Raw genomic sequence first — 288,358 nt, 5'->3', positions numbered from 1 at the left:
TGTCGTGCACTAAAAGCTCCCTAGTGCATGCTCACCTACTCCACTTTGAAATAGAAGTAGATTAAAGTGCACTAGGGAACTTTTAGTGGGAGGTTGCAGGGTCCACAGGGACAGTTAGTGTGTGGCACAGTAGTGCACTGTAGATTTATAGCCCCACTTACCGCACAGGAACTGTTCATCTAGATAAGCGCTGAGAAGGGGCCTATGTCTCTTGGTACCAAGTGCCACCTAGGCTATTGACAGGGTTTGGAGCTGCACTGTATTTCCACTAGCCCATTCCACCTAGGTATATCTCATTTAATTTTTCATAGAAAAGGAATGTGAAGAATGATGGGTTAATGCAACAGTGTGTAAACATGCTTTCCTTTAACATGTGAATAAGCTTGAACTGTTTATGAATTTCACTGATAGTATAGCATATGCTGTTACCTTTGTGCCCTAACAAAAAACAGGAGATGTTGCTTTATGTAATGACTGCAAGCTCTAATGGGAAACACAGTATATTGATGCACAGTATAAGTGGGTTACAAGACCAGATATTAAAATGAATGAATAGCTTTATTTGTAGCATGCTCTACTCTGTTCTTCCTCAGTTTAGTTTTACAGAAGAGGTCAGGGAAAGAGGAAAAGAAGGAGATGCGGGGAGGCGGGGGGTGTGTGTAGGTGAATCCCCAGCTAATGTAGAGCTGCCTTAGCTGTCTCTATGCTGCTGCTCCTGCCCACATGGTGTAGGTGGGGTGTTCTGCTGGATAACAGGGTAGCTTGCCTCATGGGCTGGAAAGCTTGGGACTAAGCCAGCCCTGATAGAGGAGGAGCCACATCTGGGTTGAATCAAGTGATCCCAGTATAAAAAAAGAGCGGGAAATTTCAGTAAAGGGGAGTTAAAAAATCAGAGTTAATTCAAGCTCAAGCGCTACGAATTGCATGTGGTGCATTTCTTACAACACCGCTGTGTATAATGCAGGTAGCTACTGGAGAAATGCCTGTCAATATAAGAATGAAAAGGTTAGATCTGATATTTTGGGCTAAAGGCAAGGGAAATAGTTCAGATAAGAATACTGGACAAATATATGAGGAATGTTTGGGAATTAAGCAGACAAAATATAGCCCGACACAAAAAATTCCCTCATTCTCTAGGGTTAAAATGTGCGTAAGAGTGGTAAGTGAAAAGGAAGGACTAGAAGACATTAAAATCTATAACTATGGGGCAGTAAGTTATACCTGGAAAATGATCTCCTGATGTGGATTTAGAATAATATAATAAAATAAAGAGAAAGAAAGAGTCATCCTAGATGACAGATAAAGTTTATGAGTTTATATATGGCAAAGGGAGTCACCAGAGCCAATATATGCTGACAGATTTTAAGATGAAAAAACAGGTGGAAGTGGGAGCAGCCTTTTGCATACCTGAGACTGGAGTGAAAAAATAGAAAGAATATCTAATTTTGTCATTATTATGACAGCTGAATAGAATAATGTTAGCACTAAACTGGATAAGGGACGTCTGGCCTACTGCAGCTGTTATCTTTTTTGGATTCATTGTCAGGCATACTGGCAATTAAAAGGGAAAGCAGGAGTGAGCTAATAAATGAAACACTGTTTTCAACAACACAGTTAGTATGGCCGGCCATGAATGTAGTATGAATTCCAGCTCATGCTGGGATACCTGGCAATGAAATGGTGGATGAGGAAGCAAAAATGCTTTTTAAAAAAGGAGAAATTGACAAAGAAATTCTTTTGAGAAAGCAGGCATTTAAAAGTTTAGTTAAAAAAATTATTTTAAAAGGAATGGCAAGAATTATAGACCAAGGAGAAAAGAGGAAGCAGAGTGTATGAGGTATGTCCCAAAATAGAGGATCATAGAATCATAGAATATCAGGGTTGTAAGGGACCTCAGGAGGTCATCTAGTCCAACCCCCTGCTCAAAGCAGGACCAATCCCAACTAAATCATCCAGCCAGGGCTTTGTCAAGCCTGAGCTTAAAAACCTCAAAGGAAGGAGATTCCACCACCACCCTCGGTAACGCATTCCAGTGCTTCACCACCCTCCCAGTGAAAAAAGTTTTTCCTAACATCCAACTTAAACCTACCCCACTGCAACTTGAAACCATTACGCCATTTCATAGCGCAAAGTAGGATAATGCACTAGTCCGCGCTATGAAAGGATCAGAAAACTACTCCTATTTAGACTGTTAACTGGTCACTGTGGATTGAATGACCATTTTTTTATTTACTGAATAGACACAAAGCTCGGTTAAATAACACATGTAAGGTTAGCAAAACAGTTGCTCATCTGATATGGGAATATGTTCTCAGGAAAGAAAGGCCCTTTAAGAAGAATGTATATGCTTTAAAGTGACAAAATATATTATGAGGGATTTAGTGAGAGTATCAGGAAAGTGGGGCAACATTAAAAAGCTCTACTACATTTTTTAAGGCTACAAGTCAGGGTAAGAGAGTGTAGTGGCATGCATGTCTGAGGAATATGTTAGGTGATGGTTATAGACTCAGGAGGTGAATCTGCTTCGCCATAAAGTATAAGAAGAAGTATTAGGAAAGTGAAGAAGCCCAGGTGACTGCAGCTGTTTGTAGATACTTCAGGGAGCAAGAAGGCTGAGTGAGTTTGTCAGCTGGGGAAAAGCTTAAGAAGCGAGAGAGAGAGTGGGAGAAAGCTCTCCAGGCAGGGAGGCCTGGGACAGACCCTGTCCAAGCAGGGAAGAGAGTGTAAAGGCCAGCTAGGTCGAAAACTGAGTGAGTTTGTGTTTTATGTTCGTTTGTGTTAACGGGGAGAGAGACACTGAACTGGGCTTGCGGCCTAGAGGACCAGAGTGTACCAGAGGACTCAAAGTGGACCCCAAGAGGAGACTTGTTTGAACTACCTGTGGACAGTGAGTTCTGAAAGAGTCATGAAGACTGGGAAAACAGAGACAAGGTGCTGTAGAGTGACTTCTGACCACAAGGGGTGCTCAGATGGTGGCCACCCATGTTAAATGCAGTCAGCAAAGGCATAGCTGGACTATCTTGGACTCTAGTGATCCTGGCCCAGCAGAGCAGCCCCTTAGCACTATGGCTTTCCCCCTTCCCTACTCAGGGCTTGGGCTGAGCAAAACTTGGCCAGAGCAGAGGATCTGGATCAAGATATTTAAGAACAATCTTAAAATTGTATATACCAATTGCTCAGACACTAGCCTTTGGAATGTATAAGTTAAATTTCTAGAGAACCATAAATGTTTAGATACCCCCTGCTACTATTAAAGCCAATGGAAAGTACTTGACCAACATTCAAGTAGGCACGCATGTTGAATAGACTTATTGAAATATGTTGATGGAAACGCAGACCTGTGCAAAATTACATACTACTAAAAAGGTGTAAAATAGATTGTGGAGGCATTCTCTCCTTATACACATGTTCTAATGTCATCTTTAATAACCTAGAACACTGAGAAATGAGGATATGAAATAATCCAAAGCTTTCCAATTAGTGAACATTGTTGTATTGTTTTAGCCCAATACCTAATGATGACACACGTTTTGCAGTCTCAGAGCTATGTACTGAGTTGCCCCAATTTCAGTTATAGTTTATCATGATAAATAAATGCTCTGGTTGTTCTGAAGAGTGGAATTGACAAAGAACATCATTCTCTCAACTGCTGCTGGGCTAACTTTCTTTCTCAAGTCAAGTTAGCACTGAATTGACATTCAACATGGATACATTTCTCACTAGTAACATACATTTTTGCAATGGAGTTCCAGTTATCTTCTCAGGATTTAACTCATATTTTTTGTAGCTGCCATCTTCCACAGTTAGTTGGAGTGATTTTTTAGATATTAGTACGGTATGTTCCTTATGTACGAAGGGTCAGATTCACAAAGGGGTTTAGGCATTACTGCCTTCCCCCGCTTTGTGGATCACACTTGGATTTAAGCATAAAATGGGGTGCCTAGAGTGAGGAAACAGAGTGCATGTCCAGATGCAGAAATGTACGCAGCTAGGGGGACTTTTACTGCAAAATAAGCAGGTTTAGGCACCTACAGGGTAGGCGGCCGCTAAGTGGGGGGTTTGTGAGTGCCAGTGGTGCTTAAAGTGGCAGTTGGGCACCTAAGTCCCTTTGTGAATTGGACCCTAAGTTTCTGTACATGTAGATTCCAGCTATGTGTGAGATGATAACAATATTTCTCTTTTCCTATATAATCATCTATCTCACTATATATCTGGGGGGAACAACACATTTAAGCTACAATAAAATGTCAGTATCTAGTGTTTCCAATGAATGTAGCTTTGATGTTTCTGCTGGTGCTGTTTTCAAACAGATCCTACTGAGCAGGCAATAACATTAATCAAACTAATTTCAAAAAGAAAGGAAGAAAAGAAAACTAGTTTGGCGTGTGTGAGTGCGACTGGCTTATGCATTTCCAATCCTGTAATTTACTCTGTGCCTTTTCTTATCACTATGGCCAAGATTTTCCAAATTGACTAGTGAGTTGGTGCCCAGACTGGGACCCCCTTAAAGGAGCCTGATTTCCAGAAAGTGCGAAAACCAGGCCCTTTAAGTATGTCTCAAATTCAGCACCGAAACTAACTAGTCACTCTTCAAAATCTTGGCCTGTGGGCTTGTCAATTCTGCCTGAGCATTAACAATTCCATGGCACTTTTCAAAAGAAAAAGGGGTCACACAGTGGTGTCCTTATCCAAAAGATTTCTGCTCTCTACTGCTGTTTGGTGAATGCATGCCACTAAGACTGCAAAATTATGAAAAAGAAAATGTGTGTGTATGGTTGGTTTGTTGGTTTTTTGATCTAATTAAGCACCTACTTAATCCACTTTGTAGTTACAGTTAGATGCAGTAGTCTTTATTTTTATTTTTTCTGTAGTATTTCTTTAGGCTAATAAACAGCTGCTGGATATATTCTATGCCAGAGGTGACTGTAGTTCAGTGGTGGACAAAATGTGATTCTCCTAGATAAATAAGATATTACATAAATAAAACACTTTTGAAGCTTTTGGACTGCAAGGTGCTATCCAGCTAAGACAGTATTGCCTACAGCCTTATATGCGGCTCTAAAAATTTAGGTTTAAATGTCAGTTTAGATGTGCATTTCAATTAGGGCTAATGGCTCCAGCAGTTTGAGTCATGCAAAAGCATTTGTTTTGGGCTGCAGCTTGAGACACAAGATTTTTGCCTCCAACGGGATATTTGTTTGTTTTGCCTTCAACAGGATATTTACTACTGAGATTGCTGTTTGAACAAAATGTCTTACAAATTCAGTATATGCAAAGTTCTTGTCTGCATAACTGTTTGAATTATTAATAATATTTAGACTTATTAATGTGGGAGACCTTAACAATTAATTCCTTTATTAAGTCCAAAGACCAAATGGCATTTTATACAATTGCTCTAAAAATACCTGACAGCATAAAAAACAAGCAGTTACTACACCCAATTCAGTAACAAAATATTCATAAGTATGTGACCAGTATAGTTACAAATAGAACAAACCTAGGAGAAACTATCTTATTCCTCATGTTCTCCAGCATGTCAGGTCTGACAAAGAACCCACAAATTCATAACTTTTTTTATATCCTTCAGCAAACAAATGATGTCATCGCCAATCATTGACTTTAGCTAAAAACCAATTTGAAACCATTTATCCTCATTTCCAGTCTTACTCCAGATAAGATTTACAACCTCATTTCTCCCCAAGGCCTTTCTTCCTTATCTCTTCCCATCCTTCTTCCTGACCAATAGTTTTCCATTGCACCTGAATTCACATAGGCCCAAATTTTGAGATAACATTGGTAAGTGGGGTAGGAAGGTCCCTGCTGGCTCCTTCTAAGACAGACTCTCTTGTCTTATTTGCAACCATCTGCAGTCACCCCATTTGGTCAGAAGTCTCCTTTTTAGAAACTTCCCTTTATCTTATTAGTTACTGTTTGAACCAGAAATCCTCCCTACTTCATTCCTTCTGGCCTTATAACTCACTATTCTCAAGGTTTTTCTTTTACTTGCTAGTCATGGCCTTTCTTTACAACATATTTCCTTCACCAAACTTAAACTAACTCTAATTCTCTAATTTTATATTCATTCTCCATTCATATAACTAAAAGCTCTTTGTTCAAGAACCCTTCTGAAATACGATAGAAATAAGATGATAAAAATAATAGCTTCTTATGATAGATGTGACATATTATATTAGAACCTATACATAATCTTTGTCTTCTTTTCCACAATGTGCTCTCCCTTCCTTGCTTTCCTAGTTTTCATTCTCCCTGAACGACTTTTCATTGTAGTGGAAGAAATTAGCATTAATGAGCACAAAACCGCTCACGGATTATTATTTCATCATAAAATAGTAATGGGAGGCAGCATTGCCTGGAGCATAGGGCACTGGCCTGGGAGTCAAGCTATCCGAGTTCTAATTCCAGCTCTGTCACCAAGCTCCTGCTTTACCTCAGGGGAGTCACTCCTCTTTTCTGCTCCGCAGTTTCCCTACTGTAAGACAAGGATAATGATACTTTCCTTCGTTTGAAATTTATGGATAGAAGTGCTAAGTATTATAATTTGTTAAGTGCCCACAACATACATTATCCCTCCTGTACAAGAAACAAAATGAAGAAACCTAGAAGACAGGATACACTGCAAAGTCTCAAGGAAGATGTATTGATTGACTATCAACAGTGCTAAAAAAGCCTTCATGTCCCTGTCGTTTCCTACTAATATGAATAGATTGATTAAGATTTATAATCAACATGAAAATCTTACAAATGGGCATCATTTCTATATTTGCAAAATACATCTGCTATTTTTATCACCTTTGTAGGAAGATGAAGAAAAGAACATTTATTTTTATGTGCTACAGTAAGAGGGAAACTAGATGGTCAATGGCAGAGGAGTACGGAATAGCGTGTGATAAAATGGTTGTACAAAAAATTACGGTAAGGAGGAAAAGGAAGGAACTGACTGATAAAACAGGCATTAGTTATGAGTAGAGTTCAGCCTACATTCAGTAGGAGCCAGGTGTTACTTACTGATAAACTTGGACACAGGTGGATCCAGGGTTACTGACACAGAGGCAAGATGGATATAGCAGGATCAAAGTATTTTGACTATGGACTTGATCCTCTTACAATACTCATGAAAATAACGGACTTCAATGGGACTACTCTGTTGAGTATGGACTACTGATGTAAGGTGCTGTGTAAGAATTAAGCAAGATTCAGTTTTAGATTAAAATTACATGGATTTCTGGAAAAAACGATCCCATCATACTGAGGTACTGGAACAATGTGTATAGTGGGGGTGCTGAGAGCCATTGAACCAAACTATAAACCCTGTATTTGATGGAAACTACTTCAAGCTAGGGGGTGCAGCAACACCTACACCAGCCCTACTTCCAGAACCTATGCCATCGTAAGTATTTAATAATGGTGATGGCAGGTGGCGGCAACCTATAAGACAGATGAAGACTGGCAATGTGGGAGTAAGAGGAGCATATGTGTGAGTGTGAGAGGAATAAAGGGGCCAATCCAGGCTGTGCACAGGGGTCTGCAAGTGAAATGGGGCTCTGCATGGAGAAGCAGGGTGGATAAATATCAATTTTTTAATTAAAATTATTTTGATTTAAATACTTTTAAATCATTTTTCAAAAATCTAAATCAGATCTCTTATTTACATGTTGCTGATTTTTTACTTTCTTCCTATTTTATTGTCTTATTTTCTGGTGTATATTTTGTACTTGTTTCTTAATTTCAGATTTTACATAGAGATTTTTTTCTACACTAAGAACGCTCATCTATGCTGAACAAGACAAGCCCATGACTTCAGTGACAACCTTACTGTGAGACCAACAAATCCCAAGAACACAAACAGTCCATGATGTATTTGCTTGAAATGCCACCTTCCACCCATATACTGACCTTCTCCAAGTCAAGAAAGCTGGAATGCGTCTACCAGGCTATAGTCCTCCATCAGGGTTTGCAGTCTGAGATCAATGGGGTTATGCTCCTAAATCACTTACATGCTTTTGAAAGTCCCACTCTTAGGTACCCTTACAAAGACTTAGGTTCCGGGGACAAATCCTCCCTTCATTAAAGTCACCAGCAAAACTTCCATTGACTTCAGTGGATGAAGGATTTCACCCTATTTTTGAACATGTTTATCTGTGTGTATAAAAAAAGTTCACAATAGTGTTGCTACTGTATTGAAAGTCTAATAACTTTTAATTGGTCAAACGGAAGAGACAAAATGTTTCTTCTGAAGAGACAAAATGTTTAAGCCGCTGAAGCTTTTAATAAAAAATATAGTTTAAGTCCCTGATGCTACCAGCACGTATGCACTTCCTTAACTTTAAGCACAAGTACTGTAGCACCACTGAAATGAGTACATTTCTGTACCCGCCTAAGTGTTTATGACATCAGAGCCTTAATTTTTCAGTATTTTATTTTTGGTCGACAGCTTTGCTGTAAAATTCAAAAACACTTTCCTACCTGTAACAGCATTTTAAAAAATCATTTATAATGTAGTTCGCTTCATCTAAAGCTGCAACAGCACAAATTTTCAAATTAGCTTTACAAAGACTTAGCCTGATTTAAATCAATGATTTAATCACCTTGATTGAAACATTCCACCATGTCAGAAAGAAATGCAGCGGTGGGTGAGCACTTCTAAGGGAGCAGGGCTGTGCTGTTGGTGGAGGGAGGAGAATACATATAAATTTGAATAGCTACCCAGGTGAATAACTTTTAGTATTAATCCCAACTTCTTAAAAGTTCTGGGAAATTTCCCCAAACAAAATTGTGCTAAAAACCAGAATTGCTTAAATGCATCAACCATCAACACACACACACACACACACACACACACACAAAGCCAGTAAATCATTTGTTAAGTCTAAGCCATCCCTAGCAACCTACAACTATGATTTCTATTCTATTCTAGTTGAGTTCCTATACTGCCCTCATCACCATGGTGATGGTGAACTGAGAACCTTTCAGAAATGCATTCGGTAATAAGACTAATATATGTCATGTGTAGCTTGTTTGCTTACTTCCTTATTCTCCTAAGAGTGAAATTTTGTGGGTTTTTAAAACAAATCAAATATATGTACCCTCATTTTTTATTGTGTATGTGCAAAGCCAAACTCAAAGGGGTGGAGTGAAATATGGTGAGATTTTAGTGGTTCTTAGATATTGTTGGGGGTTCATTTCCTTTATCTTGGACCAGCCCCTCGGAAAGCTCTGTCACCATCACAGATGAGGTTTACTCCCATGGTGGATAATTCCATTGTACAAAGTAGCAGCATTGTCAATCATGGTCCTCATCCGGGAGCTTTAGGTACTCTTTTAGGTACCTTGGCCACAGGCTTTTGAAGTTTTTACCTTCTGCAGGTTACCTCATGCACATCTACTACCCACAATGCATATTCCTCCTCCTCCACTTCCCCATAGAATGTGCCAATTTAACTCTGACCATAGAAAGCTACTATTGTAAAAAACAAAACACAATGCCATGCTCCCTTCATCTCATCCTCTACATGATACTACTAGAAACATTACAGACAATCACTTCCCAGAATGACAACACACTAATTCAAACAACGCTCATTGACTCACCAATTAAATAGCTACTCTAACCATCTGCTGCAACACAACCTCAGTGCAGTATTCCAGAGAATTGGAACATTTCCTTTCCTTCCCACTTGACAGGATCTGTGTTAAAAGGTTGATGGCTTATGTAGAGGTGAAGGGAAGTGGGGGGGGGAAGAGGTGAGCGAGGATGGGGTAGGGAACCAGGGGGGGTCGGCGGGACGTAGAGAGGTCTTAGGTGGTTTGAAATGGGGGGAGAAACTGGTACTCCCTAGCACAGAGAGTCAACAGTTCCAGGAGAGTCCTTCAAGCATTGTTACATTTGGCTCCCCTGGTGCTACTGCCTCAATTCCTGTCTAAAGAAAAAAATAGGCGCAATGTTTTAAGTTACACCTAGAAAGTCATGCATCAAAGTAAATTTATGTAATCTGTTCCATTCCTCCTCCTGGGAGGAGGAAGTTATGTCATTCACCATTAGAGACTAGGGGCAGAATCACTCAACTTTACTTTGCAGTTCTTTAGACAATTACCAAACTGCTTATGAGATGGTGACCTTCATTTCCAATGGAAGGAACAGCAGTGTACATAAGCATGATATATTGTATTGAGCTGCCTTTCAAATTCTAATTTTCCTCCTTAGTATTGCATTCACACTAGCCATGACTACTGCTGCCTTCATTCATTAATACACCATTAAAATTCCATCTTTATTTAAGGAAAATTGACACCATATTGTGGCTCAGCTCAGTGAAGACAGAAGAAATCATAAACCATTTATAATACATTTCCTCCCACATTCACAATCCTATTACATCTCTGCAAAGAATTAATACATGTATTAGTTGTAGTTTTAAAACAGAGCATTGTAAGAAATTTGCCATTGATGAGTATTATAAAAAAGTGGACAATATAACAAGTCAACAACCTATATCATGACACTCAAACTCTGGTGTGCAACATGGAACGAGCAACCTCATCCAAATATTTCCACAGATGGGCATTGGGTCAGCCGCTAGGAGTCCATGATTTGTACTCCTCTTTGGGTCTGTTTTTATCCATCTGTTGTCTCTTGTCATGTCCTTAGACTGTAAGCTCTTTGGGGCAGGGACTATCTGTGTGTTCTGTGTTTGTGCAGCACCTAGCACAGTGGGCTTCTGCTCCATGACTGGGGCTCCTAGGCACTGCAATAATATAAATCATTATAATAATTATTAATAATAATAAGGTACCATTCAATACCTGTGACTAAGTATCAACCAGGTTTTGTACATTATTGGACTAAAAGATTGCTCTTGCAAAATTCTGCAGTTTTATATTTGTCTTTGTTGGCAGACTTGGAGTACTCCTCCTATCGTTAACTAAAAATATAAATCCTAAGAATTTTATTAACATCAACTTGGACGAGATGCAGCATTTTTAATGAGTTTCACTATTTAAAACTACTTAAAATACACCACACGAAGCAGAATTTCAGGCAATGAAATTTTAATCAGTAATACAGAATCTTTCCAAATCTATTATGCTGAAATGTATAGATGAGTTTTTTTACTTTATTTATATTTTACAAACTTGGTAAAGTGACAAGATCAATTACCATAATCTCAAATCAAAGCATTTTATTTCAGTAAGAATTCAGTATGCTGAAGAACATGACAATGTGGGGGAAAGACCAGATACAGGATGTGACAGGGTCGGGCCAGATGGCTATAGGAGAGTAATTTTTTTTTGGAAGCAAAAAGGATGTTTTTATTTGCATAACACACTTACAAAGTAAGAACAACAGCATATGCAATGTATAACACAGCAGCCAATCACAATTGTTTTCTCATTAGCTTCAGGGGAGGGAAGTGTTCAAGCTTGCCCAGGCCCAGAGCGGGGGGCTTCCTCGACTCTCACGGTCTTCCACCCCTCCGAGTTACCTGGTGGCCCAGAGCAAGGGGGCTTCATCGACACTCAAGGTCTGCCACCCCCTCGAGTTACCTGGTGCCATGACCAGTGTCACCAACAATTCTCTCATCGGAAAGCACCCAACAAGAGGGGCAGGCTGTGGGGTGGACAACCCGGGGGGGAGGACATACACCCACGTGTGAAAGGACTCCTCTAAGATGATGGTGTCCGTAGCAGCAAAGGCTGGGGCTGGGGTCCCTTACTCTCTCCCCCAATCAAAGGGTCAAACAAAGGGAACTGGACAGGGACACTGAGCAGAGAACCTTGGACAGCGCCCACCGCTCCTCAAAAGCATCAAGGGAGTCGGTGGACGCCGCCTAAAGGAACTCCGCCCAGATACGTGAAAGGACTGAGGATCGGAAAACAGCCCCACAGTCACAGGAAACTCCATCGGCCAACCTCTTCTCTCTGGTTTTATAGATGGCCATTTTAGCCAGGGCCAGGAAGAGGTTAACTAGGAGATCTCACGACTTTGTGAGGCCACGGATGGGGAGTGCATAAATAAAAAGGTGAGGGGAAAAATGCAACCAAAAACGTAATAGAAGATTTGTGAGGAGCCGAAACAGGGGCTGCAGCCTGGCGCACTCCAAATATACATGCGCCAGGATTTCCCTCACACCGCAAAAGGGACAAGTATCTGGGATGGGGGTGAACCGCCTCAAGTACGTGCCTGTGCTCACAGCTCCGTGAAGGAGCCACCAACTGATGTCCCTGACGGGCCTCAGAACCAAGGTGGAATATAGGCTGGCCCACCGGGACTGTTCACCCTCCAAAGGTGGTAAAAGGTCTCGCCACTTTGTGTCGGGGCGGGACACAGGTGAGGGCGTGAAGGGTGTGGAGCACGAGCGTGTATAGATGTTTCCTTGGCATGGTTTGGAAGCATATCGGCTGCAGTTCATGCAGCCGGCTCGCAGTAAAGGTGTGAGGGGGTCGATTGGGTCTACGGGGCAGGGGTCCAATTAAGAGGTCCGGCGGGCCTGGGGTAGATGGTGGGCGGGGCGTGCCCTCGAGCAGGACCCAGTTGAGGTAAGCTCGAACAGCGGGCCGCAAAGCGGCCTTTACCTCCTGAAGTATGCGCCGGGGGGTACGAGGTCTGGAGAGCCCCATGAGCCGAGCGAGTGTCAGGGGATCCAGCCAGTCTCCCCGGTCGTAGTCCAGGTAGTCTCCGATGCTCGTGACTTCTGCCAGGATCAAGCTCTGGTGCACCGAGTGGGACTCCGCCACCTCTCACGGAGCTGGGGGTTGTGTAGCAGGGGCTCCACGAGGAGATCTGCCCCCTCGGTGGCCGCCACAGACCTGGTCATTAAAAACAGTTTCCCAGTCCGGAGGAGGTCCTGGTAGAAGACCGGCAGCCCAGAGAGGTCTCGCGGAAGAACTCCCGAAAGGAGATAAAAGAGCTGCCAGTCATATCAGAGCCCTCGGACGCGGCACAGGATGGCCGGCACCAGTATGCTCCACGCCGAACTGCCTGCACCATAGAGGAGCTTCTGTAGGGCCTGGAGGCGGAAGACGCGGACCTGAGTGTGCAGATATTTCAGCCCCTGTCCTCCTTCCTTCAGGGGTAGATGAAGAACCCCTACAGGGCCCCGTGCATTCCTGACCAAAAGAACCCCACAATTGATGTCCGGAGGTTGGTCAGGAAACCCGGGGCCGGGACCAGGGTGTTGAGCCGGTACCAGAGCATGGACAGGACTAATTGATTAAGCACCAACGCTCTCCCTCGGAGGGAGAGACAACGGAGTAGTCCCGTCCATTTCCAGAGCCGCTCTATCACCCCGCCCTCTAAATTTTCCCAGTTCTCTGGCGGAGAGGGATGCGTGGCAGAAAGGTAAACGCCGAGATAGAGCAGCGGACCCGCGCTCCACCAGATGGTCTGAAGCGCGGGTGGGAGGGAACTCGCCTGCCGCCAGTCTCCTACCACCAAGCCAGAGCTCTTGACCCAGTTGACCCAGGAGGAGGAGGCTGCCGAATAGATGGCCTGGCAAGTCTCCACCCACGCCAAGTCGCCCGGGTCCTGGATCACAAGGAGCACGTCATCAGCGTACGCCAACAGGACCAGCTGCAGCTCCGGCTCCCGCAGCACCAACCCTGTCAACCTCCTGCGGAGGAGGCAGAGGAAGGGCTCGATTGCCAGAGCGTACAGCTGGCCCGAGAGGGGGCACCCCTGCCGTACTCCTTGCCCGAAGCTGACCGGTTCGGTCAGGGTCCAGCTGAGCTTAACCAGACACTCTGCGGAAGCGTACAGCACCCGGAGAAAACCCACAAACTGGGGTCCGAAGCCAAACGCCTGCAGAGTGCTCAGGAGGTACCCGTGGTCCACCCTATCGAATGCCTTCTCCTGATCTAGGGACAGGAGGGCGAACGACAGACCGTCTCTACGTCCAAGTTCCAAAAGGTCCCGAACCAGAAATAGGTTATCAAAGATACTGTGGTCCAGGACGGTGTAGGTCTGGTCTGAGTGGATCACATCCGCCAGCACAGACCCTAGCCGCAGCAAGATTGCTTTCGCTACGATTTTGTAGTCCGTGCTGAGGAGTGAGACGGGACGCCAATTTCGTAAATCGCGGAGGTCCCTCTTCTTCAGCAATAAGGCGAGCACAGCTCGCCTGCACGAAAAAGGGAGGACCCCGCTCTGCAGAGACTCGGCCCAGACTGTGACTAGGTCTGGGCTGAGGACGTCCCAAAACACGCGGTAGAACTCCACGGTTAGCCCGTCCATGCCTGGAGACTTATTAGTGGGCATACGACGGAGGGCTTCCGAGAACTTGGCCAGGGTGAAATGCAACTCTAGCCGGTCTCGGTCACTCGCGCTGACCGTAGGGAGCTCCTCCCAGAGCACTCCGCAAGCGCCAGGGTTGGTCGGATCTGGGGAGAAAAGACTTGCATAGAAGGCTCGGGCCCTCCCGCACATCTCCACCGGTTCCGTGAGGGGAGGTGCCATCCTCTGCCAGGAGGCAGGTAACGTGTTTCTTGGCCCCCCTCATTTTCTCCAGGGCATAGAAGAAGCGGTAGCCGCGATCCATCTCCCGAAGGAGGCGGATGTGGGATCGAACAAAGGCGCCCCGGGCCCAATGGTCCTCGAGGGCCCAGAGCTCCTCTCACTTCTCCCGGCACGCTCCACAGAGGAGCGGGTCCTCGGGGCTGGCGGCCAGATGCCTCTCCAGCTCTAAGGCCTCCCATTCCAGCTGCTCTATCGCCGCATTTCTCTGTCGGCTGGTGCCCCGGGTGTAGTCGCAAAAAAGCCGGGCGCGCACCTTCCCCAGGTCCCACCATCACCGCGCCGAGAGAAAGGCACGCCGCTGCCCTCGACAGGCAAGCCAGAAATCCCAGAAGGACGTCACAAAGCACTCGTCCTCCAACAGGCTGTTGTTAAAATGCCAATAGGCCGGCCCCGGCCTCTTTGCACAGAGGGAGGCTGTCACGGTGGCTAGGTGATGGTCAGAAAATGGGGCCAGCCGAATGCTGGAGGAGTGGGCTCGTGAGAGATGGAAGCGTGATAAATAAATGCGGTCCAACCGGGAGTGGCTCGACCTATGGGCTTCCACCCAGACAAAGGTGAACGTGGAAGTGTCATCCAGGTGGTGGTCATGCCAGATGTCCACTAGGGAATGATGTTCGACTATCTCCCGGAGGGTGTCCGCGGCGGCCAGGCTGCTCGGTCCCCGAGCGGTCCTGCTCCTCGAGGGTGGTATTGAAGTCCCCTCCCAGGACCAGGCACTCATGACCTCGGGCCGTAGGTCAGGGGAGAACAGGGTCGCCACTCCAGCCTGTCGAACTGTGGAATGGCTAAAGTAGACCCTGTCCCCCCGCTCCAGCCGCCAACTGTCTTCGGCGGTCAGATCCATATGGGTCTCCTGCAGGAAAACCACAGAGTACCCCCCCTCCTGAAGGAAGGAGAGCACCTGGGACCTGCGGAGAGCCATCCTACAACCCCGGGTGTTCAACGTTGCGACGGTGAGAGGTGTCATGGGGAGGGCCGGGGGGAATCCTCACTGGCAGGAACGCTCACATCCCCCAGCGGGCCACGCAACAGTCCTTGACCCGTCCCGTAGGTGAGTAATTGGTCACGGAAGACGCGGACCTCCCAGTAGGCTGCGGCATCCTGCTTCCCCATCCCTTTATCTTCCCCCATGAGGGCCCTTGTGGCCCAGAGGATTTGAAAAAAGTCCCCCCATCGCTGGAGAGCAAGCTGTACCTTGTTGCGGTACATCCTCTAAAAACGTCCGCAGTTCTCCTCGCAGCTCATGGGGGGGTGGGGTTACGGTTTCCGGGTTGTTTCCCAGCGGGCCCCTTGGTGTAGCCCTGTGGTCCACTAAAACGGAGAAGCAGGGTGCGGACCCCCGACGGGGTGCCTGATGGAATGGAGCTTCTAGGCCTGCCTCAAGCTCTGGGGCAATAGGGGGCGGTGGAGGGAAAATAGCAGCTCCTAATGGGTCGGGGCAGGAGACCACAAAGGCCACTCCCTGGGGGTCATCAGTTGGGAAAGGGAAGGAGACAGCGCCGGGGGCGGCAATGACTTTGCAGGAGGTAAATTGGATAGGGGTAGGGGCAGGGGCAGGGGCAGAGGCGAGGTTCTGGGTTTTGGGAGGCAAGCAGCTGGATGGTGGCGCCTCCCAATCAGGCTCAAGGGTTAAGGGGGTGGGGAGAGAGCTCTCAGTGACACTGGGCGCGCGCTCTGTGGTGGATTCAGCGGCCACAGCATCAGGAGGTGGATTATCTTCTGTAGGGCCCCCGCCTGGGAAGGAAATCAATTGCTCCGCACCTGAGCAGGCTCGGCGGTCATCAGCGGGGTGCCATCAGCGGCCGGGTCGGTGGAGGAGTCCTGGGGCTCCTCGGAGGTGGGAGCGGAAGCAGCAATTAAGGGGAGGGAGCATGGGGAAAAGAGGGGTGGAGTGAGGTCGCCCAGATCGAGATTTGCTGGCAAAAGGTCATCCTCCCCCAGGGCGACCGGGGTCAGATCTAAGGCCTCGATCTCCTTGAACATGGAGGAGAGGACACTTTCCGCCGCCCTGGGGTTCTCCCCACCGGCACCCGCCACGACGGTTGCCTTGGGGTTCACAGGGGCTTTGGGTAGTGTCAGGACAGAAGGGACTTCCTCGAGGGTCTCGGAGGGGAGGGTCTACCCTGGAGAGGAAACACTACCCCCCGGTGCTGCCACATCTTTCCAGCTGACACCGGTGGATGGGACGCACTTGTGGGCAAAGCAGAAGGTTCGGCATCGGTGCCCCTCTTCCTAGTCTTCCGGGGGGCCTCCGCCTCAGGTAGATGAGGTGGAGCACGAGCCTTCCGCTTGCCTCGCTTCCCCTGGACTAGGGCCCAGCCCTCCATGGCATCAGCTGGGGCTGGTTAGCAGGGGTCGTGTCAGGGGGTAAAGGCAATGGCTCAGGGACTTAGGGGGGGAACGGTGGGGCAGCATAAGGGAGGGAGGATTCTCCCTGGGGCAGGCTCTCTCCCATGCCTGGTGGTATCTCTGCCACACCCTCCACTGTAGGCCCCGCTATATTGTCAGCAGCGAGGGCGGGGCTCTCCCGCTCATCTGGGCATTGTAGGGGAGGTGCCCCTTGGGACTGAGTGGGAGTAGTGGTGGTCCGAAGAAGATGGGGGGTGGGTTCGGATACCGGGCGGCCAGGGGTGTCAGCAATCACGTGGCCGATGTCCTGTTGGATCTCGGGGATCCCAGATGCCCCTCCTTCCCGGGCTAAGGGGCAGTCCCTCCGGACATGCCCTGACGCCCGGCAGAGTTAGCACCGGGCTTCTCCCCTGGAAAAGTACACCTGGTAACGGGCCCCCTGGTGGGGGACTAGGAAGGACGCTTTGAGTGCCACTCCGTCACGCACTGCCGACGGCAGTAAAAGTTGCATTTGTTGGCGGAAGGAAAAAATGTGAAGGAGGGTGGGGTCTTTGCAGCCCAATGGGAGAGGGCTGATAACAGAAACAGGTTTCCCCAGGGTGGAAAGGGCGGGTAGCAGGACAGCACTGGGGAGAAAAGGAGGGACAGAGGTCAGGACCAGGTGGACACGCAGGTCCTCTAGCAGCTCTAGGGGGACAAATACCCCACCACCACCAGGCCCCTCTCCACTGCTTCCTGTGCAGCAGCCTCTGATGCTAAGAAGAAGATGACCTTTCCATACATTTTGGAGACCGCCACAATGGCCAAGGGCCCCACCACTCTCGCCAACGCCCGCACGTAAGTCTCCACGTGGGGCGAGGTGGGCACCAGGAGGCGTCGGACACTGTGCTTCCTTGTCATGGTGGGAAAGGGGCCCCGGCCTCTATTGATGGTGGCAGAGGCGGTAGGCGGGAGAGATGATGAGGCGGCAGGCGGGGGGGGCTGCCATCGCCCGGGCATACATCCTGGGGGCTGAGGGAGGGACATCCGCAGAGCTGGTGGAGGGGGCAGCGGGGAAGGACGCTGTAGTCGGTGGCGGGGCTGCAGCAGTGAGGGTGGCCCCTGCCATGGAGGGCCCAGTGGTTTTAGCGGGGCCCTTCCCTTTCTTCTTGCCCTGGCCTTTCCCGCCAGCTGGGAGGGCTTCCCTGGAGTCTAGGGAGGCGATGGGCATGGCAGCGGCGGAGGTCACCCCGGTGCCCTCCATTGCCGATGCCCCAGCGGGAGCGGTGGCAGGTGGTTAACAGGACTTGGGGTCAGGTAGAAAGGGACAAGCTGTGGGGTGGACAATTCAGGGCGGGGGGCACATGAACCACCGTACGCTTGTCCAGAGAGTCCTGTTTGGTTGGCTGGTGCTTCTGGCCCATGCGATGGAATCAGGGCGAGCAGCTGAGTCCAGAGGCAGATGTTAGACAGGCAGCAAAGATGGTGGAATGGGGGGGTAAGGGGGTTAAGATCATAGTGTGGGGGTTGGGAGGACACAGATGGATCGGGGGGCAGCTCCATGCCACACCCCTTGTGTCCCTACAAACACAGTTAAGACACAGTCAAGGCTTTCCCCTGCACGAGAGCACAGTTCGAAAGTTACTCAGTCTTAGGCCCCCTCCACGGCAATTTTTAGATTCCCCAGGCGGTGTTCCTCCGGTGGACGGCTTTTTCTCTATCTGTTCCGGGCTTTCTTTTTTTCAGCAGTAGCATTCCAGAAATGCCGGAGCAAGTGATAAGGGTCCTCTCGACCGGAGATGGGTCCGCAAACAAACAGCAAGCAACTGGGTCTGGGGGCTGGGTCCTTCCACTCCACCCCTCGGGGGAGTGGGTCAGCAGGCCCCCCCTCTCTTGGGGGGGGTTTCAGCTGGAGCAGCAGCAGCGTCCGAGGGCGGGCGGGGGGGTGGGGTAACAGCCGGCTGGCAGCTGGCCAGCACTCTAGCAACAGCAGAGAAAAAAAAAACAACAAAAAGAAGAGAAAGGGGGGAGAGTGTCTGGCCCGGTCGGGGGGGGGGAGCCGAGCGCAGGGGCAAAAAGCAAGGAAAGCCCAGGCCAGAGGGCAGCAGCGGGAGAGCAGGCTAAGTAGGTCCCTTTTCCCCTGGTAAGGTAACAGGGAAGGGTTTTTTTTTTTTTTTAAACAGAAAAGAATTTTATTGTGTAACACTTGCAAAGAGTTACCAAAGAAAACAAAATAAACTATGCAACAAAACAACGCAAACAAAAGGTATAACACAGCAGCTTTCAGGAGGGAGAAGTGTTCAGGCTAGCCTGGGCCCAGAGCGGGGGGGCTTCCTCGACACTCATGGTCTTCCACCCCCTCGAGTTACCTAGTGCCGCGCCCAGTGTCACCGATTATCCCTCTCCTGAGAGTGCCCGGCAAGATGGGCATGGCTGCGGGGTGGGCGGTTTGGCGGTGGGGGGGGTAGACACCCATGTATTATAGGACCCCTCCTAGATGACAGTAACAATGGTATCCACAGGGGCAACGGCTGGGGCTGGCGTCTCTCGCTCTTCCCCTCAATCAAAGGGTCAGACGGAGGGAACCGGACTGGGTCACCAAGCAGAGAACCCCGAACAGCGCCCACCGCTCCTCGAAGGCGTCAAGGGAGTCGGTGGACGCCGCCCAGAGGAACTCCGCCCGGATACGTGAATGTACTGAGGATCGGAAAAAGGCCCTACAATCGCAGGACGCTTCATGGGCCAACCTCCCCTCTCTGGTTTTATAAATGGCTGTTTTAGCCAAGGCTAGGAGGAGGTTAACCAGGAGATCTCGCGATTTTGTGGGGCCACGGATGGGGAGTGTATAGATAAAAAGGTGAGGGGAGAAATGAAGCCAAAAGCGCAATAGAATATTCGTGAGGAGCCAGAAAAGGGGCTGCAATCTGGCACACTCTAAATATACGTGCGCCAGGGTTTCCCTCACATTACAAAAAGGGCAAGTATCCGGGATGGGGGTACACCGTGTCAGAAACACACCCGTGCTCACAGCTCCGTGAAGGAGCCGCCAACTGATGTCCCCGACGGGCCTCGGGACCAAGGTGGAATATAGGCTGGCCCATCAAGGTTGCTCACCCTCCAAAGGTGGCAGGAGGTCCCCCCACTTTGTATCGGGGCGGGACACCAGGGTGTGGGCGTGAAGGGTGTGAAGTATGAGTGTGTATAAATATTTCCATGGTGCGATTTGAAAACTGACCGGCTGCAGTTCATGCAGCCGGCTTGCAGTGAAAGGGTGAGGGGTTTGTCGGGATCAGCAGGGTAGGAGCCCAATGGAAAGGTCCAGCGGGCCTGGGGTAGAGGATGGGCGAGGTGCGCCCTCATGCAAGGCTCGGTTGACATAAGCCCGAGCAGTGGGGGTCAAGGCAGCCTTCACCTCCTGAAGTATGCACCGCGGGGTACGAGGGCTGGAGAGCCCCATGTGCCAAGAGAGCGTCAAGGGATCCAGCCAGTCTCTCCAGTCGTAGTCCAGGTGGTCTCCGATGCTCGTGACTTCTGCCAGGACCAAGCTCTGGCGCACCGAGCGGGACTCCGCCACCTGCACACGGAGTTGGGGATTGTGTAGCAGGGGCTCCGTGAGGAGATCTGCTCCCACGGTGGCCGCCACGGACCTGGTCGTTAGAAACAGTTTCCAGGTCCGGAGGAGGTCCTGGTAGAAGACCGGCAGCCCGGAGAGGTCTCGCGGAAAACCTCTCAGACAAAGATAAAAGAGCTGCCGGTCGTATCGGAGCCCTTGGAAACGGCGCAGGAAGGCGTGCGCCAATATGCTCCACGTCAAACTACCTGCACTATAAAGGAGACTCTGCAGGGCCTGGAGGCGGAAAACGCGGACCTGAGAGTACAGACACTTCAGGCCCTGCCCTCCTTCCTTCAGGGGTAAATGAAGAACTCCAACAGGGGCCCAGTGCATTCCTGACCAAAAGAACTCTAGAATCAATCTCCGGAGGTGGGTCAGGAAACCCGGGGCTGGGGCCAGGGTGTTGAGCCGGTACCAGAGCGTGGACAGGACTAGTTGGTTAAGCACCAGTGCTCTCCCTCGGAGGGAGAGACATCGGAGTAGCCTCGTCCATTTCCGGATCCGCTCTATCACCCCACCCTCTAAATTTTGCCAGTTCTCTGGCGGGGAAGGGTGCATGGCGGAAAGGTAAACGCCGAGATAGAGCAGTGGACCCGCGCTCCACCGGATGGTCTGAAGCGTGGGTGGGAGGGAGCTTACCTGCCGCCAGTCCCCCACCGCCAAGCCAGAGCTCTTGACCCAGTTGACTCGGGCGGAGGAGGCTGCCGAATAGATGGCCTGGCATGCCTCCACTCGCGCCAAGTCGCCCGGGTCCTGGACCATGAGGAGTACGTCATCGGCGTATGCCGACAGGACCAGCCGCAGCTCCGGCTCCCGCAGCACCAACCCTGTCAACCTCCTGCGGAGGAGACAGAGGAAAGGCTCGATCACCAGAGCGTACAGCTGGCCCGAGAGGGGGCACCCCTGCCGCACTCCTCGCCCAAAGCTGACCGGTTCGGTCAGGGTCCAGTTGAGCCTAACCAAACACTCGGCGGAGGCATACAGCACCCGGAGAAAACTCACAAACTGAGGTCCGAATCCAAACGCCTGCAGAGTGCTCAGGAGGTACTCATGGTCTACTCTATCGAACGCCTTCTCCTGATCAAGGGACAGGAGGGCGAATGACAGACCATCTCTCCGCCCGAGTTCCAAAAGGTCTCGGACTAGAAATAGGTTGTCAAAAATGCTGCGACCCGGGACAGTATAGGTCTGGTCTGGGTGGATCACGTCCGCCATCACGGACCCTAGCCGCAGCGAAATTGCTTTCGCTACGATTTTGTAATCCGTGCTAAGGAGTGAGACGGGACGCCAGTTTCGTAAATCGCGGAGGTCCCCCTTCTTCGGCAACAAGGCGAGCACCGCTCGCCTGCACGACAGAGGGAGGACCCTGCTCTGCAAAGACTCAGCCCAGACAGTGACTAGGTCTGGGCCGAGGATGTCCCAGAACGCGCGGTAAAACTCCACGGTCAGCCCGTCCATGCCCGGAATTTATTGGTGGGCATGCAGCGGAGGGCTTCCAAGAACTCGGCCAGGGTGAGAGGCAGCTCTACCTGGTCTCGGTCGCCCACGCTGACCGTGGGGAGTTCCTCCCAGAGCACCCCGCAAGCGCCAGGATCGGTCGGATCCGGGGAGAAAAGGCTTGTGTAGAAGTCGCGGGCCCCCCCACACATCTCCTCCGGATCCGTGAGGGGGGTGCCGTCTTCCGCTAGAAGGCAGGTGACGTGTTTCTTGGCCCCCCTCGTTTTCTCCAGGGCATAGAAGAAGCGGGAGCCGCGGTCCATCTCCCGAAGGAGGTGGATGCGGGACCGGACGAAGGCACCTCGGGCCCGGTGTTCCTCGAGGGCCCGAAGCTCCTCCCGCTTCTCCTGGCACGCTCCGCAGAGGGACGGGTCCTCGGGGTTGGCGGCTAGGCGCCTCTCCATCTCTAAGACCTCCCGTTCCAACTGCTCTATCGCCGCAGTTCTCCGTCAGCTGGTGCCCCGAGTGTAGTCACGGCAGAAGAGCTTGGCGCGTACCTTCCCTAGATCCCACCATCGCCGCACCGAGGGAAAGGCACGCCACTGCTCTCGCCAGGCCAGCCAAAACTCCCGGAAGGACGTCACAAAGCTCTCGTCCTCCAACAGGCTATTGTTAAAGTGCCAATAGGCCGGCCCCGGTCTCTCTGCACGGAGGGAGACCGTTATAGTAACTAAATGATGGTCGGAGAAAGGGGCCGGCCGAATGGTGGAGGAGTGAGCCTGTGAAAGATGGAAACGGGATAAGTAAATACAGTCCAACCGAGAGTGGTGTGACCGATGGGCCTCCACCTGGACAAAAGTGAACGTGGAGGTGTCATCTGGGTGATGGTCACGCCAGACGTCCACTAGGGAGTGATGTTCGACTATTCCTCGAAGGATGTTCACGGCGGCTGGGCTCGGCTCGGCCCCTGAGCGGTCCTGTTCCTCGAGGGTGGTGTTAAAGTCCCCTCCCAGGACCAGGCACTCGTGCGAATCTAGGGTGCCGAGAAAGTCGGACACCTGCTGGTAGAATTGTGGCCGCTTTGGGCTCATTTGCGGGGCATAGATATTAACAAGATTGACCACGAGCCCCTCCATACGGACTCGAAGGTGCAGCAGGTGGCCCGGCACGACCTCAGTGACCCCTAGCACCTAGGGCCGTAGGGTGGGGGAGAACAGGGTCGCCACTCCAGCTTGCCAAGTCGTGAAGTGGCTAAAGTAGACCCCGTCCCCCCACTCCAGCCGCCACCTGTCCTCGACGGTCGGGTCCGTATGGGTCTCTTGTAGGAAAACTACAGAGTACCCCCCTTCCCGAAGGTAAGAGAGCACCTGGGACCTGCGGAGAGCCATCCTACAGCCCCTGGTATTCAAGGTTGCAATAATAAGAGGCATCATGCGGAGGGCTGGGGGGGTGGGGGTTTCTCATTGGTGGGGGTGTTCATGGCCCCCGGCGGGTTGCGCAGCAACCTGTGACCCATCCCGTAGGTGAGTAGATTGTTTCGGAAGCCGCAGGCCCGCTCGTAGGCCACAGCACCGCGCCTTCCTTGCCCTCTGCCTTCCTTTATAAGGGCTCTTGTGGCCTGAAAAATTTGATCAAAGTCCCCCCATAGCTGAAGAGCCAGCTGTACCCTATTGCGGGCGCCACGGGTGTGTTCTAAGAACTTCCGTAGTGCATGGCGCAGCTCATGCGGGGGTGGGGTTACGATTTCCGAGGTATTCCCTGGTGGGGCTCTTAATACAGCCTCGTGGTCCGTTAAGGCGGGTAGGCAGGGTGCGGACCACCGACGGGGCATCTGACAGACTGGGGTTATTAAATCCATTTCGCGCCTTGGGGTGGAAGGGGATGGCGGGGGAAAAATTGCAACTCCTAATGGGTCGTGACTAGAAAATGCAAAAACTGCTCCCTGGGGGGAATCTGCAAAAGGCAGAAAAAAAACAACTCCAGGGGCGGCAATAGCATTGCAGGAGGAGGTAAACTGGGCGGGGACAGGAGTGGGGGCAGGGGTAGAGGTAAGGCTCTGGGGTTCAGGAGGCAAGCAGCTAAAGGAAGGTGCCTCCTGAGCAGAGTCAAGGGTTAAGGGGTAAGGGAGGGGGCTCCCAGTAATGCTAGGCGCTGGCTCCGTGGTGGTCTTGGCGGCCATGGCATCAGGTGGTGGACCACCTTCTGCAGGGTGCTTGCCCAGGAAGGCCATTAGGGGGAGGGAGCATGGGGAAAGGGGGGCTGGGGTGAGGTTGCCCAGCTCAAGGCCAGCCGGAAGTAGATCATCCTCTCCCTGGGTGACCGGGGTCAAATCTAGGGCCTCAATCTCCGCATACACGGAGGAGAGGCCAACACCTGCCACCCCGGGGGCCTCTCCTCTAGGGCCCGCCTCAGCGGTCGCCTCGGTGTTCGCGGGGGGTTCGGATGGTATCCGGGCAGAAGGGGCGTCCTCAGGGGTCTCGGAGGGGAGGGTTGCCCATGGAGGGGGGATTCTGCCCTCCAAAGCCAGTCTGTCTTCCCCTCCCGACACCAGCGGATGGATCTCACTCGTGGTCGTAGCGGAGGGCTCGATATCAGTGCCTCCCTTCCTGGTCTTCTGGGGGGCTTCCGCGTCGGATGGATGCAGCGGAGCTCGAGCCTTCTGCTTGCCCCGCTTCCCCTGGACTAGGGTCCAACCCTCCATAGCATTGTCTGGGGGTTGGTTAGCAGGGGTCGTGTCGGGGGGCGGAGGCGATGGTTCAAGGGTCCGGGGGGGTAGCGGTGAGGCAGCATGAGGGGTGGGGGGTTCTCCTTGGGGCGGGCCCTCTCCTATACCCGGTAATATCTTTGCCGCACCCTCCTCCATAGGCTCTGCCGAAGTGGTAATAGCAAGGGTGGGACTCCCTTGCTCGCCCGGGCGTTGTAGGGAAGGAGTCTCCTGGGCCCGGACGGGAGCAGCGATGGATTGAGTAGGAGGAGGGTTGGTTTCAGGTGCCGGGCAGCCAGGGGCACCGGCATCGACGGGGCCGATGTCCTGCCGGGTCTCGGGTGCCCCTCCCCCCAGGGCCAAAGGGCAGTCTCTGCGGACATGCCCTGCTGAGCGGCAGAGGTAGCACCGGGCCTCTCCGGTGGAGTAGAAGACCCGATAGCGGGCTCCCTGGTAGGGACTAGGAAGGACCCCTCGAGCGCCTCTCCGTCACGCACCCCCACCGGCGGTAGAAGCTGCACTTGCCGGCAGAAAGAAAGGACGTGACGGAGGGTGGGGTCCTTGCAGCCCAACGGGAGAGGGCTGATGACAGAGGTAAGTTTCCCCAGGGTGGAGAGAGCGGGTAACAGGGCAGCATTGGGTAAAAAGGGAGGAACGGAGGTGAGGACAAGGCGAACACCCAGGTCTTCTAGCGGCTCTAGGTGTACGAACACCCCCCCCACCGCCAGGCCCCTCTCCACCGCCTCCTGGGCGGCAGCCTCCGAAGCTAAGAAAAAAACGACCTTCCCATACATCTTGGAGGCTGCCACAATAGCTGTGGGTCCTACCACCTTCGCCAACGCCTGCACGTATGTCTCCACGTGGGGCGAGGCGGGCACCAGGAGGCAACGGACACCGTGCTTCCTGGTCAAGGCGGGGAAAGGGCCCCGGCTGCTGGTGATGGTAGCGGAGGCAGTGGGTGGGCGAGATGACGAGGCGGCAGGCAGGGGGGAGCCTGCCACCGCCCGGGCATAAGTCCTGGGGGCTGGGGGAAGGACATTCGCAGAGCTGGTGGAGGGAACTGCAGGGAGGGGTGCCATGGTCGATGACGAGGCCACGGCTGTGGGGGCAGCCCCTGCCATGGAGGGCCTAGATGTTTTAGCGGGGCCCTCTCCTTTCTTCTCGCCCTGGCCTTTGCGGCCAGCTGCGGGGGGGTTCCTAGAATCTGGGGGGGCGGTGGGCGCAGCAGCGGCAGGAATCACTCTGGTGCCTCCTGCTGCTGGTGCCCCAGCGGGGGCGGTGGCAAGTATTTTGACAATCGTGGGGGGGGGAGGTTGGGGATTGGGCGGGGGGGTGGGGGAGGAACAGCTAATATTGTTAAAGGGGCCTCGCCCCTCTCATTCCCCGCCATTGTGAGCAGGGAGAGATGGGGAGACACCGGAAGGAGAAGGGGGGAGGGGGAAGCAAATTAACTGCTCCTCCCTGCTGAGCTGCAGGCGGGGGGGGGGGGGGGAATGCCAAATGGGTTGGACAGGGAGGGGGGGAAAAACAAAAAAGGAATCCAATAATAGGGGCAAGCCGTAAAATAAGCAGTCCGGGGGGGGGGGGTGCAGACCCATGCATGTTTGTCCAAGGAGTCTCGTTTGGTCGGCTGTTATGTCTGGTCCGAAAGGCAAAGTTCAAAGCAAACAGCTGGATCCGAAGGCAGATGGCAGGTTGCCAGCAGGGACGAATGGCGGGGGGCCGTGACAGTTGTAGTAATGGGGGGGGGGCACTGATGGATCGGGGTGCAGCTCCATGCCACACCCCCTGTGCCACCACAAACGCAATTAAAATACAGTCAAACTCCCCCCCACGAGAGTATAATTCGAAAAAATTACTCAGTCTTACGGCCCCCTTCACGATGATTAGCAGCTTTCTTGAATTATTTCTCCTGTCTTTTGAAATCTTCTTCTCCGGCCGTATTGGCTGTGTTCCAAGGCTTCCGGCATGCTGAGAATGTTGTAAAGATAAGAAATAAAATACGAGCTGCCAGGAAAACGGCTGGGTCTGGGGGTTTCCACTCCCCCCTCCGGACGGCAAAATCGGCAATCTTCCCCCCCCCTCCTCCGGGGGTTTCAGCTGAGACAAATAGCTGTGCCCGAAAGCAGGCAAGGGGGGGGCGGGTGCTGGCTGCAAGCTGAGGCCGACCAGCACGTAGATGGCAAGAAAAAAAAAACACCAAAAAGCAAACCAAAACAAAAAGCGTCTGGCCCGGTCAAGGGGGGGAACTAACGCAAGGTCCAAAAGTAAGAAAAATCCAGGCCAGAGGGCTTTAGGAAAGAAAAGAAAGCAGATAGCTGAGGAGCAAGCGAAGGACGGTCCCGTCTCCCAACAGGGAGGGTTTCAGAACAATCAGGAACCTTCTGGAGACAATTAAGACAGGCTGATTAGAACACCTGCAGCCAATCAAGAAGCTGCTAGAATCAATTAAGGCAGGCTAATCAGGGCACCTGGGTTTTAAAAAGGAGCTCACGTCAGTTTGTTGTGTGTGTGTGAGGAACTGGGAGCTGAGAATGAGAACGTGGACTGTTGGAGGACTGAGGTGTACAAGCATTACCAGACACCAGGAGGAAGGTCCTATGGTGAGGATAAAGAAGGTGTTGGGAGGAGGCCACAGGGGAAGTAGCCCAGGGAGTTGTAGCTGTCACACAGCTGTTCCAGGAGGCACTCTAGATAGCTGCATTCCACAGGGCCCTGAGCTGGAACCCGCAGTAGAGGGCGGGCCTGGGTTCCCACCAAATCCTCCCAACTCCTGGTTAGACACAGGAGGAGTCGACCTGGACTGTGAATTCAGAAAAACAGCCAAGTTGAGGGCTGCCATGAAGCTTCCAGGCGAGCAAATCCGCCAATAAGCGCAAGACCCACCAAGGTAGAGCAGGAACTTTGTCACAAGGAATTAACTGGTATCTCTTCACTAAATCAAGATAATCCTGTGACATTGCTTCCCTTATTTTCAATAGTAATATGATATGATTGTGTCATAATCATAATGTATTTTATGCAACATAGATCATGTGAGGTGCTGGAAAGGTTGTGATTTACTGAATATGATTATCCTATTTGTATGCATCTATCATTTTTATGTCTAAAGTTAGGAATATTGACTATAGCTCTGTACTACAAAAGTGTTTGCACCTGGGGAACACCCAAAATACAATCAGTCTGGCTGGCTAGCTGGGAACAAGTCAATGGACCACTGGGGAACAATAGGTCTTTAAAGATGCTAATCTCTCGCCTTCCTGAGCAGCTTTCCTGGGATGCCACAAACAGCCTCTGACTCATGGCTGCTTTGACACTGCAGGGTCAGGTTATCAAGACATCTGGTACTGGACTCCATGATAGAACAGCAGTATTCTTCCGTGGGGGGTGTAGGGGGAACCACACTGGAAAACAAAGGATTCCCACCATATGTAAAACCTATTTAAAGCAGCAGAATGACATAATCTGTGTTCCTTCTTTACTGAATCCCTGCCCAAGATTATCGCTTTGAACATCTAACAAAGACAAAGGTGGGGAGAAGGACTGAGCCCAGGCTGGAAAGGAGTCTGTCTTGTGAAAGAAATACCTGGAGTTTTAAGCTGCAAGCAAGAGCAGCTTGCCTTCAAGAACCTCTGCAATCTGCCGGGAACAACATTTTGGGTGAGAAATTACTACTTGTAACCAGTTTCTTTAGTTTTTTTAGCTTATATTGTGCTTTTGTTTTATTTGTTGGGTAATCTGCTTTGGTCCGTTTGCTATCCCTTATAATCACTTAAAATCTATCTTTTGTAGTTAATAAACTTGTTTTTGTTTTTTCTAAAATCAGTTTGTGGAATTCATAGCGGGTGCAGGGGGGGGCAAAAAGCTGTGCATATCTTCCTCCACATTGAGGGAGGGTGCAAATTTCAATGAGCTTGCACTGTACCGTTCTCTATGCAGCACAAGATGATACAATTTTGGGTTTACACACCAGAGTTGGTGTTCACTTCAGTGCTGGGCAATTCCCTAGCTGAAGCCTTCCCATGCAGTGCTAATTTCAGTGTCTGTGTTTTTCTGCAGCTGGGTGTGTCCTTACATGTGTGCGCTGGAGGAAGCTTAGGAGCATGGCTTATCAGGACAGGGTAAGGGAGCTCTGGCTGGTGGAACAGGCAGGATCAGTGGTATCTCAGTACATCAGGTGGCACCCCAGAAGGGGGGTAACCTGTCACAAATCTCCCTTTCCCTTTTTAGCCAAAATTAGAGATTTTCCCCCTCTTTCTTCAGGCTGGGGTTGGGGGGTGGGGTGGGGTGAGGCCTCTGGCTGGGGGTACAGGCTCTGGAGTGGGGCCATAGATGAGGGGTTTGGGGTGCAGGAGTGGGCTGGAGCAGGGGTGTTGGAGGGGTCCGGGCTCCAGGAGGGAGTTTGGGTGCAGGAGGGTATTCGGGCTGGGGCAGGGGGCTGGGGGCACAGCATCCTGGTGGTGCTTACTACAGCTCGCAAGTGTTCTGCAGAATACTTAATACTTTTCTTTTAGACCCTGCAAGGCTCAAAATATGAGAAGAGTAAGCCCTAGTAACATTCTTTTTGGCACAAGTTGTTGCTGTGGCCACCTGACTTTATTTGAAGAGAAAGGTGAATGCCCATAATCTGCTTTCAATGAAGCTATAATGTTCTAGCAGTACCAAGAAAACCAATGAAATGTTATTGGTCCCAGTTCTACATTAGAATGTTCTGGTTCAGACCCTTGCGTCCATATCAACTAGCAGATCCTGATGCAGGATCTGGGCCATAGAAATGGGATATCAAACCTCTACAGAAGAGTATTCTATTGCTCCTGAACATGCAACCATTTATTGCAGAGTCTCAAGCACAAGGATTACATTTTGCCATGCTTTGTACTTTTTCCTACCTTAGAAACTAGCCAGGAGTCCTGACACCAAACAAGCTACAAGGCAACAACTATGCTGGGATGGGGTGGGGCTTTTTTGACAATCTAACACCACTTTCAGGTAGCAGGAATCAGTTGCCTCCTGTGAAGAAGCCAGCTGGTCACAGAGAATCAGTAGCAAGCATGATGACAAACTACCATAAATAACTAGTTAATTCAGTGATGATGAAGAATCTGTGTAGATTAACAAACTCCATAGATAGTTCTTGGTGCAGAGATGAGTCATAGAATAATGCAATATATATTCCTCTTTTAGTTACAGATTCCTCCTGACTTGGGCATTGCTATGCTGCATCACATTCAAATCAAATATTCACAACCCTTTTCTGTACAGATCATGCTTTAATTACAGCTAAAGGATTTGATGCCCAATGAGGAAAGTGCATAATGATTGCATTTAATGAGCTAACATGCAATGCTAAAGTCCATAGACTGTTCATACTGTGTATGTATGGGACATTATAACAAAACATCAAAGATCTGACATTCATTTTCTGATGTATATCAGTGTGGAGTGCTTATACTAAAAACTACATAAAATGTGTTCTCAATTAATCTTAACAGCAAAGTTATATTATTCAGTAAATAATTTATATCTCCCACCCACTTCAATGCTGCACTGTTTTAGAAATATTACAAACTAAACTATTTTTATTCCAGTGGTTTTCCTAATACTAATCTACTACCAACAAACAATTCTTCAAGAATTTCCAGTAGCTTCTTTTTTTCTTTTTCTTTCTGTGAGGAATGAAAAGGTCATGAAATCAATTGGCTGAAAGAAACAGTAAAACAAAAGGTCACCTTTCTAAATATTAGCTTCAGTTTTGCTGGTAAAAGAAAATGGCAACCAGGATTATATATGTTTTAAGTGTGAACAAGGCATTAAGGGGAAGGCCTGTTTGCTTCAATTACTGCTTAAATTTCAATCTTTGGATGAAATTCAAGGTTTAACTTCAGACCTGAATTTAGCTACTTGCACATTTCATATCTACTCTCTCCACAAACTCTGATCATAAAAGCCTTTGATCAAAATGTAATATTCTGATTTTTTTCATAGTGGAAGAGAAAGTTGTATAATTGTTTAAAAGTAATTTAGATTAATTGTGAACTATGAGGTCATTTGGCTTGAATAAAGTCAGCTCCTTCATACAATTCATAATAAGTTTACCCGTATGTTTTAAAATGCACATCATCACTTATTACTTAGGAACCGCTTTAAACTGAAAATTGATGCTATCACATATGTTGTCTGATCTGGGTTGTTTTGTTTTTTGGTTTTTTTTTTGTCTGGTTCAGTTTTGCTTCCTTCAATTTTCTCTTCTGCCTTTGATATTATTTATTTTGACCTGACTGCCCCTTTCGTCCAGTGTCTTTCACACGTATTTCTCTGTGGGCCAGGCCCAGCTCCCATTAAAATCAAAGGGAATTTTACCACAGCTTCAGTCCTTGCAGGTTTGAACCCTGTTTCTAGCCTTTATTCTGTACTGTTTGTCTCTTATTTTCTTTGTTTTCATCTTCATTATTGTCTTAGTTATTTACTCCCCATTTTTACTCTGTATTTAAATTGCCCCCAACAGCTTGTCATTCTTTAGCAAATTTTGTGTCAAGTCCTGCACTCAGCCATTTTAGTTAGGACATTTCTTGTTCCTTGAATTTTGTTTTCCAGTGAAACTGTACATGAAACTGTGCATGATTGTGCCTGAAATTGACTATAGTTAAGGATACCCAGTCTTTTTCCTCATTCGTAGGTATTAATCTCCTTCCCATTTTACAATTCAGGTTTCGTCATTCCTCAAAAGACACTAGAAGACATAATGGAGAACAATACAGCATTTGTAGGGGAACGACCTGTATGACCTATTAGGTCTTCCATTTCCAAATTTCTGTGATTCAAAATATGCAATTGCATTTAGAAGTTTCTCAGCCTCAGTCTTTGTTTTGATCAGATAGGACCTGATTCTGCCACCCTTATTCACACTGAGTAGCACTTTCTCCTTGAGTTGTCCCACTGAAATCAGTACTGGAGGTGTAACCTACTGTTCAGGATGAGCAAGGGTGGCAGAATTTGTCACTCTCCATTCATTGAAAAAGACACAGTTCTGCCATCCATTGTGCAATTCCACTTCTTCAATACAAATTATTCAAGATTGAAAGGAACCGTAATTTAGCAATAGTAAAAATATTGACAGTACTATAGCAGCAAATTATGATGCATGATTTAAAGAGATCAAAAGTGCATCCCAAAATGGTAAGCTCCCCTCAAAATAGTTTCAATTAACTAAACCTAATTGCCACATGAGCACATTAAGCATTAACTTTGTATTAATGTTGGTTTTCAATCAAAGCTTCATTAAAAGTGTTTTAGCTAATTAGCTTTGTTTAGTGGGTTGTTGATGCTGATTTAACATCTTCTGTTTTTTTATTTTTATTCATAAAAATATTAGATAACTTCTATGTTAGTTACTAAGTACCAAATAACTCCATGTTTGAATATAGTTGACATTGTAACAAAGTAAGGCAAGGTGTTTCAAAGTATGGGTACTATGCAGATGTTCTCCACTTCATCTATCTGTACTCTCATCAAGGGAAACAGACAGATCTTAAGTACATCCAGCAGTGTTCTTTCCTTAGCATTCTAATTTGGGATTAACAGTAAAAATAGTTTATTGAAGTATCTATGTACAGTGCCATGACTGGGAAGGTTATTTATTTTTTGAGGGTAGAAGGAGGAAGGAATATCCTCTAAATCATCTGCTGCTGGCCACTATCACAGACAGGATACTGGACTAGATGGACCACTAGTCTGATCTGCTAAGGTAGTTCCTATAACATAGTCCACATTGTATTGTGTTTTTATTGTTGTTATGGAACAGACTCATTGTAGTGTTACATTTTCACCCAAAAACATCCAGAGAAACGTGTGAACAATACTGCAGGTTAAGGGCTGTGAATATGATCCTGCAGCCTTTCCTCAAGTGAGTAAGCCCATTGAATTCATTAGCACGTATTCACTTATATAAGGGATGGAAACTTACATTCCAAGGACGAGATCCACAAAGGGGCTTAAGCGTTGCAATGTCTAACTTTTAGGTGCCCTGACGCCTAGTGGAATTCACAGTCCTGAGTTAGGCACCCAAACTCCCTGTATAATGTGTGGGGAGAGTTGGGCACCAAAGAATGAGATTTTCAGAAGCCAAGATGAATGGGGAGCTGATGCATTTAGTCGGTAGGATGGGGTGAAGCCTATGCCCTGCCCTTCTCAGGCAGTTAGGTACCTAACACAGCTACAGAGGAAGGCACCTCATGAAAAGTGATAGTGGTTTTATACCGGTAGCCTACTGGTTAGGGTACTCACCCAGGCTGTAGGAGACTGAGGAAACCCAAAGCACATCCTGCACCACTGCACATCAAGAGCAAAAACTATCCCTGGTGAAAAATATGCTAGAGGATAGATCCAACATTACAGTCATCCTATATTTGGTGTAGGTCACTCCGCTAGGACATTCTCCCTGAGTGGAAGGGAGAAAGATAGAATTCAGATCGCAGCTGAATAAAAGGTACTCGACAACTATTTATTCACCAAAAAATGCAGTTCTGGGTCAGCCCAAAACTGTTAATGAATTTGCCAGTTTGACAATCTTTGTCTTTAATACTTCAGAATTGCCAATGAACCAAAAAATCAGTTATTCACACAGCTCTAATTCAGATAATAGAATCATAGAAATGTAGGGACATCAAGAAGTCATCAAGTCCAGCCCTATGCACGGTGGTAGAACAAAGTAAACCTAGACCATCCCTGACAGGTGTTTGTCCAACCTGTTTTTTAAACCTCCAATGGTAGAGATTCTATAACCTCCCTTGAAAGCCAATTCCAGAGCTTACCTACTCTTAAAGTTAGAAAGTTTTTCCTAATATCTAACCTCAATCTCTGTTGCTGCTGATTAAGCCCATTACTTCTTATCATACCTTCAGTGGGCATAGAGAACAATTTGTTGCTGTTATCTTTATAATAGCCCTTAACAGAATCAGGGCTCTGTTCTTTCTTACATCAGGTATACACCATGATAGCTCCATTGGCTTCAATGGTGTTACTTCTGATTTACCCCTGCTTGAGAGGAAAATCAGGCCCATGTTGTATTTCAAGAAGAGTATATGGCACTTGACCAAATAACTGCAGCTCTCCATTCAATAACAGCATAGTGTCACTATAGTATAGTTATAGTAGTGAATGTGCAAGTTTCTCAGAAATAAGAAAGGAAAAACAGGAGGTAATACCTGCCCGCTGGAAGGCATCAGCAAAATGGCCACTTTAGAACTCCAGGTGTTGGTCTCTGTGACAGTTAGATGTCCAAGCACCCCCACTTCCCCTCCCCCCCGAAAAAAGATGCTGGGAAGAGTGTCTGTGAGAAGGCAAACTGGCAACAGGATGGATTAGTGAGGACTAGACAATAACTAAGGAAAGTATTCCTGGAGAAGAAGCTGCTTCTCTTTATTGCAAAACACCTCTATATCACACACACACACAACACTGAATTTTACTTTCATATAGCACCTTTAATACTAAAGTGGCCTATATGTTACTTAAGAAGAAAATCAATCAATAGGAGACTCACAGAAGTATAAATGACCCTGAAAATAAAGGGCACAAATTGGTTCCAATAAACTCTGTAAGGATTTAATTAGTTCAGGAACTGGGAATGATGGACTGAACAATGTAAGCAAAATTTCTGCACATTAAAGGCTGTTGAAATATGATATTTAGAAGAGATTGCTAGAGTTTGCAACAGAAATGTTGTAAATCAGTCTCAGAGGTAGCAGAGAACAGTCTTTTTCAGAAGGAAGAAATTGTAGGGTACAGCTTGTAACTAGAAGGAAAGGCTTAAAAAAAGACAGCTATCAGTTTGTATTTCCAATACTTTAAAGACTGTAATTCTTGGTGAGCCATGCTACAGGTCAAAATTTCAGCTTGTGCTGTTGAAATGTCCTTAAACAGTTCTAATGGTTGGAGTGAAAGAAGCAGTCAAAATCAATAAAATATTTTGCATATATTGCAGAATGATTATATTTAGTTGATTTTTATTTCTTTATTTGCAGAATTTCTATCAAATTGTGTTGCCCTGTGTATAATGGAAATATGAGATGAGCATAAAGTGACCATGCCAGATTAGCCTTGTATGAAAATCACCCCTATGAAAGTTAAAGTACCAAAATCCAATATACCTTCCAAGATCTTGGGGGAAAATTGGTGGAGGAAAAATGGGAAGAAGAGAAAGGGTCAAGGCGAAGTTTTAGAGACTTGGATGAATAATGTGAAGAGTCAGATCTACCCAGCAATGGAGAGAGTTCCAACAGGGTTTCAGGGGAGTAGGCACTGTACAAACACCTTGTGAGAGACCATTCCAGCCTCAAAGAGTTTGCTCTCTAAGTTAAGACAAGACACAGTCAATGGGTGTAACAAATAAATGAAGGGAGTTACAGTGCAACAATAGTGACAGCATACTGTGACAGTCTGTACCCCCATGTTCACCCGTTTTACAAGATTATGTTAAAGTTTGTACAAACTGTGTAAGACATCATTTGGAAACTCATGGTTTGCTGATTGTTATTGTCCTGGTAAAATATGTGTGGCAACATTGTTTGTAAAGATATAAGATTCCAGTCTGTGATATTTCTGGGGCACGTTTCAACATTTTCTGGAGGCCAGTCACAAACAAGTTCCCCAGAGACAAAAGGCTAGCCAATGCCTCAGAGAGGGGTCAATGAGATCAAAGGGAACTGATTAAGTGGCCACTCTTCAGCAGGTGAGAGGATGTGGGCAAAAGATCTTTATTTTGACAAAGAAACAGTTTAAGGTTCCTGACCACACAGACTTTCTGTCTCCTGAACATCAGCTGGAGATGATTCTTGCGCAAAACAAAGGACTATAAGAAGAAAGGGCAGATGCCCCAAATCTCTCTCCCTTGCTCTCTACCCACAGTGTCATCAACACCTGAAGAACAAAGGAAGCAACATTGGACCTGGGAGGGAGGAGATCCTGACTGAATGCAGTTCAGCCAGTAAGACTGCTGGAACATGTGGTGAGAGAGATATTTGCTTTGTATTCATTTAGCTTGTTAAGTGTTAGGTGTTAGTTGTGTTTTACCTTTCATTTCCTTGTCACCAATTCTGACTTCTAGTCCTCATTACTTGTAGTCACTTAAAATCTATCTTTCAGTAGCTAATACATTTGTTTCATGGTTTTATCTGAGCCAGGTGTTTGGATTGAAGTGTTTGGGAAACTCCATTAGGGATAACAAGAGTTGTGCATATTATTTTCTATTAATAAATGACAGAGTTTTATGTGAGCTTGTATTGTCCAAGAGGATTGGGCAGTACAAGATGCACAGTTTTGAAGGAAAGTCTGGGATTGGGCATTTGCTGGTATTGCTCTTCAGTCTAATTTATGAGTGGCTGGCTATAGCACTTATACAGTTTAGCTGGGAGTGATTTACATGCTGGAGGCTATGTGTCAGCAGGCCAGAAATGGTTGCTCTCACAGCGAAGCAGGGTAAAAGGCACCCCAGACTGGAGAATTGAGGGGATACAGCTGTCCATCAGTCCAGATTGTACCCTGGGTAATGTCACAATCACATAATTGCATAGGCTACCACAATTATGTACAGAACTTACAAGCTTTTTCCCAACATAAATAGATCTCCAAAGTGATTAACATAAGCTTCAAGGGGCACTTCTCTTCAAGGATATTTTAGAGTCCTGTATAAACAGGAAAAGGATGTGTGTCCAGTTTTTAGATGGGGTTAAAAAAAGGCTTGTAAAACAATAGACTCCCAATAGCCTGAAACAGCTTTATATTTTTCTCTAGTTCTTCAGTAATATTATTTAATTTATTATTAATAACTTGGGGGGTTCAAATGTACAAGGTTGGCAACTTGTCTTTTTAAAGAAACATAGTTATGGTTGCTTTCACTTCTCTGTACACTTCAGAGTTTCAAAGTAATAATAATTAGGACTTAATATGATGATGCTCTTCAATAATAGGAAGCACTTACTATAATAGATAGCTGTGAAGCATAACCTAAAGTGGCTAAAAGTTGCTGCTGAAATACTAGAGGCTAAAAAATGGTTGCAATTACTTGAACAACATCACTGTTGTGTGGATATTATACATTAACCTTTCATTGTTCTTTTTAGTTACAAATCAAGACTATGCTAAGAATGTATACGGGAATAATAAAACAGGTATGAGGAGAGTCTGTACAAGTCATTTGAAAAGAAAAACTGAATACCAGTAGAAAAAAGTTACAGTAAGAAAACTCTGTTAGAACTCATACCTCTTACACATTCTGCCATTGTCATAAACATTTCAACTAGACAGTGCTTCATGAACAGGACATCATCCACAGAAAACACAGAAAGGTCTAGCACAAGTTTAACATGTCGTGTATGACTGTAACATTGCACTGTGACATTCAGTAAACTGCAGGAGTGATCTGTCACATTTCCACCAGATATATAGATATTCCCCTGGAATTTTATTTTATAAGCACTGCGAATGTCTGAACAATAGCTAAGGAAAATATTCCCCTCTAACCTATCCATCTGAACCTTGATACTGCAGCTTAGTACATTCTCAAACCTCGGCCCGTGCTTACAATAGTTTTCGAATATGCACTACAGTTGTTCATACAGACACAAAACCCATGAATATTCTTCCCAGCCATCCTCCATCACTATCCCCACAGGCAGCTTCATTTTACCCCATCAAACATGGGAATATTCCCTCCCTCTTTTTCTTTAGATGGCTGAAGTGAGGATATGGTAGGCCATGACTTACTCCCACAGTTTCCTTCTGTGACCTGCGTGGCCAGCTCAACTTCTCTTTCTAAGTATGCTTGGCTCTTAAGACACCAAGGCCCTGATCCTCAAAAGTAGATGGACATGTAACTCTCATTGATTTCAATGGGAAAATTAGCCTGTGAGTAAATGAAGGGAAAATGTCAAGTATTCTGTGTGACACTTAGCTGTTGTCTGTATGGTGAAGGTGGTAAACCTGAACATTTTGATTTAGAGTCTTTTTATTCAATCTACCTGGGAACGCTCCGATTTCAATACTTTTGAGGATCCCAATTTTTCAGAATTTTCGACGAACGACAAAAAACACCCATCTGTTCTTTGCCCAGCTCTGCTTTCTACCCCTTTATCCTCAGAAGGGGTTAGATTATATACTAGGAGGTTTCAAAGATAGTTGATAATTGCTGTAAGCTGTCGAACCTCTGGGTAAAATGACTGGTCTGAATCTGTTTCAGTGGCTGCTTTCCTCTGGGGTTAATGGAAGGGGAATCCAATATGTGATGCTGCCTCCTTCACTCCTTAACAAACCTTCTGGAAGGAGAATACCTAACTCACCAGTAGTGTTTCATTCGCAAAGAGTGAAGCTGAATGCAGATTAAGTTGAACAAATGGGACATTATTAAACCCTGTGCACTGCTCTGTCCAGGTGGCTAAGCTGCTTCCAGCCTCACTCCCCGCATTCACTGGTGCTCCATCAATAACAGTTCCTCCAGGGAACATGAGCCCTGACTCTAGTTTGCACAGATCATGATACACATAGTATAGCAAGGAGAGGGAATTCTCTTACTCTTGATGCAAGTCAGTGTCATTCCTGCCACCTCCCAAACAACAAAGTCTTCATTTAGAAAAGGAACCCAAGTACAGGTGGGATTGTGTATTCTTCATTGCGATATGGTGAGATATACTCAAGGACTGATCAGAAGGAGAAACAAGGTAAAAGAGGGAGAGATAAAAAGAAAAAAATGAGAAATAAAATGAGGCTGGAAGAAAAGAGAAAAATGAATAGAAGTAGGGGTATCTAGATGTGTATAAACCCTGTGACCTGATGTTTTAGAGGGTAGGAAGGTCACTATTACCATTTGTTGGTGAACAAAAAGAGAAGCCCCATAGGGGAAGGAGCACTCTGCCATCCTCTATTGGTGAACAGCAGAAAGTATGGCTACAGAGAGCTTCATTTTCTTGAGCTTTCAACTCAAAAATCCTCCAAGTGACATGTTGTGGATGCAACAGAACTCTGAACTGGTGGAGTAGTGGGACAGACCTGAGGAGACAGGGAAGGGGCCTTGTGGAAAGGAGTGCATCCCTAAGTTATAAGTTGCAGAAACTACTAGAAGAAGAATTTATCCAGCTTATTGTTGTTTAAGCATGCTTTTCCCAGGCGTGCTGTAGGTAACTCCTGCCTCCAACAGCAGGGAAAATCTTGATCTTTCCAGTGTTGTAGGAAAGTTCTCTTAAAGAGTGTCATCACTCTTAAAGCTGAAGAAATTTGGAGTCACCACTGCCGATCTACTGTCTGAATTCTCAAACAACCATGAAGTGCAAGACTTCAACTATAGGCTGCTGCTGTCTACCATGTTGCTCACTGTCCCATTCAGTATAGGCCATGGAGAATCCTGTGACACATCAGTCGAAAGACTAGACACTGTGACATCTGTTTAAAGTCTTTTTGTCGTGTTTAAATATAGAGCTGAAACCATGGAGCTCTCATCCATGAGTTATCCATGGAGTTATCAGATTGAATACCATATGGTCCTTGTGATATTACCTTACCTTAGACCAAGGTCAGGCAAACTTTTTGGCCTGAGGGCCGCATCAGGTTTCACAAATTGTATGAAGGGCCAGTTAGGGGAGGCTGTGCCTCCCCAAACAGCCGGGCATGGCCCGGCCCCTGCCCTCTATCCAACCATCCCCTGCTTCTTGCCCCCTGACAACCCCACCAGGACTCCTGCCCCATCCAACCCCCCTGTTCCCTGATGTCCACCCCAGGACCTCTGCCCTATCCAACCCCCAACTCTCTGTCCCCTGACCACCAGTGGACCCCCCTGCCCCTAACTGCCCCCTGCCGCCCCATCCAACCTCCCTTTCCTTCCTGACTGCCCCCCCAGGACCCCTGCCCCATGCAACCACCCCTTCTCCCTGTCCCCTGACCATCCCCGGAACCCCCACCCCTGACTGCCCCCTGCTGCCCCATCCAACCCCTCCTCTCATTCCTGACTGCCGCCCCAGGACCCCTGCCCCATCCACCCCCCCTGCTCCTGGACTGTCCCCAGAACCCCCACCCCTGACTGCCCTCCGCCACCCCATCCAACCCCTCCTCTCCGTCCTGACCCCCCCGCCCGGACCCCTGCCCCATCCAACCATCCCTTCTCCCTGACCACCCCCAGAACCCCTGCCCCCATTCAACTCCCCTGTTCCCCGCCCTCTGACTGCCCCGACCCTTATCCACGCCCCCAACCCCTGACCACCCCCCGAACTCCCCTGCCCTCTCTCCAATCCTCCTCCCCCACTCCCTGCCCCCTTACCGTGCTGCCTGGAGTACCGGTGGCTGGCGGTGCAGCTGCACCAAGACAGGCAGCCGCGCCACCCGGCTGGAGCCGGCCATGCACTGTGCAGCACAGAGCACGGGTCAGGCTGGGCTCTGCAGCTGCTCTGCCCCAGGAGCTCGCAGCCCCACCGCCCAGAGCATTGATCCAGCGGCGCAGTGAGCTGAGAGGGAGGGCGAACAGTGGGGGAGGGGCTGGGGGGCTAGCTTCCCAGGCCAGGAGCTCAGAGGCCAGGCAGAACAGTCCCACGGGCCAGATGTGGCCCGTGGGCCATAGTTTGCCCACCTCTGCCCTAGACCTTAGTCCATCCCATGCTTTGCTGCACACTGTTTAATTTATCAGTTTGTTCTAAAACTTCCTCAGTCTGGAACAGTTTCTCCGATTTGTCACCTAAAAAGAATGGGTATCCCCCTCATGTCCTCTGCAGTGAAAACCAATGCAAATAATTCATTCAGTTTCTCCACAACCGCCTTTTCTTCCTTGAGTGCTCCTTTAGCATCCTGATCATCCACTTGCCCCCTCTGATTGTTTGGCAGGCTTCCTGCTTCTGATGTTTGTTTGTTTTTAAATCACTGTTAGTTTTGGGTTCGGGGGGGGTTGCTAGTTGCTCATCAAATTCTTTTTTGCCTGCCTAATTATACTTTTCCATTTGACTTGCAAGAGTTTATGCTCCTTTTTCCTTTTTTTTTTCTGTTTACAAAAGTGAAAGCACTCTTCAATGAGCAGTGGCTTTGGGGATAGGTGATTTGTAGGATTTCCACTATTTCAGGAAAAGTTTTATGTGCAGGTTTAACAGGAGATACTAAGCTACCCAGCAGGTTATACATTTTAGCCCCTATTATATTCAGTAAAGCTGCCATCTTTTACTCATCAGTTAATCATTAATTACTATATATTGTTCCAGTCTTTTCTTATAGGTGGCCCCGTCCTTTACTGAGCTACATAGAATCATAGGACTGGAAGGGACCTTGAGAGGTCATGTAGTCCAGTCCCCTGTCCTCATGGCAGGACTAAGTATGATCTAGCCCACCCCTGACAGGTATTTGTCTAACCTGCTCTGAAGATTCGCCAATGACGGAGATTCCGCAAGCTTCCTAGACAATTTATTCCGGTGCTTAACTACCCTGACAGGAATTTTTTCCTAATATCCAACCTAAACTGCTCTTGCTGCAACTTTAAGCCTATTGCTTCTTGTCTTACCATCAGAGGTTAAGGAGAACAATTTAGCTCCCTCCTCCTTGTAACATTCTTTTATGTACTTGAAAACTGTTATTGTGTCCCCGCCTCAATCTTTTCTTGTCCAGACTAAACAAACCCAATTTTTTCAATCTTCCCTTACAGGTCATGTTTTCTAGACCTTTAATCATTTTTGTTGCTCTTCTCTGGACTTTCTGCAATTTGTCCACATCTTTCCTGAAATGTGGCGCCCAGAACTGGACGCAATACTCCAGCTGAGGCCTAATCTGCGCAGAGTGGAAGAATTACTTCTTGTGTCTTGCTTACAACACTCCTGCTGATACATCCCAGAATGATATTGGTTTTTGTGCAATAGTGTTACACTGTTGACTCATATTTAGCTTGTGATCCACTATGACTCCCAGATCTCTTTCCACAATAGTCCTTCCTAGGCAGTCATTTCCCATTTTGTATGTGTACAACTGATTGTTCCTTCACAAATGGAGTACTTTGCATTTGTCCTTATTGAATTTCATCCTATTTACTTCAGACCATTTTTACAGTTTGTCCAGATCATTTTGAATTTTAATCCTTACCTCCAAAGCACTTGCAACCCCTCCCAGCTTGGTATCGTCCGCAAACTTTATAAGTGTACTCTGTATGCCATTATCTAAATCATTGATGATGATATTGAACAGAACCAGACCCAGAACTGAACCCTGTGGGACCCTACTTGATAAGCCTTTCCAGCTTGACTGTGAACCACTGATAACTACGCTCTGGGACCATTTTTCCAAACCAGTTATGCACCCACCTTATAGTAGCTTCATCTAGGTTGTGTTTCCCTAGTTTATTTATGAGTAGGTCATGCAAGACAGTATCAAAAGCCTTACTTAAGTCAAGACATACCATGTCTACTGCTTCCCCCTCTTTTTTCAGCCCACAAAATGAGCAGTTTCCTTGTTAGTTTCACTTTCACTAGGCCTTTGTAGTCAATCTCTGTCTCACTATATTCCTGGATTAGGAAATTATGAAGGAATTGCATGTGCACAAAGGGCCATATTGCCAACTTCAAGACATCAGAAATCATGAGTCAACCCCCCCCCACCCCCCAAATCATGAGATTGGCCCAAAAAATCCTGAGGTGTTTTTTAAAAGATTATATTATGTTTGTTAGGTCAGTCTCTAGATTTTTGAACTGCCCCTGCCCACCCCCCCAAGGTGTGTGCATCTGCCAATTAGTGTTGCCCACTCTCCCACATGTACTGGATAAGGTGATTTTGGCCTCTGCTGCAGCAGGTCTCACCCCCACATCTTCCCATCTTCTTCCCAGCAATTAATCTTGTCCCCCAATCCCACATCAGTTCTGTTCCTGCCCAACCCCCCTCAATTCAGCTCCCCCCTCAGTTCATTCCCACAGCCCCCATAGAATCATAGAATATCAGGGTTGGAAGGGACCTCAGGAGGTCATCTAGTCCAACCCCCTACTCAAAGCAGGACCAATCCCCAACTAAATCTTCCCAGCCAGGGCTTTGTCAAGCCTGACCTTAATAACCTCAAAGGAAGGAGATTTCACCACCTCCCTAGGTAACCCATTCCAGTGCTTCACCACCCTTCTAGTGAAAAAGTTTTCCCTACTATCCAACCTAAACCTCACCCACTACAACTTGAGACAATTTCTCCTTGTTCTGTCACCTACTACCACGGAGAACAGTCTAGATCCATCCTCTTTGGAACCCCCTTTCAGGTAATTGAAAGCAGCTATCAAATCCCCCCCTCATTCTTCTCTTACGCAGACTAAACAATCCCAGTTCCCTCAGCCTCTCCTCATAAATCATGTGTTCCATTCCCCTCATCATTTTTGTTGCCCTCCACTGTACGTTTTCCAATTTTCCCACATCCTTCTTCTAGTGTGGGGCCCAAAACTGGACACAGTACTCCAGATGAGGCCTCACCAACGTCGAATAGAGGGGAAAGATCACGTTCATCGATCTGCTGGCAATTCCCCTACTTATACAGCCCAAAATGCCGTTAGCCTTCTTGGCAACAAGGGCACACTGTTGACTCATATACAGCTTCTCGTTCACTGTAACCCCTAGGTCCTTTTCTGCAGAACTGCTGCCTAGCCATTCGGTCCCTAGTCTGTAGCAGTGCATAGGATTCTTCCGTCCTAAGTCCAGGACTCTGCATTTGTCCTTGTTGAACCTCATCAGATTTCTTTTGGCCCAATCCTCCAATTTGTCTAGGTCCCTCTGTATCTTATCCCTACCCTCCAGTGTATCCACCACTCCTCCCAGTTTAGTGTCATCTGCAAACTTGCTGAGAGTGCAGCCCACGCCATCTTCCAGATCATTAATGAAGATATTGAACAAAACTGGCCCCAGGACCGACCCTTGGGGCACTCCGCTTGATACCGACTGCAACTAGATATGGAGCCATTGATCACGACCTGTTGAGCCCGACGATCTAGCCAGCTTTCTATCCACCTTATAATCCATTCATCCAGCCCATACTTCTTTAACTTGCTGGCAAGAATACTGTGGGAGACCGTATCAAAAGCTTTGCTAAAGTCAAGGAATAACACGTCCACTGCTTTCCCTTCATCCACAGAGCCAGTTATCTCATCATAGAAGGCAATTAGATTAGTCAGGCATGATCACAACCCTATCAGTTCTGCCCCCCACTGCCTTCAGTTCACCTTTCCAGTCCTCCCCCATCTTCTTAGAATCCACTATCAATATAGCCCCCTTGCCACCATCAGCCCCTACCCTCCTCACTTCAGCTGCCAGGCCATAGTTCAGCCCTCCCAGCCTCACCTCTGCTTCACCCTCCCCAGGCTTGCAGGGGCTGCAATGGAATCACCTCTCCCACTTCCTAGGCCGGCAGGGGAGCAGCCACCTCCGACTATCAGCCTAGGCAGCTGTACTCCCGCTGTCAGCCCTGGGCAGTCAGGCTCTAGCTGTCAGCCCCGCAAGGAGGGGCCGGGGGAGGCTGACAGCGGGACCCCGGATGCCCCGGGGCTGGCAGTGATTTCTATGTAAAATTAAGTATATACCTTGGGTTTTGGGCAGGTTTGTACAGCCCACACTGAAGCCTACTACTATTGTTAGCCCTGCTAGCTAAATTAAAGCTAGTACAGATGTGCCTATCAGAGCTGCAATTACACCTTTGATTGCAGTGTAGACATAAAGTTCCACTTGATTTCCTGGGTCATACAGTTGTACTATAAGGCCCAAGAGTACGTAAAGAGGTTTTTATAGTTACCTGACAAGTTAAATGGCTCCTCTTAGGTTGAGTGGCTGTCTCTTGACAAACTGTGCAAGAGTTCAGCAAATTGCTTTTCAGCTGAGTCATTTATTTTTTCCTTTATTTGTGGGCATTTTTTTCTCCCACAAGCTCCTTGTGTGTCTGTTAGATAGAGAACAGTTGGAAACAGATTGTCATGGAAGCCAGGGCAGATTACAATATAGGCACTATAGGCCCAACCCTAGCGCTCTGGTTCCTGGAGTCATGTAATTATAGAAGAAATCTACTTTCATTTTAAAAGCAAGAAACAAAAAAAGTAAGTTTCTTAGTCCTCATGGTTGTGAAGAATAGCTTGAAAACATGACTCAAATGTAACCGGTGAGGAGACATCTGCCTGAGTTTGCAGACAGTCTGAAACAATAACTCTGGGAGGTGTGAATTGCCCTGCTCAGATCAATGGAGATGTTTACTTCAAGACCTACTGCTCTGGGGACCCCACTAGCACCACCCAAATAGACAATTTTGTGTGTCATGGGAGGAGACAATTGTAACATTCCGAGCACACCGACCCAAAAAGATAGAGCCCAAAACTGGTTAAGTATTGGGAGGCCCCCCGACTGCTGCCCTGCCTCTCAGTGGAGAGAGAGGCTACCTACTGCCACTCTTGATGGAAAAATGATCACTCTTGGATCTCTGGGAAGAGAAGGGGGCCCTCCTACTACTGCCCTACCCCCTCTGTATTATCATCTTTGCCACTGGGGAAGAAGGAGATCAACTTGAAACCACGCTGGCACTCTGGGTGGGAAGGGGACCCCTATCACTGCACAGTGGTGAGGCCATGGCATGGTGGCAGGGTCATGCTGTGTATAGAGCCCAGGATTACCTTAATTGGGCTCTCTATGGAAGAGTGAACAGTGGAGAACATCAACAATCATTGTTCATTAAGGACACGATGGATGTGGGCTGCAACCCATCAGCTCTGAATTCATGTACTAAGCCCTGGTCTATACTGGGGGGGGGATCGACCTAAGATATGCAACTTCAGCTACGAGAATAGCGTAGCTGAAGTCAACGTATCTTAGGTCGACTTACCTTGCGTCCTCACAGCACGGGGTCGACTGGCACCGCTCCCCCGTCGACTCCGCTTCCGCCTCTCACCATGGTGGAGTACAGGAGTCGACGGCAGAGCGATTAGGGATCGATTTATTGCATCTACACTAGACATGATAAATCTATCCCCAATAGATTGATCACTACCCGCCGCTCCGGCGGGTAATGTAGACCTATAGTGTACACAAAGTTTCTATCAACTATTTAATTTATTTTTAAATCAGGCAATTGATTTTTTTTAAGTGCTGTGTTATAGGTCTCCAATTCTAGCACTCACCAAATCCGTCTGTGACCGTTCAGGGCAACTGCATCTGTATTCCCCCTCCGTGGTCCAGCAAGGGCACCCACTCTAGGGTCCCAGCTCCTCAGCTATCACCTCTCTTGAGAAGAGACCCATGTCTCTCTCCTTTCTGACCAGCAAATTTCCAGGCTGCACCGTTCCCTGCGTACACTGTGAATTCCCCCAGCAAGTCAGACTGCCTAAGCAGAACTGCTTTGCTTTGTCCCCAGAGGCTATGAACAGTTCAACTACTCACAGGTATGTCACCACACAGCTCTGTCTAGGCAAGCACATTTATTCTTAAAGTGAAAGCATTACTGAGAAAACATATTAAAACTATAAAAGAACCTACAGACGTGCTATTAAGCTTACCAGAGATCAACCCAGCTCCAGCGAGGGTTCCAGCAGATGAACAGTCTTTTAAACCTCACCAAGGGGGGGGAGGGTTTCTTTGGTGACAAGTTCATAAGGGTTGTTAGCTCAGAAGAAGCATGCCCAGGCATAGGTCAAGTCCTTCCAACACTTCCAAGAAAAACTCTGGCCATAGGCTCGATCAGCAAGCACCCCATGAATCAGTTTAAACTCAGGCTATTTATTCAAAAGTCTTTTCTTTGTCTACTGCTTCTCCAGAGAATCCAGTTTGAACCAGTATACACAAGTCTCTCCAGGTAATGATAGCTCTCTGGAGGTTTTTACAACATGAAAGGATTTCACTAATCATCCCCACTATTTTTGGTTCCTGAAGGACTGTGGTCCTCCTCCCCCCAATGGAATTACATACAATACCTAGCCCACAATTATATATAAACATAATATAGTAAACTCTCACAATGATATTGCAGGAAATTCCCATACCTGTCACACCACCCTTAAATCCAACAGACGTCTTCCCTATGAATTTTGACTTGTAACCCCAAGCTCACCACACATGAAAAGACCTTTAAGCACCTTTGCCTTATGAGGGAAAAATGCAAACTTTTAAAATAAGCTTAGCTATATACACTATGTATTTTCTGAACCTCACAATCAGCAGAACTACTGTTCAACATAGTTGAAATGAGAAATTGTTCTCCACATTCATATAAAACTATCATTTCTTTAAAGTTTTAAAAATAAGGTTGCCTTCTCAAAATGTTTAAATAGGTTCCTCCATCTATAATACGTGTGTCAGATATTTTTTTAATACATTTCAGTCTGATTAGCAAATTCAGTATGATGTATGAACATTGTATTGGCCTTTTTATCTTAGGAACATAGGAATTGCCATACTGGATCAGAGCAGTGGTTCATCAAATCTAGTCACCTTCTTCTAGTAGTGGGCCGTACTAGATGGTTCTTAGGAAAGTGCTAAGCTTTGTCACCAATTGTGGCTTCCCTCAGGCCATCTCAGTCTCTACGCATAGTATCCTCTGGGCAGAGACTCAAATCCACCTTTTATACCCTGGTGAAGTTAACAAACTGCACTAGCCACAAGAAGTCATCAAAATTTTGCACCCTTAAGCGGGATTCTAGCTCCTGATCAACAGACAAGCTCTGTAGCCTGTTACAGGAAACAACTGGGATTTCTTTAACCTTCCCCTAGAGGCTGAGAGGAAACAAGTATAAAGCCAGAGGGAACTCAGCTGCTACACAGTTCTACTAATAAAAGCAAGGAGAGCCATACAGAACGTTTAGATTTTACATGTGATTAGTTTTCTCATATAGTGTACAGCATTTTGCTATTGACATGCATACTTGATATAGGGCAATTGTCCTTTTGTCCAGATCTGTAGAGGGAAATTTGTTGGAAGGGAACACCTTTTTAGGTTATTCCCTTGGGCAGCAGGGAATAGTAAAAAGCCCAGTTGTTTTTTAAATACAGACTTATGATTTGCAACAAAAACTCCAGCATTACTTGTTACACATCATTTAGAAGAAACCCATAACTATTTAAAAGCTTCTCTCTCAACGTGCTTTGAAAACAGAAATCTCAGGATAGTACTGTAATAGAATTGTTGAATAATTTGATAGTCCATTACTGTAAACTTAAGCTTGCTTTACACAAAAGAAACACGCAACCCAAACAACCTTTTAAATCATTGAAGAAAAAGTAATCTTCCTTTTTTTGTTGTGTGTTTTTGTTTTGTTCTGCTTTGATCTGGTTGGTTGGTTTTGGTTGGATTTTTTTGCGGGGGAGAGTTATTTTTGATTTTTGCTTGTTTGTTTTGCAGTGGGAGGAAGTGGTGATTAAGAAATGACTGGGCTAAATAATAACAATCATCATCTTTGCACTTACAAAGTGCTTTCATCTAAAAATCTCAAAGTACTTTGCAAACATCAATTAATTCTCAGACCTTCCACCCCTCTTATGAAGCAGGCTAGTATTATACTCATCTTCCAGATGGATAAACTGAGGAGAGGTCAGGTGACCACATCTCACAACAAGTGATTAACAGACCTGGGAAGAGATCTCGAGTGTCCTGATTCCTAGTTCCCTTACACCCAACCACTCTTTCTCCCTCCGCATACATGTTTTCTCTCCTTATTCTTTTTTCCAATGGTGCCCAAAGTCATGCTATGAACTCCCCACCCCCCCCAAAATAAAAAATAAAAACAGAAGACATGATTACTGCCCCAAGGAGCTTGCAAAGTAATGCCCTGATCCTGCAATAAACCTACACATGTGCTTAATTTACATCTGTGAATCATCCCACTGACTATCACTGTGATCATGTCTTCTATTGCAGCCTTAAGAATGCAGTTCTGGAAGCTGATCTGCATAGGCAGACACTTCCACCTGCTCTGAATCTCAGAGGCAAGTTCCCAGGATCAAGGCCCCACATTAGATATGACTGAGTGAGTAACCAAACAGACAGGAAGGAGCAAGGCAGAGAGGACAGCAGTACTATAAATAAGATTATGAGTCTATGCAGTGAGAGCTAGTCTTCAGCATGATGGACTAAGGGAGGAAGATTATTATTACGCCTACTGGAAATAGAAATCTTAGTCAACTAATATTTTATAAATATTGCAGCAAGAGTAGGCCTTAAGGAGATACATGAATGAGAAGAGGAAGGGAGCTCTGTACGTGGGGGTCTGTGTGAAGAAAACACCAGAACAGCTCTAGAAGAATCAGACAAATAGCCAAGCGAGGCCAGCAAGAAGGAGTTTGCAGTAATCAAGGTGGGAAATAGAAAGGGCACGAGCATGAGTTTTTTGTGTGACAATGGACAGATCCTACTCCTTCAAAAAATGAGTCACACATTTTCCAGATGATTGTGTAACCACTCTGTGATCCCCACAGGGTGCTTCTCATTCCCCAATATGGTCAAGCCATCTTAGCCTTTACCTTCCTTTCCACATTTAAATTTTTGTTCCTGGAAACCTATTCATTGCTCTGGTGTTCTTATTAAATTTGCAATTCTAAGAGTTTTGCAACCTCACCAGACTTCAGTTGTTGAGATCAAATAAGGTCACTCTCCTTGACATTTTTGAGAAATGCTATTGTAGACTGTAAGTATACCATAAATTTCATTTGATGAAATAACTTCGTCAGTTCTTTTTCTTGTTGTACCAACATCCTAAATTAATGTCCTCATTTCTAAATTTTCCAGCTGTAATACTACCGTCCAGTTCACCACTGTCCACTCATTTGCATTCAAAGTGAGTGCAAAAGGGGTATAAAACATTGCACCAGATCAGAACGACAGTTTTGGGTACCCACTTTGCCCTGGGATAAGCAGCAACACAAAGTGCAGAGCTGTTGAGAATTGGGCCTACTTTTTTTAGTTACTTTATAAATATTTTCCATTGAAACAATATTCCTTTTCAGAGAGAAACTTACAACTACATTAAGGTACTTAACAATATTGATTTATTAGAAACTTCAGAAAGGCACTTCTGAGATCCAGCTTCTCATAAACTATCTTTGACGGAGAATAATGTTCAAGTCTTCATATGTCAGTTTTGACAGATTTTGCCATTAAGAAGCATAAAGGTTTGAGATCTCTTAAGGGAAAAAGCTGTTGGACAGAGAAGGATAAATGTAATTATGCTATTGAATAACCAAATGATGTAGTTTCCAGAGCATTTCAACTTTAACTGTTGTTGTTTTCAGATTTAACTTTATAGCTGGTGAATTTCAGGCACCTTTGCAAGTCAGATTCAAACTGAAGTTGGAACCAGAACTATCCTATCCTCAGTGAAAAATGTTTCCAGCAGATAGACTTAAATCTGGTGAACAGATGGTAAATCTGACCTCAAGAACGTAGACAGGAGAGGAAGAGAGTGTTAAACAACATTTTAGAAATTTTAAAGAGCAGTTACAAGATCGTTACCTTTTCAAAGGGCATTGCTTTCCACTGTAGGGCAGATTATAATCCTGCTTCAGCAAAGTACATAAGCATTAAGTGCTGTTATATTAATGTCAAGGGTCCAATGAGTTAAAAGTGTAATAAATTATTTCACTGTTCAACATAAAAACAGTAATATGAAGAGGTCTGGGCTTTATTTTATTTTTTCTACTGAGATGTTAGGTTACTTGATTTCTTGGCGAACATCCAGATGTACTCATTCTAAAATTAAAAGGTTATTGATCAAATATAACAAAGAACAAGAAATTAAAACAAGCATTTATATTGAAACTGAAATTGAGTAGTTATGCAAAACAAACTATCAAAACTTTTCAAGTTTCTCTCTTTTTGGAGGCAAAATATGACTCATGTTTTTAAAAAAAACTTTCTTGAATGAAAAGGAAAGGGTTAATTTTACTTTCAGTCCTGATGCCTAAAGAGTATTTACTTCTTCTGTATCTAACAAACAAACAAATACAAGGTGGAGGACAGATCAGATAGAAAAGTTGGGGGAAATAGGACTGTTGATGACTTTGGAACACTGAACAGCTGGTAAATGACTAATGGATGCTTTGGCAGGTGGGTTGATCACGCACCTGTTGCTTGAACCCTAGTTCACTTTCTGGTCAGGGATGTCATCTGGTTGGGTCTTTTTTTCCTTAGACAAGACAAGATTGTGATCATCACATCTTGCTATGATGATGCAATCCAGCTGATTTCATGGTTTGATGAAAAGCAGAGTGAGTGAATGAGAGGTAGGATAGGAGGAAAGAAACAGAGGGATAGAAAATAACACAACAGGGAAGGAAGACAAAACAGGATCTTAGATGTCTCTGTGATGCAGATAATTAGGTATCCCATTGAGGAGCTGAGGACTGGATGTCACAATGATGTGGCGATTTTCAGAACTCACAAGTGGGAAAAAAACAGTTCTTTGAACAAGAGGTAGGCCAGACAGTTTTCCTCCTGGAAGTTGGTCTTTCAGTCTGGTTTGCTCCTTCTGTCTTGGGGTCTAGGGAAATGAAATGAGACAAGACTAGGTGGGATGCAAGGTGGGAATGGCGGTGAGAAAGAGAGACTGAGCAAAAAAGTTGTTTTTAAAGTCTTTTTTAAGAAATCTAAAAAGGGGAACTTGTGGCACCTTAGAGACTAACCAATTTATTTGAGCATGAGCTTTCGTGAGCTACAGCTCACTTCATCGGATGCATACTATGGAAATTGCAGAAGACATTATATACACAGACACCATGAAACAATACCTCCTCCCACCCCACTCTCCTGCTGGTAATAGCTTATCTAAAGTGATCATCAAGTTGGGCCATTTCCAGCACAAATCCAGGTTTTCTCACCCTCCGCCCCCCCACAGACAAACTCACTCTCTTGCTGGTAATAGCCCATCCAAAGTGACCACTCTCTTCACAATGTGTATGATAATCAAGGTGGGCCATTTCCTGCAGAAATCCAGGTTCTCTCACCCCCCTCCAAAAACCACACACACAAACTCACTCTGCTGCTGAGTTTGTCTGTGGGGGGGCGGAGGGTGAGAAAACCTGGATTTGTGCTGGAAATGGCCCAACTTGATGATCACTTTAGATAAGCTATTACCAGCAGGAGAGTGGGGTGGGAGGAGGTATTGTTTCATGGTGTCTGTGTATATAATGTCTTCTGCAATTTCCACAGTATGCATCCGATGAAGTGAGCTGTAGCTCATGAAAGCTCATGTTCAAATAAATTGGTTAGTCTCTAAGGTGCCACAAGTACTCCTTTTCTTTTTGCGAATACAGACTAACACGGCTGTTACTCTGAAACCTAAAAAGGGGGAAAGTGGGCAGCATAGTTCACCCCCCTCATTATATTGTCCACCAATTAGGTCTGATATCCATCACACTAATTTTGGTCTATTAGCCTCTGATTCCATATCTTCTGTTTTTACCAAGCATGATTTCAACAATCCTTAAATCATATCAGCAGGTCCTGTTTGTTTGGACTAATCCAGCTTCTTTCTCGGGTTCTCTTGCATTTGTTTTTCATATTCATTTATTGAAAAATCGCTCACCCTCTTTTTCATGAATAATTTCCATGGAAGCAAAAAATTCGAGGGTTATTGTAACATTTTATGAACTTTCATTTGCTTCTTACATTTGAGCTTCCAACAGGGGTAAATTTTGTAGGCCCAATAGTCACAACAGTTCTTAAATCCATTTAAAGTCAGTGGGACTTGAGCATGTGCTTAAATGCTTTACTGGATAGGGGCGGTTTTCTGAATCAGGGCTTATAGTATTTATCATCTAGGTATCAGAGCTCTACCATCCCTTTGAAGGACATCAGTGATCATGCCTAGGGAGCATCTGGCTACAAAAATGTACTGCATAAAGGCAACTACCAACTCAATCGTTAGACATTTTAATAAATACATTCTTGGTGTGACTTAGTTAACTTTAAAACACAGCTGGCTGAAAAATAGTATTTGCAAAAATATTGAAAATTTTGTTTTCTCACTTGTTCATGAGAAATTTTCAAATGTTTCCATTTTTATGGGGGGGGGTTGAGATTTCCCCCCACCTGCCTTTTTTTTTCTGTTTTACCATTGATGTACGCTAAGGTAATAAAGAAAATCTAATCCCTTATATGAAGGACATCCTGAGCGATAATCCTGGAAATGCCCAGGAAACAAAACTCTAGCTGTCCCCCACCATTCTAGGGGCTGCAGACAAGACAAAAATCTACATTATTTTTTTATATTTGTCCAAACCCCTGCAGGAATGCTACAGTAGGCTGGTGTTTTTGAACATTACTGTATTACTTCATATTATATGTAAAAGGCATCTATCACTTTGGTATATAGGTACTTATCATCTTGGTATTGAAACAAGAATGGACCCCAGGCAGAAACAGGAAGAAAACTCTAGAGGCCCTGATTCCTCCGTCTTTCCTTTTTAAAGGTCACAGAATTTGGAATTCCTTGGGCACACAATCCTCCTTTTCTGATCTCACTTGGCATCCAGCTCTTTAAGGAAAAAGGAAGGCTTTAAACCAGGATGCAGTAGTGTCATTTTCACATGAAAGACAGGCGATAAAATAGCTCTGATTTAAAAAAAAAAATCCTAAATGTAACTAAATAGCCTGAAGCCATACAAGTCTGTTTATTCCTCTTTGTGTTCTGTAGTTCTGTTATCAATCATTTCAGTATATTACTTTTCAGATATAGTTTAGTATGAGAGGGAATGATCAGCAAAGACAATGTTTATCAGAAATAAATTTTAATTGATTTTATTAGCTGTAAGGAATTTTAAAAGGTGCACAGAATTTGACATAGTATACCAGTGACACTGTGGAAAGTATATGTGTTTACTGACTATGGGGAAAGTATATGTACATAGACTAAAGGCTAGACCTGGCAGTCTTTAATCAGGCAAGCAATATCCCTGACTTCAGTGGGGCTGCTTGTATGAGAGAAGCAAGCAGGGTTAGTCCTAATGATGGACAGTTCCAGGCATAATTCTGATAACATGGGTATTTATCCAGTATCCTGCATCCCTGTGCTATAGCACTAACATTGAATGACCTCTCTCATGGACATGCTGCTCCTGCTAATATTTCCAGGAATGACATCACAGGGCATGTCCCTCTAACGCTGATTGACAGACACTGTCACTCAATGAAATATCACCTTTAAGGGCCTAAACCTACAGCTGTCCTGGGTTTAACAACTCCTGGAAATCCTGTGTGTGTAACTAAGGCACAAGCCAATTCCCAGTTAAGTCAGTGTAAAGATTTCCAGGGACTGGGATGGGAGTTGAATTAAGCTCCAAATGGAGTCTTTGTGATACGGAGTCCTGCAGTAATGTAAAAAGAAAAAAGAAAAGGAGTACTTGTGGCACCTTAGAGACTACTCCTTTTCTTTTTTCTTTTTACGAATACAGACTAACACGGCTGTTACTCTGAAACCTGCAGTAATGTAATTACACATCCTATCCCTTCAGTGGGGAGGTTAGGGTTGAGGAAATACATGTGGGCACTCAGATACTTGCCTCTTCTCTTTTCAAAAGTGTGAGTTTGGTTCTATAAAATGGTTCTTCATTAGATCCATTTTATAACACAGAAGAGTCTGCTCTTTAGAGCTGGGTGTAAGCTGTAAAACATTTGACATAAATAGTCACTTATTTTTAAATACATGCACTCCAGCCACGTTCACACTCTTCTTGTGTTTTGCTTTAGGTAAATACCTATGGAATTGCATTTTACTGGCACCTCAGTTTAATTTGGGTGTAACTCCCCCCTGTGCAGAACACCGACATAGGGCCTATGCACCACTGAAGTCCTCAAAATAGAGTTCACCTGGGACTTAGGTGATGGAGAAATGTTGTGCTGGCCATCTAAAGAGAAATGTATTTCACCTAGAAAGCAAATTTGAAAGTTGCCTTTGTAGAAATGGAATTTTAAATCTGCACAAGGCAGTATTTATTCCAGAAATGCCTGTGCATTTATCCAGTCAGGGAACAGACACAAAGCTATGTGAATTGCCTGATCCATCACATATAGGGCCAAATGTCTTCCATTTCTCCCATGGAACCTCACCAATATTGTCATAATAGAATCGGCCAGATGTCCCTTGCTCATGTTGAATAGTACCTTGACATAGATCCACAAAGGTCTTTACACTCCTTGATTCCAGTGGAAGTTCAGAGCCTAAATACCCTTGTGACTCCAGGCCTCACTCCACAGAGAGTCCCGTTAAAGACATTGGGACTCCTTGTGCAGCAACATGCTACCTACAATGAGTAAGGGGATCAGAATTTGGCCCAATATCTGTATGTGACGTCAGTAGGGGTTCTGGGGCCATGATCGAGGGCTGAATTCAGTTCAAAGTTCACATCAAATACTTGTGGTGATCCAGTCGTGATTAAACCATGGATTCTTTTCTTTCTTGAAATAAATGTTGTTGATTTGTTTCAAAAAGAAATACGTTAAGGAAACCATTTATCTTTTGTCTTTTCAGAGTCAGACTTTGAATGACTAGGCTGCAGTCAGAACTGCTGAGACCAAGGTGAATAATTCTACTGACATTCTAAAAAATACTTTATTTCAAAGGTTTTCTGCCAGACAGACATGAAGGAAGCTATGTACCTGTCTCCAATGAAGATGTGGCTAAAAACAATGAAAAGCCCCATTTACATATGAGTGAGCAGCGGTAGGGGAAGTCCACAGGAAGGGAAGAACAGAAAGAGGTCCTCCTGAGGCTAGGGACAAAACAGCAAGTTTGGGAAGATATAAGGCGTGAAAAGAGTCCATCTTGACATCCATCACTGGACAGACCTGGAGTCAGAGCTCTTGCAAGCTGAGAAAGATGGACCCTTCAGCCAAGGGGCTGAAGTTTCTGGGAACTGAATATAGGAGAGAAATCAGCTTGGGGAAAAATCTTTCACCTAGGAGGACAAAGGAAATCAGAACCTTGTACTTCTGTGGAAGGTCCTGAGAGAAAGCCATGACTGGAAAGCAAAAGATTCGTTAAGAATCTAACCTTGAACCAAGACTGAAATTTTGTTAAATCTTAGTCACGTATAAAGCATTTTTCACTTTAAATTGGTTGGTAACCATTTCTAACTTTATCTCTTATACTTGAACTCACTTTTTTTTATTAAACAAACTTGTTTTACTTTTATCCTAAATCAATCCGGTGATGTGTTTGACTCCTCACTCCATCTAACGGCCCCTTTTTAACACTCCTGCTTTTAAGTCTAGATGCTCCCCTTCAGCACACAGCATCCCTAGAGAAGAAAAAAATGAAATATACAACAGAGTCACAAATACACCTTAAGATAAATATACCATGAAAGCTGTCTTCAGCAAGGAACTCATTTAACTGTTTGAACAGCATCCAGAACAATAGCGGTCCTATTCTCACTGCGGCCCATGGACACTACCATAATATAATAAGTAAAGGTAAGAAATCTTGGGGAATACTAATTAATACTAGCTAAGTGGTGCTCCGCTTGGGCATCATGACCCTCAGGAGGGTTGTGAACAGATATTGGGGAGTTGCGACTATCCTGCCCTTCCCATATTTCTAAATGGGAGGAGGGATCTTAGTTAGAGTCCTGGGGGATCCCGGGGTGGTGCCAATAAGGCAAGGAGGTTAAGGTATTGAAATGGTTCAGAACCACTGCACTCCCTAACATTAAGGTCACATTGCGGTGTGGTTGTTAGGAATAGCAAAACTTTATCATGGTCCTCCCAATTACAGTTTTTCAGCTCATACGGTTGGGCTTGTTGAAAATGTACCTGCACTAGTGTAGCTGCTGGCTATTTATCTTTGTTCCGTCATGCAGAATACACATCTGGGTTTTAGACAGTTATTTATTTTTGTACCCCCATTTCATGGGGGCAGACGTCATGCACACGACAACATATAATGTTCAAGAGACTTTTTAGCAACACACTGTGAACATTCAAATGTAACAGTGTGCACAATATTAGTGATCATATTTGTTATAAAGGCATGCAGTTCTTGAAAGAGCATGGGCATGCTGTGAATAAAGTAATAGATGAGACAGGTGTGTATGCCTATTAGAGCTAGCTGAATAGTGATTGTGTTGTGGGGAAGAGGACACGCTATTTTTTATTTGCAAATATTTGAATGACTACTGGATTTCTGTGGAAATATTTGCACATTTCATAAATTTGTAACAGATGTGCATCATTTGGGGTATTTGCTATTAATCATTCACTGTATAATGAAATTCACCCTGAGCAGAGAGCAAATGCTAACGTTATGTACCCAATAATTAAGAGTTCCACGGCCCTTGAGCAGGTCATCTGCATAGGAGTGAATATGTCCCCCTCCACTGAATAGTCAAAATGAACAGCTCACCCAACATGAAACAATTATTTGTTCAAAATACTCAACAAGTACTTACAAATGTACAAATTCTTGGTTAAAGGGACTAGTCCAAAATAATTTGTTGAAACTTAAGTTCAGTGAATACTATTTAAGCAGCTGTAGTACCCATTGTGCTTATGGTTGCCATGTAAATTTATAATTTATAAAACTGATATAACAGATTTTTAAATTAATTTAATGGCATGAGATGTGGGCATAAATATGACAGGGGCAACCACAATATTGGTAAGTTCCCTCTGCACTGGAAAAGTACTTGAAAACAATATGGCCACCCATCATAAAAAGTGTTACTACTACTTGGCAACATATTCTATCTTCTTATTGAACATTAAGGGCTAAATTTTAGTATCTGTTGCATAAAAATCTCTGAGCTGTGTAGTAGAAGGAAGACTAATACAATAGGGTAGTCCCGTGTAGGGCTGATGCCAGTATGGAAAGAGAAAATGAAATCAGAAGCTCTTTCTTCTCCTTAAGAAGGGAAAAGTTTAAAAAGCAAATAAACCCAAAACATTTAACCCATTTTGATAGTGACAGAAGTACCAGCTGTGTCACCTGGGAATACATATAAAAAGGTCATTGTTGGTAATGTTATGGTTAAATTTATAAAAAGTAGTGAAGAAAGCTTGCTATTGTATATTCATTAGATTAGATGAATGTTGTTCCCATATATTATGATTTTACTTTTTCTGGGATTTTTAGACATGCACTATGACTATACATTCACATAGCGTCACCAGTATAATATAACAGTTTCTCAATTTTGCAAGTCTGCACTGAGCAAGGCTTCAAAATGTTGCTGTGGAACTAGATTTATGTGTATTGCTATAAGCTGCTTTTTTTCCCAGCTACAAACAGAAACAGAAGAGTTCATTTCTTCCTACCCGGCAACAACTGTCTAAACTGTGTTTCTGTGGGATCGAGAAAGACAAGGGTCAGAGTCCCAACACAAAAATCAAAAAAGATTCTATACTACTGAATTATCCTGCACAATTTCCCAAAAGGGTCAAAAAGGTTATTAGAGTAACACCTGTGCAATACCTTCCATTCAACAAATCATGTTTTCGATCACCAAGCAGTGAGGTTCCAAAAAGAGAAGAGATTGCAATATCTGATGACGGGCATGTCATTAAGTTAAAAGAACACACAGACCTGCTTTTCAAGAATAAGTGTGATGACATCCCCCACACCATTACTAGCTTACGCAGTGGTGAAGTCTAGTTTGTTTGTTACTGGGAAAAACCATGTGTTGTGAGATTCCTCTCATTTCTATGCAGCTGTATATAATGTAACACAAATTCCTGTCTCACTGTGGATAACCAATTTCTGTTCTTCCTCTCACACGTACATTTTACAGAAAAGCAAAGGAAAACTGCACCATTTTTTTCAATACAGAAGTCTCAAATGGCCAGTTAATTTGCATATCTATTCCTCAGTTCATACACACTGGAAAGTGCTTTCTATTTATTGAAATGTCAGTATATGGTGGTCTGAAGGAAATGGACATAATTTCCTTTCAAAAGGCTGCACCACTTAGGAAGCAGGATTACGTTCTCTGCCAGGCTAACTCAACATTTTCATTGGACTAAAATTCTCCTCAGTGTACCAATTACTGATAATCTTCTTGAGTTCTGATGTTTCCACTGGGACCTTTTCATTAGCAGATCTATGTGTGAAAAATACGGTGGCTATATTAACCCATCTCCCCCTTGAATCTACTTCTGATGAGGGTGAAGCACATCTGTTATAGTACTCATATGTGGCACATCTATAGCACTTTTCAGATGTAGATCTTGAGGGGGGAAATTCGTCCCTGCTCAGAAGTCCAAGCAAGATCTAGGCACAACTTATGTCCTATTTTGAAGACTTAAATAGTGCATGATGGGGGATCTCTGTGCAGAAGTGAATTTTTACACAATGCTTTTCAAAAGCAGACAAGTCACATTATCCCCTTTTCACAGATGGGAAAACTGAGGCACAGAGAAGTGACTTCCCCAAGGTCATACAATAGCAATGGCAGAGGCTGAAACAGAGCCCAGGGCTTCTAGCTCCAAGGGATGGACTTTTAGCCACTACACTGTGCTGCTTCCTTTATGCCACCTAAAGGATGTTCTAATGTTTCCACCTGAACTAGCCTTTTGTTTAAGCCAGTATCAGAGCAGAAGCCTCTGGTGTAATAGTGCCTAACACTAAAAGCGTCTTGTTTTTGCCAAAGCACATCCTGCTCTGTGGATCTATTATTCTTGAATCAGAAGAAATGTGGAGTCAGCCTCAAACACTATTTGGAGGAAGAGGCAATCCCATGGATCTCTACGTAAATGTGTGACAAAACAACCCACCCTTTGTCAGTGAATCCCCTGATCTGAAATCAACTGCATGGATGTGATGGGGGAACTTAGTGCTCAATTGTTTTCTTTTTATTTCTATTTTGGGGGCGGGAATTAATGTGTTATTTAAAATGGCCTAGTTTTTTTTTTTTAACAGAAATGCACATTCATTTGAAGTTATATAAAATGAATTTGAAGGGCCTTGGAATCTTGTTAATTCTCCAGCCAACATGCCCCAGCTAGACTGTATACCAGCATGTGTGCTTCAGCCTTAGCTACTGCGGCTTTTGATGTCTCTTTGAAACTGCCGCAACTTGGGCTGAAGCTGATCTTGAAAGAAAACAGCATTTCAAAAGAAAACATACACTTTCTCTATGTAGAACCAAATTAAGATGTTTAAACTTGACTGAATAGCGGGGATCAGGGTGGGAGAGGGCCTGCTATCATCTGAAACTTAGTTTTTTCCCCAAGAGTGGTTTCTGCACAAGTCCATTCATTCCACAGTAACATCGAAGTCTCAGGCTGACGCACATGAGCCAAAAAGCAGTCTCACTTTTCCAGGCTTTAGGATCTTTAGGGTCTTGAGACCCCGTCTAGTTTTTATATTGACTGTAAATAATCTATTATGTATTTTATTTTTATAAAATATTTCCAAAATGTGCTAAGTGCTGTACATACATAGAAGGTGTGGCAGTATCTGCTCTGAAGAGCATGCAGTCTAATAAGTGCATGTCAACACTGCAGCTGGTGGTGCGACTTACAGCTCATGTAGATTTACCTGTGCCAGCTTTAATCTAACTAGCTTGCTAAAAATAGCAATGAAGACAGGGCAGTGCAGGCTGCAGAAGGGAGTATGTACCCCTGGGGAAAGGCAGGCAGGCTTGTGCAGTCTATGCCGAAGCTCATATCTCTGTGTCTTCATTGCTATTTTTAGTGAGCTAGCTAGATTAAAGCTAACGCGGATACACAAGCTGCAAATCATACCTCTTGCGCAGTGTAGATGTACTGAAAAGGCCAGCTTCTGCCTAGCTGTTACTTAGGTGTGCAATGGTAGGGATGGGATAAGATGAGTGCATGAGGGCCCGAATTGCATCCTCTGCACTCGGAGGAGCACAGGGATTACTCTGTATTTACTCTCTTGGGGGGACATGGTGCCCCGAAGAGGGCAAGGAGGAGGTCAGCTGCATGGACTTGAGTAGTGGGTATGCAATCTTTCCACACCCAGGAATTCCAGAAACCAGCAAAATGCCTCCTTAGGCTCCCAGTGGTGGTTCAGTTCTACATTCCCCCTTATTGTTGACCGTGCCTAGCTGGTACAATCAAACTCTAAAACAGCCGTGTCCAATAGAAATTCAGTGCTAGTTACACTTGTGGTTTTGAATTTTTCTTATTAGCCACATTACAAAAAAGCCACATTAAGCCACATTATAAAAAAGTCACATGCGTTAGCCACAATTCAGTAGCCTATTAGCTACATGTGGCTAGTGGCGAACGTATTGGACGCCGCTGCTCTTAAAGGATGAAAACAGACAGAGGGAAAAAACTACAACACACAAGCAAAGGGTGTGATTCTGAAATCCAAGGGCACTGGACACAGAATCAGGCCCAAACAGATAGGCCATAAGTCTTGTTAGTTCCATTTTTTTATATAATAAACTGTATGTATTCCCCCTTTTTATACCTAGACCCTATAGCGGCTGCCACTCTTGGTTTTTGTTGGTTATTAATCCTAACCTAGTGTGCCTTGTTTGGCATTTTAACCCTGGCCTCTCTTTCTCATTCACTCGTTTCTTCAAGGTCAGATTCTGATTCCCTTGCTGTCAGTGAAGTCAATGGGATGACTCACAGAGTAATGAGCTACTCAATGGGATGGATGGTATCAGAGTCTGGCCCATTTATTTTTTATTTATTATTATTCATATTTTAGCCCTTGCCTATTTTTGTGGGGAGGTCATTATTTTAACTTTTGCCTTTTCTAATTTAAAACAAAATGAACTTAACATTTATCAGCCCTTGTATTGAAAAACAGGGCTTACCCTATGACGCTGCATGGGCTTATATATGTCAGGGAGGTGATGGGCTTCTGCAGGTCTGAACTGTGTTGATGACAGGAGTACCTTAACGCTGACCAAGGACCAGAAACACCAAAATATTGGCCCCTGTCCCCCAAAGAAATGTCAAGACCCTTCCAGACATTTCCTCCAACATAGAAACTTTATTCTACCAACCTCTTTCTCCAGCCTGAGAGCTAGAGTCCTGCCCCCTAATCCTGAGATTCTTTCTCCCTCCATAGCCCTGATGAATTCATCTTCCTTCTCTCCAATCTCCCTTCTCTGATGTACTCTTTTGAGCCCAGTCCCCCTTCTTTCACAGTCCCCTTCCACTCCAGAGGCTCCTTTGTGTGCCCACGTCTAAGTATCTTCTTCCTCCTTTAAAGACACATTTCTGATCCAAACTCTCCTTCTCAAACTATCACTTCTGTCATGGGCTTCCCCTTTGCACACCAGAGTTCCGTCCCTGGCCCAGAATTTCCTTCCTTCTCCAAAGCCCAGATAGATGAGGGATAACACATTTTTTAAAATATAGACTTACCTTTGTTAAGCTGCTCTTGGTTCTTGCTATCCTCTCCTCCTTCAGAGCTCACTGGTTCCTCAGTTGTGAGCAAGAAGCAGCAACAGCATGTGAATGTAGGCCTCAGTAAGCATTTGTTTGTTGCCTGCTGTAACTATGTTCCATCCCTCAAGTCAGCCTAGCCATCGTTTGAGCTTGTGAGAGTGCTGGGGTGCAGGAATAAGAGGATTTCCTGTCCCTTATGTTCCCTCATGCAGTCCCTTCAAGGTCCATGTGTCTAAACAGTTTCCAGTTTCCTTAGAGTAGCAGCCCACCTCCCGCAAGTTCAGTACCATCTATGAGATGTACTCCAGACTTTCTCCCATGCACACACTTTGTGTTCTGATGGACAGCATACAATTTATGGTATTCAGTGTACTTGACCTTGCAAAAGCAGAGAAGTAATATAATTCTAAAATGAATACTTCTGTGACGGTACAATCCATTATGTAAGGCATTGGGGGTAGGGGGGAGAGATAGAGTCCTGATACATGAAAGTGCTTGTAACAAAGAGCTCGGTTTACGTAAAAGTAGAAATATAAGTACAATTCACTGCATAGCAGCAAAATTATATGTTTAATTCTTAATTAAAGGAGAAAACAAATAATTCCTATGGCAGAAATGTCCTCCTAACTTTGTGGTAGATGAGCTCATCACATGACATTGTTTCTTGTATGGACAGCAAAAGAGTCACCTGGTTTACTGAAACCTTTTTTAGGTATCACACAAATCAACATTCAATTGTGAGTGCTGTCACACTTGTTACACACGCCAGCTCTGGGCCTCAAAGAGAGTAGCAGGCAAGTGACATGTTCCTAGGGATATACAAGTAAGAATCATGTGTGTCCCAGTAGGTGACTCAGTCTTTTATAAGAGACATTTATGATTTAAATAAAAAATAGCCAAATATTGCACTGGAGCGTTGAATTAAAGTAAGAGAGTGAATTGTATACAATCTATGATCTTCCAGTAAAATACACAGTAGAATGTAGTTCAGAAGATCACAGTACCTTCTGCAAGTCATAAAAAAATAGATTGAACGGTTGATAAACTATTTTTGTCCAAGATCCACATCTCAGAATGTTTCTTAATGTTAAATTATCATGGTTACCCAGGGGGAATGGTTTCCCCTTGACATTTAGTTAATGTTCTAATACCTAATTTGTTGTATTTATTTTAGAATTGCAAAGTTAGCGCAATATTGCAATCTGGTCAAAAATAATATAGGCAAAACCATATGCCCTTTTTTCCATTCCTTTTGTCACACTCCGGTACTTTTGGGACTCAACCCTCTCTCCGCAGTATCATTATATCTGATATATTAATACATCCACTTATATGTTTTGGGAATTGATTTCTGAATTAAATTTCTGAGTGTTACCTTTTTAGGCTTTTTGAATGCTCTTCTATGCCTCTGCTAGACTCCTCCGGTCTAACGTGATAGTAGGTTCCAGTCGCCCTCTACCCACAGCTGTGCTACTCTTAACTTTCATTGTTTTCTTACAAAAATTAAATGAACAATAGTTTAATGCTCCTCATTTCCGTGGCCATAAGAAAGGTGCTGTTGAAATCTGCCTCCCAGCGAGGCTGAAGAATGAATCCAGATGTGAAAGAAGTGTTATATAGGATGTATATTTTAAACAAACAAACAAACAAACCACCCCCTGCTATTGGACACAGACCTGGCCACAATGCCCCATGCATTTGTAACCTCCAGTGCTTTTGTAACTAATGTCTCAGAATGAAGCCTCAAACCCTGAAAAAATTCTAGTTAGTACAAAAAACAAAAGCAGCAGGCCATCTGCTCTGCAAACACATCACCTTAGTGCTCTGCTGTCCTCACTGGCTTCCCACTGAACAGAGTCCTGTTCAGAATTTCTGTCCTGATATTCAAAGTCCTCCAGGCAGCTAGATCCAGCTGCCTTGTGTTTCTCCCTCCAAAACCATGACCTCCCACAACAGCTACAGGGAATGACGCAATGAAACTATCAAGTGGAAGGTTTGTCAGAGTGGAAGACAGAATTTTTTCCAGTCCTAGACCCAGACTAGGAAACTCATTCCCACAAAAGTTGACCTTGCACTCCACCACTTTTAGAACTAAATTCAAAATTCGTGTATTCAGTGTGGCTCTCTATCAATAACTCCTTCCTCCAGGCACATATATGCAATATAGGTACTCTGGGAGATGGTAGCAACAGGAGGTACATTGATAGACATGGGCAGGACATGTTGGGGGGGAGATTAATGAGTGCAGGAGACCTCAGGAGCATAGAGGAGGGGCCATGGAGGTGGCATGGAATGGGAGCATGGAAGATGGGTTCTGGGATTGTGTGTGTGTGTGTGTACAGGGGACCTGAGAAGACACAGCATACATCTACACTGCAATCAGATGTATGATTGCTGCATGTGGAGACCTAGCTGAGCTAGTTTGATTTAGCTAGCTCGAGTTACAGTAGCAGTGAAGCCATGGCAGCATGGGCTAGCTGCTTGAATATGTACCCAGGGTCCTGGGGGGGCTTATACAGGGCATGCCACATTTGCTGCTGTTACTCAAGCTAGCTAGATCAAAGCTATCTTGGATATGTCTACACATGCTGCAGCTACACTTCTTACTGCAGTGTAGACATATCCATAGAGGAAAGCAAGGAAAGTCAGAGTGTGCAAAAGTTTTCCAAGTGAATAAAGCCACTCCAAGGAGTGTTTCAGAAGCAGCCATCAACCAAGAAGCCATAACAGTCAGGCTTCAATAGAATTTCACTACCAGGGAAGCCGGGAAAGCAATAGGAGGCCCAGGAGCGAATACAGCAATCCTGTGCTTTCTTGTAAATGGCTCCATGCTTCCAATGGATCTTGGGGCACCTGAAGGGTTTGGGGGATCAGGCTCTGTTCTTCCCAGTGGGGTTAGGAGAAGCCCCCTCTACATTTAAGAATGCAGTGGAAATGCCAAGAGATCAATGTGGCATTTCTGTGGGAGGGGTAAGTGAAGACCAGTGAGATTAAAAATTTAGGAAACTAACATCACATATCAAAACACACAAAAAGCTGGAAATAATGAGTTTTATTTTTATTCACAATATTATCTATACAAACATATATTTATTTATATATTCATGTTCACTTCACTTAAAAAAGCCTTCTCCCAAAGACACTCTAAAGGGCACTGTTCTTCTTGTGTGCCTGCTTTGCGGTTTGCCCTACTAAAACTAAAGAGGCCTGGGGACCTGTCCAAAAAAAAAAAAAAAAGTTTGCATTGTCCTGTTCTGGTCAAAACAACTAAGTCAGAAAAGATCTTAACAGCTAAACACTTGCAAAAATACTCTGCTCACACAGGCTATCCAACAGTTTCATAGCAGCTGATGTAAAGGCTTCAATATTGAAAGTTCTCCCCCTGCAAAAGGCCTAATTTTTTGTGTACTATAATTTTTTCCTTTTTTCTTTCATATTTTACAAAACAGATCTGCTAAGGTCCCAGAATCAGGTCATTTTGTCAGTGTGGGTATTTAGTACACTGCATCCTTCTTTTCTAACAGGAAAAACAATTGTGTCACGGACAACATTTATATACAAACATTGACAAATGCAATAAGATTGTGATGCTTCTCTTTGAAATTTAGACTTGCCTACTATTTCTATATCTCCCAAGTAATGGTCTTTCCCTTAGTCACTGTTTATTTGTTAACTCTTCACCAAACTGTATTAACTTAAAGCTTTAAAATAGCAAAAATTATGTTTCCCTTCTAGTTTTTTTATGTACTACCAGTTCTCTCAAATTTTAGCATCTGCGATCAGGCCTCATTCTGTTTGATTTCACTTTGCATTTGTTTAAGTACTTGTGAGCCATGGTGAAATGTTTTAGAAAAGCCTGAGTAGGAGGGAAGTTGTTTCCCAAGACTGGGTGTGGGGGTGAAATCCTTTCTTTTATCAAAGTAAATAGAGTTTTGCCTTCAGTAGGGCCAGGGTTTCACCCTGGGACAGTCATTCACTAACACCCTGATCCAGTAACGGACTGCAGAGATAACCCATACTCTTAAAGTTAAAGCATGTGTTTAAATGCTTTGCTGGGTTTAAGACTGTTAACATCTGTATCTCCCCAATCCTCACAAATCAAAAGCAAAATTGCTAAGTGTTAAGTAATGGTTCAAAAGAGTACTTACTAAACTCCTTCTGTTGCCTGTGAACTCCAATCAAAATTGTTTGGGACAGTTTCTAAACAGAATAGAGCAAGATAATGAAAAGGCATTGCTTAAAGAAAAGTTGTACAATTTAACCTTTCCACCATTGGAATCACAGGAGTGCTTTTCAGATTATTACATTTTCCACCTGACTAGATGATCCACAACTTAAGAGTTTATTGGTAAGCGAACAACAGATTTGCCAAGAGAGCTATGACTTCAAGTCTTTCCCATCTGCTCCACCGCCCATGAATGATTCAGTTCATGAGCAGCCCTGCCTGATCTCTATTCATGCAAGCAGAATATAGGAAAAATGCGAGTTGCCAACTCACTAGTTTATGTTCACCTTCAGAATGCTGCATTACATTATCTCAAAGTCATGTATGTCCATGAAAAGAAATTGTTAAGATCTTCATACAACCTTGGTGCTGTATTTTTTCACAAAGAAAGAAAATCCTTATAAGAAACAGAATCCAGCTATATTTAGAATTAGCCTAATAGGATAATATGGCATGTCTTTTATTATTCAGACAGATGGAAATTTGTATTGCTTCATTTTAAAGAAGAAGCTTAACAAAAAAAATCTGAGCTTGCTGCTTTTGCAAATGAGCAGTCTACAGGCAAGAAACAACTTCCACATTATTATTTTAACAGTCCCTGACATCTGTAGCCTGGTGCAGCTCTGAACTGGCTGGCAGGAGGGGGCTGGGGAAGGGGATTGGGGTGCAGGAGGAGATGCAGGGTCTGGGAGGGAGTTTGTGATCTGGGACAGGGGTGGAGGACGGGGTGGGAGGTGCAGGCTCCGGCCGGGAGGTGCTTACTACAGGTGTCTCCCAGCCAGCGGCACAGCAGGGCTCAGGCAGGCTGCCTGCATGTCATGGCCCCATGCCGCTCCCGGAAGCAACTGGCTGCTAGCACATCTCTGTGGCCCCTTGGGAGGAGCAGGACAGCATGTCTCCATTCGCAGCCTGCGCCCACAAGCGCCACCCCCGTAGCTCCCATTGGCTTGTTCCTGGCCAATGGGAGTTGTGGGGATGGTGCTGGGGGAGAGGGCAGCACACAGAGCCACCTCCCACCCACTCCAGGGGCAACAGAGACATGCTAGCAGCCAGCCACTTCAGGAAGCAACGTGGGGCCACGGCATGCAGGCAGCCTGCCTGAGCCCCGCTGCACCACAGGACTTCTAGTGGCCTGGAGTTGCCTGTGATTTATTTTTGCAGGATCCCGCTTGAGCCGAGGCCCTGGGCTGCAGCCTCTAAAGCCCCTGCCTTAATCCAGCCTTGCTGGGTTCCCTCACACAATAACATATTGTAGTGTGGCCAGCCCCTGTAAAATTAGATGCAATCCATTTAGGGCCCAGTTTTTAAATTAATTCTCCCTTCTTTTTAAATAGGATTAAATATGACCACAGGTTATTGTGGTTAGGTACCAAATTTTCAAAAAGTATTCTCAGTTTTTTTGAACGCTGGAATCTCCCCATCTGTGAACCTGTCAACTGTGCACCTGTCAATTCTGCACACAGGTGCCTGTGATCAGAAATGTTGATCATGACATAATGGACACAAAAGCAAAGCAGAAGAGCATATACCAAGTTTTCAGTATTATTCAGTTATGAATCACCTCTGATTTAAAAGATAATTTCAAATAACTGGTCTGTTCCTAGATTTAAAAGTTTTAAAAAATCATTAGAAAGCCAAAAGAATGGATTGCAGAGTAATGCTAATATTTTTGATAACTTTCACTTAATAGTAACCATTGCTTTTTCAGAATTTCTTCTAATTATATTAGTCTTCAAATATCTATTATGTATTCACTCCTATCACTGACTTGTAATAAGGCCTATTAATATATTCATTTTCTTTTTCTAGTATTAGTTTTCCATTTCCATTTCCTTTATCTCACTTTCTGCCTGATTTACTCCAATGATAAATCAATGTCTTTCCTTTTCAGATAATTTAGTTCATTCATGACTTTTTAATTCATATCTTCATATTAAAATATTATGCTGTTTATGTTCATGTCAAATTTATTCTTCCTCCCTCTTTTCTTTTTCAGTAACCATATAGCATGATGCTATCACTCTGATCCCAATTCTTTTAATAGTTTAATTTCATTTCTCCTTCTGAGGGTCCTAATGCCATCTTTATCAGCAATAACCCTTTTCACATATAGAAAAAGCTCCATGGCTTTTTACACTGTGATCCTTAAGAATTCTAACTCCAGTCTGCATAGTGCACTTGTGGTACAGGGATATTTCAATGATAATATTTATAAGTAGCACAGTTAATCTGATGCTGAATGCAACCTTATAAAAATATGGAGACATTTATTCATAATATCATAGATTTTAAGGCCAGAATGGATCATTAGGGTCATGTACGCTGACTCCCTGCACAACACAGGTCACAGAACCTCACCCAGCAATTTCTGCATCAAATCCATAATTTCTGTTTGAGCTGCAGCTTTTAGAAAGACATCCATTCTTGTTTTAAAGACTTCAAGCAATGGAGAACGCACATCCCTAGGTAAATTGTTCTGATGATTAATTACCCTTTCTGTTAAAATTTTGCACTTTACTTCAGATCTGAATTTGTCGAACTTCTGCTTCCAACCATTGACTCTCATTAAGCCTTTTTCTGCTAGTTTAAACAGACCTCTGATGTCAAAAACCTCTTTGTGTAGTTACTTGTAGACCAAGTCGCCTCTTAGCCTTTGGAAAAACTAAATAAATTGAGCTTCTTTAGTCTCTCATTATAAGGCAAATTTCTAGACCTTGAATCATTCTTGTAGATCTTTTCTGAAACCTTTCTACTTTTTCAACATCCCTTTGAATTGGGGAACCAGATCTGGGCAAAGTATTCCAGTAAAGGACTCTCTAATACATCATACAGAGGTAGTACCACCTCTCTGCTCCTACTTGATACTCCCCTGATTTTATATCCAAAGATCACGTTTGGCCTCATATCTACAGCATGGCACTGGAAGCTCGTGTTCAGTTGGTTACCAACCATGACCCCTAAATTATTTTAGTGCCACTGCACTCCAGGGTCCAGTGATCTATTATTTAATCTATAATTAATTAGCCCAGTGCTTATTTCCACACAAACCCTCGGATCACAAACAGGAAAGAAACAAGATTCCTAGAGAAATATTTTTAGACTGATTCAAACCCAGTTCTCAAAAGTCCTCTGAATGAGCTCTTCGTATGTGCCCCAGGGGACTGGTCTGGGGAATGATGTGAATCATAAGAATGGTCAAAAGCCATTAACCTAAAGAAAGCGCATGAGCCACATTATAAGGTATGGTCCAAGCTCCTCCCCAAATCATTTGCCTTTTATTCTCCATTTCAGTTAGTTACATTTCTATTAGTTTCCACCAGGATTGTGCATGCACCTTGACATGTTCACAAAAGTTCCACGATACAGAGTTTCACAACTGGGATAGTCCCTACATTCAGGATACCAGGATGACAAACAGATTCTGGAGAAATGCTCATTAAATAGGATGGGGAGAACATAATTAACACACTGTACCAACTACAATGCATCAAAGACATGGAATAGACTAGATCAATTTACCACAAAACTCACAAAAAGTAATTGATCAAAGAATATCTTTTTTATGCAAAATATACATTTTAGGATATAATTTTAATACATATTTTATATTTACTGATGTTGCTTCTGTGATAGTTTGAATTAAAAAAACCCAAATATTCTTGCTGCCAGAATTTTATTTCTCATAATACTTATAGTCTGAGGTAACAATGAAAAAAGACAGTGTACTGTGAACAAAGTCTGTGATGTTTGTCTGCAGTCACATTTCTCCTATCGAAGTGAAAAGCAAACAAAAATTGTCAAGTACACTGGAATTCATAAAAATATAGATATGGCAAACTGAGAAAGCAAGGACTTGTAGCAAAACCCACTCTGTCTGCGGTCATGACCTTTGCAAAAAAAATACCTTTGTTATGAGGGAAGTGAAGACAGATGTAGTTTACATCACTATCGTTTATCGTTATAAGTGTGTGCCTTTGCATGAGCCACTGCACGACCATACTGCAGGAACCAGGAAGAATACACAGAGAGAGGCATGTGGGCCTTTGCATGGAGTCTGAGATCTGATGACTTTGAATTCAGCTTCCTCTGACATAGATGGCAAAAGCTGATATTCCATGCACACACATTGTATTTACAGCTGACTCATCAACAGTGACTAGTCACCTCTTCGACTGGCAGCAGCAATTGAAATCAGTCCTTCATCTTCATAATAATCTCTACTTCCCGTGTGACAGCGCAAAGACCTGTTCAGTGCACGAGTTGTTTATCATGGCCCATTCAGCAGCAGTAGTCTCTTTCCAGTACAGTCCTTGGTATGGCTAAATTCCATTGTCCCTTTTTCAGCAGTCAAAAATCCATGATAAATTCTGTACAACACTGTAGTCAATATAACAGCAGCACCAGATATTATATTAATTTCTTTGCTAAAAAGCTGTTTGCAATTATCTCTCTCTATTGGCAATGTTTTACCAAAACTAAGTCAATGTACATCTCTAAATATCAGAAATGTATACTTTGATAAAGATATTATAGTACAAGAAGTTTGACATGCAGGTCATGCTGTAGGGCTAGGCTATATACAGAAGAACATGTTACATGGTCAACAATAAAAGTTATTTCTCATCCTAACAAGAAAAATAAAACATATGACAGTCAGGGATTATTCAACAATCTCAAGGATCTCTTAAGACTTGGTTTAGCTTTTTTTCCCCCCTTCGTCCGTAAGACTATGTTGTTGGGTGTTTTTTTTTCCTCACCAGCCAAAAATATCAAATCTACTATTGCACTTGTACTGTTGCATAAACAGGTTCTTGCTTTTTAAATTGAAAGAAAAAGCCACTGGAGGGGATACAGTTTGAATACAGTAATGAATGTTGGTTGCGAGGTAGTGGGATTGATGTGGCTGCAGTAGACAACCAGTTAGAGTGGCAAAATCATTGCTAAATCCCACACTTCAAATATCTTCAAAGTTCCCACATTAGGTAGGCTAAAGGATATTAACTTACACTTGAAATGTATAGTCTGTACCAATAAGGGGGGAAAGGAGAAAATGTACTCAACAGTTTATCTTAAAAGATAGGGACATTTTAAAGGTACTTCTGTGCTTTATGGAGACAGATGAAGAATACAGCAGACACGTAGCAAAACAGACAGACGAAACAACATATAGAACAAAGCACCTCAAAAAAAAAAAAACAACACTGACTGAAGAAATTTATGAAGCTCATGAATCATATTTAAGGCTGGTCAAACCCCTTTTGAGAACTACTGCCCTCCTATATTTGTACAGATAAAAGTAATAATCTCCTTGCTTTTACATGGCACTCTGCCTCTGAAAATGTTGAAGAACCCTGGAGTAGAAAAATGACTACAGTACCAAGCAGCACTTGCTAGCTTAAGATTGCAAGCCTGGATGGTGTTTACCTTTCTTTCATGTTTTGTGCCTTCCCCAAGCCATTAAGAAAGAGATCTGGCCTCTGCTTGCGTGTAACCAGTAATGACAACCTCTTTGCAGTTATCTGTGTGCAAACAACCGGAAACATTCAGAACTCTGATACAACAATCTAGTACCAAAGTTAATAAAGAAATCAAACCATTTAAAAACAAATAATTTAAATAAATTAAAAAGGTTAAACAACAAAAAACAATCCCACATACAGACCATTTCATCAGTGCTTTCATTTCAGCAGGATGGTACAATGCAAGAACACACATCCAGAGCCATCTATGATCCCAGTAATCTGCAACACTGCTGTCAGGTGATGGAGACAGTATGGTCTATGCAAATGATCAGCCCCAAATCACATTGTGTGTGACAAAGACAAGATTCCAGACATCTTCAGAATGGGTTAGAGTCACAGGTAATGAAGGTCCAATGGCATGATTGATTATCATTTGGAAGCACATTATTTTTAATATATCTCCCTGAAAATACACTTATTTATTGAATATACTGGCCAATGGAGTCTACTAGATGTCCTTTTATTGCTATGGTAAAGTAGGACAATATAGTAGATAAAAGGAGAAGCACTACTTTAGACAATCTTAAAAGCCAAGGTAAGAATCGTCAGCTACCCAAGTGGCATTTCTTACTACTGACATTTATATCATGCAGAATTTATACTGTATTTATGGAGCCTACAGTTAATGCTACATTTATTTCCATAATGTGGTAAACAGTATTTGAATTAATGCTATGTAGCCGATTGATGCCATCTGGTTTACAAGATAGATGGGATGGGAGATCGAGAGCGTCTTAGAGGACAAGGTGAGCTGTAGGGTGATGTTACTGGAGACAGTCTCAGAGCATTGCCTGCCAAGCCAGCTATGTTGTTTAAGCTTCGGGATTTTTCATATCCTTTTATGAAAAAATGCACAGACATCAGTTGAATTCAGCCAGAAAATAGACAAAGACAAACAATACAATGCAATGTAATCAAATGTACTATTTTGGGTTCAAGGAACTTTGTCTTCAAAGAGCTCAATGCTGAGACAAAAGGGAAAAAAAGAAAAGAAAAAAAGGGATCTTAATGTAACTGTCCTTTCCAGTGAGATTAAACAAAGCCATCACAAATCATATGTGCTACATACTTTTAGACCTATTTTTCAGCACACCTCCATTGGTTTTAGTAGGGTTCAACTGAGTGCAAATCAAGTAATGATCTGGTCATTCACAGAGTACTATTGACCGATTGCTGTAGATTGTGTCATCTGGGTAATATACTCAAGATCTTTAAAAGAACAGATTGTAAAAAAGTGTTAGAAAGATATAATCTGTGTTAAACCCAGTTTCTAACACGAGTAGATTTTCCTTAAAATTACAGAAAACTATATAGTTATATAAAGTAATTTTATAGTTATTCATGAATGAGGATGAAATGAGGTTGTTGTAAAGAAGCTCTATCTCCAGGAATGTTAAGGCTCAGACTTTGCATCGAATATAGAAGTATAATAAGATAGCTAAATTTGCAGATTTGCAATTTCTTTCTCATTTGCAAAGTTAAATCACAATATTTACAGTCCTTATTTAACTGATTCTAATGAAAAGCACAACAGGACTGCTCATGAGTCTAATGTGATGAAAAATTAATTCTGAAATCGGGTAGTCACATCTAAAAACTCTCACAATTTGGATGGAACATTGCACTTGCAAACATTTCTGTTCACATGTACCGTCAGCTCAATCTACCCACTTTATGCTGCGTATAGATTTGTCTGAATTTAGTAGAGACTGTGCTTTTAAATCACCGGAAAACATTACTCGTCATTGTCTCACTGTCTTAGAACTCAAATAGAGGGAGTCCACATTACTAATGTTAGACAATAAAACCTGAATAATTCTACCCATGAAGCAATGAGTTAACCCCATTGGTTTGTACAGAAACACTCAGGGATAGGATCCAGAAGAATACCACAAAGTGCAAACACTTCAGGATGATTCCTCCCAAATTCTACTTCAAATTTTGCCTTATACTAAAAGATGTGAGCCCTAAACCTGAGAATACTTATGTGCATGTTAACTGTAAGCACAAATAGTCCTATTGACCTCAATGATGCTACTTACTGTCTTAAAGCTAAGCAGATATCTAAGCAGTTTACAGGACTGGGGCATTTGCATGTAAGGTACATGCAATGAAATCATGAAATTCTTGCTGAAGAATATTAAATGCGTAGATGAAAATACAGATGAGCAGTTACTTGCTCATCTTCTACATAGGATAAGTTTGGTGGTATTTATATCGTATTTGGGAAGAGATGAGCAGTTTTAGGAAAATCTGGTCTTATGTGCTAGGGTCTCTCCAAAATACATGTTCTTTAAGGCAGAAACTGTGTCTTCTTTTGTGTTTGCGCAGGGCCTAGCACACTGTGAACCATATTGGACACAAACAAATAATACATAATAAAAATTATAATTAATATTTTCCCAATCTCAAAATTTCTTGACTGTTGTACTAAGAACATTTGCTAAAAGCAAATCTATAATCCAAAGTCTGCTAATACATTGTGCAGTGTTATCTCCAGATTGCAAGGGCAGGTTGTATTGAGATGCTTCACAAACCTCCAGTTTATTTCAAATTCATTTTAGAGGCTTCTATTGGTATTTGCACAGATTAGAAAGAGATAGCTTGAGAAAAAAAATCTATTTTTATTCATATTTGTCCAAATCCCTTGGAAACATACTCTTGGCAATATGGGAAGATGGAGAGGTTCAAAGGAAATTAGTTGATGTCTTTTACTCAACTTAGAAAGACAATATTTTGTTATGTTTTCTTTCCCCTTTTTTAAATGGCAAAAGCAAAGGAGAGCTGATAGGTGGGGGAAGGCAAAGATACTATGACAAAAAGAATGAGATCTGAAGAGTGGGGGAAAAATACACAGGATGGATGGAAGCAGGGGGTAAGAGTTTGATCCAAAACCCATTGAAGTCAGTGAGAGTCTTCAATGAAAGGAAAAAGCATTGAAACTCAAAATAAAAAAAATGCAAAACTATGGCATTTGATGTGTGAATTAAATTTCAAATATTCAAATTATTTTGATGATATCCTGAGAGTGCTTTCAGATTATGAAGTAACACAATCTGTGTTGAATAAACTTCAGGCCCAATGGTCAAAAGTATTTTGCTTATAGTGAAGCTTATGGCTAGATTTCAGAGTAGCAGCTGTGTTAGTCTGTATCCGCAAAAAAAAAAGGAGGACTTGTGGCACCATAGAGACTAACAAATTTATTTGAGCATAAGCTTTCGTAAGCTACAGGTCATGAGCTCACAAAAGCTTATGCTCAAATAAATTTGTTAGACTCTAAGGTGCCACAAGTACTCCTTTTCTTCTTATGGCTAGAGACAGTCAAAATTTTACAGATAGAAAATATTCCCACCAAAGAATATGGTGGGAGCATTGGAACCCATTATTTTCCATGAGAAAATGTCAATATCAATAACATAATTCAGATTTCCTGGGGAAATTCTGAAACATTTTTATATCTAATTTTCAAATTTAAAATGTTGTTTCTTTCAGGGTTTTTTGTTTAAAAAAAAATTGGAAGAAAATATTTTAAGCTATATCAAAACAATTTTTTTTTTGTTGGCATCAGCTTGAAACTTGCCAAAGAAAACCCCAAATTTTTAAGATGAAAATTTTTGAACCACGAATTTTCATTTGAAATTTATTGCAGAGAAAAGTTTGGTTCTTCTGACCTGTTCTAGTTGAGTTTTTTTACCAAGTTAACAGTAACCAATGTCATGTTGTTACACTGAAATGTCTAATGGAAATTATACACTTGAACTTGCTAGGTGCAGAGTAATTAGGAGTTAACGGTAATGAGCACTTTGCATGAGTTCCTCAGTACCTCGCCAGACTGGGCCTTAAATAGGAATTTCTTGAAGAATTGTAAATATCTAGTACATATTACAGATTCTAATTCTCAATGGGCAGAGGCCTAGGGTCTGTGAGCAAAAAATATACAGTTGAACACCTACACCTGCATATGATATCACTGCAATTGCTCGTGTTATTACCACACATTAATGAATAATCATATTATTCTCCAATTGTAGCTATGCACAGAAATGCAGCTGTACACACTTACATTCACATTTCTGCATACAGATCTCAGATCTTTTGATTTTTTTTAAAAAAGTGTCCCATTGTGGCTAGTAGAATGACCAACAGAAGTTAGAACTAAACTCTTTTTGTCGGTTGGATGAAACAAGCAGTTGGGACAGATACGTTTGTTGTGGAAAGAGCTGGTAGAAAACTTGCAGCAAAAGAATTTCCTAAGTTTCAAAAATCTTTTTTTTTAATTAGATCCAGTTGCAAACATACAGATGGTGAATTCTGATAGCAGTAGCACATAACAGTTCAGAGATTTGCATCCTATGTAGTTATTGAAAACCATCACATTATTGCAATTCACTAAGGGCCCAATCCAGTTCCTAGTGAAGTCAATCCAATGAATCAAATTGACTTGTATGAGCTTTGGAATGTGGCCTAAGGGCAAGATGTTCAACAGTGACCAACTTTGGCCTAACTCTGCTCCCTATGAAGTCAGTGGCAATAGAAAGAGGCCAATGTGGAACACTTTTGAAAATCCCACCCAAGAGTCTACAAAATGCTGAGCAACCAGACGTCAGCATGTTCAGTTTCTTATAGGAGGTGTTTAGCACCCTGCAGGATCAGACCCTAACTGCACTGCACCACAATTCTGGGCTGGTGGAGACCATTCCATTTCTGAATAACCTTCCAGCCTTTAGTGATATTGCTATGCTGATAAACTGCCTTGGGACATCGTAAACTTGGCTTTCAAATCAAATACCTTCCAAAATGGCAGGGTAGAAACTCTATTGAATAGGTTTTGCTGTGCTCAATACAAAACCCTTTGGGCTTGTTCAATTTGTCAGCCCCTTTAAATGGCATTAATGTAGCTATCTTTTAAAAAAAGTATTAAATGTGAACTATTGTTTTTGGATCATTCACTTGTCTTTCAGGAGGATTTAGGGGATTTTTAAAGAAGCACGAGTGATTTAATGAGAAAGAGCTACATTGCAGTCTTTTTTGTAGGGTACAGACAAATGAAGACACAAGAAGAATGACTGTCAGATATACCACAAAGCACTTTTGGGTAGGGGAGTGAGGAAAATAAAGAATGTTTTCTAAAAGGAAGTACCAGAAAAGGATAGATAGATAGATAGATAGATAGAAAGAAAGAAAGAAAGAAAGAAAGAAAGAAAGAAAGAAAGAAAGAAAGAAAGAAAGAAAGAAAGAAAGAAAGAAAGAAAGAAAGCATTGAACTGATTTACAATCTTTCCTAATAGTGCAGTTGTTCACATCTTATTTTACTTGAAGCTTGCTTTTCACAAGTACATTGCTGAGTGACCTTTTATGATCTAATGAAAGAAGTCCATACCTTTCCTGATCCCTCCATCAGTAGCACACGTGTAATCACCTGTTGTCAGTAGGAAACATGTTCCCCCTCTTCTGTTTTTGTCTCTGGTACTAGAACGTCTGATTGGTGGGTGCCTTTCCCCAGGTGAGAGTGGCTGCTCACTTCCTGCACTGTCTTCACCTGATAACACTGGTTAAAGCACCATGCCCATTTACAGACAATAATGAATGAGGAAATGAGACATCACAAAGAGCTTATGTTGAATGCTGGATATTCCCATCACTCAAGTACAAAAAACAGTAATAATGTCATGATAAGAATAAAGAAAAAGGTTGCAGTTCATATTAATCACTACAAAATGCAGCAAAAGAGCAAAAGTAAATGTTTTATTCAAGAACAAATCATCTTTTGAATATCCCAGCCCTATTTGAGATATCTCCTAAGGCTCGACTAGCTTAACATAAAATAAAATGTCATCAGATAAAAGGCTATTCTACTGAATTACATGCCTTTATAAACTCTAACCTTTCCAACAGTAGTCTGCCATAATTGTTTTAATATTGTGTTCATCTCTTTGACTATCTTCTTTATTAAAAAAGAAGTCATGTTGACCATTTTGCTGTTGAATAGTTTTTAAAAGAACTTTTGAGACAGGAATTAAGTGATAAATGTTTAGGGCCAAAGCCTGCCCTGAAATGCACAATTAACATTGATTTCAATGGGAGTTACATTTAATCATATATAGCTCAGGGCTAAATGTGTTCCTTAGTCAGTGTGGTTAAGATTCAGCACGCAAAAGACTCTCTACATCACCCACTTTTGCTTTCCCAAAACCCCCTCTTTTAAAACAAGAAATATGTAGCATTTCAGGACCCAATTCAAGAAACCATCCCCATTAAGGAAAGCACTTAACCACGTGCTTAAGTGTTTTCCTGAATTGGGGCCACAAATGGCAATATTCTACCTTTAAGTTATGCACAACAATCCCAATAACTACACAAGAAATGAAGTTAGATATGGAGCACAAATGGTGGCGCTATCCAAGAGAGAGAGACAGAAAAAAAAAACCCAGAAGTAGATCACTTTAAGATTTTTTTCTCTAACCTCAAGGATTATAACACCTTGTAAATAAATCTGCAGACTCACTAAAACTATCTCTTTGTGCTGTCACACAGAGCCTCCTCCCTTCTGGAATGCCTTTAGCAGGACTCAATGACACAGAAAAGCTGTTGTCATTAACACTTTGAAGATGCTGTCTGAGAATGTGTATCAGTCAAGCACTGTAAAACTAACTATATTCCACCCACAACACAGCCATCTGAAAGTTTTTCTCCCTTTTTTGATATCTTTAGAATTTAAAAAAATCTGTGTTACCTTTGCTTGAGAACTTTCGCAGAGTTCTCTCTCAAAGAGAGAACTCTCTCTTTAATTGATCTTCTTTTAACCTAAGACTAAGCAGTGGCATAATGTCAGAACAGAATTAAGATACTTTTCACAGTCACAATTTTCAGCTTCTTCCCTCTAAAGAGCAAGATGCAGCTACTGCAACACTGAAAGGCATGTTTTTGCATTATTATTACTTATTGACTTTACAAAAGGAGCCTAATGATTTATATGAGAGCTTTGCAATACAACTGTGTTCAGCATAAGAGATAACAGATTTGAAAAAAAAAATGCCTTGTGACTAGAACTGGTCCGGATTTTTTTAAGATTTTTTTTCCTGCCAGAAAATGCTGATTCATTGAAAACTAAACTTTTTCAGAAACTTGTCAGTTTCAACTAAACTTTCATCTGGAATGCTTTTGAGGTCCATGATGGAATTTCTGGACAGAGCCCAACTCCAGAATACTCAATAACCACATAGTTAGGGCACTCACAAAGAATATAGGTGATCTTGGTTCCAGACCCTGCTCTGCCTAATTTAGATCAGGAACTTGAAGCTGGGTCTCCTGCATGCCATGTGAGTGCTTTAACCACAAGGCTCTCTCTTTTTCCCAATAAATATTTAATTATTTGTACAAAGTGGAACAGTTCCAACAAGAGAGACTGAGAGAGCGAGAGAGAGAGACTAATTCTAAAACCCAGTGGTTAGGGTTCAAACTTTTGTGCAAAATGGAATTCTTGCTTTCTGACCGGTCCTACTTGTGACTGCAGATCTATAGTAATTAAACTAAACGCTACTTAACTTTGTTCTTTAATCTCAAACGATATTCAATGTGTGCTGGGAAATGACATCTCGAGTGGTGCTGATGATGGCCATTTTCAGTTTTTCACCAAGAAGCTTTACTTCAACTTAATATCTGTCATATTATCAGCACAACAGTAAAAACACAATGTGATGTCCCATATAATACAGATGTGGGAAGTACTTCTTGCCAGGGAATTGGAGTGCTGAATGGGAAGAAATCTGAAAGCTAGAAGCCAGCTTTCTATATTCTTCCGATGAGTGCTGTCCTTTACAAGGTAAAGCACCTGTTTCTTTTAAATTACTTCCTCTTGTATTGCATCTTACATAATATGCCACTATGTGCCATAGGCAAAGCTGACACAAGAGACAAACACTAAGCAGAACAGCATGGAGTTCAATGGTGTGGAACACAGTAGCTGTTCAGATAGTCACAATCATGCAGGAAAACAAAAGAACATCAGTACAATGAAACAAACAACAGGCAAAATAAATGGTGGATGTCATCAGCAGAAAAAGCATTCACAACATAGCAAGCAAACTGTATAGACCAGCTACGCACAGACCTGGGAATGTCATTGTAACTATTTTGCCATCTACAAGACTGACACACGCAAACACTGGAGTGAAGGGAGAGGGGAGGGAACTACATCTTTTAGTTGCAGAAAGATTTAATGCTTTCTGACACCTACCAAACATACTGGTCTATAAAGTATTTAGAAGACATGCATTTGAGATTGTGTCCTACCTGATCTGTTGTGTTCCATCAGCCGGTTGTCTTTGCCCAGGCAGACATCTCCCTGTGTGCTATTGCAGGCCATATTCAAGTCTGTCTTGCAAAAGGTAGGGGAGCTCACCTGCGGAGCAGGAGGGATGTGCTTCTTCCTCTTTCTTGGAAGTTTCTGCTTCGCCATTGCCAGGGAGTAGTACATTCCGAAATTGTTGACAATGACAGGCACGGGCATGGCTATGGTCAGCACCCCAGCAAGAGCACATAGAGCACCCACTAACATGCCTGACCAAGTCCGAGGATACATGTCCCCATACCCAAGGGTAGTCATGGTGACCACCGCCCACCAGAAGCCAATGGGGATATTTTTGAACTGTGTGTGCTCACTAGCAGATGGGTCATTGGGCTGGGCCCCTACTCGCTCAGCATAGTAGATCATGGTGGCAAATATCAACACGCCTAGTGCCAGGAATATTATCAGCAGCAAAAACTCATTGGTGCTAGCTCGGAGTGTGTGGCCCAGCACTCTGAGGCCTACAAAGTGCCGGGTGAGCTTGAAGATTCGCAGGATTCTCACAAACCTCACCACCCTGAGGAAGCCAAGCACATCCTTAGCAGCTTTGGAGGAGAGCCCACTCAGGCCCACCTCTAGGTAAAAGGGCAGGATGGCCACAAAGTCAATGATATTCAAGAGGTTTTTGATGAATTCAAGTTTATTGGGTGAAAAAACAACACGGACTAAAAATTCAAATGTAAACCACACCACACACACGCCTTCCACGTACGTCAGAGCAGGATCGGTCTCAATTTCATACTGTAGAACAGCCTCTGTGCCATTGATGGCATGCTCGGTTTTGTTTATAATAGTATTGAAAGCCTCATGGGTTTCCAAACAAAAGGTTGTGATTGAAACTAGGATGAAGAATAAAGAGGCAAAAGCAATGAACTGCAAAGAAAAGGAAAGAAAAAGGAAATCAGAACCATAAAGTCCTTTACATTAATAAGCAGGGCCCTACCAAATTCATAGCCATTAAAAATGCGTCATGGACCGTGAAATCTGGTCTTTTGAGTGCTTTTAGCCTATACCATACAGATTTCATAGGGGAGACAAGAGTTTCTCAAACTGGGGGTCCTGACCCAAAAGGGAGTTGCAGGGGGGGTCGCAAGGTTATTTTAGGGGGTCACAGTATTGCCAGCCTTACTTGTGCGCTGCCTTCAGAGCTGAGTGGCCAGAGAGCAGCAGCTGCTGGCCAGGTGCCCAGCTCTGAAGGCAGCGCCCTGCCCGCAGCAGTGCAGAAGTAAGGGTGGCAATGCCATATCATGCCACCCTTATGTCTGCGTTGCTGCCTTCAGATCTGGGCGGCCGGAGAATGGCAGCTGCTGACTGAAGGCCCAGCTCTGTACGAAGCAGCACAGAAGTAAGGGGGGCATGATGGTGTATTGCCACCCTACTTCTGTACTGCTGTTGGTGGTGGCTCTGCCTTCAGAGCTGGGCTCTCCAGCAGCACAGCTTTGAAGGCAGCGTCACGACTAGGAGCTGCACAAAAGTAAGGGTAGCAGTACCACAACCCCCCTACAATAACCTTGCGACACCCTCACACACACACACACACACACACACACACACACACAACGTTCCTTTTTGGGTCAGGACCCCTACAATTACAGCATCATGAAATTTCAGATTTAAATAGCTGAAATCATGAAATTTACTGTGACCGTGAAATTGACCAAAGTGGACCATGAATTTGGTAGGGCTCTCCTAATAAGCAATCATCAATCATACATTTTACATTGTACTTTTACACTGTATGGCATAATTAATTACAAAGGCCCCCAAAGTGATTCACATACAATGACACATGAAACATTAAACTGATGCAATCCCCGAGGTGGAGAGTGATAGCCACCCCTTACACTGCATGATGAACAAAAATATGGTGGCGGGGGACCTGTTCATCAAGGGCATCAGAATAACCATGATTCATAAGAAAAAGTTACATTATGCCTTGAAAACTAGAGTCCTGCCTGCTGAGTGTGGATATCAAAGTTCCAATGTCAAAGATACCTCCACCCCCACAGTTCTCAATCTCTGAAAGAGGTCTGACAGGTTGAGCTGATCCAAAGGGGGTTTGAGACTGTGGTTCATGAAATTCTGCTAAGACTATTGGCTGCTAAGAATGCTGCTAAGAACATTGGCTATATCCTCTGAAGAAGTCATCAACATTTCTTGAACCAAAAATATTAGATGTAAACAGTCAATTCATCGATGCAGGTCATCCATTAGAGAAAATGTTCTGATGTGTTATACAGAGAGCTGATAGCTCTCTCTAGATATGATTGTCCAGTACTTCCCATTGTTAGACTCTATTTTCACTTGTCTGTAACTTTGCCAAATTTTAACCATTCAGGCTGAAATTTCCCATGTTGATTATCTGCCTTGGGTTGAATATTTTTGGAAAGTTTCACCAAAAAAAGATTCAGCCATTTCCAAAAGCAAGATTATGGGAAAATATGTTGTTTAGACCATGTTACAAAAATCCATACAACCTTTTCATTGAAAACCTCTAGTACCTCCATTCTTTGGAATGGAAACTTGAAATTGGCAAGAGAATTGCCCTGGTGTCAGGGATGTTCCTTTTGCTGTTCCTGTGAAAAACTGCTCAAATTTGACCAAGTTATAAGCCTCTAAAAATGTCAATTCTCACAGGCTCAGTAAAGATTTGTTCGCATTTGGCAGAGAATTTTCCAAAAATTCCCTCTGTACTGAGTATGCTCCAGCCTCAGGCTGCAGTGCCTGAGCAGGGCTGTTCCTACAATTGCTTCTCCTGGCTGCTGTGGACCACTGTGGCACCATGCACCAGAAAGCGAGAGCAGAGAAGCTGTCTCTCCTGTACTCTCAATATGGCCCTTTTCTCCTCCTCATGGCCTGGGGGCCAGAAAACACCCTGACTTGAATGCAATGGAGACAATAGGGGAAAGGGAGCTGAGGGAGTAGATTGGAACAAGAAGCTTGGAGGAGAAAGTAGGATTGGAAGCTGGGGTGTAGGGGATATTGGGATTGATTAGGCAAGGAGACAGGGAGCAGGGTGGGGAAACTGGAAAGAAGGTTGGGGCATGGGAATGGGAACTGTAAAAGAAATTGAGATCAGATGAAGAGCCAGGGGAGTTAGGGGGAATGGTCCTGTGGAAAAATTATTATGTGATCATGTAATTAAACATGGTATTGTAATGCATATGCACAAGGAAGGCAAATTAATTGCCCAGGCAGCCTTAACTCGGACATTCCCTAACCCTTGAGTGTTTGACTTTGTAACCTTAACATTCTTTTAAAGTGGGGGTGGGGGGCTGTGCATTCTATTGTAGGTTACATTTTTAAAAGTATATATTTCCATTCATTTCAAATGGCAAGGACCCAATATTATCTTTAAAGAGAAAGTATGCTTGCTATCCACTCTAAAACCAAAAGAGGAGAGAGTAGAGGGGGATCAATCTTTTACAAGTAGTTTAGAATGATCAGAAGAAAAAAAATCAGTTTACAATCTATTCTGAAGCGTGCCTAATTTTGTGGTTATAGAGATTTCTACAGCGATTTTCACAGAACTTTTAGCAACAACAGCTGCTCAGGCTCGCTGTCTCATTTAAATTATAGCTTGGACTGGGCTTGACCAGCTGAGATAGGGGAATCTTTAGAACCAAAATACAGAGAAAAGGGGGAGGGGGGTAAAGAGGGACAGAAAGGAGAGAATGAGTGGTGACTGTAGGAAAATCATGCTAGATCATATATACATGTTTTATTGAATGCTTAATATAGAAAACCAAAAGGGCCAGCATAAACAAAGACTACAAAAGACAGATATAACTTAGACTTCAACCAGGGGAGAGCATACTATTTGGCCACCCCTCAAGGGAAGAGTGGGATCATACACCAGACTGAGTTGAGACAGGTCACATCTGAACCACTCAATAATAATGACCATAATGTAATTAAATTTAACATTATTGTGGGGGGAAACATGACAAAGAAACCTGCCACAGTAGCATTTAACTTCAAAAAGAGGAACTACACAAAAATGTGGAAACTAGTTAAATGGAAATTAAAAGGAACACTCACACAGGTTAAATGCCTGCAAACTTCACGGAGAATATTTAAAAACAACATAATAGAGGCTCAACTAAATGTATATCCTAAATTAAAAACAAACAAAACAGTAAGAGGAACAAAAAAAATGTCACCATGGCTAAACAACAGAGTAAAAGAAGCAGTTAGAGACAAAAAGACATCTTTAAAATATTTGAAGTCAAATCCAACTGAGGAAAATAGGAAGGAGCATAAACTCTGGAAAGTCAAAAATAAAAGTATAAGGCAGGCAGGACAAGAAAGAATTTGAGGAGCAACTACCTAAAGACACAAAAACTGACAGCAAAACATTTTTAAGTACACCAGAAGCAGGAAGCCTGCCAAACACTCAGTGATCAAGATGCTAAAGGAGCACTCAAGGAAGACAAGGCCGTTGCAGAGAAACTAAATGAATTCTTTGCATCAGTCTTCACTGCAGAGGATATGAGAGAGATTCCCAAACCTGAGCCATTCTTTTTAGGTGACAGATCTGGGGAACTGTCCCAGATAAATTTATCAGTTTGTTCTGAATACCTCAAACAGTAATAAAACATCATCAGGACTAGATGGCATTCACCCAAGAGTTCTGAAGAAACTCAGATATGAAATTTCAGTACTACCACCTGTGGTATGTGATCTATCACTTCAATCAGACTCTGTAGCAGGTGTCTGGAGGAAAGCTAATGTAACACCAATTTTTGTAAAAGGCACCAGAGGAAATCCTGGCAATTATAGACCAGTAACTTCAATACCAGGCAAACTGGTTGAAACTACAGCAAAGATCAGAACGATCAGACACACAGATAAACACTGTAGGTTGAGAAAAAGAAATAGCTTGGGTCCTCCTTCTCAGATTTAACTCAGAGGATCTGTATGAAGGCTTTGGAGCTTGTTCATCTGCAGCGCCCCACATGCTCAATCTTCTCCTCTGTATTTGTCAATTTTAGGTGAAACCCTTCAGAGAGCTGCTGAGACAACACAGGCTGAAGGGGCAGCAGCACATGGCTGACCCTCAGCCATTCATCTCCTTTCCATGAAATGTAACCAGAATGAAATCCCACTTTTCTTAATGCCCAGCTGAAATCATCCCCTGGATGAAAAACTGCTGGCGAAGGATGAACCCAGACAAGACTGAGATGATGCCGGTAGGCAACGGAAAACTCTTTGAAGTACTTGGCTCCTCTATAACAGCCCCCACTGTCAATGGCAATGCCCTCAGCCTGTTGCCCGCCTGTGTCTTGGGGTCTTTTGATCTCCTCAGTGTTAGTGGATGCCCAATAGCCATAGCAGCAAAAGACACACATTTGCAACTGTGACCAGCCAGACGACTGAATTTTTTCCCTTCTATCAGACACAAAGCTAGTCATGGTGATCCATCCATCTTGACTTGATTATTGCAGCTCATCCTATCTATGAAAGACGCTACATGCCCTGAAAAAGCTCAAACTAGTACAAAATGCAGTTTCCTACCAGCTTAGCAACATGTCACACCCCAGTTCTCCTCACTCTGTGCTAACAGTAAATTTATAAACTTAGCAAGATATTTTTCTTACAGGCTGAGAAGGAAGAACAAGAGAGTGGTTGTTATTATTGCTATTTAAATATTGGGAGGCACCCACATGCTATAGAGATGGAAACAAGATGTAGAAGTAGATAGGTAGACTACAAGGAAATCCTGTCGTTTATAATACCTTAAAACCATAAAAATTTGTCTCTCTTGCACTAGACACATTTTTGAATTGCATTTTAATTATTTCACATTGCAGACCGCTAATGATCTTGCTGTTATCACAAAGGGCACAAAGTAATAAAAAATCATCAGTATAAAATCCACAATGCTCTTTCAGACATTACACAAACCCCCTCTTACAGAAGTACTACCCAGCTTTAACACTCATGGGCCACTAATCCTGTTATCAAAATTACAAATCCAAGGCAAATGCCTCAAATGGAAATCAAAATACCAGTGAACTACTGGAGACAGAGGAACAGATAAAATACTGTTAAATATCTTTTTGTGATTCCACAACACTCACCATGGATTGCTAAGGACTTAAATGTATGGTGTCTCTCAATCCGTGATTCTCTCCCACCATTATACTGAAGCAAAATGTAAAGCTTCCCTGGGTGGGAGCCCATGAAAACTAAATTTGAGGTAAGCAGCTAGAGGGAGAGATAAATGGGTCATCATCATATCCAGTGCAATGGGCAGAATGAAAAGGTGTTTTTTGGAGATGTCCCTGTTATAGTTGAAAGGGGCTAGGCTTTTTGTTTGGTGTGTTGGGGTTTCTTTTAATTTTAATATTTCAGGGGTATATTAGCATTTGATTTCATGGTACATGGTACGTTGAATAAGGAATGTGCTTAAGTGCTTTTCTGAATCAGGGCCTAAACCATGGTGGCAATTTGTTTGTTAGTCTTGGGTGCCGACACTCGCAGAAAGTCTGGATTTCCTCCAAAGTAAACAGTGCAGGGCAGATTTTTTGAAGCTGGAGAAGGCTTGTAGGTTTCTGAAGTCTGGGGCCAGACTTTCAATAAAGATGCAGATAAGTACTGTCAAGGCTAATTCCCCACTCTGGCTAGGGTGACCAGATGTCCCTATTTTATAGGGACAGTCCCAATATTTGGAGCATTTTCTTCTAATAGGAGGCACCTATTACCCCCCCACCCCAACTATACATACAATATGATGGGGGCTAATTTAGCTGCAACTAATCAGGAGAAAGATCTTGGAGTCATCATGGATAGTTCTCTGAAGATGTCCACGCAGTGTGCAGTGGCAGTCAACAAAGCAAACGGGATGTTAGGAATCATTAAAAAAGGGATAGAGAATAAGATGGAGAATATCTTATTGCCCTCATATAAATCCATGGTACGCCCACATCTTGAATACTGCGGACAGATGTGGTCCCCTCCTCTCAAAAAAAGATATACTGGCATTAGAAAAGGTTCAGAAAAGGGCAACTAAAATGATTAGGGGTTTGGAACGGGTCCCATATGAGGAGAGATTAAAAAGGCTAGGACTTTTCAGCTTGGAAAAGAGGAGACTAAGGGGGGGATATGATAGAGGTACATAAAATCATGAGTGGTGTGGAGAAAGTGAACAAGGAAAAGTTATTTACTTGTTCCCATAATATAAGAACTAGGGGCCATCAAATGAAATTAATGGGCAGCAGGTTTAAAACAAATAAAAGGAAGTTCTTGTTCACCTCAGTGCACAGTCAACCTGTGGAACTCCTTGCCTGAGGAGGTTGTGAAGGCTAGGACTATAACAGGGTTTAAAAGAGAACTGGATAAATTCATGGAGGTTAAGTCCATTAATGGCTATTAGCCAGAATGGGCAAGGAATGGTGTCCCTAGCCTCTGTTTGTCAGAGGGTGGACATGAATGGCAGGAGAGAGATCACTTGATCATAACTTGTTAGGTTCACTCCCTCTGGGGCACCTGGCATTCGCCACTGTCAGTAGACAGGATACTGGGCTAGATGGACCTTTGGTCTGACCCAGCATGGCCATTCTTATGTTTTTATGTTCAGTCTACTGGAAAAGGAAACTTAGGTCCTGGGTCCAAGTAGTACAGACAAGTGAAGCTGTGACAACAGTATATTGCATCACAAACCACTAGAAACTCTGTGAAGAATTTAAGTACAATGGGGTAAGTTAAGGAGAGTGGCAGCCTTAACTTGGAATCTCTCCGACCTATTAGTTTAAGCCAGACCTTAGTATCATTGTAACACAATTTTGTTCATTTAATAAATCAATCATTAATTTCAAATTGCACTGGTGCAAAACTACATGCTCTTTCTTCGCTAATCTAAAAAGCTTTTTTTTGCTGTTGAGAAAATGCTGTATGCATGACTAATAGGGGAAATCAATTTTACTCTAGAAAACTAGTTTAATTTTGTAATGTGACCTGACAATTATATTCAATTCATTGTGTTAATTTATATCAGAGACTTGCAGCTTATTATTATTGCCTCCATTTCCCCAATCAGTTAAATTGCATTATTACACCCAACCCTTCAATTACCAAACTCTCTGAATCTGAAGATCTACAATGAGGCTTTACCTTAAAGAACCAGCATGGATACTGATCAACTATTCTGACTTCTAATTGAAAAACTAAGACACAACAATCCTATACAGCCTTCCTAATTCTTATCAGGCAGGCTTTCTGTCCTTGTCTTAACTACAAAGTTACCACCTATTATAGCTCAATTGTTCTTCTTAAATCAACCCCCATCCACACACAAACCCCCCTTACTCATAGGTGCTGGAACCAGGGGTGCTACTGCACTCCCTGGCTTGAAGTGGTTTCCACCATATACAGGGTTTATAGTTTGGTTCAATGGCTCTCAGCGCCCCCACTATATAAATTGTTCCAGCACCATTGCCCTTACTCATGTGTGATGATACTAATAACACCAACTGGCCAGGATGATTGAAAGCATAGGGCACTCTTCAAATGAACTCACCTCATCAGCTGCTACAACTTTTCTGTAATATTGACATGGATTGTATCACTAATTAAGCCAATGGTGGCCAAAAGCTTGATCCAGAGTTCTGCAACTCTGCCCTTGGCTATCCTAATCTTTATCCTACTCTGCTCTATTTTATGGGCCTCTAAAATTTGCGCACCCCTATTTTAGGTACTCCACTTCTGTTTGTTATATACACTGCAACGGTGTGCAATTTTTTTCTTAAAAGACAAGAACAGTAAATTATTTTCAGCCTAGCCCAAAGTGAGCTTGTTAAGAACTTAGAGACAGAATCCCTGTGACAAAATAAGGAACAAATTAGCATTCAGCACTGATCAGCATCCACTAGTAATCAAATTAGCAAATAATTAGCACCTAGTAAAGTACCCAGTTTCAGTAAGAGTACTTTCTTCAGCTCAAGAATGAGGATTCTTTATAAAAATAATATTCCAGACAACAAGGGGGTTTTGTAACAGACAAGACTATATTGCATGCTATTTATTATTATAATTTGTAATATGTTCACACTGAAAGGCCCAAGTATGAGTGTCACTGTCAAAATACTGAAAGAGCTTGGAATTTTTCCACAACCTCCCTGTTTTTTAGCAACTTGAACACCTCTGGTTCATGTTTACCTCCAAGATTATTTTTCACTAATAAACCTTTGGAAATTCCATTGGATGCCAGAGATAACAGCTAGTCTATGATCAGGGAAATGGCTTGGGTCATAAGGCTATGAGGTACGCCACACAGTCTGTATGTGCTTGTGTTTGTCCAGAGTCTGGGATAGCCATTCAGGTAGTACCTTCAGTTTTCACAAGGAAGCTACAGTTTCCCTACAGAAGAAAATGCAAGAAGGGGCTGTCATAAATATAAAGGGAAGGGTAAACACCTTTAAATCCCTCCTGGCCAGAGGAAAAACCTTTTCACCCGTAAAGGGTTAAGAAGCTAGGATAACCTCGCTGGCACCTGACCAAAATGACCAATGAGGAGACAAGATACTTTCAAAGCTGGAGGGGGGAGAAACAAAGGTTCGCTCTGTCTGTGTGTTGCTTTTGCCGGGACCGGAGCAGGAATGCAGGTCAGAACTCCTGTAAAGGGTTAATAAGCAATCTAGTTAGATTCTGTTTTGTTTAAATGGCTGATAAAATAAGTTGTGCTGAATGGAATGTATAGTCCTGTTTTTGTGTCTTTTGTAACTTAAGGTTTTGCCTAGAAGGATTCTCTATGTTTTGAATCTGGTTACTCTGTAAGGTATTTACCATCCTGATTTTACAGAGGTGATTCTTTTACTTTTTCTTCTATTAAAATTCTTCTTTTAAGAACCTGATTGCTTTTTCATTCTTCTTAAGATCCAAGGGTTTGGGTCTGTGTTCACCTATGCAAATTGGTGAGGATTTTTATCAAGCCTTCCCCAGGAAAGGGGGTGTAGGGTTTGGGAGGATTTTGGGGGGGGGAAAGACGTTTCCAAGCAGGCTCTTTCCCTGTTATATGCTTGTTAGATGCTTGGTGGTGGCAGCAATAAAGTCCAAGGGAAAAAGGGAAAAGAGTTTGTACCTTGGGGAAGTTTTAACCTAAGCTGGTAAAAATAAGCTTAGGGGGGTTTTCATGCAGGTCCCCACATCTGTACCCTAGAGTTCAGAGTGGGGAAGGAACCTTGACAGGGGCATTCAAATCACCTTCCAAAAAGGCTGAGTACGCTGTTCTGCTATCTGCAGTGTGAGCATCACACGGCAAAGGAGGACAGGACATAGCTGTGATATGTCTCTAGTGTTAGTGACAGGTTCATAGATAATCTTTGCAACCCCCATTTACATTACTGTAAATTCAGAAGTTACACACACACACACACACACACACGGCATTCCCCATGTCACTGGGCAAGGAAGAACTTGATTTTAGCCACCTCCCCCACTCCTGATTGTTTGCTATGCCCATTTGTTGTGTCTTTTCTTAATTAAACTATAAGCTTTTTGGAGCAGGGAATCATTTACTCTGTGTCTGTACAGCACCTAGCACAATGGGGCCCCAACTCTAGGTGGGACCTTTAGCTGTTGTCAGTGCTATTGTAATAATAATCAGAATCTTCTGGTAACCACTTTACAGCAAATGAAAATTATGTTCATGGCAGGAAAGAACATATTCTCACTGAAAAATCTTCCTTTCCATTTTATATTTAACACTTTTTTTTTCCTCAACAAAGGACCATATAAGCTGAGGCTACATACTGAAACGGAGCCTGTCAACCTTTTTACAACATTTGTAATGGAAGGGATTGGTTTGGAAAATATAGGATATTTTCATACACTCTTATCTCTCTCCAGTTACTTATCAAGTGTGATGTTGCTGCTCTGTCTAATTCCATCTGTTTTCATTCTGAAGTCAATGAGCCTCTAAAATGAAACACCCATTTCTGTTTGCATGGGTAAGTATCCGGTGTCAGATGAAGTTAGCACAAATGGTTTCTAGTCCATTTTTCTGTAGTGGATGAGATCAGCAAACCAACCTGTAGCCCAGCCTACAAATAAATGATAGTGGTACTTCAATTGTGATCTTGATTGCTAACATAGCTCACAACTCTAAACAAATCCAAGGAATGCAGAAAGTAAAGACATCACTTTTTATCTAAGTTATTACTGAATTATTGCTCCCTTGTGATCTTAGGGAGGCAGTATGTTTCAGGGGGGTCTATGCAGCTGAGATCCTGTCTGCTTGTAGGACAAAATGCTCACTTGTGGTAAATCAGCATAGCTCCATTGACTTCATTTTTTTACATCTGGCCCTTGACCTGTAAAATCTCCCCGCTAAAGCTTGATGAAAAAAGATAAGTATATTCATGAAAAAGGAGAAAATTATATTTGGGGGTTTTTTTTCAATTTTTAAAATGATTCTAGGCTTTTGTGGGGGGAGCTTGACAAAATTTTTCAAAATAGGATTTTGGAAAATGTTCAAAAGCATTCTCTCTCTCTCTCTCTCTCCTTTTTCCCCCCTCCTTGTTTCAGCCAGGGGGACAAAAAACACAACTCATATTTTTTTCTACTGGGGGATAAAGGTTTTAAAAAAGTGAGAAAGAAGCCTGTTCCTACTGAAACAAAACAGTTTCAAAATATTTTGAATTTTTTTGTGTTAACTCTTTGTTTGTCAAAAAATTCAGAATGTCTAATTAAATGCTAATTTTCCATGAACACTTTCACTTTGGTCAAGAAGGCATTTTCCATTAAATTTCAATAGAAAATTTTCAGTCAGCAATACTCATTGCGCTGCTCATAAAAAGGAGGTTTTAACTGTGTTGCCCTGGCTTAAATCCAAATCATGCAATAATTATTGTACTCACTTAAAGTCCCCTGCAGTTTCAATTGGACACAATATTCACAGTTTCCAGACCTAAATTGTTGTGTGCTGCTGTGCTATTAAATAGGTGCTATGTTTCAGTGGTGGCTGGTTGCTACCTCTAACCTGCCTCACAGAGTTGTTATGGGGTTTATTTAGTTATCACTTAAGTGCTTTGACGTATTTAGATAAAGTATTGCTCCTCAGCAGCACTTTTTATTATAAATGTGTGATTCACAATGATGTACCCTGTCAATGATAATTTCAAGTGAGAGAGATCCTATAGCAATCCAAAGATTATTTCCCTTAAATACTGATTTAAAATATAGCCACATATCCTGCCCATAAACCATGTAATTCTGATTAAGTCAACGCCGAAAAGTAGAACACAGATTTAGAGCGTTTGCAGGGGCAAAGTCACTTTATTAAAAACAACAATTTTTTGCACTTCCACCCAAGGATCTCACATTTTAAAATATCATTAGTAAAAACATTTAGCATTTATATATCACTTCACATGCTGAAAGTGCTTACCTAAACAGTTAAGATGCCAACAGAGGCAGGTAATGGTTATTATCCCCACTTTGAAGATAGGGAACTGACACTCACAGAGTTTAAAACATTTTCAAAATAAACCACTATTTTTTTTTTACCCAACTTGAGACATCTATGGTCTGATTTTGAGATGTGTTGTGTACCCGCAACTCCCATTGACTTCAAGTGAAAAATCAGTTCCTAAGTGCCTCATTTGGACACTTTTAAAATTAGTGGCCACGTTTTAAAAAATTTGGCCTAAGTGATTTGGCCAAGGTCACATAGTAAATCAGTAACAGAGCTGGAAATTGAACCTCAAGCTCCTGATTCTCAGTCCCATACTCTACTCACAAGATATGTTTCTTCTCTATACTACCTTGAAACTTGTTACTTCTTCAGACTATTTGTTTTGTCAAGGATGGGTTGGACAAAGTGAATTCAATGGGCATTGGATAAGGCCCTATATTACCGTTAACTCTGGTCAGCTTTCTTATTTGTTTGTTTGTTTAATGCTGGGTAAAATCTTTGCCAACTTCTCAATATCCTTCCAGAAAAAATTCTGCATTTTGCCCAAGTATAAATTACTCTGGGTCTGACTCCCATCACTTCCTCCTGCAAATCCCCCTACTGTGTAATGTATACTTTCGAACAGGAGGACTCCCTGGAAGTTCTTAAGGTTCAGTCAGTTCACTTTAGTTCAACTGCAGGCCTTACAAGATTTACCTTTGATGCACTGACTACAGAAAAAGCCAGGTGTTGAATCTTTAATATTCAACAACATTTGGAAAACAACATTTAATGTTTTCTAGCTGACTCAGTGCTGACTTAAAAGAAAACAAAAGTTTCTTTCCAAAGAAATATATTCAGTTATACATTATTTGAAATGATACATAAATCTGGCAGTGAAACTACACATCTAGAATGAAAATAATTAAAAAATCTTCCTTACCAGCCTTGGTAGCCTTATAGGAAAATTAGGGGGCGGGGAAAGAGTTTCTTAAAGAAAATACTCTTTAAGGTTTGCTTGATAACACACCCAAGATTCTTGCCTTACACAGATAGGATTTGCATATTTATAATCCAACCCTTCAACGCTCCTGCAAAGTGCTGAGTGTTCCTTCATTCAGTGAGCATGGAGGGCACTCATCACCACGTGCTCAGCACTTCCAAGAGCATTCCGCCCCTTGCAGAATTGAGCCCTCAGTGCACACAATAGCTTTGTAAGCAGGGCAGCCGGGCAAATGTTGCAAAATAAATAAATATTCTTGCAAGTATTCACTCATTTAGAAATTACTTTTTTCCAGCCCTGGTCACACCCCCTTTTGTATTTACTTGAAACAATCAAGGCTTTACTCACACAAATGCTTTCTTTGGAAAAGAATTGAAATGAGCTAGTAAACACATTGGCCAAAAATGTCAACCCTAAATCTAGGCTCCTAAATCAATATTTAGGCACCTAAATAAAGTGGCCTGATTTTCAAATAGTCTAAACACTCGGCCGCTCACGTTGACTGAATATCAGGCCACTTTTGTTTAGGTGCCCACATATAAATTTAGCTACCTAACTTTTTGGCATAGAGAAGGCTCACGTTGCAAGGGTGGCTCTTTGTGTACCCTCGTCTGGTGTGCAGAAGCCAATAGCTTTTCTAAGCCCCACCCTCTGCCACCAGCCTGCCAACCAGCTCAGGTAATGTTTCCTGCCCTCCCAATCCCCAAAGGAGGGGGGAACTCCTAAAGGTGCCACTCCACTTTTTCCCCCCACCAGCCAAGCCAAAGCCCCCTGCCGATGAAATTGCATTACTGCTCCAAGATGAATGTCACACCAGGCTTTGTAGAGTTCTTGCCAAACTTCTATTTTTCATAACGTGAGTAATGGCTTCCTTTTAGCAATCATTGATAGAGCTCTCTCTCTCTCTAAAATAAACATAATTTAGCACTCAACATAATTGTAAAACTTTTGCTGTTACCATTCTATGCACAGACACAAATTAAATGAAAAACAAGATACATTTTCCCGTTAGTCGTGTTATAGTTGAGATCTATGTAGAGGGTGCACAGTAATATAGCATGCTAGAATTTATGGTGCTGCTGTACTAGCTATTCACTCAGTCACTGATCAGCTGCTATTTTATGAGGCACTGGGAATTCTCTCTCTCTCTCTCTCTCTCAAGCGCGTACTAGAAAAGTCGATGGGGTTCATGGCAGATGGGGTGACATCATTCCTCCTAAGCCATAAAGTAGTAGTGGAACACTCTGCAGTTACGACTGTAGCTGCTGTCCCCTACATACACCTACATGAGAAAGGGGTCTGACTGGCAGATCTATGAAAATATACATATGCTGGTGTTTTTCCCATGTCTCTTTCTCTCTCCCCCACCTGCCAGCAAAACACTCTTCTGCACTAGCATCCAAGTAACCTCCAAGATGTTGTGCTCTGTGGTGCATAGAGAATGAGGATGCTTTGTTTAGTTTCTTTCCATCTCCACACTGTAAAATCACACCAGTTGCCTTCAGGGCCTTTCAGAATCACACAGGAGGAAGCAAGATTTATTTGCTGCCAAGAACAGTCTGATATATCTATTGTATTTGATTCCTATATGGGAATATGATCTATTTTTTTTAAGAAAGCTTTCCAAATGCTCATAGTGCTTTCACATTCAGACAAACTGAAATTACCTGACTTTCTTCAGTTACGTTGTTAGCCCAGTACAGAACCAAGTATGTAGCAACCTACCTAAATCATAAAATTAGAGGCTAGTCACAGGTCTTAGGGATCCTCTAATTAAAAAGCTCTTTTGTTGATCATTTTCCGTTGCCTTCAGCGGCTTCCCTTTTCATTTAAATCCATAGGTCTTATTTTAGTTGTAGTTTGGCTGAGCTGTGGCTAACCAGGCAACTCACTAGGTTTTATTTGTTTGGCTAGACTTAGCATTTCCACTCTAGCAGTCACCATTTCAAAAGGTATCAGTAGTAAGGTTCACTTTGACCTCACATTATTGAAAATGTATGCATGGCTACACGGACTGATAAGCAAACCATTATCATTCATTACATACTGCTGTACATATTTCTGCTAAAATAGCATTTCTAACAACCACAAAATGCAGTGCACACTGTTTCTGCATTGACAGTAGAAGATGAGAGAGAAAGAGAGGCGTTCTTCTCTCTCTCAATCTGGCTTCTGGGTTTCAAGTTCTGATATTAGATACTCAAAGGTTTCTTACTCCTGAGGAAGAGTATGTCAGACAGAACCCACTGCAGGGCTGAGGAAGAAAGCTAATTACTGTTTATCTTTCAACTTGAAGCCACCCATCTCAGCCAATCCCAAATCCACATGCTGTATTGTTAGCTTTTTTGCATGCTTAATTTCCTTGTCCTAGACAACACTCTCTTCTGATCAGTATGCCAGAGTTTAGGCTCTGGGACCTGACAACCTATGATATTTTACACATAATATTGTTCTCCACATGATGGATTATGGCAACACTTTATTTGGATCAATGGATCAAAACTGGAGCAAATGTTCAGCATAATGTTTATTTCTCATAAACTTTCACAACCAGGTGTATACATGGCGTAAAGAGAGAAATACGTATGGAGAAGAAGGCTTCTACTACATTTCTATTTGCCTAGTACATAAGTCTTGTGGTCATTAAAATGACAGTTACAAACATAATTTGAATCATACCATCTCTACATCATTTGAGCTACTCAAAGCTTATGCTCAAATAAATTAGTTAGTCTCTAAGGTGCCACTAGTACTCCTTTTCTTTTTGCGAATACAGACTAACACGGCTGCTACTCTGAAACCTGTCAAGTTCACTTGTATCTTCTTTCTCTCTAGCTCTGAGACTGAAAACCGGGTTTTGAATCTAACAGGTAAATATAGGGCTTTGTTAAGAAAAACATTTGGGACTTGGGCATTTTCCATCAGATAAGAATTTTAATGGCACCCTCTCTGGTTGCAGTGGAAACCTTCCTTCTCTCTGTTAGCCTCCATGTAGTCGTAATACAATGGGATTAGTTACCAAATGTTTCTTAGCCTTTGTTACAAGAATTTGTGAGGATGGTTGCTCATCTGCATCTCATTACTCCCCACCCCAAACACACACAACATGGTGACATTCACAATGTAAGTATTGATACAAAGGCCACCAGTTTAGATAAGACAAAATCAAGGGATTTGTATAGAGCCTTCAACCTGTATGTTTCTAGATCAAATAAAGCATAAGTCTGACTGGAAGTTATCACCCTCCAACAATAGTCTAGTGGCTTCAGTTAGTTCTTAGTGTCCACATCACAGAGATATACCACAGTTTACATTAATTGGCACCTTTCTGGCAGTTAGAGATACCAAGGACTGAACAGACATGAAGACTTGACTTATGCTTTCCTACCTAGAAAGACCAGTCTGGATGCATGAAAGTGGGATTTTAATATTGGCACTCTCAAATACCAAGGGACCAAATAGTATTATTTCAGCACATGCTTTTGAAATTTATATTTAATTACACACAAGAAAACCTACATTACAAGAACATAATTAATGTTGCAAAGGGAAGCAATCCAAAGCAAGAAAGTGCAGGAATTAAGGTTGCCTGTACAACCATAATTCGGCCCTCTTCTGTATATGTATTTTGATGAAATCTTTAATTACATGATCACATATTTTCCACAGGACCCCTGCCTCATTCGTGCATGGAAGGGATGGTGCTCACTAACTGAAAAGCCATTCAATATTTTGTTTTCTCCTCATTGTTCAATGTGTGACCCCATGTCTTATTTAGTGTACACTATTCAAACCCTGCTCTGAAGTCAGAATTATTCATTTGGTCATGTTTATTTTCTGTGGTGCTCATCACTGTAGTATCTGAGTGCTTCACAAACATTCATTTATTTTTATATATGAGGTGAGGACATGGTATTGTCCCCATTATTATGTGAGATGGACTCACAGTATTATACCCATTTTACAGATGGGGAATTGAGGCACAAAGAGATTAAGGTCAACAGTGTCCACTAATTTTTGGTGCCTAATTTGAGATAGCTAGTACCCTATCTTTCCGAATTCTTATTAATGCTTTATATGTTCAAAGCAAAGCTCCATTAACAGCACTTCTACAAATCATACCCAGGTTCTCAAGTCAGATACCCAGAAAAGGAGGCACAAACAGTTAGTGTCCTTCTGTGAAAAGTGACTTGCTTAGCATCAAATAGGAAACCCATGGTAGGGATAGAATCCAGTTCTCCAGGGTAACATTCAAGTGCCTTAACCATGAGCCCACCCTTTCTACTCTGGCATCTGCTGATTCATTCACTACTCAGCTTCCAACTTCTGCAACAAATGAGGCACGAGTCCTACACACAACACTCTCCTCTACACAACCCTAATTTATTCCCAGAGCAGATCCATCCTGTGCACTGAATGAGGCAGAGGTCCAGCCCCCACTCCCAATAATACTTCAGACCAGCATTGATTTGATATGGTATTGCAACATAAATTTGTCAAGATATTCATGTAAACCTATCAAATTGCTACTTACACAGATTGGACACATTCCATTCAGGCGCCATCCACAGGACAGGTAAGCACCTTTCCTTCTCTGCTGTTCTATGAAGCATTAGCACCACCTTTATAAGACTCGGATTTTTTCCAATATACAGAGTCTGGCTCATAGGGGGAATGCAATACTTAATTAAACAAATCCACTGTCTAATAAAATTAAAGTAGCTCCTCTTCAGCTGAGGATTTAGGTGTGCCTAGGTCCCAGTTCATGAGGGGCCCAACATGAGTGGCTCTACGACCCTATCCATTGGATCGCAATGTCACTCGCTCCAATTATCCTGCTCCCCCTTCATGCCAGAGGGGCTGCAGGGACAAACCTGAGTGAGCAGTGGGGTGGCTAGTGCTGCTCCTCCTTGCTGCACCAGGGTTCCCTTCCCGGGGGCCTGTCTGGACTTGTCCTGCTTCCAGCAGCCCATTCCCTCTGCTCTGCCCACAGGACTCATCTCAGGGACAGTCTCATAGACCTGCTACAAGTGCAGGGAGCTGAAGTGAGTGCCCACATGGGGGAGCCAGCCAGGAGAAGGATGGCAGGGAGCCTTGGGGACAGACTCAAGGGGGTTTTGCCTAGCGCCCAGTGGTGGGTGGGTCAGGCGCTGGGTGTACCTTTTTACTTTATAATACTCATTAATTGACCAGCTGTTCATAGTACAGAGCACGTGGCATTGGTCATTGTCAGAAGACAGGATATTGGACTAGATGGACCATTGGTCTGACCCAGTATGGCCGTTCTTATGTTCTCATGCTTTCCTTTAAAGAGAAGGTTAAAATCTATAATAGGTGTCATAAATATAAAGGGAAGGGTAAACACCTTTAAATCCCTCCTGGCCAGAGGAAAAACCCTTTCATCTGACCAAAATGACCAATGAGGAGACAAGATACTTTCAAAGCTGGAGGGGGGGGAAACAAAGGGGGAAAACAAAGGGTTCTCTCAGTCTGTGTGTTGTTTTTGCCGGGACCAGAGCAGGAATGCAGGTCAGAACTCCTGTAAAGGGTTAATAAGCAATCTAGTTAGATATGTGTTAGATTCTGTTTTGTTTAAATGGCTAATAAAATAAGTTGTGCTGAATGGAATGTATAGTCCTGTTTTTGTGTCTTTTTGTAACTTAAGGTTTTGCCTAGAGGGATTCTCTGTGTTTTGAATGGGATTACCCTGTAAGGTATTTACCATCCTGATTTTACAGAGGTGATTTCTTTACTTTTTCTTCTATTAAAATTCTTCTTTTAAGAGCCTGATTGCTTTTTCATTCTTCTTAAGATCCAAGGGTTTGGGTCTGTGTTCACCTATGCAAATTGGTGAGGATTTTTATCAAGCCTTCCCCAGGAAACGGGGTGTAGGGTTTGGGAGGATTTTTTGGTGGGGAAAGATGTTTCCAAGTGGGTTCTTTCCTGTTGTATTTGTTAGACGCTTGGGGGTGGCAGCAATAAAGTCCAGGGACAAAACGTAAAATAGTTTGTACCTTGGGGAAGTTTTAACCTAAGCTGGTAAAAATAAGCTTAGGGGGGTTTTTATGCAGGTCCCCACATCTGTACCCTACAGTTCAGAGTGGGGAAGGAACCTTGACAATAGGCAACTTTTAAATCCTAATATAGCTACTATCCACTCATCCCCACCCTTTCCCCTGATAAAATAGTCTTGTTCTTGCTGAATTGGCAATGTAATTACACAGAGGAAAGGCAAACAACTCCATACTCCAAAGTTCAAAATTCAAATTAGACATTATATTTGCTGTATAAATTATGTTCTATGCTATCACCATTACAAGTGTTAGCCAAGAAGCCCCATACAGTATCACTTCAAATATATTCCCATTATTTCTGCATTGCAAAACATGATTTAGCTTAGCCCTTCTCTTAAGGGTTTTTCACCAGTTTGCCCAAGGGCCTGACACTAATCCTTATACTCAAGATTGGACTAATTAATGTAATGACAGATATCAGTGCTGTCATGCACAAGACATCATCTTGCTGAATCTTTCTTTGTCCAAGGAGCATATTGCTGCTGGGCAAGAGCCTGCAAACAATTGGAGGGAACCAATACATTACCCCGATGGTATTCTCAGGAGAGACAAGGAACGACTTCCTGTATCAAATCGGTCAGTCCATTACATAATTTATTTGTGCAGTCTTCAGTCTTCATACATCTCCTGAGACAAACAAGAATGATCTTCCCATTTCAGCATATTTAAGATGAACATTAAAACTATTTGAGAAAGGTATTGTCTCCCAGGACTATCGATGGTTAGCATAGTGTCTACATCTCACTTAAGCCACCTGGCAATGGGGAAATAAACATCTTCATCAACTTTCTGGTTTCCTTTTATTTCCCATATAGTTATTATTTATTTATTTTAGAAAATTGAAGCTAATAAATTAAATGTGGATATGAATAATGGAATCAGTACAGTTTTTGTTTTGTTTGTTTGTTTGCTTGCTCGCTTTTGTGGGGAGGGAAAGAAGTATATTTAAGTTCTGTACATGAAGAGGTATGGGAGTTAATTTAGGGTTGGTATAAGCATTTGGATTTGCTGGTCTCTTCTTGCTAAAATGAACAGTAGTGATATAGAACTGACATTTAAATTACCATCTTTATGTTGCAGGGTTAACATGTCATTGAGATGCCTGGGACAGTTCTTCTCTCAGAACTATCATTTCAGGCTGTCTGCGGACCCAGAAACACAACACTACATTGTAATATGCTCAGTTCATATTTTCAAAGTTATCCTCACAGTAATGCAGGCCACAAATATTTATTTTCAATGTAAATTGAGGTCACATAGAGCACAGTTCTTCAGGGGTAGTGTCTGTAGCTGTCTACAAATTGCATAGTCATAAAATTGTTCAATAAATGTGTTCCTTGACATGACTGAAAATCTTGCTCCTGATCATGCAGCCAGAGAACCTTTGGAGAATGATACTGCCACTGTTGTCAGTATCAGGCATGCTGTGCTCATTAGAGTTGCTTCACAAACTTACTCAGCAAAAGGAGCATTACATAATGTGAGCAGAGGACTGAACAAAGCACAATTTGTTGTTTCCACATCAGATTTGATGTCTGCATGGTATATTTACTGGTGGTGGATGTTATTTTCAAGAATGGTTATGCATACCTATTTTTACTTAGATACAGACTAATCTACTTGTACATAAATGTAAGAGCATTGTCATTGCTGAAATACGCATGTGGCAGACCAATAAAAGATGGTGGCTGATGGTGGTGATGGAAAAGTGAACTATGCTTTGGGGAATTCTAGATTTTATTTGGTGCTTCATGATTTTGAATAAATTCCTTTGTTTATATCTCATTGACAGTATAACAGCTTCCAGTGTCAGAATAGCTTGAGAGAAATGCTGGGAAAAAAAAACTTTATTTAACAACAAAAAAAGGGGTACAGCTGCACCAGTCACACTGACGGCACCAATATCAGACTGCAATCGAAACACATAAGATAGTCCATTGGCAGGCACTCCATGGAGTGGAAATGAGGTCCGTTTGAGATTAATGTTCTCCAGATCACGGATATCTTCAGGACTAGATTGTACTAGGTAAAGCTGCAAGAAGACAGGAAAAAACCAGGGCAGTCCAAAATGTGGTGCTGCTGTTCTGTGACATGCTCCTGAGGGAGGTGCAGATTCCTGCTACATACAGGGTGAGAGGTGTGCGTGGAGACATGCTGAGGCACTTATGGATAGCACAGTCAACCTGAATTATCTCATGACTTCCCTATGGAATGCCTAGTCCTGCTGCCTTCTCAGTCTATCACATGTTCCCTCAGGGGTTTGGGATCTTCATCTCTGTATCTGTCCTGGTGATTTGGAAGCATCTTGATTTTTTTCTTCCTTGAAATTCTGTCTCTTCAGCTCCCTCTCATCTGATCTGTCAGTCTATCTTCTGATGTTGTTCTGAAACTCTAGACGAGGTAGACCCTGATTCTCCATTTTAACAATAGATTTGCAAGGTGCTTTGTCCCTTCAGAGTCTGGATGAGAGCTCACTACCCTGTCCTGCAATGGGATCTGCCCTAGTGATAGTGAAAAGGGAAAAACAAAGGTTTAGCAGGGATGTAAATGAACACTGCATTGCTTTGCAGCAACTTCTTAATAACAACCATTGTATCTGTTCCTCTCAAAGGACTCTTAATTTTCACATTCTTTTGTCTCAGAGGATAGCTAGGTATGATCCCAGTTTCAAAATGGTAAGTAGCAGTACCAAAATAGCACCCCTTACCTAAATATTCACCTTTTGTTTTTTGGAGTTGGGATGAGTAGGGGGGTGATATTCAATACACATAGTCTATCATAAAGTTCCTTCTTACAGAATCCAAACTAGAGAGCTGCCTTTGTCCAGCCACAGCACATGAACTGACCCAAACAACATAATTTACAAACTAGGTCTATGGTGTAAGCTACATTTGGCCATATCCAGCTTTGCAATTTCCAGTACTACTGAGTATGTGACTTCTTAAACTTTTCAGTATATGGGCTCTAGCTGAGAACCGTCACATGACATGCTTCAGCCAATCTCTGTGCAAGGCTAACAGGGTGGTTTCACCTTCCTGGGTGTTCCTGGGGAAGAATGGCCAAGGGGACTGATTACTGCAGGGTAAGGATGTCACGGGAGTCACAGAAGGGGTTGTCAAAGTTGGCAGCGTCCCGGCCACTGAACTGGGTGGGGAGGTTCTGCCCAGTCAGCTACAGAGATAGCATCTGCAGCTAGGGGGATTTCTGTTCTCACACAAGGCTAAACACCTCCATTTCACAAGAATTATAGTGGACATGCAGATCAAGAAAACGTATTTTCCAGCCCCAAACACACAGAAAAGGCACAAATTAATAAAAATTCAATAAAAAGCAACCTACCTTAGATAAAAGGTCTCACAGTCTACTGACTCCTTTTCTTCCAAAACTAGCTCAGGAACTAGCTGTACAGTTTTTGGTAGGAAATCTGGTCTTGGGACCCTGGCAAAGGCTCATGTGCTCCCTGATCCTGGTGTCAGCCTGGGTTTAGAATGACAAGAGCACCCAATTCCTTCTAGGTCCACAACAGCACAGTTTCAGGTGTCTTGTGATGTCAAGTATTATTGCTGGCTCCCCAAGATCTGAAAATTTCCTTAACTCTCAATAGAAAGGGCTGGTTTCCCACCTTGCCCCAGAGAGGACATTTTTATCCCAGTCCTTCAGGCCACTGATTTCCTCACAGTACTGTTCTCAGTACACAACACCTGTATAGTAATCCAAATGCTCTGACACCCAGTCAGAAATGAGAGTGTTCTCCGGAATCAAGTTCAACTACACTCAGATCTCCTAATTGCCCCAGATTGATACATGCCCTCCAGCATCTGCTTCATTCATATGGCTGCATGATCACAGGATGCCCTTTTGAGATAAAGAAGAGAACTGTGTTGCACAAAAGGCTTCAGAAGCTTGCACTGGAACTCAACAATCTCAAAAGTAGATGCTGGTGGAAGAGTTTGTGTTATGAAATGGAGGTTTGTGAGGAATTTTGAATAGTTGAGTGACTTCTGAAAGACTTGTTCTCGGGGAATGAGAGCATGGAAACTCAAGCGGAGATGCCACTGAAAGGGTTTCAGTATGGAATAGTGCTGGGAAGATCAATTGAACCTTCTGTGCCAGAGCTTGCTGCCTACACTGGTAATACAATGGTGCAGAATGCCATGGTGGTGGATGCCACAGTGCTTACCAATTACAACAGTACTGTGCATGTTTGCACATCATTGCATGTGGGGACACGGTGTGCTACAGACATGAGGGGATTACAATAGCAAACTGCTCAAGTGCAGACAATGCTTCTGTGTCTAGCCAGGCCATTCTTGGCTCTTCTAAACCACACACTTCCAGGTCATATTTCATATTCATTTCATATTCATTTCAAATTTCATTTCATATTCACAACATATTTCAGTGAACGTCTTCACTTGTGAAGAGTTTAGACATCTCTTTAGTTGTAGTTGCCTGACACAAAGTAACATGCCATCCTGGTTTGTCTGGGTCAGTCCCCATAAATGAATGAGGAAATTTTGTCTTTTAAAATCTTCTTCAGCAATGGCTTTTCAGAGCCTTGGCATGCACTGAAAACTACAAAATCCTCTTCATCCCAAAAATATAAACAAATATTTAGGCACAAGGAGGTGGGGAGCATTATGAAACCTCTGGAATTGTCTCAATTTGAAAATTATAATATCTGGTCAATTCACTTAACCCACTCCATTATTCACATGCTAATTCTTAAATTTCTATAGTAATGCAATTTAATGGGAGCACTGAGTGTCTCAAGAGATTGGGAATGGGATATGGGGGCAGGGAGGGGTATCCTAGTTCAACAGTTTCAGCTGGCCCAAAGGTTCAGTTTGTGGTTGATCCTTTATGAATCGCTGTTCCAAATCTAGTTCCTAGTGGACAAGTGACCACATCAATTAAACTAACATAAAAAGTGGCACAGAGTAGTGCCCTGGCAGTCACAGAAGACAGGCTAAAACTTGAATGGGAATGGAGTCTGAGCTATTCAAACTCCATGGTGTAGTGTGAAGAGATTTGCATGGTCACTCAGAGAGCTTTAAATAACTTGCACTGTTAATCCAAAAACTTTCACAATCACTGACTACATGAAAAAACATGTAGGAGAGCTGATACTGTTTTATTGAATGTGAACATAATCCATTTTGTTCCTTCACTGTTCTCATACAACAGGTTTATCTTTAGGGATTTCTTGAGGAAGTGCCTCAATTTCAAGTGAAAATAGCAAAACAACATTAATAATCAAACAAATCAGTCTCATTTTCAGACTCCCATCCATTAGCAGCCAAGTCACAGACTTGCAAAGACTTACATTTAGAGCTGCTGTGATAAACATACAGCTAAGGGTAGCATAAAATCCCTCCTTTACCTGTAAAGGGTTAAGAAGCTCAGATAACCTGGTAGGCACCTGACCAAAAGGACCAATAAGGGGAGAAAATACTTTCAAATCTGTGGGGGAAGGTTTTTGTGTTCTTTCTGGAGACAAAGAGAGAGACCAAGCAAGTAATCCAGCTCCTACTGAATGATACATCTAAACCTACAGAAATAGAAAGTAATAGCAAGGAAATGCGTTAGAGTATCTTTTGTTTTAGCTTGTGAATTTTCCCTGTGCTAAGAGGGAGGTTTATCCCTGTTTTTTGTAACTTTGAAGTTTTGCCTAGAGGGGAATCCTCTGTGTTTTAAATCTTATTACCCTGTAAAATTACCTTCCAACCTGATTTTACAGAGGTGCTTCTTTACTTTTTTTCTTTATAATAAAGTTCTGTTTTTTAAGAATCTGATTGGTTTTTAGTGTCCTAAAAACCCAAGGGTCTGGTCTGTGCTCACCTGGTTTACCTATTTGGTTGGTAGATTATTCTCAAGCCTCCCCAGGAAAGTGGGTGAAGGAGCTTGGGGGGATATTTTAGGGAAACAGGAACTTCAAGTCGTCCTTTTCCTGAATCTTTGTCTAACTCACTTGGTGGTGGCAGCAGTACCCATCCAAGGACAAGGAAGGATTTGTGCTTTGGGGAAGTTTTTAACCTAAGCTGGTAGAAATAAGCTTAGGGGGTCTTTCATGCGGGTCCCCACATCTGTACCCCAGAGTTCAGAGTGGGGAAGGAACCCTGACAGCTGGTCACAGAAATTCCAACAAATATTTTTCCATTGGAATTTACTGATTCATCAAAATCTAAACCATTTTGCGGAGACAATTCAATTTCAACAAAGTTTCTCTGCCAGCTTCCCTGTCTGGCTTCTGGGGAGCAGGCACCATGACAGCCCGACAGATGGACGGCCCCAGGGCTGGGCGTAATGCCCTTTCACAGAGAATTTTGAAAATTTTACAAATGAGAACAAAACCAAAATTTCAAAATATCAATATCTTCCATGAAAGTGAATTGCCTCTCTCCACCCAGCTCTACTTACACACTTGGTTTCAGTGGAACTATTTACATGCTTAAAGCAATGGGACCAATACATTATCCCCTCACCACTATCAAACAAGATATACAGTTGATTATAACTAATGCAGCTACCGGAATACAGTCTATTATTTAGCTGTCATGTAATTAAATTTTCCTCTTGTACGGTTTCCAACTGAAATTTCTCAGGCTTCATAACACAGGATTATTTTGGATGGTTCCTAGTTTAAAACTTCAAATGGCAGAATCTCCTTTGTGCTCTCTCTTTCTTTTTCCTTTATCAAGCACCAGCTAAACTGACAGACAGGCAGACAATGTATCAGCCTTTTCAAACTCTCCTAGGAACCACACTTAAAATAAAAGTATCAAAACCATCCAAAAATCACACAAAATAGAATGTCATGCTAATTAACCTGTCAAGAGAGAAGCAGACAGTATTGTTCTGATGTGCTTTTCAGATTGTCGGTGGTTTCCCCTTGCCAGGTGCAGCTGCCATGATAGTAAGGGGGAAAGTTTAGGAAATACTCCTGTGCCAATCCAGCACAAAAACTGGCCCTGAGATAAATTGAGTGGCCATGCATAAAATGAACACGAGGGTTCCATCTCCAAAAGAAATCAAATACAAAATGAGGATGGGGCATGTTTTTCAGTTTAGAAAAGCTGTATCCAATGTTGCATCTACCAAAAAATAATACTATTCTAGGCTCAATCAGAGCCTACTATTTGGGGGTTTAGAGCTCAATCCTGTGAAGTGCTGAGCACCTCCTGACATGGGAACATAGGGTATTCATTACACTGCAGAAAGTGCTAAGCATGTTACAGAATTAAACTCTAAATGAGGGTTGTTTGCTGAGGAGCCCAGTAGGCAGAATATCGATGTAGGAGTCTGATAATGCTATTTTACTTTATGGAAAATTAAAATCATAGAAGTGCCAGTATGCACACACAGTACCCTAGGATGCTCTCAGAATTTCATCCACCAAATATTCTGCAGAAACTTTACATTTGTGTTTACACATATCATGTTTTGCTTTCATATCTTCTTGCATAGTCTTCCTTTTGCTGTATTTTATTTCAGTGTATTTTTGATTAGGTGATATCTTACTGCATTTCTTACATTAACAACTGTGCCAGTGATAGCTTTCTTTTCCTGGCCCAATCTTTATCTGTTGCCTGGGATCCAGTCTGTATCAAGAAAAACAATGAGGAGTCCTTGTGGCACCTTAGAGACTAACAAATTATTTGTTAGTCTCGAAAGTACCACAAGGACTCCTCGTTTTTTTAGGAACATCTCTGTTACTCTGGGTTACCAAATACAAAGGACTCCTAGAACAGTTACTATGATGTGTCTCCCTACCCTGGGATCATCCCTTTTTATATATTCATTATAATTTCTTCATATAGCCTTATAGTTGATGAGAGAAAATATCTTCACTACTGATAATCCAAATTATCTATTAGCACTCTGATATCCTAGGATGGAAGGTTCTTGAAGTGCAAAATATTTATTAGTATATTACTAATACATTTTAAGTGGCATCTGATTTTAGCCATAAAACTCCAATTAACATTTAATGAGTGTCATGGGCTAAAGCGTTGTATCATACTTTTGAAACAGACCGTAAGGGGCAAATGCTAAGAACATTGGTTGCTACAAGCACGTTTTCTGCAGCTAAACATCAGTACTATTTTAGCACACGATCTACCAACATGTAATAGGTTTCGAGAGTGCTTCTGTAAAGAAAAGGTTTATGTGAATCTATAACACTGTCCTTTACAGAATGCAGTATCTGTCACGCCAGCCCAGTTCCCTACCCAGATTGACTTAGGAGCTGCTCTTTTAGCTCACTGAGAAGAGACCTCTATTGGGAAGATAAAACAGTGAAATATTCAGATTCTGAAACTATTGTTTTTTGTGTTCTAGGGTACTCTAGAATGCTCAAATTCAAAGCAATTTGTAGGGCCAAACTTTCAGAACATTATTTCTATTTTTATACTTAAAGCTTTGCAGCTCATTCATTTGCATATGCAATGGTTTTTGCCCACAAATGAAAGAATGTACAATGTGTGCAAAACCCTCCTGTTTATGAGAGTAAAGCAAACACAAATTAAATGTAAGTGGGTGTGTTCATATTCTACGATTGTGTGCAGAAGCGATATTGCATAAAAATGGCACTTGCAAGATTTGGATGCTTATGGTTTGCATATACAGAGTTGCACATGCTGAGGCCCACTTGAAAATTTGACCTCTAAAGAAAAATCAAGGACAATGAGGCAGGCAGCAGTCTGCAGCAAAGGGTGTTGGAAATAAATACATATCAAAGACACATCACCAAAACCTAAGCTAGCTGAGACATAGTTTGTTTCAGCAACAGAGTAGAGCTGTAGACGATCCAATTTGATCACAGTTATGCGCTTGTAAGTCCAGACTAACTCTATGGAAATCCATGTGCAATGGAAATGCTTGTGTAATTAAGATCCGAATCAAATTTGGAGGTGTTAAGCTGAAAGAATCAGAGGGGCAACCAAGAAAAGTAGACTCAAACTTTGTATTACAAAATTATTATGTCCAAGTTTACGGGTATACAATTTTGAGCATGCCCTTGTAGAACACTTTTAGAGCCAATGGGACCAGTCACATGCTTACAGCTGGGCTGAGTCAGGGACAAAGAGTTTGATTTTGATAATGTGACACTGAATCTGTGTAGCATGTGCATGGGTACAAAACACAGACACATACACACACTGTTGCTGATACACTTCTACAGTCATTGGCAGCAGCTACCTGATGCCAGATTTTAAAAAAAAACTAATAAGTCAAGTAAAACAAACACCCAAAGTCCATTGTTACATGCTAAAAGATCTGGCTTGTTGTAAAAAACCTTAAGCACCTTGGCTTGTTTAAGAATGAATGTGCAAAGGTTCACATATTATAGATCTGTTCTAAGAATTTGTTCAGGTTATTTGTTCAGCTTAACAAAGGAGCAGAGCTTCTTGCCTTCTCTTCCTCCACAATAAATAAATAGGTGTAAAGTTGGTTAACTGGAAAAAATAAAATCAAACAAAATGCTTGTCAGGTATGCAGACCCACGGTATGGTGCTGTTTCTGGGCCATCCACTGACACCCCAGTACTGGCTTAGCCTAAAGATGGGCTGAAACAAAGATCACTGAGTCCACAGCACATCTGAGAAAATCTTCACTCTAAATTGGTGTAACCACATGAAAAAAATTACTTTAAATTAACTTCAGGTACCAAACTGCACTTATTCAGGGTCAAGTTACTAGTTACACTGGCTAGCTTGGTAAGGCCCTTGGGTAATTTAGAAGATCGGTTATAACAGAATTTACCCATCTGTCTCACAAATGGAAAGCAGTTCCAACTAAGCTTTTACATTGTCATTTGGAAGATAACTAGATGGAATATTTTATTGCAGACTGTACAGATCAGATTCCATTTCCAACCTACAGTTCATGAAAATATGATATTTCATAAAATGATTTCCTCATTTCACAGGAAAAACACCTTGTTCTGTAATCTGATTACTGAAATTCTAGGAAGAGTAATAATAACGAGGTCAAATGAGGTAGCTAAATGCAACGGAGAAAGTAAATGTATTCATTTTCAATCCCTTGATGTTCTTATCCTGAAAGTAACCAAGTGGATTAACTGACCGTACCGATGCTTCTGAATTAGTGGCATCCATTTCATTAGATGCCACAATTTGATTTTTGGCTGGAGTTTACTCACAGCCTCTGGCTGTATTCAAGAACAAAAGTTCTGTGACAGGCTACTTACAGTATGTGCACTGAGTAAATCAGAGCGAGGAGGCCGGAGGAATCCCCATGGTTAGAATGGTGTACATGACAGAGACACTTACCCAATTTCAAAGCACTGAAAAATGGATAGCTCAAAACCAGTTTACTTGTCCTTTTACTGCAGATTTGATTGGGATGTCTTTGCACGTTTGGATGTCCACAGATTGTCACTTGATTTGAAATAATGTTCTTCAGCTCAATACCTTACTAAATGTTTAAACAAGTCTGTAAGTCCAGTGCTCCATTTAGAGATGGCTCAGTCTGGTTCAGCAATCTGCAAGTGTTTTACAGAACTTCCAGTGCTGGAGATATTTAGAGACCCATAGTTAAACCATATATTTTGTTACCACCATTTTATCTTTTAGACATGTTGAGTAATTTGAACAAGTAGTCCAATTCCAACGTGAAGGATTCAAAACCACCTTTACAAGTTACTTACACAGCCTTGCCATTTCAGTTTCCTAATTTGTTTTTCATTGTGTGTTCTATACTTTCTTATAGTCTTATGTTTATAGCCCACAGACTTAATGATAAATCTTAATGAAAATTACTAGCCACAACAGTTCTTTGGATCTTGCTAACTCAGATTTGGTTAGAAAACCTGCTAGATGATAAATCTCAGACCTTGAATATTTATTTATTTATTCAAATGTTGAGCAAAAAGAGGAGATAGAGGAAGAAGAATACACTGGGAGGGCCCTCCATATGCTACACTACACACTTACTCAGTGCTGAAATAAAGGTATGGAATTTAGCTTACTGGGGTGTGCACAGGAATCTAAATTTGACCACTTTTGGAGTGGCACGATCTGTGCCCCCACTGCAGCCCTGGGGCCGGAGAAACTCTGTGACCCCACCACAGCGTAGGGCTGGAGGAGCTCTGTGCCCCAGCTGATTACTGGGGGTGTGCCCCTGCTTGCCCCCGCCCCCCGTGCACGTCCTTGATTTCCGAAAATCTCAACAGACTGGATTCCATAGCTCACACTCTCAAATCAAACTGAGTTGTACTCAGTGCAAGAGGGGAGGAGGCAAAATTGACTGACCCACTTTTACAATCCCTGATCTCGGAGGCAGTTGTCTACATGGGGATTTCCCTGGCAATAGAAAGTAGAATGGTTCCTATGCCACCTCCTCACTCCCAGGGAGATAGGGAACTTGAGCAACTTAATGCTCTCAAGTTGAAGTTGGGGAGATCTGGGTTGGATATTAGGAAAAACTTTTTCACTAGGAGGGTGGTGAAGCACTTGAATGGGTTACCTAGGGAGATGGTGGAATCTCCTTCCTTTGAGGTTTTTAAGGTCAGGCTTGACAAAGCCCTGGCTGGAATGATTCAGTTGGGGATTGGTCCTGCTTTGAGCAGGGAGTTGGACTAGATGACCTCCTTCCAACCCTGATATTCTATGATTCTATGATTCAGAGCACTGCTGTGCTCAGCAATCCCAAGTTAATACAATGGGCCCCTGAAACTGCCTTAGCATTCCATAATGCAAGGATCAAGTAGATGCTTTGCCATGACCTGTCACCACCACCCACCCTGATCTGCTCCTTGCTCAGAATGACCAGAACTGAGGAACTGGCCCAATATGAGAAGTTAAGTGTGATGACACTCTCTATGCACACTCTGTGTCAGAAGCTTTTCACACGCTCATTGGTGATGTCCTAATTAACTGGAATACTGAAAATACCTGAAAGAGGACTCCACAATCAGACCTTAGCTTAACATCTCTGGAAGAACACAAAATTAGTGAACTACTCACCCTATCAGTGCAACTCCCTCCCACAAAAGAGAAAACAAAAGGAGATAAAGAGATGCTGTTTACATAATAGAATCCCTATTGGCTAAATATCTACAACGCAAGTATGTCACTGCTACTAATCTACCTACAGGCCCTGTCAGTTCCTCAGGTTAGGATGGTTTGGAAGTTCATAGAGAGTTAGATATTATCAAGAACACTTAAATATATTGTTTTATCAAATCCCCTATAACACCATACTTAATTTCCTAGCTTTCCTAAACAAAAGGTAAATAATCTTGCAACTTAAATGTTTATATCTTGTTTCACTCTTATCAGGATGACCTACACAATGAACCAAATATGTTCCTACTTACATCAGTATAAATCTGGAGTAACTCCACTGAAGACATGATCCAATTTCTCAGGTCTGCTCCAGTTTGCACCAGGTGGAATGACCCTCTGGGGGTCGTTCTGCCAGGCCAGAATCACCAAAACAAAGGGTTTCCGGCCACCACCTCTCTCTTCCTCCGGGCACACCTAAGGGGGATGCTCCTAACCCTGGGGTTCAGAAACAGATAGAGCAGAGCAAGTGACATCGGCTTTCTGCCTCTTAGAGATTCCCCATCAAAAGAGAATTCCCAGCTGTCCTGTTACAGTAGCTCTCCATGGTACAAATGGATAGAGTGGGAAGCCAGGGATCTGGCTGTCGCTTACTCTGGATTTACACTGCTATAGCTGAGAGCAGAATTTGACCCAATATCTTTCCACTATACTGTTATTAAATCTCTTATGGTCTTTCTATAAACTCTCGTGCATTCTTACTTCAGGGGGAGGGATAGCTCAGTGGTTTGAGCATTGGCCTGGTAAACCCAGGGTTGTGAGTTCAATCCTTGAGGGGGCCATTTGGGATCTGGGGCAAAAATTGGAGATTGGTCCTGCTTTGAGCAGGGGGTTGGACCCTATGACCTCCTGAGGTCCCTTCCAACCCTGGTATTCTATGATTCTAGCAATTACTCATTTCAAGTCCGTGATTGCATTCTGCAGATGATTATACCATTCATCACTGAACCAATTTGCTGCATATGACTTTTTGCTTAATGTCCAGTTGACCTTGGCCAAACTCCCAATTACAGATTCTCCTCTCATCAGTAAACTTGGTTACTTATCTGTCACTTTTTTTTTTTTAGCACAGCAACACATCAGTCAACATGACATCAGAATGGTCACTAAAAACAGGTTTCCCACACTCTGCTAAGAAGTTCTCAGGCATACTTCTCGGAGCTGAACTCATAATCGTCCAAAAGTAATAAAAATGTGAACAAAAACTACACCAAACTGGAACATAACTACTTTTTATTATGGTATATAGTGTCAACATCTGCAAACATGGGGATATTAATATTCAAGTCACTATATCCTTGAAAGGAATTGTAGGCACCACAGTGAAATATTCCCTCTCTTAACATTCTGCTGGGAAAGAAAGTGTCTGCATAATTCAGCTGTAGTGTTCCACACGGAATGGATTTAATCAGCAGTCAATCAGCGCATAAACATTTTATGCTGAATAATAAGGTACTGTCACTGCACTCAGGACATTCACCAAGTAAAACTGCAGCATGGTTACCATCCTTTTAGAAGAATATGACATATGACCATAAAAACCCTGTGACCAATCACTACATGTGTCAACTCTGCCTTGAACGATTAACTTAATTATGGTCCAAATGGGGGATGGGGGGAGAGAAACAGAGCTTTGGCTGGATTTAAAACGTTCTGAGGTACATTTTTAAGGAGCTGGGCCAGGGCAGCTGAAACAGCACACACACAGTGCTATGCCAATTTACCAGTCAATGTAAATGTCATGCACACAAAATTTTTCTGATTGGGAATTTTTCCATACTTATGCAGGATAGAACTTGATTCAAAAAGCTTTTATAAGGGGGAAGCGTCACTTTAGAAAGAGCAAGGCCAAAGCACCTGTGCCTGATCAGCTGACCCCAATTTGATTTGAAAGAGGGCACCTGGACCTGGAGGGAGAGAGACAGGGGGAGTCAGAGCCAGATAGCTCCAAGAAACTCCAGGGGAGAGGCTGCTAGAGTCCTCCAGGAGGGGAGGCAGTGGAAACCTGGGGGAGGGTGGGGAAGAGCATGGAAGATTCCTGCAGGAAGCAATGAGAGGGGAAGGGGAAATCCCCTAAGAGTGGTAGCCCAGAGTAAGGAACTGTTTTTTTGTGTTTGGTTATGCTTGGAGTAATAAAACTTCCTGGACAGAGATGAAGAGCATATCCTCACTACATTACACTACACTACTGTGGGTAGCTATCCCACAGTGCATGGAGCCGAGTGGAATATTTACACCTTATAGAAATGAATTATTTTGATACTAATTTCATCAAAAAGTTACTGTAATGTATATAATATACATTACTCACTACAGTATTTACAAAGGAAAAGTCCAAAAAATGGATGTTTGAAGGGCAAATTACATAACTATTAATCTCATTTGAGGGGTTTTGTTTTTAATAACTAAACCTACAAAAAAAAAGAGCCCTAGATACAGTAGTCAAAACACTTTGACTGTAATATTACGTGACATAACACAATGGTCAGAACACTTTGACTTTCATTATTTTAGATAACAAAAGTCTAAATGTTTCAATAATAAAATATTTAGACCTTATAGAAATGAATTATTTTGATACTAATTTCATCAAAAATTTTCATAAAAGTAATGTTCCCATGAATGTTTTAGTTTTGTCAAAAAGCATTTTCCAACAGAAAAATTGATCCGTTATAATTTTGTCTTTCTTAAAAACCTGAAGCCTCTCCCAAGCATTGAAATTGAACATCTCAGATTAATTCTTTACAAACTCAAAAAACAAAAACCCACTCTAAATAATATTTTAGGGTTGATGTGGAGCATAAACCCATTACCTCCACGCCTATAAGCACATTAAATCTAGTTGTGTTTAAAATACAAAACTGGCTACTCTTTAACTAAGAAACCGAGTGATCAACTGAAAAATCAGGTTAGTAACATTCGATGAATGTCATCTTATACCACATTTAGATTAGTGATCATTAGTTTCTCTGCATTGTCCTTATAATATTCTCCTCAACTGCTCAGTTTACTGCCTTGTAGTCCAGCAGACCTGCTATTCCTCTTGTGAACTTCCTGGTTCTGGCATTCTTGAACAAATAGCAAAGACTTTTTAAAAATGCCTTTGGTTACTTGCTTTTCAAATTTCCTCTAAACCCTCCTAATTTCCATCTGGGCTTCATGGCTCATAAAAAGTATGAATTGCTCACAGGGTTGCAGAAAAATATTCCTGGCCGCCCTGGCTCAGTGGCATTGCTTCAGCTCTGTTGTGTCTTGGGTCCTACATTGCTGCAGAAAAGGGGGAAGAATTATGCCTTCAATGAGCAAAAGCTGCATTTCCACTAACTCAGGCAGCAAAGGGAATTATAAAAGAAGGGCAGGTTTCAGCAGAATTTATTCTTCAATAGACTATAACTCAGATCATAACAAAATTTTATCAAAAGAAAAACACTGCAATTTTATTAGGTCATTAAACAATTGTGCAGTAGTTGTCTGACCTTTAAATGTGTTATATTTGGTTGAACAGGTGGCCATTCGCTGTTCTGTTTAAAACATAGAAACAGAACCTGGGTTAGAAAATGAGAAACAAAATAGAATTCCCAAAGTGAAACATCTACACTATAGTAATAATTATCATATTAGTGACCAAGGACTCCTAATTTTCATATTAGATATGGAATATACTGCTTTATAGACTAATATTCAGGAAAAGGTTTCACACAAATGGTCTTTATATAATTTGATTTAAAATGTAGTTTTAACTTCAAGGACAAATAGTATTTCCCATTGCACCAAGACATAGCACTTGGGTTTGCATGCTACTGCTCAACCCACACATATGGAAAGAGCTAAGGTCTAAATTTTCGAAAGTAACTAGTGATTCTGGATGCCTGACTTGAGATACCTTAAAGGAGCCTGATTTTCCAGAAGTGTTGAAAAATTTTCCCTCTAAAACCTGAAAGAAGTCTCAAGTTGGGCACCCACAAATTAAGGCACACTGGAAAATCCGGGCATTGACGGTGGGATCATCAAAATAGCCTACGTGACTTAGGAACAAAACTAATGGGACTTGTGATCATAAATCAATTAAGTACTTTTGAAAATTCCACCCAAAGTTTTTAAATGCTACATTTGACTTGCAACCTGTTTGGTTTTTTTGTTTTTTTTTTAAATTCTGGGTTATGATGCAGACAGTTTCCTTTTTCCAAGTGATTGTCTCTCTATTGAAGTTCCGTGTAGAAATGAATAAGTCCATGAACCTCTGAGTGTGGATCTAGTTTTATCTCTGTCCATGCCAAGACAAGCCACTAAATTCAAATAAAAACAATGCCTTGCACTTGGGAAAGAATCCCACCAACCTAGATAGACTTGGATCAGGCTTTCATACAGCAACTTTCTTCCAAGGGTATCAAAGCTCTTTATAAACATTAGTGAATCCCCACAACACAGTTGTTCGTTGTTATACATGTTTTACAGATGAGTAAAGAAAGACAGAGAGGGCAAATGGCTTTACTTCCAGAAGAGTACAATGCCTTACTGATGATAGCTGTGTCCATTTTCCCTTTCATAGATGTGTAATCAGCACCAGTATCTCTGCTTGTCATTTATTTTATTTTTCTTAAGAGCTCAATTAAAGGCCTGGCTCTGTCATCAAACCTTCTGGATAACCTAAAACCAATTCACTTACATTAATTCAGGATTTGGGTGACTCCTTAGTGCTATTAACACAAGGCCCAATCTTGCAACCTGCACCAGGCAAAACTCCACTGAAGTCAGAGATAAATGCAGGTTACATAGTACCTGTCACCTTTTAAGATTTTTTCATTACATTTATTTGTGCCTCTTCCATTGTATTATTAATGATCGTACAGTGCTTTGAAGATATAAAGTGCTGTCTAGGTTCTAAGTATTATTATTATATTTAACCCCAGGCTGCTTATATGGATGCTCAAAGGAGCCCCAATTCAACAAAGTGCATAAGCGCATGCTTGCATCCCATTGAAGTCAATGTTTAAAATTAAGCACATGCTGACATGGTTTGCTGAACTGAGGCCAGAGAACACATAAATAGTTACCACACACACACAGACTCTCTAGCAGTACATTCACATTTCCCTTAGTAATATTTTATTAATGTATCACAATAATCATATTTCCTAGATGTGCTAAAATGAAGTTATGTAGCTTTAGCTTTGTGGACTCTCTTACCCTTTCTTGTCTGCATTTAAGTGGGTCTTTATGTAGCACTAACAGTAGCAAAATAATTCTATTAATAGAAAAGCTCTACCTTTCAGTGTACACAGAACAGATGATTGATTATTGTGTGAATGGAAAAAAACTTTCTGTCAGGAATAACAGAACAGCATATGCTAAAATGTGAAGTTTTTGTTCCCCTCACGACCTTCTGAATTAATGATCATTAATTTATGTGTGTGGTTTAAGGCATACATGCCCCAATACTTCCTGCTTTTCAGTTGACTCTTGCATCTTTCAGACTTTTTTCCTGTTTGATTTGGTACCAATTAAAATATTTAATGAACGCTTTTTAAAGATACTTAGGATGCTTATTGTGCTTTGAAGATGTAAAATGTCACATAAATTGCTTAGTAATTAAGAAAAGGAGGACTAGTGGCACCTTAGAGACTAACAAATTTATTTGAGCATAAGCTTTTGTGAGCACAGCTCACGAAAGCTTATATTCAAATAAATTTGTTAGTCTTTAAGGTGCCACTAGTACTCCTTTTCTTTTTGCGAATACAGACTAACACGGCTGCTGCTCTGAAACCTGTCATTAGTAATTAAGGACAATCCTAGCACCGTTTAACCAACAAATACTAGTAAAAAGCATACATTTTACCAAAGTCTTTAAAGACATTAGGCAACTTCCTCCTTCAAGAATTTATCAAGTAAACAACAAAAGGCTCCTAAGTTGCTTTCTTCCTCATTTCAAATGTTCACTGAACCTGTCCATTGACTTATCAGGCACACAGCAGGACAAAGCACAAAGCAAAAAAGCCCTCTTGCCTTGAAAAAACAAAACCAAAGCAAAATTCAGCACTTTCTTGATAAACTGCTTTACTGATCATTTCAAAAATAAGAGAGTCCCCATTGAAGATAGCACTTTGTTTTCTCATTTCATTCAGTTGGTGAGCCTCCCAAGGGAAAATGATGTCTGACTTATGAAGTACAGCCTCGGGAATTCCCAGGATTCTTACAGCACTTAGTTACTTTAGTTTTCTTGTCTTTCATCTCCAAGCGCCATGTAATGTAATAAGGTTAGAAAGCAGCTTGAGAGTCATGACAGGCAGGTTTCTATGAAAGTTACTCAAACGGACATTTTGAGGGTACAACAGGCTTTCATCCCTTGGATTTATCATGGCTAATGGGGATTAATTGTCTGCATCTTTCATAGTGACAATCTGGGTTTAAGAATAATAATTGAAAGATCTGGCAGAAGACAACACCAGCGATAAAGGTTTGGTGCACTCTCCTGCAAAACCCGCAGCCAAAGGGAGCCCAAACATCAAGGAGCCCCCACGCAGAATGCTGCTGCAGAGCAGGAACTCCCACAGCAATCCCTGTCCTGCAGGGCTGCAACAGAGGGCACTTGCGGAATTTCCTTCTGTCTCCGCAGGGAAATTGGGTGTGGTGGTTGTTGATCATGTGCAGCAGATAAAAGTCTGGTGACAGGACTAAGAAAAGCTGCCTCACTCTGCAGCTACAGAGCAGCCGGCTGGCTACAATTTGAGCCTATACACAGCAAGAAAAGCAGTCTGTGTGGTTTGCCCAGGAATCCAGGGAACCTGACAGGGAGTGGGCTTGCACTGCTGAGGAGCAAGAGACCTCCTTGAGAAGAAGCTGACTGTCTAGGTAAAGCTCTCCTACTTTCAGACCAAGGAGTCTCCTGTATCCTAAGAGAGTGCTATTGGCTATTCTAGGGTCTACCTTAGGGCTATCGATTAATAGCAGTTAACTCACACGATTAACTCAAAAAAAATTATCGCGATTTAAAAAATTAATTGCACTGTTAAACAATACAATACCAATTAAAATGTATTAAATATTTTTGGATGTTTTCTACATTTTCAAATATATTGATTTCTATTACAACACAGAATACAAAATATACAGTGCTCACTTTATTTTTGATTACAAATATTTGCACTTTAAAAATGATAAAAGAAATTGTATTTTTCAATTCACCTCATACAAGTACTGTAGTGCAATCTCTTTATGGTGAAAGTCTAATTTGCAAATGTAGATTTTTTTGTTACATAACTTCCCTCAAAAGCAAAACAATGTAAAACTTTAGAGCCTGCAAGTCCACTCAGTCCTACTTTTGTTCAGCCAATCGCAAAGGCAAACAAGTTTGTTTACATTTACAGGAGATAATGCTGCCTGCTTCTTATTTACAGTGTCACCTGAAAGTGAGAACAGGCATTCACATGGCACTTTTGTAGCCGGCGTTGCAAGGTATTTACATGCCAGGTATGCTAAACATTCGTATGCCACTTCATGCTTCGGCCACCATTCCAGGGGACATGCTTCCATGCTGATGATGCTCATTAAAAAAATAATGCGTTAATTAAATTTGTGACTGAACTCCTTGAGGGAGAATTGTATGTCTCCTGTTCTGTTTTACCTGCATTCTGCCATGCATTTCATGTTATTGCAGTCTTAGATAATGACCCACCACATGTTCGTTTTAACAACACTTTCACAGCAGATTTGACAAAACACAAAGAAGGTACCAATGTGAGATTTCTAAAAACAGCTACAGCATTCGACCCAAAGTTTAAGAATCTGAAGTGCCATCCAAAATCTGAGAGGGACAAGGTGTGGTGCATGCTTTCAGATGTCTTAAAAGAGCAACATTCCCATGCAGAAACTACAGAACCCAAACCACCAAAAAAGAAAATCAACCTTCTGCTGGTGGCATCTGACTCAGATGATGAAAATGAACATGTGTTGATCCACTCTGCTTTGGATCGTTATTGAGCAGAACCCGTCATCAGCATGGATGCATGTTCTCCAGAATGGTGGTTGAAGCATGAAGGGACATATAAATCTTTAGCGCATCTGGCACATAAATATCTTGCAATGCCAGCTGAAACAGTGCCATGCAAACACTTGTTTTCACTTTCAGGTGACTTTGTAAACAAGAAGCGGGCAGCATTATCTCCTGCAAATTGTAACCAGACTTGTTTGTCTGAGCAATTGGCTGAAGTAGGACCTAGTGGACTTGTAGGCTCTAAAGATTTACATTGTTTTATTTTTGAATGCAGTTATTTTTTGTACCTAATTCTACATTGTAAGTTCAACTTTCATGATAAAGATATTGCACTACAGTACTTGCATGAGGTGAATTGAAAAATACTGTTTCTTTTGTTTTTTACAGTGCAAACATTTGTAATCAAAAATAAAGTGAGCACTGTACACTTCGTATTCTGTATTGTAATTGAAATCAATATATTTGAAAATGTAGACAACATCCACAAATATTTAAATAAATTGTATTCTATTACTGTTTAACAGAACGATTAATTGCACGATTATTTTTTTAATCATTTGACAGCCCTAGTCTACCTCTCTCTTGGTTTCATTCCACACTGGAACAAAAACAAAATGCGGAAACCTCAGAAACTTTTGTGAAAGAAAATTCTTATTTTCCAGCCAGGCCTGGTTATATGCACACGTTTTAATCTTCCTTAGGCATTTATTTGACTCGTGAGCTAGGAAATATTTAACTTAACTCTGTTAAGGCCTAAAATAAATGTCCATAAAAAGAGAGATTTGCCCGGGATGCATAAACTTTACTGATTCACGGCCCATCTGCTTTAAAAAATGATGGTTGAAGCATCCCAGACAAATTTATCTTTTCCACCTACTGAGGAGACTTGTACCTGCCCCTCCTCCAGAAGAGAAAAGATGAAGCCTTCTGTTGCTCCTTGCCATAGTTGCAGCTAGAGTTGGGTTCTTGGATCATGCTAACTATGCCTCTTCTAACCTAGGAGAATTAGGGTTGTTAACACGGGGATTGTCCATGACTGGCTAACGCATTTCTAAACAAACCTAATTTTCCCAATCTAGTCTTTCCTGGGACCTGTGTGGTTGAATGTGGCATCCCTTGACTAGCCACATGTTGTCAGAAGGTAGCAAAAGGAATAATCTCTGGCAGCAAATACCTCTCTGACAAACCACGTGGCACTTAAACAGCCTCCTGCTTCACCTCTCCTGCCAGCTCACAGCTGTTCAGGGGAGCAGAAGGGACTCTACACTTCACTGTGCAAAGCAATGCAGGGCTCAGAAGAGAGGCCATACTGAACCTCCCCTGTCCTTTTCCCCTCTGAGGAGAGGGAGAAGAAGATCTATCCATTGTTGGCCCTGCTACCTCTCTTATGATCTTCAGCTTCAGGCACTTCTTCTCTCAAATCCATGGAGAGGAGGAGAAAAAGACTCCAGGGCCACTATCTAGGATTTTACCATAATGCCTTTCTCTGGTCCCCAACTCCTGCACACCATAGAGCCCCTTTCCTAATCATCTCCCCCGGCAGGTCTTTTCAACCATGCAACAGTGTTTGCTAGGCCAGGGGACTCAGCAGAGAGTAGGAATTTGAAATGCAGCAAAGAGTAGAGGGGCTGAAATAGCAGGGACCGAGAAAGAATGCTACAGAGTATATTGTTCAAGAAGAGCAGAGTCAGTGGTAAGTGAATTTCAGAAGTGTGGACAGTAGTGAGTGTATGTGGAGAGTGCAGAAAGTGAGTGGTGTGGAGGTGTCCAGAGTGAAAAGGTGGTCTGTGAAGGGTAGAGTGATAAAAGGACAGAAAAGTAAGGGATGCCTTACATCTTTACTTATAATTGAACAGAACAGGCTGCAATCTGACCCTAATAAAGGGGAAATAAAATACTACAAAGTGAGGCAATTCCAGAAGTTAAGCTTTACCACTCAACCTTACCTCTGCTAGCTTGTACACGTGCTTTACATACAACCTGGAATACAAATAGGAATTTCTTAAATGACTTAATATATAGCCAAGCATGCTAGACATTACCCCATAATCCTTACTCACATGAGTAGCCCCAAAAGTAGACTAAGAGAAAGGCAAAAAGAGTGTGCCTTTCTGTAATGCTGTGCGATAGATTTTCCATCCAAGTTACAAATGGCAATTTTGATTTAGACAGCTTCAGACTTGGCTGAGTCTTTCCAAATGGTCCTTATGTTTGTATTGTATAATGGGAATGGTGCACAATCAATTGCAGTGTTGTAGAGTTTTAGAGCTGTCAGAGGTTTTAATTGGTTTGAAAGACAGTTGTCCTCTTTTCAAGTAGCATCCAGAAGTATATGAAAAGGCCACAAGAATATTTACAACACTTACATATATAAAGGAAAACATACATGAGATAGCATCGATGGCAGTGAAATATTAGGGGAAAGAATTTTTTGGAATTATAGAGCAGTGAAATCTCTCTGCTAGGATTTAAAAATTCTATTAATATTAATTAATCTTACCTCTGGTATTTTAATTTTTCTCTTTGTTTCCCACCCTGCTTTCAGAGAGCCTTCATCTCTCATTTATTTCTTATTGTGCCAAATAAAATTGTGATTTTACATGATTTTATGTGGACTGGCATTGTTGAGGTGTTTTTTTAAACAGGGTTTCAGGGGTCTGTTAGTGAATCTCATTGGGTCAAAGAACTTATAGGTTCCACTGGCTTGTGCAGATTGTGTCCTAATTGTGAATATGTTTGAAATCCATGTAAATGTCCTGCCAATGTTTTGTTTTTGAATACGGCTGAGTGTGGAATCATTACTAAAAAATGTCTATGTGAAAATTGTGTGTGTTATTGCTTTTCTGGAAGTTCAATTTCCATTTAAAATATTAGCTAGAAAAAAATTGTTTCTTACTCTTTATTTCTAAAGTGCTGTTCTTTGCTCAAAGGAGTTTACAAACTAAAAAGACAAAAAAATGCCCCATATAAGCCATGGGAGAAAAGGTTACAAATAGGGTGATAGCAAGCACAGATCACATTAGTTTGAAAATCTCTTTTAATTTGTTTCATTTATGTTACAACAACTTAGTTTGGGGTTATTTTGGTGACATATTTAGGATTAAAGTGGAGGAGAGGAAGGAATCATTGCAGTGAGAAGGAAAAGGGAAAGGGAAACAGGGCGAAAAGGGAAAGGACAGGAGGAGAATGAAGAGCATCATGGGCAGGGAGCATAAGGTTAGACACCTGAAGAGTTGCAGAGGTAAAACTGGGACTGGATGGAGTGGGACCAAAAGTTCCACTGTTGGATTACAACTACAATCTGCTGCTGATTATGAAGCATATTTATCATGACATGGCTAATTGCATTTTATTTCTATAGAAAGAAAAGGAGTACTTGTGGCACCTTAGAGACTAACCAATTTATTTGAGCATAAGCTTTCGTGCGCTACAGCTCACTTCATCGGATGCATCAAGTGAGCTGTAGCTCACGAAAGCTTATGCTCAAATAAATTGGTTAGTCTCTAAGGTGCCACAAGTACTCCTTTTCTTTTTGCGAATACAGACTAACACGGCTGCTACTCTGAAACCTATTTCTATAGAGTTGTTTTTCAATTATTCTAGACCAACAGACTATATTCTTTCTCTGGAATTCTTCTTATAAGGAAAAATCAATCCTTTCTTTGCAATCATCATTGGAAGAATTCTAAAATACAAGAAATTGGGCTGTGAAGCATGTGGAGTGAGAACAATTGCAAACATTCTCCAGCTATGTAACTGGGTAATAGTCTGACTCTGAAAAGAAAAGAAACAATGTGTCATTCTTACACTTTGGGAATCTGTCTCTATAATTTATGGATGCTGTGTGAGATTATGAACTCTATGCATCTTTGCCAACTCGCAAACTCCATTTTGAATGTGCAGCCTTTTACCTCCTCTATTATCTGTTTGCCTCATTGTTGGGCTGAAATTCCAAAGGTTGGTGGCAAAAGAATAACGAAAGAGGGCCATTGATTTAAAATGTTCTGCCATTGAAATGTAATAGCTCTGCACAGCAGACTGACTTATAAGCAGCAGAAATGGTTTAGCAAGGGAGAGGTTGCCTTGGCAATGAAGTCACCTGGGAGGGGTTTGTGCTGGTGAGGAGAAGCTGGCAAGGGTATCACCTGAGAGAGGGGGCTAAAAGCAAAAAGGGAAGAGCAGATTTATCTAGGTATTGTGGACATTTTGTCTCTAGCTCAAAAGAAGAGAGCAGCAACCCAGTATGTAGGGGCCTTCATGAGGCCCTGCCTGCTTTTCTGAGCCCCAAAGACTCCCAAGGGATGGGTGAGCTTGTGAGGGGATTGCAGCTAAGATGCTTATTGCTTTCTAAATGATCTGTACTCTCTTGTGCTTTATTTGATTAAATAAGAGCATTCAGGTGTTAAATTCATTGCAGTGTGTGTGTATGTGTTTGTTTATTATCTGCTTCACAACTACCATCAGTTTCCTGAGAGAGAGAGAAAGTATAAACTACAAAGCTCACTCCTTGGAGTGGAGTACAAGGAGAGGGTGTGTTTAAGTACAGGGCTGAAGGGTAACCATTGCAGCAGGTTCCAGCTCTCAGGATGGGGTGCTATTCAGCAGATCTGAACCCCAAGAGCATGCCTACAGACACCAAAACTGGCACAGTAGCTGGACTCCACTCAGTCTGCAGAGGCTTAACACACCAGGGGAATCCATAGGCCTGGAGCTCCCTCACAGAAATCTGGTGGGTGGCCAGCAGGGGGCAACTGACCTGATCTGTCACAGTGAAAACAAACCAAAGAAACTTTTAAACAGACAACAATACCGTACTCTTATGTGACATTTTCTCTGGTTAATTAGTTGAGTGTAATTTACTGTTAATTAGCTGAGCTGACATTTTATTTTTATATCACCTACTAAAAGGGTGGCAAGTAACAAATGACTTAAAAATCAGCATTATACAATTCAAAGGTTGTAATGATTAATTATATGCACATTTATTCTTGCACACTTGCAGGATATTTTTCACTGTGATGCTATTACACAGTAAGACCCTGTACAAATTATTCTAGAGGACAGTTTTATCAATGAGTCTTTGAGATGGCTATTTGACTTACAGCTGGCCAATGGCAGGATTCCATATTTTGTGCCTCAGAAGGTCATATGGAAATTTTTCTGACTTTGACTACACAGGTTACATATGAAATTTTATCTAGAGATATTCTCTCATGACAACAGATCATGTTTACATTGCTTCAACCCTGCTTGACTCTTTTATGGATATATCACTTATTTAACTTTTTCTCTATTCCTCACACATATAGAGAACTAAAGCAGAAGCTTGGATACAACTGTTGATATATTTTATGTTTGGTGTTGAAATTGTCACTTGGCATAATGCTACAATTGCCTCGTTTAATTTTCTGAGCTGGACAAACCATGCACACCTCTGCTACAGTGACTCAAGACACACATCTGGAGTGCACCTCTCTGTGTAGAAAGCTTTGCAGTGGAAAGTTTACATTTTGAAGTAAAAGTTTAATTGTTTTAATTTAAAAAGTATGAATGGAGGTAAGCATGCAAATATGACCATAGTCTAGCCAGTGCAGTTGACATAAGGTCATCCCTGAGCCTGGAACAGTTTCCTCTTTCTGTGCTTCATACAACTTCCTTCTCAGATCCCCCAGGATGGAGTCCATGCTTACAAGAGGAGGCAAAGAAAACTGGATAAAATCCAGGGCCAATTGAAATCACTGGGAGCTTTGCCATTGATTTGAATGGAGCTACACTCTCCCCCAGTAGCTGTTAGGTACTGTTATGTTCCATCTGCTACTTGTGCAAATGATTACTTTCTTTCTTCCTCAGAGATGGGATCATACAATTTTAATGCAGTGAGTTAGTATTGATTTTCTGTTGTAGGATGGAAAAGAGGGGACATCAGACAAGCACTAATAATACAAAAGAATAAGAATTACACCTCCACATCCTTTCAGAGGACGTAGGAAGAGCTGCATTCTCTGGCTCTGAGACATTGTGCTCCTGCTAGGGAAGTACCTACTGACAATCTGCCAGCCTTGGACAGTGGCTCAAAGCCACTGCATAGTCCTGAATATGTGTAATCTGATAATAAAACAGTGAAATAAGCTTCTCAGGTCTGGGACCAGTGATTACATCTCACTGACTGATAGCCAAATATATATGTGCAACTTGTTAAAGTCAAGGACATTTTAAATAAACGATTAAAATAACACTCAGAGTTGGGAACAGTATGAGGGCAGCATTCTCAGGCACAAATCAAGAGCTCTGTTGGGGGACCCTGAAGGGTGCTCTATCTAACTTCTCTCAGTCAAAGGACAGTTGTCACAGATCTGATCCTTGACTGTGAGTTGAATAAATCAGAAAAAAAACAAAACAAGGCGGGGGTTGAGGGGAAATCTATGAATTCCAGGTCAGGCAGAATAGGGGCTTCAACTGGGGTCTTCTACATCCAAGGTGAGTGCCCTAACCACTTGACTGTTGATCACACTCTCTTGCATACTCTCTCATACACGTTGTTCACAAAATGTTTTGAAAGGTTGCAGTTTCATCCTAAAGCAGAACAAGAAATAGTTTCAGAATCTTGAACATTTTCATGGGATAGGAAAACAGTTTCCCTTCCAGCTCTAATTATTACTTCTGTCATTTGTTTTAAACAGTTCAGCATGTGGTTACATTATTTATACTGACAGGGATGCTAAACAGTGTGCTTTTGCCTCCCTACCACCTTTAAAAAACCCACAGCCAGTACTGAGTAATAGGAGTGGCAAAAAAAAAAAAAATATGGGAGTGGAGGGGGAACAACACAAGAACCTTTTTCCTTCAGGACCAGCCAGTTGAGATTGTGATCAGGATTTTGAGGTCTTAGTCCTGATTTAAAATGGTGACAAACAGCATTACACTACTATGTTCATGAATAGGCAAAAGAAATGTGTGTACCACAGATAGAACGTCCTTGAAAAACACAAGGAAAAGTGCCACTTGATTACTTTAAAACAAAAATATGTTTGTTAGGACTGCCTCATGTACAACACCTTTCTTTGGGTCTGATCTGGACAGAGGATGAGCACCCAGAATTGCTTTGGACATCAGTGGTAGTTGCCCACATTCAGTATCTTCAGGAGGAAGCCCTACATTTGGAAATTAACAGGTCTGCAAGGCAGAGCTGCATTTTCTCCACCTTAGTTTATACTTAACTACAAGGGCCCAATACATGTTAGAAACAGTCCACAATGTAATTGGCTCTTCTTAATTTTAGAGTAGGAGATGGGGGAAGAGAAGGCAGAATCGTGTTTTTAATTCGCTGATCAAATTCAGTAAGTCCTGAAATTGCAAAAGAACAACTTTTCATTGAGGAAGAAAAGAAGGAATATTTAAACACAAATAATTCAGCTCAAACTGCTTATTCCAGCAATGGAAAGTGACAGCATAGGCACACACATCATCACGTGGGAAATAATAATAGCACATTCCAATGCACTGAATAACACGAGAAAGCCAAGTGCCCAAGGGACATGTCGAGAATGATTTACTTGTATACAGTGCTTTCTCCCTGTGTGTCACTGCCTGGTTTCATCAATGGGAATCACTACATTCTCTGCTGAAAACACAACTAGTTTAGCCCCCACCTGCCCCCTGTCTTTTCCCTTGGCATTTGACAATACATTCAATAGACTGTCCTTTTGAAAGAAGGAGACACTTTTATTTCAATGGTAATTTTGAAAAATTAGGGGGGGGTGGCAGATGTTTCAAAATTCTCAGCACCCCACATCTCACATTTACACTCACATAAACAATCCAAATGTTTAGGTAGCAAGATATCCTGAAAATATGCTAAATATTTTGATTTGACATGTGCTTGACTAATTCAAACTGAGACTGAATGACAGGCTGGCTTGTCATTTTCTAGATCAGTACAACTGTATGCCAGATTCTCTCTTTTTACCTGTTATCAACAGATCAAAAATCTAGACAATCATAGCAATCTGAAAATGTCTAGATTTATAGATATTAAAAAGCCCAAAAGCAGGAACATTCACTCACAGAATTTATCGACTGAATACTGCCCACTTTATTGCAATGCAATAGATTTCTTTTTTTCCCCTTTAAAATGGTTTAAATATGTGATTGATCTCTCTGTTTATCAAATCCAGGGACATTCAGTGGTCTTTTGAACTATAACAGGTACACTTCTATTGATGTATGATATTATATTGACATTTTCTCCCATCTTGTCTTACTGAATATATATATATATATATATATGCATGCATGCATGCACACACACAACAAAAATACATTTAAGCCTGAAAGCTAGGTATATATTCATATCTATGTCTAAAGAAAGGCTTTACATTTAAAATTACATGCCCCAATATGAGGGATTAAAACAAGTAGCAAAGATTAGTGCTTCCTGTACTGTAATGCAGTGGTTCTCAACCTTTTTTCAAGTGTGGACCCCAAAACATTTTCAACTGGAGTTGCAGACCCCTTTGGAAATTTCAAATGGAGATGCAGATCCCTTTTCTATTGTTTGTATACATAGTTTAATTCTGTTCAGTCAGTTTTCAATCTAAGTCTTTCATGGGGTCCACAGACTACAGGTTGAGAACCACTGCCCTAGTGCTATGACTGTTATTCCTTCTATGCGGTTTTGGCAAGTTAAAGAAAATATACCTACTGCATCACACAAATGATAACAATGTATATTTTAAAGTATCACTGTTTACTCTCCCAGAATGTAGAAAATAGCATTCACACTTCAACTAAAAAGGGCAGAAGCACTTTATGCTGCAAACATTTTTTCTTTCTGTCCAGGTACTGATTTGGTCTCCCTCACCTGATGGAACGCCCCAAACTTTAAAGAATGTATCTTTGTGCAATCCTTGTGAAGTATTATCTCCATTGGTCAGATGGGGAACTGAGGCACAAACAATAAGGAAGTTACTTGCTTAAGATCACAGAGTATGGCAATGGCAGGGCTGGGAATTAAACCCAGATCCTCTGAGTGCTTGTCCAGCACCTTAGCTCCAGCATTGACTCTTATGGAAAAGTCCTACATAATTTAAAAGAAAATAGTAGCCTTACTATAACATATGCTAGCTACACATAGAAAGAAAATAGTAGCCTTACTATACATAGCTAGCATATGTTATAGAAGTGAGCTGTCGCTCACGAAAGCTTACACTCAAATAAATTGGTTAGTCTCTAAGGTGCCACAAGTCCTCCTTTTCTTTTTGCGAATACAGACTAACACAGCTGCTACTCTGAAACCTGTCAGTAAGGCTACTATTTTCTTTTAAATTGTGTAGGGCTTTTCCATAAGAGTCAATGCTGGAGCTAAGGCACTGGACGAGCACTCAGAGGATCTGGGTTTTTATATATATATATATATATATATATATATATATACACACACACACACACACACACACACACACACACGTTCATTAAATCTATAGACAATATATTACTATTAAAAACCATGGTCTATATTTTCAAAAGTATCCATTATTTTGGATGCCAAACTTGAGACACCTAGAACCTGTATTTTGAAATGCTGAGCACCCATAGCTGTGGCTGCAATGAATGGGAGCACTGGCTGTTCCGCACCTCTGGTAAAAGCCCATTTCTCATGCTGGGTACCAAAATTTAGTAGGCACTTGAATTGGAGGCCCATATGATGTTTAACTAAATTCTATGGACTGCTATTCAATTCTATAAGACTTTTCCATAAGGAGTGTATGACAATTAGTCCTAAATATTTGTATAATGAATATGAATATGGGTTTAACTGCAGGGCTAGGGATTTAGCCCATATTTATGTCTGTTTACGTATTTATACTGAACTCATCACTATGGTATCTGAGCAATTTACAAGAAAAAAATGCTTCCTCCAATTAAAAGGTATAGAAAGGGGTTTGGCACTGGTTACTAGTGATTTATTGTTTTTATTGGAAAGTAAATGATAAGGAGACTGGTCTTGAATTTCAACCTGAAGGCAGGAAGATTAGGAGTCACTTTAATATCTTAAGGAAATGAGTTACTTAGCCATAGGCTAGCCACTGAGAAAGTCCTGACTCAAGAACTCACACAGATAACTCTTGCCGTGGACAACCCCATCATTCCTGATGGTAGCTGTCATGGAATTTTCTGGTCATAGAGATGAAGTCCATAAGGTACATGTCAAGGTTCCTCCCCCACTCTGAACTCTAGGGTACAGATGTGGGGACCTGCATGAAAAACCTCCTAAGCTTATCTTTACCAGCTTAGGTCAAAACTTCCCCAAGGTACAAAATATTCCACCCTTTTGTCCTTGGATTGGCCGCTACCACCACCAAACAAATACTGGTTACTGGGGAAGAGCTGTTTGGACACGTCTTTCCCCCCAAAATACTTCCCAAAAACCTTGCACCCTACTTCCTGGACAAGGTTTGGTAAAAAGCCTCACCAATTTGCCTAGGTGACTACAGACCCAGACCCTTGGATCTTAAGAACAATGAACAATCCTCCCAACACTTGCACCCTCCCTTTCCTGGGAAATGTTGGATAAAAAGCCTCACCAATTTGCATAGGTGACCACAGACCCAAACCCCTGGATCTGAGAACAATGAAAAAGCATTCAGTTTTCTTACAAGAAGACTTTTAATAAAAATAGAATTAGAAATAAGAAATCCCCCCTGTAAAATCAGGATGGTAAATACCTTACAGGGTAATTAGATTCAAAACATAGAGAACCCCTCTAGGCAAAAACCTTAAGTTACAAAAAAGATACACGGACAGAAATAGTTATTCTATTCAGCACAATTCTTTTCTCAGCCATTTAAAGAAATCATAATCTAACACATACCTAGCTAGATTACTTACTAAAAGTTCTAAGGCTTCATTCCTGGCCTATCCCCGGCAAAGACAAAATGTAGACAGACACACAAACCCTTTGTTTCTCTCCCTCCTACCAGCTTTTGAAAGTATCTTGTCTCCTCATTGGTCATTTTGGTCAGGTGCCAGCGAGGTTACCTTTAGCTTCTTAACCCTTTACAGGTGAGAGGAGATTTCCTCTGGCCAGGAGGGATTTTAAAGGGGTTTACCCTTCCCTTTCTATTTATGACAGTACATTAGATCCAAGTCAGTGAAAGTCTCCAAGATTAATACAAGGACCTTGAAATGGAACTAGTATTCATTAGGGACCCAAGGTAGCACCATTATTATATGGCTTAACCTACCAAACTTGCTAATAGCAGGCGGGTTGTAGCTCTGTGAGCTAATTGGAATGTTTTCAAAAGTATTACAACCCAAAATTTTACTAAGTGTATTGTCATGAATAGGTTGGCAAAATATGAAAAAACACTGGATTCCATGCACCAGCTTAGAGCCAGTCTCATAGGTTAACAGCTTCTGTGTTTGAACTCTTCAGTAGTATTAATGCCGAACAATTCCAGTGAAAGTGGAAATGTGCAATATTTTTAAAACTCCAGTCAAAATGCATCAGGAACTTTACCACTCCACTTATTGTGCCTAATGTTTAAGTTCACTGGTCAGTCTGTCCCCACCTTCCCCTTTGGGAGACCTTCCCCACTCCCTCCAAAGCCCTGGAGAATAGAATATTGTCTATCCTCTGCATTTCCATTTACAAATGGGACCAGAAATCCTGAAATACTGTTAAAAAATGTTGCTGTTATTTTCAGCCTGATTTGAAACTTGAACTAATGTAAATCTTGGTAAATTTCCATATGAATTTGATAGACCAGAAAACTTCAGATAAGGGTTGGATAAGCTAAGAAAAACTTAGCCAAATCTCCAAACATTTTGAAATTTGCCCTGTTTCATCTACAACAGGCGTTCTCAAACTGGGGGTCGGGACCCCTCAGGGGTTGGCGAGGTTATTTCAGCAGGGTCGCGAGCTGTCAGCCTCCACCCCAAACCGCGCTTTGCCTGCAGCATTTAAAATGGTGTTAAATATATTAAAAAGTGTTTTCAGTGTATAAGGGGGAGGTCGCACTCAGAGGCTTTCTGTGTGAAAGGGGTCACCAGTACAAAAGCCTGAGAACCACTGAGCTACAACATGAGCATGATGAGATGAAAGGGAAGACACTAATCACTACAACCATAGGCTCTTCAGAGAATGGTCTGTGACAAGATGAAGCAGATCCTAAAATACTCAATTAACATGAGGCTTTCTGAAACTTACATCCATCAGGAGCAAAGCCGGGAAAGATGCCGGTCGCAAATATGAACTAGAAAGCAATTTACCATTACTGATTTCCCTTTTATTACCAAGAGAAATGTATATATGAGGACTTAAGAAGCTAGCACAGTCTCATAAAAGAACGCACGGTCAGGGCATTAGTCAGTTTGACTCAACTCTTTCTGTAGCAGAGGTCAATATATGATATTTCCGAGGAGGGTAAAAAAAAACAGAATACATTTACACAGCTGTGAGACACTGTACACTGGGGAAAGGGAGAAATAGGATTCCTTCCTGACTCCTGCAGATGATCATCTTACATTCTCATGAAGACACCACACATTTTAAAATGCAATGATATTGTTATACTGGAAGGTGCTAACAGCTGCCATCAAGCAGGTCCTTGATCTATAGACAATCACAGACCCGGTTAAAGCTGATAGCTGTGCTAAATACTCTGCTTTCAGGCTAAATGCAAGAAGCAATTAAGCCTTTTCATAAAGTGAGACAACTGGAAATAATAGAAGCCACTGCTCAAATCACTGGGGCTGCATAACAAGGCCTGATCAGGAGCTAAGCATGTGGGCCAAGAGGTTACCTGATTGTAAATGCAAGGGGATAAGGGGGTGGTTCAGCAAGCTGCGGGTGTGTGCTACAGAATAAAGCCAGCAGACAGTGAGAGAAGCAGTCGCACATGTGACCCTTATAGAAAGAAGAGAGACAGAGCTCCTTGGACACAAAATGTGCTGGAAAGGCAGGCTCTCAGAAAGGAAACTGCCTGCCATTGTATGATTCTGTTCAGGGAAACAGGGCTGTGTGTACATTCTTTGTAAATAAATAGGATTGCACCAAAGAAATACCTGATTTGTACCATCAATTTCACCTCCTAATGGAAACAACCTGGCAAAGTCCCAAATAGTGGCTAACTGCTAGGGCCAAAGAGGCAACATTATTATAAAAGGGTTCTGCTCTCCCTCCTATTTAACTGCTGATAAGAGAAAGCAGAATAAAAGAATGCCTCCAATAAAATTTTGCCAAGAATGTTCCAGAATAAATAAAGCTCATCACAAGAGATGTCTTTTCAGGCTCTGCAAAGGATTTTTCATTTAAACTATGCATGAGCTCAGACAAATCCAAACTCTACCCAAATGGCAAAGGTAATTCAAATATTACTTTAACAATGCATTTGACATAGTGTTATTAGGCAGTGATAGCTTTATGTCAGCAGTAATAATTGGAGTGTCATTTCTATGCTACTCCACAGAAATCACCCTGAGTCATAAACATTCACTTAGCTTTACTGTTAAAGCAGATTAATATGGGCAGGAAGAACAGTGGGAATCCCAGAAGGATTTTTGCTTCCTCACATTCTCCTGAAAAGAGAAGCGTGCCCTTATGTACGTGCCCCTAAACTCTGCCAGTGAGCTGGCGTGGACTCATTGGAATGTTTGAGTAGTTTGTGCCAAACACTTGGCATCTGAAGAAAAATCACAACACGCTTACATAATATCAGTCAATTTACATAAAGATGGGGAAGAACGACAAACAATCAACCAATTTTTTTCTTATCAAGACTTTGCAGCCACAAGTTTCTCCTGTAAGAGATTTTACAATCTCAGTGATTTTCCTCCTGTTTTATATGAGCTAGGCAAAGCTAGAAAATTATACATCCTGAGCTCAGTTGTGCTTAGTCACAGACCAACACTGGGGATGGTGCAGAATCACACCAGCAGGGGGGAGCATGAGGAGACAGTTGGCCCCAGAGCGCCCCAGTTGTGCTGGGAGGATGGAGGAGCAATTTGCTACAGACCTTTCAAGTGTGCAGTGCTGCTTAGGCTAGTGGGGATTTCATTTTTATAAGTTTCCTGGCTCCTAAGCAGCCCTACAATATCCAACCCTCCTTACGCATCTGGCTAATCAGTACAGCTCTCCTACTTGTATGCCTGACCAACCTTCCTGGTGTAAAGCTGATTTATACAACCTTCTGGGGCACATATAAACTCCAGACAATCAAGATTGATCAGGAACAGGCCCCGTGTATCATTATAGGAATGATAATCTAATAAAATACTGAATACTAAAGAGATATTTTACAGCATTAGTTATATTGAATAAATCATTTCTACAGCTATTTTAGGGGGAGTCTAGGAGTGACATCTTTTCAATTTGCTAGTTTGTCATTGTTTTGCTGCTGCTAAGCAAACAGGAGATCTCAATAAAAGGACTCATAAATATTGCAGTCCTCAATTTCTTAAAAACAGAATTACAAATTATCTTTGATCGAATACTTAAAGCTTCAGAAACTATCATTTAGCTCTCTCTCAATACAAGTACTCAAGTACAAAGGCATGTGTAACAAGATTTTTGTTTAAATAATTTCTATGCTTTTATTCATTTTACTTTTTATACGTTGTCCTTATATTTAAAAAGGCTTTTTGTCCAGGTCCTGTAATATAATACTTAGTAATTATACAATGTGTTACCTGTGCAAACAGATTAGATTATATGGATTTATAAATTATATCCAAATTACTGTAATATCACTTGGTGTATATTTTGTGAAAGTTTTGAGATAAATTATGGAAATGACATTGCTTTATAATTTTCTCAAAAATAGCTAACATTACCAATTTAATTTTGTTTGCTTCTTGGTAAATACTCTACTCTAAAAATAGATTTGTGTCAAAATTATCTCTACTTTTCTCAAGCTAAAATGCATCATGTTATGTATTTAAACTACAATTGCAATTATAATTAACATTTCAGAAGTACTAACTGCAGTCAGATGGAAGATGTCTAAACACAGCATTTCAAGAAGGGGGTCTTGTCAAACAGTCACTTCCTTTCTGCCCTTTGATTTTACTGCTCAACTGGTGGGGGAGTAGTGTATCTGTGGCAAAGAATGCAATTTTCTCTCATTCTTGGTGTGGATGGCATTGAGGGAGGGTATGCACATGAAAAAGGTGGTGGCATCAGGGAACACCAGGGCTGCCCTGCTTTCTCCACCCAATGCACCTGCTCTAGCTTACAGGAGAGGGGATTCTCTGTGCTCCGAGAGAAATATCAAGTGTGCTACAACACCTCTCTCTCTCCACAGACTAGTGAAGCAACTGTTCTGCACAGTGAAGAGCATGAGGTTCATTAGATCCACACAGTGCCTGTGTGGGAGGCACAGGGGAGGTTCAAGCTTGGTTTGTTAGTAAAATTCAGCAACAAGCCACCCCTCTTCCTGATCTCCCTTGTTATTAGGTGCCAAGAAATGGTGGGAAGGAACAAAGAGAGTAAAGTAGCAGCCAAATTGGGCTGACAAAGCCAGTTTGCATCTCCACAATGGAAGAGGCACAATCTGGGAACAGGAAGTTTCCTGTGGTTTGTCAGCAGGAGAGGCACTTTCACAATCCTTAGGATGGTCATCAAGACAGCTCTGCTGCTGGCAAACCTATTGCTAGCCAGAAGCCTTGGGGGGTGGGGGGGGAGGTGGGGAGGAACCATGGGGAATGAGCAGGAATATGAAGGCAGGGGGGATGAGCGTGTCTGTGGAAGGGGAACACAGGGAATAGGTGAAGAAGAAGCCAGAGAGAAGTAGTTTTTCACCTGATGCTGTGGTTCACCAGGGAAAGGAATCTCTTTGCTCCCAGTTAAGATCTGTTTACTCTCCCAATTCCACTACAATCTCACTCCCTAACCTATTCCCTCCCTACATCGTAGCTCTACTCACCCCCAGCCCCATGCTGTCCCCAGAGTCCTGCTTGCTTCGCCATGCTATATCTTGCTTACCCCTATGGCCCCACACACTCCTCCTTGCATCTACATACCTGCGTATGCCCCATATTGCCAAACATTACAGCATCCTACACATTCACAGACTCTTCAACTGCACAACAGAAATGCCTTTCCCTCCAACATACATCCAGCCACAATGCACATATCCATTCAGTTCCTCCAAACCCCACGCAAATGCACAAGTTTACCTGCAGCCTTGGGGAGTTTAAGGTATTTTACCAAGAGACATGCTTTCTTTGTAAAAGCATGTACTGTGCTAGCTCTACTTCAGAAAAAACGTTCAATTAATCTTGTGTACTGAGGGAATTGGATATGTGGGAACATGGGAAGTAAAAGCAAGTCTGCTGTGAAGATGAAGACTCTGTGTGCATATAGGTATCAAGATATTTGCATGATTAGACATGTGAACTGAAGTTGCTGTGGAAATTAATGTTAGCATTAACTGCTGATTTCCTTATTCGTATGGATTGTCCTCACAGGAAATGCACTTGTGCAGTTTTTACACTAAGTTAACAGCTTTTATATGGGGAGGAGGGTGTAATTTCTGCATATTTGAGAAAAATTTAACTAGTGATAGAGCCACATTGCAAGGCCAGAGCCCACAAAGTGTTTGCCTCTATTGATTTTGTTTGAGAACATCTCTAATAAGTACTTCAGCAATTTAATAAAATCAGCATTTTTTAAAATTTAAACAAACATTTAACTTCATTCAATATGACATGCATTAGACATCAAGTGTTGCAATTCAATATTAGTAGCTCATTGTGCAATGCAGGGTTAATTTTCTCATCTATTGTTCTGTAAAAAACTAACTCCAGGCCAACTTTTGCTTTCTTGTGTCATGATGAAGTATAAGGGAAAGAGAGCAGGGCTGACCATGTGGTATACCTTAGAGTTTAGGGGATGAAGGATTATTAGTGTTCAGACACACTCTACTGCTGTTCTAAGGAAGAGTAACACACACTTACTGCTAACACATGGAGCTGATCATAGCATGCTTGATGAGTAGCTGGGTGCCTTGCATTAGCCTGAAGTTGGCAAATCACTTGGGACTATGGGATTGTAGCAAGCATGTTAATTAAGACCCCTCTTGATGCCTGTTCTGTTACTGTATGGGTGTGCTGGATTAGAAAGTGGCTCTTTATGCCCACTACCTTTGGCATCCTTGTGCCAAACAGATGGTATTTTGTCTAATGTTAGGAGACACTCCCACTAAACTGAACACAAATTAGAATATTTCAGAATTAGTCAAACCACATTTATTCTCTGTTCATGCGTCATCTTTGTTTCTGACCTGTAAGTGATCACACACTTTTGACACAGAAATCCTATGCCACAACCATTAATGCTTCTTACCAAAAATATTGCTTAGCTTAACCTGACACATAGGTCAGACTGTCACTCAAAGATTCTAACTACCAAAATCCACCATCACATATTCTTCCCATGTTGGTTGTATATATTCCTGCATTATCCCAGAGCTTGGGTGTTAGCATTAGCCTTCCACTCTAAATCCACTAATACCTTTCAGAAAGTTCTGTGAGTATGAGCTTTTGTAGAGATCTGGATATTAATAAATCCCAAATCAAATAAAGTTTAGGAATACAACTCAAGCCTAAAAGCATCATCTTTGGGTGCTGAAACAGCAAAGTAATCAAGTATAAACGTTGATATTCACATATTTTAACCAGGTCCTTTAAACGCCACAGCAAAGTATAAAACGTGCGAAAAACAAACGTCTGCCCTGGATCTTAACCAGTCTATGGGATTACCTTGTGGTGAACTAAACTCTTGATACTATATATAGCTTCATGACTGTATCATCACATTTAAATTAAAAACCTTAAGCCATTTATTAAATGTTTTATTAAACATTTCTAGTTTAATAAAAGTCAGCCTGACTTCGATACCTGGGAAGCTACCTGAGCAATGTATAAAACATTCAATTTGTGAATACCTGGAGGATGAAGGGGTGATCACTAGCAGCCACCATGGATTTACTAAGAACAAATCATACCAAACCATCTTGATTTCCTTCTTTAACAGGATAATTGATTTGGTGGATAGGAGGAATGTAGAGGACATAATATACCAGAACTTCAGCAAGGTTTTTGACACAGTCCCATATGCATTCGAATAAGTAAGCTGAAGAAATGTGGGCTCAGCAGAACTACCATTAAGTGGATACATAATTGGTTAAACAACAGCAAACAAAAAGTAATTATTAGTGGAATGATGTTGGATTGGAGGGAGGTCTCATGTGGGTTCAACAGGGATCTGTTCTGGATCCGGTGTTGTTTAACATATTTATTAAAGACCGAGATGTAGGTATAGAGAGCACACTGATCAAGTTTGCATATGACACAAAGCTGGGGGGAGATTGCCAAAAATTTGGAGGATAGAGCTAACATTCAGAGGGATCTTGATAAATTGGAGAACTGGGCTATAGGCAACAAAATTAAATTCATCAAAGACAAATGTAAGGTGCTATACTTAGGGGAAAAAACAAATGCACAAATACAGAATAGAGGAAAACTGGCTTGGCAGCAGCACTGCTGAGATAGATCTGGGAGTTGTGGTGGATCGCAACCTCAAAATGAGTCAGCAATGCGATGCTGTTTGCAAATGCAATTTTAGGTTGCATTAACAGAGTCATAGCATGTAAGTCACGGGAGGTGATAGTACTGCTCTTCTAGGCACTGGTTAGGCCTTGTCTGGAGTACTGTGTCCAGTTTTGGTCACCAACGTATAGAAAGTATGTAGAGAAACTGGAAAGGATTCAGAGTGAATGACAAAGATGATCAAAGGGATGGAATGCAAGCCATATGAGCAAAGGCTGAAGGAACTGGGTATATTTAGTTTGGAAAAGAAGAGATTAAGAGAGGAAATGACAGTGGTCTTCAGATACTTGAAAGGCTGCCATTAAAAAAAATGGAGAAAAATTGTTCTCTCTTGCCACAGAGGGCAGAAAAAGAGGCAATGGGTTCAAATTACAGCATAGCATATTTAGATTAAATCTCAGAAAAAAATTTCCTAACTGTAAGAACAGTAGGACAATGGAACAGACTTTCCTAAGGAGGTTGTGGAACATTCTTCATTGGAGATTTTCAGACAGAGGCTGGATAGCCATCTGTCTCACAACAAATCCTGCATCTTGGCAGGGGGTTAGATGACCCTTGCAGTCCTTTCTAACTCTATGATTCTAAGGTCCATGGAAGAGCATGAAAGTCACAGCTTCCATGATTACCCCAAGTCTCAGCATCAGGGCAGAATACCTGATGTAAGTAGCATTATCCTGACAATCCTTGTTTTCTTATCAGAAAGATTGTTTAGCTAGCTGAAACCCACAACCATTACTTCATGTGTTTTTTGTTTAAGCTCAGACTTTCACATGTAATGTCTCACTTTGAGTATAACTTTAGCCAAGGATTACCTTCCTTGTGGTCTATCTTATCTTAGGTTTGTTACACCAGGGGTTGCAAGCATCTACTGCCCTAAAGGACTTGTTATCCTCATCAACTGTGGGCAACGGAGGAGGAGAAAGACCTTGGAGTATTGGTTGATCATAGGATGACTATGAGTCGCCAATGTGATATGGCTGTGAAAAAAGCTAATGCGGTCTTGGGATGCATCAGGAGAAGTATTTCCAGTAGGGATAAGGAGGTGTTAGTACCGTTATACAAGGCGCTCGTGAGACCTCACCTGGAATACTGTGTGCAGTTCTGGTCTCCCATGTTTAAGAAGGATGAATTCAAACTGGAACAGGTACAGAGAAGGGCTACTAGGATGATCCGAGGAATGAAAAACTTGTCTTATGAAAGGAGACTCAAGGAGCTTGGCTTGTTTAGCCTAACCAAAAGAAGGTTGAGGGGAGATATGGTTGCTCTCTATAAATATATCAGAGGGATAAATACCGGAGAGGGAGAAGAATTATTTAAGCTCAGTACCAATGTGGATACAAGAACAAATGGATATAAACTGGTCATTGGGAAGTTTAGACTTGAAATTAGACAAAGGTTTCTAAGCATCAGAGGAGTGAAGTTTTGGAATAGCCTTCCAAGGGAAGCAGTGGGGGCAAAACATCTATCTGGCTTTAAGATTAAACTCGATAAGTTTATGGAGGAGATGGTATGATGGGATAACATGATAATTAATTGATCTTTAAATATTCATGGTAAATAGGCCTAATGGCCTGTGATGGGATGTTAGATGGGGTGGGATCTGAGTTACCCAGGAAAGAATTTTCTGTAGTATCTGGCTGATGAATCTTGCCTATATGCTCAGGGCTTAGCTGATCGCCATATTTGGGGGATACAGCTAACATTCAGAGGGATCTTGATAAATTGGAGAACTGGGCTATAGACAACAAAATTAAATTCATCAAAGACAAATGTAAGGTGCTACACTTAGGGGAAAAAACAAATGCACAAATACAGAATGGAGGAAAACTGGCTTGGCAGCAGCACTTTTGGTAAAGCTGGTGGCATAACTGACTGCACAGAGGACAATGAAAGAAGAGATAAAAGCAGGTTGAAAGGGAGCAGCAGAGTTATGGAAAGCCAGTTACGTTTGGCATCCTCTTGCTAACACACCAGCACCTACTCTTAGCCATGTTCTTATGATGAGCAGGAGATTTTTACAATTGGAGGAAAAGGACAAAAAATTCTTTCACAGGCCCAGCCAAAAATATGAAGTCTGGCTATAGTGTGGAGCTTGCAAAGAATTACTAACAAAGCAAACAAATAGTCATTGTGACTTTTATGATTAGGAACTGACAAAGGAGCAAAAGAGTCCTACTGAAGTGTTACTGACTTTATCACTACTAGTTATTAAGAACAGACTGCACCAGTAGTTCAGATTAACCCACACGGCACTGTCATGCTGCATATTTTCTTGAACATATCTGGCTCCTGAAGAATAAAACTGTTTGAAACGTAAACTGTTCAAGAACTATTTGAAGGCTTCAGTGAGTCGGGATGGCTCTCAGGATTTGTGATAAAAGTAGAAACATTAACTGTCAAAAAGCCTTAAATACAGCAGTCTGCTAGTTGAATTTTTATTAAAAAAAATCAGAAATGTTCCTCTGAAACTCAGAGCTGCCTGCATTTAAGATGCCCCAACCATTTACAGTAGTTAATAGTTTGAGACAGTGTGCATATTTTAAAAAAAAACACCAGACTTTATTTATAGGGCAATAAGATTTTCAAGATGAAAACCCTTGTCTTGGGGACAGAGGGTTCCTACCGTACGGTTGTCAGAGAGGTGCATACAGGAAGGCTTGGTGGTTTGGGATGGGGGTTACGAGAGGAAGGGGACAGAAGAGAGAGAAATGGTACATCTCTGCTCACCCAAGCTCAGCTGGCTAGTAGCTCTGTCCAGTGACCAGTCTGCTGGTCACCACAAGACAAAATACTGTTTTCTGTAAAGTCAACAGGAGTTGGCCATAAACAGGGACATTCCTGGTTCTCTGGCACACATGGTTACTCTGTTTATTGTGTTACTCTGTTTATTGTGTTGTTCATTCATATTAATGCACAGGGAGGTAGGAGCATGCAGGTAGGAGCATGGTAGAAAAAAGTCAGTTATCCTTATTTGGGTGAAAGGCATTAGTTATTTTGTTTCTGCATAGGGAAAGGTGGGGTATGGGGTTAGAAGCAAAATGTTTTGCAGGCCTGGCAAAAACTACTAAGATCAGCTCCCCTGGCATCCATAAGGATTTCTTGCACTCTTTTTCCAATATTTGGCTGTTAGGTTGACTTTCCCCTCCTCTTTTTCTGTCTTATAATAGTAACAGATTTTCTTTCTTTTTTCTTTGTGGGAAGGCTGAAAATCAATATCTCCTCCCATATCTTTCAGCACTATTGGATTCTTTGCAATGTCTCTAAGGTTCTTTAATTCAAAGCAGCTGTTTAGGAGTTCAGCTTATTTAAAACTGTCTTTCAGCTAATGCTCACATGCATCTTTGTCCTGTTGTAGAGCTCCTAGCAGATACTTTTGCTATTTCTAACCCTCTTTTTTTGGAAGCTGATCAACTGTTCTAAACAGGGAAAGGCAAACCAAGGGAGATTTTATGTAACCTTTAGAACTTTATTTTTAGTTGGGGATTTCATGGAAATAAGTTTTTGTGAAACATTTTCCCCGTTGTTGTTTAGAGGAAAATCAATCTAGGAAAGCATGGAGTTCTAACTAACAGAAGCTGACCCTGCTCAAAAAAAGTAATGCTTGCCCTGCTTCTAGGACCACCAGGTGAATGCAATTTAAAATCCATACAGATGCTTCAGACTCCCATTTTGTTAGAGCCCACTTGAACCTCAGCTGTTTTGAGGTCTGATCTAAATTTAGATTTTCAACATGATTTTCAAGTTGATTCTTAAAAAGGCAAAATTAATTCTCTCGTCCTTAGCTTTAAAGATATTAAAATACAGGTTAAGCTTTTCCTAAAATAATTTCCATCTTTTGCACATTTCGGATTAGAGAACTAAAAGGAGGAGGGCAAGTCCTGTAGCCCAATTAGTATGTGTACCTTCACACAACCAAAGCAAATGGCCAACGTTCTAGATGTGTTTATCTCTTGTACGTTTATGAAGCCAAGTAGATATGCAATCACCCATTTTTAGACTACTAGTTACTCTGTGAATCTTCAAAAGACTATTTTAGTTGCAGTTCTACTCAGCTCTTAAGCTTTAGGCTCCTGATATGGCAGTTATCTTCATATATTACAAAATCCCTTTTAATGTTCATTTACAATACGTGGTCGATATACTGAAATGATTTTAAAGTCTATAACACCAGCCATAATATGAATCAACAAGCAACATAATATATTTTATTAATAAAATGTATTTAGGAAAATGTCCCAGAAGTGTTTGGCATGTTTTTAGCTTATTTGTCCTCCAACAACTCACAGATCCTACTCAGAGACATAATAATACCTATCTGAATATCATTTGTGGATGATTGATAATAGGAACATTGGTTATACACCCAAAGCATGACATCTAAAATCATGTCTTCATTTAATTCCTAAAGAATAGAATGATTGGCACAGTCTGCCATGCCTATCAATGCGAGGCTGAGTCAGTTATCTGTATGAATTCATTTCATACCTCTTAGAACTTGTAGAGCAGACTCATCTACCAAATGCATGCAGGGCTTTTTATAGCAGCTGATTATAATAAATATGGTTACTGGCTCTCCTTGAAATCAGTACAATTATTTTGCATTCAAAAAGCCTATACCCTCAGGTTATTTACCCCTTTATTTATTTTGACTTACAGTATTATCATGCACACATATCAAGCTCCTTAGGCACTTGCACAATTTAAAAAAAAAATTAAGACTCTCCCTCCCCACCCAGAACATCTTCCTCCTTACACCCACTCTATATTTCCAACTTTTGGGGTGCAACAATATTAGCAAACACCTACAATAAGTCATGCGTTTGGAGCAGAATTTTTGAAGACACAAAGCAGTGGCCTAACTCCACCTTCAGCTGAAGAGTAAAGGAGCTTTTCCATTGAATTAAAGGGGAGCAAAACTAGACTAATGCTGAGTGTTTTTGAAAAATCCCTCCCTAGGTGTAGAAACAGACTTCCCTTCAGATTTTTTTTCCCCTCTGTATTTGTTCTTCTGCAAGGTCAGACATGAAGTAGATTTCCCACACAGTGCCCAGGATAATATACATAGCATTCCATCTTTCTTTTCCTAAGGTGATAACCTCCCAGAGGTTTAACAACTAATATGCCCTCCATTAATTTACAGCTAACCTAATATTTTGTAGTTGTTAGTTTCATTTGAATAAACTTGCTATTAACCATTTCACTGGGACTTGGGCTAATGTAGAAGATACATTTAACAAATGTGCGAATTCAAAGAAATTTTCAGCCACTGGTGTATTTAATTTTAATATTAGGGCTGGTTGAAGATTTTTCTTTGAAATGGTTTTTCAATGGAAAACTGAGTTTTCAGGTAAACACTTTTTCTGGGTGTTTGTGTGTGCATGCTAATGTGTGAAGAGTATCTGCTTTCCCTGGAAATTTTAAATTTTTCATTGAAAAACCGAATGCCCCAAACCCAAAATATTTCATTTCAGAAATCCCACTCTGATGTGGCATGAGAAATTTTGTTCAATTTCCTCATGTCCCCATTCTCCTGTATGGGCACAGCTGGACTACATCTTCCATAACACACCATGGCTAGGGACACCCAGGATCCAAGCATCTCTCCTCACCATGAATGGAGACTATGGTGCTTCATGGGAGATACAAACCACCTCCGGAGACCAGCGTACAGAAAAGAATGGGAGCATAAGACATTGAAAACCAACTCCTATGAGGCACTGTATTTGGCACTGGTGCAATCGCTGCTGGAATAATGTCCAGTTCTGGTGCCCACAATGCAAAAAGGATGTTGATAAATTGGAGAGAGTTCAGAGAAGAGCCATGCAAATGATTAAAACATTAAAAATACCTTACAGTTACAGGAGTTCAATCTATTTAGCTTATCAAAGAAAAGGTTAAGAGGTGACTTGATTACAGTCTATGAGCACTTACATGGGAACAAATATTTGATACTGGGCTCTTCAGTCTAGCAGACAAAGGTATAGCATGATCCAATGGCTGAAAGTTGAAGCTAAACAAATTCAGACTGGAAACAAAAGTAAAAAAAATTAACAGTGCGAGTAATTAACCACTGGAACAGTTTATCAAGGGTTGTGGTGGATTCTCCGTCACTGGCAATTTTTTAAATCATGACTGGATGTTTGTCTAAAATAGGAATTATTTAGGGGAAGTTCTTTGCGCTGTGTTATATGGGAGGTAAGCCTATATGATTACAATGGTCCCTTCTGGCCTTGGAATCTATAAATCGTGGCAGCATTTCCAAATTGAAATATTTGGTTTTGGCCAAAATATTTCAGTGTTTGGCAAAAAACAAACAAAAACAAAACATAAAAAACCAGAAAGTCCAAGTTTTGCATGAAAAAACAAAATCCATTGTTTAATCAACTGTAATTAATACCCAGCATAATGCAGCTATGGAGAAACCAAGTGGTATACCTGAGTGGACGTGAAGAGACCAGCTATATTCAAATACAGGGTTAAACTTAGGTAGGCTTCAGCTGAAGTTCAATAGGCAGCATATAACTTTATAAACATATATACCCTTTGTGTTGACAAATCAGGTACCACCAAGGGTCAGCAGCGGAATTGGTCAAAACTTAATTTCTGTTCCATGGGAAATTCCAACATTTTGAAATGTTTTTGTCCAAATTGGAATAAAGACCCAAAAAAACCCTTGAAATTTCCCACAACATAATTTTTTTTTTAAATTGAGTCAATCTAAACATTTTGATGAATTTGAAAACTTTCATTTTGATAGAGATTTTTTAAAAGTTTAAAAAAAAAATTCAAAAAGTTGTTTCAAAATGAAAAATTGAAATGTTCCATTCTGGTAAGTTTCAACATTTTGATCTTATCAAAATAATTTTTTCCCTATTTTTGTTCCAAAACAAAATTTCATCAAATTCAACACATTCCCAGAGAAAGTTTTGATTATGATAAAATGGCATTTTCACACAGAAATATATGTAACTGGAAAATTTTAGACCAGCTTTAGATAGCAGCTATGTGTTTGTTATGAGGAACAAGAAGAATTTATCTTATCCATAATGTTATTTTTTTCATTCCACAAAGAGCAAGCAGATAATTTGTCAGACTCAGAGGACCAAAGAAAGAAAAAACGAAAGTCAAGCCTCCATAAGAGAGAGCATGGGGTGAGGAAGGAACTTTGACAAGCATCCTTAGAGATTTAACAGGAAAAAGCTTTTTAACAGTTATGTATCTAAATGTACTACAATTCATTAGACAATGTCCGTTATTTGTTACTGTTATTGGATGCAGTGTTGTAGCAGTATCAGTCCCAGGATATTAGAGAGACAAGGTGGGTCGGGTAATCTCTTTTATTAGACCAACTTCTGTCCATGAAAGAGACAAGCTCAAAAGTTTGTCTCACCCCAACAGAACTTGGTCCAATAAAAGAGATTACCTCACTCACCTTGTCTCTCTTACTAATATTGGGACATTCATTATATAGTTGCACTACAGGATTCCACCATTAGCAGGATTCCAACACAGACAAAGGGGCTGTCCTTCCTATAAAAATTGGCTTCTGCTGGGTGAGATTGGACTGAAGTTTATTTCTTACTCTTCTCCATTTTATATATAAAGGACCATTATTATGACATACATAGTGCTGATGGTAAAACTTCAGTGACTATGTCATGCTAGTCAGACACTCTAGTTTTAATAAGGTAGTCTCTTACACTGAACTAAATTACAGGTTATGCCCACCCAATACCATCCAACATTCTCAAAGCACTTCATACACACAAATGAATTCAGCCTCCCAACAGCACTCTGTGGTGTTATCATCCCATTTTTACAGATGTGGAAACAGACACAAAGAGATTAAGCCTGAGGCTGAGGCTTGTGGCACAGCTGGAAGTAAAGAAAGATCTGACTCCCATTTCTTCACTGTAATAATAAGCCATTTCCTTTTTTCTCTAAAATAGGCTTTCAGATGTATCAACATATATACAGTTATTCAGAGAGGACAAGGCTTCTCTCTAGACTGGGAAAGCCCTAAATGTTTTGCCCTCGTTTTCTTCCACTGCCAACACTAAAGTTTCTCTGTTTCAGATGTAAAGTGATTCCGGACTGAAAGATTTAATTTAAAGAATCCAGCCTCAAAGTGCAATGGTCCCATCGATGCAAGGCAATGCAGAGACAAGGAGGATGGAAGAAAAACAGCCTCAGAAGGAGGGCAAAAAGAACAGTTCATGAACTTATATGCAAACATTTTCATACAGTTTGTGGCCATAGATTTGACATTACAGTATTTCCATACTAATTCTTTAGTCAGCTGTAGCTAACACTGGAGGCAAGTTAGTACTTATGCAAATCTCTCAAATTCCAACTGCCACTTCTGCCTAAAACCATTCAGATATTATAATGCTGTTTAGATCATATAAATCCATTGCTTTTTTGCTTCACTCTAAATCTCTTCATAGGAAACTTGTATGCTACAGCCACTCTGAGTATTCATTGTAAGCCATTCATTTGGGTCTATTTGATTTCATGGGGACAAGCATAAGTCAACACTCTACATTGGGTGGGAGCAATTAGAATTGAATGGACCTTGAAGGGTTTAGCTCACATAATCCATTAATCCGACCTTGCAGACTTCATTCACAGGGACTGGAAGCAGGCCACCTAATGCACATTACATTCCAGGTTCAAGTTCTATTGAAGTCCAATCATCAAAGAACTTCCACCCTTTCAAATGCCGCCTCTGTTGCCCCCAAATTCCCTAAGTTCTGCTCCTTTCCCACTTCCAACCTCTTCTTTGTGTCTTGGCTGTGACCTGTCCCATGTACTACTGTGGGTCAGGAAGGCTGCTCTTATACCTTCTGTCTGTGAAGGTGAGGATGCCAGGAAAGGACCTCCCCCCTCCTCTTCAATTAATGATCTAAAGGGAGTCAGAAAGTGCCTGCCCCTCATTTACATCCAGCAGAGTGGAGAAACACTCCATGCGTGCAGCAATGCCTCAAAGACTAAGCAGCAGCATACCATCAGTGTAGGCTGCTTTTCCAGTTACACTAAGGCCCCTTTACACCATCTGGTATTGTACTGTGTTACTCCCACTTTAAGAGCCATGGTAGCTGTATTGGGTTTCTCTAGAGATTAGTATGTGCAGGCATTATGATGTAATTTTTCATTTCAAGATCACATACTACTATTTCCAGGACCCTTATCCTCCTGTGAACAGGTTGACCATAAACAGATTCGCAGGACAACATGGTGCATGAAGCAGGAATACTGAGATTCTCTGTCCCACTCTGGACCAAATTCTCTTCACAATTACAGTACAGTAAATTCAGAGCAATTCAACACCTGGATTTACATCATTATAACCAAAAGGAAAATTTGGCTCTTGGCACACCAATTGGATGATGTGTGGTGAGTGAGGCAGTGGTATACTCACTGAATAGGGAGGAGAAAAATAACGTATTTTAAAAACTAAGGGCTCAGTCAGACCTTTGGATGAGCCCAGAGGAAGAGGTAGTATATTATTGCATAGCCCCAAGAGCCGTTTGGGAGAAAGATTATGACAGAAGAGTCACAATTCATTGAGTTTAATGCCAGAAAAATAACTTTTATGATCATCTAGTCTGACCACCTGCATAATACAGACCACAAATTTTCACCTAGTCATTCTTGTAACACGCGCATAACTTCTGGACCTTAGAATCTCCCTCTTAGTTCCCCCACTGCTCTAGAAAGGGAGTTAATTGCGCTGAGTCTATGCCCAACACAACATACATGCACTGGGCCAGCTATATTGGCTGGTGAGTTGGGGTAGCTCCACCCCCTCTCACCTACCTGCACAACAGTGGAGAGGTTCTCTGGAGTTTTCTTCAAACCCTTCTATGATGGGGTCCCTCTGTTCCCCTCCTCTTTGCCTCACACAGACCACTGAGTGACCTTCTCTCTCGTGGATACCACCATGCAGTTTATTTACAGCATTTCACTCCACCACCTTTTACATATTAGTGCAGTCACAGTATTTACAATGTTATCCAGTTTTTCTACCCCTTCTCAAAAAACAAGAGGGAGGCAGGGAAGGTGTCTCCACCCACAGAGCTCCCTTTTGTAAGGCCCAGCCAGTCAGTCAGCTCTCAACCACACCCTCTTGCTCCTCTCCTTACACTTCCTTCCTGTGCTCTTTTATCCATTAGCGCATTACTAACTAGCGCATTACCTTCCCAGCCTCATCTGATCTGGTAATTAGGAACTTCTCTCTTTAATCTAGCCCTCCCCAGGGGCCTACTGGTTAAACAGTGACCAGCGTGCTGGTTTAGTTGTCACACACCTCTTCCCCTTGCCTACCAGAAAGGTGTTTCTTTTCCCAGGCTCTCCTGCCTTTACCAGAGGTGGTATTCAGCTTCAGCTTTTCTTTGCCCGCAGGGTGATCATCTAAGATTCCCTTTTAGGATCCACCCATTCTCCACTCACAAAAAAAAAAAAAAAAAAAACCTACACATTTCATGGGTGAAGATCACCCTCATAATTTCACTTTGGTCAACAGATCCTCACACCAGGGGCAACTTGGAGTCCCCTCCCCTCATTCTCACCCTCTGTTTTGTGCAGGGGTCTGCTGGTGACCCTTCTCCTCCTGGTTACCCATGGTTGCTTGTCCTGCAAATCCTCCAAACTCCTCTTTGGATACCCTCCTCCTGGCATTCCGGAGGTGGGAGTTCAGACAGCCACTTGACTGCTGTTAATGAGCTCAGGTTAGCTTTACCCCCAAGACTATTTCCTTGTCTTTTTTTTCCCTCCCCCTTCATCTCTAGGGGTACTCCCCTTTATTTTCTCTTTGGTTTGTGTTCTCCTGTCTAATATTTTCCAACCCTTCTATATCCTTTCCCATGGGTTTCCTTTGCCATGGGATCGCCTTTGGGGATCCTGGACACCTCTTTAATTCCCTAATAGGAAGCGTTTACAGCCTGTGCTTAAATTGGGGGTGGCGGCAACCCATCCAATATGAAACTCACTTCCTTTTAATCTTCTCCCAAACTTCAAGGGGCACCTATGCCATGGGGCAGAGTTTCTCATCCCTATGTATCCACTCAAGCCTCACTTTTGCTCCAGGAAGTATCCAATGGGGTTTCACCAACTTCCCCCTTATTCGTGAACAGTGTGAGGCTGTGTCCACCACACCTCCTTAATACCTCCTCCCCAACATTACAGAAATGGTTGGTAACTTCCTTCTTTCTCCCTGCTTGGAAGTCCCAACCCAACCACAGAATTCTGTAAACCCACACTCCATATACAGCAATCTCTTTGTATATGTTCCTGCCACCCACACAGCTAACACATGACAGCCTTCAATCCAGTTGGTGTTCCCTGGGTCCCTCCCTGTTAGTCTTGGCACCCTTTCTGAATGCAGGTTCTCTGGTCTTCCTCCCCACATCTGGTCCCTTAAACTGCTGTCCTACACTGGGAATGTCCACCTCTACAAACCCTTCTGTTAATTTAACTGCTGCATCTAGGGTAATGGATTGATGCCACCTGGCCCATACCTGGGTATTCTCCGGGAGACTGAATGAACTGTTCAAGAATGACAGCATTCATAATATCGCCCACACTTTGGGTATCCGGTCTCAATCAACACTTGGCCCAGTCTGTCAATTTTCTGGCAAATGCCCAGGGTCATAATCCCCCAGTCTAACTGATGGTTCATAATTCTTACTGATACTTCTCGGTGGAAAGGCCCACTAAGTCAAGGATGGCCACTTTCACCACTTTGTTATCCCTTGCCTGCTCAACACTGAGAGTCATGTAGGCCACCTGAGCTTCCCTTGTTAAATAGGATGCTTGCCACAGGGCCCAGGTTCTCTTATTCCATCCTGCCCCAATAGCCATTCTCTCAAATATGACCAAAACGATGTTGGGGTCATTTGCAGAGGCCTACCCCGTGTGTTTGATTGCCGATCCCAGCTGCAGGACTCATTGCACTTTAAAGTAGTTGTTGCTGCACCTGGTCTCACTTCCTTATAAATTCATGCAGGCTTTTTTGCTGCTCAGCCTGCCATGCAAGCACGGACAGTCCCTCCAAATGGTGGGACTACAGGAAGGTCTGCAAGGTTTTCTGCATTTCCTTCTGTGATTCCACCAGCCATTGCAATATCTCCTCCATCTCCCAGCCTGTCGAACCATTACACCAGCTCCCCCCATCAGGGTCTCTGTCTGCACGGATAAAGGCAGGATCCAAATAAGTACCCACCAGTGATGGGGTCCCTCTGCTCCCATCCTTTCTGCCTTGCACAGACTTCTCAGAGACCTCGTAGACACCACTGTGCAGTTTATTTACAGTGTTTCACTCCACCACTTTTTACATATTAGTGCAGTCACAGTATTTACAAGGTTATCCAGCTTTTCTACCCCTTCTCCCCAAAAAATGTGGGGGGGAGGGGCAGAGGGAAGTAGGGTGACCAGACAGCAAGTGTGAAAAATCAGGATGGGGGGGGGAAGGAAATCGGCACCTATAGAAGACAAAGCCCCAAATATCAGGACTGTCCCTATAAAATCAGGACATCTGGTCACCCTAGGGGGAAAGTGTCTTTGTCAGGCCCTGTCTGTCTGTCTGTCTGGCTTGCTGGCGCGCGCGCGCTCTCTCTCTCTCTCTCTCTCTCTCTCTCTCTCTCTCTCTCTCTCCCCTCACCCACCCCACCCCACCCCACCCCTTCCACTTCCTTCCTGCATTCTTTTATTCAGTCTTCTTATTAATAGACTTATCAGCTCGTTACCTTCCCAGCCCCAATCTGATCTGGTAATCAGGAACTCATCTCCTTAATCAGGCCCTCCCAGGGGTGCGGGCAGTCTAACTGATTAAGCACTGACCAGAACGCTGGTTCAGTTGCTGATTCCCAGCAGTCTGTCACACCCTCTCACACTGCTATCTGTGATGCAGGCAGCTGTCCCACGCCCTGCGCCACTCTCCTAGATTGACCACAATTTAACCCTCTATTTGAAAATAAGCAATTTTTTCCTGTGGAAATAAAATACTTCTTTTCAAATAATATTTTAAATAAATGATTGTTAAAGTGCTGGAAGATGGAGTATGGACTGTGTGCAGTCTCCCTTCCACCTACTATTACACTAACACGTAGGAACCCAACCAAGGATGAGTGCACCATTGTGCGAGGCACTGAACAAACATGTAACAAAGGAGACAGTCTCTGCTCCAGAGATCTCACCACTTGTATGACAAAGAGGATGCAGCAGGTGGACAAAACAGATGGTGGGTGGCCCACAGAATGAGGAACAATAAAACATATGAAATTTAGCTAAATAGCTACTTGAAAATAAATCCTATACACCTTCTTCATTCACTCTGAAACATCAAACCTTTACACTTACTCAGGCAGAGCTCTGGGGTTGGTGGATCCCTTTGCAGGGCCACAGCCTCTCTTTTAGGCTACCACTACCTGACACCTGAGGGGTGTGATTCCCAGCTCGCGTACACATAGCCGCACTAACTCTGTTCAAGCTAGTGTGCTAAAAATATAGTGTGGCTACAGTATCACAGCAGGCAAGCAGTGGCATGGGCTGCCCCAAGTACAAACCCACCTGGACCTGTGAATATGTACTTGGGGCACTTAGCCCAGGCTGCTGCTCATCACAACTACCATACTATTCTCAGTGCACTAGCTTGAGCAGAGCTAGGGCAGGTATGTCTAAGTAAGCAGGGAATCACACCCCTAGCTCAAATACAAGCATAGCCCAACTGTACCTTTTGTAGGAGCTATTAACAGTTACCATGCAGCAGTATCTGAAATCCTAATGTTTCTCTTAAACAGAGCATAAGAACTAATTGTGGTATCCATTTTCAAATGCTGACATTTTTATAACATTTTCTGTATGAGTGTTTCTCACCTAGATGCTGGAATAGACCAGTGGGATAACTAGGTGAATATCCTCCCCACAAGAAAAACGCTTTAGCAGTGGCATTTCAGTAGGAGAACAGAAACAAACCATCCCCCGCAACAGAGTACCCACAGTGGGAAGAATCTCCTTTCATAAGCGTTGGTGAGAATATTCTTACAATATGTATCTAAAGCATAAGTAAGGAACAGACTTGTTAACGAAATTTCTTCATAACTGCTCTTTGGAGCTATTCAAGATTTTGTAGTAGTCTCTGTTTTCATTTTTCCTGTTGATTTCAAGCTAAAAATAATGTTCTGAAAGGAAAAGGAGACAAATAAAATATTTTAACAGAAGAAAACATTTAAAATATGGAATAAAATTAGGTACTGGGAGAAGAAATAAAGGGTGAGCAAAGTACATCATTCCTCTAGCTCTAGATCAGCAGATGAACAAACACTGTCCTGAAAGCTGTTTGTTACAACCCAAACCTATTCTTTATTCAAGCTGCAACTTCTCATCATCACATTAAAAGCTTTGGTAATCTGGCAACAATTTTTTCTCTTCTCCTGAGAGTTCTTTCTCTCTGCCTTGTTATAACTTTTACTGGGTTTTCTTTTGCTTAAAACTAAACAAACAAAAACAAAGAACACTAATTTAGTTACTAAGTCATGGGATGTACTAAGAATTGTCAAAGACAAAGGCTCACTGTATAATTCTTTTTATGGTTTCAGAAAACTTGGTAAAGATTTTTCCCCCAAATGGATTTTATTGCAGTCTACACATTTTACATCCTTAAAAACAATCGATACAGTATTTGTCATTTTCCCTTTCTCAGAATAATGCCTTTATATTTATATAGTATTTCACTGCAAAGGATTCTAAAACTTCTCACACACACTAGGGACCTCATTCTTCAAAGACTTACACAGGTAATAATTAATTTTAATCTGCAACAAGTTCAATGTTCCCATTCAGAGCCTTGCTGACTTCAGTTGAAGTCAATGGGTCTTAGCATGGGTGCAGGGATCTACTGGCACAGAGATCATTACAAGATCAAGGCCGGTATGTTTATTTCTACACAGAAAAGAAAAACCCTCGGCTGATCTATGCCAGCTGACTCGGGCTCATGGGGTTCAGGCTACAGGGCTGTTTCACTGTTGCATAGACTTCCGGACCCAGTCTACAACACAATGAATCAGTCCCTCAGCCCAAGCCCCATGACCTTGAGTCAATTGGCATGGGCTAGCCACACGTTTGTCTTTGTTGTGTAGACATATCCTTCACCAGTGAAGTGTAGCCACCACTGGGAAGAGAAGCAGCTTGGTAAACAAGTTTCACAACATACCAGAAAGAAATGAAGTGAGGGGGCATGGAAATTTTTAACAGACACCAGTATTTTATATTAAAATACATCCAGCAAACCTATGTTAAAAGAACTTCAGAGTGCTTGACTTTGCAACCTTACAATTACACAATTCCAGAATTAAGGTTGCCCCAATTCAATGGGCTACTCATATGAGTAATATAAGTGGAATGTGAACCAACATTTGAAGTTGTGTGTTAAACAGTATTTTTCAGTTAGCTGAATGCAAAAATAAACACACAAAAAGTCTGCACAGAAATGTGCATTCCCACCCCCGCTCACAATTCGATTCAAAATTTCCTCAAAAAAATTCATCTGTTGGATGAGCTCAAATATCAAAAATTGCAGCCCCCCAAAGAATTTCTGAGAAAGTATGAACAATCGAAAAGAGGAGATTTCAATGGAATGCCTGTCTCAGTTTTAATTATAGCGTCACTACCTCAAAGCTACAACAGAGTTCATTTCTGCAGAGCAATTCTTCCATTTTTTCACTTGTTTATTTTAACTCAGCAGCAAAAGCAACATGGGAAATAGCTATGTGCCCAGAGGATTTGTGCGCTGAATACCATGGCTGATCTGTGTCAATACACTAAGCTAATTTTATGTATCTGCATCTGGAGATGAAAACTGTCCGGCAACACTAAATTAAGCAAAGGAGACTGAACACAAATGTGAAAAATATGAAATCATCACCAAAAAAAACTTCATATTTTAGATGTATTATAAGAGAACAAACAGCATATTAGTCCATCTTGAATAACGGAGAAGTGCTGCTAGAATAGCTTTAGTAACTATTAATGTGATAGAATCACTTGCTGTGAAGGGAGATGGGTATTTTGCACATTCCTTAAATGAAGGCAACCAGCAACAATAGTAGTTCACAAACGACTCACATTTCTGCCTCAGTCATCCTGTTCTCTTCCACCTTTTTATCCTAAATCCCCTGTGAACAGTAACTGATGACTCTGAAAGGGCTAGAAACACTGAATGCTTTATGACTAGCATATTCACTCTCTGAGTCATCTTGTTCCTTATTATGTGCATTTTGGTTTAAGGTTGCTCCAGGACACAGTTTACCATGTGGCCACCACCAGAACTGTTTGTAGCACATTGCCAGGATAAAAATGATCTAACAAAAGGGTTCTGCTTTCCATTCCTCTGACTAGAAAAAGTATCATTATCCTGGTTCTTGACTCAGACTATCCCAAAGAAAAAGTGAGCACCAATGCATCTCATCAAGTACCTGGAAAATTCACCAAGGAAGGCGAGGTACTAGAAATTCCAATTCTAGGGATTCACATACAGTAGGACCTTAGAGTTATGAACACGAGAGTTAAAAACTGACCAGTCGTCCACACACCTCACTTGGTACACAATCAGGCAGCCTCAGAGACAAAAAAATAGCAAATACAGTGGTAAACGTAAACCACTAAAAAAATAAAAGGAAGGCAGCATTTTTCTTCTGCATAGTAAAGTTACAAAGCTGTATTAAGTCAATGTTCAGTTGTAAACTTTTGAAAGAAGACACCATAACATTTTCTTCAGAGTTAGGAATATTTCAGAGTTATGAATAACCTCCATTCCTGAGGTGTTCGTAACTGAGGTTCTGCTGTAACTCTATTCTATAAACGGGGACCCTAGCACTGTAGACTACTACAAGACGTATTAGACCAGGGGTGGCCAACCTGAGCCTGAGAAGAAGGCAGAATTTACCAATGTACCAAAGAGCCACAGTAATAAGTCAGCAGCCCCCAATCAGCTCCCTGCCCCCCCAACTCCCAGTGCCTCCCACGCACCAGCAGCCCCACCGATCAGCGCCTCCCCTCTCTCCCCGCACCTCCTGATCAGCTGTTTTGTGGTGTGCAGGAGGCTCGGGGCCGGGGGGGGAGGAGCGAGGGCACGGCAGGCTCAGGGAAGGGGGCGAGAAGGGATGGAGCGGGGGCAGTGCCTGTGGCAGAGCCAGGGGTTGAGCAGTGAGCACCCCCCGACACATTGGAAAGTTGATGTCTGTAGCTCCAGCCCCGGAGTCAGTGCCTACACAAGGAGCCACATATTAACTTCTGATGAGCCGCATGTGGCTCCGGAGCCACAGGTTGGCCACCCCTGTATAAGACCCTAGGTTGAGAGGAATGTGAGCATCACCAATACAAGGATCAATAAGTGCATAGAGTCCCTGTTGCCAATGAATGGGAATGTAGGCAGCCTTAACCCTTAAATGTGTTCTCTGTCATTCAGGAAACAGATTAGATGGTTGAAGTAGAGCAATCAGCCAGCCTCTGAAAAGCCAAGGAAAAATGAAGATGTCAGCAACATGTGCTCTGGAGACAACAGGAGGGAAGCAAGTCACTGTATCAACAGCAAAAGATTAAGAGTGAGCCCAGGCCTGTTGGAGGAGTTGGTGGTATCTGCTGGAGTGGGCAGGGGGAAAATGAAACATGACCCAGTTTTACACATCTCAAAGTGCTAGCTATTAACAAAATTAGGTATTACCTAGTGGTGTGTTCCATTATGAAAGGTTTGCAGAGCTTGGTTACAGGGGGAAGACTTTGAAAGGGGAAGACAGCATACAATGTTCCTTTGTTCAAAATCTGCAGCATTCAGACAACTTAGACAATCCTGAACACTGTGCCTAGCACTGGAGGAAAGTGCATTAAAAAAAACCACAACTCCGCTTATTGCTCATTTTGACATGCTGAATATTTGAGGAGGTAAAATTAAAGAACATATTAAAACCAACATGACTTCTTCCTGGACCTACAACCTGGGACAACTGGACACAAATTGCTTAGATGAAGTTTTTATTGCTTCTTAAAATTTCAAGGAGTGAACCTTTTCTAAAATACTTTTTTGTTTGTTTGTTTTTTTGTTTACTGACACACTAGCTAACATATAGTAGGAAAACTGCGTGAATGCTTCCTATGGGCTAATTTAGTAATCCAGGGGCAAAATTCACACACAAAAATAATTCCAGTATGTGTGATGATTTTCTTTTTATATTTTTAAGTTTTAACTAAATACACTAATTATGTTTAAAATGGCTAAATGTGACAGAGAACAGGTTGTGTAAAATTATGTAGATGTCAACATAGAAACACTAACAGTGCATACATTCTATCATCTCTATTTATACATTGAACTATTAGTGACACCATATATATCTAGAAGCATGGCTCAGACAACATATCCTGAAATACGTTATTTCTATCAGATAGCTGAAAGGATACTTTTTCTAGGTGCATATAGCACTTCTTTTAGACATCTATAACTATATTTAGGCATGAGAAAGATTTTCAATTATGCAGTCTTTATTTCTTAGTTATTATACTATAGTTCTTAGTAACACTTTAGTTTGGGATTAGGTAAATTATATGAACATCCCCAAGGATGCATAATTTGGGATTTTCACATATTTTGGTATCAAGAATTGTACAGACTTTCAGTCCTTAACATTATAGCAACCCTCACAACTAGTGAATAAAATGAACCTGCCTTACAATTCCTACAACCACAGCTGTCATGATTCTTTACTTCATTTTACCAAGTCTCAATTTGAATAACATTCTTTTGTATCCATTAAAGGTCACTGCAAAAGTGTATGTTGGCACATATGGAATCCCAACCTTCTGGATCAAGACTGGTGTTCAAGTCCCTATTGCAAATTTGTCTTACGTTTTTTTTTTTCTCTTGTTACATATGAGCTGACACTGAGGTTGTAAACACCCTAGTGTATCACTGCATTTAGTTTTCTCCATGTATTTTATTTCTCCCTGGATTTGTCTCCAAATTAATCTCTCAGATTCAGGCCAAAGATACTTACTTTGCATTCCTCAGTTGAAAATATTTCCACATTACATACCTAGTGTAAAACAACAAGCAGTATAATTACTCCATTTCAAATTAGCCATTATCTTTCTTTTCTGTTCTGGTCTTCCTAATCTTTTATTATTTACTTTCAGAGCTTGTTGGTTCCAAAATGATGGAAGTGAACAATTTCAACCTGAATTCCTGGGAAAAAAGAATCTGGGTATCTTCACTCTGTTTCCAAAACCAATACAATAGCTCAGAACGAACATGATCCTACGCCTATTGGAGTCAATGAGGGTATGTCTACACAGCATTTTGGAACCTGTGAGAGTGAGCCTCCTAGCCCAAGCCAATCAACTCAGGCTAGCAGGGCTTGTGCTAGATGTCTGAAAATGGCTGTGTGGGCTGCGCTTTGAAGTTGCAGCTGAGTCTGGAGCTCAGGCTCTGAAATCCTAAGGAAGGGAGAGCGCTTCAGAGCCGAAGCTTCAGCCCAAGTCAACTCTTCAAACCACTGTCTACACAGCCATTTTTAGAGGGCTAGCACAAATCCCGCTAGCCTGAGTCAATCAACTTGGGCTAGGAGGCTCGCTCCTGCAAGCTCCAAAATACCATGTAGACATACCCTAAATGTCTTTCTATTGACTTGTATCACTAATCTAGTGCTTTGATGCTGAATGTTTATCTAAGGCTTGTCCACACTGTGGGTTAGTGTGCAGCAAGACAGGGTGTGTGACTCTACAGTGCACTTGCTTGCTGAGCAGTAACGTCCCATGTGATCACAACTACTGTTCGGTGAAAGTCCCAGAGTGTGGCAAGAGGTTCACTGTACTGTAGTAGTGACCACATGGGACATTAGCATGACAAGCTAGTATGCTGGAGAGTCACAGCTCGGCTTGTCACCCACTAGCTTGCTGAATAGACAAAACCTGTGTGTGTAGTTCACAGAAGCAACAGATGTACTTTGCTAAATTGGGGTCATACCAGATTTCATATGAAAGTAGTCAACTGCAGTAAACACCGTAGGTAGGTGCTGATGCTTCTTTATTTCAAATCAGTGGGAAACCCACGAGTTTTCTAATTTGTGTGTGTGTGTGTGTGTGTGTGTGTGTGACCAGATAATCTTTTCACTTATTAATAGTTTAGATCCAGTGGTTCTATTCTACTGTAAGTCAGACAGTGTTCATTCCTGACAGACGGTGCTTTACATAATGAAGACAAATGTGAATGAGCAGCTGTCAGCAGGGCTCATCATTAATGCATGATTCCATATTGGCAGCAACACACTCCCCCTTGAAGACACTTTGTTTCCTTTAAAACCATTTAAATCAACTTCTAAATACAACCACCCAGCAAAATAAAAGAATGACATGAAATATTGACCATAGCTGAACAGTGAGTAGAATGAAGCATTAACACACAGGGAAACATTTTTAATCACACAGTTTGCTTGTTAAGTGCTAAATCATGGGCCATATTCCAGTGTCAGTTACACACCTACAATCCCACTAAAGGCAATGGGTTGCACAAGTGTAAACATAAGCATAATTTGGTTCAGATCTTCAATTTTACAGTCTAGGCTCTGAGGAGTGAGAAGAGCAAGAGTCATTAATTTTCCTAATACTGGATATTCATATTACTCTGTACACAGTACTGATTGCTTTCAGTAAATCATATTTAGAACCAGGAACTGTTTTTGCTCACAAGAGGAGACAAAACAAGATAAAAGATTATTCTTCCAGCTATAAAGTGTACTGTCCAATTACTTATACTATTCCATCTTACATAAATCAGACTACTACAAATTCCTGTATTTGTTCTGCTACTGTACTAGGTTGTGGAGAAATTTTCCAAACCAAAAAGAGGAAGATTTTTTTAAGTCAAAAGAGGTCTTACCCAAGCCTTGATAGGTTACATAATAAAGTAAGTGAAGCAGTAAATGTGTGTGTGAGCAAAGTTAGGTAATGATCAGGTGGTATGCCCTATCATCTACTGGTTCACATCATTCCCTATTTATTTCCATAGTTTCTTTGCATCAAGTACAATTACTGCAGTAACATTATAATTTTCTGTTAGCCATTCAGTTGGAAGAAAGTAGGATTTTAATGAACAGTAACTTTGAGCCAAGCCCTGTGTTTTGATCAACTGCAATCTGCAAAATTTAAAGCAGTTTGCTGACACTTTGCATATATCCATTATTTTCAGCTTCCATGGTCCATTAGAATGCAATATGAAATTATTTACTCTATATCAGTAAGTTGTCTTTCTACACAATTTTTTTAATTGTCACTAAGTTCCATACAGAAAAAGCATTTGGGGGTTTTTTTGGCTGAGAAAATTGTTGTGACCTAAATTTATATCCATTCATTTTTTATTCAAAAAACTGATCTCAATCCAGATGGCAGATTTTCCAGCTGAAAATCACAATGGAGAACAGGTGTACTTGAAAGCAGAGATAGTGATTCAAAGCAATCATAGTCCAGCATTAGTACACAGCCCACACACATAGCCATTAGCTCATTTGCCAATGAAAATGCGGGAACTATCATTTTGCATAATTCATGAGCAAATAAATTCCATCTGTTTTACATTCTGATTCAATGTTGATTGGGGGCATGAATGTAATAATGTGCAGAATACTCGTGATATTCTATTGGCATAAACATATGTTTATAAGAGAAAAGCCTAAAGGCTTGTGAACCTTTGCAATATTCTGAAGTTTATGCACCAAAAGAAATGGGATTGGTTTGTATAAATTCTGAAAGAGATGTGAAGAGTATCGCGTAATGATTCTGTGCAATGCTATATTGGAGAGCTTCCTCTTCAGATCTATTCCTTTGAAGTGAGGTTTTCAGTATAAATGAAAAGTCCAAAAAAAAAAAAAAAGGTGTAAGCAATAATGTGTATTCATTTTGATTTCAAGTTTAAATCTTTGAAAGTGAACTATTTACTTCCTTTGGTACCTGCACAAGGTGAGCTGGCCCTGTAACGTGAGTTCAGGCTCAGCTCTACCTATGTCTGATTTTCCTTATAAATCATGTGATTTGGGGGACAGGGATTATGTGACTGATAGCCTGTTGAGATATGAATCACAATTAATTCCCTAGCGTGGCCCAGCTGTGGACTTCCTTATACTCCGGTTGAGACATGGCATCTTAATCTTCTCCCTTATAAATATGATCAAATTTTTGAGCTGCCATGTATCTACAGTGTTGCAATTTTTATTAAACTCAGAATTAAAAACATCTATCCTAGATGTTTTAAGCACACAGCATTGGGGGGGGGAGGGCAGGGGCGGGGAGGAGGCATTCTTTGAGTTTCAAAGTTTCAAATGAGAAGTTGTGGATGTGGTTTGAAGTTCCATGGCTCGTCCCTTATACTGACAGGTAGGGAAGATATATTTAGAACAAAATTGTAACTGTACATTTTAGTGTGCACCCTCAAGCAATGGAGAACAAGAGCTAGGGAAAAATCCTCAGCTGGTGAAACCTGTCATTGAAGTCAATGCATCCATAACAATGTGGAGTCCCCCAAGAATTGTACTGGGACCTGTGCTGTTCAATACATCCATAAATGATCTGAAAAAGGGAGTGAACAGTGAAGTGGCAAAGTTTGCAGATTATACAAAATTATTCAAGATAGTTAACTGCAAAGAGTTACAGGGGGATGACACAAAATGGGTGATTGTGCAACAAAATGGCAGATGAAATTCAACATTCATCAAAGTAATGCGCACTGAAAAAGATAATCCCAACTATACATATCTAGTGGTAGGTTCTAAATTAGCTGTTATCACTCAAGAAAGAGATCTTGGAGTTACTGCATAGTTCTCCAGAAAACTTTTGCTCAGTGCACAACAGCAGACAAAAAGGCTGACGGAATGTTCAGACCTATTATGATAGGGATAGAAAATAAGACAGAAATTTTCAGAATGCCACTGTATAAATCCATGGTGTACCCAGACCCTGAATCCTGGATGTAGTGGAACTGAAAAAGGGCAACAAAGATGACCAAGGTGATGGAAGAGCTTCCATACAAGGAGAGACTAAAAGGATTAGGGCTGTTCATCTTAAAAAAGGGAGATTAATAAGGGGGGATATGATGGAGGTCTATCAAATAATAAATGGTGTGGAAAAAGTGAATGGACAAGTATTATGTATCCTTCACCACAATACAAAAACCTGGGGTCTGTTGATGAAATTAATAAGCATCAGGTTTAATACAAACAAGAGGAAATACTTTCTTCACACAATGCACAACCTGTGGAACTCATTATCATGGGATGTTGTGATGGCCAAAAGTTTAACTGGCTTAAAAGAAGAACTAGATAAGTTCACGGAGGAGAGATCCATCAATGACTATTAGCTAAAATGGTCAGAGATGTAATCCCATGCTTGAGGCGACCTTACCTCTGATTGCCAGAAGCCTGGAGTAGAAGATGGGAGGATTACTCCAGAATTGCGCTGTTTTGTACACTCTCCTTGAAGCTCTGGTACTGGCCACTCTCGGACACAGGATACTGGGCTAGATGGACTATTGATCTGACCTGGTATGGTAGCTGTTATATTCTTGTGTTCTTAATTTACACCAGCTGAAGATCTGCCCCCTAGAGAATGGTGTACCAATTATGACTACTCCCAGGTACTCTCCACTATCTTGAGGCATTAATACTTTTTTTGAAAGAACCATTTTTCAAGTTTAGTTACCAATGGTTCAATGCCCTAAAAATATAGTCATCTGCTCTATCCACAGAAGGTCAGATGGCCTCCTTACAACTACAGCTTCAGCATGATTGACTGATTTCAGCATCCATAATAAATAAATATTGTCACCTGCTGAAGGCTCTCCTCCTCACTGCTTCGAGCTACAACATGGAGAGATCATTTCTTTATTCCTATTGTAGCAACTATGTACGTGCAATAACATCTTGGGAGACTGTGCTGACATGATCAGTTAACTTCCCTGACATCTAGTCCCAAAGAGAGAACTCTTTGATTAACAGGAAAAATGAGAGTAGGCTGTAAGTTAAACAGACTTAAAAAGTGAAAAACAGCTAAAATTAACTTTATTTTAAAAGGACAGAAAAACAGTGGGCAAGAAGCCCTAAAGGAAGAAAAACCACAAAATATTGTTTTAAAAAAATTAATTTAAATAATATAAACTGAGGCAACAGAGTTATCTCGGTCTGTGGCTGAGCTGTGTAAGAAACTCCGGTTTGGCACTGAAATAATTCTGCAGACAAAAATAATGCATTATCAAGGTGCACCGCACCATAGTCTACCTACTGAATCAGACAAAAGTATGTTGTCTGAGAGTTTACCAGCATGATTTCTCCTCAAAACAATCTAGCCCATCACAGTACTAGAAAGGACATCTTCAATGGGCTGGCCAATTTCTCTCCAATATGTTGGCCTGTCAAAGAGTTTCACAATCATTGTGGACACCACCATGATCCTGGCTGTCACTCAGACCCATTATTTGGTTGTCATCTCTGACTCAGAATGAATGTGAGGACTTAAAAAGAGGTCTATGTCTAAGTCTTGCAGATTTTTTCTGCATTACATCTCTAAAATTTCCAATCTATCCACATAGCAAAAATGCTCATCCAGGCACACATCATCTTGAGTCTCAATTACTGCAAAATCCTTTTCTCTGGCCTTCACACATGCAATCTTGCCCAGCTCATATCCATTCAGAATGCTGCTTCAAAGATCATTCTCTTAGCTTTAACTAGTTAGTCATCATATGCTTTCACTGGCTCCCCCTTCTCCATTGTATCAAACTTAAGCTACTTGTCTTCCCTTTCAAAGCTTATCCCCATGTTACCTATCATCTCTCACTCAGTATTGGAAGGTCAGCTTCTGCCTCACCATGATGCCAGCCTCCATCGCCCACTTAATAAATTTTCAAACAAGCACCTTCATGCTTTCTCCCATGTTGTCTCTCACACTTGGAAGGTATTCCCCATAAATATCTGCAAAGCACTGCACTGTTCTCCTTTAAATCTGTTCCTAAAACTCCCCTTGCCTACAAAAAATTTGACAACAGTTAGCTCGCTATTGTGCTGACCAATATTGTTTCATTGTTTCCTTGTATTCCTCTGTGTCTCTTGTTTTATACTCAGACTGTAACATCTTTGGGGCAGGGACCATCTTTATGTTTAGCACCTAGCACAATGAGGTCCTGGCCCAGCACTGGAGCTCTTAGGCACTATGGTAATACAAAATAATAAATAACAAAAAGCCAAAATTTATGACCTTCTCTAGTTCCTGTAGTTTTACCTAATTCAGAAGGTTGCAGATCATTATTGCAACTAAAGAGAGCACTAAGGGTTTAGATAACGTTTTCTTTCTGGCATTCAGCACTACATTTTCAGTCCTCCCTTTTCCTGGCATTTTTTCCACAGAACCCCCACTGACTGAAGAAACAAACATCTGCTAGGGACAGTCATGAGCTGCACCTTAGCGTAGTTCATCACTGAGGGAACCTGTTGCAGCTGAGCTCTGTCCTCAGCAATGAGCCTTACCATCTAAAATGATTTCCATTGAGTTAGTTTTGGGAAGATAAAAGGCTGATTCATCCATACAAAAAACAAAAACAAAAAAGGGAACAAACAAAATAAAAAATGCAGAAGGTCCTCTGTTTGTGACATGGTTACTTTTCATCTCTCAGGATAAAATATTCATGATCGTTCCAGCTCTAGCTTCCTAATGCTCAGGGAAAACTGTTAAATGTGTAGCTCGATGATGTGCAATGTGAGTTTTATACATTTAGAGATTCAATTTTTTATATGATGCTTTCAGGTTTTTCATGTATTTCACGGTTTTATGCATCTAATGCTTTATTGCCAAAGACTCACAAAATATACAATTTCACATGGAAACAGACTAAAGGGATTTGGGGAATATTCTCATTTTTCAGTCCATATAGCCACACTACTGAAAAAGCAGCACTCAGATTACAGACTAAAATATAATTAAGAAGATATTACCTTAACAAAGGTAAAACTCATACAGAGAAACCACCCATAAAGTGAAATTTAAGATCAGAAGAAAAAGCTGTCAGTACTTTTTTCATGCAATGCTTACAATTATAAAAACTTGATCTTGTCTTCAATGGGGGTTTTGAGTGTGCAAGGAGTATAGGATTAAGCCCAATGTATTTTTCTCAGTTTACTGTCTTTATGCTAAGAAAACATTGAATACATATAATTGTCCATAATTTGATCACTCTAATGGTATTCAGAGTAGCAGCCGTGTTAGTCTGTATTTGCAAAAAGAAAAGGAGTACTTGTGGCACCTTAGAGACAATGCTCAAATAAATTTGTTAGTCTCTAAGGTGCCACGAGTACTCCTTTTCTAATGGTATTCAAATTGATCCCCACGCCAACTACATAATAGCCTCAAGCCGCCTCCCTGGACATTTCTGTGCACAACACAAACTCTCTCAGTTTCCATTAGCCTCCAGATAAGCACTTGACATAACCTCATTCCCAACCACCCAACCCCCCCTGCTCTCCTCAAGGTAAGGTTGTCACCTATGAGGCACAAATAAACAGGACATCCAGGATGACCCTGAGCTCATAAAACTGGACAGCAGGCAGTGTATACTGAGAAGCACCCTTAAGATTTCCTAGTACAGCTACCTAAAAATAGGGATGATCCTGGGAAAATTTAGACAGGTGTTCAAGAGAAGTACTCCAAACATTCTAGTCCCACCTTGCCTTCTATTCCTCTGGCAACTTGAAACCTCCCAGTTTCCAGGAGTGAAGTAATTGGAAACTAGGTAGTATTTTAAGAACTTTGCCAGCCTCCATTGGTTACTTTCTGAAGAAGAGGGTTCTCTTTGCTATGGCAAAGTGAGCCCAAACTAATGATTCAATCACAACACTTTGGGGCAGTTTTTGTCTTGAGGTCACTGTTGCAAAGGGGACTGTGTTTACATGAGCCTCCATGGCTGTGCTGGGCAAGGCTGACTAGTATCACCAAAAAGTGGTTAGCCCCACTGAGGTTATATAAATAAACAATTCTGCTGATGATGCACAAAAAAGAAGGGACTTTCACAGCTGTGCAGTGAATGAAAGGTAGAAAAAATATTTTTGTCATTAACGTAAACAGATATGTCTCTTAATATGCATGAAGAACAGATCTGTTGAGTAAGAAGGTTCCATTTTACGTGGTCGTTTTTTAGAGTGAAACTATGCTTTAAACAGGAATATTTGGCAGAAAGATAATCCCAAAGTTTAAATAAAGGATTGTATGTTGAATTGATTAGTTAGTTTCAGACAAGTGAAAGAATTTACAAAAAAGACCAGCAGCTCTTCGGGGAATTATCCCTCTCAAAGCTGCAAAAGGCTTTTGGTATAGATATAACTGACAGGAATACAACTGACTGAACAACTATTTTGTGTATGTATAGGACCTAGTGTAAATGCTGCATTTTTCAAAAGATAATACTCATTGCTGAAAAGATTGATGCAAAAACACTAAAGGTTGAACTAAGAAAAATATTCCCTATGATAGACTTTAAAGCTGTGTCAAGCTGATTTTCTATATTAATTGATAGTATCCGCTCATGTTTTTGTTTTGTTTGCATTCCTTTGTTTGTTTAATCTGGAGAAGGCCTAAAAGATTTGGACACAGAAAGCTTAGTTTTTGAACAGTAAGACTTGTATTATTGTGGTATTTTACCCAAAGGGACAAAAATAGAAGGTTCTTCACTAGATAGATAGATAGATAGATAGATAGATAGATAGATAGATAGATAGGACAGACAGACAGAGTCATCTTTGCTACTATTTCTCACATGTGAGAGGGTTTTTTGTCAAAATTGAGAAATTCTGAGATATTTTCCTTATATAACCAGTTCTTTCCAATACCATTTTGCACAGAATATTCTATATGCCATACAAAAAATACATAAAAGAACATTATTTAGATTGCAAAATCAAGCACTCAAAAGTTAGGAATTGTCATATTTGCAGTTGACCGTGCAACCTTAATCCCACCCCTTTGTGCATCCATCCCATGCACTGAATGGGCAGTTGGGTGCCCCTCTATGCTTTCCTTACTATTCCTTTACTATAACCTCCACCCCCAATCCCCACACATACACATATGGTCTCCTTTCTACAACTACAGAAGAACATAAGAATGGCCCTACTGGGTCAGATCAAAGGTCCATCTAGCCCAGTATCCTGTCTTCCGACAGTGGCCAGTGCCATGTGCCCCAGAGGAAATGAACTGAATAGGTAATCATCAAGTGATCCATCCCCTGTCACTCATTCCCAGCTTCTGGCAAACAGAGGCTAGGGACACCATCCCTGCCCATCCTGGCTAACAGCCATTGATGGATCTATCCTCCATGAATTTATCCAGTTCTTTTTTGAACCCTGTTATGGTCTTGGCCTTCACAACATCCTCTGGCAAGGAGTTCCACAGGTTGACTGTGCATTGTGTGAAGAAATACTTCCTTTTGTTTTAAACCTGCTGCCTATTAATTTCATTTGGTGACCCCTAGTTCTTGTGTTATGAGAAGTAGTAAACAACACTTCCTTATCTACTTTGTCTACACCAGTCATGATTTTATAGACTCAATCATATCTCCCCTTAGCAGTCTCTTTTCCAAGCTGAAAAGTCCCAGTGTTATTAATCTCTCCTCATATGGAAGCTGTTCCATACCCCTAATCATTTTTGTTGCCGTTTTCTGAACCTTTTCCAATTCCGGAATATCTTTTTGAGATGGGGTGACCACATCTGCACACAGTATTCAAGATGTGGGCATACCATGGATTTATATAGAGGCAACATGATATTTTCTGTCCTATTATCTATCCCTTTCTTAATTATTCCCAGCATTCTGTTCACTTTTTTGTCTGCCCATGCACGTGGAGTGGATGTTTTCAGAGAACCATCCACAATGACTCCAAGACCTCTTTCTTGAGTGGTAACAGCAAATTTAGACCCCATCATTTTATATGTATAGTTGGGATTATGCCTTCCAAAGTGCAATATTTTGCATTTATCAACATTAAATTTCATCTGCCATTTTGTTGCCCAGTCACCCAGTTTTGAGAGATCCTTTTGTAGCTCTTTGCAGTCTGCCTGGGTCTTAACTATCTTTAGTAATTTTGTATCATCTGTAAATTTTGCCACCTCACTGTTTACCCCTTTTTCCAGATCATTTATGAATATGTTGAATAGGACCGGTCCCAGAACAGACCCCTGGGGGACATCACTATTTTTCTCTCTCCATTCTGAAAACTGACCATTTATACATACCCTTTGTTTCCTATCTTTTAACCAGTTACCAATCAATGAGAGTACCTTCCCTCTTATCCTGTGGCAGCTTACTTTGCATAAGAGCTTTTGGTGAGGGACCTTGTCAAAAGCTTTCTGAAAATCTAAATACACTATATCACTGGTTTCAGAGTAACAGCCGTGTTAGTCTGTATTCGTAAAAAGAAAAAAGAAAAGGAGTACTTGTGGCACCTTAGAGACTAACCAATTTATTTGAGCATGAGCTTTCGTGAGCTACAGCTCACTTCATCGGATGCATACTGTGGAAACTGCAGAAGACATATACACAGAGACCATGAAACAATACCTCCTCCCACCCCACTCTCCTGCTGGTAATAGCTTATCTAAAGTGATCATCAAGTTGGGCCATTTCCAGCACAAATCCAGGTTTTCTCAACCTCCACCCCCCCACACACAAACTCACTCTCCTGCTGGTAATAGCCCATCCAAAGTGACCACTCTCCCTACAATGTGCATGATAATCAAGGTGGGCCATTTCCAGCACAAATCCAGGTTTTCTCACCCCCCCCCACCTCCCTCCAAAAACCACACACACAAACTCACTCTCCTGCTGGTAATAGCTTATCCAAAGTGACCACCCTTCCTACAATGTGCATGATAATCAAGGTGGGCCATTTCCAGCACAAATCCAGTTTTCTCACCCCCCCACCCCCATACACACACAAACTCACTCTCCTGCTGGTAATAGCTCATCCAAAGTGACCACTCTCCCTACAATGTGCATGATAATCAAGGTGGGCCATTTCCAGCACAAATCCAGGTTTTCTCACCCCCCCCACACACACAAACTCACTCTCCTGCTGGCAATAGCTCATCCAAACTGACCACTCTCCTTACAATGTGCATGATAATCAAGGTGGGCCATTTCCAGCATAAATCCAAGTTTAACCAGAACGTTGGGGGGGGGGGGTGTAGGAAAAAACAAGGGGAAATAGGCTACCTTGCATAATGACTTAGCCACTCCCAGTCTCTATTTAAGCCTAAATTAATAGTATCCAATTTGCAAATGAATTCCAATTCAGCAGTTTCTCGCTGGAGTCTGGATTTGAAGTTTTTTTGCTGTAAGATAGCGACCTTCATGTCTGTGATTGCGTGACCAGAGAGATTGAAGTGTTCTCCGACTGGTTTATGAATGTTATAATTCTTGACATCTGATTTGTGTCCATTTATTCTTTTACGTAGAGACTGTCCAGTTTGACCAATGTACATGGCAGAGGGGCATTGCTGGCACATGATGGCATATATCACATTGGTGGATGTGCAGGTGAACGAGCCTCTGATAGTGTGGCTGATGTTGTTAGGCCCTGTGATGGTGTCCACTGAATAGATATGTGGGCACAGTTGGCAACGGGCTTTGTTGCAAGGATAGGTTCCTGGGTTAGTGGTTCTGTTGTGTGGTATGTGGTTGTTGGTGAGTATTCGCTTCAGGTTGGGGGGCTGTCTGTAGGCAAGGACTGGCCTGTCTCCCAAGATTTGTGAGAGTGTTGGGTCATCCTTCAGGATAGGTTGTAGATCCTTAATAATGTGTTGGAGGGGTTTTAGTTGGGGGCTGAAGGTGACGGCCCTTGGTCCACATGCTTGTTGACCCCCCCCCAAAGAATTCTAGTAGATTATACCCCTACAGTTGCTAGACATTAAACTGCCCTGAAACAAACTTCCAAAATTGGCACAATATCCTCATATCATGGATGTCAACTCTTCAGTGTCAAAGGCATGAGCATTTCTGGCTTCAGTGAAGGCCATGCTATTCAGCAGCAACATTGCTCAGTCCCCAGAGTCCACAAAAATACTACAAGCTATGGACCCATCAGACATGTACTCATCTCCTTCTGGCATCCACAACTCATGATTCTTGTTTCCTTTAGCATCCCAGCATACAGCTGTACAATAAATAGAAGTTATTGCAGCAGATGGACTCAGTGAGTGTTTAGTTTGGTTTACATATTTTTTAATAAAGTGAAGATTCTCTTCCTTTCCCCACCACACAGAAATTCACATGCACAGAGGCTGTCTACACTGGCCACAGGGGGAGTATTTTGTTAAATTTTTGAACTACTTTTGACTTATTTTCTGCTTATAGCTCTGCTCTTGAAAGCCATCTGCCTCCATCTCTAGTCCTGACAGAGAGGCATAATTGAAAAGCAGGCACTTTAAAAGCCTGATTGTCAGTCCTGGTAACTGGACTGGTTGGAAGCCGAGAATCTGCTCTGTAATATCTAATCATATATTCATGGCTGCTGAATAAGCGGATTTCCCTCCCCGCCAAAAAAATTGTAATCATCCTCCACAGCTGAAACCTGCAGACTTTTTGTCAGCCAGCAGCCACAGAAGTTAATTTCATACAGGCTGAACTCAGACAGTAATGGCTCCAGTCATCACAATCTGACTGCATTCATGTACACTATACAGTAGTCATCTCAAGACACATATATCTCAGTCTCCGAATCCTATTAGATTCATTCATTGATTCCAAGGCCAGAAGGGACCACTGTGATCATGTAGTCTGATTTCCTATGTAACACAGGCCATAGAACTTGCATCCCATCTTGATGTTTAAATATTGTCAGTGATGGAGAATCTACCGTGACCCTTGGTGAATTGTTCCAAACTTTTAGGGTTAGTAGAAGTTATTGATAAATCCTCACACCCCCAGATGAATTTGGATACTTCAAATGATTAGAACACATTTGTTGAAAATTCCACTAAACATCTAATTCTCATTTTCTCCACAAAGTAATACTCAAGACACCAATCTACCTGATTTTTTCAACAAAAATTTTGCAAGACCTATTTTCCATAATGTGGTTTTGAACTAGATGAGTGCAGGAAGGACCTTAAATCATAAATATTGTGATTTACAGAAAGCAAATATAATGGCCAAATTGGCAGGCCTAATGGTTCAGTGTCTTTATAAGCCTTTCTTTTCTGTAGAGTTGGAATCAAATTTGGCTTATGATGCAGCTGAAACTAAGATTGTTGTTCTCATATTAACACTCAAAGGAGTTTTGTCCATCATTCCTTTCAGCAAAATAGAGAATGTTTGTTCAGGAGAGACCCACAAATGACAGTGTAAGGGCACTGGATTGAGGTGTGGTGACACAGCCACACATGGGGAGCATGCATATGTTGTGCCTGCCAAAGTCATCATCTCTCATTTTCATGAGCAACTGATTTAAATAAATCAATCAAACAAAATTAATATGCTCACATACCAAGATCTTGTCTGTCATATTTCAAATCAGGATGAATTTATGGAGCTGAGTTAAATCCTGTAAAACAGGACAGAAGTGTGGATGCATCCAGGATGATATGGAGATCCAAATAGCACCACAATAATTAATGTTTGCCCTGAAACATTCTTTATATACATACCTGGGTAACATGGATATATTTTGGTGGTTATGACTTATTAATGTTGCCATATGGAGAAAGCTGTACAGACAATATGACCTTTCAAAGCAGACAGAATATATTGGAGAATAAGAAAGCAGGAAATAGTAATGCCAGGTTGCGATCTTCTTCTCTTTGTACATTTTGGAATGCTATTTATGTTTTCTGCATGTTAAGAAAAATGCCTTAGTATTCAAGAACTGTACACACAGATACTCCTGATTTATCCAAGCTGGGATTTTACAGCCTGTGTACAAATAGATTTATTCAAATATCTGCTTCTGTGATAAGGAACAGAGATTTCAAGTTCACTTTTTTAGAAAGAAAGAATGTAATTATGAATCAGTGAGGACTACACAAATAGTAACCAAGAAAAAGGATACTTTGCAGTTTGGCACTGTCAGTTAGTTTAATACAATTCTTCCTCATAATATGAAGCAAACATCTGAATGTTTTACATGCTGCCATTTCTTCCTTCCTGAAAATAATAGTAATAACTCCCCCAAAACAAAAATAACCTCCCACAGACTGAAAACTAGAACCATCCGCTAGTCTCAGAAGGCTCAAAATCTAAAGTCACTAGCACAAGTGTACAACTGTTCAGACCCTCATTATCAAGGGGCCATATTGTGCATCAGTTTTACCGCCAAGAAAGGTGACTCTCTAAAAGTGCATTGTGGGGTTCCATGTTAATTTTAGTCACCGAAGCAAGCAGCTAGGATTCTCAGGAACACAGGGAGCTGATCTGTACAGTAAGACGACAAGCCATTTTTCAGAGTAGAACAGCACCTTAAGCAAACTCTTCCCTCCCCACATTGTAATTAAAGAGAGGTTCTGCTTTAAAAAAAAAAAAGATAGCCCACTATGGCACCATATATGTATTGTAGTTGATTTTAGTTGCTGAAAGCTGGTCTAAAACCAATATTAATAACCAGGGCAAATGGACCCCTTAAAAATATTTTTAAAATAGATTGTTATGCTTTTCTATGTTGTCTTAACTACAAAACAAGCTGACGCAGGCAAGTCAATAAGGGCTCAAGCTGAGTTCAGGCCTGATCTGGCTCAGCTGTGTGCCCATGAAAATGGAAAAGTCATGCCAGAAAGACTTTGTCAGTAATCCCTGGAGGCAGTCATGACCTAATATATCATGTTATTTATTTTCAGTATGTGTATCATCAGATTGAGCAGCTCAGCTCCTCTTGTAGCCTGAATAACTAAATCAGTCCCTTTGGCTTCACTCTGTCTTAGTTAGAAGTACCTTCAAGCTTTTTGACTAGGTCTGATCTAAAAATAGGACTGTAATGTGTGAAGGGACTAAAATGAAACATGGCTTAAGAATAAACAATATGACCAAAATAAACTTGAAAAATGATTTATTCTAACACCAGAATTGTAAAAGGAAGTTTCAAGCTAAGAGGCAAGCACATGTAATTGGCAACCTAAACTGGCCTAGGAGATGCCTTCATGAGTTGTGACAATGACTTTTAATGGGAGGTTGACATTAAACTTAGTGTTAGTCACAGTCATATTAAACATGATTAGAGATCAGCTTCCATTCCAAATTAAATTAATTCGGGATGATTTACTGACCTATTAATCCACACCAATTGTCAACATCTCAAGCACCTCCCTATAACTGATAATGATAGACTTGTCTCGATATAGTACAAAATAGCATAAAAAAGACACATCCAGAGTCTGCCAAGTAGTACACAACTTCTGTCAAGGAATTAAAATGTTCTCCATATCCAAGTACAACAAAGCAGGAATGGAAATATTCCAATGAAAGGCTGAAGGAAGCAACTATTTGTAAATACCTGATACTTTCTTAGCTTCCTTGAGCGTGTGTGGGCATATAATAAAAGTAAAAGACAAGGTGTTTTACATTCACAAAATGGAGGTTTTTCTTACTTAATACATGCTACTGATAGTGAGAAAAATAGTTAAAATAAACCACCTATTATAAACTAAAGGCCAGGTTCTCAGCTGTTGTAAATCAGTGTAGCACCATTAATGTCAAAGGAGCTGTGCCAATTTACACCACAGCTCATACATTTAATTAAATTTAGACTAATCAGCTGGAGTTGTCAAAAAAAAGCCTAACAGAGGTGTTGGTATCTAAATCCCATAGATGTTCAACAGGATTTTGGCACTTAACTCCTTCAGGCTGCTTTGAAAATCACAGCTATGAATCTAACAGAATATTGGCACCAGGGAGATGGATTCTGATTGGTGCATTTGCCTTTTTTTTCCCCTCAAGAACAGATGACCTTTAGTGCTAATATAAAGAAAGTCTCATGTACAGGTAGCTTTATTCATTAGAGAGGTTTCTAAAGACAGCCAGTGTCACTATTGACTCAAGGTCATATCTACATAGTAAGGCCCACATAAAATTTCACCCCAAAAATGTTCCCTCCCCAACCCCAAGTGTTCAAAAAAGGTGTATTATATCAATTCCTAATTCAGTCCTAAAAGAAAATGTAATGCCTATAAGAAATTAAACACAACCCAGACAGAAAAGTCATTTTTAATTCAAAAAGCAAAACAATACAAACCCCAGCCTTTAGCCCAAAGCACTGAATTGTTCACTCAAAAAACTGCAATCTAGCCAAAAAACCACAGGGTTTGGCTATGGGGAGCTTCACAAGGCCTGGGCCAGTCATTTTAAAATGTGCATAAGGGGAATCTACACTTAATCCCTACCCAAAATCTAGGCAATCAAATTTTCCTGCTAGCCTAGTGGAAGCCTGCAGGCTGAGGTCTCAAAGATTACCATTATTATGAACTTAGATGTAGAGCTTCTCCCATGCCTACAGACCTCACACACCCAATATTCCTACTTTAACACATCTAGTTCCATGGCATCCTGTCTGATCAGTGTCACATTAAAATGTCATATTATTAATGTTCAATCTTGACCTGAACTGCAACTCTGTATTTAGCATTTCAGCAGGGAAGGAAGATTCAATGTGATACATTAAACATATCACATTGATGGATGCGATAATTTACTTTATGACGTCTCTCTGCCCCAATGGCAGTTCACCTGCTCTTTAAGACACATTGTGACAATTGGGCCTAAAAATTTGCCCTAATTGTGAGATCAATTGTAAAAATTATGTAAAAGTTTATAAAATGATACAATAACCTATAACAACAAATGTTGATGGAAAATAAGTCAAGTTGCTTCCTATAATGAATGTTAAACAGATGCAAGAGAACCAGACAGGGAAACTAAATTAGTCCAAACAAAAATAGGCCACATCGATATAATTCAGGACTATGATGAAATCGTGCATGGTAAAAACAGAAGATGTGCAACCAGAAATTAATGAACCAAAATCAATATGTCAGGTACTAGGCATAATTAGTGGACAAAATAATTTGGGGATGGGCTATTCCATCCATCACTCCCTTTATGTGTCCTTAAAGAAGGAGACTTCAGGGAAAGAATACAGAAAGGAGACTGCTGAAGCAAGCTTCACCATCACGACTGCCACTCCTACCATTTCCTCGGACGCCAGGCCTTCGTCACTCTGGCTTTAACAAGATGTCCTGACCAGGCTGGGCCAGAGAAAGGGCCCTTGATAAAAAAAAAACACCATCTGTACCAGCTCCAGATGAATCCCAAACACCTCCTGAGATGATATGGAATTGGACTTTAAAGGCAGCAACAAGAGCTCCAGCTCACCTCAGCTAACTTCTTTTCTTTCTCCAAAGTTATTACCATCTTTGATGTCATCTAAGACTGTCATAGAAAGGGGGGTTCCTTCTAAAACTCTCCAGCTACAGGGAAAGGGAATGGGAACAAGGAGTGTTATTAAAATGAAAACCTCATTTAATGCTTTACATTTCAAATGCTTTAACTGTTTTCCCCTCTTTTCTGTATCTTTAATAAAATGTTTAAAAGATTTTTGATAGTGCATTTGTCAGTGTACTAAGCAGGCTGAGGTCCTCGGTATAAACCCCAGACCTTGTTTAACACTGTTAATTGTTGGACAGTGAGTTATGTTAACACCTCTAGTCCCACATATTCCATCTAAATTAATACAACAGACAAATCCAATTGGACATCCCCACATGCCTAATCTGTTACGATAGACAATTAGACATAAAACTAATTTGAAAGTGTCAGCAATACTTTTCTAAAGTGCACTTAGGCATAACTTCATGTCATATGGTTATTAAAAGAAGTTATCACAGTGGGAGTGAAAATTGTTTTAGAAGAAAGACTACTATTCAGATTGAGTACCATCCTTAAGTAACTGGCACTGCATTGATAATTATAATAGTTATCACACTACATTGAATAGAAAATATATTCAGATTACTAGCTTTATTGTATTATAGCAAAAGAAAAAAAATATGATGAAGTTGACAAATGCTGTTGCCTGATTAGAATAGTCATTTGCCAATTCCTGTTTCCTTTAAAGTCACCAATTTGTATTTAAAGTAGGTAACTGAATACCTGCGTAAGAAAATTGTTATACATACACACATACATTATAGATAGGAAGACTGACAGATATAAACACAGAGAGAGAAAGAGAGGTTTCAGAGTAACAGCCGTGTTAGTCTGTATTTGCAAAAAGAAAAGGAGTACTTGTGGCACCTTAGAGACTAACCAATTTATTTGAGCATAAGCTTTCGTGAGCTACAGCTCACTTCCGATGAGCTCCAGCTCAAGTTCTCCTTTCAGTGTCAAAAAGTCAGTTATTCTAGGGAACTACCTAACCTGCCTGATACATTGTTATCAACCTCTTTACTTACAACTTTCCAGCTGTGATAGTCCTGGTTTTCTTTTGGATTGGAGAATTTCCATAACACATCCTCTCCCCCCCTTTTCCATAGCACAGACTGTTATTCATATTAAAGTGGTTCCTAGATGCCACACCCAAAAATAGAACCTCATTGTGTAGACTGTACACATAGTAAGAGACAGTCATAGAATCATAGAATATCAGGGTTGGAAGGGACCTCAGGAGGTCATCTAGTCCAACCCCCTACTCAAAGCAGGACCAAGCCCCAATTTTTGCCCCAGACCCCAAATGGCCCCCTCAAGGATTGAACTCACAACCCTGGGTTTAGCAGGCCAATGCTGAGCTTATCATCTAAATAAAGCCTATAATTTAAATTGATGTTGGCTATATCCCTATCAGTTACTCACTGGTACATGACCAGATATTTTAAACAGAAAACTAGCACACTGTATTTAGGTGGGCGTAGGCTAGCAGCTTTTGGGGTTTCATGGGTAAGCTTGTCATTGGATGCTGTGAGAGCATTTGACAGTTATAAGGGGGTTTCTATTGCAAGCAAAAGTGTTTGGCAGCTCAGGGGCAAGCGCTGAAAGTGCTCGTCACTGCTGGAGTGAACAGAAAGGTATCCATAGTAAGGGACTGTGTTGAGGACATCTTAGCTGAGGTGTCTGATCATGACTTTTCAACCACCCACACATACTTCCTGACTTACCATTTGCCTTCTAGTGTCTGGACCTTTGTGTCTTCTTCCTACCACAAGTGGCATAACCTCTCTTCCTCTGCAGAAAGACTAGTACTCTCCATACCTTAAAAGATAACTTGGGGTTCAACTTCCCTGACATAGCATCTACCTAATGAATGGTGCGTGCTCTGGAATGCCATGATATTGGAAGTGTTAGAAAGATCAGTCTGTCAAAAATTGGAGCATCCCACGGTCTACTCCATTATAGATACTACATGGAAGTGATACACAGATCCAACTTGGCCCTAAGTTCATTTGGAAGGTAGAAAGGGTGCTGTGGGGGAAAGAGGTTGTAGCAGGGGCCAGGTCAGGAACAGCCAGCCAGGGGGAAGTCAGCCAGCTGAATGATTATACACACTGAAGCTAAAACACCTCTTTCAGTAGAAATTGCCAGGATAAACCTGGCACCTCCAAAACACTGGGACATTCTGAGAAATCACACCTGGTCACTCTGCTCACGAGACTATATCCCCTTTACAGAAGAAAATGGTTTATGTTTTTTGCTTTTTCAGTATAGGCCGCTTCAGTGCGGGAACTCTTTTTTTTTTTAAACCTAACACAGCCAGGTTACATGTTTGCATTATTTCATCATTTCTCTGTCCCTTTAGCAAGGTCAGATGTTTGCTTTACAGAGGAAGAGTTCTATAACATTTTGAATGCCAGGAAAATATACACCACTGCAGTTGTCAGATCAAACATTCAGCCACCAGGAATTTAACACTCCTACTAGAACAGCTGTTAAAGACAGTTAACCTTAACAGTCCTTTGATCAGTGACATTAATACCAAACAATACCAATATCAGTGATAAAACCAAACAATCTCTATGTGATGGGCACATGGATCCACTGACATTCTTGTCCAACAATGGGCTCTCAACTCAAACTTCTTCCATATTCATTTGTGTTTATGCTTTACAACACTAAACAGACAGCTGAATGGGATCAAACTCTTTGCTCTAGTTCTTAGCAGACGGTGTTGAGGGCAGAGGATTACAGCAGAGACTCTACACCCATATTCTGAGTATATTTAATAAATAAGTGTTTATGCTCTTGGACAAAAATTCTCTTCAGAAGCTTGAGGTTTTTTGTCATCAGTAAAAAGATTTTGGGCTTTTGGGTTTCACAAGGGCACAAAAAAATTCTCAGAACTGGACAGTGAGTTTTCAAGAAAAAGCCATTTTGTTGGAAAAATATTTCAAATGAAAAATTTCTATCAGCTATAACTGGAACTTCTACTCAAGGTCAAAAGGTCAAAGTGCAGGGCTAGTTTGTGCAAAACCCTGCTTAGGTGGCCATTCCTCTTCTCACTACAATGCAGACTGCAGCAATAGCTACAGTCGTCAGTTAAAACCGATCCTGCAATGTGACAGAGTAAACCTGACCTACATTGTGTGACTGGTTCCAGGATATAAAAATCAGCTTTACCAGCACTCCTCCATGCTACATCTTAAGAGCATGGTTACAGGCCAGATCTTAAAGCAACATAATTGTTTTACTTTTGGATTCCTTCCAAATTTGGAGCCTGTAATAGACTGTTACACTATATTATACTATTTAGCCACTAGGTGACATGTGCAACATACCTCAGCTGTGCATACAGATATACCTGGCAGTGCATTAAAGGATCTTATAGGGAACACATCTGGTGTATCTCTCTGGGAAGGATGTTCTGTAGCAAGTCCATATGTGGTATAACAACCTGGCCTACTAATAGCAGCCTTGCAACATGACATGGTCTCAGAAGTAAAATAGTGCAAGAGGAGAACAGAAACAGAAGCGAAACAGGAACAAAGGTTCCAAACAGAAGGAACAAAGCAACAAAGCCTGCAGGATCAGTCCCAGCAACATGCCACTCTCAATGCTACAGAGAACGTCAGCATTGATAGACCTTCACAATGGACAGACTCCAAGAAGTATTTTGCATGATTGCTACAAAGCTCCACCAGGAAAATTGAGTTATCCAAGTATCATCTTTAATGTATGCTGTGGGGAAGCAGACAGAGGATATCTTTATGTCTTTTGCTTTTAATGAAGATAATCACAAAGATGACTATGAAAAGGTTCTGGTTATATTTGATGCATACTTTATACCACAGAGAAACGTGGTTTATGAAAGAGCATCTTTTCATCGGAGAATTCAACAACCAGGAGAAAATGCTGGATCTTGTATAGGAGCTCTACATGCATTGGCTGAAAACTGTGATTTTGGAACTGCAAAACATAAAAATGTCAGAGACAGGCTAATCATTGGACTTAGAGATAAAAGTATTTCATAGGAACGACAATCAAAGACAGCTTTAAATCTACATGCTACTACCCAAATAGCAAAGCACAAAACCAAACTTTCCAAACCAGACAATCTTGAAACTAGCTTAAAAGCTGTAAACAGACACAGCATGAGTGCTAAAAGTAATTTCCATACAGGAATCCCAGACTAACTACAAGGCATTTCAGACTAAATGCACAAGATGCAGAAAATTTCATAGCTCAAGATGTGTGTCCAGCTAAAGATGAAATATGTAATAAATGCACAAAATATGGGCATTCCGCAGGTATTTGTCACACTAAAGCAGTCAGGGAGTTGACTCATATTACAATCAAGAGCAACTGTTTCTACCATGGGATCTACCATGATATGGTGGTGGAAAAACTCTCTGCCTTCCCCAGGGATGCATACTTCTTTGGAACAGTGGGTCTTGCTCATCTATCATATTGCACCTTTTATATCAGCTGAAATTCATCTGACCCAACATGGTTATACAGCAGCACCAATGTGAATTAAAAATAACTTCAATATAGTTACAATCTATAACAGATTTTCTTAGCTGAAGAAAATTGATATATTATGGAATCATTTATGTTAATTGGTATTTCTTAGTAGCTACATTCTACAGGAACAAGGTACTCTTATTCTAGAATAAGAGCATCCACACATGGACAATGTGTAGAAAATCCTTAATCTATAATCTTATAATATAAGATACCCCACTCTGCTTCTGTAAGTATATTTTTATATTACATCTGTACATGTACTTTTCTCACATTTCTGTGACTAAAAAGCTGTTTTATTATTTCCTGTACATCATTAAGTTATTTCCAATTTACAAAACAGCTGTAAAAGAATATTGCAGTTAAAAACAAAAAACAAAAAGACAGAAGGTCTCAGATTAGGTGATCCATAAAATGTAACGCTCATTAATTTATAACTCACCTACTACAAAAGTAAACCTTACAACTTAAACTTGAACTCCCAAAGGCTGTCAAATTTCTGCAGAGGATTTAGGCAAAAACACAGGGCAACATGGCCAGATTAAGGCATAGGAGATATAGGCCTGTGCCTAGAGCCCCAGTTCCATGTGACTATATCAGACCAGTGTTGCAAATCCAAGCACTCAGAAATCATGAGATTGGTTTAAAAATTATTAGATTTTACAAATCAATAGATTTTTTTTCCTGGTGTTTGAGCCTGAGAGTTCACCTTTCCAGCTTTTCTTTGCAAATGAAAGCTGAGACTCACACTTATTCACATGACTCCAGAAGCCAGAGCTATCAAAAAAAAGGTCACATATCACAAGACTCTTGATTTTGTCAAGAGAGTTGGCAACACTGTTTTTTGGGGTTGGTTTTTGTTGTGATTATTTTGGCTTTGGTTTTAGTTTAAGACTTTTCTCTCTCATGGTTGTGGAGAAAAGCTTGGAAACATGACCGAAGTGTAACCAATGCAGAGATGTCTGCTTGTGTCTGAAGACAGTCAGAAATTATATCTCAGAAAGGAGTGCATTTCCCCATGCATCTCAAGGGGGGGTTAGCTCCAAGACCTGTTGACCTGAAAGCTCTTCCAACGCCACCCCAGCAGAACACTGTGTGGCTGGAGAAGAACAGTGCAACAGGCATAGCCTGCTCACCCAAGAAGATATAGCCTGACTACTGGGGTAAACATTGGGAGTCTCTCCTGCTGCCACTGCTGCTTCTCTGGAGGGTAGAGAAGATTTTTGTTGAAACGTATGTTTATTCTGAGTGGGAGGAACTTTGCTGCTACCCCTAGGGGAAGGAAGGGAACTCTGCTGAGAAGAAAAGCTCTCTGTCATCACCAATCCAAGTGGGGTTGAGGTGAAGCTGTGGGGATAGAATCATGGAGGCCTAATGCCATAGTATGCCTAAAGCCCTGGATTGCCTTAATCCAGACTTTTAGTAGAGTAGTGGGGGATGCCAGATATCATTATATGGCACAAGGGGAGTCATTCAGAAATATTTATTTATTAGGACAGGGATCAGCAACCTTTGGCATGTGGCCCGGAACGGTGAACTGCAGCCAGTGGGAGCTGCGATTGGCCGAACCCGCAGATGCTGCAGGTAAACAAACCGTCCTGGCCCACCAGTGGATTTCCCTGATGGGCCACGTGCCAAAGGTTGCCAATCCCTGTATTAGGATATAAAATTGAACTGCCTTTACTGCTGCTCTGAGACCATGTTTTATAGAAATCTCACAAAATCCTGCAAGCTCCAACACCGGAATCCTTCAGGGTTTACTTAGCAGCAACGTAAACACCACTTTATTCTTAAGGGCACTAGTAAACATCTCAAGTATCTGATTAGTCAAAAGAGTATCTGTTAGGATATTATTCTCTTTGTATATTTAATTTTAGCCTTAATCACCATGCCCTTCAAATGAATGGAACCTCAAGGTTTCCGATATGATAAAATAACAAATATCTAACAATAATCAATAAAATTTTGATCATCAGTTCAATGGTTAAAGATGTTCGCACAGACATGGTCATAATTGGGTTTCAGAGATATTGGTCAATTAAGAAGAATGAGGAAGTTCATGCCTCTTGATGCTAGTGTTTCTGGCTGGCTGGCTGGCTGGCTGCAGATTATTTTGGCTCCAGAATCAACTCAGGCTCTGCAACAGGCGAACCATGAAAGTCTGTGTGTCCTCAGAGGCCAAAACCATGGAACATTAATTTATTTGCTAAATAGAATTCTAAATAGTAACAAATATTGAAAATGCAATAATGCTACAGATTTAGGAACAAATTTAATTAAAGAAGCCTCTGCACATAAGGTAACTTGCCCCATTTGAATCACAGGCTAGCAGGGCAGGAAGTTTCACCTCTCACATCCTTCCTTATTTGATGGAAAATATTATGTTAGTATCAAATCAAATAAATTGAAATTATATCAAACAGCCTTCTACTGCATGACCTTGATTAGATCCCCACTGGCATGACCTGTTGCTTTGAAATTTAAAGCAAGTTGTTTTCATGTTTATGACATTTAGTCAACCAATCAATCAAGCTCCGATGCTCTGAAAATTGTTTCCTCTCAAATGGGGAAGCCATTAAATTCAGTCAAGCAAACAGAATTGTCTTCCAGCTTCAAAGATGGTCTTTAGGAAAACAAAGTGAAAATGAACCGTCAGTCTCAAGAGGCAGAGGTTTTTTTTCCTCTCATTTTGTTTCTTTATAGTAAGAGTGTGTTTAGCCTTCGAAATAAATTTAGTTTATACTCATTGGTAACTTTGTCAATACTGTATGGTAAATTGCAGTAAATTGTTCATTCAAATTGATGCATATGTTAGTCATATTCTAAGGCCTATGCGATACAGAAAGTCAGACTAGATGATTATAATGGTTCCTTCTGGCCTTGGAATCATGCTGCAGAGGTAAAAGGGAACCAGTGCAACTAAAGCTTGCCTTGAAGCCAGCAGCAGTGTAGAGAAGACAGTGCAGCACAAGATGATTAAAGCAAGGAGGGCTTCTCAGCATCATATTATCGTCCATTTAATCTGTGCACTGTAAAAACCCCATTTCTTCATAGCTCTACTTCAAGTTAGTAGATTTACAAAAATAACTCCTCTGTTGATAGCCTTTGGAACTCTGACAATAACCATAGGACCTACTGGAATATTTTATTTCCCTGCGAAAAGAAAGAGGATACAGCTAACTTTGGGGAATCTCACCAAAATAAAGGAAAGCGTGATAAAAATGGAAGTAATCTGCAGAGCATCAGGGATTCTTTGGCTTTGTTAACTCAACTTTGTCTGTTCTGCTAAGGTGTTCAGAGCACTGACCCCAGAAGAACTAGAAATGTCATTCTCTGGGACACTCTAAAAGAGACATCAGCTACAGAAGTATAAATGACAAACTGATTGTTTTTAAAGACTGAAAAGGATATGGGTAGCAAACACAAGTTGTAGATTGGCTGAGATTTTCAAAGCCAAATAGAAGACCCCACTTCACAACTCTTCTTAATTTTAATAGGAGCAGCGGGGCAAAATCCCCTGATCAGCTTTGAAATCTCAACCACTGTGCTATGGTTGACATACCTACTTAGCCCAAAGTCAAGTCCAGACAGGCTAGTGAACTCTAGAAAGATAAACTTGAGAACCAAATTGACTATCAGATGAACTGAACTGACTATCAGCAGGTCATTAACAATACGTTTCCAGCTCTTTCCAGGTATAACAGTACATAGAAAATAACACATATTACTTTTCAACCAAAAGTGTTTAATGTGGGGCTAGCCTACACTAGCAGTTAGCTGGACATAAGGCAGCTTATGTCAACCTAATTATGTCAGTATCTACACTACAGCCTTAGTCCCATCGATGTAAGTGCCCTACTACACCGACATAATAACAACACCTCCATGAGAGGCATAAAGCTTATGTCAGTGTAGTTATGGCAAGGCAATGTCTGTGTAAACACTGCGTCCCTTACATCTGATGCCCTTAGCCGTCTTGTTGCTTTCACATCAGGAGCCATGAAATTGACAAGAGAGCTGGGCAGCTAGAGCCTGGCTGCCCCCGCTTCCCTGGAGAGCTGGGGGCTGGACACCACTCCAGGCTGGAAAACAGGGGGAGAATGGGCCCAGGGGGCAGCCCACCAGGAGCCCAGCAGCCCGCAGAGCTGGGAGACCAGGCTCTCAGCTCCCCACACTGCCTTTCTTAGGTAGGTGGAAGCGCTTCTGGTGCAGACAGGCACCACCAAGCCAAGGAGGATAGTGTGGACATACACCATTGCAGTAATTACTGTGGTGGCTGTAAGTTGACCAAATATTGATCGACTTCCATTTCTAGTGTAGACATAGCCTAATTGACACAAACTATTCAGAGACAACAGTTTATTCACCACTGAAAGGTAGCCATCTCTGAAGTGAAACATTTAAGTTTAGACATCCCTTTTTGAAGTTTGCTTTATTTATTTAAGTGCAGATTCCACCTGGCCTGTTTTAACAACTCCTGAATCAGATCTTGACTCCACCTTGTTCTCTGCTGAAGACAGATTCATTTAGAGTCCCACTTCGTATGCAAGAAAAGAAACTCTCTATTTTAAAAAAGATTTCAAAGTCTCTTTTCTCTTCAGCCAGCTTTTTAGAAGTGCAAGATATCATCAGTACACACTGCTGCTGTCCCTAGAGCCCTGTAACTTTACAAGAGTAAGCAAAAAGTGAGAGAAATAATTATAAAAATTATATAAAAATTATTCTTATCTATTATTAGCACCACCTATTGTTAAAGTTGCCCAACAATTCCTATTACATGACCCTCTTTTCAGTTGCTTATAACGCTGTCAAATGTTAACAACTTGACCTGAAATTTTCATGTTGGATGTCTGCTTCCAGGTGATTTTTTCAGGAAAATTTCAGCCAAAGAGATTCTGTGTTTTCAAGAAAGAGTTATTTTTGCCCCTGATAAAAAATTCTGGTAACCGTTTTTTTAGTGCTGTCCCTTCAACCCCCGTGCCCTACACCCACACCCACGCACAATTTGGAGCAGGGACTTGAACTTTGGCAGGGGGTAGCCTTTATGTCAGCCATGTGCCTTTTGCCATTTCCGTTACCATCAGTCCAAATTTGGCCAAGTTATAAGCCTTTGAAGATTTACAGTTTGCATGTGCTCAGGAGAGACTTGCTAGACCTTTCCCAGCTAGATTCCTTGAAGATTCTGTCCACACTGAGCATATATTCATAGATTCCAAGGCCAAAAGGGATAATTGTGATCATCTAGTATTACCACCTGTATAGCACAGAACTTCCCCCAAAATCATGCATAGAGCAGATCTTTTAGAAAAAGATCGAATCTTGATTTTAAAATTGCCAGTGATGGAGAATTCACCACGACCATTTGTAAATTGTTCCAATGGTTAATTATTTTCACTGTTAAAAATGTAGGCCTTATTTCCAGTCTGACTTTGTCTAGCTTCATTTTGCAGCCACTGGATCATGCTCTACCTTTCTCTGCTAGATTGAAGTGCCCATTATTAAATATCTATTCCCCATGTAGATACCTACAGACTGTGATCAAGTCGCCCCTTAACCTTCTCATTGTTAAGCTAAATACATTAAGCTCTTTGAGTCTATCACCATAAACTGATTTTCTAATCCTTTAATCATTCTCGTGGCTCTTCTCTGAACCCTCTCCAATTTATCACTATCCTTCTTGAATTGTGGGTACCAGAACTGGTCACAGTATTCCAGCAACGGTTGCACCAATGCCCAATACAGAGATAAAATAAACTCTTTACTCCTATTCGAGATTTCTCTGTTTATGCATCCCACGATTGCATTAGTTCTTTGGCCACAGCATCACACTCGACGCTCATGTTCAGTTGATTATCCACCACAACCCCCAAATCTTTATCAGAGTCACTGCTGCCCAGGATAGAGTCCCCCATCCTGTAAGTATGGCCTACATTCTTTGCTCCCATATGTATACATTTACATTTACCTGTATTAAAATGTATACTGTTTGCTTGCACCCAGTTTACCAAGCAATCCAGATTGCTCTGAATCAGTGACCTGCCCTCTTCATTATTTACCACTCCCCCATTTTTGTGTCATTGGCAAACTTCATCAGTGATGATTTTATGTTTTCTTCCAGGTCATTTATAAAAATGTCAAATAGCATAGGGCCAAGAACCGATCCCTGCAGGATCCCATTGAAAACACATCTGCTTAATGATGATTCCCCATTTACAATGATATTTTAAAAGCTACCAATTAGCCAGCTTTTAATCTATTTAATGTATACCATGTTTAAAAAACCTAGAAAAATATAAAATTATCAAAATGTTGTGCGGTACCTGTAAACTAACCTTTATCAACCAAACTTGTAATCTCATTTAAAAAATCAGGTTAGTTTGGCAGGATCTATTTTCCATGAACCCATGTGGATTTGCATTAATTACATCATCCTCCTTTAATCAAGTCCTGTATCACCCACTCCATTATCTTGCCTAGGATTGATGGGAGACTGACAGGCCTATAATTACTCAGTTTATCCCAGTTACCCTTTTTAAAAATTGGCACAACATTAGCTTTCTTCCAGTTATCTGGAACTTCCCCAGTATTCCAAGAGTTCTTGAATATCAACATTAAAGTTCCAGAGAGCTTCTCAGCCAGTTCTTTTTAAACTCTTGGGTGCAAGTCATCTGGAACTGCTATTTTAAAATGTCTAATTTCAATAGCTTCTATTTAATATCCTCCAGCACAGTTCTGAGCAAAAATCTCTTGGCAATTGCAGCTCTGGACTGCACCAGACCTGAATGGTGACCTGAAAGCAAACTGTCTCTCCTATGCTCTCAGTGACTGCTACTGGTGAGGCCAAGCAGCATAGAGGAGGAGAGAGATGCCTGATTCAAAAGGAGAAGCAACAAGAGCTGGATTTGCAGGCAGTGTGAAGGGAGTAGATTTGGAATAGGACACTGCAGGGAGGAAGGGTGGAACTTGGGACTGGAAACTAGCTGGGGGAGGAGTGGGAAATTCGGTCTGGGCTTTGCAGTGGGAGGAGACTGACAACCAGAGCAGAGACTGAGACTGGCTAGGCAAGGAGACTGGGAGCCAGTAGGTGCAGGGAAGACTGAGACCAGATGAGGAGCTGGGGTGCAGGATTGAGCTGGTGGGACAAGGAGAATAGGACAGACAATCAGGAAGGAGGTGTGAGAGGAGGGGAGACAGTTTTGATGAGGAGCTACTGTGCAGGAGGAGAACTGGTACTGGCTAGGCCAAAAGGGTGGACAAGGAGCCAAGGGAGGGCAGGCACTGAGATTAGCTAAGGAACCCAAGGAAGGAGACTCTGACTGAGAGCTAATGAGGACACTGAGGAGGGAGGATGACTAGAGGCCAGGATAGAAAAAACACACATATAGGACAATGATATAAAGCTTGCTGAAGTCAATGGGAGTCTTTTAGTTGACTTCTATATGTTTGTGGATCAGCCCCACAGTGCATTGAACAAAGATGTTGTCATAAATATAAAGGGAAGGGTAAACCCCTTTAAAATCCCTCCTGGCCAGAGGAAAAATCCTCTCACCTGTAAAGTGTTAAGAAGCTAAAGGTAACCTCGCTGGCACCTGACCAAAATGACCAATGAGGAGACAAGATACTTTCAAAAGCTGGGAGGAGGGAGAGAAACAAAGGGTCTGTGTCTGTCTGTATACTGCTTTTGCCGGGGATAGAACAGGAATGGAGTCTTAGAACTTTTAGTAAGTAATCTAGCTAGGTATGTGTTAGATTATGATTTCTTTAAATGGCTGAGAAAGGAACTGTGCTGAATAGAATGACTATTCCTGTCTGTGTGTCTTTTTTGTAACTTAAGGTTTTGCCTAGAGGGATTCTCTATGTTTTGAATCTAATTACCCTGTAAGGTATCTACCATCCTGATTTTACAGAGGGGATTTCTTTACTTCTATTAAAAGTCTTCTTGTAAGAAAACTGAATGCTTTTTCATTGTTCTCGGATCCAAGGGTTAGGGTCTGTGGTCACCTATGCAAATTGGTGAGGATTTTTACCAAACCTTTCCCAGGAAGTGGGGTGCAAGGGTTGGGAGGATTTTGGGGGGAAAGACGTGTCCAAACTACGTTTCCCAGTAAACCCAGTTAGAGTTAGGTGGTGGCAGTGGAGATCCAGGGACAAAGGATAAAATTAATTTGTACCTTGGGGAAGTTTTAACCTAAGCTGGTGAAAGTAAGCTTAAGAGGTTTTCATGCAGGTCCCCACATCTGTACCCTAGAGTTCAGAGTGGGGGAGGAACCTTGACAGATGTTTTTCAGAAAAAAATGCTCTCTCAATGTTCAATAATTTCTGTGTGTATAATTCTGTCCAAAAAGACTTTACAACTCCATATAGGCATTAAAACAGGCATTAAAGTTTTTTCTCCCCCTAAATGCTTTATACTAATCAGCTCAAGAATTCCCAGGGTCTATAATAAATGCAAATATTTTACCCTAGAAAAATGTTAACATGTATTTTTCTCTTCCCTAGGCAGCAGAGTAAAACAAATCAGGAAGTAGCTATAATCAACACAACCTACATTTCAAGGCAATACTATTTTCTAATCCTCTGAACCTCTTTTTGGTCTTCAAAATTCTTCTCCTCCTCCCCTGCCACCTTTTCATTTCTCTCCCCTGGCCTTTCTTCTTAATTAGGTGTCATTTCAAAGGCATCAGTCTTGTTCAGCAGTTCCTGATTAGGTTTTCCCTCAAACAATGTCTTTCCTCTAGGTCCTAATATATTTTTCAGATTGGTTTCCTAATTAAAGCTATTTACAGAAGAACTAGATATCTCTAGTGTGCTAGTTTGTCAATTCACTACTGTGGTTCAGTCTGTCAGGATTCCCTATATGCTCTGGGAAATCCTTTGCTGCTTTAGAGGATGTCATAACAAATAGGAAGTGCTGAAAGAACGACACAAGAGATTTTCCAAAGAGACACTTCAAACTCATAAGACTGCTGAGACTGTAACCTTTGGAAAGAACAGAGTGACAATCTAAATTGATACTTTTGAAGCTGATCTAGGTCATACCATCTGCACTACTGAATGTATAACCTAGAGAAATACAAACAACCTAGAGAAGATCATTCACATCATGAGAAAGTTTACATATATGGAGTCTACAAAATATATCAAATATGCTGCCTCCAGTCAAGTGCTGAAAACAGACTAAAGATTAAACTGTCCAAACTTTAAAAGCATGAGAACAAATTCTCAAAAGCTATCATTTATTTCTAGCAGGGCTACAGGTACAGTCCTTTTCAGATAGACACAAAAACTGGATTTAAGTGAGTCCAAAGGAATGAGCTGAGTGAAGTAGTCTTTTGCCTGTACAGGACTAGTGAAGACTCAATTAACATCTTTCTCTTGCTCAGCTTTTGGAACAAACTCAGTTGTGACAAGCTGTGTGCTTTATATAGTTGAAGCATTTAATATTTGCCAAATGTTGTTTGATATTTTTCCAGCACAGAAACAGCATTTTAACTGGGCTTGCATCAGTCTTGCACCCCTAAGCAATTCACAGAGTGTTACTTTCCTGTTATGTGAAATATTTATTATTTGAGAACTGCAGTGTAGGTGACACCTACTCCTTGAAAAAGCTTCTTACCCAATTTTAGATCAGTTGCTGCTCTCACCTAGCTAATCAAAATCAATTTTCTAATACTCTAATAAAATCGTTAACAGACATATTACAAAGTAGCACACAACTGTACACAGTCAGGTCACCAACCTGACCTTCAGTAATTGATCAGAACTCTCCTGATGTAGAGAGTCAACTGCTACCATTATTTTTTTTTCACCTGGGACAGGCCTTGCTAGCTCTGTGCCTCTTTCAAATTAGCTGCATCACAGCTTCGAGGCTAGCTGAGAAGTCAAACAGCATGTGTATAAGTACCAAGTCTCATAGACTTTAAGGTCAGAAGGGACCATCATGATCATCTCATCTGATCTGCTGTACATTGCAGGCCACAGAACCTCACCCACCCACTCCTGTAATAGACCCCTGACCTCTGGCTGAGTTACTGAAGACTTCAAATCATGACTTAAAGATTAAAAGTCATAACAACCAATATAACCTTCAAGCTCCAAGATGATTACAAGGATGGCATTCCCACCTGTGACCGAGTGTCAGAATGAATCTGTAGCTGAAAAGTGATTTCAGAAAGACAAACTAACAATAACAAGAGATTTTTGAAAATACAGATCTTCTTAATCAATTATAGGTGGAGCTGGTAGCACTGCCTATTGGGAAGTGTTGGGCAACTTTAACATTATAAGACCCAATTTTCAGTTGCTTGTAACTTTGCCAAATTTTAACCATTTGGCCTGAAATTTTCCATGTTGGGCGTCTGCCTCAGTGAGAGATTTTCTGGAAAATTTCAGCTGCAACGATTCATACATTTCCAAGAAAGAGACTAAAGTAAAATACAATTTCTTGCCTATGTTAAGAAATTCTGGTGACCTTTTCTTAGAACAGCTCTCATGCCGTCTCTGCTTTGGAGCAGAGACTTAAAATTTGGCAAGGGGTGGCCTCTGTATCGGAGTTTTTCCTTTTGCAGCCCACATGAAAATCCTCCTAACTTTGGCCAAGCTATATGCCTTTGAAAAACTCCAGTTTATACATGCTCAGTAGAGACTTGCAATAGCTTTCCCAGCTAGATTCCCTGAAGATTCCCAGGACTCAGCAGGACTTTTCCTGCAACTGCAGCTCTGGGCTACCGTGGGCTATGCCTGGTCCTATGCTTAAATGGAAAGTGGGAAGGCTGTCTCTACTATGCTCTCAATGTCTCTCCCACAGACACACACTGAGACCAGCGTGCATGGAAGAGGAAGCTGCCTGATCCAAATGCAGTTGGACCTGTGGGAGGGGTAGGGCGAGGGAAGTAGTTTGGGTCAAGGAGCCTGGAAGGGAGACTAGGACTGGAGGCTGGTGGGGGGGAATTAGAGGAAAACTGGGACTGGCTGAGCAAGGGAATTGGGACCCATGAAAGGAAAATTCAGGGGATGAGAAAGGGAACCAGTGGGGCAGGATTGAGATTGGATGAGGTTCTGGGGGAAAAACTGGGGCTGGCTGGACAAGGATATTGTGATTGGCAATGGGAGAATGGGATGGGGAGGAGGAAGGGCAGATAGATCTGACAAGGAACCAGGATGTGGTGAGAACTGGGATTGGCTGGACAAATATACTGGTTTAATTGGAGGGGTGGGGGGGACAGACTGGATGAGGAACCCAAGGAGGGAAATGTGGACTGAGAGTCTGGGGATGAGAAACTTGGGTGGGGGCGGGGAAGAAGTGACTGGAGGACAGAGAGATAGCTCAGATGAGGAGCTGGGAGGAGGGGACCCAGAACTGGCTTGGCAAGAGACTGGGAACAAGGAATTGTGGGGTAGGGAGAACTAGGAATGGTTTGGAAAGGAGACGGAATGAAAAGGAGGGCAGGGGAAGAGTGGGACAGGGAATGGGGAAATGTAAAACTAGAACTTTCTGAGTAAAGAGACTGGGACTAGAAACCTGAGGAGTGGCAACTGGGAGAGGCTAGGTAAGGAGACAAGTATCAGAGTGGTAGCCATGTTAGTCTGTATTCACAAAAACAACGAGGAGTCCGGTGGCACCTTAAAGACTAACAGATTTATTTGGACATAAGCTTTCATGGGTAAAAAACACACTTCTTCAGATGCATCTGAAGGTAAGGAGAATGGGACTGGAATGAGGAGCCAGGGTAGATCATTTCCTACCTTTTGAGTGTTTGAGTTTGCAACAATAATAATGTTCTTTTGATGCAGTTTCTATGCATCTCATGTTTATATTCTTAAACCTTAAGGCACAGATGAATATATTACCCCCAGCCTCCCATGAGAATCCATGATCCTTCCCCCAGAGGCAGAAACTCTATGCTGTACCTCATTTGACAAATGCCCTGACCTAGAGTCAGCTACTGAACCCACATGCTCCCTTATCTCAGGTACTTATATACCCTACATAACTGTGGGTATCATTTTTAATTTTTTTTTATCCTCACAACACCCCAGCAATATAGGGAAGTATTATTACAGTTTCCCCATTTTACAGATAAGGAACGGAGGCATTATGAATTTTGTGGCAGAGCAAGGAATTAAACTTGTTCTCTGGACTCCCACACTAAACCTACCTCTGAACCATTCTTCCTCTCTGGCAAGCACCCTGTTCCAATCTCATTTCCTATCCCGGACCAGACAAGCCTATCATGAGAGGAGGAGGAGGAGGAAGAAGGGGAAAATCACCGTGAATTAAATGTTAACAGAATAATTTTTTAGGGGAAAAAAAATGAAAACATCTAATCTGACAAAATTTCTACCCTAGGAAAGTGTATTTTAAAAATATCCTGTAGCTTCACACATACATATCATTTCAGACTCTCCAGCTTTCTGAAAAGTGACATTGTTCCATCCAACACAGCCTCCAGACACCTTCCCCTGCCGATAGGTGGTAAAATCACTGCAAAAAGTAATGCCTGCATTCTCCCTTTTTGTGTACTGTTTAAATGTTGGTTTTCAGGTGTTTGTGGTTTTCTCTGTTCTGTATTCCCACAACAAAAGACAAATGTGCATATGCCAGGTTTGAGCTGTTCCTTTCTTTGTTTTGCAACCTGGATATGGCATGTTATGACACCTTAAGTATGTACAATGAGTTTTCATTTTATTAGAACTCAGCTTTATGAGCCAGGCCTCTATGCAGGAACTTCATCCAGTGAACGTGCTTGCTGTGTATCACCAGTTACAACAGTGGGAGCTGCATCCCTGGGACAGGTGCTTTTTCAGTATCTATTATAAATGAAAATAAAATAAGATATAGGGTTTCATAGGGTTCTAGAGAAATTACTCTTAATAAACTACAGAGAAATATAACCTTTGTATAGGTTTATTTCAAACCACACTATAGAATTCTAAGCAGGGGTATAATTCTCTATTAAAATGTATAGGACGGTTTGAAATAAACCTATAGAAAGGATATTGTTCAGTATTAAATTTTATAGGGCTCTTCCCTAAGGGTGTATACCAAAAAGCACTAGTTTGTTATGGAATAGTTTAATAAGAATATACTCCCAGAAGTGACATCAGTTGTGACTTCAGCAGTGATAACTGTGGGAGTGTAAACTGTTTACACAACAGTTATCTGTTGTGTAAACAGGTAAATTGTTCCTATCCTGATTTAATACTGGTTTATCAGAAAGTAAATCTTGACCCAAGTTTTCTAATGTAGGTCCTGATCCTGCAATTTACAACCTCCTGTTCTGTATAGACCCCACTGAAGTCAGTGAGACTCCCCATGGACATAAGGGTCTGCATATGCCTTGAAGATGCCTAGTTAGGCACTTTAATCAATGTACTGACCACCTGTGGCTCCCATTGAACTTAACAGGAATTGAAGTTGCTCAGCGTCACTTATTTAAGAGCCCAGGTAAAGGCATCCCAGCCAGAAAATGGTAGCCCTGGTCTTTGTATACTGTACTTTAAAAAAAAAAAAAATCAGGATTCTTTTTTCTGATTGTTGAGATAGCAGAAAGTATGGCAGCAATTGATTATATTCTCTGCTGGGCTCCCCGAGAATGCATGTCACAGGGTCAAATTTTCTGAAAACTCAAATGAAGATAGTAATTGACCAAATAATTCTCAAATTTATACTAAATTAATGGCATTTTTCATTATACCAAGGACTAAATCCTGCCCCACCTTTGCAAGCAATGAAAGGCTTTAATACAGCAGAGCAGCTGTGGTTCCAGTATTCAGGAGTCGGGGAGACTGAGAAGCCACAGGGGGTTCTCAGCTCACTCTGGGTGCCACAGACAAGTGCTTCCTAGTAACATGGAGGAGGTTTGCAGATGGGAGGGTGTCCACTGTCAAAACTACAGGCTACATGAAAAGGAGATCAGCGGGACTACTACACAATTATAGCTCTGAGGCTAAACTAGCATGGTGAAGCAGCTCCACTGACACAGCAAAGACCTGTGGATGATGGAAAGAGTTCCTTTCTTCAGCCACAAATGACTCTGGACAAATCTCACTTACCCAGCTCTTGTATTGGGGATGAGGATATGGACACAAAATGAGTTTTAAGAGCTTTGTAGGGCTTTTATTTGAATCCCTGATTCAGGAAAGCTCTTCAGCACATGCTTGAGTCCATTCCTCTTCAGGACAGCACTTGCTTAGGTTTAAACACGTGCCCAAGTACCATTTACTTCAATGGGACTTAAGCATGAACTTAAGCACTTTCCTTAAGAGATATGCTTTCCTCAATCAGGGCTTAAAATTGCATATAATTTTTCCTTTCAATTTTTATTAAGATATAATACATGGAAGAAAGAAATGCTGCATTTATTAACAAGTGTTGTCTAACAAAAATTACTTTAATCCAGCTGGGTGAAAAATATCCTGGTATTAAAGTGATAGAGTAAAGTGTTCACATGAACCACAAAAGCTCTATCTTAAAACAATGTTTGGGTTTTGACTCAAGACGCACAAGTCCATTCTGCTGACAAGTAGTCCTAAGGTCCTGGACACAGCCTCTTGTGTTAATGGCTTATAGCACAGACCACCAGAAGTAAGAATGATAAAGAGGAAACCTGCTTTAACATCTTAATCTACAGATTAAGAAAAAGGTATAAATACACAACTGCAGCTAGGAATTGAATGAGGCTCAGAGTTTCACCCTGTCACATTTCATACCTGTTTGTATGGTGTACACACTTGTCATGTTAACAACATACTTGGCTATACAGTAAGAATTACAGTGAAAAATTTCTGATTCATTTTATTTCACCATCCACTATAGCCACTCATTTCCACTGAATGCATCCGATGAAGTGAGCTGTAGCTCACAAAAGCTTATGCTCAAATAAATTGGTTAGTCTCTAAGGTGCCACTAGTACTCCTTTTCTTTTTGCGAACACAGACTAACACAGCTGCTACTCTGAAACCTGTCACTATAGCCAAGACATTCACTGTCACCCAGGGGGGTTGGGTTTTGCTTTGGAGGTTTTTGGCATGGGATGATGAGGAAACTACCACAATTACCTTGTGTTTTAGAATACAATTATTAGTAAATGTGAAGAAAACCTTCAATATTTGTTGACCTCCAATAATTGCTCATTCAAAATACAGTTCACGTACAATCAGTATCTACACAAACCAGGAGATAAATATTCTCTCACACTGTTCTTAAAAGTCAGCCCTTCATATTTTAGGGAAAGCAGAAGTTACTTCAAAGAGCAGCACTCTCTCTCATATGAATTTGTCAGGATTCTAGTGTAGTGATGAACAATTCTCATAAAATACAAAGCTAAAGTTGACTAAATCCACACATTCTCTAGAGACTAATGGAAACATTTCTTCTAATGAATGCCTGCGAGTTTTAAATTGTTTGAGTTTACAACGCCATTGAAATTTTACTGGCTTTTCTTATCAATAACTGCTGTGTGCTATTAGCTTTACAAAGAAAAGCTGCTAATGCAGTGCTCATAAATTAAAAGGTAGCATTAACAAGACACAGACATTTATAATAGCTATTGCTTATTGCACAGTAACAAAATGATTTGCTTTATACCAGTGATTCAGAATTGTTAAAAATTAAATATAGTCCGTTGGTCTTAACAGCTCAGCGGCTGGGCCAGATGCTGATATGCAGGGGAGGGGTATTCAGGAAAAACGGCTGGGCTTTTGTGCCTCAGTGGAGGCCATTTGTAAGCAACACTTACAATGTTCAATGAGACATTGGAACTCAGACCATGTTGAGGAGATCTGCAGCTTGTAGATCTCCAGCTATAGGCTGGATTAGCTGCTTCCAAAATCCAATGAGTTCATTCAACAAAGAAAGGGGTACTTTTATAAAGACCCCCTTTCTCACTTAGTCAGGGAAGTGAGGTTGAGCATGATAAAAGCTATAGCCCCATATGGATGAGCCTGCAAATTTGAAAAAGTGCATGCATCATCTTCCCTAAAGCTATGAATGTCACCAGATAAAGGCTCATACAATACAGTATAAGATTTCTCTTGATATTATTTTTAATGGTTTTAGATTTAGCTTTATTTTGACAAACCAAAGTTATTAGACCATAGTTTTCTCTTCATTCTAGAGCCATAAAGCCACAGACTTGTCCATTTTCTATCTGAGGCATAATTTTCTCATTTATCATTTTTTCTCATTCTACCCCGCATTTGTTCCATCATATAGGCATCAACATAGATATGCAATGACTTCTCAAAGAGGTCCTGTAGCTGCAATGCATCAAACCTACTTTGTTGAACGTTTGTTGGTCACTGCAACCTTAGCTTCATTTGCTTTTTCCTGAAATGAATGCTAAACAGCACTGCTTCTTCTGCAAGCAGGACAGATGTGTGGCCACCTTAGAAGCTGATATGAAAGAACCTTTTTGCCTGCTGTCAAAAGGCCAGTACAAATCTGCAACATATACAGCGTTTCCCCAAAGCCTGATCTCCATCAATTCACTGATCTAGGGCGAGAGATGTCTGAAATGTATACACTCAGAAATGTCAGCTACTTAACCTAAGCATTTGCTTGTGCCTAGTAGAATATGCATCTAAACACCAGGGATGAAATACTGGCCCCACTGAAGTCAGGATTTCACCGCTGAGAGCTTTTGAAGTCCATCTGTTATATACACACTCTTCAGTTGAAAAGTCCAACGTGAAACGTAGGGAAGGATTATCATAACATTAAGGAGAGGCCTGAGCTTCCCACTTTAAAAAAAGAAAAAGATTAGTTGGAATTACAGGACTTGCTCTTTCAAGGACCTGAACATTCAGACCCAGATCCACCAAAGCACTTAAGCATATGTTTAACTTCAAGCACAAGAGAAGCCCTATTGAAATCAAAGGAACTACTCACATGCATAAGTGTTTTTCTGGATCAGAGCCAGGGTGTTCAGGATTGAACCCCCAATTCCCTTTGAAATCTATCATGCCATGAAATTTGGATGGAAAATCAAAAGGCGACTTTTTCCCTTGAACTTAAAGCACAGGGAAACTCCACCTCCCAAATGTGCATGGAAGATCAAACAGAAACCCTTGCCTCTCCTGTTGGAGCGTGACTCACTAGCTGGTGCACCCCCTTGTGGCTGGTTGTGGTGTAGCAGACTCTTCTCTTTTTACATCCCCTGCTGACAGCTGCTCTGCCTGTGGTCTGCTGCATCTTGTGACTTGACCCTCCAGCTGGGTCACATGTAGCCCCGCCCCTTCAAGGGTAAACCAACAGTCCACCAAATAATAGTCTATCAACTTCAGATTTGGCCTTCAATCCAACTCCAGACTCACTAATCCCTAAACCTATCAGGGGGTTTCCATAGTTGTTACCCCTTGCAAAGGAGTTTCCAGTTCACCTCCCTCAGTGGACTGGTAGGGGAACCCAGACCCTCCCTCTCCTCTGGGTTCTGGTCCAAGGACCCTGAATCAGCAGCCCTGGCCTCACTGCACAGACTTCTTGCTGCCTCCCTGCACCACTTCCTATCTTGCTCTGTCCTGGGTCTTTGCCAAATCTTTCTCCGAGGGTCCCAGTGTATCAGCACCTCCCTCTCTAAACCTCTTTCACAGTCTCTCTACAAAAAATATAAGACTACCCTGAAAAAAATAATTGTGTTTTTATGTTACTTCAGAATGTCTAATGGCGAAGTCTTCTCACGACCTTTTATTAGCAATCTCTAGAAGCTCAAAATTACTTCTATCCTAAATTGTGCAGTAATCAAAGTTTAAGCTAATTCATACTAATATGCCTGTTTACTTAACAATGCACTTTATATATTCCTTAAGAATTTTCATCACTCCTTAAAGGCGAAATTTGTGATTAACAGGTGTCATATTAAATACTAGTTATTACATACTTGATTTCACTTAAACTTACACCAGACAGCCCATAAGAGATTAATATATTTTGTAGACATTTATATTATGAGAAATTAAACAGCCTAATCAAAGTGTGATTAGAGGAAATTGTTCTTCCATCTATTTTAGATCACCTATCACCCTGATGCTTTCTCCAGTCTCCAAATTCTGTATCAGAGCAATGATGGCCACAGATGAAGAAAGACTCTGTTACAAAACTATTAGGAGCCCTGTCAATGCCTCTTTTATTGTAACAACACATGTCTGATTAGAGTTTCTCTCACCCTCTTTTTTTTTCCACTATGCTTAACTTCCACATCAGACATTCCCAAAGGTAATTCTCTGAAGGACAATTTTCTTAGCAGTACATTGAGTCCCAGAATCTCATTACTGTTTTTTTTTTAAATCCCACACCTTATTCCAGTTCACAGGCTTAGCGTATCCTTGTACTATTGTTCAGCACAATCGTTCCAGTTTGATAGCAGTTGTTTCTGTAGTACAATTATTTCCTCAGGATATGAACGAAATAGCAAAAGAAAAGGTTATTTCTTATACAGTCAGTATGCTGTACCTCATTATATTCGTGCTGTTCTGAACCAGCAGCACAAAAGTGTAAGGGACACACTCCACAGCTTGTTCAACAAGCAGACACACCAAATAATATGCTGTAGACTACTCTAATTACACAAATATACCCTTTAGAAACTACATTCATTTAAAGCAAAATTATATTGTGAAATATGTAATGTACACAATATTAAGAACAAATATTACCACGTTATTATTCAGTACACAGTATTCATCACCATACTAAGAGAGACTACTCATCTGACTACAGAACTTTTCCAGTAGCATATCAGTGAGCTAGAACCATATGGTTAGAAGAGACCGCAAGGGTCATCTAGTCTAACCCTCTGCCAAGATGCTACTATGTACAATCCATCTAGCAGTACTGAAGAACCTGTACTAACGATGCCATGCTCTAAAATGACAACAGTCTCAGCTCTATTAAACTCAATGTAGAAAAAATTCCAAATGAGCTTAAACTTAATGTCTGTCCACTGGTTGTTCAGATCACCTCTTATAAACTAGGCAACAAATCTCATGATCTCATTAAATTAAAAAAAATACAATTTTGCCATATACATATATACTCACACATGTTGGGGTATACAAACCCCACACTGGACAACAAGAGGTTAAGGAGCTGCTCTGGGCTCAGACAGGACTCCCCTGCAACACCTACAAGGCATGCACAGGCTGGAGGAGGAGTTTAGAAATGGAGCAGAACAGCTCCCTTGTGGGCAGACCAGGGAAGAGAACCTGAGAAGAGGGCTGACTGAAGGCAGGAGTTTCCCAGACAACCATTCCCTGAAGGCCCCTCCCTGAGGGAAAGGAGGGACAGATCCTGATACACCCTGAGAGGCTTCAGTGGAGAGAGAGCTGCCACACTGGGCCACAAGGAGGTGCCAGTGGTAAACTGACCCCTTCACACATTTATATATGTGATATGTGCATATACCACCCCCCCCCCCAGAAAGAAAAAAAAAAAACAAAAAACTTACCTCTGTCAGGGAACAAGGTTTCATAAAAAAGAATTAGAAAATAAGAAACATCCCAGTGTTAATTCTCAGAAGCAAAGTAGAGTGTATGTATGATTGAACTGGAATCCCTACTGACTGTAGAAGGCTGTGATAAGAACAGACGCTGAATTAAACTGCCAGCATGAAAACCAAATGCATAGAAACATCCCAGAGCATTCCGACATCTTAAAAGGCAGAAAGGAAAACAACATGCAGTAATGGTATATAGCTGGATAATTTGCTTATCACTTATAATGTCATCTTTTTGGTCAAGGGTTCTCCAAAACAAGATGCAAATAGCAGAAACTTTGGTTTTGTGTAAGAGGTGACATTTTCATTGTTACAGAAGTTTAACTGAAGGAAACAAAGTGAAGTACTGTATTGCTTTTAAAATTGTTTTTAGTTACCAAGTACTAGCAATACATTTAAATTAAACAAATTGGTCGTAAGAAACAAAAGTGACTTCATGTTATCCTTTTTGTATAGGTATTTCCAACAGAATTAGCCTGTAGTTATCACAACCTTCTATGGCATATTTCATGGTAATGAAGTAAATAGCCCAAGTCACCTTTGTACATAAATTTCTGTTTTATTTTGTTGACATTCATGATACTAAGTTTATCAATATTAACATATTTGTACATATTTCACAGCTTTATTTTTTCATCACTCAAAATTGTACCTGCTGTATGAAAGGACTTAGTGCTACAGTCCTTACTCAGGTCAAACTCTCATTGAAGACAACAGGTGTTGTGTACAAATAAGGACGGTATGTTGAGCTGTAAGCTATTAGGATAAAAATCACTTAACAGACCCACTTAACATTGTTTTTTTTTTGTACCTGTTTGATCACTATTTTGTGGGGGAGTTATGCTACTATATAAATCCCCAACACCAGAACTGTATACTGTAATTCTATATTAGATGAAAAGTTATAACCTAAATACATGTTTATTTCTAACGTCATTACCAATGAAAAGTAAATTGCCAGAAAGAAAAACAAACAAGTTTCTGCATTGGCTATAAAAGCACATATATAAATCTCCTTGCCAGACACGTGCTATGAAGAGGAGTTAAATACAGAGAAGGACAAGGGAACACATCTCCTCATCATCTATTAAACAGAGAGAGAGAGAGAGCGCATTCCCTCTCCTCCCTCAAGATGACCTGGCCCCAGGGCTTTCCCTCTTCTCCACTCCATGAGGTAAGAAATGTGAAGTGTGAGCAACAGCAAGACCTGGTGTTTCTGGGGCTCCCAACCGACTTCACCAATGATAGAGCAGCAATAGTGCTTGATAGCTAGGAAGAACTAGTGTAACCCTCTTTTCTAAAATGCCTGTACAGTGCTTTGAATATATAAAAATCTATTATTAAAAGATCTCTCACTCTTCCTCCCCACCCCCTTTCCTGGTGTAAAAATGTAACTGGGAAAACATTGCAGGAAGAGGAGGTCACACACAGGTACTCCCTCTCCTCTCTTTAGTGGGCAAGGAAGGGAATCTGGGGCTGTCCATAAATTATATAACACATTAGGAGGTGAGTGGGTCCTTAATTTTGCATGTGTGTTTCAGTATTACAAAGAGGTACAAGGGGTGGGTGGGTCTTGAAAGTCACCCCCCAAAAGTGTTAGTTTACAGACAGCCCTGGACAGAGAAATGTTATGCAAAATATCTTAAGATCTTCTAAATGCAGGAAACTGCATTAGGGATTTCAGAATTGTCTGACCTCTCACTTTTCTGTGTCATGCATCAATACAGATTTTCCATCCTGGTAGAAATTGGAAAAGGTAGCACCAGGGAGGTACCTCTGCTGAGTTCCTCATTCTGCACACCCACATACTCACACAACCTTCTTTTCAGCTGGTTATGGGGCAGCTTAAGGGCACAAACACCTGTCAGATACATTTCTTCTTGTGTTCCCATTCTCTTTTCCTGGCTGCATCCTGTGACCATATGAAGATGCAACACTGTGCCAGCACATAGTATTGAGACCTATCACAACAGCCACCAAAACTGGGGAGGTCTTCTTCCTGCCTTAATCTACTTCAGCCATTCCATCTAAATGATTACTCTTCTACAAAGTAACTATTATTCTGTGATTTAAATATTTTCCAAGGTCAAAATACAAGAGATTGCCTTTTATTAACTAAAAAAAAAAACAGAACACGATTTTGTCTAATAGATTACCCAAGTGAAAATAAATCTCACACTGTACTATCATCAGCTGTTTAGGTGAGTGCACATATTTTGGGCTAACTTCTGCTTTCAGTTACACCAATGTAAATTCACAAATCCATTGACCTCACTGGATTTTCTTCAAATTATTCCAGAGTAACTGAGACTTGAATTTGGCCACATGCATGCAGATATAAAATCTTCTGTTTCTGAAATGACAGGACAGGTCATCTGTGTGGCATTTATGTCAGAACCAAGGCAAAATGCTTTTCTAAGATGAATAAGTTGGAGAGAGAGAATATTTGCAGTGGAAACAGGAAGTCAGGAGCTGGCTTGTTTCCATGGAAACAAGAGCAGCAGCCGGCAGAACAGCTGTAGAAAGAAGGCAGAAGTTAGGCAGGCAGAAATCTCTCTTATTTTACCTTATTGATATGATGGTACAAACAAACAGATACCATCCAAATTTAGGGTAGGCCAAATCAGCAGTTGCTAGGTAATTTATTAAGCAACAATTGTCAGCCAAGCCTTCTAACAGACATTCTCAAGCTATTGCCATAGTGTTGTAATAGTATTCCAGAAGATAACTAGTAAGAGTCATCTACAACATGATTGAATCAGCCCTTGGGGGTACAGTAATCTGTTGGCTAGATATAAATTGTTATAATACTGCTGCATAAAGTACAATTCTTCCTGTTGCTTTAAAAGCACCAACTGTCCCTACAGACTAAATATTTCAAATAGAATGGTTAGGTCTAGCTAATTTAATCTAATGTATTGTTTTCCCACTAAATAAAACAAAACTAGCATTTTCCTTACTAGAATGACCAAAAAAACTTCTCAATTTCTGTATGATCCTTTTTATTTCAGTAGAATTCTTCTGTAATCATTTCCAGATGGAAGAGGGCTATATGACTCATAAGAGCTCAGAAGGTAACATCTGAAAATATATTTGTTTCAGTTGCAGAAAAAATCAATAATTTGAGATTAGGAAGGTTTTTCTGCCTTTTTAAGAACACAGATAAGTCCTGAACCTTTGTTTCCTTCCAAGTGAATATTCTGAGTTGAACATTTTCTTTTTTACTCGGTCATATTTCCTTACTCCTCCTGTCACCATGTTTCAATCGGATTTGGCCAGCAATTTTACTTCCAGAATCAACATTTGTAAAAGCCTCATACATCATTAACAGCCTAACCTAGGTATATGACTAGCACAATTTCCAAGGGTATTCAGTTGCCTTATTATAGATTAGACACCTCGCAAAAGTGAGACCAATTCATCAAATAAAGAATCTAGATACTCCTACAGCGATGCCATTAATAACAGGACTACCTCATATACCTTACAGCCAGTGGACTTTAGCATTTTGAAGTGAGTCTACAAAACAATACGTGTCCAGGGGCGGCGAGTTATATGGGCCCGTGGTGCCCGTGCTCCAACAAATTCAGGGCACGGAGGCCTGGCTCCACCAATGTTCGGGGCCAGGTCTCTCCCCGGCCCTGCCTGCCACCCCGCGTGCCTCCCCCAGAGCGTCGCCCAGCCCTGCCTGCTGCCCCCACACACCTCCCCTGGAGCGTTCCTGCCTGCGCCCTGGGCAGCGGGTGGCTGCCCTGCCGCTCCATGCTGCGCTCCCTCGCCGGCCGCTGCCAGCTACAAAAGGGAGCAGCACCACTTGCTGAGGCAGGAGGGGAGGAGGCACACACACACATAATGGCAGCCCTCCCCTCCCTCTGGCACCCACCACGGGGGGGAAGTGAGGGGGCTTCCTGGACCTGGGAGGGGCCCAGCCCCTAGGAGCACGTGCAGTGACGGTGCCGGGTGAGTGTGCTCCCAGCAGGGAGAGGGCTGGAGGGACTGTGGAGTCCTCTCTGGCCCCAGCCTTGGGGCAGCCTGCCTGGACCTCAAACTCCTCATCCCCAGCCCCCCCCCACCCCAGAGCCTGCACTCTCAGCCAGAGCCCTCACCCCCTGCACCCCAACCCTCTGCTCCAGTCCTGAGCCCCCTCCTGCACCATGAATCCCTCATCCCTGGCCCCACCCTGCAACCCTCACCACTGCACCCCAACCCTCTGCCCTAGCCCTGAGCCCCTTCCACACCCCAAACCCACTTATCCCCAGCCAGAGACTTCATCTCCCCACACCCCAAACCCCTCATCCCCACCACCACCCCAAAGCCCTTACCCCCAGCCAGAGCCCTCATCCCCTTATATCCCACACATTGTGCAATATAGGGAAACTGTACTGTTTCCAGTCCATTTTTACATTATTTTAAAATATATATCAGCTTACAAGGCAGTGGGGGGGGGGACTTAGACCCATTCTGGGCCCCACCAAAAATTATACAAACCTGCCGCCCCTGTACACGTCTCCTCTCCCATCTTGCTCAATGTAACTAATTCCTACCCAGTACAGTCACATCACAATGCTTGAGGATTAGTGAGATAAGTGTTTGAAGTTTAACTGACTAATTTTATATTAAAGTGTGGGATCTTCACAACTCCCATCCCACTTCAGCAAGAGTGCTGGCAGAGATACCAATTTTTTTTTTCTAAAGTTCTGCAAGGGGTAGTTGTCCAGATGGACCTACAGGTTGCAAGGACCCTCAGAAGTTTTTGCATACCAGTGCCTATTAGCACTTCATAAATGTTACCTAATTAGCTGTCATAACCGTCCCCACTGTGAAACAGGCAAATATTATTGTCTCTATTTTAGAGATAAGGAAACTAAGGGTTATCTGACTTGACTACAGCTACAGAAGGTTAGGATTAGAATGCAAAGGGCCTTACATGTAGTACCATATTTAGTGAAATAGGCCATGCTGATTGTGGCATTATTCAACTACTCCATTTTGCAGCTACTGTCCCCACAACTGTGAATGAACTTATGGTCTTCTCAAAAAATGAGGGGTATGTGGCCACAGTTTTTAATAGACCCTAAGGCCAGATCTGAAAACCCATAGTGGGGACTGAATAACCCAGGATGTTTCTGAAAAATAAGTAAAAAACCCTAATGATCTGTTTACATAGCACCACATATTCAAGATTATATTTCAAAAGAAAATGGACTTGAAAATTTACTTGGTTTTAAACATGAATTCTGAAACTAACCCTGGCATTTGTAAGTCCCTGTTGGAGCTGGGAGTGTCTGATAACTAAAAGCTTCCTGGATCCCAAAGGCTGGTTCTGTTTGAACTCCTTCAAACCCAGCATTTAATTTTGACTCAAATATTTCCTTATAAATTTTTCAGATTTATCTTTGCAATTTGCTCTTCTTGACTGCAATTGATACTTTACACTTATATAGCAATTGCCTCCTATTGACAAATGTGAATTAGTGTAAGGTGATTTACAAACATGAATTAATTAGGCCTCATAATACACTTGATAGGGATAATACCTATCTCACAGATGGGGAAACCAAGGCACAGATGTGTTAAATGACTAGTCCCTTCTATGCTTGTGTCTTAGCATAGTGTCTTCTTATATGTACATGACAGTATTTTGCAAAGTGCTGTTTTGTGAATGATTTCTCTATTACTTATGTCTGGAGTGAAAGAAAAAATGTTCGAAAAGAGAACCACAGTAGGAAAAGTTGCACAGATATGGAAATTTTGAAATAAGTTATTCTATGTAACCCATTTAAAAGATATCACGTGTTTATCACATTTTATATCTGTATAGAGTGGCAGGAATGATACTGATCATTCTCTACCTTGCAACATATCTGGATCTCTTTAAAAAACCAAAACAAAATCAAAACCCCACCACCACCACCACCATTTCGGACATGTGAGTTCTTAAGGAACATCAGCTAATATGTCAATAGTTTCTCATTCTTAAGTCATTTAACAGAATATTGAAAAAATAGGTAATAAATCTCAGTTACCATCTGAATATGATTAAAGTTGAAGATTTTTAGAATCATAAATAGAGACAAATGAATCTTTCATCAACAAACTAGTTATTTCCACTATTTACATAACATCATTTGATGGTCTTGCTAGAATCTCTCTCTCTCTCACACACACACACACACACACACACACACCAGGTTACCATGACTACTTATATTTGAATTTCTATAAATTTCTATTTTTAGAGATCACAGTTTAGAAATCACAAATCATAAATATTAAGTGCTACCCTGTTAATCAAAATAAAGAAAATGCCAGTTTTCTTCTTTGTCATATTTCAGAAAATTGAAATCACTCAAATTAAATAGGACAATAGTCCTAAAAAATACTAGTGATTATGAACATTTAACACTAAGTATCTCTATAATCTGAGATAAATGGTTCATGGGTCAATAAAATAGACTACAATGCAAAGTATGAAATCCTGGCCCCACTGAAGTCAATGGGAGTTTTGCAACTGTGAAGCCAAGATTGCACCCAAAATGTTTATAGATTTTACACATCATTTATTTGAGTTTACACAAACTATTATTGCATTTATCAGAAGCGACAGAAAGCTAACTTTGTTTCTGGAAAGACAGCATCTAAATTGGCAATAGCATTTCAGTTCCACAATAAGGTTGCCATCACTTAGAGTCTTACACTATGTCTACATTGCCAAAAAAAAAAACTAACGCATCAGTCAGTCTCTGAGCCCAGATCAACTGACTCAGGCTCATCGGACTCACATTATGGGGGCTAAAAATAGCAGGGCAGATGATCCTGCTTGGACTCTGATACCTTCTCCCCTCACTGAGTTTCAAAGCCCAGGCTCCAGCCCAAGTGGGAACCTCTACATTACTATTTTTAGCCCATAGCATTAGCCCTGTGAACAATAGCCTTAATTCACCCAGGCTCTGAGACTCACTGCCACGAGTGTTGTGGGTTTTGTTTTCAATCTTGACCTAGAGAATCATAATTTAAGACCAGAAGGAACCAATAGATCATCTTGTCTGACCTCCTGTATATCACAGGCCATCAATGCCACTCAGCACCCACATACTAAACCCAACAACAGAAATGAGATCAAAATATTACAACCCACAGGAGACTAGGCTATTACGAACCACAGGCAGAGCATATACAGGGCCGAGGTGTACCAGTACCTAGTTGCCCAAAGTGGCAGCGGGATGGTTAAGTGAAAGTGTTCATTAAGTGTGCACTAGCACTTAGACACAAAATTATTTTCTTCTCTGAAAGCCACTAGCAATTCACAAAGTGACCTTCTTAGCAGAAAGGTTACCATAAACAGCTGCAGCCTTGAATGTAGTTATAGCTCTAGCTATGGGCTTATTCACTTCAGTATTAAGCAGCCAGTCAGAAATCAAATTCAAAACTAGTTTTTAAATCTACAGAGAAGTAAATGCAATCTCTTCTATAACATTAATATGAGCAGATTACGATGTTATGTTACAATATAAATGCACAGTTCATTTTTAAGACTCAACAAATCCACTAATATCAACCAAACAACTAATGATAAAGTGTTCTGGTCCATAGCATTGAAAGATAGGATTGAGGAATGCAAGCGGATCAAAAACATGTTGAAGGAACCTTTGTACTATGGCTCAATTATAGCCAGCATTTGCCTTTCCACGTTTCTTTTGGCGTCTTCCATTTAACCTTTACTCCATATTTGTCAGCTCTCTGGCAAAGAATGTTGGAAAGTCTCCAAAAAAAACAAACAACCCCACTACAGATTCAATACATAGTTAAAAGGAAAATGTAGGTAATGAATATTCTGAAGATGTTTTCCAATGGCATTTTGATGAAGACGGGTATTAGTCTGACATCTAGAACACATTCTACTTTTAAAATAATATTGCTGAAATGTTATAAATGTGTGTGGGTATGTCCCATTAGTAAGCAACCATGGGAATTTATTCCATTATCATTAATCCTCTATTATATTTTGTTTCAGTATTATCTGAAGCCAGTGGCACAGGAAAAGTGAACTGCTACACAAGCTTTGATTCCTTGGAGAATGCTACCAATCAGCGAAGAACAGGAGTGACTGGGGAGCCTCAGAGCAGCTGGGAGAAATGCACCTCCTGCCTGGCTAGTTTCTCCTCTCACTAAAGACCCAATCCTACCCGCATTTGAGTCAGTAGGCATTAACCCATTAACTTCAATGGGAGCTGGATCAGGCCCTAAAATATGATTCAGCAACATACTTAACTACATGCTTAATTTTACAAAGGTGAGTAATCCTATTGAAGTCAATGGGACTACTCCCACAGCTAAGTTAAACATAGTTGTAAGTATCTGCAGAATGAGGCCCAAGTTTGAACCCTTCAGAAGAAATCCTGATAAGTGTTTTGCAAAACACTTATTCCACTTGCATAAAACAAAACCACTTGTATTTATAACAAACTCAAAAGGAAGAAATTGTTTGGGGGAGGTTGTTGTGGAAGGGGGGGTTAAAAAGTTTAAACCTGGAAAAGCCTCCATTTCTTTTTCTTCAAAAACCGCACCTGATTTCCTTACCAGAAGGAACTCCAGAGGCTTAATTAGGCTCAAAGCCACAGGTCAGACAGTGAATCCGCATGGTGATTGAATAAGAAACAAAAATATGAGACTAAAATCAGGGTCTCACTTAAAAACAGAAAATAATCTGTGGCAAAATCCTAACCTCCAGTCTAAATCAAGATAACTTAGTAAAATCACTTACTGCCTCAGAATTGTGTCCTGGATCACAGAATAAATAAGGGTCACCCTCAGAAATCAAGGACTAATCCAAAGACTAGAGTGAATCAGGATCCCCCTCTGTCACACACATGTTAAACTATGATCACCCTCAGATCCAGACACCAAAGCAAGGAGAGAACTAAGGACACCCTCACAAATCACAGGGAGCAAGTCACCCTCACTTCCCTATTAACACAGTGTCACCCCAAAAATCAAAGCCTGAGCAAGGTGGAGGAGAATGAGTCAGAGTCACTCCCTATCAGGGTCCAGATCCTGCTACTCTTGTGAATATCTATAGACAGCCTTTGGTCAACTCATCCCCACATCAATCTCTCCAGGGGACCAGGGACAGATTTAGGGTCACGTACACCCCAACACACACACACCAGGAGTCAGTGGAACCCCCTTGCACAAAACCCCTCAGGGGTCCAGTGACTGAGGCAGGGTGCCCCCCTTCATCTCAGAGGACCAGGCCCTGAGTTAGGGTCCACACACTCACACCCCACCCCAGGGAACCAGGGCCTGAACCGGGGTTCCCCCCCACACACACACTCACACAGGGAGGCCAGAAGCTGAGCAAGGGTCACCCCTCCTCCACATACACAAACACCCTGGGGGACCAAGGGCTGAGTCAGGGGGACCAAGGGCTGAGTCAGGGTCATTCCCCCACTCGGGTTGCCAGCCCTCCAGAATTGGCGCAGAGTGTCCAGGAATTAAAGATTAATCTTGAATTAAAGATTATGTCATGTGATGAAATCTCCAGGAATCCATCCCACCAAAATTGACAACCCTCCCCAACACACACAAGGGGGGGTTAAGTCAAGTCACCCCCACAGGGGAAGGAGCTGAGGCAGGGTCACTCCCCCACGCCCCCCCCCCCCCCACACACGGCTTAGGGGCTGGGGCAGGGTCACGCCCCCAAAGTCTCAGGGGCACGGGCAGGGTCACTCCCCGCCCCACACACACACTCCCCGGGCTCAGGGGCTGGGGCAGGCCCCGGGACTCGGCGACCGGGCGGGGCCGGGGTCGCTCTCTCACCCTGGCGGCCCGGGAGGAGTAGGGGTCCTCGAAGAGCGCCCACACCCGGGGCTGCAGCCGTCTCCAGCGCCCGCCCCCGCCGTCGGGGGGCCCGGCCGCCGCCCCCACGTCCTCGATGCCCAGCCTCTTGGCGGCCAGGTCGTCGTCGTCGCCGTCGGGCGGCGGCTCCCCACTGATGAGGTCGGGGGTCTCGAAGATGTCGAGCGCCTCCTCGGCGTCGCGGTGCTGGCGGTAGGTCATCCAGCAGCAGGGCTCCACGTCGGTCTCGTCGATGCCCCAGAAGGCGAGCTCCTCCTCGAAGAGCGGCCCGCACACGTCGGCCGGGCAGTGCAGCTTGCCCGTGCGGTAGTAGTTGAGCACATAGGCGAAGACCCCCGGGTGCCGGTCGAAGAAGAACTCGCTGGGGCCGCCGCTGTTCCGGGGGCTGCCGCCGCTGATGGCCTCCCGGCCGCCGCCCGGCACCCGCGGGGGCAGGGTGGGGGGAGTGGGCGGCGGCGGCGGCGGCTCTTCCCCGCCCGAGGACTCGCTCTGGAACTCGCAGGCGAGCAGGGCCAGCCGGGTCCCCGGCAGGGTCTTCAGCGTGCTCCGGTAGGTCTCGTGCCGGGTGCCCCCCACGTTGAGGATCACCCTCTCGTTATCCTCGAGCTTTCCCATCTCTCTGGGTCAGACATGACTGGGGGGACAGACAGACAGACCCGTCAGCGTGAGACCAGCAGGGACTGGAGGAAAGATGGGAAATGGGAGGGGGGCTAGGGAGCCTGATTCTCTTGAAATCACTTTCTGCCTTCTACCCCCTTACACTAAAATGCCCCACTGCAGCTCGCATCTTCCCTGCTCTTTACCCTCCTCCCATCTCCTGCGCCCGCCACCTAGATCGACCCTTCCTCTCTTCCCCAACTTGCTACCTTTCCCTCCACCACTGTGAGCCAGATCTCCAGAACTGCCTTTTCTAGCTTCCAAAATCCCCCTCCAATAGGGCCTGCCTTCCGCTGGCATCCCAGGGTCTCCACCTCGGTTTTCCACTATCCCCTCCTCGCTTTCCTACAATAGTAGCTGTCAGAGCTTCTCTTCGCACCAGCGGCTGGAAAGTTGGTTTGCAAACGACCCTGAAGCAAACCTCGTAGTCCTTTCGCTGTATCCTTGACGAATTCAAAGCACTGTCGCTCCCACACCCCCTTCTACAAACCAGTCTTTGCCTCCCCTGCTTTCAGATGGCTCCCCCCTCCCCCTCCAGTGATCTGGACTCTTCCCCTGCACCTCTTCCTTCCCCCAATATAGACAGAGAGAACCCGAACAACGCTGTTTCTCCTTGATACGGACCAGTCACCTTCCCCACCCCTTTTTCCTCTCTGTTTCTGGGCTTCTTGGTTCAAGCTCTCTGAATAAAAGCAAGCAGTTAAATTATTTGCTATTTGTCCATCTTTTATGGTATTAGGTGCTTAGAAGAGGAAGGTTTGGTCTCTAGGAGGAAAAACCAAACCTCGAAACAGCTCAGGCAGCAGGCACACCCTCATAGGAGCTGTTAACGTGTAGCTCTGGCTGCTACTTTCTCAAATCACTAACCTCCCCACGGATTTTACCTATACATTCATATTTAGGAAGACCAGACGGCATCACAGCCAGGCTGGCGTGGATTTTTCCACGGTTTCCCCCCTACCCCCGGCTTCTCAAATACCTTAATGAGAAGAGAGAGAGCGGCTCCTCTTCATATACCAGACGCTGTTTTCTTCGCAGCTGTTGGCTGATCCTCCGCCGACCTGTGTGTGTATCTGTCAGGCGAGAACTACTTGTTGTTCTCCCCATGTTCAGGTGGCTATTCCACCACCCTTGGTGCTGAACTGCGAAAGGAATAAAAGCAGCCCCGACCGCCGGTTAGTAGCTCTCGCTTCCCTCATTTTGCACGATACATGCAACCTTTCAACATCGGAATGAAGAGTAACCATCACAGAGAGAAAGCAAAACCATGGATGGCTGGTCAGAGCACCTAAGGGACTGGGTGCTGGCTGCTGTAATCCGAGCGGCTGCTTGGGAAGACTCTCATTTGAAGGTGAAAATGCAACTCAGGTTTGTCTATCAAGCGCAGCCCCGCCCCTAAGGAGGGTGGCGTGGGAGCTGTCCCTTCAGCACCACTCTCCAGCAAACTCCATCGCGCACCGCCCTCTCGGCGGGTGCGGGGCTGGGGGGAGACGGCTGCAAATACCAATGCCGCCTTTAGCCGAAAAAGGCAACACCGCCCCCGCTCCTGTGACACTTAATCGTTCCCTTAAGGACAGCAACAGGGAGGAAGCGGGGCTGGCAGTGGTTGTTTATCTGCAGGGGAAGCGGCACCAAGCTACAGGTGACAGCGGAGAGGAGTTCGCGGAGCCGCGGTACCCAGCAGGCACCACTGGCCTGTGCCAAGGGCCCCTGGCTCTCGGGCACCGAGCGCCAGCAGCCTGGCTCCATGGGCGGCAGGAGGCAGGCACATGGTGCGCAGTGGCTGCAGCAGGGCTGGATCAGTCCGCGTCACTGGAAGCCCTCAGAGATCAGCCCAAGCCTACACGTGCGGCTGTCGGAGCCCGCTGTCTCCGCTTCCCTTCAAGCGCACACGGCGCCGGCTGCATCTCTTCGGGCAACCAGGAAAGGAGAGCCGCACCTTGCTTTCATGCGGCTGGTGAAGGGAGGATTTGGAGCAGGGAGCCTAGGGAGAGGCCCCACAAATCATCCCAGCAAAGTGATCACACCCTTGTTTTCAAGCATGCTGGGGGCTGGTCAAGGGGCAGAGATACCTCAGCCCCCAGCAGAGAATTGTGAGAGAAGTCGCTTGTGAGGCCTCCTCAATAGAGGGTTTCCCTTCCACCTCAGCAGAGGCCTGTGGGTCGTCACCTGGGTACTCATGAAGGCTCTACTGGAGTAGCAGTAACTGAGACCCCGCACATCCTTGCCAACAGCAGATACAACTACGTGACTGCAACTCCTGAAAGGCAAAATCTGTATTCTGTACAGAGTTGTAAATCTGATGTGACGCTACTGGAAACTAGTTGTTGCAACCGAAAACAGAATTTAGCCCAATATGTTTTATACTTGCTCTTTTTTGGGTGGAGATTTACATTTTAGACCTTTCAAGAGGCATGGCTTCTTGAACACAGCATATGATAAGACCTGCATGTGCTAGAATGTACAGACATGATCTCAAGTGCAGTGCAAAAAGCCTTTCTTGTTTGAAATGGTAAATAGAGTTGGGAAAGACTGCATTAATCTGATGGATGCAGCTTGCAGGTGTAATACATTTCTGCAGCTCCCGGCCCCCCTCCCTCATGGTGGGAAACTGAGCTGGGACCAACTGCTAGGGCACCAAGGCCGGAGCCAGGCATGGAGTCACAGGGCTTCTACTGATCCACTAGGATATGTGCAATCGCATATGCAGGGTCTATTCATGAGGCAACCATCTCTCCAATAGAAACCAGAGACAGTATCCCACAAACCAAACTTTGGTGATTTCTAATCCTACAGTTCATTCCCATTGGCTTTGCTGCCAGATAGGGTAATATGTCTATTTAAAAAACAAACAAAACAAAAACAAACTGGTTTTATTGCTTGGGAAAAATAGAAAATATTTCAGAGTGGGAAAAGATCAGTCTGCATTATAACGTAAAGCTTTAGTCAAGTCTAAAAAAAAATTGCACAGTGCACCAGTTACTAAATATAATAAAATTAATTTCTTCTGGTATCATTCCTTGTACTTTTAGCAAGTGATAGATTTCACAACAAAATACAGAATGAAATCATAACAGAGATTTGATTTCAAAGCCCAGAAGGGAACACTTTAACAAAATAATGGAATAAATATAGCAATATTCTACCATCAGCTTCTTCCTGACTGGCAACACTATTTTTATCTTCCCCCCAAATGATCACATTTTACTTTCTTCGGTAGAATATGAAAGAGGCCTAATCCTGCATTTTTGTACCCTTAAAATTCCCATGGAAGTGGGAGGGTTTAAGGAGTAGGCATACAACAGCTTCAAGTTTGGGACCAAAGTGATTCTTAATGTGACAGGTTTCAATTTGTCCACTGAACTGCTGGGGGGGGGGGGAGCTACTGCCTCACTGGCAGGCCTGGGTCACACCTTTCTGTCACTAGGGAATTAGGGGAGGGAGGTGCGCCGGCCAGAGTCAGTGGCGCATCCCCCAGGCAGGGGGAGCACCAGCCAGAATCTGTAGCACTGTCGGGATTCTGCTACCCGAGGCGGGTTGGCTGGGGTAGGGGAATACAAGACCACCCAACTCCACTGCGTTCCAGCCCAGGGCCCTGACAGTGGCAGGAGGAGAGGGTCCCACCACTGGGTCAGTGGGGAGCCATCCGCACCACACTGACCAAATAGACTCACCACACTGTGCAGATCTGCCACTGGGCTACTTCCTACCCGGTCTCTCGACCGGGTCCCTCTGGTCCCTCCAGCTCGTCGGGTACTCAGCTGCTGGCAGCTCCAGCTCCTACTCTGCATCAGGCTCACAGTGGCCCGGGTTACTGCCTGGCTCCTTGGCGGCTGGCACTCCTGGTAGTCCCAGTCCTTCTTTCAGGTCAGGTTTCTCCTGGTCCAGGGCCTCCCCTGGCTTGGCAGCAGGGTCTGAAGGGAACAGCCAGCAGTCTGTGTCTGTCTCCCTCCCTGGTGCTGCCCTGACTGGGAATAAGGGCCCCACCCTTTGTACTTCCTGTTCCACCCCTCCCCTTCCAGGGGTTGGAGTAAGCTTGGTCTGGCCCTGCCCACTCAGACTGAGAGGGTGGCTCTTTACCCTCTGGTTCGGAGGGAAGCCACCCTGGCTCCCTACACTTAACAAAAATATAGTCAAAATTGAAAAATATTTCCACTCATACCAACAGCAACATGGATTCATTTTAAATATTAATTGGAAAGGTTTTTCTGTAGTTGAAGATTTGGAAATTCAGGATAGCTTGTAGGAACTGAATGAATCTCAGCAAAGTACAAAAAACCTCCCCTTAGGACAGATATTTTGAAAGGAAAGCAGATAGTGTATTATCAAACAGAAAGTTGACAAAGTCATAGAACTGTACTTGAAGAGATTGCTTTCTGGAAATTGGAAGCCAAATGAGAGTTCCACTTAACAGAAAAGGATTCCTATTGCAAACTTAGGTATCATGATGCAGACTCAGTAGAACTACCAACTGTGAATCAATACAAGAAAGGGCAAACAGGAGAAAAGAAAAAAAATATCCTTATCTGAAATTATGATCTATGGAAAGAAGAAAAGGTTTCACATGGAGGCACAAACCCTTATTTTTACTAAATTTTCTAATGCAAAGCAGCATTTGCCCAATTTCACAGATGCTATAGCAAACAGGAAGAATGACAGAAAATACAGTAATAGTTGACAATAGTAATAGCATGACGTAATCAAAAATGTAATCTTAAATCAATTTAAACTAGGGTGCAATGGATACCACTAATTATTTTAAATACAAGTTTAATCATTGAGTTTCAATCAAGTTTTGAAATGTTTCTTCCTCTCCATAAGTCTCATGAGCATTTCTGTGAAAATATATGTCAACTATATACAATTACAGCTTTTGATCTTTTACAGATTTTGCAGCATTCATTAGACCATAAATCAATATTGTTATTATTGTAGACTGAGATTCACAACAATTAACATTGTATCAGAAGGTATTTTGAGTTAAACTTTAGGGCCAAAATCATTCCTTAGAGTGACTGATGTACAGAAAGTAGAGGAAGAATAAAATTAAGCAAATAGGTATAAAATTGCACTGCTAGAAGTCATAAAGTGATTTAATTGTGCAAAGTTAGAGGGGAAAACAATAGGGAATTCTGATGATTAAATAAAAAAAATGTGGATATTTTTGGACTTTAAAAATAAGACAAATGCAAAATGTGTTTGATTAATTCACAAATTGCTCTACAATTCATGTTATCTGATTCTCCCTCCCCCCCATTTAAATTTTTAATTCATTGTAAAATTTCTGTCCGTGAATTATGCAGAAACTCTTTTCACATTAAATTTTGACCAGAAAGATTAATACACACTTTTTCAGAAGGGAAATTCAAGAAGCAAAGGTAGAATGTTGTTAGAAGTAATGTGACACAGAAGAATGAATACAGAAACCCTCAGTCCTCATCCTGCTACTCACACTAACCTAACTAATCATCCAAAATACTCCACTACATGGGTTGTTAAACCTTACGTTTTGCATTTCCTGACTTTTTAAAAATTAATAGTGTTATGTAAAATTAATGCAGGTTTTTGTATTTAAATTCTCATCTTTTCAGAAGAAAAAGATGTGCTGGGAGGTTGGGAGTGAGAAATGACATAGCTTCAGCAGTATGGTGTGTACAGTTTTGCTTTGCATAAACTCTGAAATGCAGCACTTACTTGCACAAAATCCCTGATTATTGAACTTTGATTCTTGAGCTGCACACTCGTATTTTTCCAGAACTCCACCAGTCAAATTCTAGCTCTCTGTTTCAGGATGCAGGCCCAGAGCAACCCCTGTCCCATTTTCCCTCTTGGTTCTCCAGTCAAGTCACCAAGAAAATTTAAATTATTACCCCTCTTGGGGACTGATTTATTAAGCCTTCACAAAATAAATACATACATCCTTTGGCCATTTCAGGCTCAAGCCATTCCTTTCTTTGGGGTTACCAATTACCCTTGATTTAGGGCTTCAGCTCTCTTGGCTCACCAGTTCCCTTTGAGTAGGGAGGGCTCAGTCCCACTCCAGATCTTGGGCGTTACTGAAAATATCTCCCTAAACTCTTTCCTAGCCTATGTTCCTGGGATCAAGCTCCTTCTGCCCTTACTAGACAGTCTCCACACCCCTCCTTAGAACTGTGCTTGAATCCTGGCAGGCTTCCCAGCCCACCATCCAGTTTCAACCACAGAGGAGCATCCCTCCAGGTCCCTCTCCAGGTTCCCTTTGACCAAGCTAAGAGCACTCCTGTATAAACCCCAACAAATAGTCATATGATTCAGTCACCTGTCTCCCATTGCCAGCTTGGTCTGGTGATCCTTACCATAACTACCAGTCCCAGAATGCCTGTTCTTAAAGAGGCTATTCCTTGGAACAAACTAGCCTTTAAAGGGGACAGATCACCCTGTTATACCTTTTGACCTGCTCCCCCCCCAAAAAAACCCTAATTGGTGCTAACTAATGCTTCAAATGCAGCATTGAATTGAACTGATGCTCTGAATGGCTGTGCACCTCTATAGAACCCCCTTGTAGCCCCCTGCATACATTACCCATGCTAGGGGCATTAGTAATCCAAGATGGGGGAAAGAAAGTTTACTCACCGGTAACTGCAACTTTTCAAGTAGTTTCATTGGTAAAGATCTACATCTGTGGGATGCAGACATTGTCTAGAGCTATGGAATATTATATATAAGCATTTCAAGATGGCATAGCCCCAGGCTTCCTCAGTACTGGGCACTTTTTAGTATCCCATACCGATTCTGAAAAGTGGCAATGAAGCTTTGATCTGTCCTGACAATCTATTTGAACTCCAGTTAAAGGTCAGTAATTTCTTTCTCCTTCAAGTAATGTCAGTACAGAGTGCCACTTCTGGGGCACTGACAAGCAATCACAACCCTAAGAAGGTGAAGACTAATTAAACAATGAATGCAGTACTGGTTTCCTGAATTAGGTATCCAATCTTGAGGCCAGGTCAAGAGTACTGTTCTATAAATTTATGGACTCAGTTCTTGGCATCAGCTCCACATATTTCCACAGCAAGAATTATAAAAAAAATATGCCTTAGATCTAATCAAATATGCTGAGATACCCCGAGGGACTTGGAAATCAGCTAATTAGTGTCTCCAACACAGAGTCAGCACTTGTGTGCCAGACTTCCATAACTCCTAATGTAGACTGATCATTTGACTCACCTTCTCACAGTCAGAAAACTTGAAGATCAGAGATGGAAAGCAGGGAAGGTCTGGACCAGATGGTCATGTCCTGAGAGATGACCTCTGAACAGTCTTGTAAGTCTAGCTAGCCCGGAATCTAGCAAGACTCCACTAACCCTCAGCCCTGCTCAGATGCCATGAGCTGGCGCATGAACAATAAGGGGATGGAAAATTTAAGAAACTCTATTTACAAATAGCAGCACTCTCCCTGTGCCTATGTTTCCCCTCCACACCAAGTCCATTCTTGTCCATTTTAGCTGATGCTCTTTGGGGTGTGAACTGTCTTTTATTATGTGTTTGTATAGCATCCAGCATAATAAGGACTTCATCTCATGTAGGTCCTCTAAGCACTACTGCAATGTAAAGCATAATAAATACAACCGTTATCCAAGATGTTCAGGCCACATCATATCATCTTGAGCTACAAAAGGATGTGTTCTATTGGGTGGATCAAATTATCCAAACTGTGGAGGTCCATTATTAGTTACTAGTACCATGATCTCCTCAAAAAGAGATATTAAGACTAACTCCTGAATTGTCCTATGCCAGACATCTGGGGATGAACAACACCCTACACCATCTGCTATTCTCATTTTATTAGCAAGAGGTGTAGAAGGAGACAGCCAATTTCTGTGCCCTCTGCATGGAGTGTTAATGATTGGCCCTGAAAAGAAACTTAAAGGAACCTTTAGTTTCCCAGGACCAGGTTAACACCCATTTGAATAAACTGAGTTAGACATAATTTGGTCCTTTGAGAAGAGCACAAGGGGACACCATTACATTTTAGTTTTACTAGATTATGCCACTCACTATCCTAAGGCTACCCACTATCCTAGGGCCATTCCACTGCAAAAAACACAGAGATTGTAAGTTGAAATGGTAGTCAATGAGACCATAAGAGCTAGACCACTTTCTCCGGTCCTCGTGAATCAGGGGGCAAATTTCATGTTCCACCTAATGCAGGAGGTATGGGATCTCCAGGATAAAGATCAATTTGTACCATATTTATAACCCCCCATAAATCCACAAAAATATGTTGTGAAAATTCATAAAGACAGGTGCAAATAATTAGGACAGGCTCCTTTCTTGTCTCTTCTTTGTGATTCAGGAAGTTCTATGGGCCTCCAATAGATTTTTCATCTATTGGCTCTATTGCTTTGCGGATTGGGTACATCTATCCCAACAGCGTAAGGCATCTGCTTTAATGGTCTGGCTTTTGAGGTTGATTGTGCCAATGATCTTCCAGGCACCCTCTGAGGGAATTGAGCAATCTACCAATGTTCAGGTAAGACTTTACGCTAATCTTTTGTTCTCTACTATTGATATAATGGCTACTAAACTACCTTCATGCCAGTTTTGCTCTCAACCTCACAGCTAACTATGGTTTACAGATGACCTCCAACAGATGAAGCAAAAGGGGAGATGTGGAGTATGGTGGCAGAAATCTCATGCAGAACCTCACTGACTGAGACATGCAGATTTAAGATCATATGCTAAGGCAGTGCAGGAAGCAAAGAAAAATTCCTTTATATGGTCTTTAAAGTCTCATATTGTGGAATTGTTCTGAGTATATTTAAGCTTGATGAATCTTGGCTGCTTCCATTCAGTTACAGTCAAGCGTTTCTTTCAGATTTCTTTTTCACATTACTTCGCAAAGTTGCCCAAGTTCTGACTGAGCTGTCTACTGCCATGGAAACAGAGCAGTGTTCTCAAGAAGACAAATACTGAGTCTTTGTTTATGTTTCAGTATTGCTCAATGAGGGGATAGAGATGCTAGGGTGGCTTCCTACAATAACTTGTGACATGGACCCTTGTCCTTCCTGGCTGGTGAAAGATAGTGGGGAAGTACTGGTTCCATTGTTGGTTGGAATTGTCTATTTCCTCATGTGATTGCAGGATTCTGATGATTCTTAAAGAAGCTGTTATGAGGCCACTGTTCATGAAACCAACTCTTGACCGTGACAGTCTGGCTAACTACTGACTGGTATCCCATCTCTAATTATGGAGAAAGGACACCAAGATGGCTATGGCATGGCAAGTTATTTTCTTGAGTCCTCAGATTTCCTTGATTCTGGTCAAATCAGATTATAGGTTTAGGTATAGGATTGAAACTGTACTGGTTGCATGAATTGATCTCCACCTAGCAGTGGATGAAAATATCATCCATGCTAATTCTTTTCGAACTTTCAGAAGCATTTGACAATACGGTCAAATTTTTTGTTGTTGTTGACTTGCTTGTGAACCCTAGCAGTGATGGATAGAGTTACTTCATTTCTTTTTTGAGAGAACCCAAAGGGGTAGTTGTGGGCAATTGTTCTTCTGACCCAAGGGTTCTCTTCTGCATGGTGCCATAGACCCCCTATGCTGTCACCTGTTCAATGTATTTAGGAGGCCACTGGGATGACTAATGAGGAGTATGGGTTGCAACTAGAGCTGGGTGAAATTTTTTCAGTGAATAGTACATTTGCTAAAAAATTCATTTTTCAAGGGCACTGAAGTTATTTGTGATTTTGAGTCAAATAGTTTTGGTTGAATAGTTTTGGCTGAAAAACGAAAAAATGTCAGGTCAAAACATTTCAAATTGACATTTTCAAAATGTTGGGATTCCACCTGAGACCTCTTCCATCATCCAGAACACCTTGTCCAGTTCTGGTAGAAACTTCATCCAGTTCTCTGGGATCCAAAAAACTCAGTTCTACTCCTGATTTCATCACTCAGGTTCCTTTATTTGGCATACAGCAAAGCTATGCTAAATTGATCAGACTCAAGAGTAGCAGGTGGGAGTAGGCCGGGCATACCACACATCCAAAGTTACATAGAAAAGCTCTTCCTTTATATATATTTACACATTTCATTGCATTTACTACATTGCATCACACATTTTGGGATTGGCTTGGTTACTTTGCAGGAACCAATCCCTGTGCAGCATGTTTCATCCATGCATTGTCCATGCTCAACCCACTCTTTACCCATTCCTAAGTTATCTTGTCTATTGTAAGTAAATGGTTCCCTGGGTGTTCTCACAAGGGTTCCCAACTTTCTAATTTCAGAAAACCAAAGACCCTCGTCTGCCCTTTCCCCAACACCCCGCCCTCACTCATTCCATCCCCTGTTCCTTCATTGCTTGCTCTCCCCCACCCTCGCTGGGCTGGGGCAGTGGGTTGGGGTGCAAGAGGGGGTAGGGCTCTGGCTGGGGGCGTGGGCTCTAGGGTGAGGCCAGAGATGAGGGGGTTGGGGTGCAAGAGGGGGCTCTGAGCTGGGGCAGGGGCACGGGAGGGGGGTTTGGAGTGCAGGCTCCGGGTGGCTCTGGCGGTTTGTAGGGGCTCCAGGAAGTACTGATCTCAGGCAGCCCCTTAAATAGCAGTGCTGCCCTGGCATTTCCTGGGCCTCAGAGGCTGCTCTATCTGCCATGAATCCTGGACACATGGCTTGGCCAGCCAACCGAGGACAAAAGTTTTTCCTGCTCTCTGGAATGCGGGAAGGAATGGGGGGGGAAGAGAATTCCCGGTGACACCCACCCCCACCGCTGCCCCTGGCTCACTGCACCCCCAGCATAGCCCAAATCACAGCAGCTCTAGGGAGAGCACTGCTGCAGGCCCCCTTCTTCTCTCCCCACCTTTTGCAGTGACACATCCCCCCTCCGGCCCCTCTCCTTCATCCCCTCGAGCCTAGCCACTGGCTGGAAACTCCACGCCCAGCTGCTGCTCGACTCTGCTCGGACCCGTTCCCAGGGAGAGCAGCCCAACTTTAGCTCTATGCTTCCATGCAGCCCATTCATCCCTGGGAGGAGACTAACCAGCCCACAGCCCCTTATGTGCTGGTCACATGGTTCTGAGATGAACCTGATGCAGCAGCCCCCGTGGAACAGGCTACTATGCCCTGGAGCAGGCGATGGCTGCTCGCTCTGGCCCCCTCCCCTGCCACCGGCTGCATGCAGCCCCTGGGGAGCTGGGCCAGCTCCTCTCTCTGCTCCTGCCAGCCGGGGAGCAGCAGGATGGGTAGGGAGGGGGCTGTAGGCACTTCCTAAAGGCCACAATGCCCGCTCTGCAGGGAGTCCCTGGCCACCATGGCAGCTGCTGCCTGGGGTAAACCGTGCTGCCCCCAGCCTGCATCCACGTGCCTTTCCCAGCCCCTCCGCTGGGATCCACCCCCTGCTTGCCAGGGTTTGCACCGCCCTTGAGCTCCACAGAGAGAGCTGCTACAGACTCCCTCCGCTGCCAACCAGACTTTTAATGGCCCAGTCAGCGGTTCCGACCAGAGGCACCAGGGTCCCTTTTCGACCGTGCATTCTAGTCGAAAACTGGATGCCTGGCATCCCTAGTCCTCACTCTTATCTTAGCTGGCTCACACATTCTGTTTTTTATTTTAGCCTACTTAGACCTAGTTACTTACCTGATTTAGTACAAACATTCTGTTTTCAGCCTCATGATCTGTTTACCTTCCTAGCTCTCTAATTCTATCCTCCAAGAAATGATGCCTCCCTCCAGGTGTTGATTACTCATATCAGGCCAGGCCTCAACTACATAAAACAAACAATTTTGATATTTCATTTAGAAAATCTCTATGTCTTGTCTACAACAATGACCAGATTTGCTCAGTTTTTTTCATACCATTATACAGTCACTATTGACTGATATTACTTAGGTAAGGGGAAAGCTGAGATTTCTGCTTTTATTCTCACCTCTGTTTGCTGTATTGTTAACTGCATACCAATCCTCCATCCCTGTTTGTCTGTTTCTTCCACCTGTTGCGTCCTCTCTGATACCCAGATGTTCAGTTTTCTGAAGCAAGGACTATCTCCTGTATTACCAGTTGGTAGAATGCCTAGCACAGGGATGGGCAAAATACGGCCTGTGGGCTGGATCTGGCTCGTCTAACATTTCTGTCCGTCCGGCTGGGCTCTTTGGCTACCAACTCATGATCTCCGCTAAACGTCCCATGGCACAGCGGAGCGCACAGGCAGGCTGCCTGCCTGCCGTGGCCCCAGGCTGCTCCCAGAAGCGGCTGGCTGCTGCTGGCATGTCTCTGTGAGCCCCTTGCGGGGGGAGAAGAAGTGGCTCCGCACACTGCCCCCATCCCCAGCACCATTCTCACAGCTCTCATTGACCAGAAACTGGCCAATGGGAGCTGCGCAGGAGGTGCTTGTGGGCATTGGCAGCGCACAGAGACCCGCTGTCCCCCCTCCCCCAAGGGGCGCGCAGAGATGTGACAGCAGCAGCCGGCTGCAGCCACTTCCAGGAGTGGCCTGGGGCCACGGCCTGGGGCCATGGAGCGCTGCTGCACCGCTGGCCAGGAGCCGTCTGTGGTAAGCACCTCCCAGGCACAGCCTGCACCTTGCACCCCCTCCAGCACCCCAACCCACTACCCCAGCTCAGAACCCACTCCTGCACTCAAAATCCCTCCCAGACCCTGCATCCCCTCCTGTACCCCAATCCCCTGCCTCTGCCCGGAGCCCCCTCCTGCACCAGACTCCCTCCCGGAGCCCACACCCCTCACCCTCTCCTGCACCCCAACACTCTGCACCAGCCCGGAGCTCCCTCCTGCACCCAAATTCCCTCCCAGACCCCTGCATCCCCTCCTGCACTCCAAGCCCCTGCCCCAGCTGGAGCCCCCTCCTGCACCAAACTCCCTCCCAGAGCCCACACCCCTCACCCCCTCCTGCACCCCAACACTCTGCACCAGCCCGGAGCTCCCTCCTGCACCCAAATTCCCTCCCAGACCTCACACCTGCTCCATTAATATAGTAGAAATGTGCAGCCCGTGACAACTTACCAAAATTCGTGGAGTGGCCCCCCCGGCAAAAATTATTGCCCACCCCGGTCTAGCACAACTGGACCCCGATTTTTGACTGAGGTTCCTAGATCCTACAATAAGACATAACAATAAAATTAAAAAAATAATTGGGTTGAGACTAAAAGAAGAAAATTTGTGGAAGACAGAGTGAAAACTGGGATTATATGGAAGTGGAGTTGCAACCTGAACAATCGCTTTCACTACTGCAAAGGCTACCAAAAAATTATTGACCCTCACGCAGAAAAGAGCTTCAGTTTAAAATTTATCATTACCACAATGAATTGTAATACTACATTAAACTCTGAAAAAATGCAACCATTTATCAAGTTCATTAATGAACAAATTTTAAAATGTACTGATTTAGGCTCTTAACATGGCTTTTCAAAAATTGTTTAGGAGACTCAATACTTAAGTTCTTTCCCTAGCTCCAATATATTCTGAAATACACAGCGAAATGTTTTTTGTCCTTTATGACAATCTTGTCCTAGACGGAAAGCATAACTGTGTCCTGCATTGTCAGCAATGAGTTCAATTTCACAATACGGTGTTAATACAGCTTCATTAAAATGGAAAAAGACTTTATCGTCATCCTTACCAGAACCTTTATGGTTTTAGATTAATAAGTTATTTCCTACCATGTCAATTTTTTGTTCTACTGCCAAGATTATTCCCAATATTTCCCCCTCATTACATTTATATGCTTCTAGGTGGTGGTAGAAATCCTAGAATCAACTGTCAGTGGCAATGCTGTTATTAGTTGTGGGGGGTTTGTTTGTTTTTTGAACTCATAACTTTTTACTTCCATGTGTCAGCTGTTCATAGGTATGCCTTATGAATCCATGGTCTAGATTACCTATTGCAATCAAATATTCTGTACAATCTAAGAGTGCAAGTCAGTATAAGAAGTTATCAAAAGACTGTAAAGTAAAAAGGAATGCAGAAATGTTCATGTTCATAATTATTAGGAATGAATGAAACGACCTCTTTTAAAATTCCTTTTATTTTGATGAGAGAAATGGAATTAAACCAAAAAGAAATATGAATGAGTTCATGAACCTTACTAGTGTGTAAAGCACCTTGTATGCTGCTCCTTCTAGATGAAAGGTGCTATGTAATTTGGAGTATTATTATAGGATATTAATTCATTGTGGGGAAAAGTATGTGGGGGACGGGAACCATCAGTGATTTAAAGTATAACAGAGAGTTGGAAGAAAATCTCCATTTTGTAATAAGTGCTTTCTCGCTGTCTCTTATTGAATAAGAACTCTTGAAGCTCTCCATCCTACAGAGAGCCTCATTAAAGTCAAAGCAGGAAAAAAATAGAGCAGCAAGAAATAATAAAAATCCTGCATTTTGAAAGCAGAGTAGGAGAAGTCAGATTTCTCAATGTTTGGTGTTTTTTTTTTATTAGAATGACATGATTCTGCAACAGTATGGAATGCCCCATACTTTGAGAACTATAGGTAACTTTTAAGTGGAGGTGGCTTATGTGCCTTTCTACCATATCATGGAGTAATAGGACATAATACATTAAAATTCCATAGAAATATGATTCAGTGAGGAAAGGAGAAAATATCGTTCATATGCCATCAAATGTATCAAAAACAAAATATGATAGAAAATCAATCTGATAAAACCAGTCTGTTGAACAAATATATTATATACCAAATTAACTTCTTCCATAAAAACAGACATGTTCAAATATAATGCCCAATAAAAGAACCTGCCTGTTAATTACATTTTGGTGCAGCGTTTTTAAACACTTTCTTTTAATTGGGTCTACTTTACCATAACACAAATTGCATTTAGTATCCAGTACAATACATTAACAATATGGGTTTCTTTGAACTTACTGTCCCATATTTTGCCCTATAAATAAAATATGCTTGATCACGGTTAAAGTGGATTAAAGTAGAGTATTCTTGAGCCTTCTTTTGGGGTTTCCAAAACCAGATTATTATTCATTCATATAGTTCTAAAAGTGTGCTAGGTATTTTACAAACAAGTAGAAACACGAAGCCTATAACCTGAACAAAAAAGGCCAAAGTTTGTACTTTGAAAACTACCCTGTGTTGTGTGGCAGTGCAGAGCCACACCATCCAAGAGAGTGAAACTGTGCCAACTGACGTGCAGAGAGTGTGCACGCTGCACCATTGCTGCTGTGTATTCCCTTCATCGTCGCTGATCAGATCTACTGGCTATTGAGCGGGAGAAGAATAAAGCTATCTCACACTTCCTCCCTGCCCCATTTGGGGAGATTTTGGCTCCTAGAGCAAGAAGCAACCTGGAACACAAGGTCTTGGGTTGTTCCTGACCCTTGTGAAGTGTGTGCAATGGGGCACTCTTTGCAATCTCCCTCTATCATCACTCAGTGAACCTGTGCACTACTGGGGCCAATCTAGCCCAAAGCACAGAGACAAAGGTCCTGATTCATCTCCCACTGAAGTCAATGAGTCTACTGACTTCAGTGGTACATGGATCAGAGCCAAGCAATGGGAAGCAACAATCAGTAAGTGAATGAGCAGTGGTTTTATCAGGCCTCCCACCCACTCATCCCTACAAGTTATTTTTGTTTGTTCTGTGTTTTTATGATTTTGATAACATTTTCTGAGGGAAGGCCTAGACTTCCTAGTTTTTATGGAAGAAGTTAGCTTTGGAGAAGAAAAGGGAGGAAGCACAGCAGAACGGGCTAAGAGAGGGCACCAGGAATACAGGCAGTATGGAAAAAAGGCACAGAGATGAAAGTGGAAATCCACTAAAGGGGTGGAAAGCCAATTGCCAGCATAGGAAGATCTGTTTCCAGTGGTTTTTATTTTATTTTTAAAATCCAAAACTTCACTCTGTGCTTATTTCCCTAAGGTCACTTTGAAACTATGTAACACTAATAGTCCCCTGTCCCTTAAGTCTATTAAACCCATGAAAAGCACAGTATCATAATATAATTTGGTATAAACTGTCTTGCTTTATCAGCCCTTTCCAACATGCTATTATAAAAAGAGTGAAATTGGAGCATTGGCTTGACATTCAAGTACCTTAAATCCTCTTATCCTGAGAACACTGGATGAAGTCCTGCCATGCTAGGTCAGCACTTTAAGCTTCAAGCTTCCAAATCTCAGTTGCTATTCCATTTGGTCCTGAAAGATTGAGGAGGAAGAGGTGGGATCCAATAATTTCTAACTAGCCTAAAAAGCAGAAACAATTGCAGAATTCATGAATGCCACCTGCAGTCAATGTCACCACCAGTGCAAACACTGTCATCAAAGGAAATGACTTTATAAGCAAAAAATCATTTTATCAGCTTAATTGCAGGATTTAATTTGTGTCAAGAAAAATAATATGATCCCAAAATTAGAGTGAGTTATAGAAAGCATTAAAATTCACTTAATTAACAGAGGTCGTAACAAAAGGATATATTGCTACTGTATATGTGTCTCAGCCGGTTTTTCTTGCTTGCACTTGTTTTAATTCATATTCTTCTGTAATGGCCTGGGGTTTCCGTAGTCTATGTGTGGTGCAGTCTGTGGTATCACAGTGAAGTGTCAGTTTCCTAAGAGGAATTGGCCTCTTAGCCAAAATTCTCAAAGGCAGAGGACATGGGGAACAGGCCAAATCCCCTCTCCTCCCAAAAAGGATATCAGAGGTTGAGGGGAATGGAGGGATTGGCTAGTGTTTTTCCCCAAAACAGAGAACAGCAAAAAGGTAAGGGGAGTGAACTCAAGCTTTTTCAGGGAAGAATAGAAATGTCCCGGGTTTATAGTTTTGAACCTAAATTAACTAGTTTCAGTCCAACTCAAAGCCCAACTACAGAGATGAGAAACATCACTGAACAGAACTGGAGGGAAAAAGTTGAGGAGAAAGTCTCTCAAACCCCAGAAAAGTGAAACTGCTGTTAGCTCTTTTCAGCGTATCTGCCAATCCTAACATGTCTCCTGTGCCAAAATGGGGACAGTTGTCGAGATGTAGACTGATGAAGTCAGAGAAATAGCAGGCTGAGGAAGGCCTTAGGAGTTCTGCCTCCATCAGGCAGCAGGTGCAGAAGCTCCCATCAAAAGTGCTTATCTCCAACTTGCTGAAGTTAGCTGGCAGATACGAATTGCCACCAGAACAAGGTCAACATAGACTTTGTCTCTAAAGCCTTTTCTTCTTCCGTTGGTGGCTGCTCAACTGGGACTTTAGATAGGATGTCTGTGGCTATGAGTGCTTTCCCTGGGATATGTTCAAAATTGAAAGAAAACTGCATCAGCCACAGTTGAAATCTTTGAATCATAGGTGGAAGGTCATCCAGTGGCTTTGAACTCAATAATGCCATTAATGGTCTGTCTATGTTAAAATTCAAGCCAAACAGATGGGCCTGTGAATGGCTCATCTGTGCTTAAGTGACTGCTAGAGTTTCCTGTTCCACTTGAGCAGACCCACTGTTTGGATTCTGTGAAGCTTCTTGAGGTGAATTCAACAGGTCTGTGGTTGCCTTCTGTCCAGTCTTGTGTGTGAACTGCTCTTAACCCATAGGAAGATGCGTCTGTTGTTACTGTGGTTGAATAGTTTACCAAATTTTGTGCCAAATATTTGTGTCAAAACAGGTGGAGGTCAGTAGTTCTTTTATTTTATTAAAAGTGTTCTGTTGCAGGCTACCCCAGATGCACCTATGTTGATCATTAAAGGAGATCTCTTAAGGGTTTTGTTACATGAGCTAAATTTGATAAGAATTTCCCAAAATGAGTTTAGGCTGGTTGTTGGAAACGTCTTAAAACTGCATGTAGTCTCTCATCATGTTCATTTTTCTCTCTGCCATATACCAAATCTGCTAGCCAAATCTGACACAATCTGAGAGATTCTCTTTTGGAAATGTTCTGATGCCTCAATGTCAATTTAAAATTTACAGTTTCAATTGTTGAGATTCATGCTTGTGTACCAAGGTGTTGTCTGTTCTATTGAGGACATAGTCCCTATGGACTCACTGTCATAGGATAACACTCCCTCTTGGATTGTTTCAACTTCTCTTGGTGACCTGCATGCTGCTGCAAAATATCCCATTTTGTGGCATCTTCTACATCTGGTCTCTTTTTGCATTGTTGCCAGTGGTGGTGGTGTCTTGCCATATTTTCCAGAGCTTTTCTCTCCTATTAAGGTTCTTTGCTCTCCCATTCTCTGTGCACTGTTCTTATGTTGTAAATTTGGCCTCACTGGTCTTTTCATATTTGTGTCTTTTCTCTTTACTGTATCAATATTGTCTGATGCAGTCTTCCCTATGCTGCTGGCATGTAAGTCAGATTGCTGTTCCTTTATGGTTTCTTGCATTCTCACTTCAGCTATAGCTTTTGCTAGTGTGAGATCTGGGTCTAACCGAAACTGTGCTGATAAACTTGTGTCTCAGACAGGAGTGGTGCTGGTATCTTTCTTTCTTCTTTTAACATTCTTATTTGCAATGTTTATTAAGACTATGAACTGCAGTAATGAAAGTCTCAGATATTTCCCCCTTGTTCCTGGCACTTCCTATTAAATTTGGCCCTTTCGTATATAATATTGTCTACTTTTGAAATGGGCATCAAAAGCCTCTTTCACTTTGGAGTATTCTTTCTTTTCCTCATCAGTGACAGGTAGGGTACAGGATATCGGCATCAGCCATGGCAAATATGAGGACATTTCCCTGCTATTTTTGTACTTTCTCTGTTTAAGCAGAAGCAATCCAGAATCGCTCGAATTTATGGATCCACCAAGGCCAGCTCCTAAGTGCCAAAATTAAACTTCTGTAACAGCCATTTGTGCTATGGGTTCCATTACTGCAGTGAGACAGGGCTCTGCCACCTTTCTGCTGCAGCTTTCACAGGTCTCCGCCTGATTTTCCACTTTCCTCACTTACTCACCACGCTGGGGATCTCTTTTTTCCCCCTCCTTCCATCCTTCTTTACAAAGGATACACTCACTTTTGACACCACATAGTGTGAAGACAAACATAAAGAGCCATGCCTTAAGCAGCAACTAGATATAAGGATCTGTGGGGACTGGAACCTGGGTTTGTGGCACATGGGACAGCTGGCATTCTCACATCACCACCAGGAGGCCATGAAGAGCCATATCTAAGGACCACTGTGGCAAATAGGCACCAAAGGGGCCAGAATGATGGGCCCATGCTTACTATTTAACCCTGGAGAGTACTGAAAGAAGTTATCTGAGCAACCACTCAGACATCTGGCTTGCTGCAGCTCTAGATCTCATCTTGTTTTGCCTTGTTCTCAGATCTTTGGTTTCTGACTCCAGCCTGATAGTTACTTCTGGGCTCTGATCCAGGTCAGACGCTGACCCTGACTCTTACCTACTGATGTAGGCTCTCACAACTATTCTGATCCCTGCTTGCCAATCACCCCCTCGTGGTTGCCCCTTGACTCTGTGATGCCAGCCCAGCAGTAATCACTAGGCCAGAATGCCTATGCCCTGGTCCCTGACACTAGAGAACTCCCTAGCCAGAAAATTCCTATGTTTATTAAGCTCCCTGCTCAACATATCCTGGTCCTCTCAGTGTGGAGGACCAGGAACTCTATAACCACTCCACACATGTAGGCACCTTTTTGCCACACTTTCTTCTGAAGCAGTCACCACCTGAGCAAATGGTCTGGAAAATTCAAGGGATAAACAAATCAAACTAGTCCTGAGGAAAACATTCCTGGCCTTTTTGTTCAGGGCAGGTGCCTCATTTGATACGGCAACATAATTTCCTGTGAATTCAGTCTCTCACTCTGAGAATTTGGAAAGCTGGTAGTTATCTCTATCTCTAAAGTTGCAAAATGGGTGATGGGGGTACAAACCTTGTTGAGCCTTTGGACAAAGTTTGTCCTTTCATTAGATTAAGTAACAAGTCCTTGCCACCTCAGAAAGGACAGGAAAAAAAATGTACAAGCCAAGACTTTCTTTTCAAGCCTATAGCCAAAGACAGGGAAAGAGATTCATCCTCTACCATGGATAGGGACTCTGGCCGAGACAGAGGGAAAAAAAAAAAAAAAAAAGGCTGACAACAGAACATTCAGATACCACAGTGACAGGCCTGGCATGAGAACTTAAATAGAATTAGAAAATCCAACCAATCCTTCTCCTCCATAAAATCCAACACATAGCTACAAAATCCCATGCCTGCATTCATGTTAACAAGACTGAGGGCAGGCTTTATTTTTTCCTGGAAGAAAGATCGCTGGATACTGAGCTCTTCAAGAAGGGATACACTTGGGAGAGGATTTGGCCTCCTGTTCTCTCCTCTTCTACAACCCCTCAGCCCCAAGTTTATCACCTCTGCCCAGGAACTTAAAACATGATGCCATGGTAATCAGTCCTGTGCCCCTCCTTTAGACTGGGGGGAGTGTGTGTGTGTGTGGAAGGTGCACAATTCTTTTAAACATGTATTTTCGCTTGTCCCATTTTCTTGTCCCAAAAGAATAGGCCTGGACCTGAACTACCAAAAGAATTCAGGACACTATCAAGCTTTGACATGGAATCCCTGGCATCAATTCTTACAAGGGCTATTTCATATCTGTGCATCTGACAGATTGATACAGCTATCCCACTGGTGCTTCCTAAGGTTTCATTATCAGAGCTCTCATTTCCGGTTCAGGATGCCACCATTCCATTTAATGACAGAGGTGGAGGAGAGGATATTGTGTGTGTTTGTGTGGTTTTTATTAGATACCACACAAGATTTCAATTACCACTGCAGCCCTTAGACTAGAGGGAAACATACTCATCAATGCACATTCATTCAATTAAGTGGCCAGAGTCGCCACAAGTGAAATAGTCATTTGAGTCAAACAGATTCATTCACTTATCTCTACACCATCCTCCTGGTGGTGAGTGCAAGGAGAGGGACAGGACATATCTATAGCATACTGCACTCTGGATATCCTCAGCTATAAACAGCTCCTAGGGCCTTTAGCAATCAGCATAAGCTAGAGCAGCCTTGAAGATGATTTGTTTTGTTGAGCTCTGTGTTGCAGCAAAGAACTTGCCTTACAGATACAGCTAAATAGCTTTACTGAATGGGAATACCAATACTGAGGGCACCGGCTATTTATGAACATTTAGGCAATGCCAAGAACATCAAACATGGATCTACTAGATATGTTTGAAATGTATTTTGAGGCAGACATTGGGAATCCCAGATTTCTCACAAGTATACCGCCAAGAAGTTTTAATGGTACAAAACTTTGGTAGCAACAAGAGATGCAGTTTAACCACGTTACCTTTCAAGTAAATAATAACGGAAGAAGTCAGGATACACCCAAGTAAAACACTGGGACATTTGAGAAGAGACTAAAAAAAGAAAAAGGGCAAAAAGATTCACAAGTTGGAGTTCTCATTTAATTGGAGGATAGAGGCTACCAGCTTTGTTGTACAAAATAGAATTTTTGGAAAACACCACATTAGCATGAAACATTAGTCTTGAGTCTTTCAGCCTCAGAACTTAATCATTTGATTGGAGATGTGAATCTCCAGTGTCTTGGAGCCACATTTTAGAAGTATTTAGGCACCTAAAAATTCAAATAGGCACCGAATGAGATTTTCAAAAGTGCCAAAGTACCTAACTCTTAAGCACCTTGGCACTTTTGAAAATTCTACTAGGTGCCTAAATACTTTTTAAAAATCTAGCCCTTAGTATTTATTGTGGATGACGGTCGAGGAGAATGTACCTTCAGGATCTAAAGAAAAAAAATGTGAGCAAAACAACTACAGACTTATGTTCAACTTTATTTATGTGACAAAGAACAGACACTGACAAGAGCAAGACAAAGACATAAATTGCAAGGGACATGAGCCATAGGGCTTCTGTACAGATAGTTGTCATGCCAGGAATTCATCAAGCAGGGGGGCAGCTTTCTGGGGACTATTCCTGCCCTTCCCATGCGGGCACAGGATGATGAGAGAAGCCATCATCATGGAGATTTTCTCGCAAAATATTCCCCCATATTTTTAACGTGAGAAGACAATTTTGCCAATGTATTCTGTAATCTACATGCAAAGGCTGACCCAGCATGTTTTAGCAATTTGGTGAAATTAGGTAAATAGGAATCACGGTCTGAGAAATAGTTTCTTTCTATGAGCTAGCTGATATTAAATTTCCATATTTCCTTCTAGCATTTTGCTGTTTACCAGGAAGAACATTTTGGGTTTGCTACCTTAAAGCTGTAGACCCATATTTAGTTCCCAAATCACTGACACACATACACAAGCAGTGGATTGAACACATCTCTGCTGTTAACTCCAATGAAGTCAATGAGTTTAATGGGACAGATGATGTGTTTAAAAGATCAGTATAAATAGCATTTTGATGCATGTGTTTTTTAGCACATAAACAAGTGCTTTCCTGTAAAACCTCTAGGACAGATATACATGACACCCAGCAGGGGAATCAGGTCCATCTCTTCTCCCCAGCACCAACAATTTCATCCCAGGTAGTCTACAGAATCTCTCCAGGGAGGTTAGATTCCAGCAGGAGTGGAGAAGTGTACATTTTATCAACCCCCAGAGGAATGACATCAGGGTAAGCATTCATGGAACTTCTCTTTCTTTAATAGCAGGCATGGATACAGGTTTATGGTGGACCAAAAGAACAGAGATAAACCTTCACTTGGAGCTGAATTGATGGGAAAATTATCACAGAATGACAATGGGTAATGTGAAAGGAAAAGGGACATCTTTATTAGGGAGGGGAAATAAAGGGAGTGAGTGACAATTACATAAGAGTTAAGAGGTAAACATAAGCTACATAAGACATGGTTAAATAGGAAATGGTTACAATAAACAAAAATCAGAAACAGAACATTAAAATATAAAAACGGAAAGTTAAACATAAAAATAGTAAATACAGCAGGAAGAGATGTTAAAAATGAGCAAGGATTCAAAATGAGCAGGGGCTACAAGAAACTAACAATCAGACAGCAAGGGGGCATGAGTTAAAAAAATAGGCAAAGGAAAAGGTTATATAGATAGAATAAACCAGCCTGACAAAGAGATTGACCAAAGTCCAACAAATCTCAAGGTCGTCCTCAAACTCCTGTGAGCAACAAGTTTTGTCTGACAGAAGAAACTTGTGTTGTCCACGGAACACAAGACAGATCATAAATCAAAATGCAATCAGACAGGTACAAAGCAAACTACATTTTAACAGCACAAGACTGAACATATATAGTCTGATTCCAAATTGGCCCTAGTGTTAAAGATATCTTTCACCAAGACTATTATGAAATATAATTAGAAAAAAATCAATAAGGCATTTTCCATTTCTTAATACAATGAATCTTTCAGGATTCACAAAATATATTTTATTAAAAGGCACAACTGATTAAACATTTACAGTAGTAAGAAAAATTTGAGCGGGGTGTGGACTAGAAATTTACTTTTTTTAGTTGTAATTTTTTAGTTGCTTTCTTAGAAAGGTTTTTCTTTTTTTTTAACCTATCAGTTTGGACTAAGGAGTTTACCATTAAGGTTCCACCAAAAATAACGATCATAGCAGCAGAATGTATGCAAGTCACAATCTAGAAAGAGAAAATCTATTATTTGCTTGAAAAAACAATTCAGCAAAAAGTTGTAAGGCCTGAAGTACATTACAGGCCCTGGAACACATTTCTCCAACCTATATGCACAGTATATCCAAACTCTAGTCAAAAGCATCTCTTTAAAATCTTTGGAGAATCTGTGGTTCAATCTACTATGTCTGATGAAGATCAGTAAATATATTCAGAACAAGCTGTATTTTGCTCTGAAAATTAGAACATTAAAAGAAGGTATGCACCGTTCTTAATTTTCTATGCATTTTTAGTATTGTGCATCTCTCCCCAACTCGGGGGAGATAAGAGGGATGACTTGCATCCTTCTCATCAACATAAGAGCCAAGCAGAATCTGGCCCTACGCATTTCATAAAACAAACGTCCTCTTTTATGAGCAACACATTTTAGAGAAAAAACACTGTGTTCATATATAACATATATAGTCAAATCTAAAGCTTCTCAACAATACAACATACAACGGGTACTTATGATGCACAGTAAGTTTTCTCTTGCATGTATCCTTTCACCTATGTTTATATGCTAGATTACTGTTTTTAAAATAAACTACAGTATTTTAATGAGACAAGTGATCCTGCTGCCAAATGGAAATGCACAAAGCTATTAAAAAATTTACAGTTTAATAAAATACAAAATGTAGATAAAAGAAATATTCAAGGGAGCTTTATGTATAACATATACCATTCTGAAAATTTACTCTCAAATATTTTCAGACTATTAAAACAAATTTGAAACATTCATTCAAAAAGTAACTCATATCAAAAATAAATCCTCACTTAATTTACTCCTCATTTGGAGTGGGGTTTTTTTTTTTGACATTCTACATATTCTTCAGTTCTAAATTCCCCAAGCATTCCTTAAAATATTAACAAAATCTTCATCATTCATGATTCCAATACTTAATCCTTCATAGTAATCTTCAAACTCACAATATGACACTTCACCAGAATTGCTGCAGGCATCCTCTAGTGTTTCTAGAAATGAAGATTTAATTTCTTCCTCTGTGGCATCACCTGTTAAAATATTACTTGCCATTAAACACATTCTCAGGAACACTCAATATAAAGCATATCATATAGTTACAGAAAAAAACTTTTTAAATTGTGTCCGTGAAGTTTTTTTCCTTTAGCAAACTACAAAATTTTGATTTTAAAATGTATTTGTCCAAAGAAATGACTGCTGTCTTTACTTTTAACCAGAATTTAGTTAACTATACATGGGTAATGCAATCTGAATAGTGGAGATTTGTTTTCACTTGATTTAGGCTACTAGAACTGTCTCATCTTCATAACATTGGACATCTCATCACATTTATCACCACCACCTCTTCAGTACATCAGTCCAAAACAGATTTAAATGGAGAGTGAGATCAGAGGCTTCTTCAAAGGACTCCAAAACAGAATGATGCAGTATGTAGCACATTTCTAAATTACTGAAAGGTTAATCTTTGTGATTAAGTGAATGTGTTTTAGTGCAATACAAATTCAGAGCTCTAGAAACAGCTTAGGAAATAAAGTTTGCATTCTAAATGAGTTTTTGGATTATAACACACAAAGTGATTTCTTCTTGATCAAGATTACATCCCAAATTACTTTTAGCATAGAAAAGACGTAACATATTTGTAATTCTGAAGATACAATCTGAATGGATCACCACCTCCGAAGTGAAATTTCAATGATTTCAGTGGAGCCAGGATTTCACCCTGAGAGTCCCTGGTCTAAGCATGAGGCCAGTCAGTAATTCCCCTAACTACAGAGTTCTTAGCAGTTAGAGAATCTTATAAGACATCTATCATGATACCTGTTCAATGCCAATACTGTCCCATAGCTTTCCTTGGTTAGTTCCTTTTAGGAGAAGGAAGGAAAAATACTCCAACAATAAATCATGTTAAATGGAAAAATACCCCAGTATGCAAGCTGAATAGTAGAAATTACTCTATAGGAGAGCAAATGGGTGGCAGCCCACTGAAGTGTATCTCAAAAACTAAGAATTATACTTAAGTAATAGTCCTCTCTCCAAAGATGCCACCTCCTTCCTTGGGCTAGCTATTCCTTTAGCCTTCACGCGGGGCTCACCTTCTCTTCCAGCAGGTGTTTCAGAGTGGTTCTTTTCCTCTTAGTTTTAGGTGTATCAACCTGCCACACCAGGTGGCGAACTGAATGTATATGAGAGGCTCAGACCCTCCCTCTACTTCAGGCTCCTGGACCCCTAAATTGTGCAGAATCTGTCCCCATTACTGTAAACTCTGGCATGCTTCACTTTCCCCCAGGACACTTTCTAACTTAGGAGAGCCCCTTGCAGGATCTGTTCCTGATAACCTCCCCATAGGGAACCACCAACAGGCTTCTGCAGAAAAAAAATGTATTTCCATCCTGAAATCTGCAGCCACCCAAGGTTTCTGCAATGGAAAGGAACTGCTTAGGTGAGATAGGCCTAGATGACCCTACTAGGCAATTAACATCCCTTGCTGTAGAGCAGTGGTTCTCAAAGCCGGTCCACCGCTTCTTCAGGGAAAGCCCCTGGCGGGCCGGACCGGTTTGTCTACCTGCCGTGTCTGCAGGTTCGGCCGATCGTGGCTCCCATTGGCCACGGGTCGCCGCTTCAGGCCAATGAGGGCTGCGAGAAGGGCGACCAGCACGTCACTTGGCCCGCGCCGCTTCCCGCAGCCCCCATTGGCCTGGAGCGGCGAATCGCGGACAGTGGGAGCCACGATCGGCCGAACCTGCAGACACGGCAGGTAAACAAACCAGTCCGGCCCGCCAGGGGCTTTCCCTGAACAAGCGGCGGACCGGCTTTGAGAACCACTGCAGTAGAGGAAGACAAAAAACAAACCCAAGGTCACTGCCAGTCTGACTTGGAGGAAAATTACTTCCAAATCTGGTTAGGAGTTTCATCATCCTGAGCATGTGAACAAGACACACCAGCCAGGCATTTAAGAAAGAGGATTCTTTCTATCATCTCAGAGCACTGTTCCACCACATCTGCTGTCACATCTCCAGCTGTGGCCAATCACTATTGCTTCAGAGGAAAGTGAAAAAAAAACCAGAATACATCTGGCCAATTGTGCTTCAGAGAAAAGCATTGCTTCCGAACCCCTGCAGGCAACCAGCTGAAGCCCTGAAGCATAAGATTTGATTAGTTATTATCTTAGTGCATAGCTGCCACTGTTATGAGCATGATGAGGGCAATGCAGGCAATCTTGTTCTCCCCACAGCCCATAAAGGAAGTGGATAAAGAGGAAAATACACAGATTTCAGAGGCAGAAGGGACCACCCATATGATCATCCAAACTGTGCATACACACGCCACAGAATTTGTCCCAAAAGCTGGATTAAGGCATAAGTTTTAGAAAGATCTCTAAACTGGTTTTAAACAGTCCAAGCAATGGTGAATTCCACCACTCACACTTCCACACAAGTAAGCTCTTCCAATGTGTAAATACCCTCACTGCTAGAAAACTGCCTCATATTTCAAGGTTGAATTTTTAACTTCAGCTTCCAAACACTGGATCTTGCTATGCCTTTGTCAGCAAGGTTGAAAAGCCCACACTATCATATAGTCTCTCTTATACACAGTGATCAAGTCACCTCTCAATCTTCTCAATAAGATATATATGTTGAGCTCCTTAAGCCTTTCATTGTAAGGCTTGTTTTCCAGTCCTTAAGTCATTTTTGTGGCCCTCTTTTGAACTCTCTCCAGAATCTTCACACCTTTTTTGAAGTGTGGACATCTGAACTAGACAGTTTTCCAGCAGCAATCTTACCAATGCTGTGTACTTCCCGACTGCTATTAGATAGTTCCCTTTTTAATACATCCAGTTTTTTAGAACCATGAAATAATTTGAACACACTTGTTTGAACACTTCTTTTGGAATTAACAGGCTTGAAGTTCCTCAAATGTTGAAATATTTTTTTCATGCAGCTTGAATGTATTCTATTCTATGAAGTCCTAAAGCAATCCCTTGGAAAATTTCCTGTCTCTTCCATAAAGGGGACTGAGTGATTCTACTCAACAGTGCTATGACAGGGGGCAACAGAATAACTTCAATATATGGGAATGCTCCAGGCTTTATGCATTTTGGAAACAACTCAGTTATTGACAAAAAACAAATAGAAAACCCACTGATTTTTGCGAGGGCTGGAGTTTATTCTGAGTTTTTAGATACAATCTAGAGATAGATGGACTATGCTAGTCTTATAAACTACACAAAATATTTCAAGGAATTAGGAAATATTACTGATAAAAATAATCCAATATTAATTTATTCTATGGAAGTGTGTTCTTGAAATTGGATTTCTTCTATGATATAAAGTCCTTTTTCTTCAACATGAGATTTAAACCTCGTAAATTCTGTTTTATAGCCCTGAAAAGAAAATGGGCTACACACTGTAAAAATATTTCAAATTATAAACGGATTAGTGAACTCCATACCCCAGAAAAATATTAATTGTTTACTCAGAAGGTAGCTTCAATCCTGGATACGTTTAGAGCTGGTCTCTGCGGCAATTCAGTGCACAGCAAGCCAGGATATAAATCTACTGCCCACAAGCCTACCATGCACTAAGTGCCCCTGTGGATCCTGCTGCTTTGCACTATCCGTAGTGCATTTTGATCTATCATGGCTTCAAACTCTCTCCAATGTGTCCACGTCTTTCTTAAATTGTGACGCCCAGAACGGGACACAGTACTCCCATTGAGGTCTCATTAGTACCAAGCAGAGTAGGACAATTACCTCCCATAACTCAATAGGACACTCCTGTTAATACACCCCAGAATGTATAAGCCTCTTCACAACTGCATCACATTGTTGACTCATTTAATTTATGATCCACTATAACCATTAGATCATTTTCAGCAGTATTAGCACCTACCAGTTATTCCCCATTTTATAGTTGTGCATTTGATTTTTCCCTTCTTAAATGTACTGAATTTCATCTTACTGATTTCAGACTAATTCTTCAATTTGTCAAGGTCATTTTGAATTCTAATTCTGTTCTCCAAAGTGCTTGCAACACCTCCCAGCTTAGTGTCACCCACAAACTTTATAAGCATCCTCTCCACTCCAAGTCATTAATGGAAATATCAAATAGTTTCGGAACCAAGACTGAACCTTGCAGGATCCCACTAGATACACCTTTCCCAGTTCGACAGTAAACCATTGATAACTATTCTTTGAGTACGGTCTTTCAACTAATTGTGTACCCACTTTTAGTAATTTCATATAGACCAGATTTCCCTAGTTTGCTTATGAGAATTCATGTGGGACTGTATCAAAACTTTACTAAAATCAAGATACACCATGCCTACTTCTTCCTCATCTCCTGTGCCAATAACCCTGTCAAAGAAGGAAATTAGGTTGGTTTGGCATGATTTTTTTACCAAATCCATGCTATTTCTTAAAATCCTATTACCTGGTGGGTGCTTATACTCTGATTGTTTAACAATTTGGTCCAGTATCTATCCAGGTATTGAAGTTAGGCTGATGGTCTATAATTCCCTGGTCAGATCTAATACGACAGACAAATTACAGGTGACCAGAGGATCACAGAAGTGTAGGACTCATAGGGACCTCAATAGATTATCTAGTCCACTCCCCTGCATTCAAGGCAGGACTAAGTAGTAACTAGAGCTTTCCTAACCGGTGTTTGTCTAGGTGTTTTGACCAGAGGACAAAATAATTCTAATTAACAACCTCAAGTCCAAGCCACTAGGAAACACAGCTTATAATAGCAGCAACAATTCACAGGTACTGTATCTCTGCCAACAAGTAAGATCAGTTAACTAATTAAAATATTTCTTTTTACATGAATTACCTGATAACACTCGAGAGTGTTTCTTGGCACAATAACACTTTCTGATATCTACCATAGGTACACTGCCAGTTTTGTTGAAATCAAGTTTCATATAAGCCTAAGCAAAGATAAAAAGGAAATGAGGTACAGAAGTTAGCAGAAATTATTACATGAATGTATTTAATTACATCAGATATTTTTATGTCCAATATAACAGATTTGCACTTACACTGAAATACTTACATATTTTACATGACCAATCTCAGCCTGCAATTTAGTCAGAAAACTGACTCAAAACATTGTGGGATTCCATAGTTATTTTTTCTCAATGACTTCTATATAAAATTTAAACATCTTTTTTTCCCCACTAATACTACAGATTCAACCTAGGATCTGAAATCAAGCTGTATTGTCTCTGCCTTTTGCAACAACAGTAAAAGATTCTGTAATCAGTTCTTAATTGACAACTAGTTATATGGGGCAGAAAAAGAACTCAGTTAAATTTCCAGTAACCGTATTGCATTGACACTTCTGCATCTGAAGAAGTGGTGTTTTACCCACGAAAGCTTATGCCCAACTAAATCTGTTTGTCTTTAAGGTACCACCAGACTCCTTGTTGTTTTTGTGGATACAGACTAACATGGCTACCCCTTGATACTTTACTACTAGCACTAGTAATTCAATCTTTATTTCAGTGGCATTACTCACACAGTGTGGGACTCAAGACTAGGAAAACCAGGTCCTCTAGGAATAAAGATACCAAAAAGCAGGGCATTGTTCTCAGTATTTAACAACTTCCAGTCACTACAATATGGGGTGGATTCTAACAAGGGTCCTAGAAAATGAAAGGCTCCACAAATTACATTACCAATCACTTCATCTATCCGGTTTTCATACATGCACCATCTCACAAAATGGTACTTTAAATAAATAAAAGTGATATCTTGCGCTGACACTGTGCTTTTCAATTGTAGATCTCAAATGGTTTATAAAAGAGGTCAGTGCCATTATCCCCATTTGATGGAAGGGGAAATTGAGGCACACAGCTGACGTGACTTGCCCAAAATCAACCAACAGGATTATGGCAGAACCGGGAATGAAAGGTAGCTCTTCTGAGTCCCAGTCCAGTGACCTATCCACTAGACCGCACTGTAAGAGTGGGTAAGTATAGAGAGTACGCTAATAACTCATGAAATAATGGAAATTTTTTGGTGCCAGTTGCAGAAATCAAAACTGAGTAGTTCCACACAAGCAAAGCAAACGCAGCCCTTTAAATCTATATTTCGATTAGTTTAACAAACGAGCACGACATTCTTAGATGCCTAAATCTCAGATACACAACTTAAACAAAAAAAAATAAATCAAAAACTGTAATATATTATTGACCAAAAACAGGCATTCAACAATTTCAGATTTTTCTCATTTATATTGTTATATCCATATTTAGAATAATTAAAATGAACTTACTTTTCTAACAAATGCTTTTCGATACTCATTCATTTCCCCAATAATGGCGCGAGTGAACTCCCCATAATCGACTTCATCATTACAGTTGTCATCAAGAATAAGCCACAAAGACTCAAAATCCTGCAATTTAAAAAGAGTGACTTTCCAGAGTTACGTCTTACAAGACCTGTCTGAACATAAGCTAGTCAGCTCCATATATAATAGACTCTATTACAAATTAATAAGCGAATCACATTATTAAGGAAAGACTGCAACTGCACTCACCAAAATGCAAACAATTATGTAAGACAGACTGACCATTGGTAGTTAAAGCAAGGACTAAGGGCTTGATCCCACCCTCTAGGACAGGGGAGGGCAAACTACGGTCCATGGGCCGGATCCAGCCTGTCAGGGCTTTCAATCCAGCCTGTGGGATTGCCAGTCCCGTGGTGCAGCGGGGCTAAGGCAGGCTCCCTGCCTGCCCTGGCCCCACGCCACTCCTGGAAGTGGCTGGCACCACGTCCCTGCAGCTCCTGGGGGAGGAAGGAGCAGAGGGCTTTGTGCGCTGCCCTCACCTGCAGGCACTGCTCCCTGCAGCTCCCACTGGCCGGGAATGGGGAACCGTGGCCAATGGGAGCTTCGGGGGTGGTACCCGCAGGCGAGGGCAGTGCGCGGCAGAGCCACCTGCCCCACCCCATCCCCAGGAGCCACTGCCGGACATGCTGGCCACTTCCGGGAGCGACACGGGGACAGGGCAGACAGGGAGCCTGCCTTAGCCCCACTGCGTACAGCTACCACCCCAGAGCCGCTCAAGGTAAGCAGCGCCAGGCTGGAGCCTGCACCCTGAACCCCTCCTGCACCCCAACCCTCTGCCCTGAGTCTCCTAACCCCCTGCCTTGAGCCCCCTGCCACACCTCTCTTGCACTCCAACCCCCTGCCCTGAGCCCCCTCCTGCACTTCGCACCCCTTGCCCTGAGCCCCTTCCTGCACACCGCACCACCTCCCACACCACAACCCCCTGCCCCAGCCCTACATTCAGGGCCGGTGCAACCACTAGGTGAACTAGGCAGTTGCCTAGGGAGCCAAGTGGTTGGGGAGGCCAAAAAGCGGTGCTCTGGCTCGGCAAGGAGGAGCCGCCTTTTGTAGGCGCCGGAGAGCCAGAGCTTTGGCTTGCGGGGGTGGTGAGCCCCAGCCATGGAGGAGCCAATGCGGCACAGGGGGGCAGCAGCCCTGCAAAGACAGCTGCGCCCCCCCGCCCCCTCCTAGCCAGGCTACAGCCCAGTACCCCCCCACCACTGGGGGCTCCTGCAGGCTGCAGCGGATACATGCGGGCGTTGGCCCCCATGCGCCCCCCACCTCCCCCCTTCACCGCACTTGGGTTCTGCGGCTCCCGGGGGTGTGAGCCTCAGCACTCTGCAGGGGAGGGGCTATGCTTGCGGCAGCCCAGCAGCGTGTTTTGCCTCCACGTGGAGCCAGAGTCTGACTGGCATGGGCATGGTAAGGGGAGTCCCGGGGCCAGGGGGCAGTCAGGGAGCAGGGGGAGGGTTAGATGGGTCAGGAGTTCTGGGAGTCCTGTCAGGGGGCGGGGAGTGGTTGGAAGGGGTGTGGGAGTCCCAGGGGTCTGTCTGGGGGTGGGGGTGTGGACAGGGGTTGGGACAGTCAGGGGACAGGTAAGGGGTAGGGTCCTAGGGGGGCAGTCAGGGGACAAGGAGCGCGGATGGGGGGTTGGGGGTTCTGAGGGGGGCAGTCAGGGGGTGGGAAGTGGGAGGGAGTGGATGTGGGTGGGGCTCTCCCGTCCTCTTTTTTGATTGTTGAAATATGGTAATCCTAGGCGAGGGGGGCGCATGCATCCGCTGCAGCCTGCAGGAGCCCCGGGGGGGGGGGAGGGGGTGCTAGGCCGCAGCCTGGGTAGGAGAGGTGGGGGGGCGCGGCTGCTCCCCGCTAGTGGCGTGGCCACCTTTCCAGGACTGCTGCCCCCCTGCGCCGCGCCAGCTCCTCCATGGCTGGGGCTCGCCACCACCACAAGCAGGACGCTCTGGCTCTCCGGTGCCTCTGGAAGGCGGCTCCTCCCTGCCGAGCTGCTACAGTGGCCCAAGCCCGGCAAAGCCAGTGAGTGGACTCGGGGCGGGGGCCACCGGGGTGGGGTGGGAAGGGGAAGGCTCATGGGGGAGCTGTGCACCCTCCAGGGGAGTTGAGGAGGTGGGGAGCAGGGAACCTGGTCTGGGGAGCAGCCCCTGGGCACAGCTGGCCCCTGGGGTCTTTAAAGGCTCATTTGGTTCATTGAGGGGCAAATCCCATGTGCAGGGTGGGGGAAGGTGCAAGTTTCACCTAGGGCACAAAATATCCTTGCACCGGCCCTTCCTACATTCATGGCCCTATGTACAATTTCCCCACCCAGATGTGGCCTTTGGGCCAAAAAGTTTGCCCACCCCTGCTCTAGGAGGATATCAAACCCTCTGAAATTCCCAAAGTTTACTGAGAACCCATAAAAGCTTTAAAACCTATGCCACGGCTATTTAGGAGGCAAATAAATCCCACTTCTCCTGTAGCAGAGATGCAGCAAAATCATACCCCACAGAATTTTTCAGGACTAAATAACCACTTGATAAACCCAGACTGTCTTTACTCAATCTCAGAACCCAGCACCTCCTGCTGCAAGAAATTATCTTATTTTACAGAGAAGATAATTTAAATCCATCTCCCCTCAATGTCAACAAAACCAGCCAAGAGCAGCAACAGAAGCAATACTCTTTCCAAGAATTCAGGACAGTAACACAAGCAACGCTCATGGGAGCACTAATGGCAATCAGAGACACCACATATGACTAACCCCTGCCATTCCTGGATGGTAAGAGTAGAGAATTCCTGAGATCCTTAACTAACAGTTTGTCAACATCTATTACTCCTAGGGGAATTCTGTGCCCCTCCCCCCCCCAAAAAAAGTATGCAACAAAAATTAAAAATTCTGTGCACAATATTTTAAAATTCTGCAAAAATTTTTATATTTTATTTGTCAAAACAACACAATATAATCACCCCAGTTTCAATTATTTTGGGTCATTTATTTCAAAATACCTGTCAGCAAGTACATCTGTAACAATACAGACAACAAAACAGATTCATGAAATGTTTTTTTGACAAATAGACTCCTTACTGGGCATATTCATACAGAACTCTGAGTAATAATTCATTTAAACTATAATACAAAACTGTATTTCCCACACCCCTCAGAAGCAGTGCAAAGCTTGGGGGAGTCAGGGGTAATGGAGGAGCTGAGGGAGAGGGAAGTAAATCGCTGGGAAGGAGCCTCAGTGTGAACTTGAAGGGCTGTTGGGTGTCGGTAGGAAAAAGTATGGAACAAGTTGGAGGGGCAGGGGAGGGATTTTTAGGGAGCTTCCCCCATGAAGACCCTGGCTGACCCCAGCCTCTCCCATTCAGTCAGGTACATCTGCCTTTGTCCCCATGTGTCCTTGCACCCCCATCCATGTGCCCCTCATCCCCACTCAGACACCCACTCTGCCCATCCCCATGTGGCCCCGCACACCCTCCCCAACCCCATGTGGCTCTGTGCCCCCCACCCAGCCACCCCCTGTCCCTATGTGTCCCTGTCAGCCACCCCCTGTCCCCATGTGTCTGTCCCCAACTCAGTCACCCCTTGTCCCTATGTAGCTCTGCACCCCTCCCCATCACCATGTGGCCCCTGCGCCTCCCTCCCTACTGTGCCTCCACTTCCATTCAGCCCCTGCCTCAGTCTGTCCTCCCTCACTATCCCTTATAAGCCTCTGTCTGACCCCCGCAGTACCCCACACTGTCTGTCTCCCCATAGCCGGTCTCCTGACCTGGCCCGCTGCAACGAAGGCGGGCCTCTTTCTCATCCCTCACTGGTGAGGAGCTGCTGCTTTGTTCTATCACCACAGGGCCCTCTGGGGGACAAAAGGCAGAACTGAAGAAGTTATTTTCTGCTGGGACCTGCTGCTATTCTTGCACCACATCTCCCTTTGGTGGGCAAAAAGGCAGAACTGCAGCAACATTTTCACAGACGCTTTTTTCTGCGCAAAAAATTAAAAATATGCAGGACTCATTAATTATGTACAGACACAGTAGCTCAGAATTCCCTCAGGAGTAATCTATTTTGGCAATGGGACTCTACCACCCAATCTAATACATGGAATAGTCTAGACTGCAATAAAGAAACTATCAGTGAAGGATACAGAAATCGTAAGCTACCAATCAGTCAGCAACCTTTTTTTAAGCAAGTTTCTCCCACCCTACCTATCAACTGGAAGTATACTAGCTCTCTCTCAATTAGGCCCCAGGATTTTTTTTTTATTGTTAGTATTTTAAAGGAGACCTGCAAAAGAAACAAAATTGGGTTGTGCCCTTTCTGCTTCTTTATGATATTTAAATAAGGCCTGACTGTTACTTTTTTAAAAGGGTTTCATATGGGACTGAAAGTAGAAGTACCGAAAACCACAAAAAAGCAGCAAATATAGTTATCAAACTGCAGATTTAAATGAAGGCAAGTAGCGACTCCATAAACTTTTAGAAGACAATCGCTTTGGAATCACACTCTTGATTACAGTTGCATCAAGACTTACCTTTTCAGGCACTTCTAAATGAAATACTGTTAGAGCTTGTTTAAAGACTGCCTTAGAGAAAGCGCCATCTCTCTTCTGATCCAGTTCTCGAAAGTATTTTCCTAATCCTGTTACAACATGAACTCCCCTTTTACTTAGCTTCTCTTTAAGTATACCTAAGCATCAGGAGAAATAAAGGAAACAATGTTTACATGAAGATGTTTTGAAGGTGTTTTTCCAAAAAACTCCCACTTACCACACTGCTTGTTAAACAGCACATCCATGCATCCAAGTTCTCTTGTTTTTGAAGTATAAGGGTTCTCAACACTGCCCTGCAGTTTGGAATGTGAGATGTGAATAGCAGTGCACACCAAAATGCTGCACTCTAAATCCCCCATGTGGACCCCATCAGCGTGAACTTAAAGGTTCCTACTTTGCATTAATGTAGTCCTGTTTGAAGAGAATTATGTAAATCTGAAACAGCAAAGTCTTCTCTCCGAAAGTCTATCAATTGCAGTGTACAGATGAATTAAATCTTCCAGTGAACACAAATAAATGTGCACTGACATCTTTATTTGTAAGCAAAATATTTAATATGTATGGAAATCTAGAACACATCCAGTGTATTAAGAATTACCAAAAGAGCTACCCAACATAAAGCTATTTTCTCAATGCTGTATCAGTGACAAATGGGCAAAATATATTAAAATTCAGTGTCACATGAATGGGGTTCTTAACATTTATTTCGTATGCGATGTCATGACTGAAAGCAACATTTTACACATTACATTTGTAACTAATCTACACATGAGCTTGTGCTGGCCTTTTCCTTTGTCAAAAAAAAATGAAAATTCTCAAAGAACACACATACATTAAAACAGAAACTGAAAGACATATATTCCTTTTCTCTGTTGCCAGTAGTAATAATTATTGTACTAACAAATATCTTGCGTGTGTTTATTTCTTTAAAAAAGAAATTATCTAAAACTTTGTTAGTGCTCTTTTAGATGAATAGCAAAGACACTAACAAAAAATTAAACATAAAATTGTGTTAAGTATACAAACCTTGAACAACCTTGAAAACTCTGCTCTCATCAATCTCTTGCTGGGTAATGTCTTGCTTGATTCCCACAGAAGTAGTTCTAAAATTAATCAGTTCATAATGATAAAGTTAACTATATTACCAAAACAAAAAGATTGCGACCAAAAATATTCTGAACAGAAAAAAATATCATTGTTCTTATATCACTCATCAGCACATTGAGTGCCTGAACGTTAATATATACTGGCATACAAAATGTTCTTGTGTGATAGCAGTAGGAATGAGAAATTTCTTACCTGATAATCTTCTGTTAGCAGTTTCTCTCATTCATCACTAATAAGAAACACTTCTCACCTGTGGAATTCAGCAGCCATGGTGTTGCTGGAGGCTCCAGTACTAAGCCCCTCTCTTTAGTTTAGGCCACCAGATGAGTTTTCCCAAAGCTGTAGAAATACTCCAGCAACCAATTATTAGCATTAAGATGACAAACTGATAGAATATATAAATAACCTTAAGGTAATTATACATCTAGGTCTCCATTTAGAGAAAATTTTCAATTTGTTACAACAAATTGTGTTACAGTCATTTACCAGACTGGTAGGGCGGATTGAATAAGAAGAGAAGCTGCTAACAGAAAGAAAATTATCAGGCAAGAAATTTCTCACTCTGCTGAACAGCTTCTCTCCTCATTCACCACTAATGGGAAGCAGTGAGCAATGAATCACAGAAATAGGAGGCACAGGATAAGCAGAATTTTAATTATTATCAGAGTCAAATAATTAGCAGAAATAGAAGACCCTCCAAACAGAGCAAGAGTTTTGTCATTTAAGGAATTATTTTGGAATAAACCCAGCAACATCTTCCTACCATTCTGCAGCGGAATGGAACCCTACTTTGCAAATCTTCCTCTGACAACTCTCATACACATAGACCTTGTTGAGGGAGTCCTGACTCCCCTTCATAGTTTCCCCCAGGTGCAGGATTTTAACATCTTGCCTGCAACAACTTTGAGGCCCTCGGCCTCTATCTTGGATAAAATGAAATGAACAAGGAACAACTGGGATCTGTAATCTGACTGATTTGGAGGTGCCCTGTAATAATTTATTGATACTATATGTTGGCCTGGTTACTGCAATATGTTTTCTGTATGACTATATTGGTTTAACGCACTTGGGGGTCAGTCTAGAAGGAGGAGATGGCTCCTGACAGCAATCCACCCATCAACTGACAGGTTAGAGTCGTTAAGGGCCAATGCCAGAACTGTTCGTTTTGATTATATTAGAATTGACTATCTCTGTCTCCAGCAAACCTACAAAACTGGTTCTGACTAGGAACAACCAAGGACCCATCTAACACAGAACAAAAAACTCTGGCAGGATTTAAAGGAGCAGCCTCTCAAGAAAAAGCTGGCAGCTGTTCAGGGGAATCTAGCAGACACAGGAACCGGCCATGGGTGTCTGAAGTTATGTCTCCCTTGGTTACCATCAGCAGATGGCAAGATTGATGTGTGTATGCTGCTTTAAAACCCTTTTTTCCTTCAGTGCTTTGTTTCTACTGCTAAATAAACAATACATTTATTTTAAGAAGTCTGTGTGGTCACTATTTACTTCTGGCTGCAGTCTCCCGAACTCACTCGGAGTTGCAGGGTAACAACAGTTGATACACAGGGTGCCATAGCCCAAACCTGACTAAAAGCAGGAGAATTGCAAAATTCCACCCTGGGGTGGGTAAAGGCTCTCGAGGGTGAGCTCACAAAGACAATCAAGGGACCAGAAGTGCAGTTAGCTCTGTAACCCTTATGCCCATTTATGCTTCAACATTCAGAGGTGCTAAACACTGCAACAAAATGATGGAGGAATCATTTCACAGAAATTGTGGAAAGAAGAATTCACTCTGAACAGAAAGGGTTCCGGATCTAAAAGAACAACCTTTTCCTACAACAATAGTCGAGTTGTTCTTGAATGGACAGAGGAACTAATTGAGAATTCAGTCTTTTGGACCTAATGGCAACTAGAAAGTCCTTCCACAGACCTGTCAAGATTAGTCAGAATGACAGATTAAACACCTGATGATACTCAAATGGGGAGCCCACCTGAAGAACTATGCTAGAACTATTACCTACTTTTCTATGGTTGAAGGACTCTAATCAACCATCCTGGAGAAACTCAAGTGTGGCTGAGATCACGAGAATTTTGTGGTTATCATTATAACTTGTATTATGGTAGTATATGGACACCAGGGCCCCATTGTGTTGGGCATTGTACAAATAAAAAGCCAGTCCCTGCCGCAAAGAGTTTTCTGTTTCCCCTCACACCAGAAACATAATTTGACCAGATCAATTAATGAAATTTCCTCGTTGAGTTCTGTCTGGATACCAAAAAGTACTGATGAGACTAATGCAAGAAATCCCACTGAACTACACATCTTTTCTGATGCCCAAGCTGTTAATGTAGATTGTCCAGATCCATATGAAGGAGAAGTCCTTGCTTCAAGAAACCTGTGTTTTCTGCAGGCGCAATGGAAGGGGGTGAAGGCACAACTTTGCAAACTGGACCACCTGTATGTGGCCCAAGAGTTGCAGTCACATTCAAACTGTCATGGAAGGCTGAGATTGCAGACTGAGGCAAAGATGGCTAATTGTCTGAAAATGGTCAGTCAGCAGGAATGTTCTTGACAGCATGGAATCTAACAGAGTCCCAGTGAACTCTATTTTTTGAGTGGAATCCAAGATTGACTTTCCGGTGTTTAGATGAGACCCAGACAGTCGAGTAAGTGCAGTGTGGTGCTAATTTGAGCAAGAACTTGCTCTCTGGATCTGCCCCTCAGTATCCAGTCAGCCAGATACAGGAAAATGTAAAGCGCCTTCTTCCTGAGATACGCTGTACCAATGACCATGCATTTGGTAAAAACACAGGGGGAAGAAGAGGGGCCGAATGGAAGCTCTCAAGGCTGAATCCCAACTCTGTCACTCCGAGTGCAGAAGTGGGGCCCGCAAGGATTTTAAAAATTAATACGTGCCACTCCAGGCTTGTATAAAACTCCCAAGTTTTTCTTACAGCTTTTCTCTGACCTTGGCTTGGTAAACGCTGCCACCACCCAAATGCAAAAAAAAACCTTTAAAACCAGGAAGGAGCACTTGAGAATTCCTCTCTGTGGGGTACTCTCAAGTCCTTTCACCACCACCCCTCTGGGGAAGAGCTGAGAAAGAAAACAAAGGAAATTAACTGTGGCTACCAGCTAATCAAACAACATGCACAAATCTCTTAGGACCAAAAATCCAATCCTGTTCTTAAAAAAGGTAAATTTTATTAAAAACAAAAAGGGAAGAAAATACATCTGGAACTTATGCTTTTTAGATTTTAAAATAGCAATTCCAAAAATCAAGCACCCAAAATAGCTTTCTTGGGGGTTAGCTTAAAGGTTACAAGCAAACAAAAGCATCTGGGATTAGCACAGAGGAGTCCACAAACCAATAAGAAGTAAAAGAAATAACCCTAATCGCATCTAGCCAAACATTCTGAGCTACTTACACATTTGGAGTTCAGATAAATAGTTCTAGGCATGATCGGATGATTTATGATCATACCTGGCTTAAGTTGCTTATAGCATGGCTGCTCTGTCCCTCCAGCCCAGAGAACAGACAGACAATGGGAAAGTTTCTTTCCAAATTCTAAAAAATTCTACCTTCCCATTGGCTCTTTTGGTCAGGTGTCCACTTTTTTCTTTTCTTTTCCTGGGGGACTTTTTAACCCTTTACAGGTAAAGCAAGTAAAGAACAGCTACCAAGAGGGATTTTACAGCTAACTGGCTGGCTGGCCATCCATCAAAGGGAGCTATCCCCCTCCACACACACACTTTATTTGTCACAGAAGCACTGTGTACTAAAAGTGGCATTCCGCCACGACGAACCAAAGGAACTTTCTGTGGCTTGGTAAAATCGCCAGGTGAAAGTAGGTGTCCTGAAGGTTCAGAGCAGCAAACAAGTCATTCTGAGACAACGCAGGGAGGATAATTGATGGAATGACCATTCAGAACCTCATGTACTGGATATATTTGTTGAGTCCACTAAGGCTGAGGATGGATCTTACTCCTCCCTTGGATTTGGGTATTGGGAAGTACCAGGAATTCTGGCGGAACCTCATCCACTGCCAGCACAGAGCAGACCTGCTTGAGGAGCAGTATCACATGAGAGGGGTCATTGAAGAGGGACGGAGAGGGAGGGTGGAGAGCAGCTGGATGGCATAACCCGCTCTGATGGTGCTTAGGACATAGCTGTTGGAGACCGCAGGACCTCCCAGAACATGTCTTCTTTGCTGCGTCTTGGATGTTTTCTTATCTGGAAGAGATGCTCAGCTGGGGTGTGTGGGGTGTTTCTGAAGGCCACATCTGGTGAAGAACAGAAGCGGGATTGTTAAATTCAGCATTGAAACATTTCAGTTAAATACACCTTTTGCAACACTGCCATCACTTTCTCACTGACCCTAGCCAGGCGCACATCTCTGAGAACACGCAAAGCATGGTGAGTTTTGGTGGGTGGGGGTGGAGGGCGCTCAACATGGGGAAAAGAGCACACACTTTGCAAGGATCTAGGGAACAAATTCTAAAATTCTCCTACACTTTTCCACAGGCATGGGTAATTCTAGCAGACATCTCACTGTTAAGGGTAAGCAGGAAAATGAGGGTACATCTACTCCATGCTTGTGGCTTCCGCCCTGCTCCCTATGCTGCTCGCCTATGTGCTGCTTTGGTCCCCACACAAGCATTTGCTGAATGGCACGGGAAAGTTTCCTTCAATGGGGGAAGGAACAAAGCTGCTCTGCCATGGAACCTTCAGCAGAGGATTGCCAAGTAGCTCCAGGAAACTTTCCTGGAGATCGCTCTGGAGGATTCCTGTGAGATCTCGGCGTGCATCAACACCCAGTTCTGCCACACTGATTAGCTACACAGGGAAATGTCCAGCTCATAGAAACACAGCCAGCCTCACACATTTCTATGCCCTGAACCCACCTCCACACTACACAAGTCACAGACACTTACCAGGAGTCTCATCTGCTGCTTCTTGCTAATCGGAGAGTGACTGCTGAGACAGGCTAGACACCTTGGGAGTGGAGAACAGTTCCTGGCTGCCTGCCCCACTGGGCGACCCTGCCGGAGCTGCACATCCTCATCTAATGCTGCCTCTTCATCAATAACTTCGTCCTCCAGGTTTGGTCCTCTTTCTGCCGCCTCCGTGCCCTCCGAAGTATCCATGGGGCTCTTGGCAATGGAGGTGGGATCGCCACCGAGGATAGCATTCAGCTCCTTATAGAACCGCCAGATCTTAGGTGACACACCTGAGCAATGGTTTGCCTCCCTTGCCTTATGGTATGCCTGCCTCAGCTCCTTTATCTTCACTCTGCACTGCAGTGTGTCCCCATCATAGCCATTTTCACACAATCCTCAAGAAATTTGCCCGTAGATATCCCAATTCCTGCAGCTCAGGCACAGCTGGGACTGCACAGCTGGGACTCTCCCCATATACTGATCAGATCCAACAGCTCTGCAGTGGTCCAAGCAGGAGAGCATTTGCTGTGATAACCCGCCATGGTCACCTGGGAATGTGTGATGAGACCTCTCCACGCCGAGCAAACAGGAAATGGAATTTCAAAAATTCCTGGGGCTTTTAAGGGGGAGGGGAGGACGGTCATTTATCTGGCTGCAGGGCAGTGGAGTTCAAATTGCTGACCAGAGCGGTCAGGATGGGCATTGTGGGACATCTCCTGGAGGCCAATTAAAGCGATGAAATGAAGCGTGGTGTCTACACTTGCACTTTCTCGACAAAAATGTGGACCGAAAGATGTAAATCTCTTGTGGAGGTGGCTGTATTTTGTCACCAAAACCGGGCATTCTCCCCAGCAAAAGTTGCCTCGCAGTGTGTACTCACTCACTGTTTGGGTTGACAAACGGCACTTTTGGTGACAAAACATGGTAGTGTAGACAAGGCCTCACCGTTTTGGGCAGAAGTCAAGGCCCTACATACCTATCCAACAAAAAAGCCCCCATGCCCTGGCAGTATGAGGGTCAGTGACTTATGGCAGCGGGGTATATCTCCCCTAAAAAACTGCCTATAGCGCCTCTTGGTCTTGGCTTAATGCTTGCACTCTGCTGCCACAGTGGGAGAGACAGGGAAGCCATTTAAGAGGTGTTGTACCAGAAGCTAGGGGGGGTTAAAGCCTCAATACTCCAGTAATTCCTCACCTCAGAAAAGGGAAAAAAAGAAACTGAAATGAAGTAACTACTGCACAAAAATCATATAAAATTTAAAGTTATAAAACAAAATGGTTGAGAGAAACTGAACCACCAACTTGCGTTGCCACTTGAGGCAGAAAATTCAGTGGCCTGAGCTGAAGGGCAAGACTCAGTCCTGAAGTCTTCAGGACAACACTAGACCATTTCTGAATTCCGAAGGTGGGAAGTATTACTATTAGTGATGAATGAGGAGAGAAGCTGTGCAGCAGAAAGAATATATTCATGAGGGGCAAAATGCCTTACATGAATTATCAACAGTTAAACTCTTGTCCTCCATTTTGTGAAAACCTTGCCATAATTAGAAGGGAAAAATAGCTGTAAATATCATATTGATATATATTACTGGACACTACAATATGCAGATAAGTTATAAATTTTAGGGGCCTGCTTCTCATTTATGGCATGGCCCCTTTACACCATGGCAGTGCAATGGGGCCATAAAGTGTGTATTACTGTAATTGAAAACAGGTTTTATATAGCTAGGCATTTCGATAGACAACATGAAATTTGTAGCAATAGTCAATTAAGTTGTTCTAATAAAGTCTTTAGATACCCAATGACTGTCTTCATTGTGGCATCATTATTGCTTTTATAGGACAGGATGATTTAAATCTTTAAATATATATTATAGGCTAACATTGACTCCTCACCATAATTTGAGTCAACAAATTCCATGAAAGTACATCTTAAAATCACTTAATAGAATTAGAATGGTTCAGACCACACAGTAATGGAATCAATCTTCAAACAAAATTATTTGTAGCAAGAACTACTGTATTGACAATGAAATCCAGAAACCCAAAGGAAGTAATTAAATGTACATGACAGTTTACTTTTGCAGAGAGATTCAGCTGAGAGTCTGATTTACAAAATAATGTACATTCAATGATTACCCATTCATCTAGCTGTTACAAAGGTGACATAAGTTTTTTAAAAGTTCCCTTATTTTAATGCATGAAACAAGTGAATTTATCAAAGCCTATTTTGAAAGAATAAATGTAGGAATTCCCCTTCAAGAGAGGTTTTCCACTGTAGAAATATACTATATCACATTTCCGTCCTGGATTTCACTGGGCATAGGGAAGAGAGGAAACAAATAGAGAAAGGAGGAGTCCTACCACACATCCACAGCCCACCCTCCTGCAGCAGCACCTCCTTGGGATGAGGAAATGCTGCTGCCCAGGCAGCTGAATCTCCTTTCTGTGGGGAAGGGGAAAGATCCATGTACAAAGTTTCTCTTAGGGACAAAACCAGGCCCTACGTTCTTAGTGAAATGCATTAAGACTACTCACATTTTATTATGAAAAAGTTACAGATGTTTATTCAAGTTATCTTCTAAACCAGAAAAGTCACTCGCTCATTAGGTACACTCCAAAGTCAGTGACTCAGTGGCAAAAAGAATAAAATCCTCTAAGTGATATTCTTAGTCATTCTTTGCCACATTCAGCCATGCTGGTGAAGTCAGCGAAGGGCCAAATCTAGCCATAATAGTCAAACCTTTATTAGTCTGCATTGACTAAGATGACAAGGACTAGAGATTATCAGAGGGGTAGCCGTGTTAGTCTGGATCTGTAAAAGCGGCAAAGAGTCCTGTGGCACCTTATAGATTAACAGATGTATTGGAGCATAAGCTTTCGTGGGTGAATAACCACTTCGTCGGATGCAAGGACTAGAGAGAGATCACATGGTTACATTCTCTGGCTTTCAGGTTTCTCAACTTGGCACTGTAAGAGGTGTCTTATCGTTAGGGAAGTGCACCAGTTACAACTTATTCCAGGGACTGGCAACCTTTGGCACGCGACCCACCAGGGTAAGCCCCCTGGCGGGCCGGGCTGCTTTGTTTACCTGCCACATCTGCGGGTTCGGCCGATTGCAGCTCCCACTGGTCCCAGTTCGCCACTCCAGGCCAATGGGAGCTGCAGGAAGCGGTGTGGGCCGAGGGATGTGCTCCAAGCAGAAGGTTTATTCTTTCAAATTAAGTAATCTAAGATGTTACCATCAGAAAGGTTTTAATATGATTTCTATCTAGATAGTTTGTCTTTAAGTTCAGCACCAAAATGCAGAGAATAAGACCTTTAAGGAATGTTAATCTTTTATTTTACAACAGTTAAAGGCTCCTTTGTACATTACTTCAAAACCATTCATTCAGATGTCTAGTTCTTCCTAATAAGAGCCTAAATGCAGAAACTTTTAGAAGAGTCAATAAATTGTATTTGTTTAAAGCTTGTATATAAATTCTTCATTTGGGAAGATATTTGCAAAAAAGGAAAACTAATCAGAAAAGCTAGTCTTTTGCACTTACTTTAGAATGTCCATTGCAGCTTCATCAATATTTGTGACACGAAGGGTAAGTATTGGGTTCTGTTTAATACTTTCTGGAAGGCTAAGATTGCAACTCAGAAAAGTCAGGTTAGCACCCTGTATGTGATAACAAATGAATGATATATAAGCAAGTTGTATATTCTATAAGACATACTATACCGGACATTCATGAAGAACTAAAAGTTTTAAAATTTTAAAAGGAAAAAATGCTATTTTAGGACGCAATTAGAATATGGCACATTTATAGTTCAGTACTGAAAACACAAAACATGAGATTTTAAAAGTTAGAGAATCAGTAAGTCAAATTCTATGCTAGCAGCTGTACTTATATGGAATGAACATGAATTCCCATCAGAATCTGCATATCTGCCACATACCTAATGATCTAACTCACAACTTTGTTCTACTTGGCCATCAGGGCCCTCTCCCCTTTCACAGTTACGCACTTTTGTAACAACAATATGTTTACAAACCCCTTCCCAGCTGCGGCTTTGTGCCCGCTGGTGGAAAAAAAGTAGAACACGCAGCCTGTTTTGAGACTACCACTGACATCTCTAGTATTTGGCAGAGAGTGAGTGCTTTTATATAGAACAATGGTCCACACTAGAGCTGGGCAGGAAAGGGTTTTCCCATCCTCTAAAAATCTAAGATTTCAATGCATTTGCTGTTTCACAATACGAAAAAACAAAAACCTTTCACAATTTTGGCAAAAAAAAAAAAAAAAAGAGCATCCACCGCAGAATAGTAGCCCATTGGTTAGAGCTCTCATCTGGGATATGCGAAACCCCGGTTCAAGCCCCTGCTCTGCCTGATTTGGAGCAGAGACCTAAACCTGAGTCTCCCACATCACAGCTGAGTGCCCTAACCATTGGGCTATTGGCTATTCTGGGGGTCGATCTCGCTGAACATTCCATCCTAACCTGAGAAATAAGTTTCAAATAAACTTTCATTGAAATTGACATGTTTCCACAAAAAGTTTTGGTTGTGACAAATTGGCATTTTCCAACAAAAAATGAGTTAGTCGAAAATTCCTGACCACCTCTAGTGCAGACTCCTTAAGACTTAGGGCCTCAACCAAAGCAAGCTGAAGTTAGTGGAAAGACTTCCACTGACTGCAGCATACTTTGGATCAGTCGCTTGAATGCTAGATTAGAGTCCTTGCTTCAGGCCAGAATTCAAACAACCCAAGTGGCATTTCCAAATCATCAGCAGAGTTGATATATTTTCAACAGAAAAATACTTACAACATAAAAGTCACTAAGATCATATTGTTGTCCTTTTCTTTGTCCATGCTGATGACTATAAACTCCTTTCTGAATGAAAGGTAGGGCATTTGTTCTGTGAGATGATTTAAAATAAGTTTAAATAATTAAACTTGAAAGTAAATTCTTCTGGATATATTCTGGAGAATTTTTTCTTGAGAATTTTTAACATTTATTTAACCTACCTATTTTTTCCAAATTGTCGATATTCATATACAGTAAGAGATGTGTCATACACAAAAAAGAATCCAATCAGCTCTCTGCAAGCATCACGCCCATTCCTACAATGGTAATTGAAAAGCAGCATTAGAATTTTGTGTTTAACGTAATCTATTTCAAACTGAAATGGGATGACTATATCACTATTTTGAAATATACATCTTCAGCAGCAGTTCAATGGCAAATGCCCTACAATATTATTATAATCATTATTTTAAGATTATTACTGGTTTTGATTGCTTTAGCTTAATTTGAAATATTGTTCAATCTAGCGTGTGGTTCCAGTATCTAAGTTCAATTTTAGGCTATTTGTCTAAAATGCCTTCCATAATCAGGAGTGCAGCACATGCAGACAGCGTTTTCACAACTCAACCGACAGATTACATGTATTAGGACCAGCTACGTTCATCATGATCTCTGAAACAAATGGCTGAATGCTCAGCTGCATCCTGAAAGCACTGGCTGCAGCAAAAGACATCTGAAAGGAGTCCTTTATATAACCCCGATTCTTGGGTCAAATGAGCCTCAGGGCTGTTCTAAACTATGTCAGCATATAACAGCCCCTTAAGAAAATTAAAACTACACATATCTGTGTAATGTACAATAGAGCCCTGCATGGGACTATTTTTAATCTCGCTCCCACCCACTCCTGCTATTATAGCAGCGGGTTCTGTGGGACCTGCGAGATCCTAGTCTCGCTGCAAGTCTCTACACGTCTCTATACTAGACCCATGCAGGGCTCTAATGTACATATTATAAGCACATACTTCTCAACAGATGTGTAATGTATTGCAATTATTCCAATATGCAAAAGAAAATAATTTGTTACTCACAGATTTAAAAAGGAGTTCCATGACATTTATGATTACCTTGATAGAATTCTGCCATCAAAGCGTAACTTATTAGAAAGCACATTTTCAGTTAATGCTGATCTGGTCCTTATTCTGTTAAAAGAATTCAAGACATTTATCAACAGATATATTCCAAAAATGTAAAATTTTGCATTAAATATCAACCATTTCTAGAACTACCAATAAACCTGGATTGTGGTAACCTAGTTATGAGTTGATCCAGGTTACCCTTCCCAGTTGAGAAGATGAAAGAAGTTTTTTTCATAAAGCAGATGAAAAAGCTGGAATTCAGGGAGAGCAAGTTTGGATATCTTTGGGGTCAATGTTACTGTCACGGGGTGCTCCACTCAATGCAGATCTGGCGCCTCCTCCTGGTTAGCTGGTGATTAGCTCTGGAGGACAAAGCCACAGCCCACAGTTTGCACGCTGTCACTCTGACTCTGGTCTGCAGCTCCTCTCGTTCCAGGACCCACAGCACCTCCTTTGTGACTTAGCCCTCCAGCTAGATCACTCAGCATTCCCTATTCCGAGATACAGTCCATCAGCAGTCTTCTCATTCACTGCCTCAGTTCTATGCCACACACTCAGCAGCTGGAAGGGGAACCTGGGTCTGCCCTCTTCTCCGGTTTCAGTCCAGGGACCATTAGCTCAGCAGTTCTGGGCTCCCTCTCTCTGGCCTCACTGCTCCTGGACTGCTTCCTACACCCTGGTTCCCCTTCTTTCTCTGGGTGTACCAGCTCAAAAGCTTCCTCCTTCTTCCCAGAAAGAGGCTGCTGCCTGTCTTCCTGAAGCCTTGCCCAGCAGCTCCCAAGCATTCCTCCTCCTTCCCAGGGAGTGACTGCCCTTTCTCAGCAGCTGTCATCTGTAGCCCCCTACCTGGCTTTACAGGCCCCGCCTGTTCCTGCACAAGTGGGCCTGCTTGCAATTACTTAGTTCTCTGCACCCTGGCTCCTCCTCCAGATGCAGCCTGGGCAGTTAACTGGCCACCTTAACCCCAGTCAGACCTACATGGGGTGGACATCCCATCACAGTTATTTAGATGTGCTAAGAAGAGTTACAAATCTGTTGACTCTTTTTCCTCATTTTCCTTGGCTCTCTCTTGAGGAAAACCAATGCTGGAAAAGCAATACTCAGAAAAATAGTCCCTTAAGAACTTAACAAACCTTCTACTTTATCTCAACACTGAAGTGGCATTCAATACTGGAGCTGAATGTGGATTTACAATGCTGGATTTCAGGATATGCAAGTGTAAGACTGAAGAGCCCCTGGGGAATGGCTTAACACTCAGCCTCTGAACCAGAAAGGGTGACTTAATCAGTCCTTACTATTGAACTGCTCTTCAGCATGGAAATCATTTGGCTGCTGATTCCTGACTCAGAACAACTTCAGAACCTCTCTATATAGTTAGGAACTTATTTGGTTCTCATCACCATAGTAGCAGAATGTCCAGTCAACATCAGTTTCAATTTCTCTAGATCAATTTTACTCAAGTAGAGGCATACCCTGTGGGGAGCACAGAGACTTTCCGAGGGGGGCTGGAGCAAAACTTTAAAATTGTTCCCCAAATCACAGCTTTCATTTTTTTTTAAAAGAAAGTAAGTCTCTTACAATTATATTGAGTACTTGAATGCAACTGGTGCAGAAATATCTGCCTACATTTGCAGAGAGCCTAAAACAACAGCTCTGCAATGTGGACTGCCCCATCCATTTCAATTGGTGTTAACTCAGATAGCAGTGACAATATTTTAAATGTCAACTGTTTCACTGGTCATCAAAACATGTAAGAATAGAGAGGAACTATGTAAATCAGCACTTCCTGAAGTGCTGAAGTGTGTTGGGTGTAGGGGAGAGGGGACACACAAAGATGTGTAAGTTAAGAGGTGCCATGGATTGTTAAAAGTCTGCACAGTTGCCTGGGAGGACGAGAGGGCAGCTGCCCAGCTTTTAAAAGCTTTGGGAACTCTGCTCTAGAAGATCTGTACTGTGGGACAATACCCACATAAGTTTAAGATGGTTCTTCCACATTCTACATGTGCTTTTGGTAAATCTTTACACTCAAAGAATCATCAGGAAAATAACATTCCCCAAGGCAGAAAAAGCACATTTATCTGTGACAGCCACAGTGCCACTGCAGGAAGGCATGGCTTGAAACTGTTGGATTAGCCATAGTAATGGATAAAATACATAAAATGGCATGAGGAAGGCTTAATGGAGGCCTAAAACCAAAACCAACTAAAGAGACCCAAAAAGAAAAAAAACCTGTCAAAGTGTAGCAATAACTAATACTAAATATCATACCTCCAAGACTACATATATAAGTAAAAATCCCAACCTTTCCATGAAGCGGGGCTGATGGGGCTAGCATTGAGCTCCTGCTTACTTCCTACAGCAGTCAGAACTAAATGAAAAGTTGGAGCTGTGCACCCTTTTGAGCACGAGGACACATGTAAGATGTGTGTGAAACACAGACACTGCTATCTAGAAAGTTCCAACCTGTTTTATCCCAGGCATACAAAGTACCCATAATGAAGATCATACAGGCAGTACTCAAAGAACTCACTGATCTTGTTTTTGCACCTCTAAAACTGGATGGAACAAACTTTACTACACTCTGCAAAAGAAAAAAGAGAAAGAAAACAAAACAGACGAAGCACAAAAAGTTTCAGCCTGAAAGGAATAGGTTTTGCTAAAGTTACGACTGGTTGAAATTAGGGCTATAAGCCTGTAGCTCAAAAAAATCCCAAACCACCACCACAAAAAAAACAAAAAAACCCTTACTTTGTTTCATGTAATGTTCTTTTTCTAAAGCGTAATGGTGCTGTCCCAAGATCTGCAAAGGTCCGATCTCTCTGGTAAGTACCGATATTTGTACTTTGCTCTGGATCACTTATTACAGCCCTCACCAAAAAAAGGAAACAAAAAACATTACTCTATGGCAGAGGTTCTCAAACTCAGGGGCACCTCTCCCGGGTGTGTGTACACAGAATGTATTCTGGGGGGCATGAGAAGGTTGGGGGGGGGGGGAGGAGCTACTGAGCACATTTTACCCACAGTAATTAATAGTTAGCAAAGCTGATTTCCTCCAGACGTATCAGGTTCTCAGGTGGTGCTGTGCATTTGACTCTAGATGGTTCTGTGTATTTTGACAGATTTCTGTTAAATTTGCATAGTATTATACAAAATCATTGCCATCTGTACATTAATCTGTTTGCTACAACACGGTGTGCACATTTAATTGTAAGCATCGACCACAATCACAGTTTTGCTTTTGCTCTTATTACAATGGATCACTGGCTCTGTTTGACTAAATACCTTACTGTTTTCAAGTGTTTAGTGAGAGTTGCATGTTGATTATTTTTTTATCTGTGTATGTGTTTGGGCGGGGGAGGGGGCTGTAAACTACTACAGACACAAAGAAGTGGGGCGCAATCAAATAAGTTTGAGAACCATTGCTCTATGGTAAATATAAATTTGTAGGTTTCAGAGTAGCAGCCATGTTAGTCTGTATCCGCAAAAAGAAAAGGAGTACTTGTGGCACCTTAGAGACTAACAAATTTATTTGAACATAAGCTTTCGTGAGCTACAGCTCACTTCATCGGATGCATTCAGTAGAAAATACAGTGGCGAGATTTATATACACAGAGAATATGAAACAATGGGTGTTACCATACACACTGTAAGGAGAGTGATCAGGTAAGGCGAGCTATTACCAGCAGGAGAGCTGGGGGGGGGGGGGAGGGACAGGACACCTTTTGTAGCGATAATCAAGGTGGGTCTTCCAACAGTTGACAAGAACATCTGAGGAACAGAGGGGGGATAAACATGGGGAAATAGTTTTACTTGGTGTAATGACCCATCCACTCCCAATCTTTATTCAAGCCCAAGTTAATTGTATCCAGTTTGCAAATTAATTCCAATTCAGCAGTCTCTCGTTGGAGTCTGTTTTTGAAGTTTTTTTGTTGAAGAATTGACACTTTCAGGTCTGTAATCGAGTGACCAAAGAGATTGAAGTGTTCTCCAACTGGTTTTTGAATGTTATAATTCTTGACATCCGATTTGTATCCATTTATTCTTTTACGTAGAGACTGTCCAGTTTGATCATATATCACATTGGTAGATGTGCAGGTGAACGAGCCTCTGATAGTGTGGCTGATGTGATTAGACCCTATGATGACAGGTTTCAGAGTAACAGCCGTGTTAGTCTGTATTCGCAAAAAGAAAAGGAGTACTTGTGGCACCTTAGAGACTAACCAATTTATTTGAGCATGAGCTTTCGTGAGCTACAGCTCACTTCATCGGATGCATCGGACCCTATGATGGTGTCCCCTGAATAGATATGTGGGCACAGTTGGCAACGGGCTTTGTTGCAAGGATAGGTTCCTGGGTTAGTGGTTCTGTTGTGTGGTTGCTGGTGAATATTTGCTTCAGGTTGGGGGCCTGTCTGTAGGCAAGGACTGGCATGTCTCCCAAGATCTGTGAGAGTGATGAGTCGTCCTTCAGGATAGGTTGTAGATCCTTGATGACCTAAAAGTGGCAATTCTTCAAGAAAAAAAACTTCAAAACAGACTCCAACGAGACACTGCTGAATTGGAATTAAATTTGCAAACTGGATACAATTAACTTAGGCTTGAGTAAAGACTGGGAGTGGATAGGTCATTACACAAAGTAAAACTATTTCCCCATGTTTATTCCTCCCCCCGCCGCTGTTCCTCAGACGTTCTTGTCAACTGTTGGAAATGGCCCACCTTGATTATCACTACAAGAGGTTCCACCCCCGACACCTCCCCGCTCTCCTGCTGGTAATAGCTCACCTTACCTGATCACTCTCCTTACAGTGTGTATGGTAACACCCATTATTTCATGTTCTCTGTGTATATAAATTTCCCCACTGTATTTTCCACTGCATGCATCCGACGAAGTGAGCTGTAGCTCTCGAAAGCTTATGCTCAAATAAATTTGTTAGTCTCTAAGGTGCCACAAGTCCTCCTTTTCTTTTTATAAATTTATAGATCACTTTTGTTCTAACTCTTGTAAATGCTAGGGTAATATAATCATACTTCACAGGCTGGCATTATTTGTGCATACCTAAGATATATTAAGGAAAATAAGCCTAATAATCAGTTACTTCAAGCACAAAGAAATGCAAGAATGGTCCATTAGTGCACATCTTATTGTGTTTCATCACATATACTTTTAAATAAGAAAAAAAAATTAGAATGTATTTTGCAATCTGAAGCAGCACAAAGTTATTTTCATTCCCTCTGTCCCCTGCAAAGGCTCTATCACTTTCCTCTGGTTCTTTCCAGAGACAGTCAGTGCTGTTACTTATACCGCTGGGTGAGGGTCACCAAACAAAAGCACAAGACCCTTCCTCCTTCAAGGCACTGCAATGATGTCTAAAGTGCTCCAAAGACCTGCCAACTCATGGGTGTTAACTGCCTAGTTGTGGGACATTGGCCAACTCAATCTTTCAGAGCCAACTCTGTAAAACTGGAACAATATTGTCTTACTTCAAAGGAGTGTTGTGCTGATTAATTCATTACTGTTTTAAAAATTTGAGATTCTCAGAAGAAAGGCACTAAAGAAGTATAATGTATTACAAAAGGCACCAATATATTTTGCAGAAAAGCATGCAATTAGCTCTCAAGAGTGTACTGTAAAACACTTAAAATTAGGTTTCAGAGTAGAGACTGTCCGGTTTGGCCAATGTACATGTCAAAGGGGCATTGCTGGCACATGATGGCATATATCACATTGGATCTACCAAGCCACACCAATCCACATCTACCAATGTGATATATGCCATCATGTGCCAGCAATGCCCCTTTGCCATGTACATTGGCCAAACCGCACAGTCTCTACGCAAAAGAATAAATGGACACAAATCTGACAGGAATCATAATATTCAAAAACCAGTAGGAGAACACTTCAATCTCTCTGGTCACTCAATAACAGACCTAAAAGTGGCAACTCTTCAACAAAAAAAACTTCAAAAACAAACAGACTCCAACATGAAGCTGCAGAACTGGAATAAATTTGCAAACTGGATACCATCAGATTAGGCCTGAACAGAGACTGGGAGTGGTTGGGTCATTACAAAACCTCAACTTAATTTCCCCAATCCTAATTTCTCCCTACTGTTACTCACACTTTCACATGCATCCGATGAAATGGGCTGTAGCCCACGAAAGCTTATGGTTTAATAAATTGGTTAGTCTCTGAGGTGCCACAAGTACTCCTGTTCTTTTTGTGGATACAGACTAACACGGCTGCTACTCTGAAACCTGTCACAACTTCTTGTCAACTGTCTGTAATGGGCCACACTCTTACCACTTCAAATGTTATTTTTCCTCCCTTGGTATCCTGCTGGTAATTGATTTAACTCATTAGACTGACCTCACACTTGGTAAAGCAACCCTCCAACCTTTCATGTATTTATACCTGCTCCTGTATTTCACTCCATGCATCCAAAGAAATGGGTTCTAGCCCACAAAAGCTTACGCCCAAATAAATCTGTTAGTCTCTAAGGTGCCACAAGGACTCCTTGTTGTTTTTACTTAAAATTAGGGTGCAAGTGTTAATAAATTTTAATTCTTCTGAGAGATACTTACATCATACTTACGGCATTTAAAATTAGAAGGCTGATCATTTTCATCCCATAAGTATTACAAAAAAATTAAAGAATTTAAAGAATGTTCACAAATTTTAAAAAAATAAAACAAAACAATACTTCCTTCACAAGGTAGGGCACACTTTCAGATAGTTGATTCTTCTACAGTGTTAACTTGTAATTATACTTTGTATATTTTCTTACCTAGATAACTGATCCACCATCACTTGCTCTACTACAGTTTGCTTTCTCCTCTCTGCAGCTACATCCTCCTGAAATGAAAAACCCATTAAGAGCCTATGAGATACAATAAAGTATTGTAATAAGATAAGATGATTTTCAGAGGGTGCAGTTAAGCAATATGGAATTTTCAAATGTGTCATTTCACTCTCTTACCTTATCTTTTTTTTAAAATCAAGAAAATTATACGGTGAATGAGGTTCAGTTAAATTAGATCCACATAATGCATTCTGATACAGTTAAACTGTTTACATATGCACTAGCTCTGTGTAATTTTATTGTCTACACATAAAAGAGAACTCTAACATAACTTTCAGTGTATTATTTAAGTGGAACAAAGCATAAGAGAAACTTCCCTCCCTATCCAATGTATCACAGGAATCAGTGCAGATACAAATTATGATTTCAAGCAATGAAGATTTACCTCTACCAATTTGATTTTGTGTTGTGAAAGATTCTTTTATGATTGTCCACTCAATTGTGTATTTGAAAGCAGGTCAGCTATGTGCTGGAATATTCTCCTCATCGGATATATGACAACCGGAAGAGTCTTACAGGATTCACCCTATTCATTGGACAGATTATCTCAACTATTCTTCCTTGCTGGTAGTGGGTTTTACTCTCTGGCAAAATCCTATCATTTAAAATATATCAGATTTCTGAACTTCTCTACTGAATTTAGGTTTTCCCTTATTTACATAGTTTGTTTTCTTGGGAAGTCAAAGACATTGTACACTGTTTTTTTTATGTAAGCTCCCAACCCAATCTGTATACCTGTGATTAGTTATCTACCTCTATCTTTGCTGTCGCTCCCTCTATCTTAGTGCAACTCTATTTCACTAATGTGCTAAATACAGAGACAATCTGTGCCTGAGAGAAGCTTTCCTGGGTAGGCATTTTTACATGTGCAAGCCAAATTCTATATACACCAAGTCCTACTATAGTTGAAGAGGATGAAAAACTGGTTGCCAATCAAATACCAGATAACTTTAAAGGATAATCACTAACTTTACCAAAGTTGTTATAGGGTTAAGTTGTAAAGGGTATAATTCATAAGTCTCCCAATAAGTCAGTTTTGCTCTCTGCATAGAGAGCATTGTACATCACCTTTGTGGGCCTAATCAAAGCATTTGACACAGTCAGCAGAGCCAGTCTATTTGCAATACTAGGAAAGATAGGATGCCCATCAACCCTGTTAAGTCTTATACATTCATTCCACAACAACATGAGAATAACTGTCCAGTTTGGCGAGTCCACTTCAGACAGCTTTGAGATGAAAAGCAGAGTGAAGCAAGGATGTGTTCTTACCCCTACACTCTTTCGAATCTCCTTGAATTGTGTGTTTAAGGACATGAAAGATGGAGTGTATCTCCACACAACATCAGATCGGAAACTCTTCAACCTCTCCCGATTTAAGTCAAAGACCAAAATTAAAAAGGTGCTAACCAGGGAACTTCTATTGGCTGATGATGCTGCTCTCATAGCCCATAATGGAAATCTACTACAAGAACTCATGAACCGCCTTTCAAGTGCTTGTCAGGCATTTGCTCTCACCATCAATATAACGGTTGTTAGGACAGAGGGTTCCACAAGATCCTTCAATTACCTTAAATGCAAACCAGCTAGAAGTAATCCAAAAGATCAGCTGTATAGGTTTTACAGTTACCACCAACTTCTCACTGGATGAAGAACTAAGTGTTTGCATTGGAAAGCTACCACCACATTTAGCAGACTAACTAAAAGAGCATGGAACAACTCAAAGCTTACCATCAAGACCAAAATGCTAGTGTACCAAGCTTGCGTCCTCAGCACTCTCATGTATGGTGGGGAAACATGGACAACATATGCTCATCAGGAGAAAAGATTGAACAGTTTCCACCTACATTGTTTACACCGCATACTCAACACCAAATTGCAAGATACAGTCACCAACGCAGAGGTTATTCAAAGGGCAAATTTAACAATTGTGACAGCCCTGCTCAAGCAAAGACGACCGCGCTGGCTGGTCCATCTTAGTAGGTTGGAAGATGGACAGATACCCAAGGATATGCTATACGGGGAGCTATCAGAGGAAACAAGAACAGCAGGATGTCCCAAGCTTCACTATAAAGACACATGCAAGTGAGATCTGAAGGAATTTGGAATTGATCCTGACCAATGGGAAATCTTGGCAAGTGATCGTAACAAGAGGCTCCATCATCTCCACCAGAGTATCAAAGTCTATGACAGAAGCTGGCTCCTACAGCTGGAAGATAAAAGATCCCGTAGGAAGCAAGCAGCTCCCAACCAAGATACATACATTTCCAATAACTGGCAAAGATCGTGCAAATCTCAGATTGGATTATTCAGTCACCTGAGACATTGCAAACCATCTACATCATAGACTGCAATTCCCACTATCTCTCGCAGACGAAAGGATGCCAACACTATCCAGTAAGTATGAATTACCACTTGCCAGAATAGCTAACTCAAACTCATCACAAACTGTTTATTCTGAGCAGGCTTTTTTCCTTTCTGAATTACAAATGTTTGGTTTTTATCTGTGATGCAGTCAGGTGTCACAACCATCAGTGCATTATATTAAATTATTGAACATATACATCCTTTCCCATTACTTGATCCAAGGGATAGGTTAAAAGTAATTATATACTAGAGGACAAAGTAATAATAACAACTGTAAGCTGTAGACTATGGAGCATTTCCTAAATGCCCATAGATTTCCACACTGAGACTCAAGCAGTGTGCATGTTGAGAAGGGAGAATCCCATTTTAGAGAGTGAAACTTCAACATCTGAATTTCAATTCAATGCCAGAAGACTTTTTTTTTTTTAGTGCATCCTTCATTCAGCTGTTAGAGAAATTCATGGTAGGGCTGTTACAAAGCTATTGAGACAAGTATTTGATTTCAATAGAGGTCATAGGACAAAAAGAAGGAACTCTACTGTGAACAAAATAGCCTTTTTATTTAAAAGGAATACACCTTCTTCTGCAAAATTCTAACAATACTTGGTACAGTTTGTGTGATTTGCTCCAGGATGTCACCATGGTCTTCCTTCAACAGGAGAATTCTCATTTCACTCATTCTTATAGATCATTTAGATATTCTGCATAGTAAATATATACAAGCCTTCATACTGCACTCGTCACCATAGTATCCAAGTGCCTTCCAGCAGTGTGTTAAGCCAGGTGACCATACATCTGTTATGTATTGTTTGCTCTCTCATTCACTTCCCAGAGGAAGAAGCGTGTGGAATGGTGTGCCCTGGTTTTGTAGGATGTTATTGTTTTCTTAGACATACCTGTTGCTATGTGTCTTTATGTTAGAGAAGGCAAGGTCAAAGAAATGCACGGTGCACTTGGAGTGGAAGCTGGTGAGGTTTGTGATAGTCCTTAGTTACTGGGGGAGTTATTTCCAGAGTCTGTGACAACCCCAAGAGAAGGTCCTGTCTCCCACACAGATGAGCTTTACTCTTACTGTTGAGAGTTCTATTGTGTCAGAGGAGCAAAGTTGTTTTAATCCAGGAGCTTTAAGCAGTCTTTTAGGTATCCTGGGCCCCGGCCACGGAGAGCTTTGAAGATAAGGACCAAGACATTGACCTTGATTCAAAATTCTATGGGAAGTCAGTGTAGAGAGCATAGGGCAGGTGCAATGTGCTCAAAGTAGCCTGTGTTGCTGAGGAGACATGCTGCAATGTTTTGTACTTGTTGGCATTTCCTAAGTGCTGACGGTTTCATGCCCAGGCATATTGCATTGCTGTAGTCCAGCTGAAAGGTAATGGATGCATGAATAACTGAGGCCAGGTCTTCACCTGCCAGGATGGGACAGAATCTCACAGCCATTGTGATGTGAAAGCTCAGCATCAGCGAGGAATCCAAGAGTACTCCTAGACTACAGACTGAACTGACCAGTTGTGGATGCAAACCTTCAATCAATCAAAGAAGTCTGCATCATGGTTGCTATCTCCTCAAAATACTCTTCAATACAAATACAAAATATAACGGCTTACTTCTAAACTATTTTTGATACTGCAAAACAATGAACAGAAGGAAATTACAGAAAAACTACACTTTAAAAGTATGTATTAATAATAGTTACACTCAGGAAATGTTAACATATATGATATTTAAGACCATCTTTAAGGATTTTTAAAAGTAACTATGCACAACTGACAACAGGGCTGATATTTTCAGAAAAGAAAAAACGTATGGATGAGAACTCATTATATATATATATATATATATATATATATATATATATATATATATATATATATATATATATATATACATATTAAATCTCTCTCAAAGCACTAACGATATGACATAAATCAACTCAAAATTGAAATTCTAAGTTAAGGATGCCTTGGCTGCTTTCACTCGTTGTGCCCATGTACTTTTGTATATGAGATATCCAAGTTCAACAACTATTTCAAGACCTTCTGATAGAATATTCTATGTGCTACAGTCCTTAATCACAACACAGTGAGTTCAAAACATCAGATGATCCTTAAATCAAGCCTTTTTGTTTTGTTTTATTGGTGTAGTCCAGCAAAAAGACAAGTCCTAGAGGCTGCTGAGCATTGCTGAAAGTAGTGCTGAGAGCCAAAGCAGTACCTCTTAACATTCAGCATTTGCTCAGCAACTGTGCAGAGCCTTTCATACTGTGGAGAAATTACAGTCTTGGTAAGGGAATGGGTGGGTACTGAGCATGGCCAATGCATACGTGCTTAAATGCAATCCAGTGAATGTAAATGGCACATGTAGTCACTAACAATTACTCCTACAGTCAACCAGAAGTTGTGCTTAAGAGACACTTAGAAAGAGAGAGGGCATAGGTATGAGTGCCGAACACTGACAGAAATGCTTCTAAAGGTTCCCTTGACATCTTTCAAACAGCTACTTAATGACTCAAAGTGTGTTGGTTACAGTGTTCTTGACAGCCCAATCAGCCAGTAGCACCCACTCCTCTCCATTTTCTGCACCTTAGCTGACTGTGACTAACAAAAGGTGACATTCAGCAATTTTAAATGGTGGCTCTGAACTGCCCTCGCACAATCCTCATCCCTGCAGCACTGAGCCCTTAATATTAAGGGTTGTTGTTTTGTTTTTTTAATTAAAGAAGCAAACAGATAAAGTATCTGATGATAGTAACGGATATGAGAGTTTTCTTGTCATGCAAGGAACTACTGCTATCAGTAGTGCCCCATCTACATTCACTTCAATGGGAATTACAATAATTTAAGTGTTTATGATGCAAACTTCAATTCAAACAGACGGGCAAATAGTACTTTCCATTTCTTCTACTTGCATTTACAGTCTCACAAAAATTTGAATGGCTTAACATATTTTGTGAGAATGTCACTATGCTAACCCATTTCAATAGACAGTTGTGTCCACAAAAAAACAAATATGAAAAAACACCATTCATGTTCAGTAGTAAAGCACGCAAAACCAGATCTCACCAAAGTTCAATTTCATTATAAAATAATCCTAAACTCAGTGTTTAGAGTTCTTGTGCTTTTTCTGCACAGTTCTGACAAAACATCACAGAAGAAATAGGAGAGCTCTATTAGGTCACGCAGTTAATTTCCTTGTCAATGCTAGATCATGTATGATTTAATCAATATAAATGTGTTATGTAAAAATACACATATATACAAACTACCATCAGTGAGATTTTCAAAAGTGCTCAGCACTTAGCCTAACTCTGTTCCCATTGAAAACAATGGTTAAATTTCTTTTTACTTCAATGGAAGAAGTTGTGCACTGACTGCTTTTGAAAACCGCATTCTATATTTCTACAGCATATCAAAATTTATACCTACAAGACTTGATATACAGGGATATTTATATAACAATTTAATACCGTCCAGGAAACTTACAGCTTCTAACTTCCTTATACTGTGCTGCATTGTGTAAGGCTTGCTTGTATAGCATTGCTGCAAGAGGGCTTTCTCATCAAGAGCCGTAAGATCATGATCAGTCCTGTCTTCAAGCTGTGGATCCTACAAAGAAATACACTGAATTCTACTTACAACATCATGGACAATCAGTTGTAGCAAACAAAAATATTTTTCTTTGGTTTGGACCAGGGGTTCTCAAACTTCATTGCACCACAATCTCCTTCTGACAACAAAAATTACTACATGACCCCAGGAGTGGGGACCGAAGCCTGAGCCCACCCAAGCTCTGCCAAAGCCCAAGTCCCACCACCCGGGCAGGGGGACCAAAGCCAAAGCCCAAGGGCTTAAGCCCCAAGTGGGCGGCCTGTAACCTGAGCCTCACCCCCAGTGCTGAAGCCCGCAGGCTTTGGCTTCAGCCCTGGACAGTGGGGGCTCAGGCTTTGACCCCATGCAGTGGGGCTCAGGCTTTGGCTTCAGCTCCAGCAAGTCTAATGCCAGCCCTGGTGACCCCATTAAAATGATGTCATGACCCACTTTGGGGTGCTGACCCACAGTTTGAAAACTGCTGGTTTAGACTTCTCTTGTAACAGACATCTCCTGCAGTTTTACAGAAGTTAACAATGCTCTTAAGAGGAGATGGATGGACAGGGTAAATGTAATATATTTATAAATGAAGGGGAAGAAATACAGACTTTTTTCAGAAAAATTCACTGGAAGCAGGGTTGTTTTTTTTAATTAATTATGCTGAATGCAAAGATCACGTTTTCATAAAACATTTATTTATGTTCTCAGGGACTCATTAAAAAAAATCTAATTGTGTATTTTATAAATTCTATAAATAATAGAAATGTAAGGTTGGGAGGGACCTCAAGAGGTCATCTAGTCCATCCCCCTGCACTGAGACAGAACCAAGTATGCTTAGACCATCCCTGACAGGTGTTGACTAACTTGTTCTTAAAACCTCCAACAATGGATTCCACAACCAAATCTAGTGCTCAATTATCCTTACAGTTAGAAAGGTTTTTTCTAATATCTAACCTGAATCTCACTTGCTACAAACTAAGCCAATTACTTCTTGTCCCACCCTTGTTGGACGTGGAGAACAATCGATCACTGTCCTCTTTACATATTTGACAACTGTTATCATTCTCCTCCTCAGCCCTCTCTTCTTTGGACTAAAAACGTCCAATTCTTTCAACCTTTCCTCATATATTATGTTTTCCAAACCTCTTATCAGTTTTGTTGCTCTCTTCTGGACTCTCTCCAGTTTGTTCACATCTTTCTTGACATGTGGTGCCCAAAACTGAACACAGTACTCCAGCTGAGGCTTTACCAGTGCAGAGTAGAGAGGAACAATTACCTTCCATATCTTATATAAGACCCTCTTGTTAATATATCCCACAACATTTGCCATTTTTGCCATAGTATTACACTGACTCATTCAGTTTATGATCCACTATAACCCTTAAATCCTTTTCTAAGTAATACTGACTCACCAGCTATTTTACATATGGTATTTCACTGAATCATAGAAATGTAGGGCTGGAAGGGATTCAGAGAGGTCATACAGTCCATCCCACTGTGCTGAGGCAGGATCAAGTATACCTACCATCTCTGAGAGGTGTTTGTCCATCCTGTTCTTAAAAACCTCCAAAGATGGGATTTCACAACCTCCCTTGGAAGACTATTCCAGAGTTTACCTTTCCTTTTAGTGAGAAAAATCTTCTTAATATCCGACCTAAATCTCACTTGCTGCAGAATAAGACAATTACTGCTTGTCCTACCTTCATTGGACACGGAGAACAATTGATCACTGTCCTCTATAACAACGCTTAACTTATTTTAGGGTTGTTATCAGATACCTCTTCAGTATTCTTTTCTCAAAACTAAATATGCCCTGTTGTTTTTAACCTTTCCCTATCAGTCAGGTTTTCTAAACCTTTTATCATGTTTGTTGCTTTGCACTACACCCTCTCCAATTTGTCCACATCTTTCTTAATGTGTGGCACCCAGGACTGGAAACAGTACTCCACCTGAGGCCTCACCAGAGACCGGTAGAGCCGAACAATTACTTCCCATGTCTTACATACAATAATCCTATTAATACACTGCAGAATATTAGCCTTTTTTGCAACTGCATCTCATTGGCTCATATTCAATTTGTGATCAACCGCAACCACAAGATCGGTGTCTACAGTACTACCGCAGCACCAAATATTATCCATTTTGCATTTGTGCATTTGATTTTTCCTTCTTAAGTGTAGTACTTTGCACTGGTCTTTCTTGAATTTCATCTGACTGATTTCAGATCAAATCTCCAATATATTGAGATCATTCTGAATTCTAATCCTGTCTTCCAAAGTGCTTGCAACCCCTCCCAGGTTGATGTCATCCACAAATTTTATGAACATACTCTCCATTATCTGTCGTTAATTAAAATTGTGAATAGTACCAAATGCAGGACTTACCCCTGGAGGATTTGATATGCCCTCTCAGTTTCACAGTGAATCACTAATAGACTGTACTCAAAGACTAGTTATCAGCTATACAAGCACCTTATAGTAATTTCATCTAGACCATATTTCCCTAATTTACTTATGAGAACATTATGTGGGAGAGTGTCAAAAACCTTACTAAAGTCCAAAGATACCACATGTACTGCTTCCTCCCTCCACTAAGCCAGTAACCCTGTCAAAGAAGGAAATTAGAGTGGTTTGACACGATTTGTTCTTGACAAATCCATGTTGGCTATTACTTCTCACCTTATTATCCCTCAGGTTTCAACAAATTTATTGTTTAATCATTTGTTCCATTATCTTTCTAGGTTGACAGCTCGTAATTCCCTAAAACCTCCTTTTTCCCCTTTTTGAAGATAGGTACTAAGTTTGTCCATCACCAGTCCTCTGGGACCTCAGCTGTTCTCCATAATTGTTGAAGATAATTATTAATCGTTCAGAAATTGCTTTGATAGCTCAAGTATTCTACAGTGAATTTCATCAGACTTTGCCAACTTAAGTATATCTAGCTTATTTTAGTATTTCTTTAACCTGTTCTTTTCCTATTCTGACAAGAGATCCTTCTCCCTTGTTAATATTCACTGTGTTAAACATCTGAATACAATCAACTTTTTTAGTGAAGACTGAAGAAAAAAGTAATTAAACACTTGAGGATAAAATCAAGGTATTGAAAATAGTATAGCCTGATTTTTTATTTTACCTTTTTTTTAAAAAAAAATATATATATATATAAGAATTTTTTACTCGTCTCATGTTTAGAAATATCTTTTGAGTGGGCCCAAAAGCAACTCCACCAAACACACTTGACTCCAATTCTATTCTGCCCTCCTCTTCCTCTTTGAAAACATCCATCTGGTGTCCTTTCAGTTTCAATTTCAGTTGTGCTACTCCCATAAATGCTCTCTTGCAGAGCCTGGTGAAGTAGAGCATGCAAGTGAGTTACTCTTAGCCAGATGCAGGACATTGTGGTGTTATGCTTGTGCAGGAGAGAGGAAACGAAACTCACCATCAACAAAACACTATCACTAACAAGGTGCTATAACATGAACAAAATAAACACAATTAGAAAAAAAGGATATTTTTCCTGTCTCAATTCTTTCAGTTATAGGTTCTCTTAGGTTTTACTTCGAACACGGCTAAGTACATTTGCAAATTTAATTTCAAGTGGACAGTGTCCTTTTAAGACAATCAAGCAATATACACAGTAGCCATCTCTGCCTAGGACACTAATCTCCCTCCTCCATAACTTTTTCCTTTCCATTCTATTAATATTCAGCAGCTCAAATTATCCTTCACCATTGTCATTTCACTGCTTTTTAGTGATTCATTGGCTTCCTCTTTCTTTCCATAGTATTCAAACTCATCATCATCTTTGATCAAGGCTTCATCCAGTTTCTCTCTCTTCAATGGCCATCCCCCTTCTCACACCTCTTGCTCACCTCCTACTCCCACCTTCATGTCTTTTTCATGCTTCTCCTCACACTTGGAATGCTAACTCTTCCGGTGTGCTGAGCATCCTCACCCTCTCCCTCTTCTTCAAAAGAAAATGAAAGGTAACTCTTTTTATTTTGTTTTTCCCGTTGTTGATCTCCACTCCTCTGCTGTCTACTCCTCAACTTTTACACCAGTCTTATTTTAAAAGATAATCTTATAAATTCTGCTCATTAGTAATATAATACAATTATTATTTATTATTTGTATTGTGGTAGCACCAAGAAGTCCCAATCAGGGTTTGGGACTCTCTTGTACTGGGCACCATACACACATGGAATAAGCTATCCCTGCCCCCAAAGAACTTACAATCTTTATTTATTTTAACCCCTTTCCCTCTTTTCCCCACAACATCTTTTTTCTGCTAATTTTCATTTTCTATTTATCTGAAAGTTCTATAGGGCAGTGGGAATATTTTTTTTCTGTTCTTTGTAAACTATGCAAAGTTATGGCTCTATATACATATTTCAATAAGGACTGAAAGCACTTCACCATTCTAATGTAACATTTTTACAATCATCCTTCCTCTTTTGGAGTCACCAATTATGCATTTTTCTTCTAATAAAAGTGCAAACAAGAAATCTCATCCATAGCTCATGCAAATCTTGCTCATCTGGCTGGGAGAAGTGCCTTCCCAACGCATATACTTGCTCTCCCACTGGAGACTTATGCTTTAGTGTTCATAAGAGGAAAGGGTTCAAATAGACTTCCTCTATTTTAATGCCTATTCAACATTAGAGATGCTCAGATACTAATGAGGATGAGTTCCAAAATACATCTGCAAGTTTAAAATAGGTTACCTTTTTATGTGCTGTTTTTCTTGAAGATTCCTGAGACTGGGCATTGTTTTTTTTCTTTTCTGCAGTTCTCTGAGAATACTGTTTATATCCCTCTTTCATTTCTGCTTCATACTGCTGGTATTTTAATTTGTATTTGTCTGTTGGGGATGGCAGATTTTCTGGTATTGTCTTTTGCTCCAAAGAAAGCTAAAAAGCAAAGAATAATCAGAAATAACAGCCTCCTACTGTGATACACAATGTCAACAGCAGGATTATTATACTCCTCCAGTACATTTGTGCAGTTAAAGGACTGATGTTCCTTGACACCACACTTAACATTTAGAAGAACATAAATACTGTTGTATAACAACATTAGGTTGTTCTCATGAAACTCTTCTTGTTTTGCTTGATGATTCTATGAGTGTTCTACAGACAGGACTTGGAGCATGCCTACCCTACAGTCACTATAGCACTGCTTCCTAGATCAACAAAACAGGTTTTTCTGTCACTGCAGTTAAATCCATAACTCTGGGATGTGATAGCTAGGTTGATGAAACACTTCTCCCACTGACCTAGCCACATCTACATTGGGAACTAGGTCAACCTAACTACGGCACTCAGGGCGTGAAATTTTTCACAGCTCTCAGTGACGTAGCTAGGTCAATCTCATTGTAGACCAGGCCATGGAGTAACAGTAGAACTGAGTGGGAATGACCAAGAAATAAATTTTAAAAAAAAATCGACATTTGAATTATTTTACCACCTAGTCTCTTAGGGAAGATTCACCTATGAAGTTTCCTACAGAGGAAGCATGAGTTTTTTTTTATTTCATGTGGAAGTACTGCTACAATCAGGCATCTGAAGCAAGCAATGCAGAAATCATGGCCACACAGAAAAATATGTTAAAATATATCAGTGGCACTTGACTATCTTTTCTCCTCAAGGTAGATTCAGATGGAATAGAAACAAAGAGGGAGAATGAGCAGGAGATCTATTCTATTTAGGTTCTTATATCACATCCATCCCTGTGGTATCTGGGAAACAATGAAGGGGATAAAGAGGGAGAGGGAAGGTAAAAGAAAGTGAAAGAGAGGAAAAGAAGAAACTGGGAGGTAGTCAAAGCCATTTCAACTTTACAGTAGTAAAATAGATTTATGTTCACTGATTATCAAAGAGATAATATTTATATATATATCAATATTCAGCTAATAAGAACACAGCAACTCACATTGACTAACTTAAGACAATATGCATGTTATTAGAGAGGACGAGAGAGAGACAAAGAGACACACATATACAGGCTTAGTCCACACTACAAAGTTTTGTTGGTATAGCTATGTTGGACAGGATTTGGAGTGGGGGGCGGGGAAGGAGGGGAAATATCACACCCTCTAACTGACATAGCTATGACAGCAAAACCTGTTGTAAATGCCACTATGACAAAGGAAGAGTGCTTCTGTCAGTTTAGCCAGTGTCGAACAGGGAAGTGATTTAGCTGTGCTCGCGGAACTTATTCTGTTGGCTCCTGCTGTATCTGCACCAGGAGGCTCTGCTAACATAACTACGCAGGCAAAAAACATGTAGCGTAGACAAGCCGAGAAAGACACACAGAGAGCGAGAGAGAGACACACACACACACACACACACACAGGGAGAGAGAATGTGGTTTGCAGTGTCCTAATCGGGGAAAAAGTGACCTAATAGGTGGTCATTTCATACAGAGAATGACCATGTTCTAAGTTAATCAGTGTGAGTTGCTGTATTATTAACAATTGCTGAGAGGTGATAAAAGGTTTTACATTGTTCCACACAATGTTCCAACCTACACTGGCAGCACAGTGCTACTTTCTAAGGACCCAGTCTTCCAAACCACTACTCATGCAAGTGTCCTATTTGACTTCAAGGGATTATTTGCTTAAGGACTGCATATGTGCATAGATATTCTCATGATCAGGCCCTCACATGGTATGACTGCTGTTATGGACTCACTTTTTGTATTAATTGTTTTTGGGTTTAAAGAAAATTAATTTTTTTAAAAGAACTACCCAAAGGAGGTTTTCCAATTTGTCATCAGGACATACACACATAGGAAGGTTAGGATGCCTTCCATTCCTTAACTACAGAAATATAATGCAATTTACTAAAATTTGGCATATGCCTCTCACCCTTACCACAGAAAATAATCCTGTAGATTTGTACAAGTCCTGAATTGGTTTGAAGTTTGGGAAACCGCTTCTTGAGCGCATATGAATCTCAGACGATTAACCTTTGCAACCCCTGAACCTTTTCCTTCTTCTAATGACAAAAAACTATCACAGCCGATACAGTTTCAAAATGCAAAAGCTAACTATATAAAATAATAGGAGATTAAAAGTCTCTCAACTAAGCCATTTCCTTATCATACCAAAGAAATTAAAACCTGTTTAATTTTCAGATCATACATTACAATCCTCTGCTATTCAATTGCTAATATTATTTTGACAGGATGTATTTTTCCAGCTATTTTACCTCCATTTTCTTCTGACAATGTTTTCTAGCCAGCTGTTTAATAGAAAGGAAAAATAAATGTTACTTTAAATAGTAATTATCACCATCCATGCTGCATGAATCATAAGAAAATTTGTCAAATACATTTTTCCAAAGTTAAACAAAACAGAAAAATTCAAAGGACACCTCTTCTCACTCTGACTGAAAAAACATTCAGCAGAGTCATTGTCAAATGTATTCTTAATTTCAGTAATTTGGATAGCTCTGTAATTTTCCAGAAAGCAGTATGTTAAAACTGAATAACTGATTTTCCTTCTATGACAACTAGGTTTAGCTGGTCTTTTTTAGAATTTTAGGTTCTTACTCAGCACAGAAAGAGAAGAATAAATACTGATGTTCTATTTATTTAAAAATATATACTATTATGTTGTCAACCAAACTAGATATTACTCTGAAATTCTCTTTGAAAGGAAGAAAAACACTAATAATGAAGTTATTGCACTCCACTACGATAGTCTATGAGTGGCCAAAATCAACTCAGATTCTTCCACAAAATAAATATTTTCTATTTGTAAACAAAAAGTTATTTTTCATATCTTATGTTTAAGAACTATTTCTTATTTTGGTTAATTATTTTATTATTTTCTGATTTACACAATTTTCGTAAGATTTGTTTAGAAGTAGAAATCAAAGTTATATGCTACCTCAATCCACACTTTTCAGATGCTTTCACAAATTGTTACTAACAATAGCGACCACTAGTGTACAAACTGTTAGTAGGCAAAATTAAAAGAATTAGAGTATAAATCAACAGCCTACAACAAACAGTTACTGTGATGAAGAAATGGAGCTTGAAATTTCTGAAAAGCTTCCGAGGGAAAAAAAAAACCTTATTAGAAAGCACTTCAACCAATAATACTCTCCTATCTTTTAATTTAGTCACACAAATGGAAAGAACTAAATTGTGTAATAAAATTAGACGTGCTTTATTTGCTTCAATTCTCCTGAAAGACAGAATTTTTAAGATATCAGTAGTGGCAAACTGACCTGTTGTATTTGATGATGCTGTGCATAAGGAGTCTGTAATGGTGTACCCCAACTAACAGTTGAAGATGAATCTGGAGGGCCAATGCAAGGAAACCTCTTACTGTATGGTATATAAGAATCTCCATCCTAAAATACAAAGAGAACAAGATTATTTGTACTTATTTCATAGTCAAAAGAAATGTTTTGACCAACTCCTGCAAACTTTTCAGATAACACTAACCTCTTCATCTGAAGACCCCAGCTTTCCCAAATCAAGGCATGGCACCCTGCAGGAAGTTAAAAAATGGCCTTAGTAATGCTTCAATACATTCTCGATACATGTTTTCAATTGCAGTACAAGGGAACCCTCTGATAATGAAGTGCTTTTCCCATTCACAAAAATATCTTCACTATGAACAGTTTCACTATAATTGGAGAGGGCCTACCTGGCAAAAGTCCCTACCAACCCCCTTCGCTTCACCTCAGAAGTGGTAACAGAGCCTTTCTTCATTGCCAGTTGCAGAGGACACTGGCAGCTGTGAAGGGCCCCTGGAAGACCCTATCTTCACTTCCAGCCTCAGATAGTTCTATCAAGACCATCCTGGCTCCTCTTCACTCCCCACTAGGAGCAGCTGCAGCGAGATCAGAAGCCAGGGATTTCTCATTACGCCTCTGCCACAATAGTATTGTGGCAAATTCTCTCTTCTCCATAATCAGCCAGAAGAGAGGCAATGGGGAAGTAAAAAGTAATCCTTTTTGAATGCAGCTCTTCAAAACTAATTGGAAGGGAATTAGCACAGTGGAACCCAACTATACTGCAATTAAATACCAATAGTGACTCTTCATTCAGCTTAAAGAAATTAAAAAGTCAATTGAAATACATTAAGCAATTCTGTACTTTTACTTCATTTTAGCCCTAATCCCACTAGATAATGAGTGTCCTTACCACCCTCTAAAATAAACTGGAGTTGAAGATACCCAGCACTATCGAAGATGCATTCAGCATCTTTCTGGATTGTGCCCTTTGGGTTCAATCCAATGCCCGCTAACTTTCAGTGGGAGCTGGATCAGACCGTAAGGCTATGTCTATATTGCACACCACTTATGGTGGCATACAGAGTATGGATAGTTAAATGCCACAGAAAAAAGTGAGCTGCATTCACACTGTGGTGCATAGCCACATGCATCAGTGGGGAAAGGCTCCCGCTGTCACACCCTGCCAGAGCCTTTCCCCACAGGTCCCTGCAGCAGGGAAAGACTGGCAGTAGGGAGGTAGCAAGACACCACACTGTCAAAAACAGTGGGAGGGGGAGGGTCATGTTCTGAGCTGTGTAGAGTACATATTCCAAGGGTTCACGGGTATCTTTACTCAACTAAGCAGTACCTCACCACATACACTGCTATTTACACCCATGCTAATGTATGTACCCTACAGGTCACCATAAAGAGTGTGCAGCTTAGACGTACCCTAAATTCCGCTGTGTATGGCTGCTGGTATTTAACTCTATTTTAGCAAAACAGAGGAGTGTTGGCTAAAGATAGACAATTTAATCAAGACTTTATTAAAATCAATACATTACAAAACCTACCAGTCACACTAAGACTTGGAATGTATACTTAAAAACAAAAGGAGTACTTGTGGCACCTTAGAGACTAACCAATTTATTTGAGCATTAGTCTCTAAGGTGCCACAAGTACTCCTTTTCTTTTTGCGAATACAGACTAACACGGCTGTTACTCTGAAACCTACTTAAAAACAGTACTTGTGAAAGATGCCAGATTTCAGTTTCAAGCACTGTAAACCTTCGAACAACAACCACCCAAGTATAGTCTGAGCATCAGTAGTACATACTTTCTCTCACTTTGCTACCAACATTTTTCAAAACTCTGTTCTTACAGAGTCCCTTCTAGGACTGAAGACATGCTGACTCTCCAGGCCCATTCAGTCAGTGGAGAATGACTGAATACACACAGAGATTGAACTATCCCTTCATCCAGCCATAGACATTCCAAGGTCATGTTTGATACATACTGGTAGAATGGTATGGAGAGCTAAAATGACCATAAAGATTATTTAAAATAAGGCAGTTCAGTCTCAAATATGGCATTGATAATAGATGATGTTAATATAACTATTCCCAGGCCTCAGAATCCCCAATTTTGGAAGTACTACACAAAACAGATTTCAAATCACTTTTTAAAACTCTCTCTCTCATGACAATTTCTTTGTATTTATAATGAAATATCTGTAAGGAACAGCAATTCTTCTCTCCTATCCCCTTTCATAATGGTAAAAAGTATAAAAGATAGCTTGTTTACAATTAGAAATAACTGCCATGAGCTTAGATAGTAACTAAAAAAGTAAAGCTCAACCATCCAACTTTTAAATATTTGAAAGAAAGCAAAAATATTAATGAGTAATCACTAATAACGCCACCAGATTCCAATTTATGTCAATGTACATTTCAAAAAAAACCTACTTTACTAAAGTGAAATTTATAAAAATAAGTGTGACTTTTAAAAGTATCATTTTAAAGAAAACAGTTAAATTCCTCTTCAAGTATAAAGCATAGCCAACAAGTCTATGGTGATAAATTTCACCTAACTCCTTGATTTATATATCAGCATAAAGACAATAAAATAAGGAAATTTACCAAAGTTACTTAATGCAGAATGAAACAGACAGTTCATAAGTAGGAAGAATAGACTTACTCAGCTGGACGAAGGCCATGAGTTGCTTGTATATTTGGTTTCCATCCCTACAAAAATGTCAGTATAATAATTAAATCATTATTTAAAGACACAGTTCTGTCTTTTGAGGGTTGTAAAATTCTGGTATAGACATTTGGTCTTGGGCTGGAGCCTGAGCTCTGGGATATTCCTCCCTCACAAATTCCCAGAGAGCCTGAATGTCTGCACTGCAATTGTACAGCCCAAGTCAGCTGACATGGGCCAGCCACAAGTGTTTAACTGCACTGTAGACATAAACTTGGAGAACAGAATTTGAATCTTGTTTTATGATGACTGTTTTCTGTTACAGAAGGCAGAAGTATTACCATAATGGTTACACTCTGAACTCTGGGGGAGATCAGGAAAGAATAGGAATGCTCCTTTCTGCAACACACCACAGAGGCCCCTACTGAATGATTGGGGTACAAAACAGCATTCTCACTGGCTGGAGGATGCTATTACAGAACACATCTGATAGTGGAATACAGAAAGACATCTTGTCAGGTAGGAGAAAGGCAGTCTGCCATAGTTGACAGGTCTAAGTCCTGGACCCCCTAATGTGGTCACCTAGCAACAAGAAGGAAGTTAAATGGAAGTATGTGGGCCTGAAGAAAAGCAAATGCTAATCAATAATCAGTTAACTATTTTTAATCTATAAACCTAAAGGGCACAATACTTATGAAACAAAAAGGAAATATCTACAGTCCATACTTCAGAAAGTATTAATGTTCAGGTCAGTCGCAGTCAAACTAATGGTTACCATTATCCAAGACTGTATTCATACTCACCAAGACAATAATTTATTTACTTTCAATAATTACCCTGCAAGTTCAACTTGTTTTCTTTTATATTGCAGTAATCTTAATAGGGTTTCATAAACTACACTATTTTAAAATCCTGAACATAAGATGGCGCTAAATGGTCTGTGAAATAAAAAACACATTTGTAAATCAAAATAGAAACATTAATCTTTCCATTAAACATACCTGACTAAGTTTCTTCCCCCTTGATGACAGCTCAGCTTGCCCTCTAGGAGACGCAGCAACTCCTTTAACCTCCAAATCCATGCAAATTTGACAATGGACTTCACAATAAACTGTAAATAAAAAAGACTATATGAAAACCATATATTTTTATTTATAATAGTAATTATATAGAAAATAATTAAATTACAGAGTACGTACCTAAAACTCCCAACTTGGGAGTTTTTATTCAATGATTTGTGACCGTGGGGATCCCAACCCAAAAGATACCTGGAGGTGAGTCTGAGTCACACACACCTCCGTCTCCCCAGGAGCTGTGCTGGTGAAGAGGAAGTTCTGAGTGCTGTCCCTTCCCAGCCCTGTGGAATTGGCAGCTAGGAGCCACTGACTGGGTGCTCCCAGCAGCAAGGGGGAGATCGGACCCACCTCCACAAGCCTCCTCCGGCTGCAGGGACCTCCAGGGTTGCTGCCCAGCTCCAGAGCTTCCTGCAGCCCCAACAGTGGCTGTGCAGAGGAAGAACAAGTTCTGTCCCTCCCCAGCCCGGCCGGGACTTGCAGCTATGAGCCCCTTGCTGGGGCATTCCCATCAGCATGAGGGAGATCAGATTTCGTGGGGGAAGGGCTTATTTCACAATCCGTGACATGTTTTTCATGGCCGTGAAATTGGTAGGGCCCTAAATCATAGAATATCAGGGTTGGAAGGGACCTCAGGAGGTCATCTACTCCAACCCCCTGCTCACAGCAGGACCAATCCCCAATTTTTGCCCCAGATCCCTAAATGGCCCCCTCGAGGATTGAACTCAAAACCCTGGGTTTAGCAGGCCAATGCTCAAACCACCGAGCTATTCCTCCCCACAGGGCTGGGAAGGGACAGCACTCAGAACTTCCTCTTCACCAGCACAGCTCCTGGGGAGACGGGGGGTGTGTGGATCAGACTCACCTCCAAGTACCTTTTGGGTTGGGATCCCCACGGTCACAACACCGTGAAATCTCAGATGTAAACATTGGAAAAGGTTAAATTGACCAATTTAAAAACCCTCTGGCCATGAAATTGATCAAAATGGACCATGAATTTGGTAGGGCCCTATCAATGATCTATGGCAATGTTGCACTGGATGCCCATCTCCACAGTAACTCCTGACTTCAGTCTTCCCTTGCCAGGGTTATCTTTTGCTGGAAGCAGTTCCAAGCTTCTGTCTTAGCTTCAAACTTCACTCCCTGGAAACACTGATTTTCTTTTCACTGCAGGCTTCCCCTAGTCCCCTCTTAACTCTAGCATTTGTGATTTGTACTAGATGTGTCAACCCTCTCCATTCCTGACTTACATCCTACATATTTTTAGCCAGACCAGAACTTTTGCCATACCCTAAGAATCCTTCTGGGTCCCAGCTACGGTAACCTTAATAGCTCCAAACCCTCCCTTCATGTCACACACCATCCCCTCTGCGAAGTTTCCTCCCCTATCCTGAACAGTTCTGCACCTACAGGCAGGCTCCCTCCCAACTTCGAGATTCCCAGAAACCCGACGCCCCATGGTGTATGTTCTAAATTATGCAGGAGTAAGAGTTGTCCCTATATTCAGTTACTCAACAGATGTTAGTTTCGAGCATGCTCTACTCCCCAGCAGAGGTGATGGGCCTATTTGTTATTTAAAGTGAAAATGCATCTATCTTCACAGAACCTCAAACATTTCATTTAAAATGTAACGAGATTTTCATAATCATAACAGGGAAAAACTAGTGCATATTCATTATTACGATTCACAAATTAATGTAATCAGATTTTTAAAATAGTATTAAATATTTTGACTCAATATAAAAATACTATGTGTTTACAACAATTTAACCACTACACAGAAAAGATGTAAAAGATAAACTTTTACAGTAGGAAAAAAATCTTGGGAAGTAGAAAGCTCACAAGTTAACCATCTCCACTTCCTTGTGGACAAGTATCCACATCACAGAAATACCACCACAAGGTAGAACAGATTATTTAGCATAAGTAGTTAGCACGCATTCTAAGGGACCATTCAAGGAAGAGTGGTCCATTAGTGGCCCCTTAGAATATGTGTGTCATAAATATAAAGGGAAGGGTAAACCCCTTTAAAATCCCTCCTGGCCAGAGGAAATCTCCTCTCACCTGTAAAGGGTTAAGAAGCTAAAGGTAACCTCGCTGGCACCTGACCAAAATGACCAATGAGGAGACAAGATACTTTCAAAAGCTGGGACGAGGGAGAGAAACAAAGGGTATGTGTGTCTGTCTATATTTTGTCTTTGTCGGGGATAGACCAGGAATGAAGCCTTAGAACTTTTAGTAAGTAATCTAGCTAGGTACGTGTTAGATTATGATTTCTTTAAATGGCTGAGAAAAAAATTGTGCTGAATAGAATAACTATTTCTGTCTGTGTATCTTTTTTGTAACTTAAGGATTTTGCCTAGAGGGGTTCTCTATGTTTTGAATCTAATTACCCTGTAAGGTATCTACCATCCTGATTTTACAGGGGGGATTTTTTTTTTATTTCTATTTACTTCTATTTCTATTAAAAGTCTTTTTGTAAGAAAACTGAATGCTTTTTCATTGTTCTCAGATCCAAGGGTTTGGGTCTGTGGTCACCTATGCAAATTGGTGAGGCTTTTTATCCAACATTTCCCTGGAAAGGGGGGGTGCAAGTGTTAGGAGGATTGTTCATTTTTCTTAAGATCCAAGGGTCTGGGTCTGTAGTCACCTAGGCAAATTGGTGAGGCTTTTTACCAAACCTTGTCCAGGAAGTGGGGTGCAAGGTTTTGGGAAGTATTTTGGGGGGAAAGACGTGTCCAAACAGCTCTTCCCCAGTAACCAGTATTTGTTTGGTGGTGGTAGCGGCCAATCCAAGGACAAAGGGTGGAATATTTTGTACCTTGGGGAAGTTTTGACCTAAGCTGGTAAAGATAAGCTTAGGAGGTTTTTCATGCAGGTCCCCACATCTGTACCCTAGAGTTCAGAGTGGGGGAGGAACCTTGACAATGTGCTAACTACTTATGCTAAATAATCTGATACACCTTGCATTTGATGCTCAGGGTACCTTTCCCAGACCTGAAGAAAAGCTCTGGTGTGGCTCCAAAGCTTGTCTCCCTCACCAACAGAAGTAGGTCCAATAAAAGATATTACCTTGCCCACTTTGTCGGTCTTGTTAGTAGTCTCAAACGAAAGGTAACAGGATAAATAGGGTTAGGGACCGAAATCCTCTCACCCTTAGTTTTGATCTCTCTGGAACAGGTTGTTAGAAGTGCAAAAGGGATATTGAGGCTCTCTGGCTGAGGACTTCATGGGACAGCCCTAGCCAGTGATCCATACTGTTCACAGGACTGCCAGCTAGTGTGGTTTCATCATAAATCTCAGGGTTTGGTGTTTTTCTTAAAGCTCCTGCAGCCAAGCAATTATAGGAGCAGCTCCATTTTTTGTGTTGTTTTATACGTTTCTAACCCCTGTGGCTGCAGAGAAACGCTTGGACACCTGAAGCAAGAGCACCCTACCGGCTCAGAAACCAGAGGGAAAACAACAAGAACCCGTTTTTTGTTCCACTCCCGAGTTTTGGGGCAGGGAAAGGGGGGTGAGGGCTGTCCTGGCTAAGCCCGGGCGCGCCGGCAGCCGCTGGGCTCGGCAGCGGGGTGTCTCTCCCGGCGATGCCCGCAGCCCGGGGACAGGGAACCCCGCAATTGGGCCTCCGGGGCGTCCTGAAGGGGCAGTGCCGCGCGCACGAGGGCGCGCCTTGCCCCGCCCGTTGCCTAGGTTTCCCGTAAACAAGCCCGGACGCTGCGGGCCGCCTAGCGCCCGCTGCTCTCGGGCTAGGGGGGCGGGCCGCAGGCCCCGGCAGTGAAGGACCAGGAGCCCCTCGCCCCCTCCCCAGGCGCGCACTCGCCGCCCGCTCACCTCTGCTGCCGCCGCCCCTTTTCCCAAGTCTTGCAGCGTCCCTGTGCGCGCACCCGCCGGCTCTGCTGCGCGTGCACTCGAGGGGCGGGGACGCGCGCCGGGGTGTGTGTCCTGCCCAGTCAGGCTCCTCCCACCCTGTGTGTCTCTCCCCCCTCCCATAGCCACGCCCCTCCGGGCTTGAGAGGCGGGGCGGCGGCGCGGGATGGAAAGCATGGAGCCCCGGGCTGAGGTTTGTGCGCTCCGGCGCCTGCGCTCTGTGTCCCTCAGCGCACCTGCGCTGGTGAACGCGCGAAAGACCCAGCCATCAGCCTGAGCCCTCAGTCCCTAGTCCCTGCGGAGCCCCGCGTGTTCGAGCCCGGGCCTCGGGAGCCACCCGTGGGAAATACACCCTGCCCTGCTGGAAACAGCAGCCCACCCCTGGGTCATGCCCCGGGCTGCAATCCGCAATGCCAGATGAGCCACTGGGCCCGGAATTGCGGTCGGCGGGCTTTACTCCCCTGCTGGTCAGTGAACATCTGGCTGGGGGTTGGTCACTCTTTTGTTATCTCTGAGGAACTAGGCTGTGGCCCGTCGCCAGACTCTCAAAGCATGTAGCAAAAATCTCATAGCTTCATCTGCAATGAAGCTATACATACCTTTCAACAGGATATTAATCCGCAATCGAATGACTTTTCAAATATCTCACAAGGCATACTTTGTACAAAACATAACATATATAACAGTGGTGAATATGTGGGTATGGGGGTTACATGGGGTACAATATGTCACAACCACAAACACACCGGGCACTGCACAGTTCCACATAAACATCACCCACGGTCCTGAAGCACTTACAGCCTAAAGGCTAAAAGCTCGCACACACACACCGACCACTTTTTTTTTTTTTTGTATTGGGGCAGGGGTGATGACTACACTTAAAAAGATAGTAGCTGTTTAATTTCACTTTAATGAGTAGTTTTATACCATGGCAAAGTTTGTCCACATTTAACAAAAGAGAAACAAGTTTCTGTTCCAAATTCACTGTTTCCTTTATTTATTAGCATGCCCCCACTCATTTACACCCATCCAGGGAATGGTGTGGCCATGAGATAGGGAGACAGCCATAATGCCCAAGTATCCTTGTCCCCTCTGGCACTGGTAGCCACACACTCAAACATCACCAAAAAGGCATCAAGGCCATCCTACATAGTTCCAAGCCCCCCGCCAGATTTCCGGTTCCCTCACTGGAATTTACTGATCTCTTTAGGAGGTGTTGCTTTATTTGAGACTGTTTCTTAATAAACTTCTATAGCATCCTCTCCTGCTCTGCCTGCCAGCCCAAGAGCGCTTGCCTCTCTGCCTGCTGGGTTTTCTGTATTTCTGTCGGTTGCTCACTAGCCAGCCCAGCATCTCCTTCATTGAGTCCAGATCCCCCTGCCCTCACACTGGTTACCTCTTCAGTCACCTTCTCTCAATCAAGTGTGTTAAACTGACAGACAAGCATGTCTCAGGGTATTCTTTCAGCTACTCAGTGTGCTGCACTGTCTAGCCTGTTTCTGCCACCTCATGCTGGACTGTTTTCCTTTCATCACATGTACCTTTTATTCCTCTGCTCATCTACACACAGAACATAACACACACCTTATGAAAGGCACTTTCCACACAACCTTCCCCCTCAGCACATCTTACCTTTAGAGCCTCTGCTTGCTTCCTGTTCCTTCTACTTATATCCTCCAATTATATCATTATCCCAGTAATTACCACACAGGTGCACATGGTACCCGACATCATGTGTTTATTGGTCACAGCTGACCCTGCAGTCTTCTTTATGCTGCCGCAACATCAGTGATCAGGGTGCTGCTGATAGCACTCTGTCACAAACACATTTATTGCAAATGGCTTTATTGCCAGAGTGAACAACAGGGGGAATGACAGGAAAACCTGTCTCATACCACCTAGATGAATTAAAAGGAGGGAATTTGATTACCATTAACCAAAGTACATGCCCAAGGATGAGTATATAGGGTGGATATGCCCCTATAAAACTGATTTCCAAAACCAAACCTTATCAAAATCAGTCTGAAGTTCTCCCACTCCAGCCAGTCAAAGCTTTCTTGGCATCCAAAGTAAGTAGCACACAGGAAGAATTACTCGAATTAATATTATATATCAAATTCAGAATTATTTTGATATTATCAGATAGATCCCTGCCAGCAACAAACCCAGATTGATCAGGGTGAACATATTTGGACAAGTTGACACTCAATCTGTTTGCCAGCATGTTAGCATAAGTTTTAGCATCCACGTTAATTAAAGAAATAGGTCCACATGATGTACAATTGGTAATATCTTTTCCTTTTTGAGACTGACAACAATTTTTGCCTCTTTTTAGGAATCTGGACTCTCATTCCCTTGCAATATAGCATTAAGCAATTCAGTTAAAAAAGGGACCAACTCCTGCTTTAGCATTCTATAATACTCCCAGAAAACCCATCGGGACCTGGAGCTTTATTGGATTTTAAATTCTTAATTACACCTTCAATTTCCTCTGCAGCAATTTGCCTATCTAGAGCTGCCACATCATCCTCTGAGAGGTGAGGTAGTCTCACACTTCTCAAATATCTATTAATAAATTCAGGATTGGGGTGTTGTGAAGCATACAAAATATAGAAAAAGTTAGCAAATGCTTCAGAGATTTGTTTGATGCCAATAAATAAATCTCCCTTTTTATTTCTAATCAGAGGCATGACAGATTTATCCTGTTTTTTTTTTTTTTTTTTTTTTTTTTAACTTTCTGGCTAAAAACCTATCAACTTAATTGCCCTTTTCATAATATTTTTGTTTAATATATCTAAGTGTTTGCTCAGCTTTCCTTGTTTGTAATAGGTTAATCTTCCTTCTTATCTCATTACTTTCTTATACACCCTTTTAGATCCTGTAGATTTATGTCTACCTTCCAAATTAGAAAGTTCTTTAACCAAACACTCTTCTTCAAGAGCTCTCATCTTTTTGAGGTATGATGTTTTATAAGGATCCCCTCATTACTGCCTTTCCAGTGTCCCAGAGAACACTGTTATTGATCCCTTCCTTATCATTTTCTTCTCTGTGTTTCTGAAAATTTTCTTCCAGCTCTTGAATTCTAAGATGGTGT

The 288,358-nt window shown here is 41.9% G+C and overlaps 2 protein-coding genes across 9 annotated transcripts; both read right to left on the bottom strand.

The window, feature by feature from the left end:
- Nucleotides 1–65,065: 65,065 nt before the first annotated feature.
- Nucleotides 65,066–210,648, bottom strand: KCNC2 (potassium voltage-gated channel subfamily C member 2). Of its 8 annotated transcripts, none has more exons than XM_074942026.1 (6): nt 210,167–210,648; nt 208,492–209,164; nt 79,958–80,885; nt 77,046–77,213; nt 71,568–71,662; nt 67,331–70,520 (listed from the first exon to the last, which is right to left on the bottom strand). In XM_074942026.1, exons 2-5 carry the CDS (start codon nt 209,143–209,145, stop codon nt 71,601–71,603), a joined length of 1,812 nt encoding a protein of 603 aa, XP_074798127.1. In that variant the 5' UTR covers nt 209,146–209,164; nt 210,167–210,648; the 3' UTR covers nt 67,331–70,520; nt 71,568–71,600. The 8 variants fall into 8 exon arrangements, 7 of the variants coding, with proteins under 7 accessions (XP_074798130.1, XP_074798129.1, XP_074798124.1 ...); XR_012637586.1 differs by having other exon boundaries at nt 70,466–70,520; nt 71,568–72,501; XM_074942029.1 differs by lacking the exon at nt 77,046–77,213 and having other exon boundaries at nt 65,066–70,520.
- Nucleotides 210,649–230,906: 20,258 nt separating this feature from the next.
- Nucleotides 230,907–285,333, bottom strand: CAPS2 (calcyphosine 2). The gene is made up of 19 exons (XM_074942031.1): nt 285,229–285,333; nt 281,323–281,432; nt 280,319–280,365; nt 277,848–277,893; nt 277,628–277,753; nt 276,602–276,634; nt 274,115–274,300; nt 269,287–269,409; nt 263,369–263,436; nt 259,333–259,452; nt 256,573–256,647; nt 255,670–255,765; nt 255,467–255,560; nt 254,203–254,318; nt 245,636–245,712; nt 244,592–244,746; nt 240,015–240,134; nt 238,569–238,665; nt 230,907–233,768 (listed from the first exon to the last, which is right to left on the bottom strand). The coding sequence occupies exons 2-19, from the start codon at nt 281,401–281,403 to the stop codon at nt 233,593–233,595; spliced, it is 1,836 nt and encodes a 611-aa protein (XP_074798132.1). The 5' UTR covers nt 281,404–281,432; nt 285,229–285,333; the 3' UTR covers nt 230,907–233,592.
- Between the last annotated feature and the right edge of the window lie 3,025 nt (nt 285,334–288,358).

This window comes from Natator depressus, chromosome 1, assembly GCF_965152275.1.
Source record: "Natator depressus isolate rNatDep1 chromosome 1, rNatDep2.hap1, whole genome shotgun sequence".
Classification (NCBI taxonomy): domain Eukaryota; kingdom Metazoa; phylum Chordata; order Testudines; family Cheloniidae; genus Natator; species Natator depressus.
Note: the sequence above shows the minus strand (reverse complement) of the source record. Positions and strands in the feature narration are given on the sequence as shown.

Bases quoted from the DNA above. Each gene is read 5' to 3' on its own strand.
- KCNC2 (XM_074942023.1), bottom strand. From the start codon at position 209,145: ATGGGAAAGCTCGAGGATAACGAGAGGGTGATCCTCAACGTGGGGGGC. The intron at 80,886-208,491 runs GTGAGAGAGCGA...TTTTCTTTGCAG, and splicing joins ACTCCTCCCGGGCCGCCAGG to TTCATTGCTTTTGCCTCTTT. The intron at 77,214-79,957 runs GTAGGACACAAT...TGCTTTAACCAG, and splicing joins GATGGAACACAACAGATCAG to TGTTATCAGGTGAAGACAGT.
- CAPS2 (XM_074942031.1), bottom strand. From the start codon at position 281,403: ATGGATTTGGAGGTTAAAGGAGTTGCTGCGTCTCCTAGAGGGCAAGCT. The intron at 276,635-277,627 runs GTCAGTTTGCCA...TCTATTAAACAG, and splicing joins AGCATCATCAAATACAACAG to CTGGCTAGAAAACATTGTCA. The intron at 254,319-255,466 runs GTAAGTATTTTT...TATCACATACAG, and splicing joins ATCTTAGTGACTTTTATGTT to GGTGCTAACCTGACTTTTCT.